This window comes from Haliotis cracherodii, unplaced genomic scaffold (genome assembly GCF_022045235.1).
Source record: "Haliotis cracherodii isolate W230 unplaced genomic scaffold, xgHalCrac1.p SCAF_13, whole genome shotgun sequence".
NCBI classification, from domain to species: domain Eukaryota; kingdom Metazoa; phylum Mollusca; class Gastropoda; order Lepetellida; family Haliotidae; genus Haliotis; species Haliotis cracherodii.
In genome coordinates this window covers 31,052,413-31,330,657 of record NW_027266268.1, presented here as the reverse complement: position 1 = coordinate 31,330,657, position 278,245 = coordinate 31,052,413, and the positions used below count along the sequence as shown (strand labels likewise).

The window sequence follows — 278,245 nt, the reverse complement described above, 5'->3', positions numbered from 1 at the left end:
GGTTAAAAAAACACGGGGGTCTGGGTTAATTCAAAATACGGAATATAACAATCCAAATATTTACAGTGAACATGAGCATCCAAACAATAAAAAGTGTGATATGTAGAATGTGGAATTCGGCCGTATTATATATAATTGGAGATGCCGTCGTTGTTCTTGAATAAGCATATTCAGAAAATATTTTATATTATGATGTTATTTACGATGTCCGGAGTACAGTTCTTCTTTTGTATACACCGTGCAAATCAGAAAATTAGTCCTTGTGAAAAAAGGACATCGGATTACACAAAAATGGTTTAATAATGTCAGCTAATGACCAGAAACGGTCAGATGCATCAATTAACTACATGAAGACGATGGCTCGTATTGCTTTAAAGTAGCTCTAATTGCTGGAAAAGAATAGCATCAACATTTCACGCACATGATCTGTATGTTTCGTTTCGGTAACTGCATGGCTTGAAATTTTAAATAAACCAACATGTGAAGTGAGACGAGACTAGTTTGGGCGAGGTGAGGTGGGGGAGAGAGGGGGACTTGAATTGAGACGAGACGAGACTAGTTTGTTTCACATTATCACATTATCGGTGTACTTTATCTGAAACTCGAGTTATTGCTACATATCGCATGCTTCATATCGCATGCTTCAGATTCCAAGATAATTCGTTCCTTTGAAGAGGCTTCTTAAATGTTTCTCATAAAATGAGTGAGTGAGTGAGTGAGTTTGATTTTACGCCGCTTTTAGCATTATTCCAGCAATATCTAATAAAATGAGAAGTACTTTTCATATGTCATATAAAACAGTAAGTTATATTAAGATCATGGACATTCGGCAAAAGATTCTGGTTCGTCCTTTCAGACCTTTTAGTTCCTCTGCATCCTCTTTACGATTAGGGGCGGCCGTGTAGCCAAGTGGTTAAAGCGTTCGCTCGTCCCACCGAAGACCCGGGTTACAATTCCGACATGGGTACAATGTGTGAAGCCCATTTCTAGTGCCCCCCGCTGTGATATTGATGGAATATTGCTAAAAGCGGCGTTAAAAAACATAATCACTCACTCACTCTTTACGATTAAGTTGAATACACACATTCAATAGAGAAGGAAATGTCTACATTCACAGTGTACCAGTTTAAATCTTAAAGACAATGACATGTGCAATCAAATGTGACGCTGTAAATTATCAGTTTCTCCACCCGCTTGTGGAAGATGTTGAATACAAGAGCTACTGTATAACATCTCCATAAAACTTTCTACAAATTTAATATCCGCTTTAGTAAGATATTCATGATAAACAAAGGTTTTATCATCTTCCAGTATGTGAAGGCTAAGAATACTATGTATACTCTAGCACAGCACAATTCACTCATTTGGATATCATGAATTGTATTGTAAAGCACTGTTCATCTTCCCGAGGCAAGGGAGTTAACTGACTGTGTATGTCCAGTTTCCACCCTTGCCGAACTAGGCTGCAATTATGCAGTTATATTTTGGCAGGACTAACGAGTCATTCGAATTCCGACATGGGTACAATGTGTGAAGCCTATTTCTGGTGTCCCCCGCCGTGATATTGCTGGAATATTGCCTAAAGCGGCGTAAAACCAAACTCACTCACTCACTAACGAGTCTTTGCATAGTCCAATCAAAATCGTTTAACGAAATCGACATCAGGTTCGTAAGCTGCCGTGCAGATTTCGGTCCATTGCAGGATTTGCAAAGCATGTGCACCATCAACATGCAGTCAACAGAAAGTTTCCAAATCTGTTCATGTTTTTGACAAACCGATATTAGCACGATTGAAAGACGGCTTGTATCTAAGAGCGCGATCTCAGCTGAGATCGAAATCTTCAACGTTTGAGGTACGAATATCTTAAACTCGACTCTGTCTACAGTTGTCTGCAAACGCACATAGATTGCTGCGCAGACAATAAGTTGAGGTTACGACACACAACACGTACCTCCTTCCATTGCACCTTGCACAGTTTTAAGAAAGGGTTCCAATTAATTGAAGGAAACGATAACGAGAATGATGGTATAGATATGTTTTCGGCATTGATACTGTCGTGAATCAGGAATTGTTGATATTGCAACTAGAGAAATACCTACTCATGTTTTATTAACTGTCTCTGGATTTAGTGACATACTAATTATGTAAATCAAAATGAAAAATAATAGTGTATCCTAATAACATAAAACGTAAATGTATGATCGTCATCTATTTAGGAGAGCTTTTCGCAAAACCATAAAAAGCCTAATTATATCCTTCATGTTTTCGTTTCGCTGCTATAACAAAGGATGTTATGACTACCTTTGCAAAACACAGAAAGACGGGGGATTTCAAGAATCCATAGACGGGAAATAAGAATAATAAATAATTTTGGCGAAGCATAACATATATATTCACTGGGTATTTCAAATGTCTCCTGATGAATACTTGTATTTTTCTCTTTCAAATTCATTTAATAAAACCGCTCTTCCCCGTACCACTCGATTTCAGATTTAAACATGTATGGTTTTACACTTCAACTTATATTTATTTGTATATTCATTTAATGATAACCTAAAGTCAAAATAGCTGACACGAAGGTGACCCGAAAAAAAACAAGGGGGAGCTCAGCGATTCTAAAACATTGGGCAAGGTAGATTCTAACTCTACGTGATTATACAAAGGGAAACCACTTTAACGAAATAAAGAGGCAGCGTGTGAACGTAAAGCAGATTATTTATGTGAAACAGACCCTGTCATGCACGCCATCTTGTCAAGTTTTGTCAGGGACTACAACTATCTTAGCTACTTAAGATTGGTCCGGGCCAATTGTAAGGTTCGATTGTAGCTTACAATGATCTTAGCCTACAATCGCGTCATGCAAGTGGATGGCGATTGTAGCCGAAGCCTAAGATCGCGATCTTAAGGATTTACAATAATTGTAGCGCTAAGATTGTTCTGTGCAAATGGACCCAGATCGTCTTCACTGGGCGCCGCCATTTTGTTTGAAGCAAACGCAAGTGATATAAGAGCTGGAATCCTATTGGTCAATAGGAGGTACATAGAAGGGACATAACTCGTAATAATCATTGGTGGCGCTACGATCGAGCCCAGAAATTCCAGCCTAGTTCGTCAAGGGTGGAAACTGGACTTTACAGTTAGTTAACTCCCTTGCCTCAGGAAGATGAGCATTGTTATACAGGCAGGTATTGTTTCAGCCCTATGTAGTTACCAGAGCAAGGTAAACGGTACTGATAACAAAAACTATAAGCATGCTGACCCCTCAAAACTTGGTGAATTTATAATACATCTACTATGATTTGTTTATTTGTTGTTTAATGCCGCACTCAACAATATTCCGGCTATATGACGGCGGTCTGTAAACAATCGAGTCTGGACCAGACAATCCAGTGATTGACATCGATTCACGCAATTGGAATCGAAATTGACATGCATCAGCCAAGTCAGCGAGCCTGATCACCCGATTCAGCACAGTCGCATTTTACGGCAAGCATGGGTTGGGGAAGACCTATTCTACCAGGGATCTTCATGGGTCACATCTGCTATGAATCCTTTAAGAGCTTGTTGGTTGCAGTATCTACTAGTGTGCCAGTTAATTGACATGAGAAAAAACAAACATACTGTTGAAATCTTTAAAGAACAAAGACTCTATAACTGCCTTAGACTGATATGTTACAAAGTTGGATGGAGAAGTATATAACGGAAGTGAGGTAAAATTGTTAAGATTGCTTTCATTAATTTCAAGTCTAAAATGATAAAATTTATATAAACACAAAATAATTGGGTGAATCATAAATAGCAAAAGGCACATCTATGCTACATGGTGAATGTGTGTACTTAGTTTCATAAAGATATCTGTAATTATTTTTGAGTTCTGCTCGGGAAATGAAACCAACTGCTTCCATTCAGTCCAAAATGTCAAACATTCATATGAAATATATCAAAAATGCAAGCTTAGCTTAAATAGCAAAAGGCACATCTACACCATGTGGTGAATGTGTGTACCCAGTGTTGCTATGTTATCTTTTATGGTTTCCGAGTTCTTCCCCGGAAGTGAAACGAGAGGGATGGACGGACGGTGCCCGTTTCCATATCCCCCCACCAACTTCGTTGGGACAGGGGAATTAACCGTATGAAAAATACAGTTTAACGTTTTAACATATTTATCCATGAGACTTTTAGATATATTAATGCTGAACAAACAAACAAACAAACAAACAAACTGAAAGCACATGAACGTTGTTTTTAATATAACTAACAGAAACAAAGAAAACCTAGCAACGTATGCTGGAGCAGAATTGTATGAATCAATAACTTTTTGTTTTGTACTAGGCATAGCTGCAGTTCTAAAAACCGTATCGACTTTTCATCCAGAACATCTATCGGAAGTTGTGTTGACAGCGTCAAACGAACAAGAAAAGTCCTCTGTTGAATCTCCGTGCCAGGAACTATTTCATCACGAGTTGAAGACGACACACAAACAGGAAGATTCGATACCTTCATTAAAGGAGGAGTTCGAGCCCTTGTTGAGAGTTCCGCCTGACTCTGGTGGTGTGACGGATGTGAATCCGACACTGAGTGAGAACATCGCATCCCGTGTCAGGAAGATGGCCCAGGTGGTGATAGACTCTCTCATCAGCGTCAAGACTCAGGACGAGGATGACCAGCCGTCTCGTAAATAGTGCAATGTCTATAAATAAACGGACTAAAATCCCGATTTGCAATGTTGTGAGAGTCTTACAGTGTTAATACAGATGTGTTAAGACGATATTGTTTTTATTTGTTTGTCTGTTCTTTAACACCAGCTTTATGACGGAGGTCTGGAAATAATCGAGTCTGGTGTTTGACATCATGAGTATCGATCCACACAATGGGAATAAGATGACATGCATCAACCAAGTCAGCGAGCCTGACCATCCAATCCCTTTAGTCGCATCTTACAAGAAGTATAGTCGCTTTTAACGTAAACATGGGCTGCTAAAGGCCTATTTTAACCCGGATCTTCATGGGGATAAAGACGATATTGTATTCTGATATTGAAACATATGTGGAGTGGGGTTTCAATACTGTTCGTTCACCGGCCTACAATAAACGAGTATACAAATACGTTAGGATTTTCTTTTATTTACTTCAGTTTAAACTTCAGAATATCTCGCCTGGTGATGTCATGCTAACACGCGTGTGTTGCTTTTCAGTACCGTTCGCTCTCTCACTCACAATGAATTAACAGCGGTTTGTGTCAGTCTAATATTGTGAAAATGAAATTGATACTCGTTATTAAACCTTTTTCATCTCTGGTCGCAAAGCAACGCTTGTTATTGAAGGAATGTACTGGTAATTAAACTGAAGATCAATTTGACATCAGATTCTGTGTTAGTAGTGAGGTGAGGGGAGTCGAAATGGGGTTTAACGGCGCATGCGTGCGTGCGTGCGTGCGTGCGTGTGTTTTCTAGGTACACCACACCATCGGCCAGTCTTAGTCTTTATGATCAGATGTTCGAAACTTTAGAACACGTTTTTGACGCCCGTGGAGATGCTTGATTTAGAAGGACTGTACCGGTTTGAAACTTATATCACCCAATTGAAGATGGTATCTATAATGACATCAGATTATGTGACGTCCTACATCAACACAATTCATCACGCAAGATTGAATATTAAGCCAGGTATTTGTCCACCTTTTGTTGATGTTCCCATAGTACACATGGGAGAGTCTTTAAAGGAGAACTGTACCCCATCCACCTTAACCGTGTCCTGCCCTACCTCACCCCAGGCAGTGGGACCCCCATCCATGTCCACACACAGTGTGTAGGTCACACCAGCTGTGAGGGAAACACACCTGTGAAACAAGACGTCATTCCCCTGAAAGCAGCTTTCAAGTTTCACCCTCGTGTTCAGTAACGGCTCAAATATCACCACGTCATTGGAGTCATACACTCTGATATTCAGCATGTGCACTTTACCGAAGGGTCCACCATACAGCTGACATCCTTCTAGTACAATGCTCCGAGATGATGAAAATGAGATGGAGTATCTTCCTGGGGTTGAGCTTCGAAAATAGGATACGTTTAGAAACCTGTTTACATATCTGTATGTTTTAGACACATCTCTGTCTGCGATGTCTGCTGTCCTCCTCTGTGATTGGTTAAATGGAGATATATCAACAGCTGAGTTTACTTTTCTGTCAATTATACGAACTCTCTCACTATCTGTCAGCACTGCTGAAGGACCAACAACGTTCACCAGGAACTCCAGTGGCATGCTGGTAAACCGGATCTCATACCTCATATCTCCCAGGAGTCTCCGTCTGTTCTCTGGCGTGTCAACCACAGCTTCATCCTGGCATCTTGCCTTTGCCCAAGAAAACACTGCTTCAAATAAATCTTCCTCTTTTGCTTTCATAGTATCAGATTTTAAGCACTTCTCGAGACAGTCTGAGCAAAGACCCACAAATCCTGGAGACTGGATTACTCCTTCCCCTCCTTCAGTCAGGATTTTCAGTGCCTTCTGTTCCAACTCCAGCTCCCCGTAACCATGACACTCCTCCAGGATCTGACAGACATTGTCCTCTGACAGGGACGTCTCCAGGAACGTTACACAAAGACCGAACAACGTATCTACAGAGTACTTCCTTGATGTGTACATTAGTCCCATGACTGTGTCAGTGTTGATGGTTGTCTTGTCTGTGTACACATACCTACAATAAGGTGTGAAGAGAAATGACATGGCTATGGCGAATCTAATGAATTATGTGTTCATACAGCTAAGTTCAGGTGGAGAATACAAAGCTTAAGGGACCAACGATTTGACATTTGGTTGGTTGGATGGTTGGTTGGTTTGTTGTTTAACGCCGCATTCGGCAATATTCCAGCTATATGAAGGCGGTCTGTAAATAATCCAGTCTGGACCAGACAATCAAGTGATCAATATCATGAGCATCGATGACATGCATCAACCAAGTCAGCGAGCCTGACCACCCGATCCCGTTAGTCGCCTTTTACGACAAGCATAGTCACCTTTTACGGCAAGCATGGGTTGCTGAAGACCTATTCTACCCTGGAATCTTCACGGGTCAATTGACATTTGGAGGAAGGGGGTAGTGTTCGGAGACTATATATTTTTTCAGCAACATTTGCCAAACTAGATATTTTATAATTACTACAACGATCTTGCAACAATGTATTTTTGGTGGCAGTCAATTTCATGAATATTTCCATCCTTTGTAGATAGAAAAATAATCACAACCATCTATTTCTGTTATAAACAAAGTAATATCCCTTATATGTCTTACGCTATACATGTTAGATAAAAAGTTCACATCAAGAGAAATATGTTATAATAATTGCTGTGGATAAAATATTATCCTTTCAGTCGAGATACTATTTAGCAAAACTCAGTCTTATTGTTCGGAAGTTTATAAAACCAAACAAGGACCTTACCTCAAGAACTCCCTAAAGATATCCGCTTCAATATCAGGGATGGTTACCTCCCCTTTCTCCGCCAGGGGGCCACAGAACATGGCATGGAACACACAGCTGCGACTGACAAGAACGTATCGGTGAGCTCGGATCACCTGTTTCTCTGATCCTACCCGGAAGGTGACGTCACTGAAGTCTTCAGCGTCGAGCATGCGCAGATTACACTCTGTGACAGACTTCCCTGACTGCCAGTTGTCCACATATCCAGACTCTTCGCGCTCACTTGACATTGTCTTCATCTGGATAACAGCAATTTTTCATACAATGGTTTCATATTTGAATCTGCTCAGGTGGTCAGGCTCGCTGACTAGTTTGATGCATGTCATCATATTCCAATTGCGGGGAATGATGCTCATGATGTCAATCACTGGATTGTCTGGTCCAGACTCGATTATTTAAAGACCGCCGTCATATAGCTGGAAAATAGCTGAGTGCGACGTTAAACAACAAACAACAACCCAACTCTGCGTGAAGTTTTAGCATCTGGCGTCAGACGAACGTTTGGCAAAATATGGCTACTGAGTCACAATGAATGCGTTCTTTTTTTTTTCTTTTACCACAAGTTCAGAATTTCTTTCAAGATTTGTGTTATGGCTGGGCTAAAACATATTTTTCATAAGGAGGTGCGGCCGGGTTCAACCACCGTGTACCTGCTCATGCAGATTACCAAATTACGAGAGTGAGTGGGTGAGTGAGTTCGGTTTTTCGCCGCTTTAGCAATATTCCAGCAATATCACGGCGGGGGACACCAGAAATGGGCTTCACACATTGTACCCATGTCAGGAATTGAACTCGGGTCCTCGGCGTGACGAGCAAACGCTTGAACCACTAGGCTACCTGGCCGCCCCATCAAATCACGTGAAATATGACTGGTATACATTTCATCATCAATTGATTCGCTGTGCAGAGTTGCGTATCTTGGGCACGCCAGAAACCTCTGATTGTGGGTTCGAATCCCGGTTTGCCCCGATTATGTTTCTAGGTTTGTCAGCACAATACCTGTGCTCGTGGGTTTCACCGAAGTGGTAAACGTCTGAGACCTGCATCACTTGGGGCTTTCCTCCCACATTAAGCTGCACAGAAAATCGCGGCGCCTTAGACGACTGGGCCACCCGTGCCAACCCACTCACTACAAAGAAGCTTACTTACCTTACCTGCTTAATTACCTGTTTTTTTACACACGTGTCGGTACATAGAGTGATAACAAAACATCAGCTGCAGATTAGCACACATTCAGTATTTGGGCGTGGATTGGTTGATCGAGAAGTGGGGGTGCAGTCGCACGCAACACTCCCATGACACCCATAAATTTTGTTTTGTTTGTTGTTTTACGCCGCTCCCAGCAATATTCCATCTTTATGACGGTGGGACACACATAAGTAAACTGTTTGTCAGTAACCATCTGAACCAAACACCACAAAGACGCGAGTCATTGCATCGAACGATCGAATGAATGTGTTTATCGTTACATTCGTGACCAACTCGTGTTATTCCGGGACAAGCCGTATAGCGACTTGTGCACCTCCCATGGCCATTTTTGCGACTGGGTTCCGTCTTAGCGCAAACGGACATATCTAAAACAATTGACAACTCGTTGCGTAATGGTTCACATATAGTTCCCCATCTATTATATTTATTTCAGATGCAATTTAAAGCACATCGGGACATGCGGAATTATACAGTATGATTGAACTGTGTCTTGGGTATATTTTTAGATGCACGACATACGTAAAATCAAAAAATATTTCTGAGGGATTATTTGACAAAGAACTCGAAATCATAAACGCATTCTGATTGGTTTGTCGTATTTTCGCACATAACATTCATCGATAGGGGGACGAGTCTTCTTGCAGGTCACGGAAAGGGGCGAGTTGTGACCAATGGGACTGTGCGGTGGACGAAAACCATATCAATAAAGGGACACAACTCCGTCGAGGCTGTGCTGTACAGTGTCAGCCTCAACAAATCTGTACGGAGCCGGTGCCCCACTTTAAAGAACATAACTGCTACAGCTGTACATGTTCTCGGTGTATCAGTTCAAAAGATTTCTTTCTCCATCTCACAGTCTTGACACAATATATTTCTATAATAAATAACACATGGCCAGCTGATCACATACCGTTAGTCGACAGTGTGCTAGATTCATAACACTGTCCACGAAGACAGTGCGCTTCTAGGGAAACCATTCACCTCTTGCTGTGACCTGATGTCACAGAGTTGATATCACACACTGGATATCCGCGATAACACACGGAAAAATCATAAAGGGTGCTAGCATTCTTCTTTTCATGCCTCCCCCTCTAGTCTCGACACAGGTCTAGGCCTACATGGCACACATTTCTTTTGTCGCGAGGTCAGACACATATCGTGACATGTGCCCCGTGAATCTACATGATCCGGACATGTAACCAACGCTCAATACACTGCTACTCAACACAGTTAGCTAACACCAACAGTATAGAACCTACCTCGGCCAAAGTCGCGTTTTGAAACCACTTCCGCTTTCCAGTTATGTATTTTATGTACGCTTTTTTCAGTTTCTACATGACAAGGGAGAGAACTCCTACGTCACCTGCTATTATTCCCCATACTAAATTTCATTAATAAACGCCTTTAACACCAACGCCTCGGTCAAACTAAATAATATGATTCTGTCAAGATAGCTCCACTAAAGTTGACAGTAACAGAAAATGTGAGTATCTGTAGTAGCTGGAATAGGCATACATAGCTACAGATAAACTGCGTATTTGCGAAAAATACTCCCCCAAAAATATTCAAAAAACCCAATTAACTTGCGTACAGTAATGAAAACATCAAACGTATAAAAACAGCACGCGTTATTACCTAATGAAGTTTTTTTTCAGCATGCGTACAACGGAGCTAATTTCCGAAACACAATTACGAGCTATTTACTTTCCGCGTCAAGTCTATATTAAGAACTGTTACATACATCTAAAACATTTCATTTTTTTAAATCTCAAAATGTTTACTCACTTTGGGAAAAACATTCTAGAGGGTTGAATAGGTAAGAGAAACAATATTGGTTACCCAATGAAAAATGTGATAACCCAATTAAACCAGAAACCTTCGAGTAAAAACTCAATTGCTCAAAGTGTTTCCTGGAACTCTGGGTATAAATACGGACGACAGACAGTCACCGATCATTCTCTGGCTATCTAATAAACAGACTGTTTATTCACTCAGGTCTGTTGTTGTGTGGGTAGATCTTGTTCAGTGGTACCTCTGCTAAGCGAGCTGATCCAAAACTATCACTTTATAGGGGCGATCGGGTAGCCTAGTGGTTAAAGCGTTCGCTCATCACGCCGAAGATCCGGGTTCGATTCCCGACATGGGTACAATGTGTGAAGCTCATTTCTGGTGTCCCCCGCCGTGATATTGCTGGAATATTGCTAATAGCGGCGTAAACCCAAACTCACTCACTCACTATCACTTTATAACAATAGTTCCAGCACAGACATCGGCCCATGGTACGTCAAAGTTGGCAGCATTCACATTAGTGCGTGTATTGTTCTGACAATATATTTGTCCTAAATTGCACAGCCTCATAAACATAATTACCACATTTCGTACCTGATCAAATTAATTATATATCAAATTTGTGTATAGCACATCTTGTGTTTTTGTTTAGAATACAGAGGTCTCACACACAAGCGGAGATACTCATACTCATACCCTTTAAAAACCTCGCACGCGGGAGTATCTGTAATATTGCAATATATCATTATCTCTCACGCGAGATCACGCTTTCAGATGCTCGGAGTGCATGATTGTTAATATTGCGGACATATTGTACCAGGTGTTAAACCATTTATCGCTGTAACTTAACTCACTATTGCTCTGTGCGTTGCTGCAGATATCTCATGTTTGCCATTTTGACATGGGCACACCAAGGTAAGAGATTGTTTCTGTTTAACATATTTGTTTCCTCGAGTTACGCAGATTACCCACAAGGACAACCGAATGCTTAAATGGTGAAACGGGTTGTACTCCGCTGTTGGCTTGATTACGAAACCTTACTGTGGCTGACTGACTGATATAGAAGATTTAACGTGCGCTTTCCGACTGCAGCGTATTTCGCACACGGGCCTGGCCGGACCATTTAGTGTATTCCGAGAAGGGTGAAAGTGGTGTGTGCAACCCAAGAGGGGGCTTTTAGGGGTTACTTATATTGATTTTTTTAAATTTTTAAATTTGGAATAAATGCCGAGGTGGGTGGAGGAGGGAACTAAGGGAGCCGGGTGAGGTGGGTGTTTGTATGTTTATTGGATTTTGGATTGGTAGATAAATTAATTTTTAGATGCGCTTAATTAGGTCTGTTTTGATTAGGAATACGCCTAGGGCCTTGAAGTTTTCTAGTTTATTTTGAGGGTTTAGTATTTCATCTAGAGTAGGAACCTTATTTAGATTGAGGGTGGTTTGTAGTGTGGTTCTGTGTGTTTGATAGTGGGTGCAGTGGATGAGTGCGTGTTCTGTGGTTTCGGGTTGTTTGCAGTGGGGGCAGTTGCCTGTGGTGTGTCTTTTAAGTTGTTTTAGGTGGTTATTTAGGTTAGTGTGTCCTGTTTGGAGTTTTGTAATTAATCTGTCAATTTTTTAAGAGGGGTGTAGGATTTTAGGTTTGGCTAGTGGTTTTCTGAGCACTTTTTTGATTTGGCTATTTGAGTTTTGATATTGATTATGCCATTTTTTGGTTATTTTTTGTTTGTTTACACTTTTAATTTCTGATTTTGAGATGGGTAGGTTTAGGCTTATTTCTGGTATTTTGAGAGATAATTTAGCTGCTTTATCGGCGCTTTCGTTGCCGTAAATTCCTACGTGGGTGGGGATCCACAAGAAGGTTATTTGTTTGCCTGCTTTTGTTAGGTCGTTGGAGCTTTTAAGTATTTGGTTTATTAATTTAGGTCGTTTTGTGGTATTTTTGTTTTGGGGGGCTTGTAGTCCACTAAGGGAGTCAGTGAGAATTAGGATTTTTTGTTTGTTTTTAGATTGTTGGTTATGCAGGGCTGAGGCCATGCCCATAAGTTCGGCCGTGAATATAGATTGGTTGTTAGGGAGTCGGTAAGATTGTGTGGATATAACTGGTTGTGTGGTATGGACTCCGAAGCCTGTGTGGTTGGAGATCGGGTCTGAAGATCCGTCAGTGTATATGTGACACCAATTTGGCCAATTTTCGTGTATGTATGCATGCGTGGTGGTTTTAGCTATGTTTGGGTCGGTTTGTTTATTTATTTGGTTAGCTAGCGTTGTGTCTGTTTGGGGTATTTTGAGTTTAGGGGTAAAGATATTTGATTTTTTGCAGTTTTGTTTAAGATTTTGAATTTGGTGTTCATTGAGGTAGTTAGTTATTCTTTGGGATATTGGGGTGAGTAAGGGGTGTTTGCGAGCTAGAGCTTGGTTTCTTGGGCTAATGTTTTGGTTAATTAGGTTTTGGATGAGAGGGTTTGTTTGGGACGCGGCCCAGAAATTAAGGCTTAGATGTTGCCTGCGTAGATTTAGTGGCATTTCTCCTGTAAGGGCCTGAAGTGAGGTGTAGGAGGTGCCATGTTGGGTGCGTGTAATTAGTTTGAGAGCCTGATATTGTATTGAGTCAAGTTTTTTAGAAAGAGAGTTGTTTAGGGTATTGTATATGGCACAGCCGTAGTCTAGTTTTGATCTTATTAGTGTTGTATATAGTGAGAGGAGGGTATCTTTGGAGGCTCCCCAGTTAGAGCCGGTGAGACATCTTAATGGGTTAAAGTCTTTGCTGCATCTAGTTTTTAGGTTTTGGACGTGAGCCTCTCAGGTGAGGTGTTGATCGAAAATAAGTCCTAAGAATTTGGTTTGTTTTTGGAATTTGATTGTTTGGTTGTTTAGCTGGAGGATTGGGTAGGCAGGTTTCATGTTTTTATGTTTGAATACTAGCTACTCCTGTTGTTTTATCTGAGTTAAGGGAGAAGCCCCATTTGTCTGCCCATTGTTGTATTTTATTTAGAGATTTTTGGATTAAGTTTTCTGCCATTTTAATGCTTTTGGTGCGGATCCATAGGGCTCCGTCATCCGCGAATTTTGGAGTGTTTAGTTTAGGGGATAAGCCCTCGAATAGATCATTTATCATTATATTGAAGAGGGTTGGGCTGAGGATGCTGCCCTGGGGAGTGCCATTTTCTAGGGGACACTGGTCCGATAGTGTATGGTCTATACCCACGGTAATTTTGCGATTGTTTAGGAAATCTTGGATGAAGTTTATTATTTGACCTTTTAGTCCTATTTTTTTTTAGTTTTTGTATTAGCCCGTGATGCCATACCATATCGAAAGCTTTAGAGAAGTCGAGGAATATGCCTATGGTGTATTGCTTGTTTAGCTGTCCTGTTTTTATATCCTCTTCTAGTCGGGCAAGGTTATCGAGAGTTGATCGGCCAGGAGTGAAGCCGCTTTGGTCAGGATTTATGATGTTGTTTTGGTCTAGGTAGTGCTGTAGCCTATTTTTAGTCATAAGTTCCATTATTTTGCAGAGAGTTGAGGTTAGGGAGATGGGCCTATAGGAGTTTGCCTGATCTGCTGGTTTATTTGGTTTAGGTATTGGGATTACTAGAGCTTCCTTCCATGAGGATGGGACCTGTCCGTTTAGGTAGACTAGGTTGTATAGTTTAAGTAAAGTTTGGAGTAGTTTGGTAGGTAAGTGTTTGGTTATTTGGTAAAAGGTGAGGTCTAGGCCAGGGGCTGTTCCTTTTTTTCTATTGTTTAGTACGTGATTTAGTTCTTCTATGGTGTAAGGTTGATTATTTCTAGGTTGTCTTGTCTGTTTTCTTTGGAGAATTTGGTTTCTTTATTTAGTTTATCTTGGAATTTCTTACTGAAGTTACTGTTGCTGCTAACTTTAGAGAAGTGTTTGGCTAGGTTGTTGGCCTTTTGGGTGGGGTTAGTTGAGTTGTTTATATTGGGGCTGTTTTTGTGCCGTTTGATGCCTCGGATGGCGTGAATTTTGCGCCACACCTTCCTAGCGTCGGTGTGGTGGTTTAGCTCCTCACAGAATTTTTTCCAGGTTTTGGTTTTAGCAGTTTTAACTAGGTTTTGCACTTGGTGGTTAAGTTCATGAGCTGTTTTGAGATGAGAGGGGTCTCGTTTAGCTCTGTTGAAAGCTGATTTGCGTTTTAGTCTAGTTAGCTCTATTTCCTCATTCCACCAAGGGACAGTGGGTTTTCCTGGGTTGGATGATTTGAAGGGGATTGCGGATTTGGCTGCGTTGATTATGAAGTTAGTTAGGTTTTGACAGAATGTTTCGGGGTCTGTTGTTTCTAAATCGTTTAGATTAGCTTCGTTGCATAATTCTTGGAATTGGTCCCAGTTGGCGTTTTTGTACTGAAATTTAGGTTCCTGTTTACGGGTTTGATTTGGTATTTTTATATTACCTAGGGTTATATTTATGGGAAAGTGGTCGCTGCCTAGAGGTACTGGGTGGACGTCCCACATCAGACTTTGTGCTAAGTCTGGCGTACATATTGTCAAGTCGATAGCCGACCTGGTGTGGTGGGTTTTGTCGTATCTAGTTGGTTGGTTATTGTTTAATAGTATTAGGTCATTTTTTTCGATCCACTCTGATATTAGTTGTCCATGGTTGTCTAGTTTATCTGCAATGCCCCAGGTAGGATGATGGGCATTGAAGTCTCCTAGGAAGATGGTTGATTTATTTCCTAATTGATAAAGGATATCTAGGTCTGTATCTTTAATTGGTTTTAGTGTTGAGTGATAGATGTTAATGATTTTTATTTTTTGGTTATTGATGGTGACTTGGATTCCATTAGCTTCTAGATTAGGAGTGTTTACTTTAACTTCCTCGTAGTTAATATCCTCTCTAACGTAGATGATTAGACCTCCTCCTGTTCTGCCTGGCATGGTTTTGGACCTGTCGGTTCTCACTGCGTTATAATGTGGTAGGTTGAATTTAGTTTTATGTGAGAATTTGGTTTCTTGAATACAAGCTACATGGGGACCTTTATCTATTTTGAATTTAGCTTTAAGTTCAGAACCATGGCCGGCGAGGCTATTGGCCTTCCATTGGGAAACTGGGTGGATGTATGTTTGGTTTAGGCTTGGTTTAGGTATTTACTTTAGTAGGTTATTAAGGTTGCTGCTGAAACGGTCGAAAGAGGTGGTGACGAGTTTTAGTTTATGTGCTACACCAAAGAAGGCCTTGGAGCTGGCTTCTGGATTAGACTGCTTTAACATGTAAGCTAGTAGGAGGACTAAGTTGTTTAGTTTTTTGCTTGCTACGTTTTGGGTGAGTTTTTTTTCTATAGCTTTTGGTTTTTGGGGCTGACAAGGTAAGATCGTTTATTTCCTCTGAGGATATGTAGTCGTCCTCTTCGGTTAAGTTGTCTTTAGTTTGGTCACTCTGTTCGGTGGTGGGTTGCATGCTGGGTTTGGGTGTGAGAGTCTGAGTGGTTTCTGTAGTTTCCCTGTTGACTGGGTGTTCGGGGGTTGCCTGTAGGTTTGGGAGTGTTGTTGCCCTTGTGGCTGTGATGGCTTGTGTGGTGCTGGTTGTGTGGTGGTCGTTGTGCGTTGGGTTTTGCTTGCGGGTGTAGATGTGGTAATTGTAGGGTGAGAGGCGGGGAGGGTGAGAGTGTGAGTTTGTGGGATGTGTGGGGTGTTTGTTTCATTTGCGATGTATGCGTCTCGCTGATTTTGGTCCCATACGGAGACTGGGTATACTGTTTTGCGTGCGTGAGTGTTGTTGTTTGGGGGTGGTGTTGGTAGTAGTGGTTTGTATGCTTGCGGTGTGGTTTTTTTTGTTTGGATTTTGGCCGTGTTTATGTCTATATGTCTGTTGGCCTGTTGGGTGAGTGATAGTCTGTGGGGGCATTGGTTCGAGAGTGATGAGTGTTTTATGGATTTGCAGTGGATGCACCAGGGTGTGCATATGCCTGGGCAGTCCGTTTGAGCACAGTTTTTGCATTTAGTTTTTTTGAAAGTACATTGGTTAGCGGTGTGATTATATTGTAGGCAATTAGAACATTGCTTTACTTGCTTGATGTATGGTTTGACCTCTAAGTTATGGTTAGCGCCGAAAGTGATATGTTTGGGGGCTTCAGGGTGTTTAGCTGTTTTTTTTAAAGTTTATTATTACAATAGGTGTGGGGGTGGTTTTCCCGTTTCTGTTTGATTTAATCCTGCGGAGGCTAGTTATTTGTGGTTGGGTTTGGATAGTGTTAGCTTCTTTGGCGTATATGTCGAGGTCCTCGTCGGTACCCCTTGGGTGCACTCGAATAACTCCCCTAGTGTATATTTGCCAGTTAGGTTTAGAGCTATTTACGGTGAATTGGAATATTTGTTTAATTTTAGTAGCTGCTATGTAGGATTCTTGATTTGTGAAGATTATCTGATATCCTTTGAAACTACGTTTGATGTTTAGGTAATTGATTTTTTGTTGCCTTAGCCACATGCCTATTTTATTTATGGTCAGTGTTGGAGCTAGTTGTACTGAGGGGGTGGCCGAAAAAAAGTAGAGGGCCCATGTGGTGATGAGGGCTGCGGGTGAGAGGGTGTGTGAGGTAGGTGATGTCGATGCGTCTAGTTTGCGTTTTTTTGAGTTGCATGCTTGGGGAGGTGGGGTGCTGGGTTGAGTTTCCATGTAGGAGGCTTGAGGGTCTTCATCGCCGTAGCCTGCGGGAATGAGTGAGGGTGTTGCCCTGTCGGAGGTGTTGTGCGCCTCCGCAGGTGTAGGGGATGTAATGCCAGAGATTTCGCATATCTCGATTTGTCTTTGGTCTGTCATGCTGGGATTGGGCGTATAGGATGTGTGTGTGAGTTTGGTGTTTGAGGTGAGGGGTTGTGGATGGAGTGTTTTGGAAGGGGTGAGTAGTGTTTGCGGTGTTTTGGTTGTTTTGGGTTTGTGAGTTGTTTAAAGCTTTAAGAGATTATTTGGAGGGCTTGTGTTTTAATTTGAAGTGTTTGAGTTTAGGTGGGCTTTGTGAGTGTAGTTTTAGGTTTGGGCTTGGGTGTGAGCGTTGATGAGGAGATGTAGGTTGTTGTGAATGGATGGGTGAGTGGTTATATAATTACCTTTGAAGTTCTCCCTGGGCTTGCTATCAGCGATGCTGTGCGTGGGCTTGAGGAGGCTCTGGAGGCTTGGAGAGGTGTTGCTCGCTTGGAGTACAAACTGCAACTGTGTTACTGTGGCTTACTTACTTACTTATATTGGAGATTTAACGCGCGCTTTCCGACTGCAAGCGTATGTCGCACACGGGCCCGGCCAGGCCATTTAATGTGTTTCCAAAAAGGGGGAAAAGTGAGTTTGTGCAACCCAGGAGGGGTTACTTATATAGTAATTTTGAAATTTTGAGATTTGGAAAGAATGCCAAGAGTGGGTGGGGGACGAACTAAGGGAGCTGTGTGTGTTGGGTGGTTATCAAATAAGGTAGTTTTGGTTTTAATATTTTATTTGGGGTTTAAATGCGACTAATTAGTCCTGTTTTTATTAGGTATATGCCTAAGGCTTTAAATTTTTCTAATTTATTTTGTGGATTTAGGATTGATTCTAGTGTAAGTCCGGTTTTAAGATTTAGGGTGGTCTGTAGTGTAGTTCGGTGTGTTTGGTAGTGTGTGCAGTGAATGAGTACGTGTTCTGGTGTTTCTTGTTGTTTGCAATGTGGGCAGTTTCCTGTTGTGTGTAGTTTAGCTATTTTACGGTGATTATTTAGTTTGGTGTGGCCTGTTTGTAGTTTGGTAATTATTCTGTCGATTTTTTTGGATGGGTGTAGTATTTTGGGTTTATTTAAGGTTTTTTTCAGTACTTTCCTGATTTGGCTATTTGAGTTTTGGTATATATTTTGCCATTTTTTGTTAATTTTTTGTTTAGTGACACTTTTTATTTCTGATTTTGAGCTGGGTAAGTTTAAGCTTATTTCTGGGAGTTTAAGGGATAATTTTGCTGCTTTATCTGCCTTTTCATTTCCAAAGATTCCTACGTGGGCGGGGATCCAAATGAACTCTATTTGTTTACCTACCTTTGTTAAGTTGTTTGAGCTATTGAGTATTTGATTTATTAGTTTGGGGCGGTTTTTAGTGTTTTTATTTTTGAGGGCTTGTAGTCCACTGAGAGAGTCGGTTAGGATGAGGATTTTTTGGTGTTTTTTAGATTGCTGATTGTGTAGTGCTGAGGCCATGCCCATTAGTTCGGCCGTGAATATGGATTGGTTGTTTGGGAGTCGGTAAGATTGTGTGTCTTTGGTTGGTTGTGCGATGTGGACTCCGAAACCTGTGTGTTTTGAGATCGGATCTGAGGATCCGTCTGTGTATATGTGACACCAATTTGGCCAATTTTCATGTATGTATGCTAGTGTGGTGGTTTTAGCGATGTTAGGATCGGTCTGTTTATTTAGTGTATCGGCTAGTGTTGTGTCTATTTTTGGTATTTTAAGTTTTGGAGTGAAGATATTGGATGATTTATTGTTTTGTTTAAGATTATTTATTTTGTGTTCGTTTAGGTAATTGGTTATTCTTTGGGAAATTGGAGTAAGTAGTGGATGTTTCCGGGCTAGGGCTTGGTTTCTAGGGCTAATATTTTGTTTTATTAAGTTTTCGATTAGTGGGTTTGATTGGGACGCGGCCCAGAAGTTTAGGGTAAGTTGTTCCCTACGTAGTTTAAGTGGCATTTCTCCTGTTAAGGCCTGGAGTGAGGTGGAAGAGGTGCCATGTTGAGTTCGTGTGATTAGTTTTAGGGCCTGATACTGGATTGAGTCTAGTTTTTTAATGAGAGAGTTGTTTAAGGTGTCGTAAATGGCACTGCCATAGTCTAGTTTGGACCTAATTAGTGATATATAGAGTGAGAGGAGGGTGTTTTTAGAGGCCCCCCAGTTGGAGCCGGTTAGGCATCTTAACGTGTTTAGGTCTTTGCTGCATCTGGTTACAAGGTTTTTAATGTGAGCATCCCAGGTGAGATGTTCATCGAAGATTAATCCTAAGAATTTGGTTTGTTTTTGGAATTTGATTGGTTTGTTGTTAAGTTGGAGGTTTAGGGTGGCGGGTTGCATATTTTTGTGTTTAAATACTATTCCTGTGGTTTTTTCTGAGTTTAGGGAGAAGCCCCATTTGTCAGCCCATTTTTGTATTTTATTTAGAGATTTTTGTAGTAAGTTTTGGGCCATTTTAATGCTTTTAGTGCGGATCCAGAGGGCTCCATCATCCGCGAATTTTGATGTGTTTACTTTGGGGGATAGTCCCTCGAATAAATCGTTAATCATAATATTGAAGAGTGTTGGGCTTAGGATGCTGCCCTAGAGAGTGCCATTTTCTAGGGGACATTGGTCCGATAGCGTTTGGTCTATGCCCACGGTGATTTTGCGGTTTGTTAGGAAACTTTGGATGTAGTTAATTATTTGACCTTTAAGTCCTTTTTTTTGTAGTTTTTGTATTAGCCCGTTATGCCAAACCATGTCGAATGCTTTGGAGAAGTCTAGAAAGATGCCTGTAGTATACTGTTTGTTAAGTTGGCCTGTTTTAATGTCCTGCTCTAGTCGGGCGAGGTTATCTAAGGTTGAGCGTCCAGGAGTGAAACCGCTTTGGTCTGGATTTATTATGTTGTTTTGTTCTAAGTAGTGTTGTAACCTGTTTTTGGCCATTGATTCCATTACTTTGCATAAGTTAGAAGTTAGGGAGATTGGTCTGTATGAATTAGCCTGGTCAGCTGGTTTATTGGGTTTGGGGATTGGTATGACCAGGGCTTGTTTCCAAGGTGATGGGACCTGTCCGTTTAGATATATGAGGTTATAGAGTTTCAGAAGAGTTTGGAGTAGTTTGGGTGGTAGTTGTTTAATTATCTGGTATGAAGTAAGGTCTAAGCCTGGGGCTGTGCCCTTTTTCCTATTTTGTAGGACGTGGAGTAGTTCTTCCTTTGTGAAATGGAGATTAATTTCTAGGTTATTATCTTTTGGCTCTTTGGTAAATTTGGTTTTAGTTGTTCCTGGAATTTTTGGTTGAAGTTGCTATTGCTACTGACGGCCGAGAAGTGATTTGCTAGGTTATTAGCTTTTTCAGTGGGGTTTGTTGAATTGTTTACGTTGGGAGTTTTTTTATGACGCTTAATGCCCCTAATGGCGTGGATTTTGCGCCAAACTGTTCTGGCGTCTGTATGATGGTTAATTTCTTCGCAAAAAATTTTCCAGTTTCTTGTTTTAGCTGTTTTAACTAAGCTTTGTACTTTGTGATTTAGTTCATGTGCTATCTTTAGGTGTTTGAAGTCACGTTTGGCTTTATTGAATGCGGATTTGCGTTTACGCCTAGTTTGTTCTATCTCCTCGTTCCACCAAGGAACCGAGGGTTTGCCTATTCTGGTTGTTTTGAAAGGAATGGAGTTTTTAGCTGCGTTTATTATATAGTCAGTGAGGTTTTTACAGTAGATTTCGGGGTCGTTACTTTCTAGGTCAGCTAGGTTAGCCTGGTTGCAAATGTCCTGAAATTTGTCCCAGTCGGCTTTGTTGTAGTGGAATTTAGGTTCCTGGTTTGGGGCTGGTGATGGGATGTTTACGTCTCCTATAGTTATATTTATGGGGAAGTGGTCACTACCTAGTGGTACCCCGTGTACTTCCCATTGAATACTTTGGGCTAAATCTGGGGTGCATATGGTTAAGTCGATAGCCGACATTTTGTGGTGTATTTTGTCGTATCTAGTAGGTTGGTTGTTATTTAGTAGTATTAGGTCATTTTGTTCTATCCATTCTGAGATGAGTTTTCCGTGTTTATCTATTTTATCTTCTATACCCCAGGTAGGGTGGTGGGCATTAAAGTCTCCTAGGAAGATTGTAGATTTATTGCCTATTTGGAGGAGGGTGTGGCTCTACCTGGGTTTGTTTTGGCTCGGTCAGTTCTTATTGAGTTATAGTTTGGTAGGGTGAATTTAGATCTGGTAGAGAATTTAGTTTCCTGTATACAGACTATGTGTGGACCTTTGTCTCGTTTGAATTTAGCTTTTAATTCCTGGCCGTGGGAGGCTAATCCGTTGGCGTTCCACTGAAATATATTTAGTCCTTCCATTTTGGGGGATGAGAGGTTATTAGTTTGTTTTGAGTTTTAGGTTTTGTTTAATTGGTAGCTTCCCTAAGTTGGGAGAGAAATAACTCAAAGGAGAGAGTTGTGAGTTTTAGTTTTTGTGCTACTGAGTGAAAAGCTTTAGTACTAGCATTTGGTGAGTTTTGCTTATGCATGTAGGCTAGGAGTAGTGTGAGGTTATTGAGAGTTTTAGTGCTGGTTAATTGAGGATTTTTGCGCCTGAAGTTTTTGTTGGTTTTAGGGGCTGAGAAAGTGATTTCATTTATTTCCTCGGTGGAAGAATACTCGTCTTCGTCGGTTAGGTTGGTTTTTATTGTTTGAGTTTTCATTGGGGAGGCCTGTGGAGGTGTTTGTGGTGTGGGGTGTTGAGTTTGTGCTTGCGTGTTGGGTGTAGCTGTGGTTTCCTCAGTGTTTGAGTTTTTTTGTTGTGGTTGCTTGTGGGGAAGTGTTGTTGCCTTGTGGGCTGTAGAGTGTCTGGCTGAGGGTCGTTGTGTGTCTGTGGTTTTGCTGTTTGCTTTGCACGCGGGTGTTGATGTTATGGGGGAGTTGGTAGGTGGCTGTGTGAGGTGATGTGTGGAAGTGGTGGGTGCGGTTTCTATGTGGTTGCCGCAGATTGAATCCGAGAGTTTGTGTGTGGTGTTTGAGTGTGGTGTGGGGAGGAGAGGTTTGGATGTAGGTGGTGCATATTTTCTTGTTTGGATTTTGGCCGAATCTATGTTTATGTGTTTGTTGGCCTGTTGTGTTAGGGCATGTCTGTGCGGACACTGGTTTGAGAGTGATGTATGTTTTATGCATTTGCAATGGATGCACCAGGGAGAGCATGTACCTGGGCAATCGGTTTGGGCGCATTTTTTACATTTAGTTTTTTTGAATGTACATTGGGTGGCCGTGTGGTTATATCTAAGGCAGTTAGAACATTGTTTGACCTGTTTGATGTATGGTTTAACTTCTAGTTTAGTGTGGGCACCGAAAGAGATGTGATTAGGGGCTTCAGGAAATTTAGCAGTTTTTTTTAAGTTTACAATAACGATTGATGTAGGGACCGTTTTGCCGTTTCTGTTTGTTGTTATCCCGCGGGTGCTTGTTATTTGGGGTTGAGGGTATTGATTTGTGTTTGCTTCTTGCCAAATCAAAAAAGTGCTCAGCAAACCACTAACCAAACCAAAAATTCTCCATCCATCCAAAAAAATCGACAGAGTAATCACTAAACTCCAAACAGGACACACCAACCTAAATAACCACCTAAGAAAAAATGAAAAACACACTACAGGTAACTGCCCACACTGCAAACAACTAGAAACCCCAGAACACGCACTCATCCACTGCACACACTACCTCAAACATCGAACCGCATCACAAACCACCCTCAATCTAAACAAGGCTCTCACTCTAGAAGCAAAACTAAACCCACAAAATAAACTAGAAAACTTCAAGGCCTTAGGCGTATTCTTAATCAAAACGGAACTAATAAAACGCATCTAAAAACACAATAACCTACCAAATCAAAATCACATAAACAAACAAACATCCACCATACGCAGCTCCCTTAGTTCTCCTCCCCAACCCCAACGGCATCTATTCCAAATCTCAAAATTCCCAAATTATATATAAGCAACCCCTAAAGCCTCCTCTTGGGTTGCACAGACCACCATCGCCCCTTTCGGAAACACATTAAATGGCCGAGCCGGGCCCGTGTGCGAAATACGCATCAGTCGGAAAGCGCACGTTAAATCTCCAAAGTAAGTAAGTAAAGTTCCTAACATTCTTTATATCTAAAGATTAGTATTATATCTAATTATATACCACTTTATTGTATCATATTTCAGTAGTTAAAGAAAACATAGAGCTCAAAGTGAAGCCTTTTACACTCAGACTACATTCTCAACATAGTCTCTATCAAAAGTGTTTGGCTTGTGTTGGGTCCGACTTGGCCCGGGCTGTCAAAATGCACTTTAAACACACAAATGTATCATCAAATGTCTTTAAATCTAGGTGCTCAAAGTGAAGCCCTTTTCCCTCTACATTCTCAACATAGTCACTATAAAAAGTGTTTGGCTTGTGTTGGGACGGACTTGGCCCGGGCGGTCAAAATCTACTTTAAACACACATATGTATCATCAAATGTGTTTACATCTATAGATTAGTGTTATATCTACCTATATACCACTTTATAATGTATCAGTACATCGTCTTTAAAGAAAACAAGGTGCTCAAAGTGAAGCCCTTTTCCCTCTACATCCTAGACATAGTCTCTATCAGAAGTGTTTGGCTTGTGTTAGGTCCGACTTGGTCCGGGCTGTCAAAATCTTCTATAAACACAAAAATCTATCTTCAAATGTGTTTACATCTATAGATTAATATTAAATCTACCTATATACCATTTTATAATGTCACGGTACATCGTATTAAAAGAAAACAAGGGGCTCAGAGTGAAGCCCTTTTCCCTCTACATTCTCAACATAGTCTCTATCAGAAGTGTTTGGCTTGTGTTGGGACGGACTTGGCCCGGGCGGTCAAAATCTACTTTAAACTCACGGATGTATTATCAAATTTGTTTATATCTATACCTTGTTTTCTTTAAATACGATGTACTGTGACGGGAACATAACATTATAATGATAATGATGATAATAGTTGTTTATGATGAGGATCATCACCATATTTTAACGTCTATGGTGTGATTAACAAGGAGGCCTTTCATGATTGAATTTAATCGTGCACTATTGCACATATTCATTTATCTGAAGATCTTCTTGTGAAGCTTGTCAAGACTGAAAACAAGTCATTCAATGGATCTTCCTAAACGACCCATTGATGCAGTACTGAATATCAATGTTAATGTTTATTTTGTTGATGGTTCTGTACTGCTGGACGGTACAGAAATGAGTGTCAATCAAGCGAAGTGTCATATCAAATCGACCAGTCACTTGCCACTCGAAAACGTCAATGTGTGATTTTGTGTCAAAGTTGATGTCCAGCTTGACACAAACACAGTATCTTTGGCATGGTTCGATCCTCTTGTTACCGTAATGTGTGGTTTTGACTCCGAGACCATCAATGGTACGACCCAGAATATGCAGAGGGCGTCGTGGGAAATGATAATTACATATCAAATTCTTTGGAATACGCCCACATACAGAGTCAGACGTATCCAAGCGAACAAACCTGATATGGTCCTTTTTGATAAATCCAATGAAAGCATTGTATGACCGATTTATCTGTTTCTTTTGAAACTAATGAGATTCAGGAGAAACAAGGCAAAGACAGTATGAGGACCGTACTAACGAAATGTCAAGCCAGCTTCCCAAGTTGTTATACTCGCCATTCATGACAAGAAAAATCCCGTTTCCTGACGCTTAAAATAGTGTTTATATTAATTAAAATGCACACATTTCCAAATATTCGAAATATTCCAGTGTCCATACCGTCCACTATCCTTGAAGGATAATGATGACGTAGACGACAAAAAACGACAACGACAACAACGATGTGCTGGATTGACTTTCAGAAAGCATGTGATTCTGTCTGTTTGGGAATGTCTGGACAATGTTGTAGAAATTTTCGTCAGTGTCCATATCGTCCACTATCCTGGAAGGTGTATCTTGCCGCATATGTTTGCGGGTAGAGACACAAAACCAAACAAAGACATGACAAATGTGTATGCATACAATTTGGAATAATATGGACAGTTTACAATCCTAGACACATTCCACATTAAGTCATGTTAGATCATGTTTACACTGCTGTTTTATGTATGAGAACATAAGAAAGTACGGATTTGTCAGTCATTCAAATCTCGGGTTCAGCAAAAGTTTTCGTATCTATTTTTAGTAAAAATCGTTAGGAGTTTTGCGATCAGGGTGTTAGTTGTCAATTTTAGGTGCTTAAAATGCACTTTAATGAATCCTTGGAGTCTGTAACCTTGAGAAACGTTGTAATGTTATTAATACAAAAATCAGTAAAAGATAAAGCATATATTTTGTGACCGGAACTAGCATGTTCGAGGTAAAGCTTACGTTTTGTGTACCATCAAAAGCATGCCAGTGATGACATTTCTTCAAAACATGACAAAATCCTTATCATCCACAACATGAGAGATATTCACCACGAATGTGTGTACCGAACTCTCGAACCTATTCTCCGATCACGACAACCATAGTTGTTATACTCGCCATTCATGACAAGAAAAATCCCGTTTCCTGACGCTTAAAATAGTGTTTATATTAATTAAAATGCACACATTTCCAAATATTCGAAATATTCCAGTGTCCATACCGTCCACTATCCTTGAAGGATAATGATGACGTAGACGACAAAAAACGACAACGACAACAACGATGTGCTGGATTGACTTTCAGAAAGCATGTGATTCTGTCTGTTTGGGAATGTCTGGACATGTTGTAGAAATTTTCGTCAGTGTCCATATCGTCCACTATCCTGGAAGGTGTATCTTGCCACATATGTTTGCGGGTAGAGACACAAAACCAAACAAAGACATGACAAATGTGTATGCATACAATTTGGAATAATATGGACAGTTTACAATCCTAGACACATTCCACATTAAGTCATGTTAGATCATGTTTACACTGCTGTTTTATGTATGAGAACATAAGAAAGTACGGATTTGTCAGTCATTCAAATCTCGGGTTCAGCAAAAGTTTTCGTATCTATTTTTAGTAAAAATCGTTAGGAGTTTTGCGATCAGGGTGTTAGTTGTCAATTTTAGGTGCTTAAAATGCACTTTAATGAATCCTTGGAGTCTGTAACCTTGAGAAACGTTGTAATGTTATTAATACAAAAATCAGTAAAAGATAAAGCATATATTTTGTGACCGGAACTAGCATGTTCGAGGTAAAGCTTACGTTTTGTGTACCATCAAAAGCATGCCAGTGATGATATTTCTTCAAAACATGACAAAATCCTTATCATCCACAACATGAGAGATATTGACCACGAATGTGTGTACCGAACTCTCGAACCTATTCTCCGATCACGACCGCCTAACCATAAAAATACATATAGATTTGGACCTGTGAAGATCAGGGTTAGAACAGATCTTCAGCAACCAATGCTTGTATCAAAAAGTGACTATGGTTGTCGTTAGAGGCGACTAACGGGATCGGGTTGGTTGTCAGGCTCCCTGACTTGGTTGATTTGGTGCATGTCATGATAGGCATCTTATCCCAATTGTGTGGATTGATGCTCGTGATGTCAATCACTGGATTGTCAGGTCGAGACTTGATTATTTGCATGACCTCCGTCATATAGCTGGCATATTGCTGAGTGTGGCGGTAAACAAGCAAACAAACAAACAAAACATAACATATAAATTTAACCGCTTATTTCAAATTCGAGATAAAAATACATAGCGCCATCTCGAACTCCCAATCTGACTTTACAATAGAACTGTGTACCATGATATGGAAGTTTGAATTTGCCACCGTGACAGCTTTAAGAAATCTTAATTAGAATTTTACTTAACTGTAAACACTTCGATATAGGTTGAGGAATCCGTAATGAAGTCAAAGAAAGTGATCATTTGCAACATTGTCAAACTTAGTTTCATCTACAGAAACCACGGACCTTTTTCGCAAAACTAAAATTCAACTCAATCCTTCACTTGTTTTTCTGTCACAATGTTTATTGACTATTACCTGCGAAATACATTTCAATAAGTCATCGAGATACATTTCAATTAGCCACACGTTACACCTGTTGTATTCTGAATTGATCGTCTATGCAACCGTATTTTTATGGATCTATAATACACAGTCTGTTACTCAGTTTTATTTCGCTTATTGACTTTCTACATAGGACTACAGGGACATTTATTTTACATGCAAACAACATGTTATTCAGGAAAATATAATTACATGATAGGGGTTTGTGAACACACAAATAATTATTTATTCAAACACCTCTTCCTTTAAAAAACATATATATATTAACACACACAAATGTTTTTTTTTACAAACAATAGTTGATTTTATGCTTCCAAACAAACCACACGCAAGCTATTGTTGAATTTTAAGATATAGCCAAATGTATCCACAATCATATTTAATGACAAATACCGTTCTGTTCTATATACATGTAACAAGTGAACTAACCATTTCAGTGGATCTCAACATAGACAAAACTGTTGGAGATGTTCAATGAGTGAATGTTTATTTAATGAAGTAAAAACGTAGATTCTTTCTTTTGGTAAATACATGTAGCTATACATCTTATAGATGTTCCAAGAGAAAATGATATAATATCTGCCTATATACCACTTTATAGTGTCTCAGATCGCAGTATGTAAAGAAAACTAGGTGCTCAAAGTGAAGCCCTTTTCCCTCTACATTCTCAACATAGTCACTATAAAAAGTGTTTGGCTTGTGTTGGGACGGACTTGGCCCGGGCGGTCAAAATCTACTTTAAACACACATATGTATCATCAAATGTGTTTACATCTATAGATTAGTGTTATATCTACCTATATACCACTTTATAATGTATCAGTACATCGTCTTTAAAGAAAACAAGGTGCTCAAAGTGAAGCCCTTTTCCCTCTACATCCTAGACATAGTCTCTATCAGAAGTGTTTGGCTTGTGTTAGGTCCGACTTGGTCCGGGCTGTCAAAATCTTCTATAAACACAAAAATCTATCTTCAAATGTGTTTACATCTATAGATTAATATTAAATCTACCTATATACCATTTTATAATGTCACGGTACATCGTATTAAAAGAAAACAAGGGGCTCAGAGTGAAGCCCTTTTCCCTCTACATTCTCAACATAGTCTCTATCAGAAGTGTTTGGCTTGTGTTGGGACGGACTTGGCCCGGGCGGTCAAAATCTACTTTAAACTCACGGATGTATTATCAAATTTGTTTATATCTATACCTTGTTTTCTTTAAATACGATGTACTGTGACGGGAACATAACATTATAATGATAATGATGATAATAGTTGTTTATGATGAGGATCATCACCATATTTTAACGTCTATGGTGTGATTAACAAGGAGGCCTTTCATGATTGAATTTAATCGTGCACTATTGCACATATTCATTTATCTGAAGATCTTCTTGTGAAGCTTGTCAAGACTGAAAACAAGTCATTCAATGGATCTTCCTAAACGACCCATTGATGCAGTACTGAATATCAATGTTAATGTTTATTTTGTTGATGGTTCTGTACTGCTGGACGGTACAGAAATGAGTGTCAATCAAGCGAAGTGTCATATCAAATCGACCCAGAACCAGTCACTTGCCACTCGAAAACGTCAATGTGTGATTTTGTGTCAAAGTTGATGTCCAGCTTGACACAAACACAGTATCTTTGGCATGGTTCGATCCTCTTGTTACCGTAATGTGTGGTTTTGACTCCGAGACCATCAATGGTACGACCCAGAATATGCAGAGGGCGTCGTGGGAAATGATAATTACATATCAAATTCTTTGGAATACGCCCACATACAGAGTCAGACGTATCCAAGCGAACAAACCTGATATGGTCCTTTTTGATAAATCCAATGAAAGCATTGTATGACCGATTTATCTGTTTCTTTTGAAACTAATGAGATTCAGGAGAAAGAAGGCAAAGACAGTATGAGGACCGTACTAACGAAATGTCAAGCCAGCTTCCCAAGTTGTTATACTCGCCATTCATGACAAGAAAAATCCCGTTTCCTGACGCTTAAAATAGTGTTTATATTAATTAAAATGCACACATTTCCAAATATTCGAAATATTCCAGTGTCCATACCGTCCACTATCCTTGAAGGATAATGATGACGTAGACGACAAAAAACGACAACGACAACAACGATGTGCTGGATTGACTTTCAGAAAGCATGTGATTCTGTCTGTTTGGGAATGTCTGGACATGTTGTAGAAATTTTCGTCAGTGTCCATATCGTCCACTATCCTGGAAGGTGTATCTTGCCACATATGTTTGCGGGTAGAGACACAAAACCAAACAAAGACATGACAAATGTGTATGCATACAATTTGGAATAATATGGACAGTTTACAATCCTAGACACATTCCACATTAAGCCATGTTAGATCATGTTTACACTGCTGTTTTATGTATGAGAACATAAGAAAGTACGGATTTGTCAGTCATTCAAATCTCGGGTTCAGCAAAAGTTTTCGTATCTATTTTTAGTAAAAATCGTTAGGAGTTTTGCGATCAGGGTGTTAGTTGTCAATTTTAGGTGCTTAAAATGCACTTTAATGAATCCTTGGAGTCTGTAACCTTGAGAAACGTTGTAATGTTATTAATACAAAAATCAGTAAAAGATAAAGCATATAATTTGTGACCGGAACTAGCATGTTCGAGGTAAAGCTTACGTTTTGTGTACCATCAAAAGCATGCCAGTGATGATATTTCTTCAAAACATGACAAAATCCTTATCATCCACAACATGAGAGATATTGACCACAAATGTGTGTACCGAACTCTCGAACCTATTCTCCGATCACGACCGCCTAACCATAAAAATACATATAGATTTGGACCTGTGAAGATCAGGGTTAGAACAGATCTTCAGCAACCAATGCTTGTATCAAAAAGTGACTATGGTTGTCGTTAGAGGCGACTAACGGGATCGGGTTGGTTGTCAGGCTCCCTGACTTGGTTGATTTGGTGCATGTCATGATAGGCATCTTATCCCAATTGTGTGGATTGATGCTCGTGATGTCAATCACTGGATTGTCAGGTCGAGACTTGATTATTTGCATGACCTCCGTCATATAGCTGGCATATTGCTGAGTGTGGCGGTAAACAAGCAAACAAACAAACAAAACATATAAATTTAACCGCTTATTTCAAATTCGAGATAAAAATACATAGCGCCATCTCGAACCCCCAATCTGACTTTACAATAGAACTGTGTACCATGATATGGAAGTTTGAATTTGCCACCGTGACAGCTTTAAGAAATCTTAATTAGAATTTTACTTAACTGTAAACACTTCGATACAGGTTGAGGAATCCGTAATGAAGTCAAAGAAAGTGATCATTTGCAACATTGTCAAACTTAGTTTCATCTACAGAAACCACGGACCCTTTTCGCAAAACTAAAATTCAACTCAATCCTTCACTTGTTTTTCTGTCACAATGTTTATTGACTATTACCTGCGAAATACATTTCAATTAGTCATCGAGATACATTTCAATTAGCCACACGTTACACCTGTTGTATTCTGAATTGATCGTCTATGCAATCGTATTTCTATGGATCTATAATACACAGTCTGTTACTCAGTTTTATTTCGCTTATTGACTTTCTACATAGGACTACAGGGACATTTATTTTACATGCAAACAACATGTTATTCAGGAAAATATAATTACATGATAGGGGTTTGTGAACACACAAATAATTATTTATTCAAACACCTCTTCCTTTAAAAAACATATATATATTAACACACACAAATGTTTTTTTTACAAACAATAGTTGATTTTATGCTTCCAAACAAACCACACGCAAGCTATTGTTGAATTTTAAGATATAGCCAAATGTATCCACAATCATATTTAATGACAAATACCGTTCTGTTCTATATAAATGTAACAAGTGAACTAACCATTTCAGTGGATCTCAACATAGACAAAACTGTTGGAGATGTTCAATGAGTGAATGTTTATTTAATGAAGTAAAAACGTAGATTCTTTCTTTTGGTAAATATATGTAGCTGTACATCTTATAGATGTTCCAAGAGAAAATGATATAATATCTGCCTATATACCACTTTATAGTGTCTCAGATCGCGGTATGTAAAGAAAACTAGGTGCTCAAAGTGAAGCCCTTTTCCCTCTACATTGATGATAAATCTGTGCGTTTAAAGTTGATTTTGACAGCCCGGGCCAAGTCGGACCCACCACAAGACAAACACGTTTGATAGAGACTATGTTGAGAATGTAGAGGGGAAAGGGCTTCACTTTGAGCACCAAGTGTTCTTTAAATACGTTGTACTGTTACGATTTTGACAGCCCGGGACAAGTCGGACCGAGCACAAGCCAAACACTTCTGATAGAGACAATGTTGATAATGTAGAGGGAAAAGGGCTTCACTTTGAGCACCTTGTTTTCTTTAAAACCGCGATCTGAGACACTATGAAGAGATATTTAGGTAGATATGATACTAATCTATAGGTGTGAATCCATTTCATGTTACATCTGTGAGGTTTAAGTTGACTTTGACAGCCCGAGCCAAGTCGAACCGAACACTTGTGAGACTGTTGAGAGTATTGGGAGAAGAGGTCTACTTTAACCAACGTGTCTGCTTTATACACGATGAACAGTGACATTATTAAGTGGTATTTACATAGATATAGTACTATCCTATAAATATAAACACTATGCCGACAGATGGAAATTTGTATCGCGATAGTTAGAAGTATTTGATACGTTTCAAATCTTATTTCGTTTAACGATTGCTCTTTTACATGTTACCTAGATCAGCGACGGTGACACACAGCTCCACTTTCTGAATTTCAAACGATTTACTCCGAAATACCTAATTATGTTTCACGGTTTTGGTTGGTGATTGTTCATTAATGTCATGTGTGTATGTTGTATCAATAATATGTAGGTATGATCGCCGATAATGAAGTAATTAGCCAATAACACTTTGGCCCGTCTTGGCCCGGCCCGGCCCGGCCCGGCCCGGCCCGGCCCGGCCCGACTTTTAGGCAATGCCTTGATTGATTGAGTGAGTGAGTTGGGTTTAACGCCGCTTTTAACAGTATTCCAGTTATATCGCCACGTGCTAGCTAAATGAGGGAGGAAAGCTCGAAGTGATGCAGGTCTCAGACGTTTACCACTTCGGTGAAACCCACGAGCACGGGTATGGTGCTGACAAATCTAGAAACATAATCGGGGCGAACCGGGATTCGAACCCACAATCATAAGTTTCTGGCGCGCCCAAGGAACGCAACAGAGAATCGCGGCACCTTAGACGACTGGGCCACCCGTGCCCCCTACGACTTGTGATGACAGGTACTTGCGTACTGTGATTCTCCGGAATCGATTCCTGACTGTGAAATCATCAGACACAACTGCCTTAGGGCAACTGCCTTAGGCGACAGACAGTGGCCAGGCGACTCATGGCTCAAGGAATTAGGACTTGCAGACCTTGCAGTGAGTGAGTGAGTGAGTATGGTTTTACGCCGCTTTTAGCAATATTCCAGCAATATCACGGCGGGGGACACCAGAAATGGGTTTCACACATTGTGCCCATGTGGGGAATCGAACCCGGGTCTTCAGCACCACAAACGAACGCTTTAACCACTAGGCTACCCCACCGCCCCAGACCTTACAGAGGACAGCACAATAACGTTGTCTCGGATTGAGATGGGCCGGGACTGTACGTCGTTGGCAGCGACGTGACTGGCAGAGGGTCCTCATCAGTGATGAAAGCCGGGTCTGTTCAGACCTGATGGAAGACAACTTGTTTACCGCCAAAAGGGAGAAGGAACGGCGGCATGTTCAGGAGGTCGTACCGTATGGTGGAGATGGTGTTATGGGGTGGGAAGGAATTTGTGAGCTGGAGAAAAAACACAGGTCATCGTTAATGGAAATGTGACAGCTCAACGTTGCATGGATTTCATTCTTCGTCCGACTGTTCTACCATTTCTACAACAGCTGCCACGTGGTGTCCTTTATCAGCACGCCAACGCCAGACCCCATACAACCCGAATCGTACAGAACTTCCTTGCAGCCAAAAACGTCAACGTGTTGCCGTGGCCTGCACGCTCCCTAGATATGTCCTTCATAGAACACCTCTGGGATGTCATGAATCGTAGAACGACCACATCCTCCAGCCAACCGATAAGAACTGATCCAGGCTCTCCAAGAAGAATGCAGACGTATCCCACGTGAAGTCATCACATGACTGACTTTTTCTATACGCCGGAATGTTTTTGCGTATATTCTAGAAGGGGGTGGTCTTACACGCTAGTGTCTTTGAACTTGAGCAATTTCAGATGTGTGTGCCCTTTGTCCATTTCGTTGAAAGCATGTTTTTGCTACCCAACCTCAATTTTGGCATCTGTCACACCAATATTGGAAGCTGTATGGCTTCAATTCTGAATGTTGATTTCGTTGAAATTTTGAATATTTCAATACATTTTATGTCATGCATCTATTTTTTTTATCTGGTTTTTAAACTAGAGTGAATTTAAACTATGGTAAAGTTTCTTTAGGCCGTCAGTTTGTGTTTGTAGACGAGCCTGGGAACCCATGATGGCAAATTATTTTACTGTGTTCCCTTATTCATTTCCACCAGTATATATTAAAATTAGATGTACAAATCAGATTCACAGGCACTTACATAACACACATACGACCAGGACGTTCAATGAACCTTATACAATTGTAAAATAAAAATGTAAAAAAAAACCAAGCCAATGGTGACTAGGAAGATTGCCATATGGCAGTGTATTTGGTTGTTTAACAGTGGTTTTAACTGTTACATCGTTCTGTGGAGATTCGGTAGATGTTCAATGCATTGTATTTTGGGTGCCATTAAATCTGGGCAGTCGTCAGGAAGTTACCATATTTAGACACTAGTGTGGTTTGTAAACTTCCGGTATACTGGAATGGCATATTGTGTGGTGTTCTGGAAGCCAGTTAGACTGTATATAAAGGGACAAGAGCGTGTCTATGCTATCTCTCACACATTTCATTACATCAAGACCAGCTTTCGTGTTAGGATCACTCATCACCCCTGATTCCTTGCCTAGGCCTTTATCGGTAGTTTGACCACAGTCGCCGTTGGGTGAATATATTATTATCACAGACGTTTGCTATCACCACTGTGTTTTTATGTTTGATACTGACCACTGCCATCATATTATATACAACCATTGAATATTGTACTACCACTCTATTGTGTACTGCCATTGTAATTGCTGTGCAGTAATTTGTGTTAATTTGTAAATCTAGTTAATTTTACATTTGTTGATTGTATACCACTTGTTGGTTGTTTGTTGGTTTCAAACTAAGTTCTTTTACGTACAACTTTCCGGGTTAACGAATTGTTTCAATTTGGAAATCGACCTGTAACAGAATTGACACTTGTGACGACACTTGTCTCCACAGCACAGGTGGTAACGTGACGGATTAGATATCAAAGAAGTTGATTACGACTTATCCTTTTTTTCAATTAGTGACAATAGGCCACCGAGTCAAAAAAGTACTAACTGATTAGTAAAGCCCACTAGCATGTTAGTGTATGAGTGGACAGTGACATCAACTAACTATGTTAGTAAACTTTACACACTATTTCTGTCAGTGTATGGTGTGGGTTGGTGGAGTGATAAATATAGTTTGCCCTCTGGAAAATAGGTTGTTTCGCGTCTCTTCTCAGACAAAGAATTATATGTCTGTAAGCGCTGACTTAAATTTGTTTATTATGTCTCAAATAAAGACATTAGGGCATTGAGACTAATATCAACAACAACAACAACAACAACAACAACATCGGAATGGGTATCAGTAAACAGGGTGTGTCAAAGTATTTAATGGTTGGTCACTGTTGGCAGGCATCTACTTAATTCAATTTCATCAGATACTTGTTTAAGGACAACTAGTTCCAACTGAAATAATAAATGATAATCATTCTAGAATTGTAATGAGATCACCAAACCATTACCCAGTTCTTCTCATTTCAGATTTTGGCACCTTTTGAAAAGGTCTTGTCTTTTCAAAGTAGCATGCGTCTTGGCCACTCTTTGCCTGCTATATAATAGCTTGTCTCCCAAGCTTATGTATCTAAGGGACGCAGGAAAATCGCTCCATGAATACTTGACCAAGACACTGTTGACTGATAATGGAGACACCGTCCACTGGAACAGACTGTTAATGCTGAGTGGAGACTCGTCAAACTTGAGTTCTTCCAACCTCGACAAATTTAATGAAAAAACAAAAACCTACGATTTAAAAAAATTTACAGAACTAAGGACCTCCTCCTGGGGCCACACTGCTGTGAGAACGCTTCAACAAGAACATCGATCTAAGCCAAACATAGTCATTCCAAGAGGACAGAACAAAAGCCTTGAAGTGCTTTTAAGAAGAGGTGTTATTGAGCCAGCGACTGATCTAGTGACAACTGACACAAAGGTTATCCTATGGTATTCTCCGACGAGATATCATCCAGTTTTACAGTTTTCGAGATTACATCCCTTGCGTGGATGTCCAGAATCCCGATGTCGAGTCACGACAAACAGAGCCTTTTATGAGCAGAGTGAAGCCCTTGTGTTTACAGCACAGCTCTTAGACAAAGCGCCACCAGAGAAACTGAAAAACCAAGTGTGGGTATTACATAATCACGAATCTCCACGATGGTCGAAGAAGGAGTTACATTTGTACAACGGACACTGGAGCTCAAGGTTCAACTGGACCATGGACTACAGAGCAGACTCCGATATCAGGGCCCCATACGGAATCTTCCGAACGAATAATGGAACATTTCGTAAACGCGAACAACCACCAAGAAACTACACACAAATATGGTCATCGAAGAAGGGAACGGTTGCATGGATGGTTAGCAACTGCAAAACCATGAGTAGAAGAATGGAATATGTTCTGGAGCTGAGTAAATATATCCAGGTTGATATATTCGGTGGTTGTGGTAATATAAAATGCCCCAGGTCTGATGACGAATCATGTCTAAAACATGTCTCGAAAAAATATAAATTCTACCTAGCCTTTGAAAATGCGTTTTGTAAAGACTACATAACGGAGAAGTTTTTCCGATATTTTAACTCAGATATGATCCTTGTGACCACGGGTGGTGGTGACTACAGTGCCGTTGCGCCCCCAGGAACCTTCATCAACACAGCTGACTTCGTTTCACCTCAGCGCCTTGCACAGCAGTTGGCCGAGCTGGCTGACAGTGAAAGAGACTATGTCAATATTCTACGCCTGAAGGACCAGTATCAGTCCGTTTTGGAGGAGTACCCTATCGTTAGAGATGGACATATTGTATATATGACCTATCACTACGAGGCGATGCCTATGTGTGAACTATGTGAGAGATTGTGGCATGTTGACAAGTACAGGACATTCTACACGGATATTGAGAAGTGGTTTGATAAAGGGATTTGTTTTCCACCAAATGATTTATCTTCATAAATAACGTTGTCAAAAGTAGTAACGCTTTCTGTACGGTGTCATATACGGTGTCATTTACTGTATATGCAAATTGTGTGGGCGGAACATGCCTGCCCTGCTGTAATCACTGAATTTCAGTGTGTAGATTATTTTATCTTTTAATGATGTAATTCACATCCTTGTCATTTTTAATGTAAAATGTAAAATACGTCAGGTTGACGACATTTTCCATTATCATCTTCCCAAAAGATTATAGATTAGTTTGTTTGTTTTTGTTTAACGCCGCATTGAGCAATATTCCAGCTATATGACGGCGGTCTGTAAAATAATTGAGTCAGGACCTGACAATCCAGTGATTGACATCATGAGCATCGATCCACGCAATTGGGATTTACGACAAGCATAGTCGCCTTTTACGGCAAGTATGGGTTGCTGAAGATCTATTCTACCACGGAATCTTCACGGGTCGATTATAGATTAAAAACAGTTAGCAAGATTAATGGTACATATCTTTAAGGTGCTTATTCTTTATTGTATGACAATGGACATATGCTCCTGTACCGCCGCTGGTGGTTTAATTTGTGAGAAATAAACTGAATTGGGTTTGCACCCAACTATGCGTGTGTTTGATACATTACACAGCGTGATGTGTTCAGAGCGGACATATACATGTATTACATGTTATTTCCGCACCCGGATGTTCAAAATCACAATACGATGCTAGCATCCTGGTTTGAGGATGATATCGCACTCAGCGCTGGCGATCGGAACATCGCCATAGGACGTATCCAATAGGGGAATCGCGGTCTTCTGTTGACGCCTCTTCAACGTCCACCACAGCACCATTTGCCGCCTTTGGGACCGATACACACAGTTCAATTCGACTGCAGACCGTCCGAGAACCAGTCGACCAAGAGTTACCACCCCTGCACAGGATCGCTACATTCGACTGTTCCACCTACGTCATCGCAATGCCACAGCTACGGAGACTGCAGGACGCATTCCTGGTTTGAGGAGGATATCGGACCAGACTGTCAGGAACCATCTTCGCGAGGCTGGAATCCGAGCCAGAAGACCAGTTGTCGTCCCTGTTTTGCAACACATCCTGCGACAGCGACGCTTGCGTTGGTGCCATACCTTACAGCCTTGGAATTAGAGAAACTGAAGACGAGTGTGGTTTTGCGATAAATCACGAATACTTCTTCACCGGTAAGATGGGATGACAACATGTTTATCGTCGTCGAAATGTGCGTTTTGCCCCACATTGTGTACGTGAATTCGACAAATTTGGTGGTGGTAGTGTCATGGTGTTGGGGGCCATATCCTACATCACGAGATCTGACTTGGTTGTGGTTCGGGGAAATTTTACAGCAAATCGCTACATGAACCAAATTCTTCAACTTCACCTTCTTCCAATCATTGATCGCCGGAGGGAGCTGTTTCAACAGGACAACGCTTCACCGCAGACATCTCGTGTCAGGGTTGACTGCCTTCATAAAGCCAACATCAGCGACTTGCCCTCGCCGTCGAGACCTCCAGATCTCAACTCAATCGAACACTTCTGGGATGAACTCGATCGACGTGTTGGTCAATATCAGAACACTCCGCAGACACTCCCACAACTGGCCAACGCGTTACAAGCAGAATGGCGCAGGACACAATTCGTACAATTATCCAGTCAGTGCCGAGGAGATACGAAATACTGAGTTCAGCACAACCTTGTGGCCTTATGTGACATGACAATAAACAGTTTCCAATTCCACTGTACACCGATAACATTAGACTATCGAGTTCCAAAATTTCATATTTGTATCTTTGATATTGAATTAAATATACTATCCAAAAAAAAAGAAACGCATAGGTGTTACTGATATGTCAAAACGAAAATAATACCTATTGTATTCATATTATCGTCAAAGTATGTATCAATATTGATAAGAGCATCAATTGACACACTTCCGTTTGCAACAAATCGATTTTGTTTGAAAATATTGACTTTGATGTGATTTTTTGAGAATGAGTAAGAAATGCATCGCCACAACGCAACAAGTGGCATCTTACACGTTGAAATTGGGCAGGAAAAGCATGCAGTGTTTGTCAGTAAAAAGCAAACTTGCTTTCGGAAATAGGCATTCGTTCGGAAGGTGTTTCCAAGCCAAATGAACATGCCACATCTTGATGCTGCCACAAGGAACATCACCATTGGAAGACTGCAGGCTGGAGAGTCCCAATCTTCTGTTGCCCGGCGTCTGAATGTTAGCCAAACCACAATATTACGGCTTGCAGCTCGCTACAACCAAACAGGCACAACAAGAGTCACCAGGCCAGGATCGCTACATCCGGGTCCTCCATTTGCGTGACAGTACTGCTACGGGTGAGAGCACTGCAGCCAGGGTGCCAGGACTTAGGAGGATATCAGGCCAGACTGTACGGAACAGGCTGAGAGAACATGGACTGAGAGCCAAGAGACCCTACGTCGGGAACGTGCTGCGTAGTCACCATCTTGCACATCGTCTCCGTTGGTGTAACAACGTGACTGCCTGGAACCTTCGCAACTGGCGACGCATTTGGTTTAGCGATGAGTCCAGATTCCTGTTGCAGAGACGTGATGGTAGGAACCGGGTCTACAGACGTTTTCATGAACGTTATACCCCTAACTGCGTGCGTCAAGTGGACAGATTTGATGGAGGGAGTGTGATGATGTGGGCGGAAATATCCTACAATGATCGTACCGATATTGTCCACGTCCAGGGAAACCTGCAGAGACACCATCCTGCTACATGTACAACACCTCCTGCTAGCCATTGACGTCCAACGTGAGATTTTCCAGCAGGACAACGCCCGGCACCACACGACACGTGTCACAATGACCTTTCTCGCTGCTAACAATGTCAACGTGCTCCCCTGGCCGTCCCGTTACCCGGATCTTAACCCAATAGCGCACCTGTACTCTCCAGGCACTAGCTGCATTTCTGCAGGAGGAGTGGCGGAGGATTCCCCAGGCCGTTATCCAGCGTCTCATCCAGTCCATGATTAGGCGTGTGAGAACTGTTATTCGTGCCCGTGGTGGGCACAACAGATATTGATACTCCATTCACGTTTGAGGAATATTGTGAATGCCTTACCTCAAGTTATAGACATCATTGCATAGACATTGATCTCTCCTAAACGGATGTAAAATTTCATGTACTCAAGTTCATTTCCTACCAAGTTATTCATGTTTGAATATACAACATTTTCCCAGTAAATCCGGGTTATGCGTTTCATTTTTTTAATAGTATATATCGTCTTTATTGGGTACAATAAAATTACTAGAAGTCTACCAGTGCGTTTCCTTTTTTGAAGAGTGTAGATATAACGTACTTGTGAGATGTGAATATGGGAATTGTCAGAAGAAGGCTGTTGTTGTTTTTCTGAACTGTTCCCATTTTACATACCAAAAGTGGCAATGCATTTTAAAGTTGCTTTCGTGTCACAATATTAACTCAAGTTTTTCTCAATCGGCCTCAAACATAATTCCCATTGGTCAGTTCGACATCTCAGATAATAAAATAATTATTTCGAGATTTCGTTAGAATGTGAGATATTCAGCCAGACGTTACGCAATGACAAACGAATCGGTCTCTTTCATTAAATTACGCGCACGTGTACCTGTATATCGCACAGGTATTAAAAAAGTACTCACGGAAATGAAAAAAACAACTGTTTTTCTCAATTTAAAAATCGACACAAAGTGTTACATAGCTGTAAATACGAAATACCAAAACAACTCGAAAAGTACTAGTCTGGATTTGCTAAATTGATCTCAGTGAACAATACAAAATGTACTTTACAGGAGGTAATTTGTCGGCACTTTCAACATTAAAAAATAAAACTAAGTCCAAATTGACATAGCAGAAACAGACTATAGGCATTATGCACCTGTTCTCACCTGTCGTCAAGGTGTCATAGGTCACCTTGATTTACTTACACCTGGTTATGCCCTGTTTCACAATAGTCTGTTTTATTCACATTTATACACACTTAAAAAGGCATAAAAACATTTGATACGCTGTATTTGTGTCACGGCCCAATTAGTACTAATTTAGTTGTTTGAATATTTACATATTTTGTATATTAACTGCATTTAAAAACAGTTTTTTTTCATTTCCGTGAGTACTTTTTTGTTTAGTATTCATATTGTTAATAATTTGTATTTTTTTTCTTGCCTCTGTTGTACAATACATTTTCAGTCGTTGTCTGTTGACTTGCAAACGATATTAAGCTGAATTCAACTTGATTTTAATATAGTTGATAATAAGCGAAATTCACCCATGATGCCTATTTACATGCAATATATAACCGACAATTAAACCGATAGCTCAGCACAAATCGATTTTAACACTTTCGAGTAATTATCATATAGAAGTCACCGCCAGTGCAATCACCTCCGCCTGCTAAACCGCTGTGTGCATTTGACCATAATGTGAACCAAGCACCGCGCCAGGAAAAGCACCAGACGTCTCAATCGCCTACCTGTCAATATCATTGCAAGGAGAGTACGTACTGGTCCATAATACTAGTCCATTTATATGGCGCTGTACTCCATGCATAAGCATGCTCTAAGCGCTTAGACATTTATTACCCCGTTCAGTGGATAAATGTGCGCTCAACAATCATTCTCAGCTCCCTGGGGAGTATACAACCCAAGTTGCCTGTTAGGCGCTAGGTGGCTAACAACCACATTGCCATCTCATCCTACCGGATACCCATTCACTGCTGGGTGAACAGAGGCACAATTCGAACAAATTCACTTGCCCAGGGAGACCCGACATGTCTTACATGTGCTTCAGTGTGGGGCAGGACCGAAGCACAGCGTGAAGTACTAATTAAACATTTCAGTAATGTTACACGCCACTATATCAGTTTTATTTGAAACTTGCTTATAATTTTAATCGACTTAAAAATATTTATATAACAATGCATAGCAATTATCCCACTTTACCAACATAGACAAGGAAACACAATGATCAACTTGAAACATTGCATTTTGTACATACATAATAATTATTTACGAATATATAGCAATTATCTTTACCAATGTACACAAAGAAAAACAATTGTGGATATATCGTATATACAAAATTGTATATTTTTGGATATATCATCTATCTAAAATTTGGATATATCATTTTTCAAAGTGAAACCACATGTCAGAGTTTTCTTCCAAGTGAACCCCCATATCAGTGGGGTTTTTTTCAAAGTGAAACCCCATTGCAGAGTTTTATTCGAAGTGAAACCCCATGTCAGAGTTTTCTTTAAAGTAAAACCCCATATCACAGGTTTACTATAAAGCAAAACCCTACATCAGGTGTTTATTCAAAGTAAAACCCCATATCAGGTGTTTATTCAAAGTAAAACTTCATTTGCAGTTTCTCTTTTTTTGGCAATAACTTTCTGTACAAAGGCAATAGCGGAATTTTAATAATCGACCCCTAAGTATATGGCATTTTGATTTTGTTACATGCTAGGTGCCCTTACTGTATTGTCTACGGTATGATATGCTGACACGCCAATAACCACAATGAGGACGAACCCTCGATCACAGAATAGAGGTATTCGTCCATAGCAATATTCTAGCAATATCACGGCGAGAGACACCAGAAATGGGCTTCACACATTGTACCCATGTCGGCAATCGAATCCGGGTTTTCGGCGTGACGAGCGAACGCTTTAACCACTAGCCTACCCGACCGCCCTGGTAATTGAAACGACACATATCTGTTATGTACAAATTGGGACTGATCATTGATTAGTCGACAACATGGTGATACATTTTTTTCAGTTTACTTGAAAATTAGAGCAGGGAGTTGGCCTCCATGTTTTGAGGTTCCCGTCGTGCTCTTCTCGGAATCTGAGAAGGTGAAGGTCACATCATCAGCAGTAACTGACGTCTTTCCCCCGGACCCCCAGAAACTGTAAGCCCCATTCATGTCTAAGCAGATGGTATAGACAGACCCTGGCTGCAGGGGCACAGATGCAGGTAACAAAATGTCCGTGACCTGCCCACGACCTTGAAGCTTCCGCTTCGCCTTCTGTAATGGTTCGGCCACCACCTTGTTCTTCTGGTCAAAAAGCCTGATACTGAGAGTGTACATTTTATCATCATACGGGCCATAGAGCTGACATCCAAGTAGATCTATGTCCTGACTGACAGAGAAGGAGATAGCATGAGTCCCAGACGTTGTCTGGATGTAGTCATCGTAGTGCACCAGTCTCCGTACGTATCTGTAACTGGTATCCTCCTCGACTGACTTCCTCTGCTCTAGTTTGAACGGAGAGATGTCTGTGTTTGAGGTGACATTTTTTTCAACCATACGAATTCTCTCAGTGTCTGTTAGAACACCAGAAGGACCTACAACATTCAGAAGGTACTCCAGGGACAGGCTGGTAAACCGAATTTCATACCGCATTTCTCCCAGGAGTCTCCGTCTGTTCTCAGGAGTGTCAACCACACCTTCCTTCTTGCATCTTGCCTTAGTCCATGACACAGCTGCCTCGAAGATATCTCCTTCCTTCAACTTGAGAGTTTCTGACTTTAGGAACTTCTCCAGGCAATGAGAGCAAATATCCACAAATCCTGGAGATCTGATGACTCTCTTCCCTCCTTCTGTCAAGATCTTCAGGGCCTTCTGTTCCAGGTCCAGCTCCCCGTAACCATGACACTGCTCCAGGATCTGACAGACATTGTCCTCAGACAGGGATGTCTCCAGGAATGTTTGACACAGGTTGAACAATTCATCCGAGTAATATTTCCGAGACGTGTACATTAATCCAATGACAGTTTTACTGGTGATATGAGCCACGTCTGTGTACAGGTATCTATAAAAAAGACGAACACATTAGCTTGGTCACGAAGAAACCTCACTATTGCAGTCAAAAATATCATGTTATGTACATTATCACTCATCAAACCTCAAACTTTCATAGAAATATAGAATACAATGTAAGATTTAGAACTAGATGTAATACATTATTTATCTTTTTCGAGTTTCAAGAAATAGCTTATTGTGTGTCTTCAAGCCTTAAAATTTTGAAGATATTTAAATTACAAACTGGATTGGAGAGACGTAAAAAGGAATGTATTTGAGCAGTTCATACTTTAAAGTAAGGTTCTTACCTCAGAAACTCTCTGAAAACATTCGGCTCGATATCAGGGATAGTTATCTCCCCTTTCTCTGCCGCCAGGGGGCCACAGAACATGGCATGAAACACGCAGCATCGGCTGACTAGAATGTAGCGGTGAGCTCCGACCACCTGTTTGTCTGACCCCACACGAAAAGTAACGTCACTAAAATCGCCAGTGTTGAGCATGCGCAGATTGCACTCTGTGATAGTCTTGCCTGACTGCCAGTTGTCCACCAGCAACGACTTTCGTCCCTCGCTCGACATTTTCCAAGCTGGAAGAAAACGAGGTTAACTGAGCAAGTAAACAACAGCAACATTTTCGGATAGAAGTACACCAAAAAATAAATACATAAAAACGACAAACTCTTTCCAAAATCACCTCTTGTACCTTCACATGTATTGTACGATTCCGACTACTGCATGTATATCATGAGCATGTCTTTTTAAATTTTATCAGATAATTATGATACCAGATATTCGCGAAAGGTGAACATATCCTGCCACACCTGTGACACTTTCACAAACACATGCAAAGGCAAGTCAATTATTCACCTGAAAAAGGTATGGAGAGGTATGGAGCGTAATAATTACCAAATTGCAATAATGTGTCCAATATTTCAAGTTTGTAAAGGTGATTTGGCCATTTTAAGTCGATATGGACCGACCCACCGCCAATTCAGTTAAGAAATACTACAACTCGCTTGTCGGTACCCGATACCCGATACCCGATATCCGAAAACAACCCATTCATGTCAACACCAGCAGCCCGTCCATCCACTAGCAGAAAGGAAGGGCGTAACGGTTTAGCCATAAACGACTGACAATCCTTTACACAGGCGTAAAATCTTCAGTTACAGACACTATGTAACAGCTCCGTATCCCCACCAACGCCCACAGATGGTTCAAAACAGCTGGCGAGCGCTCTACCGCCTAGAACGAATCACCAAAGAGTTACTTCCCTTAGTTCAACACGCCAACAAACTTCTTTTGACACTTGCAGCTGTTTATGGAGTGACGCTTGTTTCTGTGTACCACATGGAACGCAATGCATATGTGCGACACATGATTTGTTTGTTGTTTGTTGATTAACGCCGCACTCAGCAATATACCAGCTGTATAACGGCGGCCTGTAAATATTTGAGTATGGACCAGACAATCCATAGCCGAGAGTTGCGATGGGGTCCTACCGTCAAGTGTAAGACCTTCACATGTTGGTTCAATGGCTTGCTCAAAGATAGATCTTCCCATGTTGGTTCAAAACCAAATCCACGCATTTTAGTCATACCTGTACTCAATTATGTGTAAGAAAGAAAACTAGGCTGGCTTTCAGTCATTTGAATATGAGTGATAATTTTCATGCCTTTTTTTGTATCTAGACTAGAATTTTTTTCAGCTACAGCTCAAAAACCAAATAATGTTTATATTTTAAACTATGAGCCTGAATTTTTTTTTAAAACGTGAACACTTTGCAACAATGTCAATTTTGTGGCAGGCAATTTCGTTTTGTACAACAATCTGAAGCATAATTATCTGTTTCAAGAATTTTCGGGTACAACTTATTTATTTCGACATTCGATATTCGATAAAATCCTAGCTACTTTGTGTCGTGAATATGTGTCAGTGCTCTCAGTCATCGGGCTTCCTGTCCAGACACAAATATATACATGCAGTGGTATTATATTTAGATTACCCGTGACTCACGCACAATTGTTTGTGGTTGGATAATTACTTACGGAAGTAAAGTCATCCTGTTTCGGGGAAAACATATCCTGTCATTCACACAAGGCTTTCGGTTCCGTGTAATTGTATTGATGCTAACGGCACAAGCGTTTCATCTCATACACCAAGCTACCAAACATCAACATCCCGAGGTGACTCCACCCAGCCTCAGGACCGTGTGGGACGGTGGAGTAGCCTAGTGGTTAAGTAGTTTCGCTCGTCACGCCGAAGGCCCGGGTTCGATTCCCACATGGATACAATGTGTGAATGCCATTTCTGGAGTCCCCTGCCGCGAAATTCTGAAATATTGCTAAAAACGGCGAAAACCCGTACTCACTCACTCACTCAGAATTGTGTTTGTCTTGTTTCTTAACGTGTGGCCAAATTGTCTAAGGCAATTCGATTTGCAGAGTTGCGTCCCTTAGGCGTGTGTTTCCCCTTATAGGTAAACGTCGAATACCCTCACCACCTCGTGTTTTCCTCCCACATGAAGCTGACACGCTGTGATACAACTATACACTGTTTAAAGCGCGTTAAACCCAAGCCCTTTCACTCAAATAGGCTGAAGCATCATAATCTCGAAGTCGATCATCTACATATTGTTAAGGACGATATAACGGCATGATCCCGGCGGAAACCTGTCGTCTAAAATCAGTGCTCCGTTGTCTCGAACTAAGATAACTCGACATATATTCGACGGTCATCGAGATCACGATGTTCGACACATATATGTCGTCGAAATGTATGTGTATCCACATTGTACTGGTGAGGAAATACAGTTCCCCCATTCGGCATTCGACTCGGACATCTGATTATATTTATAGGCTGAAGCATCATAATCTCGAGGTCGATCATCTATATATCGTTAAGGACGATATAACGGCATGATCCCGGCGGAAACCTGTCGTCTAAAATCAGTACTCCGTTGTCTCGAACTAAGACAACTCGACATATATTCGACGGTCGTCGAAATCACGATGTTTGACACATATATGTCGTCGAAATGTATGTGTGTCCACATTGTACTGGTGAGGAAATACAGTTCCCCCATTCGACATTCGACTCGGACATCTGATTATATTTCAGTATTATCGATTGTATACACTTCACGTCCATGTAGTATTACGACGCCCCCCGTTGGGTAGATTGTACTGGTGATTATGGTCATCAGACACACATGTAAGAGTCCTTACCTTATCACTGGTGGCCGGCTGTGTTGGAGATATATAGCAACAAAGGAAGGGTGTGACTTTCGCGTTTTTGTTTCCTTGTACGTGTAGCGTAATACTACTGGCCGCAGGCTGACATGATTCAGCTTTACTATTGCTGACTACAGCTCGCCGGGATTCAGCTTTACTGTTGCTGACTACAGCTCGCCGCGATTCTGCTTTACTGTTGCTGACTACAGGCCTCCGTGAGTCAGCTGTAATATTGCTGACTACAGGCCGCCGTGATTCAGCTTTACTGTTGCTGACTACAGTACGCCGGGATTCAGCTTTACTGTTGCTGACTACAGCTCGCCGTGATTCTGCTTTACTGTTGCTGACTACCGGCCGCCGTATTTCAGCTGTAATATTGCTGACTACCGGCCGCCGTATTTCAGCTGTAATATTGCTGACTACAGGCCGCCGTGACTCAGCTGTATTATTGCTGACTACAGGCCGCCGTGATATAGCTGTAATATTGCTGACTACAGGCCGCCGTGACTCAGCTGTAATATTGCTTACTACAGGCCGCCGTGATATAGCTGTAATATTGCTGCGACTACAGGCCGCCGTGATATAGCTGTAATATTGCTGACTACAGGCCGCCGTGACTCAGCTGTATTATTGCTGACTACAGGCCGCCGTGATATAGCTGTAATATTGCTGACTACAGGCCGCCGTGACTCAGCTGTAATATTGCTTACTAAAGGCCGCCGTGATATAGCTGTAATATTGCTGCGACTACAGGCCGCCGTGATATAGCTGTAATATTGCTGACTACAGGCCGCCGTGACTCAGCTGTATTATTGCTGACTACAGGCCGCCGTGATATAGCTGTAATATTGCTGACTACAGGCCGCCGTGACTCAGCTGTAATATTGCTTACTACAGGCCGCCGTGATATAGCTGTAATATTGCTGCGACTACAGGCCGCCGTGATATAGCTGTAATATTGCTGACTACAGGCCGCCGTGACTCAGCTGTATTATTGCTGACTACAGGCCGCCGTGATATAGCTGTAATATTGCTGACTACACGCCGCCGTGACTCAGCTGTAATGTTGCTGACTACAGGACGCCGTGATATAGCTGTAATATTGCTGCGACTACAGGCCGCCGTGATATAGCTGTAATATTGCTGACTACAGGCCGCCGTAACTCAGCTGTATTATTGCTGACTACAGGCCGCCGTGATATAGCTGTAATATTGCTGACTACACGCCGCCGTGACTCAGCTGTATTATTGCTGACTACAGGCCGCCGTGATATAGCTGTAATATTGCTGCGACTACAAGCCGCCGTGATATAGTTGTAATATTGCTGACAACAAGCCGCCGTGATTCAGCTGTACATACCCAACTATTATTCCGGTCCCAACTGTGTGGACTTGATGTCAGCGTTGAGTTCTCTTGGGGTTGTCCACTCCACAAACTAAGTGGACCATGTCGTTCGACCATAACAGGAGCATCGCAGACCAAGCAATGTATATATTGTGTCACATTCTGTGGTTGGTAACCTTTGAGGCTTGCATTGAGGACAAGGCTGTGTCCTGTCTTGTCAGAGGGGTAACGGGGGAGTTGTAAAGCTCGTCGACACCACGCCATAGCTGCACCACGGTAACTTCAGGCTTCAGTGTCAGGAGAGAGTTTGCGGATGAGAAGTGCATCAGCCGAGACAAAACCTTTCACTTGTCTTGTCATGTCAGGCTTGTCCATTTCAGCAACATGGTATCTTTATCTTCCCATACAGCAAAGGACACCCCACAGTCTCGGCGGCATGTCGTTTCTGTTGTCTGACTGTCTTGAGACGAACATCCCTCTCTTTAGCCTCATCAATTAGACTAACATATAGTCTCTGAAATGAACATATCGTACAGAAAAAAAACAGTTGCTCAGTTATCTTAATAAAAATATAATAAAAAGGGAGCCCAGTGATTCTCTTCATTTTCAGATTTTCCTGATACTGCAGTAATCTAGACTTGCCAAACATTATAGACTTGCATGGGCTGTAGTTGATATATTTGTATCAGGGTCTGTAAGACAGACTACCTCATCAATGAGATTCCTCTCCAGTACGTACCCACATAGCTCATTGTGGGGACTGAGGATCTGAGCGTTATAAGATTTATAACATTCGGATCATGATCAGTTAAAACATTTTGAAATTTTGAAATTTTGTGAAAGAAAGTATTGATGATAAACCAGGAAGTGGAAAGTGTAAACCATAATTTTACACTTGTCAGAGGGGTACACAAAGTACTTGATCTAGACTACCAGTTGTCGGACTTTCATACTTGTGGAAGCCTCGGTGGCTGAGTGGGTTAGATCGCTGAGTTTCTGTGCTGGCGATTAGGTTCCTCACCCTGGCAGTGTGGTTTGATTTAACTCTTGTTAACATATGTATCTGTGTTGTCAGTGTTTTGAGTATGCTTTTTGCGTGGAAGTTATTATCATAACATTCATATTTCAGCGTGATCACCTACACACTTTGGAAAGTTTATTTGTAAGCGCGTCCTGCCCTCGATCAAAGGCTGCCTCCAAACATTACGAACTTGACAAAATCGTAGAAACTATGGAATCAAGGTTAGCGTTGTGTACACAGCCTGGCAGCGACCCGCGCGTGATGTTATACCACAACGGGCAATACAGATAAATATTTATCAAACAGTGGTATCTTCAATGGGTGAGAAACAGTTATTTTATATGACGAATAATAAAGTACTATTTTCCAACCTCATGCGATATTGACCCATTCCCGTATCGGAAAGCGATGGAAGCTGACATAAAATGTCCCCAGTGCCTCGAGATTTATGCGTGAAGGCAGGTAGCGTTAAAACATGAGATCGTGATCAGAATTGTCTTTCCGAAAACGATACATGTGAGATAAATGAGAGTTTTTGCTGAACCATGTTTAAATTAATGTTCCCACAACTGTGTATTGTGTCAATGTCCATAAAACTGTACTTTGCGTTAATGTCTCTACAACTGTATATTGCGTTAATGTCCCTACAACTGTATATTGCGTTAGTGTCCCTACAACTGCATATTGCATTAATGTCTATACAACTGTATATAGCGTTAATATCCATACATCTGTATATTGCGTTAATGTCTATACAACTGTAAATTGCGTTTATGTCCACACAACTGTATATTGCGTTATTGTCCCTACATCTGTATATTGGGTTAATGTCCCTACAACTGTATATTGCGTTAATGTCCATACAACTGTATATTGCGTTAATGTCCATACAACTGTACATTGCGCTAATAACTCTACAACTGTACGTTTCGGGAATGTCCCCACAACTGTCTATTGCGTTAATGTCCATACGGCTGCACATTTCGTAAGGAAAGGTTTGCGGTCTAACTAGGTCCGGACAAACGAATTTTTGCTGTCAATGCAAGTATGAAACCAATATTCAACTGTACACGTGTAACAAACGTGGGACATGTTTACACATTACAGACAGACTGGCAGCAAACAAGACAGGGCATGATCAGGCGATGCCACGTGGTGATCGCCAATTGTACAACTTTCATTTGCGCAAACTGTTCCTCACAGCGACGGAAACGGCAGCGTTAGGGACAGATCGTTTATATGAGCATGTTCGTGAACCAACCACGATCTCCCACGGTATGTATCACGATCCCCTTGCAACATCGCGACAGTGGGCGGGTAGCAAAAGAAAAAGTAGGAGAAACAGGAATTAAATTATTTAATTAAATTATTTAATTTCGCTTGGGAAACTCTTCCGTTCTGAACTTGAAAGCTTTTGCGAAAGGTTTGAAGTGGTTTGCATCTGTTTATCTTTTACTGTTACAAAAATAGTAAACAACAAAAAACAAATGCAGCCATGAGATTTCTGTAACTGCATGGAGAATACTAGGCGAGCTTCCATGACGGCTGTATTCTCAACTATATAGTAGTATCGTTTTCAAAGTAAAATCCCGTTTATATTCTCTAAGTTTTGATGGTTTGTTTGTTGATTAGTTGTTTAACGGCGCACTCAGCAATATTCCAGCTATATGACGGCAGTCTGGACCAGGCAATGACAGTGATTGACATCATGAGCATCGATCCACGCAATTGGGATACGATGACATGCATCAACCAAGTCGGCGAGACTGACCACCCGATCCCGTTAGTCGCCTCTTACGACAAACATAGTCGCCTTTTACGGCAAGCATGGGTTGCTGAAGACCTATTCTACTCCGGATCTTCACGGGTCCTAAGTTTTGTAGGAGGGTGGACGTTTTGTAGGCGGAGGACTGCTGGACAGATCATGGACAAACCAAGGGAGTGACTATGTGAAGGTGAGCTATAATTATGTTTATATTTTAAGTTGTGGATGCGAATGTTGGCCAGTGGTGTTAAACAGAAAGAAAGCATAACGATTGGCTTACAATTAGTCAAGTCACAGAGTCTGTCCACCTGGTCCCAAGTCCCCATGACTGGGGACTTAGTCGGCCACGGAACCCCCACAGATTACAAGTCAAGTTTACAGAGCTCTGCAAGACGTAGACAACTTGTAGAGTGATAGTGACGCTTTTGGTTATTTCTTACAATCAAGAAATTGCTGTAGAAGACTCACGCCCATCACAGGTGTATAATTTGGAAAGATGTGTATGCTTTTGGAAATTTCTTACAATCAACAAACTGCTGTAGATACTCACGCCCATCACAGGTGTATAATTTGGGGAGATGTTTATGCTTTTGGAAATTTCTTACAATCAACAAACTGCTGTAGAAAACTCACACACACCACTAGTCTTAAACTTGGGAGACAGTGACGCTTTTGATTATTCCGGATAATCAGCAAACTAATATTGTAGCCTCACACTCATCAATGGCTTAAAACTTGTGGAGTGATTGTGACGCTTTTGGTTATTTCTTACAATCAACAAACTACTGTAGAAAACTCACACACACCACTAGTCTTAAACTTGGGAGACAGTGACGCTTTTGATTATTCCTGATAATAAGCAAACTAATATTGTAGCCTCACACTCATCAATGGCTTAAAACTTGTGGAGTGATTGTGACGCTTTTGGTTATTTCTTACAATCAACAAACTGCTGTAGAAGACTCACACACACCACTAATCTTAAACTTGGGAGACAGTGTGATGCTTTGATTATTCCTGATAATCAGGAAACTAATATTGTAGACTCACACTCATCAATGGCTTAAAACTTGTGGAGAGATTGGGGTACATATGTTTCTTGCTATTTCTTACAACCAGCAAACTGATGAAGTAGCCTCGCACCCATCACTGATGTGAAACTGGAGACACTGATCCGTTTGGGTTATTTATCCCAATCAACAAAGCATAAATAAACCATGTCATCATGCATGTCAGGTGAGCATGTGAATTGAGTTTAATGTTGCCTTTAGCATAATTCCAACCATATCACAGCTGTGGGACACTAAGATTTTGCTTCACACATTGTTCCTGTAAAGGAAATCAAAACCCAGGGCTTCAGCAAAACAGGCTACAGGCTTCAAGCAGGATGGTAGCAGTGTGACAACAGATGGTGATGGCGCCACTATATGGCTGAAATAATACTGAAGCTGTTAAATTTTAACTCACACACTCAATGATGATACCATGGGACACATCATAGTTAAAAGTGGATGGCATTATCATTAAACCGCCAGCATGTTGTAAGAAATGACTGGGCCACTGTAAATTGAAAATGCCCTCATTTTGCTTGACGACGGGCCAATATCAGGCCCATTCTGTAAGGTGACGTCATATTGTTGTGCAATAGTGACATCATCTGGTTTGTTCTATGACGTTTTCATATTTGTAAAAGCGGGTCAGTGACCTTTGTTGTGTGTTGATTGCAGTAAGTGTTTCAAAATCGATATTGCTGTTTATTTTTATTTGATAACGAATTCTATTTTTTAAGCTGTCTTGTCCGGCAATTAATGGAAGACCTCAGGCTTCTGCAAATGATACTAGTATGTCCTGAAAAATAGTGTTAACCTTATATTAACATGGATATCCTACACAATACACTCGAAGCTGACCAGTCCTTGTTTGATCCCCTTAATGCTGAGTGCATTGTGGGGAAACAAGTACCCTCTTTTAACATCTTTTGGTGTAACTTGGGCTGGATCTATGCACCAGACCATGGAGGTAGTCAGCTGGAAAGTAATTCATAACTTGATGTGACTGTTGTAAAGTAGGTAATGTTTTGTTAGAGGATTATGTTACACTTGCTGTGCAGATAGAAAAAAACCAAACTCTCTTTTGAAAAGTGCTAATGTCAGAATCGACAAAGGACAATTGTACTGGAAGTTAATGTACTGTTCAATATGATGACACAATCTATCAACTGTGAAGAGTATACATGTAAATGGATCTTTCTTAATGACAGATACAGGCAGTGCACATTGTAATGTTGTTAAATGTTGCTGCTGCTTGGTTCCAATCAATGCCCTCCTCTTCTGAGATTCTGTGTTGAATTACACCATCACAACACACATACAAAAAATGGTTTAAGATGAAATATCTTTAATTGCAGTGGACAATAGCCCATAAAATACAACCTTACCATGTGACTTGGTCACATGACATTGATCACCTGACGTACATGACACTGATCACATGACCTGTCACATGACAATCACATAACCCATACACTGCATGACTTCCACATGACATGTTGAGAATCAAAGACTGAAGTTCATAGACCTTTTAGGATTTGAAAATAGTTCTGGTGATAACTATGGCTTTTTACAGGAGTGAGGCAAAAATTTGATTTTGTTGTAATTACAATCACCACATAAATATACATCGATCCACCATAATTAAAGCTTTGACTACAGAAATCTGAGGTATGTTTTATGATTAGAGCTATACTAAGATCACTGAGCATGAATAAGGATTGATATTTTTCAACATCTAAAGCGAAACATTGAACAGATTCTGCAGGCTACTGATGACTGAAAGCAAATTTCATTCTAAAGCCCTCAAAAATGTTTTTGTGTCAATTAAAGGAAGAATCAGATGATCGCCTCCTAAATACAAGAACAAATTTATACATCAAATGTACATATCATACACACTTCATGGCACATAATATTCATATGACTATAGACCAACATGGGTTCATAATTACCCTCATATATCAGGAAAATAATGATATATAGATTTACCTGAAAACAATAAGAAATAATGATTCATCTAGCTCCAAAACAAGTCATTCCTCATATCAAACTGAGCAAATATATAATCAAAGAGGCAGATGATCTTACAAAATGGCCACCACACATTTCTAAGATAGATACATATTTGGTTCAAAAGAAAACAGCATTTTCTCTTACTTTTTCAAAAAGCTTGTGTTGAAGAAAGAAACCATGGAAACTGGAGTGAAAATTGAAGAAGCTAGATGAACATTGAGAAGAAAAATCCCTTACAATAATTTCTTCAAGGATAAGAGTTCAGCAGCTTTCATTCCCTGTTTACAATGATAATAATTACAGAGTACATGGGAATACATTGAACTTGGATCTAGACTAATGTGGGTTTCATGAGGTCTTCACCATCTTCCTTCCTGTTTGGGGTCTCAGACCGCCTAAAAAGGAATCTCACTATTTAGCTAAGAACATACCAAACATGTCTAAAAGTCCTCCAAGACAATGACATGTGGTATATAATAATAACAACAAAACTCTCTAACATTTTCATTGTAATCTGTGTACATGGGTTCTGTCAAGAACTGCTTATTGTCTCATTGCAGAGAGAAAGTTACTGTACATTATAGCTAAAATAAATAGAATTATCATTAAACCATTCACATGTTATCAGAAATAAGCGGGCCACTGTAACTTGATAATGCCCTCATATTGCTTGACGACGGGCCATTATCACGCCTGTTGTTAGGCGATGTTATAGGGATAGGGAAAGGTGACGTCACGTTCATTTGTGACGTCATCTGGTTTGTTCTATGACGTTTCCATATTTGTTACAGTGGGTCAGTTAAATTCGTGTTGATTGCCGTAAATGTTTCAAAACCGATGTTGTTGCTTATTTCCATTTCATAACAAATTCTATCCATTTTAGCTATAATAATGGTAACACTATTTTTCAGGGCATTATCAGTTGCAGAAGCCCTCGGTCTTTTTAACTGCCCTCCTTCGTCGGGCAGTCAATGGGAGACCTCAAGCTTCTGCAAATGAGAATGCCATGAAAAGAAGCGCTACCCTTATAGTATCATTACATTAGTTAACAATATGAAATGCAAGTTTCATGGACAGTGGTAAAGTTGAGAGATGAACACATGCTGATACCATATGTGGTCATTACTTGGCTTAAAGCTTTTAGAATGGTCACATGACCTTGAATCACAGTGTGTTGTTATCTCCAGGGCGACACTAACTAGAAGTCCTGTCTCGATATAGGTCAACATTTCACAAAATATTTACACAGTAATTAAATATTCAGACACACATTCATCATGTACAAAATCCTTCAAACAAACTCACATGTAGCCTGTCATGTATAGAGCAGCCTAAACAATCATTCTCTCCCATTTGGACTGTACTGTACTAAGATTGTATGGAAAATGAGGAATTCTTGATAGTGAGTGAGTGAGTGAGTGAGTGAGTGAGTATGGTTTTACGCCGCTTTTAGCAATATTCCAGCAATATCATGGCGGGGGACACCACAAATGGGCTTCACACATTGTACCCATGTCGGGAATCGAACCCGGGTCTTCGACGTGACGAGCGAACGCTTTAACCACTGGGCTACCCGACCGCCCTGAATTCTTGATGGTACAATTTCTTTTTTCATTGGTTATTACCATTATGGCAGAAATTCTGGAAATATTGGAAGTCTGAATTTGTGAGATGTAGCTGAAACTAAATTATGAAGTCAAAGTTGACATGCAAGATCATGTAACCAGCAGTGAAAGTGAGTGAGTGAGTGAGTGAGTTGGGTTTAACGCCTCTTTTAACAGTATTCTGGTTATATCATGGTGTGTCAGATTAATGTGGGAGGAAAGCCTGAAGTGATGCAGGTCTCAGATGTTTACCACTTTGGTGAAACCCACAAGCATGGGTATGGTGCTGGCAAACCTAGAAACATAATCATAGGTTTCTGGCGTGACCAAGAGGTGCAACTCTGCACAGCGAATTGACGCGCCTTAGACGACTGGGCCATCTCTGCCCCCAGCAGTGAAAGTATTCAATAACTATTTCCTTACAGTGTTGTTTTAAAACCTGTTCTGTATCTGTACTCCAGTTATTCAGTTGCTTACCATCATGAAGGCCATTCTGCTACAGAATGGAGGCTATCATTAAGAAAGCATAGCGTGTCCTGTGTCAGATGATTAGCAACTATCAGAAACACTAGGGTGAGTGAGTGAGTTGGGTTTTACGTCGCTTTTAACAGTATTCCAGTTATATCACGGCGTGTCAGGTTAATGATTGAGGAAAGCCCGAAGTGATGCAGGTTTCAGACGTTAGCACTTCAGTGAAAGAAACACTAGAAATCTTGAGGACTGAAATATGGATTATTGGGCAACATTGTTATAAAATAAATATACCTAAATCAATCATCAATCAATAAATAGCAAGTTTCCTCTTACATAAGGATGCCCTAGCTCTGTTTGGCATTTTGTCGTAAGATTTAAGGACCACCAAATTTCAAAGCTCAATGTGGCTTTCAGCTGTTAAAATTTATAGTACTATAAATGTTGAAATACATACACCTATACAAAAACAGTCATAGGGCTAAAATGGAAGTGCCTTATATGTCTTAAATGTCATATCAAGGCAAACACCATAGCATGGAGGCAAGTCAAGTCTTCAATGAGGCTGTTTGAGGATTTGTGTTCCAATGACCTTTCACTCAATGCTCACATCCTCAACTTGGTCATAACCTGTCCCGTCACCTATACACCCCCACCTCTCCTGCATACATCCAGGATGCACATGCACCCTTGCAACACATCCACCCTTGACTCTCATGCACCCATGACTCACATAACCAAAATAAATGCATTTCTTCATCAGAATAAAACACCTGTACAACCTCTCCTGTAGTAAATATACACACACTGCTCACACCTTCAAACAAGGTCATGGCCTAGTAATGACCCTGACCTCATTCAATGACTGGTAAAGTCCAATGTTTTACATTCTTGAACATACGATTATTCATTCGGCTGTTTGTTGTCATCCTAATATATTACATTTTTCACAAATGACATCGAGCTTGAAGTCAAAGCCACAAGATCATATCGTTTGTAACAGTTCCTTGAAGTAACCTTCAAAGTTAAGAAGCAGTCCCTGAAGGAATCTCTGGGCGAAGGAGAATTCTTCAGTTTTGTCTGCGATTACACAATTTTGGATTCCTCCAGGGACTATCAGTATATGCATATAATACAGATGATTGCCAACATACATGTTAAAGTTACTGGCTGGTGAGGCTCTGAATGTCAGACCCCAAACCAAAATGACAACACAAATATATCATGATTTGATTCAGTTACAAAAGAGAACTATTTGATTGTTGACAAGTGGCAACAACACACTGCCATTTACACCACTTCATCAAATTCACCTCAAATCAGAGGTAACAGTGTGACAATTGTATATTCACTGAAATGTGCACAGTAGCAGTGTGACAGTATTCACTGAATATACACACTGCAACAGTGTCGCTGTGATATATTTCACTGAATATTACACATAGTAAGTGGTATATTCACTGCATATACATATACTAACCGGTATATTCACTGAATATACACACAGTGTTACAATGGTTATTCACTGAATATACAAATTGCAACAGTATAACAGTGTTACATTCACTGAATATACACATAGCAACAGTGTTACATTCACTGAATATACACATAGCAACAGTGTTACAGTCACTGAATATACACATAGCAACAGTGTTACAGTCACTGAATATACACATCGCAACAGTGTTACAGTCACTGACTATACCCATAGCAACAATGTTACATTCACTGAATATACACATAGCAACAGTGTTACATTCACTGAATATACACATAACAACAGTGTTACATTCACTGAATATACACATAGCAACAGTGTTACATTCACTGAATATACACATCGCAACAGTGTTACAGTCACTGACTATACACATTGCAACAGTATTACAGTGGTACATTCACTGAAGACCTGCTGGATGACCTGGTCCACACATTGATGATGACCTGCATGATGCCCTCAATTCTCAAATGATTGATTGGTGTCCAGGATAAATAAAGCAATATTCATAGCCAGTTTGCACAATAATAAAAATATGACATTTATGAATAAAACTGGAATCAGTTCTGTGGCTCTTACAGAAAAGCAGTAGAATCTATATTTCCAACAATGAAACAAAAACCATTCAGCCAATAGCAGTTAAGTTTAACGACCTTCACCCTATAATGCTGTGCCATATATACCTGTATGTCTCATGCGTGTAACGCAATATTTACTTACATCAGTGTTACTCTGACTTCACCTGCATAATCCACCAGCACACTTCCTTAATACCTGAATGTGATTATGATAGTTATCAACTATTGACAGACCATCACAGCTACAGGAAACATGGCTTAAAAGGTCAACTACACCCAGTCAATATCAGTATAGGAAGGCTCCCTTCAATATTTCCACTATCTTCATTGGTAGTTGCTGAGAGCAGTCTTAAAAGACATGATTCTAAACCACCAAAATATATGGATATTTTACATTATATTTATTTTTTTTACTATGCTTCTTCAAGTTAAAACATTCATTAAAATATACACCTTAAATGAAGTGACACAGTCAACGTGGTCAGTTATCACCCCATGGTCATCTAACATATACTACGAAATATATTTTTGAAATGTGATTACATTGTTTCATTATGGTTTCATCACATGGAACAGACAATTTTTGAAAGGAATTGTACATCTGACAAAAGGGAACTGATGAAATGGTTCTGCTTCCCACTAAGGTCCAGTAAATACAGTGATAGAACCAGTCCATCCTTTTTGATACATTAGAGTTCTCCCTAAAGCCATGTTGATTCACTTGTCTTGCAGCACAGGAAAGTCCTCTTACGGGATCGGGTGGTCAGACTCACTGACTTAGTTGATGAATGTCATCGATCCTAATTGCGTGGATCGATTGTCATAATATTAATCACTAGATTGTCTGGTCCAGACTATATCATTTACAGACCGCTGTCATATAGCTGGAATATTGCTGAGCGTGGTGTTTAACAAAAAACCAACCAACCTCTACTGAGTATATCTTATTTCTCATACTACTTTTAGGTATTTCCACAGAACTAATAAAACATCATAAAAAGGAGTACTGTTATGTTGAAAGTTACTTGACTCAAGGGGAAAAACCTCTTGCACGTCTTGCTCAGACAAACAGAAGTTATGGACGAGGATAACCATTTCCCGGGAGAGTCTTACTTTAGTTGAATTTGTTTCTAATTATCTACTTAAATCCTTTCCAATTAACCACATGTCCCTAATATCAGTTTCATCTAGGCCGAATTTTTTCATAGGTAAAACGGTTTCCCTTTTCAACATATTCCCCATCTACGAGGTCAAATGTCTGATGCTTCACATAGTGAAACTGTTGTACTGCAAACTCATAGAACTCGTTCTCCATCCGCCATATTGGTGACTCCTGAATTCGGGCCAGGGTGTCTGGTTTGGGAGCAATCTTCTTGGTGGTTTTCCGCAGATGGGATTTGCGACCTGAAGCATAAACACATTTTTATCAACATTGTAACAAAATAGAGAGGCATTTTGTTGGGTAGGAATGCAATATTGTTTTCATACATATGTGACAGTAAATGTGTTGGACACCACTGATCATACCTGTATGCAACAATGATGCCAGGAGGGTGAGGTTTCACTACGGTGTCAAGCCTCTAAATCAAAGTGTCTATTCAGCACAAAATGCAAGTCACATTATTACAATTACTTGTCTCTTTCAAAAAGCCGACCCATGAAGATCCGGGGTAGAATAGGTCTTCAGCAACCCATGCTTGCTGTAAAAGGTGACTATGCGTGTCGTAAGAGGCGACTAAAGGGATTGGGTGGTCAGGCTCGCTGACTTGGTTGATGCATGTCATCGGTCCAAATTGTGTGGATTGATACTCATGATGTCAATCACTGGATTGTCTGGTCCAGACTCGATTATTTTCAGACCGCTGTCATATAGCTGGAATATTGCTGAGTGCGGCGTAAAACAACAAACAAATAAACACAAACTATCAAAAAGCCATTAAAAATCATTATAATATTAAAATATATATCATGACGATATACAGACATCATCCTTATAAAAAATCAAAAGTCACAAATACTTGTCCTAAATCTGTCAAACACAAAAATATGTGAATGCGATGTGGGAACAATTGAGGTATATAACTGTCCAAGACATAAATATCAGAGCCCCAATCTACATGACAATTTAGCCCTGTGACTACAGGAAGTCATCAAGATGTGGAAAATGGCAACAGAAGGGAAACAAGTAGCATATTACATTGTTGTCAGAAATAATCAGGTTAAAAAGGAACATTCTCACCACATCTACATCAATTACACATTACAAATTTGAAATTCAACAGTGGCACATCATTGCTTAAGGTGGGAGTATGATTTTACCCTACTTCTAGCACTATTCCAGAACTATCAGAACTTCAGAAATGGGCCTCACACATTTTAGTGGAGAATCAATCGGGGTCCTTGGTGTGGCTTGTAAATAATTTAACTACTAGGCTGCGCCACTGGCCCCTTCAGGTAGAACCTTATTAAATTATCACCATGACATGTTGGTGCTAACAAGTGGATAATATACCACATATGATCCAGGACTTCAAAAGTCTGGAGTAGGATATGACCAGAACAAATATGCAACTGTATCACAAAACTGTAGATTTTTTTGATAAACAATAACAAGACCAAATTGGTGTTAAGCCTGACAAAACGATATCCCACAATGTTTTCAAAGAAGCCCAGATGGTTATATACAGATACATGGACATATGATCAAAGCTGCATGAAAACAGAGAACAGGCATAGTAATAGAAAATTTCTATCTCAATCCCAGCTATACTGTGTCCATCATGTCTACACAAAACCATGGCAATGTTTCATCAGTCATCAAACTCATTAAAGTAGAGCTGTTAAAATAATCACAGCAATAAGAACACTTTGGGTCCCGGGTCACACATTAGAGCAGAGAACAAAATTACTCTGGAAAACTGAGGATGGACATACTGAATTCATAAACTTTCAACCAGAATACAAGCACAGTACATAAGAGATTTATTTCACCTATTTACAATGATGGTACAAAGACGGATCCCACATGTCCTGCAGATTTTCACCAAAAATGACAAAAATACAAACAATAGCTGTGATGATAAGAGTGATGAGCATCAATTTGGTTCGGCCCATCTGAACATTCCTGAACTAATAAGTGGTAAGCTTATCTTCAGGCATGTGCTCTTGTTTTTGATTAACCTTCTTGGAGACTTTTGATGTTCTCTGAACCACTCCAACCAATGTCTTATGCAAATGTCATCTTGTTCATGATTTTTCATTACAATATGCAGGATGGGGATAAATAACTTAAGGGTTGAACTGCATATTGTAATGAAAAATCATGAACAAGATGACATTTGCATAAGACATTGGTTGGAGTGGTTCAGAGAACATCGAAAGTCTCTAGGAAGGTTAATCAAAACCAAGAGCACATGCCTGAAGATAAGTCTATACAAGGCAACTGTTCAATTTCTGAAATCTAAGTTTGTAGTTTAATGCCGCACTGAGCAATATTCCAGCTATATGACAGCAGCCACACACTTTCAGGAAAATAAAACATGGAGCCTCACCAAACAATAATGTCCAGATGGATAGCTGACTTCTTGTGTCACTGAGTTTATAATAAGTTTTATCTTAACACTGAACTATCATTCCCTCAATGGTTGATAACACGAGCAACAATCAATGGCATATTGGTACAATGACAACCAAAAATGCATTAACTAGATTTCACAGAAGACTCGTCTCACCTGAGTTGTACAGCTGGACAGCCCCTCGGAACATGCGTGGCAGAGTCGCCTCCAACACGGCAATGAAGTCACCAAGCTCCTCTGTTACACCTACCACCAAGTAATGATGGATGAGATTGTGCTTCGCCTGTTCTAGAGCCCACCTACTACCGGGTACCCTGTAAAACAGAAAGTTTGTCATTCAGAAACTACCTCCTGGTAATGATGGATGAGATTGTTCTTGGCCTGTTCTAGAGCCCACCTACTACCGGGTACCCTGTAAAACAGAAGGTTTGTCATTCAGAAACCTCCAGATCATGATGGAATAGATTAAGCTTTAACTGTTCTATGGCCTGCCGACTACCAGGTACCCTATACCAGGATGTTAGCCATTCGCTATTACAAACCACATGGTCCATAGAAGACAATCCGTCAAATTTAACAAGATGCAGAGTTGAAGACAAAAATCCAAGATGATCAAGTGCTATTGTTTGATATTAGTTATGAACTGCCAAGCAGAATTAAGAGAAGATGGATGGAACTGCTGTTATATGGTTTTAGGAAAAACGACCAAAAGCACATAAATTTCTTAAATTTTCTGAAGAACTAATTGTGCTCATTTCACATAGCTCAATCAAATGAATAATCATAAATTCAAATAATAGTTAATTGTGTAATGAAATTCACATGTGTTTTTTTTAAGATTACAACTCAATTTCCCTATCGACCTTATTCTGAACATTCCATAAATTTGAAAGATCCATGAGGTTAAAATTGGTAATCAGCACTTTTTTCTCACAAGAAATCAGCATTAGAAAACAAATCAATCACATTTGGCTGAGACAGAGGAAATTGAAAATCAAATCAGAACTCTTTCAAGCCGATTAAATTTCAGAGATTTAAATCTAAAATGAAACAAGACTACAGAGTGAACATGAAGCTATAAAACTATCTTCGACTATTGTGACCTGGCATTTCAGTTATTGTCCATTTTCTTAAACAACCAATCCATCACAAAACTAACACAAATTAGTTCCCTATCAATTATTTATCAAGATAATTCATCACTTGCTTCTCATTATCAATTTTGGAGCGGATGCCATGCTATTTTCATCTGAAATAGAAACATCTTGTCTACCTTGCTGACATAGAAAATCAAGTTGGATAATATCTCAGTTCAATCTCATCACCGTCATGTGATGAAGGGCTCGTCAGGAAAAGTATAGATGGTTAGTTTTCGAGACTTGCTGAAATTTTCTTTCATCTTTCTCTGTGATGGAGCTGGGAGGTAAAGGTGGAACTAGGCTGCAGTTGTCATCACGACAGAATAGGTGATGCATTACTGTTACTTGAGCTTCGTCTTACAGCTGAGTTGCTCGAAAATGACAGCTTGTGTTCAACTAGTGTCAGTTTCTATCAGCATTACAATGACAAAGTTATTCATTACATTTTATCATGCTCAGTATATCGGGTGATTTGAAATTGCGACTTTTATCATGTGTTTCATGTCATACACTTGCCAAATACCTTCACTGCCCCGGGGCGTGCATAGAGTTGCATGTTTCTTAAATGAGTAAACATTTTGTTGTACCAGCATCCATTTTTGTTCTACTTGTAAACTTCCCTCCATACATAGATGATTCAGATTTTTCTGAATTCAAAATTTAGAATTATACAATATATTGTGATACATATGGCAATACAGCCTTGTGCATCGCAAAATATTGTGATACACTTTAAACCTCCAATACCCATCGCTACTGAAGAGACAGAAACGGTACCAATTTGCTACACTTGATATTAGATTACTTTCCAATAAGTTCTGAAATAATACACAGTCAGTGAGTGAGTGATAGTCTTATTGTCTGCATACTTGATGGTGAAATATAACCACTTTTCTACACCAGTGTCCAAATACAGATTATGGCAGATAACAAACAACTTTAATCTCTCCTCATCTTCCTGAGTCAAAGGAGTCATCATATCCCAATTGAGTGGATCGATGCTCATGATGTTAATCACTGGATTCTCTGGACCAGACTCGATTATTTACAGACCGCTGTCATATAGCTGGAATATTGCTGGGTGCGGCGTTAAATAACAAACAAACAAACAAACATGGTAGGTAATATGATGGGAGAAATCGGATGAGTCAACAGGAGGTGAGGTGAGGTGAAACTGGGTTTAACGTCACGTCCAAGATTATTGCACTCATATAGTGACGTGCATGTACGCGTGTGTGATGGTGTGGCTGCTTGTACTAGTCCGGAGTGAGTGAGTGAGTGAGTGAGTGAGTTTGGTTTTACGCCGCTTTTAGCAATATTCCAGCAATATCACGGCGGGGGACACCAATAATGGGATTCACACATTGTACCCATGTCGGGAATTGAACAAAGGTCTTCCGTGTGACGAGCGAACGCTTTAACCACTAGGCTACCCGACCGCCCCTAGGCTGGAGTGATGCCGCTCTACCACTAGACCACATAGGTGGTCGAGTCAATAGGAGAGACATAGAAGGGACATAACCACAATAGCCACTGGTGATGCTACTATCGAGCCACAAAATTCCATTGTGGTTCGGCAATGCTGGAAATTTGACTTTATTAGTCAGGTAGTCGTGGGCAAATGTCCGAAAATCATGGCTTCAAATGCAGGACAAACTGTCAACACATATTGATAAATTAGCAAGTTATTTAGTCATCTTACACCACAGTTTTACACCGCACATCACAGCTATATAGTGGCAGGATCTCGAAGTAATCCCATCTCCACATTACATAAGCTGTTGGTTGTACGAGCAATGATCCATGTCACAGGTATGCAACACTTATAAATTGGAGTGAGTGAGTAAGATTTTGCAGTTTTTATCAATTTTTCACAACATTACAGGATGGGACACCAGTAACAGTCTTTGTACATATAGCCACATTGGCAATCAAACCCATTGTTTTGTGAGAGTGAAGTAAAAGTATCAACCACCTGGCTACCCCACCATCTATTGTGATTCTGGGTTAGACTTGGTCTTTAGCTACCCATGCAAGTTGCAAGAGGCAACTTAATGGATCAAGTTGTCAGGCTCAGTGACGGCATGTATCGTTCATGAGATTATTTTGGTCCAGACATTATTATTTACAGGCCGCCATCATATAGCTGGAATACTGTGCAGTGCAACATTTCACAACAAACATGTACACATGCATGCAAGCACACATTCGCGGACACTTAAAGTTCTCAAGCACTCCTCAGCCCTGGTGAGCTATTAAATATGTCAACAAAAAGTGTGACAGTAAACTTCCTGAAGCCTGCTTCGAGGAGAGTGTGATGAATGTATGGGAATATATTGCCATCTAAGTCCTACTTCATTAAATCTTTATGACCAGTTTCATTCCCTGTCAAAAATATCATTCCCAGAGTTTGACAATTTACCATATGTCATATTGATTAATACTCAGGTTACATGGACACATAAGATAGGTTGCTCAAGTTGCTAGAGTCCGGTTGCAGCAGCTTCAGGTACACACAGACAGATGCTACACACAAGCAGAAAATACAGATAATCCTTCTGTTCCTATCTATTTGTCTCTTCTCTGATAGAAGTATTGAGTAAACTCAAAAGACATTGTCTCAGCATAATACTGACAGAAGCACTACAGAAAAAGTGCAGCAGTGAAGAAAGAGGGTACAGTATATCACCTGATCACAGTGGTGTCATAAATTGGCTAAGGAAATGCCGAACTTGTGGTTGATGGTGTAAGCAGTGATGGATATCTGCACGCTTATGATACTCAAGACAGTCAGGTCACAGATGCTGGAAGCTTGTGACCCATCCCAATATCATCAATGACACCAATGCCTCCTTTCTTCTGCCTTTTACCAACAAGTATTGATACTTGTAATATACTCCAAACCCAATCCTCCTTTCTGATGCCTCTTACATTGAGTATTGATACTTGTAATATACTCCACACCCAATCCTCGTTTCTGTTGCCTCTTATAATAAGTATTGATACTTGCAATATACTCCACACCCAATCCTCATTTCTGTTGCCTCTTATAATAAGTATTGATACTTGTAATATACTCCACACCCAATCCTCCTTTCTGTTGCCTCTTATAATAAGTATTGATACTTGTAATATACACCACACCCAATCCTCCTTTCTGTTGCCTCTTACAATAAGTATTGATACTTGTAATATACTCCACACCCAATCCTCGTTTCTGTTGCCTCTTACAAGAAGTATTGATCCTTGTAATATACTCCACACCAAATCCTCCTTTCTGTTGCCTCTTATAATAAGTATTGATACTTGTAATCTATACTCCACACCCAATCCTCCTTTCTGTTGCCTCTTATAATAAGTATTGATACTTGTAATATACACCACACCCAATCCTCCTTTCTGTTGCCTCTTACAATAAGTATTGATACTTGCAATATACTCCTCACCCAATCCTCCTTTCTGTTGCCTCTTACAATAAGTATTGATACTTGCAATATACTCCACACCCAATCCTCCTTTCTGTTGCCTCTTACAATAAGTATTGATACTTGTAATATACTCCACACCCAATCCTCCTTTCTGTTGCCTCTTATAATAAGTATTGATACTTGCAATATACTCCTCACCCAATCCTCCTTTCTGTTGCCTCTTACAATAAGTATTGATACTTGCAATATACTCCACACCCAATCCTCCTTTCTGTTGCCTCTTACAATAAGTATTGATACTTGTAATATACTCCTCACCCAATCCTCCTTTCTGATGCCTCTTACATTGAGTATTGATACTTGTAATATACTCCACACCAAATCCTCCTTTCGGTTGCCTCTTATAATAAGTACTGATACTTGTAATATACTCCACACCCAATCCTCCTTTCTGTTGCCTCTTACAATAAGTACTGATACTTGTAATATACTCCACACCCAATCCTCCTTTCGATTGCCTCTTATAATAAGTATTGATACTTGCAATATACTCAACACCAAATCCTCCTTTCTGTTGCCTCTTATAATAAGTATTGATACTTGTAATATACTCCACACCCAATCCTCCTTTCTGTTGCCTCTTATAATAAGTATTGATACTTGCAATATACTCCACACCCAATCCTCCTTTCTGTTGCCTCTTACAATAAGTATTGATACTTGTAATATACTCCACACCAAATCCTCCTTTCTGTTGCCTCTTATAATAAGTATTGATACTTGTAATATACCCCACACCCAATCCTCCTTTCTGTTACTTTTTACCAACAAGTTTTGATATATGTAATGTTCTCTGCACTCAATCCTTCTTTCTGTTACCTCTTACATAAGTATGGATATGAGCATATTGTGAAAAACTTTCAAAATGTATTATTTCATGGCAACTGTGTCCGAGTTGGAGAGAACAAAATTTACTGCAACACTCAAATATCTTTCATGACATGAAGCTCAAAGCAGCAGTTGTCTGACTATCATACAGGAGATTTCCCAAGCTATGTAGTTCTTTCTATGATGGACATAATCCATGAGTGACTGTGTTGTCAGTTTTAGGTTTATCATGCAACATAACCAGTACAAGCTCAAGTTCAAAGCCAGGTCAAGACCTTGTACATTAGGGCTAGCTAGGCCACCAAGATGCCACAACTTTCTATGCCAGTTGTAATTAATCAATATTTGTGGCCACTAAAATTTCAATAAAAGCATTCACATTATTTTAACTGGGCAAAAACTAAGTTAGCTTTTAGCTACAGGGTTGTTGGATTTAGTGGCAGAATCCTATCATTGATGTTGATGTCAGGAAGAGAATTCACCAACACGATTGGTCATAATACAACTGGGCAATTTTATAGCTGCATTTATTGCTATTACCCTTTTTTTCAGCCATGGTTCAATAGTGACCGATATATTTATGCAGCCAGTATTGACTCCTAATTTAAAGTTCGAATGAATGGATTTGAAGAACATGCAAAACTAAAAGTTTCAGGCTTATTTTTTTTATTTTTCATTAAAACATTTCAACGAATCTATCTGAAATGCCTAAAATGTTTCCGAAAGTCATTTCATGATAAAACAAGTTCTTAGCAAAACATATACAAATGCACTGACTTCTATTGCCAAAGAATGAATGTTCCTTCAGAAGCATGGCTGTCTGGAGGTAATTTGTTAAACAAAATACCTAAAGGTGTCTGAAATATTGTGAGGTAGTTGCTGACAGCAACCACATGATTCTCGTAGTGAGCAATATCAACAGTAGCAGCGTCTGATAATATTTAGGAAATGAACACAGGTTTATAGCATGATGGGCTAATACCACAAGGCTACCCCGGTGTACACAAAGTTACTATTTAGAATTCAGTCTGCCATTGGTTTGTGTTTTGAGGCATCTTGTTGACTACTGAAACTGCTATTTAGACTTTTACAGGTTAGAACTCAAAAGCCTTGCTAGCCTGGGTAAAAGATAAAATACCTGTCAAAACAATCAGGAAATCAGGGAATTTGTACTAGCCTCAGGGTAATGGGCATTGTGTGGACCACTGAAACCATTGTTCAGACAGTTAGAATCCAGTAGCTCATTATTGAAGCATTGTGTGGATCACTAAAACCATTGTTCAGACAGTTAGAATCCAGTAGCTCATTATTGAAGCATTGTGTGGATCACTAAAACCATTGTTCAGACAGTTAGAATCCAGTAGCTCATTATTGAAGCATTGTGTGGATCACTGAAACTATTGTTCAGACAGTTAGAATCCAGTAGCTCATTATTGAAGCACTGTGTGGACCACTGAAACTATTGTTCAGAAATTTAGCGTCCCGTAGTTCATTATTGAAGCATTGTGTGGATCACTGAAACTATTGTTCAGACAGTTAGAATCCAGTAGCTCATTATTGAAGCATTGTGTGGATCACTGAAACTATTGTTCAGACAGTTAGAATCCAGTAGCTCATTATTGAAGCATTGTGTGGATCACTGAAACTATTGTTCAGACATTTAGTGTCCAATAGCTCATTATTGAAGCACTGTGTGGATCACTGAAACTATTGTTCAGACAGTTAGAATCCAGTAGCTCATTATTGAAGCATTGTGTGGATCACTGAAACTAATGTTCAGACAGTTAGAATCCAGTAGCTCATTATTGAAGCATTGTGTGGATCACTGAAACTATTGTTCAGACAGTTAGAATCCAGTAGCTCATTACTGAAGCACTGTGTGCATCACTGAAACTATTGTTCAGACAGTTAGAATCCAGTAGCTCATTACTGAAGAATTGTGTGGATCACTGAAACTATTGTTCAGACAGTTAGAATCCAGTAGCTCATTACTGAAGCATTGTGTGGATCACTGAAACCATTGTTCAGACAGTTAGAATCCAGTAGCTCATTACTGAAGCATTGTGTGCATCACTGAAACTATTGTTCAGACAGTTAGAATTCAGTAGCTCATTACTGAAGAATTGTGTGGATCACTGAAACTATTGTTCAGACAGTTAGAATCCAGTAGCTCATTATTGAAGCATTGTGTGGATCACTGAAACTATTGTTCAGACAGTTAGAATCCAGTAGCTCATTATTGAAGCATTGTGTGGATCACTGAAACTATTGTTCAGACAGTTAGAATCCAGTAGCTCATTACTGAAGCATTGTGTGGATCACTGAAACTATTGTTCAGACATTTAGTGTCCAGTAGCTCATTTTTAAAGCATTTGTGTGGACCACTGAAACTACTGTTTAGACATTTCATGAGCTTGTGTCTTAAGACATTTTATAGATCCTTGATTTCCCATCCCCATTCTCATGGCCACCCAGAGAACCCCATATAAGAAAAATGTTCTCCCACTGTGAAATCTGAAGTAATAACACAGGGGAGGTGTAGGGACAAGAGACAAGATAATTCTCCAAGTAAACAACCCACCCACATTTTGACATTCAATCCTACCCAAGAATCTTCAATTGATAACAAAAACCCATTAGCAAAAACCTGATTTATTTTTCTGCTTAACAGGTTTTTACTGCTGTTATCGTCTTTGTGTAAACAGTTTTATTAACTCTCCTGCACATATACGCAGCCTTGATGATGTTTCCCTGTGGGCGACACAGGCTTACATAAACAGATTTATACTTTGTCTCCTTCTTTTACATTATCTGTAACATAGCAACAGTATAGAAAACTGCACATGTATTTAATATTGCCATGCTTGAATGAACCAAATCAGTTGTGAGAGTACAGAAAATCATAAAGTCGTGGGATGAATTTTGGTTGAATTTAAATTTTTACACTTAATGCAGGACTATATCAAATGGACTGTCCAATAAAGATATTGATCTTTTATCACCTCCTGAGGATAATAACGAACTTGATAAAAAAGTGGATCAATTTGCTACACAAACCAAATGTGTGGCGTAAGTAATTATTGGTAATACCGTGTAAAGTAAATGGGTGATTATTCACATGGTGCTAATAAATCAGAGGACAAGTTGTGAGTCATGACATAAAATGAGTAACAGACGAACAGCGCCCCCTAGAACCATGCAATATGATGTGATAACGCCTTTCTGACATAATAAGCAATATCGTTACACTTTCATTTCGGAACAGAACTTGTAGAAGCCAAAAAACTCTCAATTATCAGTCCCTGCAGATAAAATATTGAGGGTGTCGCACAACTGTTACAAGGAGCGGACTGACTCATGATATTATCCCACTGTCAGAAAATGACATTCTTCCTATGGGTAGACATTGTGTCAAGATTTTCATCCAATCATTGAAACATTTGTATGGAGGCTGGATTTACGATTGAGTTAGTGACAAATGGGAATCTATGACCTTGTATGAGTTTCTGCAGGCTTTGATCAGGATAACGTATTTGGCATATTGGCAATTGTCGAGCACAGAAATGGGCTAGAATTTTGCTACTGGAACTTTCAAAGAGAGATTATTATATGACCATGATTAAATCTATAAGTAGCACGGTGCTCACTCTGTGAACAAATTGAACTGGCTGTCAAATCTCAAATTTGACATTGCACTGTTCAACCTGACATAAATTAAACCTTAGAATTATTGAAAGGGGAGACAATACTTTTATAATATTTGTGTCCATGAAGTAGCCACCCTTGGATAGCATAGCAAATGCAAATTGGGTTCCCTTGTGAGACACCTTAGGTGAATCCAGAACAGATGTTGGGCAACTAATTACATATCATACCATATCATAAAACATTAAAACAAGATGAAACTGTATATATTACTCAATTACTCCATGCAGGTTTGTGTCATGGAAAGTGCAGTTGCACTGCGTGGAATGCAAATACTACAGTCTACTCCAGTGTGGACTCCAGCACCAACAGTCATCTTGCACACCAAATAATTCCCGTCATCTCATAATTTTTATGTTTGACATGTCCTTCTTGATAAAATCAAAACTAATTCTTGACATGAATCACCTTCAACAAATCGTGAACTTACCAACACTCAGCATTTTGGCCACAGAAAAATGGAATTTGTAGCCAGAGGTTTCCAGGATCACAGTCTTCTCCATTTCGATTGACACATTCATCAAATGTCTGAAAATCAAATGTCACATTTGTCAACAATTGTCGAGATGTGTTGATGTAGGAAACAACTTTATCATGATACATACCTTATCCTCTACTCTGGACCATGACTAAATGACAAAAGAGTCTCTATTTCTGAACAGATGTTCTTTATGCGGCATCATGATCTTATTATTATTTTAATTCTTAACTCTTCTCATAAGGTTATAGGCATATACAAATCCTGTCATTGTTTTCAAAAGGGCTCACAAATATAATGTTTTTGTAAAATGTATTGATTGAGAACGTGTTGAGAACAGTTTACAGGTTTATTATGGTTTGAATATATTTTCTCAAATACTGTGAACATTGTAATAATCATCAATTCTATTTTCCTTTAGTTTTCACACTGTTGCACACAAATGTCCAGCAGAACACAGTAACTATTTTTTTAAATTGCAACTGGCAAATAGATCAGAAGTTGGGAGTATATTGTGTTGTTACCTGTTGGAAAGACTGTCTATTTTCCCATGTTCATTTTGTAATTGATTGTATGAGTGAGTGAGTATGGTTTTAAGCCGCTTTTAACAATATTCCAGCAATATCATGGCAGGGGACACCAGAAATGGGCTTCACACATGGTACTCATGTCGGCACGACGAGCGAACGCTTTAACCACTAGGCTACCCGACCACCCCAATTGATAGTATGAACAACAGCCAATTCGGTTGGGCACAATGGCACGCAAACGACAAAGTCACTTAGCCTGACCACCTCATCCATCGTCACCTTTTTTAACAAGCAGGGGTCGGGGTCATTTTTCTTTCTTACAATCCCATGGTGTTTGGGTACTAGATTAACCAATAATGCTATGCTGCATCAGCATTCAACATGACCATTTTTTATTTGCTTTCTGTTAATGTGTTAATGTTTACCCAAAAACAGTAATAGAAAGCTTACTCTCTATCAATGGTAACTTCATCAGACAATCCATACTGAATCCTCAATAATCTCAGAACATAGGTCCCAAAGAAATTCTCACCTTTCAGTTGAAACATTCTCTATCAATTAACAAAACAGGAATTCTCATCCTGCCGTAAAACGATTTGCAAGTCAATATTTGCCTCTATCCTCTCCTATATAATCAGGTTGTCAGAATTCATAACCCTTGTCTCTATTACACACCGCCTGTCTCGTCAGCGATCATCATTGCCAAGCAAATCTCCCATTGGTGTTTTGCAGGGGAGCTTTCTTGGCCCTATCGGATTAATGTTTCCCTTCCAAATATTCATGGCCCATTGTATTGGTGATTATAACCTCTCATTGTCTTCTTTGTAATCGTTTGAGAGTGTTACATGCGATCAATCATCAGAAGAGGTCCCAGATGTTTTCTGATGTGCTTGATGAAGCAGGTTCACGAAATACTGTATCAATTTCAAAAGCCATTTAAACTTGTGACATAAGAGATCAAGTTTCCCCAATACAACAGAAACATCTTTAACCTTTTTTGATGAACAAAGATCATTGTGCAAGCTTCCATCTGAATGAGATATTTGATGGAACATAAAATAACAGTCCTTCTGAGACAGAAATGTGTTGATGTTTAATTCTACATCATTATGATCTCACCTTCATTTGAAACACATACATGATGATTCAGGGTTAAAATCCAACAAACAAAGACCATATATATTCAAAACAGATACCCAAACTGAATGTGTGAATGGGTTTCATTCCATCTCAGTTACACTTCTCAACAGCAAGTGTACACAAAGGAGTGAGTGAGTGAGTGAGAAAGTGAGAAAGTGAGAAAGCTTTATTACACCAGCAATATTTTAAAAGCCTACACAGCGTAATACTCAGTGATAGAGCGGGCAACTGAAGTGGCAAGGGATGAGCTGGAGTTTAAATGCTGCATTAGATATTATTTGTGTTTCAGCACAGGATGTCAGCATAACATGGGAGGTGGAACAAAGTGACACAGATTGACATTTAACAATGGCATGGTGCTCCAAGACCAACGATTAATATCAAGGCGTCTCGGGGTGTACTTGGTATTCTAATCCAGAACTAATCTGTTTTGTCCACTTTTTTTTAGCTTTTTGCATGTTTATCCAAAGAAAATGTACACTATTGTCTGGACCTATTTCATTTTGCGAATCTCTGCTTTATTATTACTTGATCACACAAGCAATGCAAATACTGTGTCCTAAAGTGATGCATTCTTCCAGAGCTAACTTGTGGAACAATGCAAATACTGTGCAGACCTGTCAACCCTCCAGCATTTTGCAGGAGACTCCCGCAATTTGATGAAATCTCCCAGTCTCCCGCAAGATGGACTATTTCTCCCGCAAAATAGAATTCTTCATTATTTAAAAAATTCGCCTCCATTGTCCCGTGAGTAAAAACAATGAATGGGAAGTTTGCGTCCCGATCTGTCCGGTAGGCTCCCGGATTAGGGACCCTTATCACAGCCACCCGCAGGGGGACCCAGATCGGCCTTTGTCCAGTAATCAACAGGTAATTAAATTCATATGGTGAACGATTGAACAATGTAAACTGTTAAGAAAACTCGGATAGTCCTGAAGGGTTGAACTTGAAATGAAAAATCAGCCAAGTATTCATCACTTCATGAAATGAACTGTTGTCTTCATGTTCTTAGCGTGTTTATTCTTCCATAATTTAAGAACGTAGATACATATGGCCGGTCCAGTTATACATGACTTTATTAGTTATCAGATTTGTCAGAAACTTTGTTAAAACATCAACATACCTCAAAGTTATGTCACTGAACTCTTGGAAATGAAAACAAAATATGTCCTGCAAGCGCCGTCTTCAGAAACAACACTATGCGTGATTGGTTGATTCGGTAGTCGAAATAACAATGAGTTACACGATCAGGCTTCCTCACAGCTAGGATTTCAAAGTCAAAGTTTAAAGTGAAACTCATAAATTTCCTTTTGACTGACATCGTGACTTGTGTGCACAGAAAATATCAAAACAGAACTTTATCAAATTTCGCGAGAATGTATCATGTGATTATTTGACACGATTTGATTGGCTAATAGTTTGCTTGCGTCCCAGATCTGCAATCTAATTTGCATACAACAGTACTAGTCAACCAATGAGATTAATACACGTCAAGGTCAGAAAGGTCAACAACGACAACGAGACTCATTTCATTAATAAATTGTAGTAAAACGTAAAAGTACTTCCAAATATGGCATACATTTCTTGGAATGGAATAACGTGAACATTTCTGGGAAATTTAAGAAGCGAAGAAATGGGACTGTCAACAGACTACCGCAGACAGAAAAAAACCCAGTATATCTTATTGAAATTAAGGGCGATGATGTTACGTCAGGATAAATGCATTTGATACTTCTTTGGCGAATTTTGTAACCAACATCGCGCCAAATACTCAGAAAACCTGCATCGTAACGAAGCCTGACAACTGGTCAGATTGAACACGTCGTCAACTGGTCAAGCTACCGATTGTGAAATTTCAATATCTGTTTGCGTTTATCTGAGATGATCTTTGAACGAAAGTAATATGGGTAGATTGTGCTGGGTTTACTTTTGGAAGAGGAAAATGCAAACGGAAATTAAGCAAGCTGTATGTATAAGAAACTTATTGATTATTTATTGTTTCAAAATATTTGTTTTTTTTTTGTAACATTATTAAAAATAAAAGTTGGAAATTATCTTATCTTCACTATCTTAAAAATCTCCCCCTTTGGAGGCAAATCTCCCCCATTTTGAAGTCAAATCTCCCACAATGTCATGATGAGGGGTTGACAGGTCTGACTGTGTCCTAAAGTGATGCCTTCTTCCAGAGCTAACTTGTGGAACAACGCAGATACTGTGTCCTAAAGTGATGCGTTCTTCCAGAGCTAACTTGTGGAACAATGCAAATACTGTGTCCTAAAGTGATGTGTTCTTCCAGAGCTAACTTGTGGAACAATGCAGATACTGTGTTCTAAAGTGATGCGTTCTTCCAAAGCTAACTTGTGGAACAATGCAAATACTGTGTCCTAAAGTGATGTGTTCTTCCAGAGCTAACTCGTGGAACAATGCAGATACTGTGTTCTAAAGTGATGCGTTCTTCCAGAGCTAACTTGTGGAACAGCGAAAGATTTTTTAGTTAAATGTTGCCAGAAAGCTATACATTCTTAACAAGGGCAAAAACAGTTGCATGGGCAGATCAAGGATTTTGAACAGGGTGTGGGTGGTGACTTGGGCACAGTTAACAAGGTGTCTGAAAAAAGGAGGGGTGTGCAACCCTGCACCTTCCCCCTCCCCATCCAACTGCAAAAACCATGTTCTCCCAGGACCATATTTACTTTTTATCATCCAAAACTGGCTCCCACAGGAGATATCGCTTGGGTGAGATCAAGCGATATCTATACTGTAGATATTGCTGCAATGAAATTGCATCACAATGCCTTGCAGACCATTGTGACGTCATTGGTAACAATGACGTCACAATCAAATGACATCACTAATGGCTCTGCTACTGAAGCTGTTAGAAGTACTTTTTACACTTAAGACACTGCTTATTACTTTCTACCAACTGAAAAAGTTGGAAGAATGATGTTGGATGATAAATAAAATCTCACCCTCGTGTCTTTTCATATCAAATATATCAACACTCGTTGATAAAAGTGGAAAACAATCCTCGGCAAGCCTAGGAGTTTTCTCACTTTTATCAACTCGTGTTGATATATTTGATATCAAAAGACACTCGGGTGAGATTCTCTATTTATTTTCATTGACACTGACATATGTACTCTTAAACATCTTAACCTGTCACAAAAAATGGTTTGTACTTTTTAAAATATCTGCTGAGCTAATGTTTATTTTTATTTTTTTCACATATACCATTTCAAGACAATTCTGTACTCCATTAACAGATGTCATTCCTTCAATACATAATTAAATATTGATGAGATAGCCATATAGCGGGTTATTATTAGGACAATGGATATGAAACATATATCTAGGTGAAACATCATCTATAGCCTGTACCATAATACTACCAGGTTTTTGAAAGTCACTTAAAAGTGATACACATAAGAAAGAGATGATAAAGGAATAAGCATATATCCGAAAAGTTGGGCGACATTTTTTTTATTTGTTGGTTTACGGATGCGCCGCTTTTTCAAAGTCCAAATGTTAAAAAAAAATAAAAATGAAAATTACCCTTTTTTTTTATTACCGCCGATCTTTTCGACAAAAAGTTCAAACTAAAAAAGATTTCTTTTCCTCGTCGAGCTTAAAGCAAAGGGAAGTCACTCTGATATTTCTTGCTGGGATCCTTCTTTATACCATCAAAGCTTGTCAACGCAAAGCGCAGTGGTGACCAGTTTAACTATTTCAACACTGTTGGCCGTTCAAAGCCACAAGTCACACCGCACGGTAAACCGTCCAAGCCACGTCAAAATAGTTTATAATTATATTAACCTACTTGTCATATCATTCATTTATTAAATCTATCACATTTCACAATGTCAGAAATACCTATTCCATTTGATTTTATCATTTTTTATCTATAGATTAAAAATATATTCACTTGACACTATTTCCCGCAATGTTATTGAAAATAAAATTCTCGGACACACTTCGACAACGGGTCCTCACGGGCTGAAACGTCTTTATTTACAAAGTAATAAAATCATCAAAAATGTATCTATAAAAGTTGCCAAACTGACATCTTAGTTATTATTTCCAACTTTTCGTGCGATCGCATATCGTAAGTCAAATGACATCTCGGCTTTCGTCGCCTGGATTTCTCGGCTCGGACACGATGTCTTAATACCAAAATATATGCATAAGAAATCTTTGTCACAGCTCATAACCTAGCTCTATGCATCCATAAAGTTCCATATTTTTAATATAGATCGTGATTTCATGCTAAAACGTTCAGAATAACATGATTTAACACAAACCTTTCGCCAAAGTCTGAAAATTATCTTTGCTGTAATTTGATTAGCTGCCTTAGGTCAGGTGCTTAAATTTGACTAATCACGAACCTTGTAGCAGATTTTGTCGATGAAACAATATAAGTTTTTTTAATGTATACTGACATGGCAGGACGTATGTGTTATTCATACGAAGCTTTGAAAACCGAGGTATTTCCTCATGTTAGTGAGCGGACAGCCACTATCATCGGGAAATGGGGGATGACAGATATTATTTGTAATTCTTTTTAAAATAATGTTCAACGTAAACAAATGAAAATTAAAAAGAAATAGGTAAGTGGATTTTATGAATTCTTATATTTGCCGAAAAAATCGTTAGATTTGCGCTAAATTTGGATGTTATGCATGTTTTAGCTTACATTATTATTTATTTAAAACGAACTTTATTTAGTTGTTCATGAATTATTTAAATAATGAAATACACATAACTTTCATATTTATAAACAATAGGATTAATTAGACCTTTCAAATAGTGCATGGCCAAACATGTAGTAGCAAAGATGTTAATTTCAGCAGATAATTCATTGATAAATGTTGGTTTCATTTATCACACAACAGTCTCTGGAAACTTGGTGTCACAGCAGTAATCTTCTGGTTGGCTGGTGTTGAAAGAGTTAAACGTTGCCCATGCATTTGCAGCCAAAATAGCAGCGTTTTTCATGCATTTCCACTCATGACATGAATATTGTTATGTTGTCATCCCTGCACAAGCTGAGTGCAAGGGATATAATAAAATGTTCTTGAAAAATTGAGTTATTTTACTTTTATTACGACAGGATATATTTTTTCATACCTAACTTTTTAGGACAAAATTCAGGTAAAAAAAAATGTGAGAGGCTTTTTTTTTTCTTTTTTTTTTAATTGGCCTGCCTCACTTTTGAAATGAGTTTGAAATCCGTAAACCAAGAAATAAAAAAAGTGTTGCCTTGTGTTCCTCATAATAAAGAAGTTGACATCCATAAGTTCTCTGCTTCGTAACATTAACATTCATGACCTTAGAAAATATCTTTTACATATCTTTTATTGAAAGTGGAAGTTACAATAGTGCCCGAGGAAACAGGGTATTACTGAACATTACATATGATCTTTGATTGTTATCTGCTTGACTTCCAAACCTTCCAAAACAATTGGTTCAAAACTATCAGGTGAAATACTTCATGTTTCTAAAACTTACAGCTTTTTACAAGTATTCACCTTTTCTAAGATAGGAGTAGGATGGGATGAAGCTTGAAGCTCAACTGCAGGTTGAGGCATTTTAAAAAAGATTCAAAGCAAGAGGTAAAAAATGAAAAATTAATTTGCTCCATGCATCATTGATGATATGTGTCCTGAAATGTAATTCTACCAGAAGTATAATCTAACACGTTCATATACAAAATATAATTTTAATGCCCGCATTATTGCTAAATGGTTTTACATTTCAAGATTCTTGAAGAAATAGGCTATTAAAGAACCCTGTATGATACAACATTGCTATTTCGCATGTTGAAACCAATTTAGGATTTTCTGGCTGCATATTGTGAGGAAGATTTAGTGCCTGACAAATAGCTGAGATAAAGAGGGGTCTTAAAGTGGGGAGAAATCCCTACAAAAAATTATGAACTCAAAATCAATTTTCCATTTTAATGTCGTTTCTTTCAAACGGAAATTATTTGAATTGTGCAGTAGGCAGCAGAAGGAGGACTGTTTGGATTCTGAAGAAAAACAATTTACTTTTTTACTTTTCTTCCAGAAAAGTAATGCAAGTCATTTGATACTATGAAAAATAATATGATACATTGAAAACATCTATCTGTCAGGCTGTGATGACTAAATGGCATGTAATTCACCAAGGGCAGTTGTGACCACCTGACTTCTACCAGACATACAACCTGACACAAAAACAAAGTAATATGTCATTTCCAAGGTTGACAAATAACCAAAAAATTACTGAAGATCATGCTTCCATATGCAATCAACATTGTAGTATAGAAATAAGCGTACACTATGCCATGGGGCATGCTAGAATTTTGTTTATTCATATAGTAGTGAATAACATGGTTGGTTGGTTGGTTTGTTGTTTAAGGCCGCACTCAGCAATATTCCAGCTATATGACGGCGGTCTGTAAATAATCGAATCTGGACCTGACAATCCAGTGATTAATATCATGAGCATCGATCCACGCAATTGGGATCGAATAACATGGAGGTTAATGTTAACTATAATAAAAAGAGTCCCATAAAGCCTTAAGAAGTGATAGGGACTAGGGTCGCTTTATGTCATGAAAAAATCTGAGTTTACTTTTCCCCATTGTGGACACTATGAACCAAAATAAAAAATAATAACATGGATCAAGGGCCGTAACTGTGTATGCACAAAATGTGAAAACATATAGCAAGGGATGTAACTCTGGAAAAACATAATTTACGGCACCAATTTTCAAACTTAGTCTTGACAAGTGTCTCTTAATCTTAGATAGGCATGCAAACTTTCATTAATGTAACTTTAGTAGTTTCTAAGAAAATTTGTCCCCATTCATTCAGTATGCACTAAGCTGAAAAGCACAGACCAAAGGCCATTACACTGTAAAAATAATAATTTTTGACAAGGATCTCTTAGATGAGCATGCAAACTTTCATCCACGTAACTTAAGAAGTTTCTGAGAAAACATGTCCCCATTTCTTACACAGTATGCATGAAGTAGAAAAGCATGAATCAAGGACCATAATTCTGTAAAAATGAACTTAAGACACCAATTTTCAAACTTACTTATCCATTCTCTATCCATTAAAGTTTTTTTCAAGGCATTAATAGTGGTAATATGACCGTGGTTGCTGTAAATAACGGTGAGTTGTACGATCTTCCGATCATTTCACATACGAGTTTGCCGAAATGAATATGAACAATATTGAATGCAATTTTGAATAAAATGAATAAAATAGATTACAAAGATAAGTCCAGATATATAGATATGTAATGTACTGTCTTTATAACCAGACTGTGTAATTACATGATTAGTTTGCGTACTTCAGTACAGATTTGTTGACATGGTATGTTCGGTGTTACATGCCCACAGTAATGTCTTTGTTTTTGAGGAAAAAAACATCAAAACTCTTCAACCCTGTGTATAAGACAACCCCCTTGAAAGCCCCCTAGTTCTAGGTACAAAAACCCACCTTATACACAGCGATATATGGTACCTTAATAAGAAAGTTAAAAGATCTTTCAGTTAAATAACATCACTTCCAGGTTACAAATATACCTTTCCAATCCAGTACAACTTTGCAACCGAAAATACTAGCCACTAGCTACCTTAATAATAAAATCATATGGTAGAACATTACTTTCTGCAAACTATTGTTTAAAAATTAAAAATTAGTGTCGCACCCGAAATACTCAGATGAATCCCTTGAAGTAGGTCAAAACACTAGTGTCTAGTATGCATTCACAGAAGTAATACCATAAGGTTCTAAACAATGTATTTGGAATTTAGGAAAAGTCCTGCACACACTTTGGCTAGCTTAAATGATTGAACATGGACGTCTTCCTTTTTCCTTTTTTGGACTCTTTGTCCCATTTTATCCCCTCGCCTTTCTTTGTCTGTATTGAGATAACTGCCCCAAGTCGGTTCTTTCCACAGATACCATACTGTTAGGGATGGTCTTGAAGTATAACGGGGTTACTGATCGACAGTAAAAAAAAAAATCACGGAAGATTTTGATTTTTTCATAACCTAAAATGAATATAAAGTAATTATTTTGGTGGTTTTGATTTATTTTGAAACTGTTGAATGCACATTTCAAAGATCTTTCCATATCCCAAGGTGCACACAATTTTATTGATAGCAACTTCTTTAATACTGTAGAAGAGCGACATTTCGGTATAGATCCTTATACCGTTGTCAAGCAAGCTATACCGAAACATCACTTTTTACAGCATTTTTTTTACAGTAAGTTGTTATCGTCCACAGAGGATAATAATGTGTTGACTTAGTTACTTACTTTGATTTTAGCTCAACTGATTTAAAAAACCTTTGGTTTTTGATGAATTAACCATGAATTAAATGTATGTATTTGGAATCATCTTTCATAATTTGAGCTCTTGTGACCTTGAACTTTAATGAAGTCTTAACTTCTCCACTTTTGTCATTAGTTATGGTACATTGTCACACTTTCTAGTATCTCTGGTCAGGGAATTGCCCGGTGGAGCTTCACTCAATGAGAACAGTAAAACAAGTGCCTAACTGAACATGAGACAAACTTCAGATCTGTTACTCCGTTCCGCTTGATATATCTAACAGGGATATTGCTTTTACACTGTCAATCAAGATGGCTGCCATTGCTGTCTGCCACACAGCAATTAAGAAACCTAATAAGCAATATCATTGGCTAAAAGGGTGACATCAATAACCAGCCAATGACAGAGTACCTGTTTGAAATGAGGGGGTCACATGATTACTCCTTAAAGGGCAGCGCAGTATACAGACGGGGTCAGGTAGAGTCAATCCATTAGGTGACTTTTGATTGGCTATCGATTCAGGACTGATGGCAATGCAATTTAAGATAGGCAATTTTGAGTATCAAGTGTTGAGAATGGGAATGTTGGGAGTTTGAGGAAGGCCAAAGTGTGTTTACTGCAACTCTTGATCGTTCCTATACCATTATAGGTTATGTAGGTCACTACAGACAGCAGGAAAGGTACTATCATTATACTGTAACAATGTCAACACAAGGGAGATAACTGTGAGATATCAAGTGAAGAGATGATTCTGGAGACAAAATCAATATTGGGGCGGTGGGGGGGACTTCATAAGCATCTCAATGGCAATGGTGCTGACAAACCTAGAAACATAATCGGGGCGAACCGGGATTTGAACACACAATCATAGGTTTCTGGTGTGCCCAAGGAACGCAACTTTGCACAGCAAATCACGGTGCCATAGACAACTGGGCCATCTGTGCCCCCGAGCTTTACAGAGTGTAGGAAACCTAATGTAGAGATGAGAGGTTGTAGGAAGCATAATGTAGAGATGAGAGGTTGTAGGAAACATAATGTAGAGATGAGAGATTGTAGAAAACATACTGTAGAGATGAGAGGTTGTAGGAAACATAATGTAGAGATGAGAGGTTGTAGGAAACATAATGTAGAGATTAGGGGTTGTAGGAAACATAATGTAGAGATGAGAGGTTGTAGGAAACATAATGTAGAGATTAGGGGTTGTAGGAAACATAATGTAGAGATGAGAGGTTGTAGGAAGCATAATGTAGAGATGAGAGGTTCTAGGAAACATAATGTAGAGTTGAGAGGTTCTAGGAAGCATAATGTAGAGATGAGAGGTTGTAGGAAACATAATGTAGAGTTGAGAGGTTGTAGGAAACAATGTAGAGATTAGGGGTTGTAGGAAACATAATGTAGAGATGAGAGGTTGTAGGAAACATACTGTAGAGATGAGAGGTTGTAGGAAACATAATGTAGAGATTAGGGGTTGTAGGAAACATAATGTAGAGATGAGGGGTTGTAGAGAATTCATTTCAGTTAGCTCTTACAACAAGCACAGATCACCAAGGTTCAATTGTAACCCAGAATCCCAATGGTGGGGGATTTGTGGATAGGTTGAAGAACACTGTAAAGCATGACCAAAAAAACTCACTCAGGAAGTGATATCAAATACAACTTACAAGATAACACTCGTGGCAAAAGTACACAATATGAGATCACTAGGTGGGGTTTGTGGAGAGGTTGAAGATTGCTGTGAAGCATGAACTGAGGAAACATATGCCTCGACATGAAATACAGCTTAAACATGGTAATGTCCTGATCAATTCATCTAAGCAAACAAATAACTATGCCACAATATCTCTATCCACTTTTTGTCCAATAAATCTATCAAACGTGGTTCCTGATTAAATGAAGACAGCTTACGATAAAATCTAATGAAAATGATCCCATTAAAAAACTTCAACCTTCAAGAAGGGGCTTGAACAGTTGGTGAGGCCATTAGTTGCCATTCCCCTGAGCCCCCACTTCTTGGCAGCTTCAACATAGACACATGGCCCCAAGCAAAACATGCTCTGAATGCAATCATCTTGATTACAAGTTATGGAGACCTACGGCTTATGCAAGGCTTACGCAAATGTGTGAAAAACGTGAACATGTTCCATAATTTGTTCTTGGGAAGGGATAATCTTGAGAAGAAGCATATCATTTTCTCATGTCATAAAGTTCTTGCTTGTGATATGTATTTTTTACGATGTAGCAGTGGATGCATGAGTGAGCTAAAGGGCGGTAATGTCTGATACACAGTTAACGTGAGTGAGTTGGGTTTATCGCCGCTTTTAACAGTATTTCAGTTATATCACGGCATGTCAGCTTAATGTGGGAGGAAAACCCGAAGTAATGCAGGTCTCAGACGTTTACCATTTCGGTGAAACCCACGAGCACGGGTATGGTGCTGACAAACCTAGAAACATAATCGGGGCGAACCGGGATTCGAACCCACAATCTTAGGTTTCTGGCGTGTCCAAAGGACACAACTACACACTTAAAGCATAGGATGATCACTAAAAAGGGAAGACATATAAACTGCAGTGCTTAGTACACCATTAGATATTCAAATCTTTCACAATTTATTCTAAATATCTCATTTAATTTCTGTTTTCTTTATATAAATGGTATTTGGACATTATACACATTTTATTGCCCCAAATCATATCCAGCTAGTCAAATAAATCACTTATGGTTTATTAACAATTCTGCAGCCAAAGGTGGCTGTGAATATTGTACTGATGAAACAGTCATCCCTTGACTGTGCCTACAGCTAGTGGATGACCAGGAGTTGTCTCCCTTCCATGCCTCGTCTACAGTAATGACTTTTGTAATGTATCAGCTCCATAACACCTGTCAGTGATCGCACAGAGAGCCACACGGGCACAGATTGTTACCTACACTATCTGCTGCTTATACAGGCTTTAATTAACAAACACTGATTCCAGAAAAAGTAACATCTTTCAGTGTGATGATTAAACCATCAGCCATGTCTTCAATGTGTTGAGTGACATGTGACTTTATCACACAACCCATCAGTGGGGCTCTCCGGAACTGCCAATTACATGTTCCTGTCTCCAGTAATTACTACATTCTTTGGGAGAGGTGATTGGCTAACTTATGTGTGTGTTTGCAGGTATTTTGTAGTTTTTGTCATCTAACCACTTATTGGCATATCAACTAATCAGCACTGCAGGTGTTAAACTGTGAAAAGTAGCTAGACCACCTACTTCAGAATGTTGTAGAATCTGTGGATTTAGTCAAGAGTGAAATCAGCTGCTGGCTTAATGTATCAGCAGAAACAACACTTATAGAATCTGAAGGGTCTAAGGGGTCTTTGAGGCTCCTCTTTTCGTAATATAAGCTAGCATGTAACCAAAATCATTAGGAGGTTCACTAAAATAGTGACAGCTAATTTGAATGCAAGATGTAAGCTATAGAACGTTGCAATACATGTTAATCTTCTACTTTGAAAAATAAAAATGTCCGATTTATGGAATAGGAGATGTTTTTATGCCCTAGTTGGCACTATTAAAGATATAAGGACACTACTTGGATGCAGACCAGGTTAAACTTTCTTAAAAGTCAGATGATTTACAAGAGCTAGAATGAGGAAAGAGATATTCAGTTATGGCATCTTTTTTAATTTTGAGTATACGATTATTTCATATCAAAGCATTTTGTATGCACCTTTAACAGTTAAATGCCAACTAAGCACTTTTCCTGGCAGGCATAAATTCGAACACTGTGGTTACATGTGTGGACCACACAATATAATTTTCTTTACCTCTTTGTTTCCTGCTTTCCTCCGCTTGAGGGATGGTCTAAAATCGTCTCCATATCGGACAAAGTAGTAGTAGGACACCAGCCGGTCCAGGGGGTCCCGTACAATGTTAATGTATATGGGCTTCTTCAGCAAACCAAAGCTGTGGATGGAAAGGGTAAATGTGTAACTATCATCTTTAAAACAATATATAATGCTTTATGTAACATGTGGCAAATTATAGTTGTTGTTTGTTGTTTGAGGCCACACTCACCAATATTCCAGCTATATGACGGCGGTCTGAAAATAATTGAGTCTGTGGACCAGACAATCCAGTGATTGACATAATGAGCATCGATCTACGCAATTGGGATCAATAAACATGCATCAACAAAGTCAGCGAGCCTGACCAGCCGAGCCCGTTAGTTGCCTTTTAAGACAAGCGTAGTCGCCTTTTACAGCAAGCATAGGTTGCTGAAGACCTATTGTACCCCAGATCTTCACGTGTCGGCAATTTAACAGTTGAAGTGTCATCAAGTCTATCTATTTGGAGCAGATAGATGTGTCGAGGAGCCTCATGGTTGAGATGTTTGCAGGGTTTAACTGTCATACAGAAGGCATGTGATCAGCACAGAACAAACTTGTTTTCAGTGGTCATCACCACTTGGATGCGTTGATGTCCGATTTATCAAACAAATGTTTATAACAAGCCATTCGATTCCTTAAACAGTTGTTCCTGTGAGAGTGTTCACCTAAAGAGTTAAATTTCACTAAGTTCTAATCTTCTAGCATAGACATGTCAACTTGAACCTGAATTCAAGAACCAACATAATCTCTCAAAATATGAAAAATTGTCCTTTGAGAAATGTCATTTGAAACAAAATTGCGGATAATAATCATTTGCTTGAATCTGTAAAATCTTTTGAAATGTTTCAGATGTATGTAATAATACATCATGTACCTAAATAACTCCATATAGCTTGAAGGTTGTGCATATGTTCAATCACATGGAAAATTTAAGACAAATGAAAGCTGTTATTGAAGAAAAAGACAATGGAATGAAGAAAACACAGACATAATATCATTTGCTTGAATCAGCATTATGTCTTATTTAAAACTGATCAACCTTTTTCAGTATCTGTGACTTACAAAGCATCTATAAATCAATCCTAATAGCGAAATTCCAAAAGGCATCAATAAATGGTTCCAAATAGTGAAGTGACAATACAGTGTGTCAGCAAAGGGTTCCAAATAGTGAAGTGACAATACAAAGCGTCAGTAAAAGGTTCCAAATAGTGAAGTGACAATACAATGTGTCAGTAAAGGGTTCCAAATAGTGAAGTGACAATACAGTGTGTCAGCAAAGGGTTCCAAATAGTGAAGTGACAATACAAAGCGTCAGTAAAGGGTTCCAAATAGTGAAGTGACAATACAAAGCGTCAGTAAAGGGTTCCAAATAGTGAAGTGACAATACAAAGCGTCAGTAAAGGGTTCCAAATAGTGAAGTGACAATACAGTGTGTCAGCAAAGGGTTCCAAATAGTGAAGTGACAATACAAAGCGTCAGTAAAGGGTTCCAAATAGTGAAGTGACAATACAAAGCGTCAGTAAAGAGTTCCAAATAGTGAAGTGACAATACAAAGCGTCAGTAAAGGGTTCCAAATAGTGAAGTGACAATACAAAGCATCAGTTAAGGGTTCCAAATAGTGAAGTGACTATACAAAGCGTCAGTAAAGGGTTCCAAATAGTGAAGTGACAATACAAAGCGTCAGTAAAGGGTTCCAAGTAGTGAAGTGACAATACAAAGCATCAGTTAAGGGTTCCAAATAGTGAAGTGACAATACAAAGCGTCAGTAAAGGGTTCCAAATAGTGAAGTGACAATACAATGTGTCAGTAAAGGGTTCCAAATAGTGAAGTGACAATACAAAGCGTCAGTAAAGGTTTCCAAATAGTGAAGTGACAATACAAAGCGTCAGTAAAGGGTTCCAAATAGTGAAGTGACAATACAAAGCGTCAGTAAAGGGTTCCAAATAGTGAAGTGACAATACAAAGTGTCAGTAAAGGGTTCAAAATAGTGAAGTGACAATACAAAGCGTCAGTAAAGGGTTCCAAATAGTGAAGTGACAATACAAAGCATCAGTAAAGGGTTCCAAATAGTGACGTGACAATACAAAGCATCAGTAAAGGGTTCCAAATAGTGAAGTGACAATACAAAGCATCAGTAAAGGGTTCCAAATAGTGAAGTGACAATACAAAGTGTCAGTAAAGGGTTCCAAATAGTGAAGTGACAATACAATGTGTCAGTAAAGGGTTCCAAATAGTGAAGTGACAATACAAAGCGTCAGTAAAGGGTTCCAAATAGTGAAGTGACAATACAAAGCATCAGTAAAGGGTTCCAAATAGTGAAGTGACAATACAAAGCATCAGTGAAGGGTTCCAAATAGTGAAGTGACAATACAAAGCATCAGTAAAGGGTTCCAAATAGTGAAGTGACAATACAAAGCGTCAGTAAAGGGTTCCAAATAGTGAAGTGACAATACAATGTGTCAGTAAAGGGTTCCAAATAGTGAAGTGACAATACAAAGTGTCAGTAAAGGGTTCCAAATAGTGAAGTGACAATACAATGTGTCAGTAAAGGGTTCCAAATAATGAAGTGACAATACAAAGCGTCAGTAAAGGGTTCCAAATAGTGAAGTGACAATACAAAGCATCAGTAAAGGGTTCCAAATAGTGAAGTGACAATACAAAGCGTCAGTAAAGGGTTCCAAATAGTGAAGTGACAATACAAAGCATCAGTAAAGGGTTCCAAATAGTGAAGTGACAATACAAAGCGTCAGTAAAGGGTTCCAAATAGTGAAGTGACAATACAAAGCGTCAGTAAAGGGTTCCAAATAATGAAGTGACAATACAAAGCATCAGTAAAGGGTTCCAAATAGAGTGAATCCCTTACATGTACAGGTGAGGTGGGGTAGCCTAGTGGTTAAATGTGCGAAGCCCATTTCTGGTGTCCCCCGTCGTGATATTGCTGGAATATTGCTAAAAGCGGCATAAAACCATACTCACTCACTCACTCACTTAGATGTACATGTATGCACTTCACCATCTCCTGTCAAATGTGGTTAACTATTGATTCCATGCAGTGGGTCGAGTACCTAGACTAATCTAGCTTGCAGGCACCAACAAAAAGCTGCCTGACAATTGAGACCTTCACTAGACATTTTCATGAGCATTCAAGGGAATATAAAAATGCAACATGAAAATGTAATGGACATTTGAATATAAATGAATGATATCAACAAGTCATTAATGGTCGTATCACTTCTGCAGTAAGGTTGTTGGGGTACAATTACGTTTCATGTGACAACAGCTCTGATGAAGAAGCACAACTAACTGCACTAGTAACGTGCACAGATGCAGCAAATTGACTTCTGTTTAAGTTGTTCTGCACTGCAGTCACAGGACAATGTTTCACAATAAAACTAATTTTTCTGCAGACTTTGAGTGCTGTTTGGCCTTGTGACATTTGTTGAGAAGGTTCTGGGGAGAGTTCTGTAATTACAATCGCGTCTTTTAGATGGATTCAAGATGAACATGCCCTAGAAAAAAATAGATAAAAATGTTGATGCACCAAAGACAGATATCTGTTCAGTTTTACACACACTGAAATCTTTTCTCCACTATTGACAAATTATGCCTAGTCAGCAGCCCACCAATTCTTTGTAATTGCTGGTACACAAATGTGTCACTTTCATGATAGCTGGGGCACGGGTGGCCCAGTCGTCTAAGGTGTCACGATTCGCTGTGCAGAGTTGCATCCCTTGGGCACGCCAGAAACCTATGATTGTGGGTTCGAATCCCGGTTCGCCCCGATTATGTTTCTAGGTTGTCAGCACCATACCCGTGCTCGTGGGTTTCACTGAAGGGGTAAACATCTGAGACCTGCATCACTTCGGGCTTTCCTCCCACATTAAGCTGTCACGCCATGATATAACAGAAATACTGTTATAAAAGGCGTTAAGCCCAATCTCACTCACTCACTCCATGATAGTTGGACTGGGTCTTTCTTTTACCCTGAGGTGCACATCAAAACAAAACAGAGACATAACCTGTGTATCATAATCACAAACAAACTATTCATGCTTACATCTAAACATATCTTGATATTTCCCAAGGCAAATGTTTGGAAGCATTTAAACCATTATGGCCAATGTCTTTATTTTGTTAATACTAATAATAGTACACCTTAACCAGTATGTGGCACAAAATGACAGCAATACACAACCTACCCTGTGTGATGAATTAACAATGGAAAACTAACATTAGAAAATCAGAGTTAACAATTTTGTTGCATTCAAACAATCACAAACCATGTAATATTAACACTGGTTCCAGATTATTTCTATAAACATAGACAAAAAAAACATAAACTCTTTAATTAGTTTTAACAAATATAACATTATTTACTGCAGAGCTCAGAGTAATTGCACAAAATGCTTCTCCAAATACAACATCACATTTTCTGCACGCAAACTCAACGACAGTTCAATTGAAAGATGGCAATAATTCTGCCATGCAATCAGCCCAACAAAGTTGGCATGCATCAAAGCCTCCTAAACAGAAGCGTAATTACAAAGTTGTGTGTCAGTGGTTGAAACATTCACATTTCACTTCCCAAACACGATAATGTCAGTAGATGCAGCTTTATGCAGGTCATCACAAAAGAATTATGGGTAATAAGATGCGAACTTTACAGGATAATCACGATTGATACGACAAAGTATTGTCAACAGCAGTCTCCCCTGGGATTGGATGGGAATGAGTGGAGATGAGGTAGAATCGTGCACAGCGCAGTAGTCGGGACACAAAGATGTAGATAGTCATTAGGACAACAGTTGCCATTCACCACATCAATTTACAACATTTTTTATTGAACATTGCTGGCATTTTTCTGATTAACGGATTCAAAAGGGAGATTTGCTTTTCATTTGGACTAATTTCAAGTATCTGTCACTGGGTATACAAGTAAAATATGGCCTCCAGCCATGGAATTGGAACAGGACAATGAAAGAAACAGTCAAGCTCAGAATAAATACAGGACCCGACAGAGCTACATTACAGTGTAATGTCATGGGTTAGTGAAGCCTCGGTACACACAAATATCCCATTCAAAATCAGACCTGGCTTCTAACACTATTTATCATTGCTTATGCCAAGTATTGCAAAATTACATGTCTAAAATGATTTGTTTGTACATTGAAATTGGACAGACATATAATCTCAAGATATTGAATAGATTTCTCATATTGCGACTTTTCAGTTTCAGTGGTGTGCGTAAAACCATATGTTGCCTTTAGACACAAGTAAACAACGTAGGTTCTCCATAAGCAGATATACATCAAGATTTCTTAAACACAAATGCATTATTGACAAGTTGAGTGTCAGTGATTCAAACATACACAACCCACTTTGTGATGTTGGTAGATGTTGCTTCTTGCAGTTGATCAGAAAACCATAATGGGTAATACCCTATTTGACGTAATAAGCGCCCAGGGCGCACTCAAAATAAGAAATAGGGGGCTCTTATTAGAATGTAAGTTTCGTGAGAGAGAAAAAAAGATTTTGAAAGATCGAAAATTTCGTGGTTTATGCTTAATGATACAAAAGAAAAGTCTGTGCGTATCATACACGACCGATATATTTTCAAGAATTTAATTGTCCATAGTTAAGGGTGCTTATAACACACGAGTGCGTATTATAAGCGAATAAATAAGTCTTGAGTACTTGATCAACCAAAAAGGGGGGCTAATTGGGATTGTTCACTATCCAATATATTAGGAAATATCGCTGTGGGCGCTTATCATGTCAAATATGGTAAGTGCCAATCCTGTCTAAATATAAAATCGTCGAAGCCATAGAATAACCAGTCTTGTTCATCCACTGAAACAGATTGTATTGGCCGTAACAGACAAACCATAGGTCTAAACAATCATATGAATGGGTCATAGAAAATGAGCGATGACACCAGGTGTTCATGAAAATGGTTGGCATGATGTGCCCAAGCAGTTGCAGCTGGTAATCCCAACGTTTCATTTCAGCCATGAATGTATTCAGTATGAAACATATTCAATGTGATGTTCAGTTGGTGATTGTCACAAAGGTGATAATTTATTTTACGATGTGTCCAGGTCCCATGTAATATATTCCCAGCAATCTTGTGTCTCTAGCGGCAGTCGGGTAGCCTAGTGGTTAAAGTGTTTGCTCGTCACGCTGAAGACCAGGGTGTGGTTCCTGACATGGGTACATTGTGTGAAGACCATTTCTGGTGTCCCCTGCCGTGATATTGCTAAAAGTGGCGTAAAACCATACTCACTCACTTGTGTCACAATATAACACAGAATTGACAGAACACTAGCCATATGGTAGCAGATATACCACCTAGTCTCATCAATTCAATTACATCACTGATTGATTAACCAATACAAAAAATCACAACTGCCTCCACAGTAATCTATTTTATCATCGCCCAGGATCAGTCTATGTAGCCATTCTACACTAACTAATAGGGGCATATCATGAATGTAGCAGAGGAATGTAATCAGGAAGATTTCCAAAATTGCAGAACCATGTTCTGTTGATCTCTGCAGATGGGTGTAATACCATGATTTGTGGTTTTAAACAAAGGCTATACCTTACTCTGCAATCAGATAGATAATGATGGAACACGTATTGCTCAACCAGTGACTTGATCTCTTGTACATTATTCAGGAGAACACCATTCTTATACTTCCTTAAAAACCATTAACAGATAATCAGTGTTAGTGTCTACACCTTTGATACTATTTTCTATACAACTCGCGACAAGTGTGGTAGTCTTAGTGTCAAGTCTCGCCGAAGATACTACTTGTCATGCAACTAAAGAACACTGACTCTTATCCTTACCAATCAGATCAAAAAGTCTTTTGATGGCTTAATAAAGTTAATTCAATCTTGACCTCACAGTTAGTTGGTGCAAACCCAGTGTCCACTGGCCATTCGTTCAGGCATTAATCAGATCAAACATCATGTCATTATACCAAAAGCCCCGCCAGAGCCTCACGGGGCCATAAGTGAGCTGTGTGGAGCTGAGCAATCTACTTGTATAATCTCTAGAAAAGTTGCAAGCTCTCTGAATCATGACACATTCTTTGTGCAAATTCTTTTGAAGTCATTGTCTCCCAAAAGTAACTGATTTTACTTTGAATCAGTCGCAGCATATATTTTGCTGAAATATTTAAGAATGAAGTCCTACAAACTTATAGGGTGTAAATCTTCCACATATCTCTTACAGATCTCCATGTCGGTGCATATGTCTGTCATGTTTGTCACAGATAAGGGTGACTGGGTTACATATCGATGAAAATGATTGAGTGAGTGAGTGAGTGAGGTTTTACGCTAGTTCTATTCCTGCAATATCACGGCGGGGGACACCAAAAATGCGCTCCACTCAAACACTGTACCCATATGGGGAATCAAACCCGGGTTTTCAGCATGATGAGCAAACACTTTAACCACTAGGCTACCCGACATGAACATGACAGTCAACAAAATTATAGCCGGATTATAGCAATATAACAGGAATATTACAACTATATCATGGCAGCCCAAATCTGAATATGACCAATATTCCATGGATTCTAAGATACACAAAACATTACTTTGAGATTTACTCAATACATTAACTTTAAAGTATTTCACGATACTAGAACGACATTGTTGATAAAATTACGCTTTACCAATTTTTGTCAAACAAACAAAAACAACCATAAGACCTTTTCCCTTCCTTTGACAAGAAATGATAACGGTTATAAATCATATGGGGAACAGTTTTATTACAAATATTCTATCTTACTTTTCACAAAGTCATTTCTTTATAGCTGTTGACAGCATGTAAGATCAGACACAAAACCAATTCATCAAATGGCTACTTACACGTGTTATTTTCCTAACAAAATGTTTCAGCAGTAATTTGACAAGTTAATGACTCTCTTACTTCACCTTGAGAAATATGATCTGTTGAGAAGGCTCACAGAAATAACTGTGCATTTTTTTCACTGAAAGATCCAACCAATTAGAAAGGTTCATTGGTCTGTCATATTTCTTCTCTTCCGAACACCCACTGTTAGTCTGAGTTGCTTATTTAACCAGCCCTAGGAAAAACAAACTAGTAAAAAGGGTGGTGAAATATGCAGAATTTGAAAACAATATTGCAGAAGGTTAACAACAAATTGCTGGAAGCATGGCTGAAGCTGTTAGTTATGTAAACATCTTCACTAATACACTGAACACCTCCACTCCTGTTTGTTCAAGCAACTTCACCTGGCCTCAGGGAATCGGTAAAACATCAGCAAAACGTAATGTCATAAAACCATGGAATGCTAACACAAGACACAAATACTTAGTGTTCATGTATACCTCATAATGCATCTGTTTCGACAGAGCATCAAAATTCCATTAGACCAGCAATAGATTTGGTTTGCATAAGGGGAGGCTTAAACTAGAAATCACAGATAAAACTGAAGGAAACACATTTCTAAAGCCAAGGATTATTTTTGTACTTAACATAAATAACAAAAATGATGAAGATAATAACAGGTTGATATTGACCGTATATATAGTCTTCTCCATGTCTTCTTTTGTGTATTTCCTCATGCAACTGATATCATAATAGTGCATATTGTTATGTATATTATGCCAACGATATTGCAAAGTTATTGCACTTATATAGTGACGTGCATGTGTGTGTGGTGAGAGAGAGAGAGAGAGAGAGAGAGAGAGAGAGAGAGAGAGAGAGAGAGAGAGAGAGAGAGAGAGAGAGAGAGAGAGAGAGAGAGAGAGAGAGAGAGAGTGTGTGTGTGTGTGTGTGTGTGTGTGTGTGTGTGTGTGTGTGTGTGTGTGTGTGTGTGTGTGTGAAAATCATACAGTGTGGCCTTTTGTCCTTGTTCAGACACCGGATTCTGGTCCAGATTTAGGTACACATAGCAGATATATTGCTGACATGGGCACATAAGAACACTAACTCACTCATTCACTCCCCATAAGTATTGATGAAGGAGATAAGGGGAGCTCCAATACACACAACACACATTACCAACACATCCTTATGGTCATTAACAAATACATTTAAAAAATAACACACCTCCAGTATGAACAAGAAATATCCGGAAGTGTATTTAAAATGACATTTCCCTTATCACAACTTTGATCATGATACTAATCTGAGATTGTGAGCAAACTTGCATTATTTGATAAATATCTCTAAAGAAATTAATTTTTAACCTCCTTGTTAAAAATAGCCAAGTAGCCCAGTGAAGGAGGTATTCCATCATTCCATAGCTCAAAGTTCCAAGTCTTTCCCTCCATACATCCAAAACATGTAAGAAAGGAAACTTCAAGAACAGATTGCCTTTATGCTCTCATCAGAACTTCTTTCTAAAATCTCTTTTTTCCAAAGAGTCTTGACTGACTGATGATGTCTTGATGCTGTTTGGGTAGCTGGGACCTCACAGTGTGAACTAAAACTCTTTAACAGCAAGTGCTTCCAACCTGCATCTGTGTATGAATGTAGTGCACTTGCAAGGTATCCATGCCTGAATAATCATATATGTTCAACAAAGGAAGAGCAACTGGGGTGTTCATATGGTATGTGTGTGTGTGAGATTCATAAACATGTAAGCATTAAGTAGATACAAGACATCTTCTGGGCCCACTTGCACAAAACGATCTTAGCGCTAAGACTATCGTAAGCCTATGTTAATGTATGGGAGCTAAGATGTACTTTGGTTTTGACCTCAACAGGGACTTTGATAGTCTGTCTTACAGACCCTGATACAAATATATTGTAAATCGTGAAATTGATGCGTCTCCAAAAGAATGTGACCACTAGTCCTTAGCCAAAAATGCAACTCAATATGAATGCGACACCCCTATCCTCTCAAGTATCAGTGGATTTATATCTAAAGAAAATGTCCTCTGTCAGGTTTACAGGAGAATTCTCACCTTAATCCAACCTTACAGTAATCCAATCACACACCAAATAGCACCGCTCAGTAGAGTACTTCCGCTAAAATAATACATGCGCTGGCTCGTGTCAGCCTTAGATGCAGTCGCAAAGAACAAAGACACTGTGTTGCGTGGGTGGGGTCTGTCTGGACTTGCAGGTGTGTTCAGTGATGACATAAGTGAGCAGAACACTTGTCTTGTCTGTTGTTTGTCATAGTTGTTTGTTTTTAGCGCATGTCTAAGTTGGTATTTCTGCTGTCTTATTGTTGATATAAATGCGATGTTTAATAATGTGAGCAAAGACCACTCGCATTTTTCGCATTTAATTCATGCTCGTGTTAATTTCAAGATTTACAGTATCAAATACAGCCGATGCAAGTCTATAATGTTTGGCAAGTCTAGATTACTGCAGTATGAAGAGAGTCGCTGGGCTCCCCTTTATTATACTTTTATTAAGATAATTGAACAACTGTTTTTTTCTGTACAATATGTTCATTTCAGAGACTAGATGTTTGTCTTGGACTTTGTGTATCATCATAACTACAGAGATAGAACTGTGAAGGATGCAACCACCATGGTAATTATGTTAAAATAGAGAAACAGCCATCACATCTCTGCTGCACGATTCCAGTTATATTTGACAAATATTTACTTAAGGACACACTCTTGTTTCTAGTTTCAATCCATGATGCCAATACTTGGCAACATCTGACAAGGTGACACGTTTAAGAAAATGTTTAGCAGCTAAAATCCTGTTTAAAAGAATGCTCTGTATGCATCAGGAAGAAAGGCCTACTTCCTCTGTTCACTGAGCCATATCCCACACCACCCAAATTCTAGCTTCTAGATGTGGCATGTGATAAGCATTTGATAATCTCTGTGTTCTGGTTGCTTTGAGAACAGGTCCTCTGGGACTCCCTGTCAGCTAAAGTCTATTAACGTTTTTACTTCAGTGGAACAATTCCTGCTGATCTGCTAGTGTTCATCTGACATTATACAAGAATCACAACTTCCAAGCTGGAAGTATTTTCAGCTTTACAATTGAACCCTTCTGCTAGTGCAAATACTTGCATACAAAATTCCTAATTTGATATAAAAGTCATCCCTAACATTACCAACCCACTTTACTCCCAAGTTGGGTCCATTTTAAAACCATCTGTCTTATTTGAAAAATGAAGTGTGAAACTTGCAAATTGCTCTTCAATGATGTCAAGCTGGCCAGCACTGATAGAGATAAAGCCTCTCATCTGAACATAAACATTACAGCACAACACGTTTGATTTCAAGAATCAAAGACCTTGATTTGATAAAGCATACAGTCTCCAGTACTGCCTCGGCTTCAATGCACTATCTGGCCATCATCATACAGATTATTTTCTCTCCCCTCGCTTGACATCTAACACATTTTAGTTTTCTTTTATCATAAAACAAAGGTCAATGTTTCATTTGAAATGTAACCACTTGCCAACTTATCACAGGCAACGCAATTACCAATGGTGCAATACCTGTCGTCTCTTTGATGCCTTGAAGCTGATGAAGATTTCAGTTTCTATAGTTGGAACACCAAACATCACTTCACTCAAGTGTTAGAAGATTGTGACTAACAAAAGATGTACATGTAATCAAAAACACACTGTCTACCAAAAGATATTGCCAGTTCCTCAATAAAATAAAATAAAATTGTTTCTTCTTCAAAGCAGTATCTTCATAGCCAGATCAAAATGCTGGGAGACAGTTCATTGTGTTTGGAGGTTAAAGGGGAACTTGGCTCTCACAATTGGCAGTCCTTGCAAATTTGATTAAAGTCGATCAAATACCACTTTGTTCACTAATTGCATTATGTATATCAATCGAACAGTTTATCATTACCCTACATAGAGATAATGGCTCATTTCACAGATGGCACTGACTACAATGTCTGTATCTATACTGACAATGGGTACCAAATATGGTGTAGTCTCTTGTTAACATTTCTCTGAAGATAAAGAACACTTTGGTTGTAAGTTCATTCTTGATTCTTTCTGTACCATCCATTCTGCTGAACCAACAATTCTGCAAGTTTATTTAGTTACACATTCATCAGAAACATTACTGGGATAACATGTATCTAAAAGACAAATATTTAACACAAATTTCTTGACCAGAAACATTTCAAGCATTTAAAAAATATGTTTCTGGAGCCTGAGTCAAGTAAAGTTCTTTCGGTCTATTAACCCTTGCTGATAAAAGTCGAAACATAAACAAGCTCTACTATGAAATGTCAAGAGACAGTTTTCGGCTAGAAGACTCAAAAGTTTGTGCCATAGACTGTATCCACTTTGATAGATTTTCCAATAATAGCCATGGACAATGACCCTATTTAAGTCCATACTGTTTTCCATAAATAAAATATCAGTCAAAGCTCATAAAAGTCCTATGTATAGTCATACATGTACACTCCATTAAATAGGTACGAGGCAAGACAAAAAACTTAATTTCTTAAGTTTAGAGACATAACCCCCCACCCCCCCTCCTCCCAACGCCATTCTGAAAATGCTGAATTCTTGAGTTTAGTGGCTTTTTTTGGCACCCTACCTCAACTCAAGGAATGACCGGATGCATCTAATGATAACGCTTTACAGCATATCAATAAAAATGGGACCGGAAGTTTTGCTTAGCTTAGTTACTGTATAAAACAGGAGAGTTGATTTCATCAGATGGAAAACTTGCAGGACCATTAACCCCACGCCTTAACATTAAAGCTAAACTTAAGGAACAAATTATTTTTAACCAACTAATATTAAACTTTAGAACAGGTCCCTCCGGAGACAGAGTGAGTGAGTGAGGTTTTATACCGCTTTTAGCAATATTCCAGCAATACCCTGGGGGACACCAGTAATGGGCTTCACACATTGAACCCATCTCGGGAATCGAACCCGGGTCTTTGGCGTGACGAGCGATTGCTTTAATCACTGGGCTACCCAACCGCCCCCACAGAGACAGAAAATAAGGCAGTGTTGCATATTTTTACGCATAAGACATCATATCTCTCTGAGGTCATAAAAGTAGTATGTCATGATCATATCAGGTTTTTGACACATGGACACAATCAACCCTCAAGGATACATCCAACCCACATGAATACAATCAACCCACAAGGATACATCTAACCCACATGAATACAATCAACCATCAAGGATACATCCAACCAACATGAATACAATCAACCCACAAGGATACATCTAACCCACATGAATACAATCAACCCACAAGAATACATCAAACCCACATGAATACAATCAACCCACAAAAATACATCAAACCCACATAAATACAATCAACCATCAAGGATACATCAAAACCATATGAATACAATCAACCCACAAGGATACATCCAACCAACATGAATACAATCAACCCACAAAAATACATCCAACCCACATAAATACAAACAACCATCAAGGATACATCAAACTCACATGAATACAATCAACCCACAAAAATACATCAAACCCACATAAATACAATCAACCATCAAGGATACATCAAACCAACATGAATACAATCAACCCACAAGGATACATCTAACCCACATGAATACAATCAACCATCAAGGATACATCAAACCCACATGAATACAATCAACCCACAAAAATACATCAAACCCACATAAATACAATCAACCATCAAGGATACATCAAACCCACATGAATACAATCAACCCACAAAAATACATCAAACCCACATAAATACAATCAACCATCAAGGATACATCAAACCCACATGAATACAATCAACCATCAAGGATACATCAAACCCACATGAATACAATCAACCCATAAGAATACATCAAACCCACATGAGAATATTCAATACAAATGAATGCAGAAAATAGTGAATATCACAGGTGTTGTTTACAAATCATCTCTAACACCTTCAGCACAGTGTGAACGAAGAAATTACATAAACAGCTTGGCACTGATGTACATCCTTCAGCTTTATTTAGTATTCACACCTATCAGACAACATCCAAAATCTATCAGGCACAATCAGGATGAACTTACAAGACCTGTGTTTATCAGTAGCTATCCCCTGAACTTCTGTACATCACTGCCCCTATGATCCATTTCCTGGTGTTACCCCTCCCTACAGCCACATGGTAAGTTAATAATGACCCACATTAGTAATTACAGGCTTCTTCCACTTTCCTGGAGGAGGATATTAGCTTGGATCCTGTCTGTATTTGTTCATCAAGTGTCATCCTTATTCTTCAGTCCTCCGCATCTTTCAACAAATAAGACCTAACTGGCTTTGTGTCCAACGGAATCATATTCCCATTGATTCCATCTTGGGACAAATTCAATACTGCTCCCAGCCATATATTTAAACCCTGCTGGTAAAAGAGGAAACACTGTCGAGGGGGACGATCATATTGCATTGGTAAATATTTTCTCAAGAAATAAACTACTTGTCCTTCCCCAATGAAAACACGGAAAAAGTCTTTTCTAAAATCTCAAATAATCCCCTTTTGTGCTGGGGCGGCATCTTACTGATTAAAAGCCTCATTGAGAAAAGATACTTTGAAAGTAGAAGAATTCATTATAGTGTAACAAAGAGTCTATCAACTTCCTGAAGTAAGAATTATGGGTAATTTCATTTTTTCATCTTCCTGAGCAAACCACTCAGGCTCTGTGTCTACAGATATCTGAGATGGAGTCCACTGAGCAGTTCACATTGGAAATTTAGAGAAATACATGAGCAGCTCCAAGAATTACTTGGACAAGGAATTGTGTTATGTCAGATGCATTGTTGAGGTACTAAAACGAAAAGTTACTGTCAGGTTGTGATCCCAGTGCTGTAACTATAACGGTTCATGTTGATGTTCCGGGTCATTCCAAAATAGAATAGAACTAAAGTATTCACTGTCTTGTAATCAATGAGACCTCACTTTTGTTGGTGAGGGAGTGATGTGGTCTTGTAACTTTGGTTCATAAGACTTTTTCAGACATATCACAGAAGTCACAAAGTGAGAGGAAAGTCTCAAATGTCACTAGTCATAGGAGTATACTTTGGTAAGACAAATGACCACTTGACTGATTCTGACATAAAACATGGACCGACTTCTCTTTCTCCTTTCTAGACATGTTGCCCCATATGGTCACCTGACCTTGCTCCTGGGTGTGTAGCAGAGGGGGTTCCTTGGTGAGTGGCAGAGGGATTTCCACTTGCATCCAGCTGGTCAACTGTTGTTAACATGTGGCTGAACTAGCTCCTGTGTGTGTGGCAGAGGGGTTGAAACACCCTCCACTGTTGTTAACTAGTGGCTGAACTAGTTCCTGGTAGTGTGTCAAAGGGGTTTCCACTAGCATCCTGCTGATCAACTTTAGTTAAGGTATGGTCGTCTGACCTTGCCCCTAGATGTGTTGGAGCGGAGAGAAGAATCCACTGCTTTCTGCTGATCCCCGTGGGTATCTGGGAGAGGACAGTTGGCATTCTTCTTGCTGATAAAACACCATTCCCTGGGTGGGTGGGAGAAGGCACGCTGTGGGGGTAATCACATTTGTTTACTCTGCTTGATGCCCCTACCCCTCTTGCTGCAACTATCTCATGAGAAAAACTTCTTTCACATCCCAAATATAGTTTGACATCTTCCATGCCAACAAGTGCACAGAGGATTAAAATGTCTTCCGATATCTACAACACTGCATCAGCCATCAAGTACATGCATGCTGGGAGCACTGGTAGATATTCAGTTGATGATGATATATGGTACACCCCAACCTGACCTGACATGACACTATCAATCACCACACAATGGGTACAGAATCATGAAGCTTATTCCATGAAAGACAAGTTAAGTTTTGAACTGAGCAATGTGTCAGGTACTGACAGTTAATGTTTCACATACTGATTGATTCATTAAGTCTTATATAGATTACATATGGGACAACAAATCAACCATGGTTAGTGTATTGCAGACCTAACCTCATGACGCAGACCAAGTCTACTTGTATCCATTGTAACTACCCCTAGGGCATTTTAATATTGGCTTGCATAATCAGGTACTGGAGGCTTTCAATCAGTTCAACAGACTTGGTACTGGCTGGAAACACAATATCTCAGATCATATTTCTCCTGTGATAAGGTTTGCACCAGAAAACATATAACCCTTATGAGATGCATGATATGGATTAATAAACCTAGCCTGTCATAAACATTTTCTTATAAACAAGTCCAAGGGCTTTCCTGGTGTTTCTCTATCTCTATCTGGAAAGTCAGTGAATGTATTTGAACTTATTTGAAGAAGAGAGAGTGAGAAAGTTTTAAGGGCTAGAGCAGACCATCCAGTTCAGTGACAATTCTGGGTCATTCGGTAATCATATCCCAATTGAGTAGATTGATGCTATTGATGTTTATCCCAGGATTGTCTGGTCCAGACTGGATTATCTACAGACCACTGTTATACAGCAGGAATATTGCTGAGATCGGCATCAACCAAGAAACAAACAACACCAAACACCCCTTCAGTGCCTCAAGAGCACACTTCTCCATTACAGTTTTGCCATAAGGCTCATAATAACAGTTGCCTTGGAGCACATATTCCTTGACTCTCTTGCAATATGGCTCTACAGTGTCACAAGGGTGCATATTTCCCAACAATTTTGCATTAAGACTCTAAAGTGCATCAAGAACATATATTTTCTGACATTCTTGCAATAACGTTCTTCAGTGCCTCGAGTGGACTCTATTTACCTCATAACTGACAGTCAGAGTACTCTGTGATAAGTATTGGAAGGTTATAATGAAAGTGAAACCAACTTTATCTATACGGGTCGAACCAAGTGGGCAATCAAGGGCAAGAGCTTTGTCCTTGTCAACTTTCCACCTAGCAGGCCGACTCCTTCTACCACCGTGATCCACCTCAACAATAACCCAACCGATGATGACATGTGGGTTCACTAATACCATCACCCATGGCAGCAGGTTAGTACTACCACTGTCAGATACAATGAATTGATGGGAATCCTCTCCCTTTCCTTCAAACCCTTGATTGCATTTATTGACTAGTGAAAGACTGTTATTACTAGTCTCAAGTCCACAGCAATCATGTGGAATTAGAGTGTGCACATATGGACAGCGGTATTGGTCAAACTGACAGACATAGTACTAACACAGACAGGACGCCACTTGTCAATGGCTCAAGTGTAACTGAGACAGAACTTTATTGAAATAATGGGAAAACGTCTCTTCCTCTGCCTAATTCACATAAATGGCCAACACTTTTTACCAGAGCTATCTATTTTATCATATTTATTTTGAGAAAGGTATGGAATTGGTCTAGACCTAGAATTTACTTTTGGATGGCATGAAGTTTGAAGAAATGTGAGGCATCTAGACTCACTGTTTGTAATAGTTCCTATATCATCTTTTACATCCTTTACATCTTGGGGTGACCACTTCCTGTATGTAGAGCACACCTAAAACCTGACTATATCAATGATACTTCTTCATATATTCAGGAACTTGCAGTCATTATTCAGCCACAACATAGTCAATCAATCCCTTTTTGTCTCATATTTCATTTCCATTATTGTGTCTAACTGTTGTTGGGTGATCAGCACAGGGTCTACAAGTTAAATACAATTCTTGTCCTGGGAGATGGATGTGTTGGTCAAACCGACTCCAGCGAACCATTATCAGGTGATCAGTATCACGTGACGGATTGTATCATCGTGTTCAAATATTCCGGTCATCAAACAGTTTATCTACAATTGATGAAGAAACCACAAATTGGAATAGAGAATATCAAACACCCATCAATCTCAAGTAATGTTACTGAATAGTTAATATGTTACTTTCCTAATGTGAAAATATTTCAATCTTGTCATTAGGATCAAGATTGGTTAACTAACTGAAGTTTATTGGTACCCTGGATTTCATTGCTCACAATCAACACAAATATATAAAAAAAACCTCTTTCCTTATTTCTCTCTGAGTTAGACATTGCTAGACATATTCAGTAACAATTTTGTCTGCCTAGTAAGTGAATTGTGTTCATGTTTTCAAACACAATGGCGTATACATTTCCCAACATCCGTGCAATCGTCCCGATGGCCTCATGAACAGCACCTGAGCACAGAGAGGTTCCTCCAGACGGGGTCAGATCAATACGCTAACCCTGCTCTACAGCAGGCCATCTTGCTTGTTTTCCTAAACACCTAACGACATAGAATAGCTCAAGATAATCCTATAAAACACATTGGCAAAGTAATCAGCTCCCTTTTGGTGGAGTCTGCCTCCTCCTGATGGTCAGATTTGACTCTACAAATACACAAAGGAGGAAACTCCGGCCCTAAACTTGCCTGCCTGTCAGGAAGGTATCTAATACTGACCAGTGTCAACAATCCTGCAATCATATCTTTATCAAGATCAATACTTCCACATTGTAGAGGAAACTTTCAGATTTATGTGGGCAATCGGAGTTGAAATATTCCCAAAGAAAGAAGCAGTGAGGTCAGATCTAATGAAAAATCAGAAATACAGTTGACATATCAAATTGATATATGATCATTTCCCAAAATCTTCAAGAACAGTTGATGTGAACTAAACAAAGAAATGTCAGAGGTAGTATTACAAGGAATATCAGTGTTCTGAGAAGATTGTGTAGGTGTTCACATTACAGATTGAATTTCAAATATTAAATATTTTTGATTTGATATCTGATTTTGTCTTTTGTTTAACACCGGACTCAGCAATACTCCAAAAATATGGCAGCCTGTAAATGATTGGGTCTGGACCAGTGATTGATATTATGAGCAACAAGTGACCAGGGAACAAATTTTAACTTCGAATCCTGATGGGTTAGCTCCACTAAGCTGGGGAGGCAGTTACACACTGACCCTATGCTTTCAATGCAAGATCTGATGAGAAAATTGGAATTGACAGTTATGATTATGAATAGAACCGGTCACAAGGTCACAAATAGTTGTTCCGACAATTACATTTGACCTAAACATAAAAAAGAGATGTGACAACAGCTATTAAGACAAGATATATCATCAATATATTAAAAGTACATGTATATGGCAACAAGTGATGATAGCTACGCTCACAATGACCCAACATACTCAACTGGATGTGCCACCTGATGACACAAGTGTGAAATTGGTCTAAACCTGGCAGCCCTTTATACTTAACACTGAACATAACACTCAAAACAAGCCTGATGTAACGAAATCCCTAAACACAGGTTAATTGAAACTATGTTTGCTCAGTTTCCAAAACCTGACAGCTCCTTAGCCAAGGAAATTCAGTATTGAGAATTCATTTGTTAAGCAACTTTGAAAGCACATTGACAAGACCTCCTTGCAATGAACAAACTACCAATAGAGTGGGACAATTCAATTGACAGGGTAATTGGGCCCCACATCTGCTACAAATCAAACAGGTCTTCTTCAAGTTTTTTGTTTTATTTCATTTCATCCTCATCCCCTTGAAAGAAAAGGTTTTTTTAACCATCTTTTGTTACCATTGTTGTCTGACCTAGACTGAGCCATTCTAGTACCCTGTCAAATCAGTTTAGGCAAGGAATTTGGTTGGATAAAGAGTCCTTAAACTTAATTTACTGGCAGAGAAATTCCAATGTGGACTCAGAATTGAGCATTAGAGCTCCTTCACAAGAAAAATGTTGAATAGAAGTACTTCAACAGGGCGTTTGCGGACTCAAAATGTCACATGAAGCTGAATAGGGGTCCAACAGTTTGAGATTGTTTTTATATTTCAAACATGCCTAAAATTTCAAGTAGGGTTCCTGTGTGAACAACAAAGGAAGGTGCTGATGGTTTAAGACAATGAGGACACAGCCAATGTTCACATGTGGCTTTCTCGTGGAGAAAGTCAGGCAGCAAACAATAGGATATCACATCTAGGATGATTTTATTATAGGAAACAGTTTTTGTGAAAGATTGCTAGACACGTTTGTTGCCATGGGGACATATTGCCGATGATAAACATCACAAATTTGTCACTTGTTGAACCATTTACTACACCCAATGAATGTCCAATTTCATTTAATCTACCTACAGGTAATTAGTTGTGAAAGTGTTAACATTAATAAACATAACATTGTTTTGGCGTTGGGGGGGTTTACAAATTGAGTTGAAAACCTGCAACACCTTTACAAACTCATCCATTACATTGATGTATGCCAGAAACAATGGTTGGTTATCCTGTAGGCAGCCAGTGAACGAAAGCCACTAAAACCATGGCGATCATCGAATGTCATGGCCAGAATTACTTCCAATACCAAATGGCAAGAACTTCCTTCAATTTCCAAGACAAACATTTATCGAAGCTCTTGAGCTGGGAGCATAGCAATTGTTCATCTTGCCCGCAGTGCAAGTTTGACAACTTGAGATTTGTTAACCCTTGATGTTTCAAATTCGTATCCACCACAAATGCAACATGTAAGGGAAGATTTTATTGTTGGATTTCATAGTGCATAATTTTGCCATGAAAACAGAAATATGACCTTAACTTTAAAGACTTCAAAGGAATACCTTTTAATGAATAATTTCAATCACAGAATTATTTTTTTTCATTATGATAGTTTAGAATAATATTCACAAAATTTGAATTGCATGATGTTTTCAACACATACTCATGTTTGAAATTTGAACACTGGCAAATTTTAAGTAAATCTCTATATCAACATTACTACAGTGACAGCAATGAAACCGAAAGTTTCAAATACAAGAGAAATGGTTAAAATGGAATCTTTTCATGGACTGACAAAAAGTGAGACAAGTTTGATGAGTTAACGATTTTCTGAGAAAATCTTTTGACAATTGGCAAGAATTCTTTTTGTTATTCTTGACGTTAGCCTTGGGAAGACTCGATTCCTCCTCTATGTTGCAGCTGCTTTGTATTGACATGTCGTAACCTGAAAACACTCCTCTTTTTAGCAATATTTCCAACTTTTTATTCTTGTAAGACTCCAAGGATGGCATCCTCAGACCAACTGGTGAGGGCAAAAGAACAACAATGGTTTCTACATGACATTCCAAATCAATCAAACAAGAACAAAAAGCCAAATTTTCTGCTATCCTTTTCCAAATCAATAAAGACAAAAAGGCACTCGTCATGATGGAACCTGAGGTTTTGGGTGATTGTTCCACACGAACAATTAGGCAAAGGATACCTGCAGTTGCTGGCATGATAGAGGGAATCAAGGCATGACAAAAGAAGGCATTGACACTCAATGTATAACACTACTGAATAGTATGTAGCACCTGAAAGAGGGGACAAGGCATGGCAAGAGAAGGCATTGACACTGTGTGTAATACTATTGAATAGTACGTAGTGCCTGAAAGAGGGGACAAGGCATGGCAAGAGAAGGCATTGACACTCAGTATGTAATACTATTGAATAGTACGTAGCATCTGAAAGAGGGGACAAGGCATGGGTAGAGAAGGCATTGACACTCAATGTGTAATACTATTGAATAGTACGTAGCACCTGAAAGAGGGGACAAGGCATGGCAAGAGAAGGCATTGACACTCAATGTGTAATACTATTGAATAGTGCGTACTGAAAGATTGACCAAAGCATGGCAAGAGAAGGCATTGACACTCAATGTGTAATACTATTGAATAGTACGTACTGAAAGAGGGACCAAGGCATGGCAAGAGAAGGCATTGATACCCCATATGTAAACACTGTTGAATGGTCGGACCTCAAAGAAGGATGAAGGCAGGACACTCAATGTTCTATTGGTTGCACCTAACTGAGAATCCAAGGCATGCCGAGTGAAAGCATAATCACACTGCTGAATCGTGTGCTGCACCTGACAGACACAACAAGGCATGACAAGAAGAGTAATTGAAGCTAAATATCTTAACACTGATGAACCGTTGCACCTGATGGAGGAAAGGCTCAACAAGAGGAGGAATTGCAACTCAAACTGTTAACACTGTCCAATGGTTGCACAAGGCAGGAGTCAAGGCATGAGAAGAGAAGGCATTTACACCCAATGTGTTAACACTGCCTAATAGTACGTTGCACAGAAAAACGAATAAGCCCAGAAAGACAAACATTCAAATAACAGCTCCATCTTCTTTTCAGATGTGTCACTCTAATGCTTAGTCTTAGAGGTAAGTTCTATTTGTTTGTTGTTTAATACCACACTCAGCAATATTCAAGCTTTTCAGTGACAGTCAGAGGCAAGTTAAATCACAATAGGCTAGTATGATATATGCGGATAGCATATGTGTCAAGCATGTTTAAAAGGCTTAGACATATACATCCTTCCAGTATAAAAACCGCATACATGTAAATGTGGATATATACGTGTCAAGCATGTTTAAAAGAACATCCTACAACGCTCAAGCTCAAAAGTGTGGCATGTGGAGAACAATTCCAAATTTGACAAATCAGTGACCAAATGTTACTGTGTTTGTTCAATGTGAGGACTTTATTTGCCTTTGCATGTGTTTGTGATGGATGCCACTGGTGGGATAGGATACATTCAGCTTTTTGTGAAGACATGGCATCATCATTAATTGATAGTGGTTCATAAACACAAGCTTATGATATACCGGGTAGTCGAAATTGACTCTGCTTATAGCAGCTGTACTCCTGATTACAGAAACGTTTTTTGACGCTTTTATCCTGTCTGTGTCTTCTGTTCTGATATTGTGGAAGGAGATATTCATTATTTGAAGAAATATTGTTATCCATCAAGTCGAATCTTGCCTTAAGCATGCTATTTGAATGTATGACATTTCTCAATTGATTTCAGTCTATATTCTGAGCTTACCTCCAGTTTCATCTTGGAAATGATATCGAAATTCATTGAACTTCTGAACTTCTGTATATGATAAAGTATTTTAAAATATGTCACAGTAAGGAAAATCAGTTTGGCACTTTGAAACTCTTTGTGATATGGAAATATGAAAGAGCAACTAGAATGCTTGGGATATAAAGAGGTCTTCTCAATTGGTTTGTAAAAAGGAGAGCTTAGCCAGTTATTCATGTGTAATATTCTTGTATTCTTGAATATAACTACCACTAATAACACAACTGAGTACACTGTCTACTCATATTCCTTGGGAATAATTACAATATTTGTACCTGCTCTCTTTTCTATATATGCACCAAGACATGTATGTTAGTTGTACCAGCTCTCTTCTCCACATATGCACCAAGACTTGTATGTTAGTTGTACCTGCTCTCTTCTCCACATATGCACCAAGACATGTATGTTAGTTGTACCAGCTCTTTTCTCATATGTGCACCAAGACGTGTCGGTAATGATTAGAAACTCACAACTCTGTAAATCTACATTTTCGATCATGGTGCATTTTACTTAGGAGATGAATAAATGCAGACAAATTATTATAGCCCCAAATGCGTGTAGTTTCCACAATTTCCCAGATACCACTGGGGCCAATAAATACCTCAATCAGATGGCAATAAGTCTTTGAACACACCAAGTCAAGATGACCCCAGACAAACAAATTGTCCACTCCTCCTCAAATTACAAATCACCTTATAGCACAGACAGGAACCTGCTTCTGTTTCCTTCCTTGCTGTGTATGATGAAACAGTCACACAGATATATCAAAATTCATTTCACTACATATTGTTAATGTTAAGTGAGTGAGTGAGTGAGTGAGTGAGTGAGTGAGTGAGTGAGTGAGTGAGACTTCAGGCACTAGCCCCACAGCAGCTGTGGTGAGACCAATGGTTTATGATCATATATATCCTCATATCCTCATGTATGACCATTTCACTGATTATTTCATGATAGTCCAGACTGCCCCTCCCAGGATTCTATCCGCTCTTTTTGAGGATCTATCTGCCTTTACTAGGGTATTATCTGTCCTTATTTGGATTCTGTCCTCATCATAGGGTTGTTCCATCCCATTTTTTACTTGAATCAGCCCTTATTATATTGCCTTCTTTCTCCTCTTAAGCTTGTATTTGTGTTTTTCAGAGTCGAATCTGCCTTTACTTGAGTTATTCTGCCCTTTAAGGAGGGCTGAGTCTTCCTCAATGAGAGTTTATTCTGCTCTTATTAGGTACCTATCTGTTCTTATTAGGAATTGAATGTCTATATAAGGGTACTATCTGTATTTATTAGGTTTCTGTCCTTATTATAGGGTTGTATCGTTTTTCCTTTGGCTTGAAAGGGCCCTTGTAAGATTTCCATCTGCCCTCATTTGAGTTGTCGGTGGACAGAATGTTTCACAATACAACTAGTGTCACCGAACAACATGTGTAGACATCATTACAACTGCTTTGGCAATATAATTCTTCCAATACAAATTTATTTCCACCATAGAAATAACCTGTGAATGCCAATATCTGTTATATCAGCTCTTGCTGTCATGAAGATTAACTGCGTATTATCACTTAAGACATTATAAGAAAGTCTTGTCTTTTCATAACTGTTACATTTATTGATTCCATTTTTTAATTCATAATTTACAGTAAAAGTATCGTCAAAGCTTTTGCTATTTTTCAATCTAAAGTGACAGGATCAGTGATAAATATGACAGAAACTTTACATTATCTAATTGTGAAAGATGCACGAAAAAGCTATTTTCCTAATGATGTGTATTTCACACTGTCAAGGCAAGCATGAACAGGGCTGTCAGATAGAAAACTATGACAAAAAGCACTTCAAAAGATTAAATGACTGTTGTTCACAGTGTGCTTTGGCTCTTGAAAGTCTCTCTAGGGTTTCTGGAACTGCGAGAGTACCTGCATGCTAGCCTTGGAGCCATTAACATGGTGATTGTTCTATACCAACCTGATACTTGGCTACTAAACTGCTAATACCGGCCTCAGTTTCCAAATCTGATCGTAACGAACAGCCAGAATTAATCTGTTGTTTGGCGGAAACCACCCTTTGACACAGAGGTCTCATCTTCCGCCGGATTCCCACGAACCGGTTTTATTACTCTTACGTAGGAAATTGGTAATAAAGGGTGGGGATTGAAATGAGCAATTCTTGTCATTCCCAAAGCTGGGGCTAAGCTGTGAAATGAACAATTTGTCTCCTGTGTAAATCTTATTTATCAAACACAACTATCAAGAACCATGATCAAATGCAGCCCCATCACATAGATCATTTGCTACACGCTCTAAGTACATAATGGTTCCTTTGAAATCTTCCAACAATCAGCCTTCCAAATGCATCTAATCTCATAGAATCAGATGTGAATGTAGTGCTTTGTGATGGATATATTTAAAAAAAATTATCCAACAATCTTGCTTTACAAAAGGTTATCCTCTCTCTCAAGGGAGTAAAAAATATATGTGCTGAAAATAAAGTTGGCATGCCCAAGGAAAAAAAAGGTTCAGGTGATACTTGTATTGTTCTCTTTCAATACAATAATTTTTTTCTTTTACAACTTTCGTTATTGGACATAAGCATCATCAGCAATTAAATCTCTGAGGGGTATGCACAAGGACTATTCTTTGCTCTGAACAGTTAACTACCATGGGAAATGTTCTAAACTTGCCATTTGAATATCGCACAGGTTTTAATTAAAATCTCTCCTTTTTCTTTCTTGAAGTATGAATATCTTCCATATATTCAGTCGTTAAATAAACTTATCCCCAAACATCTGATTAAACACATCATAAACAACCACATTCACACACCCCCACACAAGTCCCAATTGCTGATTACATGCATTTATTCCTCCATAGCCTAATCTTTAGTTTCAATCACATCCACAAGCGCTGCAGAAATCAAGGTGCCCTGTACAAAATGTCACTATTCTGTTTGGCGTGCTCAGAGATGATCACATCAATGCAAACTCATTGATCAGATTTCTCTACTCAAACTGGGAAAGTATTACAATCATAATCATCAATGTTATTATCTACAATCATCCTGTACACCACTGATCTTTATGACCGTACTTTACACACATAAAACACACAGATGGAAGATGAAGCTCCTGTCCTGTATATAATTTCTGGAAAGATGAAGCATCATCTTAATGGAACAGATACAATGTTGATGGCAGGCATTACAAGGGTCAGTGATCTGTCATGGATGATTTACCTGCTGCTGTATTCATCATTTATATCTGCCAGCAATTGTCTCCTACTTGAGGGTGATATATGCTACTTATACCCTAGAGGAAATATAGGATACGACACCTTCTCATGCAATATACAGTTTCTGATGAATCCTTATGGCTAAAGAGCGTTGATGGATCTCTGTACGGCTTCTTGGTTGCAAGAAGAGGAAGTGAGTGAATGAGACTTGGTAACATAGTCCACAATATTGTTCCAAAATTATATGATGCCTGGGCAAGACAAACCACTGGTGGAAAGAGTGCAGGATAAGAGGAAACCAATGGGGTAATTAGACACAATATCATCTGTATAATTAATTACACACAATCCTCAGAACAATGACACTTTCACCAATTAGTGCCGGGACGATATACCGATGCAACCATCTGTACCATGACCCACAATCATCTGTACCATGACACACAACCATCTGTACCATGACCCACAATCATCTGTACCATGACACACAACCATCTGTACCATGACCCAAAATCATCTAAACCATGACACACAACCATCTGTACCATGACCCAAAATCATCTAAACCATGACACACAACCATCTGTACCATGACACACGACAATCCAACAATAACACACAATCATCTTAAACATACACACAATCATCCACATAGTCATCTATACCATGACATAAAATCCTCTGTGCCACGATTTACATTCCTCTATGCCATGACAATCAATGTCACCATTCAAACTCCATGTTATTTCTAAATTAGTGTCAACAGTTATACCTTGATTGAATTAGCTGACAAGAAATTACAGTGCTGCTTTAGACAACCAAAGTCAATTTGGCTCTGCAGTTGAAACGGAGGAGATTGGTGCACCATAAACATCAGTGTAACTCCACAACTTCTGAAGTGTTCAAGGGAAGACTGAAATAAACACCCATACTCCTTGTCAAGAAAGGAAATCTTGACAACTTGACCGAATTAGCTCAACAAGGTGGAAAGCATCAGGGCTACCCTACAAATGAGGAACCTCTTTGTCCTGGTTTGGGTCTTTTTTCTGAGGTGAAAACATGGTAATGTCCAGTGTCCAGACCTTAAAATATATTCTTATCATGTTCAGCCATATTCTGATCATGTTCTGCCAATGCCCAGGTGTTCAGTGACATATGTGAGAAGTTGGCCCCTGATAGTGTTTCCCTCCACTGCCCACTGTGTCAACATAAAACACCCATCTGTCTGTGTAAACCAGTGATATAGCTTTATAACTTGTCCCATGTGATACACACACTTTACGACACGGCAACCTTTTCCTCTGATACTGGCCCTAAAGCAGAACAGGATAGTGAAAGAAATATGAGTGTCCCCAAGTATTAAAGGTTTCTATCAGCTGGAGGCCTATACCACAACTCCACCTACAAGTACTGTGCTAAAAGCTTTACATTAACAAAGATAGCAAGCTTTTTTATGGAGAAAGGCTCTTAAATTCTTACACTTTCAGCTTTTAAGATCCATCGATACAGACACAGCTTGACACAAGAAAAGGAAAAAAGACGTTTAAAGGTTCTAAAGTCAACCAAACGTGAGAAGGGCCACTCCAAAGAAGTGAAGATATTGAATTTTTTATGGCCCCTACCGGTCTGGTACAATGTTTAATTTGCTACACTTGCACTACTGTGATTGATCCAAGCAGAAAGGATACAGTATACATCAGAGGATGTTCTGAAGTTATAAGCTGCAGGCTATATACACTGTGTACCAAGGAAATATATTCTCTTTGCTTACATGTAAAAACAATTAACTACGTACTAGTCATAAGAAACTGATATCTTCTTAGACCTATGAAATACATCTTGTTCAGACCTATAGAATATATCAAGCTAAGACTGGTGGATTACATCTAGATCACACCTGTAAAATATATCTAGCTTATATACTTATGGAATATATCTCGATTAGATCTAAGGCATATATCTAGCTTATAGACCTATGGAATATATCTAGCTTATAGACCTACAAAATATATCTAGCTTATAGACCTACATAATATATCTAGCTTATAGAGCTATGGAATATATCTAGCTTATAGACCCACAGAATATATCTAGCTTATAGAGCTATGGATTATATCTAGCTTATAGACCCACAGAATATATCTAGCTTATAGATCTAAGGCATATATCTAGCTTATAGACCTATGGAATATATCTAGCTTATAGACCTACAGAATATATCTAGCTTATAGAGCTATGGATTATATCTAGCTTATAGACCTACAGAATATATCTAGCTTATAGACCTATGGAATATATCTAGCTTAAAGACCTACAGAATATATCTAGCTTATAGAGCTATGGATTATATCTAGTGTATGATGACTTTTTTAACCATGGAATGATGTGGAAGTTTTTTTCTATCTATAACTAATACATGAAAAGTTTTTTCTTCAACTGATTAATCAAAAAGGACTTCATGGTTGACTCAGAACATAATTGAACTGTATGTTAACTAGAAGTGCTGTTCCAATTAACTGATTTAATCAACAATTGGTTGGTATCCAACCAATGAATCGATCTTGAACTCTGCAATTGATTATTTTGTTAAAAAAAAGATAAATAAACAGCAATAAAGCATCACAGAGCTTTAGTCTTTAGCTGTGTGTCAAACCAAATGCTTGGTCCATCATCCAGGGTAACTGTCTACTGATTGGTTAGCCAGCATGTTCCCCTTGGCGACACAGCAAATGACAACATGCGATACGGGCAATGACAGCGTCAGAAATTGGCACCAGTCCCATAGTCCTTGCCAAACTGCTCAATATGATGACATGTATCGGTCACGCAAATCTTACGACAAGCATGGTCACCTCTTATGGCAAGCATGGGTTGCTGAAGACCTATTTTCTACCTGGATGTTCATGGGTAGCAACTGACATACATGGGACAGACTCGGAAACAAATATATCCTATACAGTCCATGCAAGTCTATAATGTTTGGCAAGTCTAGATAAAATGACAAAAGACTCTGGGCTCTTATTATTATATTTTATAATTATAATTTAACAACTGCTTTTTTCTGGAAAATATGTTCATTTCAGAGACAAGATGTTAGTCTACAACTCACATGTAAAAATTAGCATCGTAAATTACATTTTAAATGGACTTACATTTCTTGTCATACTATTATTAAACTTAAACAATGAATTAAACTTAAACAATGGATTTCATGAGTTATTGACTTTCAATGATTTATTAAACTCAAAATGTGATGTTATATATAAAATGAATATGTTTAAAGAAATGGATGCATTAGTAATTGTTTATAAATAGATCAAAAATGATATAACAGCTAACTCATGAATCACAGGGAAAAATCAAATTTCAATGTTATTTTTTGTGTAAAATAGTGTGCAGATAATTGTTATGCAGAAAATACCTCGAAGATGGTATCTGCCTATTTTTACTAAAATAGATACAAAAAGTGGAAAGAATATATGCCAGAGAAGTTTTTTTGAAGAATTTATTTGCTGGTTTCCATTTTCAGGCAAGATAACATCGATGATGTTCCTTCTGGAGCCTGAACACAAGGTAATCCTATCTCCTGGTGTAAGTATATCCTTGGACCTTGGTAGAGCATTCATCCAGAGAGAGGAAGGTCCAGGGTTTGATCCCCGGACGAGTGATACAAAAAGATGTTCAAAGATGATACTTGTTGTTACCCTTTCTGGCGCTCGGCATTAAGGAGCTAAAACAAGGACTGGTCAGCTCGGAGTCAGTATGCTGTGTCTGAGTGTGGTATTCATGTTACACTGCGGCATGGTAAACAAGCGTTTGTGACTATGTCATTTATTTTATTTAGTCAGAGAAGTATCCAAATTCTGAACACTGCCCAAGTGAGAACTCATCTTCGATCAATGACTGATGATCGATTGGCTTGTAAAACCAATGATCGATCATGAAATTTCATACAATTCCCAACACTGTTAACTCGTAATAACATCTAACTTTTTTAACCTGACTAAATTCCTGAGTGTCCTTACAAAAATCACTTCACACCTCATAGTTCTATGCTGTGAAATGTAATTTTGATCATAATTAATAATATGATAAGAGTGAGTTCACTGTTTTAGAAGATCCTGTGATGAAAGGATCAGCTTCCTTCATGTTTAATATATCATCCATAAATGGTTCACAAACTCATAACATCATTTAGGGCCAATGTTTTCATCATAGATGCCCTAATCATGTGTAACTTATAATAATTGGTTGGGACAACTTAATTCAGGGCCACAGCTTTCAGTATAGAAGCCCTGACCATGCGTTACTAACGACCAATGGGGACATCCTGCTGTCCCCAAGCCTCCACCAGCACATCTACAATGTCCACTACATCAAAAGGCCTTATATATTCCACAGTTTGTGTAATCTCCTCCTAATTGCTCAGATCTCCTCACAAAGAGAGACAGAGCAGGACAGCGGCTCCATTAGTGGCCTCGTAAATGTGGAGAAAGTCCTGACACCACCATGAAAGACTTGTCTGCCATTATTGGATTACATCAATTCACTGTCTTTCATTTTTTACTCGTTTACAAAAACAAATTTCTTTTATGTACATGTTTTGTGTGTAAAAGATCATGTTTGCTATTACGGAAGGGAAAAAAAAAGATGTCCACTGAGATTACGATAATGCTTTCCTATCCCTCTGAGCTCAACTGTCAAGATCGTTGATTAATGTAGAGGAAATGGTAGCCCTATCATACCCTGGTGAGGTAACTTTTATTCAACACACATGTACAATGAAGTCAAACTAAGCAACTTCCACAAAGAAACCCAGCCAGATTACACGTTATGAGACTATGAGATGGCGAGGTCAGAGCTGATCGTGACTTCTGATGCTCTGCTTTGTAAATCTATAGATCCTGAGCAACACACTGTTTGATGTCTGTCTGTCTGCCATCATGCAAGACAAAATTATTACTGTCATCAACACTACTGATTCCTAGCATCTGATTCAATAACACAATGTCTGATTTCTGTCTAGCATATTTCAAGACAAAACTATTATTGTCCTCAAGAGACTTACAATACCTTATACTTAACAAGATTTCCTTTATGTTGCAAGTTTTTTTTCTGTTGCTCGCAGATCGCCCTTGGACCCCTCAGAAGAAACAAACAAAATGTAGCTCATTTGCTTCGAATGAATGAAAAGGAGCACATATTGTTTCCGACAGAATGAGGTTCAAATTAACTTGGTTTTACAAAGTTCTGTTAGAGTAAGGTTTAAATAAACTTGGTTTTACAATGTTCTGTTAAAGTGAGGTTGAATCGAACTTGTTTTACAATGTTCTGTTAGAGTGAGGATTAAATAAACTTGGTTTTACAATGTTCTGTTAGAGTGATGTTGTATCTAACTTGGTTTTACAATGTTCTGTTAGAGTGATGTTCAAAATAACTTGGTTTTACAACGTTCTGTTAGAGTGAGGTTTAAATTAACTTGGTTTTACAATGTTCTGTCAGAGTGAGGTTGTATCTAACTTGGTTTGACAATGTTCTGTAAGAGTGAGGTTTTAACTAACTTGGTTTTACAATAATCGCTCAGAGTGAGGTTTAAATTAACTTGGTTTTACAATCTTCTGTTATTTCAGATCTTCATTTCATGTGAGCTAAACCAGTTACCAGGAGGTTCTGTATAACACCAAAGTTTCTGAAAAAAACCTGTTCCCCTCTCAAAAACAATCTGTTGTTAGTGGGTGATTTGCTCTGACTGATGAGCATACAGGAAACAGACTCTTGAGGAATATTTCCAGTAATCAGTTCTGAGACTGCACAGCCAGCATCCTGTCACTGTGTGGCTGCTTTATACCATTCCCAAGGTGGGCGCAGATTATATGACAAACTCGGCTGAAATCAAGCAGTTCTCTCTATTGCTATTTCCAGACACTAGGAAGAGAACATATCGTGGCTCAGCCTGCATCAACGTTCATAGACAAATGAGCTGTGTAGGAGGGAGAGGTGACTGGAGGACACATGGACTGTGTGGGAGGGAGGGGTGGCTGGAGGACACATGGACTGTGTGGGAGGGAGGGGTGGCTGGAGGACACATGGACTGTGTGGGAGGGAGGTGTGACTGAAGGACACATGGGCTGTGTCGGAAGGAGGGGTGACTTGACATGGGCTGAGCATGAAGGAGAGGTGTTTGGAGAAATGTGTTGAAAACAATCAAGAGAAATGATTATAGCACTACTATTTCCAATGGCTTTTCATTAGACTAACATATAGTCTCTGAAATGAACATATCATACAGAAAATAAAAATCTAATAAAAAGGGAGCCCAGTGATTCTCTTCATTTTCAGACTGCAGTAATCTAGACTTGCCAAACATTATAGACTTGCATGGGCTGTAGTTGATATAAATGTATCAGGGTCTGTAAGACAGACTAGCTTTTCATGACTAACATCTTGTTTTGTCAGGTATAGGTTTAACACTGGCTGTGTATATTTTCTCATGGGTGTAGACTTTCTATGGCTTCCTGACACATCTTCATGGCATTCCTTACACAAAACTCTCACAAATACCAGCTGAAGCTAAAGGACAGGCCTTTAATAACAGGGAGTGGGCATGGTTCCATTGAAAGCGTAGTGATACTCAAAATGAGTGACAATCCATGCCTGAGAGTTTGTATATTTGTGTCATGAACTGATGTATTTTGGCAAAGCTGAAGGTTCCAATTAAAATCCCAGAAATCAATATTGCTACAGTCCAATGCCTCTCCGTGTATTCCGTGACCCTCAGATAACAGTGTACTGTTTCAGGCTCCACACCCAAAACCTGCATGTTTGGCTATGATAATGCTGGTCTGGGGCACTTTAATGTTGACACTAGTGTCAATAGACAGCAAAACAATAGAAGGGAGTTTTCTATAAAGGTCACACTTGTAGAAGATTGAGTGAGTGAGTTGGGTTTAACGCCGCTTTTAACAGTATTCCAGTTATATCGCGGCATGTCAGCTTAATGTAGGAGGAGAGCCCGAAGTGATGCAGGTCTCAGACGTTTACCACTTCGGAAACCCACGAGCACAGGTATGGTGCTGACAAACCTAGAAACATAACACTTGTAGAAATAAGATGAAAAAATATGTGCTGCCTTGCTGAAGATGGCCTTACTCACGATCCGATACCTATCATAATACTTGCATGAGCTCTTATCTGTGGTGTGTAAGCCATCTTTTTCAGACAGGATACCTGGCACACTGACAATTTACAGTTGGCAGTGTCAAATATGTCTCAATGGATGAAAATATTTACGTTTTTATCACAAATTGTCACTACTAATTAGTATTTGATGTAACGCTTATTATAGCAAACATTTAAGGTATGAATCGATATGTTTTACTTAGAATGCGACTGTGATCTATACTTGTATTGAGAAGTGAAAAATCACTATCCACCAACGCATCGATGTATCGATTATATAGTGAGTGAGTGGGCCTAATCCCTAAACAATCAGCAATTGTACAGATATACCATGAAAGACATGTCTAGTGTGATCAGCTCTGAATATAGCAAACCATAGCTAAATAGCAACAACATCATCAAAACTGTAAGACAAATGCAGCAAGTTTCACTTAAACTTAAAACCACTCCGAATACCAATCACACTTTTCTTCAGGTCATCAAAGACATTCCTGTTGGACAAGTACCTGTGATGTCATCTAATATCTCATGTTTTTGCTTCGTTTGTTTGGTGTTTAACGCCGCACTCAGCAATAGTCCAGCGATATAACGGCGGTCTGTAAATAAATCGAGTCTGGACCAGACAATCCAGTGATTGACATCATGCGCATCGATCCAGGCAATTGGGATACGATGACATGCACCAACCAAGTCAGCAAGCCTGATAACCCGATCCCATTAGTCGCCTCTTATGACAAGCATAGTCGCCTGGGATGCTGAAGACCAATGCAACTCCACTGTGGATGCCGTATCAGAATGGCTATAATATGGCAATAATAGAAAAAGCATTGATGGATGTCAGAATATAGGTCCCCAGTATCTCCTGCCTTTCATTAGAGCCGACTAAAATTGGGATGAGATGACCAGGATCTATGACTTCGCAGACTGGGTGTCATCATACTTTGATGGCGTGGATCGTTGCTCATGCCTCCAGTCATTGGTCTACCATCCAGACATGATTATTTAGAGGCTACCATGATATGACATGCATTCTGCTTATTGCAGTCTTAAACATCACTCCCTCTATCTGGCAATCCACAGGTCCCATGGAAATGTGGTCGGTTTTAAAGAGTCTGTATTAAAACACTAAAATACCTGTGTTGTGTTGACTGGTCCTCAGGTGCATGATCATGACATTATGTTTTAAAGACTGTAAACATCCTTACCTTGAGAAATCAATGAAGGCTACATGTCCATGATACAGTGCCGGCTTCTTCTCTGTCCAGCTGGTGATGTTAGTGATGAACCTCATCTGCAAACAACATCATGTTGGATAGGTCAAAATGACAACACTGTCAAACAAACCACAAAACATTTCTGTTACGTAATTAAATCCTTTACACAAAAACACTTTAACCGAGATGATCTGAAATTTCTTTTCTTTTCCTGGAAGTCAATTTAAATATCTCTTCTTTGATGTCGTGTTCGGACATGCCATCAGTTGCAACCTAGTTGGTTCGATTCAAAGGAACCTTTGTATCACCAACTGATCATACACATCAACATAACAATTTACTCATCATCACACACATTTCTTGGACATTTCGCACACTGTGGATTAATTGATTTTACAAATTCCCATACAGTCATCCATCAAAAAGAGAGTCAGTGATTTGAGGAAGTCCTTTTTGTTCTAGACAAACTACACATTCAATCTTTCGTGTTAGATGACTGGGGCAGTTGGGTAGCCCAGTGGTTAAAGCGTTTGATCGTCACGCCGAAGACCCGGGTTCAATTCCCATCATGGGTACAATGTGTGAAGCCCATTTCTGGTGTCCTCCACTGTGATATTGCTGGAATATTGCTAAAAGTGGCTTAAAACCATACTCACTTACTGTTAGATGACAGTGTCAGCCAAAAGGGAATGCTTAACTCGACATGTCTTTCTAACACTTTTAAAATAAATTGTTATAGTTGTCTTTATCGTGTTGCATATCCAATTCATAAGAATTTAACTTATTACTGTGTGGCTGCATATTGCTGATGCGACATAAAGGGTTCACTCACTCATTCACCTATTTCCTTCATGGCTTATCATCATATTTGGTCGTGAATAAACATCAGGCAATTATATTTGCTCCATTGAAACAGCCTTTCAAACAATGGCATCACAAACACCTGGAGTGGATGACATCTGCTTACACAACAACCCTAGCAATATTGGCGAGTGACTAGGTGTACCTCTATCAAGATAGGACATATTTCACCTCTTGAGAACATACAAGAGATGTAACCTCAAACAAGTGCAAGCTGGGGTACATGAACAGGGACTTGTGATAAACACTGTCAAAGAAAAAAGCTTGTGAGTGAAAGAGTTGCAAGCACCAAGAACATGAAGAACATCTTGCCAGTGTCATCTGACAAGAAATGTATCATCACAAGTAAACAAAGTAGCAAAACTCAAGCACACATATGTATAGTTTGTGTATCATTCTCAATTTTCAAAAAATGTTGTAAACTTGACGATTAGCTGGATGCCTTATGGGGGCGGATCCACGATTTTCTAAGAAAGGGGTTCACGGTGTTTAAATGAAAAAAAACAGGTAAGTCTGTCGGACTCCTTGATAAATCTTATCTAAGGGTCCGTCTTTGATATGGGAGTCCAGAATTATATATCATGTGCAAGTTGCCTGGAGCTTTTTGAGACATGTATTATATTGTTATATATAACTTGAAATAATATCGTTCATAGGAGAGAAAAACATGGCAAAAGGAAAATGCCTGCAGTGTGTGTTGGTTTCAGTTTGGTTAAAAAAGGGTGAAATCTAAGACATATTGTACTTGATAATCAATAGAGAAACTTTACTGCAGAAATATTACTTTCGCTTGTAAGAAACCTGAACTATTCACTCGTTTTATAAAATTGGTATTACACAGGAGCTAATGTTTAGTATTCTATTTATATATAAATATATCACATACCTCATTATAATAAAATGGTTATGTGTGTTTAACATCAATCGTTATATATTAATAATTTTGATACACCACAAGAAATGCCTATTAAAATAAAAACAACAATATGTTGTACTCTTACACTGAGGTTACATATTGGCATTATTCCTACCAGTGTTCCAGTAATACAGGGGGGCACGGGTGGCCCAGTCATCTAAGGCGCCAGAAACCTACGTTTGTGAGTTCGAATCCTGTTTCGCCCCGATTATGTTTCTAGGTTTGTCAGCGCCGTATCCGTGCTCGTGGGTTTCACCGAACTGGTAAATGTGTGAGACCTGCAAAATTTTGGGCTTTCCTCCAACATTAAGCTGACATGCCGTGATATAACTGGAATACTGTTAAGAGCTGCATTAAACCCAAATCACTAACTCCAGTAATACAAATGTATCCCAATGAGTATCAGTTTCTGGTTCATTTTTACATTCAACAATATTATCTATTATCCAACCCCATAATTTCCCCTATACCTTATATATATTATTAACTCTGTTTTTTCAAGTTCAAGCTTTCATAAAGAGCAGTTTAACAGCATTCCAACAGCTTTACAATCCAAAGATAGGTGAAATTTTGACCTGACCATCTGTTTTTATAAAATTTTGACCTTACCATCTGTTTTTGTAATAAAGTCTGTTCCAAAACGACAATCCTTCTCCCAACTTTAATGTTTTTTTAAGAGAATGACGGTTTTGTGGTTACTCGAGAGAGGGGTTACAAAAATACCTCAGAACAGTCCCACTTGTTCTGAATCTAGTTTAGGTATAACATTATTTGGAGAAAAAACTCTCCTGGCTCCATTATCAACATAAAGGGTGGATGTGATGTTGTCATAACATGATACTCACTCCGGCAAAATGTCTCCCTTTCTAAAAGTCACTGTAATAATGTCAAAGTGCTCCATGGAATATTGCCGTAAGATATTAAAGAGAGAAGCACTGAACCTTTACAAGCCACAAGGGAGAGCTAACAATCTGGGAACAATTCTAGATGGTATAGTATATACTACCGACAAAAAAAAAAAGGAAACGCATGGAATAAAGGTGATGGTTGACTGTGGATTGGAAGGAGTAGGATATAATTTGGGGAGGGGTGGTTTATGTCAGCACATGCTTCATGTCTTGCATGCTTGATAGAGCCTGTTTTTCACTGTTGATGTTCATCTTCCCCTCATGGAATGAAACTCTGTCTTGTTACCCGAGGCAGATTTGAATCCTTTGCAATTAATGTAATGAGATGATACCATTTTTATGCCTGCCATCCCCCGGTCTCATTTTAACACCCCAAGATTGACGATACTGGTTCCACAGGCAAGAAATGACACTTTTGGACATGCCATGTATTTGGAGAACTTGTGATATTTTTATTGCTCATATAATTTGACATTTCGTATTTTTATCAAGGCATTTTCACATGTTCGCAAAGCTCAAATGTGCATATACATATACATCATGATGTTCTTGCATGTTGCAAGATTTGTTTGTGATAGGAGATCACATTAAGATGCTATGCACCTGTTTCACAGTGGCCTATCTCAGTTATGTTCATAGTACAAATCCATAGTTCCCTTATTCTATGTCGGTAGTATATCTTCTGAATCCTAATCATGTGGGCAAAAAGAATATGGTGCGACGGATTGTTCTTTCAATATGAATTATTAAGCAAGGACATTATAATCATACTAATGATTGAATTCCATTTAATAACAGTACTTCATCAAGTGAATGATTGAGTTGGTTTATGTCATGACAAACCATTAAACATAATCACGAAATTATGGTATGTGAACCCAAGATAGTGTGTTCCTGTGACACGTAAGGGATGCAACTCTGATTGGCAACTTCCAGAGCATTTGACGACTGGGCCACATGTGCCCATCTTAATTTCAAGATCTATGTAACTGGACAGAAAGTGGTGATACCGCTGATCTTTTTCTACAGTGACATCCACAGTCGAATGATCTTTAGGTTTATAACATAACTGATGATGTGGCTACCATAATGAAACCCACCACACTTACACACAACTGCACAACCGAAAAAGTAGCCACGAAACTGTAATATTTATCTTTTCTCTTGTCTGATTTGCTTTAGAAATAAAAAAAAACCAACACAATGTTATCAATGAATAAAGCTGCACTGCTAGGCCTGGTCTCCAGTTGGTCTGACAACAGCTCGGCAGAATCCAACACAGCTCCAACTCCATCGATCAAGGTAGGTGTCCACTCAGACAAAAGAATCTAATATTTCAGGTTGATTAGTTTAAAACACTGATGACAACAAGCAGCAGGTTTTGTTTTGCTTCCAGTGATTGCTTCCTGATTTATCACTTGCCTGTCCCGAAGGTGACAGATTCCACCCAGGACCCAACATGTGGGAAAACTCGGCACACCATTTGGCGCCATCTGGGCTCCATGACGCAAAATTAAACTGCAACAACTTGGAATTAAATGTCATCACTTATAAGTTCAAAAGGAAGCGGTTTGTTTCTATTGATTTCTGTACATAGGTTGTGGTATCAGGGAAAGAAAGGTTCTAACCTATTACACAGGATTCCATCTTCATACACACAGGATTAGGTTTCTAACAAATGAATGAAGATATTTTAGATAGAGTCTTCAGATTCAGGACAAATGATGGCGTTCTCCTAGGCATGATACTCATCTAAGTTTGAATATTGTATGGTGATATTTGTCACACAACATATAACTGCCTTCACTTGCCGTTGACTACAGCAAATGCTCATTTATATTGAAGAAAAACTTTGTAAGACAACTTCAAAACGTTGTGCACTTCATAGGGCAGGGCTATCACTCTTGTCTTTCATCATATCCCATTGGTCTTCTTGTCAAAGATGCTGAAATGTCCAACTTCAAAACCACCATTTTTTCTCTCGGTATTACAACAGCTCTAGGTTAGACATGTGATCCTTCAAACTTAAGTTTTTTGGATTCATCATGACTTTTTAAAACTACCATATTATGTTTGATTGATCATCTAAGCAATACAAAACATAGGGAACAAAAGGTATTTAGAATATTTTCAAACAGTAAAAGTATCTGTATTGTTTTCACTCTGATCTTTTGTTGAGATCATGGACTGATTGATATCATTTCAAATTTCTTTGATGACACCACACAAGCACAGGATGTACCTTGCAAGCTTTCTACGAAATTTAACATTCATCATTATTTTTGGGTGTGGTGAATGCATCATCGGCTGAAAACCATGAGATTAAAAGTCAATAACAAAAGCCAGATGACTTCAACCACTTGTCTAGGTTACTAAGTTATATTTCCCTCATGGTACGATGACAACCTGTGTCTAGGTCCTGAGGTCAGATTCCCTCATGGTACAATGACAACCTCTGTCTAGGTCCTGAGGTTAGATTTCCCTCATTGTACGATGATAACCTACATCCAGGTCATGAGGTCAGATTCCCTCATGGTATGATGACAACCTATGTCCAGGTCATGAGGTCAGATTCCCTCATGGTATGATGACAACCTATGTCCAGGTCATGAGGTCAGATTCCCTCATGGTATGATGACAACCTATGTCCAGGTCATGGGGTCAGATTCCCTCATGGTATGATGACAACCTATGTCTTGGTCATGAGGTCAGATTCCCTCATGGTATGATGACAACCTATGTCCAGGTCATGAGGTCAGATTCCCTCATGGTACGATGACAACCTATATCTTGGTCATGAGGTCAGATTCCCTCATGGTATGATGACAACCTACGTCCAGGTCATGAGGTCAGATTCCCTCACTGTATGATGATAACCTACGTCCAGGTCATAAAGTCAGATTTCCCTCATGGTATGATGACAACCTGTCTTGGTCATGAGGTCAGATTCCCTCATGGTATGATGACAACCTATGTCTTGGTCATGAGGTCAGATTCCCTCATGGTACGATGACAACCTATGTCCAGGTCATGAGGGCAGATTCCCTCATGGTATGATGACAACCTATGTCTTGGTCATGAGGTCAGATTCCCTCATGGTACGATGACAACCTATGTCCAGGTCATGAGGTCAGATTTCCCTCATGGTACGATGACAACCTATGTCCAGGTCATGAGGTCAGATTTCCCCCATGGTGCGATGAAAAGGTATGTCCAGGTCATGAGGTCAGATTTCCCTCACGGTACGATGACAACCTACGTTCAGGTCATAAAGTCAGATTGCCCTCATGGTATGATGACAAGCTACGTCTAGTTCATGAGGTCAGATTTACCCCATGGTACGATGACAACGTATGTCCAGGTCATGAGGTCAGATTTCTCTCACGGTACGATGACAACCTACGTTCAGGTCATAAAGTCAGATTTCCCTAATGGTATAATGACAACCTACATCCAGGTCATGAGCTCAGATATCCCCCATGGTACGATGACAAGCTATGTCCAAGTCATAAAGTAATATTTCCCTCATGGTAACCAATCATCCTCAACAGCCATTGTGACCACCTGATTCCCAGAAGCTACTGAAACCAAGCAAAGGCAAAATGGAATAACACTACACACTAAGTTGCCTCAGCCAAATGTGAAACAGGACTTCTTGCATGGGAAAGTGACTGGTGCCTACCAATAATAAGATGGTATGTTATGTCAAAGAAGATCCTATGTCCCAGGGTGCATCAAATGGCTCATCCTGTCTGTGACCCGAAGCTGAGTTAACGCTGGCGATGTTAGGCTTCAATCAGCATTACAGTGATAGATGCCTCAACACTGACATCTCAACCAGGCTCTCATTGACATTGGTTTCAATGCACTAGACATCCAATCTGTCTGACCAAGGGTGACAAAAGCTGCCCACTTCCACACTGACAGAGACAGACTGGGGGGCCACCCCGAGAGCTATGGGACAATCACTTCACAGTCATTAGTACACCTTGTGTAGACTAGAGAAAAAGTCACCATGACAACAAAGATGGATCACAATTGTCTCTGACGAAACTCATCCCTGACTTTTCTCGCTATCCTATGGCTTATATTCAGACAGGAAACCTTATCTGAGAAAATGTAAATAAACGCATCCAAACTTACAGGCAGGGTATAACATCATGGTACCTAATCTGTCATGTCTGCCTGTTCCACTGATAGGACTGGCAAGGCATTGAGGCTTCTATCAAGAAACAGTTCAGACAGAGGTGTTGTTGCTGTGATACTGCTCCTATCTTTTACCACTGCCTGGAATGACCAAGCGAGAGACTTACCTTTCCATGTTTCGTTGCTGAGCCCCAAGTATCAATCTCCGAGTATGAGTGACTATTCGGCTGAGGTCAGAAAAAGTATCTCGCTGCCTTGTTAGTTATGAAGTCTAGTTACTCGTTGGTTTCAGAAAAAGAGTAAGCCATTGACCTTGGTCAGGGGTACTGGGGACCAGTTCTGATTCACAAGACACAAAGTGAGGTGAAGTGAGGTGAAATTGGGCTTAACGTCGCGTCCAAGATTGTTGCACTTACATAGCGACATGCATGCACGTGTGTCTGTTTGTGTGGCTGCTTGTACTAGTCCGGACTGATGCCGATTTATAGTGCTAGCACACTGAGATACCATGCCGCAGTTTAACATGAATACCCCACTCAGACACAGTATACTGACTCCGAGCCGACCAGTCCTTGTTTTAGCCCCTTTTAGCTCTACCACTGGACCACAGAGGCGGTCGACACAAAGTGAATAGAGTGCAATCTACAGGATGGATACTTAATCCTGACCAATTTCTGGCCCTGAATGTGTGCAGAGCCATCATCCACCAAAGGTAAAAAAGAGGCTAAGGAGTAGATCTTGAGACAATGGAATGAACCTTTTCCTTCAAAGAATTGAGTTTTTCTTTCGTGTGTATCATGTATGAACTTATGCAGTTGAGAATTCGAGCTGTTTTCACTTCAGCTTAACAAGTAGAATGATGAACAAGTTGCTGCAGTGGAAGCAGCTTTTGTTGAGGGATAATTCTCTGTTTGAGTCGATGGAATTGAATTTCGTTTGAATGCCTTCAAAAAAATAATCAGGAAATTATCAGGCCAGGAATTGGGATTTTCATATTTGCCTGAATAAATAATTGAATTATTGGCTTGAATTGAATCAAGTAAGGGTTTGAAACAAAAGGCAATTTCGGGTGGAATTTTTATATCATTGTCATTATGCAAGCAGTCACCAAGTCCAATGATTAGGTCTGCGCTGGCAAAGTTAATTGACATTGTGACATTTTGATTGATTAACATTTTTCCCAAAAATATTAATTAGATTTGCAGGAAATTAAAAGAAGATAGGAAGTTTTGCACACCTAAAGATGAACACAAATATTCCCGAACCTCAGTTCTGAATGTGAAACCCACACTTTTGTCTTAGGTTATTACTTTTATAATTGGTAGTCATCCACAATGTCATGATTGTGTCTGTGTGGGGATTCCGGTCCTGAAAACTTGAAGTGTTTCTCCCTGTGGGGATTCCGGTCCCCAGTACTCGTACATGTCTCTCTGTGGGGGTTTCAGGTCTCACTACAACTCCTCGTTGTGATTCAGGGGAAAATAAGTCTCAGGTAATCTATTCTGGTCAATAAAAAATAATGACTGGGTGGTCATAATGGTTGTTGCCTATAAGTGTAACTTGATGGGTGAGCCCCAGTCCATCAAGTTTAGCCTCAGAACTTTCCAGGCTCCCCTATAACTGTAAAGCCTGCTTTACCTCATTGCTCTTCTGAATTGACACTGTATTACTGTATTGTCACTTACATCCCAAATGTGACAGCCTCTGTGGTCTTGTCGTAGAGCGTCTGCCTGGAGAACGGAAGGTCCGGGTTTCGATCCCCAGCCACGTCATACCAAAAGACGTTAAAAGATGGTACTTGTTGTTACCCTGTCTGGAGCTCGGCATTAAGGGGCTAAAACAAGGACTGGTCGGCACGGAGTCAGTATACTGTGTCTGAGTGGGGTATTCATGTTAAACTGCGTTATGGTATCTCAGTGAGCTGGCACTATAAATTAGCATCAGTCCAGACTAGTACAAGCAGCCACACACGCACACAAACACATACATGCACTCGCTATATAAGTGCAATTATCTTGGCCGAACGTTTAACCCAATTTCACCTCACCTCACATCCCAAATGTACTGCTGAAGTACACATACCTTCAAGGTGCATACCTCCAAGAGGTATATTCTTAAGGACACCAGCACCACATTCCTCTAACACTGTTCAACAACATGTTTACAGGTGGTGTCAGGTACAAAGTCAAGACATTATCTTCCTAACAACAGAGTTGCATCCATACTACAAGTGTTTGTATATGCTTAACTGAAGGAGTGTGTTAGCATGACAGAAGGAAAACATCATCTCACAGATAAACAATGGTGGAGTGGACAGTTGGTCTTTTGACAACTCTTAAACTAATGGTTGAACAATATACACACTTCAATCTTTAGAGGTAAGTGTGTGAGTGAGTGAGTGAGTGAGTGAGTGAGTGAGTGAGTGAGTGAGTGAGTGAGTGAGTGCATGATCACAACTCTCAGATAAGCTAATGATTGAACAATATACAAACGTGTATCTCTTCGAGCAAGTGAAACCCATGAAGATCAGGGTTAGAATTGCTAGTCATAAGAGGCAACTAACTGGATCAGGTGGTCAGGCTTATTTGATGCATGCTATCATATCCCAATTGTCAGGATGCTCATGATATCAATCACTGGATTGTTGGGTCCAGACTCCATACACTGTCACATAGCTGGAATATTGCTTAGCAGCCTTAAACAACAAATAAAGAAATCAAGCATGTGAATGAATGGGTGAGTGAGGGAGTTGGGTTTAACAACTCTCACAAATGAATGGTTGAAAATAAGAAGCACTTACTCTCTTAAAAAGTGGGTGAGAAGAGTTTGATGTTGTAGTTAGCAATTTGGCAGCCATGTCACTTAAGCCTGGGCTTAAAAAAACCCTCAAGGCGTTGACAGCATGAGCAACTGCACACACATATACCAACTGTTGCAACAATTGCACAAAGAGGAAAGCAATGACCTGATGATATCACCCAACATTTGACCTGGGAGTCCTCAATGTGACACTTAACATAGATGCAGCATATACCCCGTCTTTGCTGAAAGGTGAGTGTAAGTTGTCCCACTGGGGGCACCCATCACAAACACATGCAAAGGCATGTCAATTTGCATCACATTTGTAAATACCCTCTGCATGTCAACCACAAAACTTTCTGAAAGCTTTTCCTTGAATCACCACTCAGCAATATTCCAGCTATATGATGGTGGTCTGTAAATAATCAAGTCTGGACCAGACAATCCAGTGATTGACATCATGCGCATCAATCTACGCAATTGGGATACAATGCCATGCATCAACAAGTCAGCGAGCCTGACCACCCTTTCCTGTTAGTCACATCATACCATAAGCATGGGTTGCTCAAAAGTCGTAAGACACTCTTTAAAATCTTCATATAATAAGCAGGTTCAATTGTACATCAAGGGTTGTAAAATGCAGACACCAAAGGTGGGAGCTGCATGGATATTGCTCGACATAAGGGAAAGTTGACTGTAGCAAAGTTGAAGCTATCCCCCTTGTAATAGTCTTACAGAGAGTTATTATAACTCTTTAAGCATAGATCCAAATATGAGTGAGTGAGTGAGTGAGTGAGTATGGTTATACGCCGCTTTTAGCAATATTCCAGCAATATCACGGCGGGGGACACCAGAAATGGGCTTCACACATTGTACCCATGTCGGGAATCGAACCCGGGTCTTCGGTGTGACGAGCTAAAGCTTTAACCACTAGGCTACCCGACCGCCCCGATCCAAATATGAAGCAGATGAGGCAGTCTCACTGGTCTCCTTTATTTCTTATTCAGGTGTGTATAGAATGGGTTATTTTACCATTATTGAATGACATCAGATCATTGATATACCTGAAGTTAAACTTGTTGGCCAAATTCCCTTGTGGAGATGTTTCTGACCCAAGCAAAAGGTTTGAATCATATGTATGTAAAGAAAGAGATTAGCAGGATGGCGAAGGATGTAAGTCTTCACCAAAAACAAATTCTTGCAAGTAGCCATTTTCAAAAACCATTTACTCTGTAACATGATATTTAATTTCTTTTGTTTCCAATGACCGGAAAGAAGTGGATCAATACTTATGCAATTTTATGTTCATGTTTTTCTTGGAATTGTCACACACTTCCCTCACAACATGTTTTGATATCAAGATAAACAAGTATTCGCTGTTTAGTCTTGATGATTGACGGTTAAAATGGAAATGCCAAAAGTTACAAAATGAATAAAGTTTTTCACAAAAGATGTAAACCATTAAGCAAGCACCATTTCAGACATAGATGTCATGTAAGAACAATATTTTCTGGATGAACAGCGGGGAGGGTGGCCTGCTTAAAGTGGGAGAGAGGGAGGGAGAGTATAACATCCAATATCATGCCACCTGTTCGAGGTATAAAACCTAATGCGAAATGTGTGTGTCTGTCTGTCTGTCTGTCTGTCTGTCTGTGCATGTTCCCCTGTGCTGTATACAGGTGAGGCCTATTACCTTTCTTGTATTTAAAGATTGTTTACCTCTCCCCTCAAACACTGAAACAATAACTCATAATCTACCCTCAATGACACTCCAACTGAACATGTACACACCGTGTTTCATAATTATTCATCACTAATTTCTCCCATATGCTTCCAGAATAGCCTTGCTTTGTTTGTTGCTTATTTCTATCCGGAAATGTCAATATTGTACTGCCAACATGGTGTCAAGTGGTACTAAACTATTATACAGCCGATGCCTGATCAATCCCGGCTTGTGGCTATAATCAAGGCTTGTTCTACAGTGCAGCAGTATTGGAATTCTCAGGTTGTGTCATTGTCACACAAACAAATCAAAGTCATCAGTCATCCTTTGTTACTACACTCCTGAATATTCCAGTTGTGATTTCCGTAAATGGAAGTAGGACTGACGTCATTCTGAACACAAAGTTTGTGGAAACTGGACATAAAATGACTCATAAACAAAAGCTTCCTAGAATTTTATCAAAAGCTACATGCACTTCTTGAATATGAAGATTACCGTATTCAACGTAATAAGCATCCAGGGCGCTCTCAAAATTAGAAATAGGGGGCTCTTATTAGAATATCATTTTGGTGGGGTAAAAGTCCAAAGATAAATTTTGTGGTTTATGCTGACAGTCTAAAATGTTTATGTAGGAAAGATATATTTTTCCAGAATTTATTTAATTCGAGTGCGTATTATACGCGAATAAATAAGTCTTGTGTACATTGATCAATTGGAAGGGGTGTTAAATGAGATTTTCACTAGCCAATATATCAGCAAATATCACCGTGGGCGCTTAAGTATTATGTCGAATACGGTATTCAACATAACCACTTATTATTATTATTATTATTATTATTGTGTCATCGAAAATCCTTTTTTCTATTATTTATGTACAGTAAAAAGAAGAAAGGAAGCATCATAAATTGAAAAAAAAAATACGTTAAAAAGTACATTTCATTGCAACCTCATTTCAATGGAAGTTTCTCAACTCACGACACATCTGAACCCAGAGTTCTATATCTCTTTGAGTTGCAAATGTACATGTGTCCTGTTATCTTGGAAATCATCCTCAGCAGCCTTCCTTACATTACAAGCTTCTTTTGCTGATGTCTACGGTCTAAAGTACACCAGAAAATATCCTGATCACCGCCTCTACTTACACTAGGAGTAATCAAAAACTGTCTTTCAAACACACAATACCAAAACAACCTGTCTCCATAAGCTGCTTCTATTTTACCTGTCATAGATACAAACTAAGGACAGGATATTTATTATCTATACAGTAACAAGTATCTTTATTCCCTTTATCAGAAGGCAATGGTTCAAATGTTTCTAAAACTTCATATGTGGTTTGCCTTTTGTGATTATGTCTCTCTATATATTAAGACCTTTTCTGTGAGGAAAATAAAACATATCATAAAAAAATATTATCCGTAATTCTGATGTTATTTTGATGTTAAGGGAAAAGAATTCAATTGACCTCCATTCAATCTTCATCAATTTTTGATTCCCTCCTTTCAGCTAGTTGCCATATTGGCCAAGAACTGGTCCGTTCAACAAGAAATAGCATTGCTCCAGTCTTTGTCATGACTCTGCCTAACATGCAGTAAGACTGACTGTTGTGATCGTATGGTCCTGCCATATCCCTCCTTTCAGCTAGTTGCCATATTGGCCAAGAACTGGTCCCTACAACAAGAAATAGCATTGATCCAGTCTTTGTCATGACTGTGCGTAACATGCAGTAAGACTGACTGTTGTGATCGTGTGGTCCTGCCATACCTGTACTCTCCCAGGTACAGGGTTATGGATCCTGCATGACGGTGTCATGTGTAATCATTGCACTTTGTTGGGTAAAAGGTGGCTGAGGACTTTCATATGTAACCGCCACAAGTGCGGGAAATAGTGCATCAATAATTCCCCATTGTGATAGTCATTTGCTTTAAATGAGCTTGTCAATAAAACTACAAAAACATTTATGTTCTTCAGTGCAGCTGGACAAAACAGAGAATACTATCGTGAAAAACAGAAAAATACCCGCACAGGTTAAAAATCAATTGCTATTGTAAGTATGTCTCCATGGGGAATCCGTTGAAGAAATTCAATAATGTTTTCTCACTGTACAAACACATGTTCCATGTTTCTTAAGAAAATCTAAAGAGAGCACTTCTCTCATAATGAGTATGGATCATCAATGTTGATCAATATTATAGGAATAAATTATGATGTCAACAAACATTCAGTACAAACTAATCACTTGAAATACTTTACACATGGCTGTGAAAAGCAATTTTAAACAGACAATATTTGAGTTGGTTTTACGTGTCCTGAAGCGTATACTTTGCAAATATGTGGAAAATATTATTGTATGTCTTGACTCGAACAAAGCAATTATGGTAAATTATGTTTAAATGAACTGCCCTCTAGTGAAGAGGAAATGTGAACTTACGACTCGGATGCATTTGAAAAGGTCATCTTATTAACCTTTGTTGAGTGTCATTTTATTACATAAAATGTTATCTTAAACAATCTGGAGGTGTGAGTTGAATCTCCACAAGGACATTATAAAAGTTAATCCAGGTGTACACAAAACATATGGAAATCATGGTGCCCAAACACAAATATAACATGTAATCTCTAAAATCTCGAATGACCAACTTCCTGCCCAGATGAATTGGCGATGGAATCACCATGGTATACCACAGACCATGGTGCAGCATGGTTTACCACTGCCAGTAATTGGCACCGTGGATTAGCATGGCAAATACACCATGGTATACCATGGTCCACAGACCATGGTGCAGCATGGTTTACCACTGCCAGTAATTGGCACCGTGGATTAGCATGGCAAATACACCATGGTATACCATGGTCAAATACACCAAATTCTGTGGTGCCAATTTAGCAGCCTAATCTTCCTGACTATTGAAGAATAGTTGTCTGTGTGTCTACTTTAATGGCCAAGCTGAACGGAGATTGTACCTGCACCTACTCTTCTTCGGAAAAGAAATACCGAAGTCTATCTGACTATCTTATCACAGGCATGCTGTTGTTCATGTTCATGCGTAGACTCACTGTAAAAAACTGACACTGCATACCATAATTCCTGGTGTCATTCACAAAAACTGCTCTATTACATTCACATAAACTATTTTTAAAGGTTTTTAGTTTAACTCTGGAAATGAAGCCTTCAAACTGCATCTTGGTTCCATAAAACTGTTGTCAGCTGCACCAAGACTAAGAGGCCTTTGTCAACAGATAACCTGGGAGGCCCTTGTCAACAGCTATACTGAAAAGCCCCTGTCAGCAGCTATATTGAGGCCCTTGTCAAAAGCCATACTGAGAAGCCCTTGTCAACAGCTATACTGAGAGGCCCTTGTCCACAGCTATACAAAAGCCCTTGTCCACAGCCATACTGAGAGGCTCTTGTCAGTAGCTATATTGAGGCCCTTGTCAATAGCTATACCGAGAGGCCCCTGTCAACAGCTATACTGAGAGGCACCTCTCCACAGCTATACTGAAGCCCTTGTCAACAGCGATACTGAGAGGCTCTTGTCAACAGCTATTCTGAAGCCCTTGTCAACAGCTATACTGAGAACCTTGTCAACAGCCATATACTTAAGCCCTTGTCAACAGTTATACTGAAGCACTTGTCAACAGCTATACTGAGAGGCCCTCATCAACAGCTATACTGAGAGGCCCTTGTCAACAGCCATACTGAAGCCCTTGTCAACAGCGATACTGAGAGGCTCTTGTCAACAGCTATTCTGAAGCCCTTGTCAACAGCTATACTGAAGCCCTTGTCAACAGCTATACTGAGAACCTTGTCATCAGCTTTACCAAGAGGCCCTTGACTTCAGCAGTAGGTGGAGCACTTGCATCAGCTATGTGAGACCCTTGTCATCAGCCATACTGAGGGGCACATCTTTTCAGTTAGGCAAAGGTCTTCCAAGGTGGTCCTTCAATTGGTGAAAGTCTTCTGAACTTAGCTATGATTCCAGGCAGTTCACATGGGTGGGCCACTCAACCATCTGGGTTTTGAACACACCAAAATCTACAGCAACTATTTTATGGAGACTCTTGAACAAGTCACTGCCATTAATCTCTTACAGCTACCATTCCAAAGCCACCAAGTAATCTTGTTGTTCAATTTCTGAACCCAATAAAAACAAAAGTGCACATAAAATTAGCTGTGACAGGCAAGAGTCATCACTCAACACAAAAAGTAAGTAATTCATCACATTTTCATTGTCAATAGGATTGGGTTAATTCAAAGATATTTCAAACATTTATTTTGCTAACAACTGGAACCACTCATCAAAACAGGAGACACTGACATTCCCCCATTTTATCACCGTTCACTGGTGTCCTGTTTCTTGAGTTACAACTCGTTTATTGGTTGGCGCCAGTCTCTTTGTTTCCCTCTGCAGAAAGTCAAGTCACAGGCTGACACAACTATAATTAAGGCTAAATATTTCACCAAATTTGCACATCTACAGGCTAATTTGTCACCAGAAAACAGGAAAGAAAACAGACTTTCATTACTGCTTTTTCTAGCAATGAAAATATCTTCTAGAGAAGCAATATTACACAGCTTGTGTCACTCTGGCTTGGAGTATTCTGACTTAACTCTCTGCGATTTAACTGTTTTTTTCTGGAGCAACTCATGAAGTCAGTGGTCCTTGTGTGACTAAAATACAACAGTCTATTAACAGTCAGTGATTAAACCTTTCTTTCCCCTTGGTGTCATATTAATAAATAGTGATAGAGTCACATTTGCCCTTTGGTGGAATGAAAACAAGAGACAAAGTATTCATTTACACCAGCTGTGCTTTTTGTAGCACCTTCATTAGAGGTTGATAAAGCATGCAGAATTGTAATGAGAATCAGTTCTCATCTCATGCTCTGCTATTTGAAATGTCTGGCTGAATCCAACCTACCAAATTAATTAGTGCCATATGTTGTACAACATTTTCGTTCCGCAAACAACTATGCATACCTAGGGCCTTGTATATCAGATTTTCATCCCGATATTTTTCAAAGGCACTTATAATAAGTTATATAATTCAATTCACAAACATAAGATGGAGTCACAGGCCTGTGATCTTCAAAAAATATTCAAGGTTTTACAGGCTTAATACTAATCTACATTAAGAATACAAACTAACTTACCTGATCCGACAAGGAAAATGTACGAGCATTTTTTGTGATATTTATATGTAGCACATGGAATCTATTTTTCTGGCACAACTCGTATGCGATGCCTGCGAATGATGTGCTGCCAGTCTTGGGAACTCGGTTGTATATAATGATAAGATCATCATTATCTGTGTCACCAAGGTCCTGAAAAATAAAGTAAACATACGTAAGTATATCAATAAAGACTCAACCTACCAGCAACACAACAATGTCTCAACAATGCATGCAGTCTTGCAGTCAAACAAATGTTATTTGAGTGAGTGAGTGAGTATGGTTTTACACCGCTTTTAGCAATATTCCAGCAAATTCATGGCGGGGGACACCAGAAATGGGCTTCACACATTGTACCCATGTCGGGAATCGAACCCGGGTCTTCGGCGTGACGAGCGAACGCTTTAACCACTGGGCTACCCGACCGCCCCAAATGTTAATTGATATATACCCACCAGAGTAATCTCTAAAAAGGACATTTCCCATGATGACCGACATATATCTATGTCAATATCTGTGTAAATGATAATTCAGCAGTGATAAACACAGTATGCCCCCACATATTCACATTTAAGTGACCTATTTAAATATATACATAGTAATGATAAAAGCACCATGAACACATATTACAAATCTAATTGGCCTGGAAGGGAAACAAGTAAATTTCCTAGAACTCAAAAACTGAAACCTTTTGTTAAAACAGAATGCAAATGTAAATAGCCTTTTTATTCTCTTTGAATTATGGTATATGATGTACTGAGAGTTCTTCAGTACAAGATGATTTTCAAAAATCATAGTTGCTGTAATTTCAGAAATGCCATGTTCCTCTCATGAAAATAGGCCTTTAATTTAAACACAACTGATGCCAAACAAAGTAAAGGAAGCATTTCAAATATTATTTTTTGGAAAGTGAACATGTTTCAATACAATGAACACCAGCCCATTAATCACATATTTCCTGACAGCGACAACAATACCGAATTGTTACTGAAACTACAAGTCAGAACCTTTCCACTCTAAGTGCCACCCTCAAACACAGCCACCAGATACATTACAAATAAACATTTTTCATTTCCTAATCCCACTGTGACAGAAACTGTGTTCCCGGATAGTCTCCCACAATGAAGGGATCATCCCCTACAGGGAGGGGTTAACCTGATCTGCCCAGTTCCTGGTGGCACAAAACACTCCACACCACTCCAGACACTCTGCTGGGCAGGTCTGTGTGGTTAACCCTTCATATGGTAAACCATATGGTTGATAGCAATGCCATGAATGAGGAAGATTTCATGCCCTACAGTGCAGCAGGTCCACCAAGGACAGGCTTTGCACATTGCATCCATTTGGGGAATTGACCCCTGAGGACTTGGACCAGCAAATGTTTTAAACATATATCTATCTATCCCACTGCCCTGGTCACAGTGCCAGAACAGGAAAGACAGTTGTTTTTATTTACTCTTTTTACTTTCTTACAAACAGTTTGTCAGAACAGCCAGCCAGTAGGTGGGAAATGATTTACCTCAGAATACTGATGCATCTTGATACAAGTGAAATGATTCATCTCGGTATATGATGCATCATGACACAAGTGAAATGATTCACCTGAGTATTGATGCATCTTGACACAAGTGAAATGATTCATCTCGGTATATAGAGGCATCTTGACACAAGTGAAATGATACATCTCGGTATATCGATGCATCATGATACAAGTGAAATGATTCACCACGGTATATGACACATGATGACACAAGTGAAATGATTCATCTCGGTATATGATGCATCTTGATACAAGTGAAATGATTCATCTCAGTATCTTGATGCATCTTCACACTAGTAAAATGATTAGTTTTAGCATATATATGCATCATGTCCCCATGAAGATCAAGGTTAGAAATGGTCTTCAGCACCCTATGCTAGTTGTAAGAGTTGTAAGAGACCACTAGCGGGGTTGGGTGGACAGACTCGCTGTTCTTGTTGATGCATCACATCCCAATTGTGTAGATTAGAGATGGGACGGGTAACTCTGATACTGGGGTCAGGTGAGTCCTGAGTGTGCCCTGGGGTATACCCACAGTACTACCCGGACCCTTGGTTAGTCATGTAATATTTTGTTTAATGATGATAACAGTTGAACTCCATGGTTACACAACAAGTTGCTAAATGTTTGCATTTCCTTCTGTCAACTTCAGTGTATGAATTATCAGATTGTTTTGTGTTTATCTAAGCAGCCTTTCCCAGGTCTCCAGTAAAACTTCAGCGGGTACCCAGGTAGGGTCAGGTAATAGGATGTCGGGTACCCGGGTAGTAAACTTGGACTCTTCCCAGCCCAAGTGTAGATCGATGCTGATGATGTCAATCACTGGATTGTCAGGTTAGATTATCTACAGACTGCATCATATACCTAGAAAGTTGCTGATTGTGGCGCTAAACAAATATATTTGCTGGGTTGGTTGGTTGGTTGGTTGGTTGGTTTTACGCCGCACTCAGCAATATTCCAGCTATATGACGGTGGTCTGTAAATAATCGAGTCTGGACCAGACAATCCACTGATTTACATCATGAGCATCGATCCACGCAATTGGGATCGATGCCATGCATTAACCAGGTCAGCCAGCCTGACCACCCGATCCCGTTAGTCGCCTCTTACGACAAGCATGGGTTGCTGAAGACCTATTCTACCTGACAGCAAGCCACTGTAATGATTCACCGCAGTATGTTCATATATCATGATAGGTGTTATACCTTATACTGTTTGTTTCTTATACCTTACATTGAAATGATACCTGCATATGTATACCCAACTTATTCAAGGGTATTACAATGAATTGTTAAACATAAATACCATTTTCCTAACAGCTGTCAAGAGTTGGACCTGAGTTGCTGAGCAGTTATCAGTTGATCTGTGGGTTGGGTGTTTTCTTTGATCATGGCACACAGCTCCTTGAAGAGGGACTAGGCGTTGGCCAACTGACATTCCTAGCAAGTTTGTCTGTCTTTGTTGGTCTTCTAACTAACATGTTATGAAGTGTATCAGTCTAGGACTTAATAATGATCCCCAAAACACAGAGAGAAGTTCCCAGTTTCACAGACAACGCTAATTACAATGTCTAGACCTTGATTGGAAATAAGAACAGAATTGTGGAGCACAGTTCCTTCAGTTGACAGTACTATCGTCATCTGTATGCTATTATCACCATGATATGTGTATTGTATTACAACAGTGAAAGTATGAGCAATTGAAATTGGTAAACACTTGATACACATTAAATTCCTTCAAGTCTGATAGTTAAACAAAAAGTTTTAAACCATTCTAAAATAACTAAACATTCACTGTTTGTAACAATATTAAAAAGAACAACTTCCTGATTCAAGAGAAGATTCTACATAAAATGTTCATTTTCAGTCTACAGTTCACACTAAAGTCTATGACCTTAAAAAATGATATTAAGCTAATAAAGCATTATATGATTTATATCTTAACTTGCAGGAAACATGAAAGTGCCAAAATATCCCTGCTTGTAGCCTCACATGAATCAGGCTTGGTTGTCTGATTAAAAGTCTTGTGGGAAAACCATTATAAACTAATTCGTTGAGTGGTATCTAACGGAAGAAACCCCGTGTTTGGATTAAGGAATTGAGGGTTAATCCTTCAGTGTATGAATCCCCAACTTGGGGGATTACCCTGACAGTGAGATGGATGTTCATGGAATGAGTGGCAATACCGTACATAACAGTCTAGACATCAAACATACTTCTGCTGAAGGATGCAACCCTCTGCTATGGAAGAAGCCAGATTGATTATGCACGGCATATTTGCTTTTCAGTTCTGACTTTTTACTTTCATTTTTTGCAATAACTATGGCTAAATTAGATCAATTTGGATGGTGAAGCTGCAGGTTCAGAAAGTCCAAATTGCAATGGCTAAACATCTGTTAAAATGGAAATTGTTGCTTTCCATTTGGACCAGCAAGCCATCAACCTAACTGAAACCTGTGTTCCTATTTTAACAGGATGTATACGGTATGGCATCCTCAGAGTTCCTGTTTCTAGGGAGGAGAATAACATCCTTCTATCATTGGCCCAGTGTCTGTTTTACCTGGTAAATGTGAAATCAGGACCTTGTTTCTAATTATTTTCCATTATGTGGTGTCTGTTTTTAACCAATCAAGTGAGCAAAATATATGCAACATCAAGTCTGCATCATTTGCTTCGAAAATGTCAGATTGTTTTAAATGGTGAAACACAAACAGAAGTGAATCATGTTGATATCGTTAGTTTCTGAAATTAGCAATTTGAAAAAATATACATCTGAAAGACAAAAAACTCATAAAAAATAATTCTTTGCTTCATTTAATATCATGATGTAATAGGATATTGAGAATCTCATCACATATAACATTTGTAGGAATTCTCAAGCAACGTCTTCAGAGATTAAAGATATCATTAACCAACCATCATGCCGATTCATTTTTCAAGACCAAAACTACCTAGATCATGTTGAATTCCTATAAAGTTGGAGATGTCTCACAATAAATTAATGACACTGGCTGGCCAAATCACCTGTCAGCAAGAAAAATCTATCAAGCATTCAAACTGCGACATCATGTGCATAATCGGAGCCATTTATTTGCGTATTACTCATGGTATTGAATATCAATTAGAGGTATAGAGGCGATTATTCAGGATAATATTTCCCTCCTACTTCTGCCTGATTATATCTTGCTCAACTCCACATGTCAGAACACTGCTTTCTGGCTGACGAACGAGCAGTAATTAATCACAAAATTAACATTTTACCATAACTAGGGACAGGAAAACCAAACGTGCATGTAATACCAACAGAAATCAGACTTAATACCATTGCAAAACGCTAACACTTACATGCCTTTCTTTGAATCGGATCTGTCATAATGCGCTAGCTTATTACACCCAGAACCATATTTCATAAAGCTTCACAGATAAATGAGACATTTTCAATATGGATGTACCATAAGTGACTCCATAAAGACACCCATAATTTGAAGGGAAAGAAATATTACTCTCACGCAGCCTGCTAATGTGACATATTACATCTTACTTTACATCCACATGAGTGTCCTCAGTATTCTCATCCAGAACATATGTAGAAGAAGTGTTTCAAGCAAGGCAATGTTTCATGAAGTGGAGCAATGCAACTTCACCTGCTCTCTGGCAGTTGTTACAACATCCATCTTCAGGCATGGACCTGAAGTTAAGGAGGTTGGGGCTTACACAGCTCTGAGCAATGACAATAGAAGACACCAATGATGGGCTTCACATTGTGTGGATTCAAACCTGGTATTCAAGCTGTAACCCAGAGCAATACCATAGAAAGATGTCAAGGATGAGCTTCACATTGTGCGGAATCAAACCTGGTATTCAAGCTGTGACTCTGAGCAATACCATAGTTAGATGTCAAGAATGAGCTTCACATTGTGTGGAATCAAACCTGGTATTCAAGCTGTGACCCAGAGCAATACCATAGTAAGATGTCAAGGATGAGCTTCACATTGTGTGGAATCAAACCTGGTATTCAAGCTGTGACCCTGAGCAATACATTGTGTGGATTCAAACCTGGTATTCAAGCTGTGACCCTGAGCAATACCAAAGTAAGATGTCAAGGATGGGCTTCACATTGTGTGGAATCAAACCTGGTATTCAAGTTGTGACTCTGAGCAATACCATAGTAAGATGTCAAGGATGAGCTTCACATTGTGTGGAATCAAACCTGGTATTCAAGCTGTGACCCTGAGCAATACCATAGTTAGATGTCAAGAATGAGCTTCACATTGTGTGGAACCAAACCTGGTATTCAAGCTGTGACCCTGAGCAATACCATAGTAGGATGTCAAGAATGAGCTTCACATTGTGTGGAATCAAACCTGGTATTCAAGCTGTGACTCTGAGCAATACCATAGTTAGATGTCAAGAATGAGCTTCACATTGTGTGGAATCAAACCTGGTATTCAAGCTGTAACTGAGCGATACCACAGTAAGATGTCAAGAATGAGCTCACTCATTGTTGGGAACAAACTGGGGCCTACGTGCACAAAGTTATCTCAGTGCTAAGATCATTACAATTCCCATACTTTAATACAGACTTATAATAGACTTAGTGTTAAGCCTCCTTTATGCAAGTGGGCCACGGTCTTCAATCCATACCTATCCCTTCTGCATGAACAATGTTTACCTTGGTATTACAGCTTCTTTATTTTGTGGGAAGAATTAAAATTCAGATTGAAAAAACCCCCGCAAAATTGCAAGCTCTGTACTTAGAAGTAAGAGATAAAGTATATTTTTATAGCTGAAACATCTGAACTTGAAAAATCTTTGAATGTGGCGTTTCACTGGAACTTTGATGAATCTTTTCCCCTTCATGATAATCACTGACATGCAATCTTGTCAGATATCTTATAATCTCTTTGAGCCCCCCCACAATCAGCACCTTCAGAACCAGTCAGCCACCAACATCAAGTGGTTTTCACTAAAATCGATGCCATCAATATCAGCCTTTTTTCTCTGAAACGTTATGAGCTGTAAAAACCTTGGTGTAAAGAGCAACATTTAGCAACAGCAAAGTGAATCTAAAACCTACATATAATATATCCCCAAGACCAACAATTACTATTGGGATGATTGTATGCTTGCCTGAATACCTGCAATGGATTGGCACAGTGGCATCCTGTTGATCATTCCTCCTCAAACGGTCATATCAATCTGTTCCCATCAACCCCTTCATCTCAAACAGCCCTCGATCAAATTCTTCTTATCGTACATCCTCTCATATGCCCCAACAATTCTCTAAATACCCATCTCATACAATTCTGGGAATAATTTCAGTAAATAGCTTCATTTCTGTTTGCCAAAGAGCTTTTCAGGCAGACAGACTTAAACGATAGTGAACAACTTGTCCATCTTGTGCCGTCAAATTGGGACTATTTGGAGAGTGTGGCCCCCGACTGGATCTATGTGCAGTGCTTCAGCCATACCTATAAAGCACCTGTTAACGGGGGTTTGCATCCCCTCCTGCTATCTGGCTGCTGGAGTGCAGACATATTTATTGACCATCTTCCTTGGGGAGACTAACATGAACACCTCACTTGATACACAGACCGAGTCTTTCATACAGCATCTGGGGCTCCAACAAGTTCTTCCATACAACATCTTGGAAATTCCATAAGCTCCATAAATAATTTTTAGGAAGTACATTTTTTAATCTTTCATACAATAGCCATGTGGACTGTTATGTGTGGGAGGAAAACCTGATGCCAGTTCTTTCAGCAGTTGTGGTTGTTCAGTCTGTGAATAATCAAATCTGGACCGGGCAAACTAGTGATTGATTTAATGAGTAACGTCCCATGCCTTTGGGGTATGATACTGTGTAATCAACCAAGTCAACACGTCTGACCGTTCCCTCCATTTTAAGTGAGAGAGTGGAGGGTGTTTTTAACCATAATCAGTAACATCTTGGGGGGTTGTACAGTATCAACCTGGACTGAACAATTGGCAATGTAAGAATCAATTATTCATAATCTGTAACAGTGATGACTCTCCCAATTCTATATGTATCGCGATATTGAATTCACAGCAACTTTGCATGAACTTCTATACTTCATAGGGCATAAACATTAAAAAGGCTTGAAACTTATACATCTGGTCACATTTCAATCAATACCATTTGTTAGACATAACTGGAGTGTCAACACCAGTGACAAAAAGACTAGAACAGAATTTAAGTCCTAAAACTATGTACATTGTACAATGTAGACATAGCATAACTTAATAAATGTAGGAAGGACCCATTTTGCCAACAAAGTCATTACACTGTTGTCTGAAATGTTCAATGTGTGAAATGACACAGGATAAACATATGAATTGATACAGGTAAGTATATATTGCGTACCGATCTGCTGTGAAAAGATGCATCGATATATTGGTGAATAGTTTGTTGTGTTTGTTTGTTGTTTAACACCGCACTCAGCAATATTCCAGCGGTCTGTAAATAATCAAGTCTGGACCAGACAATCCAGTGATTGACATGATATCCCTGGAAGACACCCACCACCAATAGCGCTATCACATGTAATCCAGGAATGATCTACCAGATGTACCCATGCCAAGTGCTCATTAAACTACCAGTTAAACAATCGTCAAGCAAACAACATTGACTGACATTGATCCTAAAATCAATGTTGACATTATTTGGATAATGGTCCAAATTCGAGTCTTTGTTTTAAAATTGAATGCAAAAATAGTTTTCTGTTATCTCTGTGAACTTGTCAAGGTTGTATTACCCAACATGTTACTGAATCTGTCAATAACCAAACAATGCATTCAAACACAGACTAAAGGCTTCCATTTTTTAAGCCAAGGCATGACCATATATTTTGAAAAAATGATATTATACAGACAAATATCAATTGAACTATTCCACATTCAAATCAAAATGTCTATATATTCATATTATTCTAACTTATATATATGATTTATAACAAAAAGGGTTATGCCAATGACCCCTTGACTTTCGTACTTAATACAGTAAAACATGTTTATAACGAACATTTTTATTATGATTTGACGGATTAAACAAACTTATTTTTTGGTCGTGGCCATTTGCTGTATATATGCTTATAACGAACTACAGTTATAACAAACTAAAATTAGTGGCCCCTTTGAGTTCATTATAACCCCAGTTTACTGTATAAAGATGCTCTACACAATCTGGTGTTGTGTTGTGTTGTTCTGCCTGGATCATTCTATTCTAACAGACGCATGGAGATCCGAGAAGAGGATAGGTCTTCAGCAACCAATGCTTGCTGTAAAAGGCGACTATGCTTGTGGGAAGAGGCGACTAACGGATCGGTTGGTCAGACTCGCTGACTTGGTTTATGTATGTCATCGTATCCAAATTGCGTGGATCGATGCTCATGATGTCAATCACTGAATTGTCTGGTCCAGACTCGATTATTTACTGACCGCCGTCATATAGCTGGAATATTGCAGAGTGTGGCGTTAAACAACAAATAAACAAACAGGCTGAGTGAGTGATGTTAACACCTCTATATTTCAGTATCACCATGGCAGGGACAAAAGAAATGGGCTTTACACATTGTACCCATGTGGGGACTCGACTCTGGTGTGGTGAGCAATCCCTTTTACCACTAGGCTACCCCACCACTCTGAAGAGTTGAGTTCTGATTATAGCCTGATCATATTTTGTTTTTCATTGTATTGTGTCGATTGTAATTAGAAACAATCTAGCTTGGTATTGATGTCAACTATGGATATCATTTTGTCATTGATGCATTGCCACTGCGACATGGGCTACTGATCAAATCATTACATTCCTTACATTCATATACTGATCACATTGGAACGCCTCCTCACTGTCATCACCTCTAACGATGTGGTCCTTGGGACCAATTCTGTGCAAGCATCCCAGAATCCCCTGGGACAGGTCACAGGAAGTAATGTTTCAACGTGTTACACGGACTTGTGCACACCACTGCCAGCCAGAGAGACATTGCTCTTGCAATGAACCATGCCAAGGTCGTTTCAGAAATGGAACACTCTGATCGCATCACCTCATATTTCTTGCTTTTAATGGAATTGGAGCTCGGCGCCACATCTATATTGTAACTACCGTCACAGGTCCTATCAGCGACAGTATATATATCATTCAGCAAGCCGTACAAACAGGCTTCCTTGGACCTGCTTTAATTTGGCATGGTAAATAATTGTAATATATTCACAACTGTTAACTTCAACATGATGACTTGTGTTCTGATTCCAAAAAGAATTTTTTTTTTATGTCTTCAGACATGAAAATGGAAATAGGAATCTAGCTTACTTTAGTTTATTCTCAAATAAAGTATCTTTTGATGCTCAAGTAAAGGATGACAACATTCTGTAACTTCTATGTAACTAAAAGGCCTTCAGGAAATGTTTATCAATAAGGCACATAAATAGATTGTTCTGAAAGAAAGAAAACTTTTCTCATAAATCAGATATCAATTTCTAAGTTTGGGATCACATCCCTCACAAACAACAGCACCATTCATCCTCAGGATCTACAAGTCAAGTTTGAAGCTAACTGTCTGCATGTCTGATTTTGATGTTAATATACAACTAACATCAACCAAACATGTTTGTTCTGAAATTGGATGACCACAAAGGCCCTTTAGTACTGTTTTGGCCAACCCTTTTGTTCTGATCTTGTTGGTTCTAGAAACTATGGTAGATTTCATGAAAATGAAACTGATTGACATCTGTTTTTTCCTTGTTGTAGATATTGGCTAGAATCATATAATAATGAAAGCAGAGAACTCTTGTTTGAATATATATCTTCATTATGGTCAGATGTCCTGTCTGTGGAGTTTTGCTCACATTCACTAAACCACACTACCAAGGAGACTTTATCTGATTCCATCCCTTCAGTCCCTGTACTAAGGGTGACTATTGGTCTGGAAATCACTATTGCGATAACTATTGATACTGCAAGCAACTATTGCAATAAATATCGATAGTTTTCAGTGTATCATTTTAGATGAATTTTAGAGTTCAATTAAACCTTGAAACTGAAGTTTCCTTTGAATGTGATAACCATAACAACAAATAAAAAGTAAAGTTTGATATATGACTAATTTGTTTTTCTTTATCCTAATAATTTATGAAAAAGAAACTTCAACATTACCATGTGTAAATTACTACCACTCATAATCAAAAGAAAAACAAATTTGAACAGCATTTGACTCAATCGCATGACATAGTAAATACAATCGTAACTATCGATATTCCTAACTGAAATCGATACTATTGATCGGAAACTGATTTAACAATCGATTTATTGACTTTAAGTGCTTACCAATAGCAAGATATCGATATTTTGATTTATCGTGACACCCCTTCCCTGTACCTAGCTAACATGGGTAACAAAGAACGCTTTGATTTTACTCAGGGGGTCCTGTTTGATGGGAGGTGAACCAAATGTTTAACAGAAGCATAGGATTAAAACCATAACATTTTAGAAGAGAAGGAAATGTATCAACTGTCTTCGGTACACCATTCATTGCTTTACTCGCTGTTACTGTTTAGAGAGGCGACTGTGCTTGTCGTAAGAGGCGACTAAGGGGATCGGGTGGTCAGGCTGGCTGACCTGGTTAATGCATGGCATCGTATCCCATTTGCCTGGATCGATGTTCATGATGTCAATCACTGGATTGTCTGGTCCAGACTCGATTATTTACAGACCGCCGTCATATAGCTGGAATATTGCTGAGTGCGGCGTCAAACAACAAACCAAATCAAACCAAAATACTGTTTAGGGTGTCGAGACGGATTCAACTATTTTTCCCTCTCGTTTACAAAATTCACTCTCAGAATTCTTAAGAAATGATTTGCCACATTATCATTTCAAACACTTTTCACTCTCCAGCCAAGTAATGACCCTGTCTGAGCAGTTATCCTCAAGCAACAGTCTCATATACAAATTACCTATCATGCAAGTAAACATGGTTGGTTAGAGAAGCAGTGCACCCTGAGAGTCAACTACAACTAACTTACAACCTATTTAGTGATTAAGAGTATTCGCCATCCAGTGGCGGTGAAGAGGGGAGAGCGGTGGACGTCCAGTTTATTTTCGCTGTATGGCAAAGGGTGAAGGAAGTGCTCAACTTGGACTGATCCATAACTCAATTACATCCATATCTTTTCCAATTTCCAGGCATCAGTAAAGAGCAGGGATCACGGTGCCATCAACAATGCCAGGAAAGCCAGGAAAGTTATGGATCTAGGTAACAGGGTGTTGCACTTTGTGGATATTAATCTGGAATATCTGATTACATGCATATGAATCTTGTCAGACATTGTGCTCCGACTCGTGCATCACACAGCTATGGAGACAGACACCTTTTAACACCGTGTCGGCCACTTTGTATGAAAAATTGAAATAGTAACGAGTACCCATTGTGGTGTAATTACTGACCAGCGAGGCAATCTACCAAGAGCCACTTTAACTGATATCCTGATTAGGTTGTTGAGCTTTTAACAGGGAACACCTCTAGAGGCAGCCATATTGGATTTGCCACGTCTCATTACCATAACTTTGACAATGTTAAGTCATGAACAGAATACATAATCAGGGTCATCATACACACCCTAGGGGCAGAACGCTGAAGAAACTAATCAAGAAAAGTGTATTTTAAACTACATCACTAAACATACACTATGGTCACAATCTATCTTGACTTTCTAAGTTTGTAACATTGACAAAAGATCGTTGCTCTACACTGTATGCATCACTTTGATGCTTTCCTTCCTAAATCTTCCAAATAGATGATATGCATTGTCTATAGTTGGATATTACTACAAGAACATCCATAAGCAATTGTCAGGGCCATTCAACACCTCATTTCCTGTCAAACCCTACTCAACAGTCTCTAACTCCGCTGTCCAGTAGTCTCCTCTCTCACACCTCACACAACACAAGTCTCCACTATCTCAACACACTTCTTGTGAGACAAACTCCCTCTGTCAGTTCCCTCTCTCACACCTCACCCAATACAAGTCTCATCTACCTCAACACACTTCTTGTGAGACTGAAACTCCCTGTCAGTTCCCTCTTTCACACCTCACCCAATACAAGTCTCATCTACCTCAACACACTTCTTGTGAGACTGAAACTCCCTGTCAGTTCCCTCTCTCACACCTCACCCAGAACAAGTCTCCACTACCTCAACACACTTCTTGTGAGACTGAAACTCCCTGTCAGTTCCCTCTCTCACACCTCACCCAACACAAGTCTTATCTACCTCAACACACTTCCAGTGAGACTGAAACTCCTTCTGTCTACAGTTCCCTTCTCTGACCCCTCACCCAACACATTGTCCAGTATTCTCTTCTCACCCCTCACCCAATACAAGTGTCTACCACCTCAACACTCTTCCAGTGAGAGTGAAACTCCCTGTCAGTTCCCTCTCTCACCCCTTACCCAACACAAGTCTCCACTACCTCAACACACTTCCAGTGAGACTGAAACTCCTCTGTCAGTTCCCTCTCTTACCCCTCACCCAACACAAGTCTCCACTACCTCAACACACTTCCAGTGAGACTAAAACTCCCTCTGTCGGTTCCCTCTCTCACCCCTCACCCAACACAAGTCTCCACTACCTCAACACACTTCCAGTGAGACTGAAACTCCTGTCAGTTCCCTCTCTTATCCCTCACCCAACACAAGTCTCCACTACCTCAACACACTTCCAGTGAGACTGAAACTCCTCTGTCAGTTCCCTCTCTTACACCTCACCCAACACAAGTCTCCACTACCTCAACACACTTCCAGTGAGACTGAAACTCCTCTGTCAGTTCCCTCTCTCACCCCTCACCCAACACAAGTCTCCACTACCTCAACACACTTCCAGTGAGACTGAAACTCCTCTGTCAGTTCCCTCTCTTACACCTCACCCAACACAAGTCTCCACTACCTCAACACACTTCCAGTGAGACTGAAACTCCTCTGTCAGTTCCCTCTCTCACCCCTCACCCAACACAAGTCTCCACTACCTCAACACACTTCCAGTGAGACTGAAACTCCTCTGTCAGTTCCCTCTCTTACCCCTCACCCAACACAAGTCTCCACTACCTCAACACACTTCCAGTGAGACTGAAACTCCCTGTCAGTTCCCTCTCTCACACCTCACCCAATACAAGTCTCATCTACCTCAACACACTTCCAGTGAGAGTGAAACTCCCTGTCAGTTCCCTCTCTCACCCCTCACCCAACACAAGTCTCCACTACCTCAACACACTTCCAGTGAGAGTGAAACTCCCTGTCAGTTCCCTCTCTCACACCTCACCCAACACAAGTCTTATCTACCTCAACACACTTCCAGTGAGACTGAAACTCCTTCTGTCTACAGTTCCCTTCTCTGACCCCTCACCCAACACATTGTCCAGTATTCTCTTCTCACCCCTCACCCAATACAAGTGTCTACCACCTCAACACTCTTCCAGTGAGAGTGAAACTCCCTGTCAGTTCCCTCTCTCACCCCTTACCCAACACAAGTCTCCACTACCTCAACACACTTCCAGTGAGACTGAAACTCCTCTGTCAGTTCCCTCTCTTACACCTCACCCAACACAAGTCTCCACTACCTCAACACACTTCCAGTGAGACTGAAACTCCTCTGTCAGTTCCCTCTCTCACCCCTCACCCAACACAAGTCTCCACTACCTCAACACACTTCCAGTGAGACTGAAACTCCTCTGTCAGTTCCCTCTCTTACCCCTCACCCAACACAAGTCTCCACTACCTCAACACACTTCCAGTGAGACTGAAACTCCCTGTCAGTTCCCTCTCTCACACCTCACCCAATACAAGTCTCATCTACCTCAACACACTTCCAGTGAGAGTGAAACTCCCTGTCAGTTCCCTCTCTCACCCCTCACCCAACACAAGTCTCCACTACCTCAACACACTTCCAGTGAGAGTGAAACTCCCTGTCAGTTCCCTCTCTCACACCTCACCCAACACAAGTCTTATCTACCTCAACACACTTCCAGTGAGACTGAAACTCCCTCTGTCTACAGTTCCCTTCTCTGACCCCTCACCCAACACATTGTCCAGTATTCTCTTCTCTCACCCCTCACCCAATACAAGTGTCTACCACCTCAACACTCTTCCAGTGAGAGTGAAACTCCTTTGTCAGTTCCCTCTCTCACCCCTCACACAACACAAGTCTCCACTACCTCAACACACTTCCAGTGAGACTGAAACTCCTCTGTCAGTTCCCTCTCTCACCCCTTTAACAAACACAAGTCTCCACTACCTCAACACACTTCCAGTGAGACTGAAACTCCTCTGTCAGTTCCCTCTCTTACCCCTCACCCAACACAAGTCTCCACTACCTCAACACACTTCCAGTGAGACTAAAACTCCCTCTGTCGGTTCCCTCTCTCACCCCTCACCCAACACAAGTCTCCACTACCTCAACACACTTCCAGTGAGACTGAAACTCCTCTGTCAGTTCCCTCTCTCACCCCTCACCAAACACAAGTCTCCACTACCTCAACACACTTCCAGTGAGACTGAAACTCCTCTGTCAGTTCCCTCTCTTACACCTCACCCAACACAAGTCTCCACTACCTCAACACACTTCCAGTGAGACTGAAACTCCTCTGTCAGTTCCCTCTCTTACCCCTCACCCAACACAAGTCTCCACTACCTCAACACACTTCCAGTGAGACTAAAACTCCCTCTGTCGGTTCCCTCTCTCACCCCTCACCCAACACAAGTCTCCACTACCTCAACACACTTCCAGTGAGACTGAAACTCCTGTCAGTTCCCTCTCTTATCCCTCACCCAACACAAGTCTCCACTACCTCAACACACTTCCAGTGAGACTGAAACTCCTCTGTCAGTTCCCTCTCTTACACTTCACCCAACACAAGTCTCCACTACCTCAACACACTTCCAGTGAGACTGAAACTCCTGTCAGTTCCCTCTCTTACCCCTCACCCAACACAAGTCTCCACTACCTCAACACACTTCCAGTGAGACTGAAACTCCTCTGTCAGTTCCCTCTCTCACACCTCACCCAACACAAGTCTCCACTACCTCAACACACTTCTTGTGAGACTGAAACTCCTCTGTCCAGTAGTTCCTACCCTACACCTTCAAACAACCTGTTCAGACCACCTCCATCTCCCCCATCCCCATCCTTGTGTACCACTACAGCCATGCATCAAGTTGCAGTCACTCCATCTTCGGTTGTCTAGTCCATAATGCAGATGACTGATGCCATTGAGAAGGACTCTAACAGCAGTCCAAATACACTGTCTTGTTCTAAATGGATTGTTCATCTTGTGGTATCCTAGACACTAGAACCCTTGACTATGGTGATTTGTAACCATTACAGTGACACCACACAACTATCTCCATGGTAAAACACTTAACAGGGTGGCTCATATTGCATTAAATTGTCCACAACGTCCATCTTTCAACACATTGTCTGAACACGCTATTATCTCTGACAATGAAACAAGGAAATCTAAATGCCTGAAAGCAATAGAATGATAATGTATAATTTAACGTTTTAAAGGTATAAAACGTTTTATTCACTCACTAAACTACTTTGTTTGGAACTTTCTGCTGCCATTTTCATAGTTCTCTTAACTCAACAAACAAGTCAGCTTGGTTTTTCAAAATACTTTTGAAATAGCGTTGTTTTTTGCAAACCATGAAACATGAATATTTTGAATCTGCCCGCAACTGTGAGAACAAAGTTATACTCAAATGTTCTTCACCACACACACAAGTGATTTATGAAACATCTACTTTCTATTTCCGAGCACAAAAACCCTCTACAACTGCCAACCTTTATCAATTCACCTCACACAACCCATCCCCCAAGCACTACAGCTAAATACTGAAATTTGGAGATGGCCGTTAAAGTTACGGAATCGACTTCCCTGCCATGAGCATACTAATTCCTCCGATATGAGCATACTCTGTCCACCGATATGAGGGTACTAGATACACCAATATGATATACTTCTACACCATAACAAGCCGGTAATTGAGACAGATCGGGAGGTAGGTTCATAATTGAGCAGGGCTCAGTGCAAAAAGCAATAGAAAGAAAGGCCATCACTTGAAGCAGATTGGATTATGTGGCCAAGTTGGTCTGAACGTGATCTCCGCAATTGCCCAGAACAAGCGTTATCTGTTATTGATTTGCATCATTAGTAACGGAATGATCCCTTGTCGATGATGGGAATAAAACACTACAGTGTTGGTGATATGGATGTTGGTCCCAATCATGGTCTGGAGGAGAATACTAAATTGTACCTTCAGAAATATAGACCCGGTTGGGATCACAGAGGTGTGGAGAAACCTGGAAGCATGGAATACAAAGCTTGGTCTGAAGTATGAAGAATTTGGATTTAAAAAGAGTCGTGAGACTTACAAAATTGATTTCTTCTAAAAAGTTTTGAATAGATGCAAAAGATGACAATTTTTTAGTGAATTGTTGATTCAACATTACTTTGATCAGCTATTGATTTTCTTAATTACTGTCAAATTATTTATTGTCTATTATTGTTTTTGTATAATTAGTTACTATTTATAATGTTTGTATTATTAGCACAACAAAGAATTTCAAAAAAAAATTCCAGTTATTAACCAAAGTCCTCACATAACCTTAAGGTTATGTGAATAAATGAACTTTCATCCCATGCAGACAGGAATTCAATCAATAGGCAATCAATAACCCATCTACTTTACTGCAGCCTGTAGAAATTGAATCTGGGCCAAGCAAGCCAGTGTTTGACAGCACAAGTAAGGCAAGACTTTTTTTTCTTAAGGTGGTTTACAAATCCACCAAAAAACTTATAATATGAAACAAACAACAGGAAAAAGTGTTTTATGTTCTGCTGACAAGAAATATATATAAAATGTTATAAAAAAAACCCAACTATTCTACAGTTATGAATATAAATAATATATTTGAAATGCTATAATTAACACCTGTTGAAAATGTCTTAATTACATAACGAATTGTGAGAAGATTCAAAAATAAATTTATATAATATATTTTGACCAACTGACAACTTTGGGGCTAAAATCCGTAAATCCCCTAAAAAAATAGTGGCCTAATGATCCATGTTGTTGGGGTCCACCTAAGCCACACATTGTAACCACCTATTACAGTGTTACCGTTTCCAACATATTCCGAATCTGATGTAAATGTAGATGGAAATACGCATGCTCTCATCCTCCAAACTACCAAATTGGTAGAACAGAACCAATACTTCCTCACACAGAGCAAACACTTTACCAATGGGCTATGTTCCCATCCCTTTATCCACTGAAATAAGAGAAGCAAAAGAAAGACCAGTATGTTTTTTACCATGTGCTAAGGCCTGACCCTAATTTATAATAATGAAGATAAAGCATTACTTAACTGCTGACTGACACAAGATGTTGCGTTACATAACTTACTTGTGACAAAGACCCAAGGGATGTCTCTTACTTGAGCACACTGGAAGGCTTAAAAGCCCTCAAGGCCAGTGAGTAAAGTATCCCGAGTAATAGATGCACCAGTCTGCATTCTAGATGCTGTGGATGAAGAGGTGCTGTATCAGCCGCACTGATCAGCTGTGTAACGTGTGCACTTCCACACACCACAACCACATCAAAACAGCAGACTAACACAGCATCAGCTTGTTTTTACCTCTTATCAGTTAGGGATTGATTGCAAAATGTTTTGTTGCAACTTCTATATTAACTCTTTCCTACCAAAATAAAACATGTTATTATCAACATGCATCATAATAATAATATACAGATGAGTACCGGTAAGCTTCTTAATTTTAAAGTTAGTGTTAATCTGATTAAAATCTAAACATCAATCGTACTAAAAAATAAATACCAGACATGCAAACAAACCTTATCTGCACCACATTTAGTACACTGGGTGCAACAAAAGTACATTGCTAGGGATCATTCCGGGAATTTTCAGATGTGGGCCCATTTAGCAGTGAGTGAGTGAGTTGGGTTTAACACCGTTTTTTAACAGTATTCCAGTTATATCCCGGCGTGTCATCTTAATGTGGGAGGAAAGCCTGAAGTGCTGCAGGTCTCAGATGGTTACCACTTTGGCGAAACCCACGAGCATGGGTATGGTGGTGACGAACCTAGAAACATAATCAGGGCGAACCAGGATTCGAACACACAATCATTGGTTTCTGGCGTGCCCAAAGGATGCAACTCTGGCACCCATGCCTCTTCTACCCCTCCCCCCACCCCACCAATGGAACATCAGTATCTGTAATTGAAGAAAGTATCTGAGCCTATCTGATTATATTTTATAACTGTAATTTAACATCTGTTTTTTTCTGTAAAATATGTTCATTTCAGAGACTAGATGTTAGTCTAAGAAGCAGCGAAGCACTGGTTCATGATGACCACAATGTCACATGGCAAAGGATAGACTACACTGAGCTCCATGTCTTCATAAATATAATTAGATGTACTGAATGGACTTAAAGTCTGAATGATAGAGGTGAACTGCACTGATCTCCGTGCTCAAAACATTTACAACTACATAGAGATGTACTGATTGTACTTAAGGCAGTCCACACGTTTACTAGCATGGCTTATACAACTCACAGCTGCTGCTAACAGTGCATTATTTATCATTTAAACCTAGTAAGGAGATTAAACCGTAAAATGTCACTGAGTTAAAGAAATTTAAACTACTTTAACCGTTATTTATGATAGAACACATACAAGACCTAAGTGGCACATGCTGTTCATCCATATTGTATTAGGAAAACTCCTTAAGTTAATACACAGTTTCTGCTTTGCCACTTGGACAAATCTGAACCAACAGCTGTGTTGCTCTTCAGGTGTAAAGAACTTTCCTAATTAGACAACTTACACCTGACATAATGAGGCGTGTTGTTATGCGGTACATGCTGGGATAACAACTCGTCTTCATCACTGCTATTCCCTTTGGACAGATTTTACTTTTACAGAAGCCTTGAAACAACTTGTTCTGAGGTTTCGGAATAGTTGTTATTCTGTTGAGCATGGCCCTGGCAGGTACCATAGCAATATATTATACGAAATCATTTAAACAATGCCAGTATTTTACAAGGTGCCTTCCCTCAAAGAGGTACATCATTAACTCACCTATTTGAAAATGTGTCAAGACTGAATACAAGGAATAAACAAAATAAATATTTGAGGTCTAGTGTTTTCAGATTATTTAGTTTAACATTCTCGTATTTCTTCGGATTTGTTCACTCTCATGAGCATGTGTGGTCTTTGACAACTTTCACAAATAATCATCAATTAGGTGGCTGTGGAATGTGAGTGACAGGGGGACACCAGAAATAGGCTTCACACCTTGTAGCTATGTGGGGAATCGAACCCGGGTGCTTGGTATGACAAGCGAATGCTTTAACCACTAGACTACCCCACCACCCCTATGGAATTTGAGCAAGATAGGTGAGGTGAGGTGAGGTGAAATGGGGTTTAAGGTCGTGTCCAAGATTATTGCACTTATAGGCTTCATGTGCATGCGTGTGTGTGTGTGTGTGTGTGTGTGTGTGTGTGTGTGTGTGTGTGTGTGTGTGTGTGTGTGTGTGTGTGTGTGTGTGTGTGTGTGTGTGTGTGGACTGATGCCGATTTATAGTGCTAGCCCACTGAGATACCATGCCGACAGAAAAAGTACTACAATGAGCTACAAAACTTGGTATGGATTGGTTTGATGTGTCACAGTTGCCCAACCATCATGAGTAGTCATAAGGCCATCGATATGTCACATTTGGACACTAAGAATGAACATCAGCATTAGTTCTCACACCAATAGTACACCCAACACTGAAAGGTCTGTAATCTAACTTCATAATGCAAGAACCATATAATACATTTTGTTTTACTGAAGCAGAGAGCATGTAGCAATCGACAAATAAAAAAATACAATCTAAATTATCTAAAAAAATCTTTAGGGTATAAGGAAAGAAAATTGGTCTCATTGCTGAACTTTCTAATCTTCAAACAAGCCTTTGACAGATCAATAGAGCATTGTGTAGACATCAAAGGAGATTTGAAATCTGTACTTGAGATCATTTATTATATCATAGAGGGAAACAATAGTCCCCTGCTGCTCTAAGCACAAAAAATAGAAAACAATTTCCTCCAATATACAGCCCCAACATTTCTCTTAATAAGGTTGATGAGCCTGTGAGGACTTTTGATGTATGTAAAATCTGGACTGGCCATCACAAGATGGTCATGGCGGGCTCCCCTGGGAAGGCCTCAGGTAGAGTGTCTAGACAAGATGCTTTAATCGTAGCAGGAAACTAATTATCACTATGTATTAATACCTTAATAAATGCAAGATAAAACATGACCTGGAGCCTGATTCAGCCACCAATAATCCTCTGTTGGTTTGTTTCTAGGTTTGTATGTTCTTCAAGGTTCGTGGCTGACAGAGATGCCCTTACATTTTCTTTTAATGTCAAAGTCCATATGCATGACTTTTAAGAGCATAACATATTTCAAAGAAGTCAAGATGGAGAAACATGGTTTTGGGACTCCAGATCGGGTATTGTGGTTTGCCTTAATTTTTCAAGATTACTTTATTTATTTACATTTCACCCAGCCCATATTTTTGTTTGTTGTTTAACGCCGCACTCAGCAAACATCCACGAAAATTAGGAAACGATCCCATGCACCAACCAAGTCAGCGAGCATGACCACCCGATCCCGTTAGTCACTTCTTACGACAAACATAGTCACTTTTTACGGCAAGCATGGGTTACTGAAGACGTATTCTAGCCCGTATCTTCACGGGTCCAGCCCATATGTTACATTTGTAGCATGTGTTGTAATGGGTAGTGAATGAGTGATTGTCAGGCATAATGGATGGTACTGCAACTGAAAAAATATTCAATACCAACCTACAGAACAATTTCCAATCATAAAAGTACTCCACACAAATTGAATTGACAATGACCTAGCACTCGTGAGTTTGGTTTAGAGGCCCTTTGAACAGTATTTCATATCACTGTGCGTCATCTTGATGTGTGAGGAAAGCCCAAAGTGATACAGGTCTAAGACATTTACCATTCTGGTGAAAGCCACTTATTCAACAAAGGATGTTAAAGTGATTGTGGAACTGGAACCCACAATCAAAGCATCCTGGCACGCCTAAGGGACGCAACTATGCACAATGAAATGTTCCACATGACATCTGGCATCTGTTGTGCTCTGTGCAGAATTTACCAGATAACTACATAACCACTTCGCGCTGTTATCTCAACAACCCTACCATATGCTCATCACAAATCCACTCTGCCTTTTGGCAACAATTTATACTGATGCAGTTTTAAGCCAAGAGCTTTCTACTTTTTATCAAAACTGATAACCAGCATAATGGTAGGAACATTGTAAATGTTGCAGTCAGAAGGTCGTAATAATGGCTCTCACAGGAGTCCATCTTGAAAATATATCTGTCAGACTTTTGACCTTGATGAAAGAAGATTGCTGGTGAAAATAGCAAAATGGGTAACTTTACTGATAGCAGAGGTAATGTAATATATGGAATAGGGGCTCATCAAAATAGCTGGAGGTTCCTTGTAGATAAGGTTGAAGATGGAAAACTCTGTAGTTTTGATTACACCGATTTCAAGTCACTTCTGGTCAAAAGCCAAAATATTTAATCCATGAACTTGCAGAAGACTAATATACTTTCAAAAAGAGCACAATGAAGTAATAGGGTCAGGGATAATTCTAGGGTGGGGCCTTGTGCTTTTAAGCCCTATATTGGAAAAAAGGTCCACATTTTCAAATACAGTGGGGCATTTTAACATTGTACTGTATGGGCTTACCTCTGGAATATTTGAAATTTTCACATAAAGGGCCCATGTCAGAAAATTCTCCAACCCTGTAGGGTGATAAAAAGCCTCATGTCATTCAGGTAGGGGGGACCCATTATTTCTTAGGAGAAGTTGCAAATATAAAGGTAAAAAGGCTGTTATCTTTTTCCTGATGAAGAATGGAAACACTGTCTTGCATGAACTGTATGTCAGCTTGGTATGAACCTGACCAGCCTGGAGAGGATGTTAGCATGGTATGAACCTGACCAGCCTTGAGTGGATGTCAACATGGTATGAACCTGACCAGTCTGGAATGGATGTTAGCTTGGTATGAACCTGACCAGTCTGGAATGGATGTTAGATTGGTATGAACCTGACCAGTCTGGAATGGATGTTAGCTTGGTATTAACCTGACCAGTCTGGAATGGATGTTAGCTTGGTATGAACCTGACCAGTCTGGAGTGGATGTTAGCTTGGTATGAACCTGACCAACTGGAGTGGATGTTAGCTTGGTATGAACCTGACCAGTCTGGAGTGGATGTTAGCTTGGTATGAACCTGACCAGCCTGGAGTTGATGTTAGCTTGGTATGAACCTGACCAGCCTGGAGTGGATGTTAGCTTGGTATGAACCTGACCAGCCTGGAGTGGATGTTAGCTTGGTATGAACCTGACCAGTCTGGAGTGGATGTTAGCTTGGTATGAACCTGACCAGCCTGGAGCGGATGTTAGCTTGGTATGAACCTGACCAGTCTGGAGTGGATGTTAGCTTGGTATGAACCTGACCTGCCTGGAGTGGATGTTAGCTTGGTAAGAACCTGACCAGTCTGGAATGGATGTTAGCTTGGTATGAACCTGACCAGTCTGGAGTGGATGTTAGCTTGGTATGAACCTGACCAGCCTGGAGTTGATGTTAGCTTGGTATGAACCTGACCAACTGGAGTGGATGTTAGCTTGGTATGAACCTGACCAGTCTGGAATGGATGTTAGCTTGGTATGAACCTGACCAGCCTTGAGTGGATGTTAGCTTGGTATGAACCTGACCAGTCTGGGATGGATGTTAGCTTGGTATGAACCTGACCAGCCTTGAGTGGATGTTAGCTTGGTATGAACCTGACCAGTCTGGAATGGATGTTAGCTTGGTATGAACCTGACCAGTCTGGAATGGATGTCAGCTTGGTATGAACCTGACCAGTCTGGAATGGATGTTAGCTTGGTATTAACCTCACCAGCCTGGAGTGGATGTCAACATGGTATGAACCTGACCAGTCTGGGATGGATGTTAGCTTGGTATGAACCTCACCAGTCTGGAATGGATGTTAGCTTGGAATGAACCTGACCAGCCTGGAGTGGATGTTAGCTTGGTATGAACCTGACCAGCCTGGAGTGGATGTTAGCTTGGAATGAATCTGACCAGTCTGGAGTGGATGTTAGCTTGGTTTGAACCTGACCAGCCTGGAGTGGATGTTAACAAGGTTGAAAGGTGAGTTGGGTTTAACGCCGCTTTTAACAGTATTCCAGTTATATTGCGGTGTGTCTGCTTAATGTGGGAAGAAAGCCTGAGGTGATGCAGGTCTCAGACGTATACCACTTCGATGAAACCCACGAGCACAGGTATGGTGCTGACAAACCTAGAAACATAATCGGGGCAAACCGGGATTTGAACCCACAATCATAGATTTCTGGCGTGTCCAAGGGACGCAACTCTGCACAGTGAATCAGGGCGCCTTAGACAACTGGGCCACCCGTGCCCCATTAAGAAGGTTGAATCCGAGCAGCCTCGCAAATGATATTATGAGCAACAATCCATGCCCCTGGGTTTACGATGACATGCAGTGAACCAAGTCACCGAACCTGACCACATGAGCCACATACAACCAGGATAGGTTGCTGGGGACCAATTCTAACCCAGCATCCACACAAGGATTGGATTTACTGCACATTAACATGCCACACAGAGGTAATCATTGTTGAGAGTCGAAAGTCGTCATTAAATAATTTTCCATTTCTCTGTAAGGTTAGTGATATAAGAGCACCACAAACAGGGTGACAATTTAATCCAACAAGTTATCTACAATGCAACCACAAATCTCCTTATCTTGTAGAGAACACACTGGAGTTGAAATATAGGTATGTTATAAAGGGAACAGTTGTTCCACAATCTCATCAAGCTTTACATGATAAACAGGAGGGTTTATGTGAGGTATGAAAAAAAACCTAAGGTGAGAAACAGGAAGGTTTATGTGGGGGATGAAAAAATCTTTACGTGAGATCAGGAGGGTTTACGTGAGGGATGCGAAAACAATTATGTGAGAAACAGGAGGGTTTATGTGGGGGATGAAAAAAACTTTACGTGTGAAACGAGAAGGTTTATGTGAGGGATACAAAAACGTTTACTTGTACCCATGTGGAGAATTGAAACCAGGTCTTTGGCGTGATGAGCGAACTTGACTACCACCCCTGATAAACAGGAGGGTTCATGTAAGGGATGCAGGACACTTTACATGATAAACACTAGGGTTCAATTGACAGCTGTAAGAATCTTTACATGTATGAAAAAAAGAAGTGATTATCTGAGAAACGTATAACTCTACAGCAGGGCTAGAAAAATCCACTCATCCACTCGTATTGACGAGTGGCAGGATGCGCAGGGCGAGAAAGTAGTGAAGAAACACTCGTCCTACATTGCATTTACTTCAAATCGTATCAATTCATCTCTAATCATTTTCAATAATATATGCAGGATCATTTTGAACCTAAAATACATATTATTTCTTATACATTCATTGTTTTAAAAGTGAGTTTGCGCACCTCTCGAAAATATTTTTCAAAGGCATGCAATCATATTTATTTTGGGTGTAAGCGACTTATAAATTTGATACTAATTCTCAAATGTCACAGTAAAGGTTAATGATCTTATGAGGGTAATAGCTGTTCTTAATCGGGAATAAGGGGTTGATGAGAAGGGGAAAAAACAGGCTTAAAAACTAATTTATACTTTAAAAACCAGTATGACTGTAAAAATGAAATGCTCTTGGCTGATTGATTTTAAATGGGCAGAGATGAATGTAGGTAGCAATGAATTATTTTGTCTGTCATAAATACCCTCAACTCAAACGTTAATTACAGAAAATGGTAATAATAACTGAGAACATAAAATTGTATAAAATTTAGCAGGCCAAGTGAAAATATTGCAGGACGAGCACAAAATAATATCTGCTTTCCCTGCAGGACAAGTTGGAATGAGGTCAGTAGGTCCATGTGACTTGCAAGAAGCCTTTTACAAGGGAAACAGGAGGGTTTATGTGAGACACACAAGCACCACCCAAGATGGACAGAAGGGTTCTCATAGATGTAAAACTTTACATGAAAAACATGGTTTATGTGCGAGTAACTTTAAGTGTGAGAAACATGTCGTTTTTGCACAAGAGACACTAGTTGTCAATCCATTTTGAACAGTTCTTGAATAAAAATGCACACAGTTACTGCTTAGTTTCCGAAAGAGGGCAGACAATTCTATCCTCCATAAACTAGCCAGACAGAGCCCACCCAGTCAAGTCTTCCTGTTTGTATTGGGCCCTGCCTTGTGCCCAACATTCTGTAAAATTAAGCCCTGGTGGAATTTCCAGAGAATGTCAAACAGTTGCTGCGAATCAAGGTTATTCAATGTCTTTCAGTACAAAACCTATGATCCTCACAGGCAGGGATTGACTAAATCACTTAGGTCTTGATTCCGCGATGTTCTTGCGTAGTTGTCATAGACATCAACATTCACATCAACATTCATTCTGCACAAATGCAAATGGTGTAATCTTTCAAAAGTTTTATCTGCACTGACATTCTCATATTCACCTACAAACATCGAAAATGTCATATTGCTCAAATAGAATTAACTACCATACCTAAAAAGGTCAATAATAAAATGACACGATATATTCAATCGTCAAAAGTTGTCAATCAAAACAACAATTTGCATACTCGCAACACTGCATGCTATATCTTACTGTGCAAAACTGATTCCTATGCTGCATGGAGCTTTGAATCAGCTGACAATGGTGGAGTGTGCAACCTTTTTTCTATACCTGATTGGCAAAACAAGTGTTTGCTTTATAACATAAACACTTTGGTAGCACACGAAAATCTTATTCAGTGATCTACAACACAAAGTCATTCAGCATAATTTTGTTCACTTTAATCCCAGCAGAAATCAAAGACATACATATACAGTCAAGACGACACAAGGCAGTAACACTCATAACAATGGGGTATGTAAAGGGCCATAGCTGGATCAAAATCCAAAATATGCCACAAAATGTAGTAAATATGTTATTTTGCGTACCACCTACAGTCAAGTCTCGATAATCCGACACTTGTTAATCCGACAATTGGCTTTATCCGATACTAATTATGGGAACTGATTAAATCAGTGCTATTTAGATCTGTTAATCCGACAGTCTTGCACTTCGACTCCGACACACCTAATTTGCAAAGAAATACCTAAATCAGTCATTAATCAGTCTCGTTAATCCGACAGTGATCAGTGTACTCCATGGTCATCTGCCCGTGAGAACACAGCCCGTGTTTTGAGGAGAGCTGGTAGCTGCATATTACAATGGCTGCAGAGATAAACTTGCTCAACAATAAACAATTAATGCCTTAAGTAAACAAAACAGGATAAATTACATGTTTAGATTACCTCAATATCTTTAAAATCAGATACAAGTTCTCCATTACTGGTCACGTCAGAATGACCTTCATGAACTTTGACCGACCAATGAAATGACCAACAGGAAGTCGCTTTCTTGAGCTTTGTGGCACAAGTTTCAAACTGGTGACTTCCATTCCAGACTATGCTTTTAAAAATATTTTGAATCAGTCATACAACCTGTAACCATAGTTTTGTGTTAAGCTTCATAATTTGCATGACTAGATATCAGATTCTGCTAACAATGTAACATAAAAATATGAATATTTCATTTTTCATTTTTCTTATTACGTTTTTGTATCGTTATCTATCGTGAAGTTGGCTGATTTATGATCATGAACGCTTTTACAACTTAATTTTGTTTATCCGACATACTCGTTAATCCGACATAATCATATGCAACCAACCATGTCTGATTAACAGGATCTGACTGTTTGTACATTCGTTCAGAAATCAAGAGAAAAAAGGCAATCATTGGTTAGGTTTCAAAACACATGTGAATTTCGATTTTAGAATGACAACAAAACAAAACCTTGATGAATATACCTATAACTCTTTCTCCATAAGAATATTCAAATTTCAGATCACATACGAACGTATTTTCGATGAAATTCTCATAGTCTTCAGATAACTGTTTTTCATGAACGTACCCTCCGGCAAGAATGGCCACCGTGCATGAATTACAAATTTTGAACAATTTCTAGTGGCTAAACAGCGAGTTTGAGATTTTTTAGATATGTTTGCTTCCAGATTTGTCCATATTTAATGAAAACTGTGACTTAATCATTCAAACGCAACTCACAAACATCACGATTGTTAACAGTCTTTTCAACTTCGGTTACATTTACTGGCTGCTGCACATGGCAAACACAGTGCCTTCTGTTGGAAATAAATGACTTAATTGCTGCTAATTAAACAAAAGGGTAAGCAATAGTCATTGTATAATGAACAGTCACTTATAATCAATTGAAAAGCCCATATTGATAGATTTCATTTCATATGGTCAGAGACCCGGTCTTTGATTTGGTACACACTACAGATGGAAATAAAACAGCGAAATTGACGAAAGCACTGGAATGTAAATAATATATTTTTTGCCAACAAACTGTAACACCATTTTCAAAAGTCGATATTTTATGTAAATCACTTTGAAAATTACAATCTTAATATTGTCAAAGCCCTACAAATTTGATAACTGCAAAATTGTTGTCTCCTGCATGCCATCGACATGAACAGTCGATGGTGGTAAACATGCCTCCTAAACGATCTATAATTGTCCTCATGAATTAAGTCGACAATAACCAAAACTACATAAATATTATCTCCTAAAGTACACAATGAACAGAAATATAAATACTAATGCATTGTTGTAATACTTTTAACTATTCCCAGGGGAATAATTAATGGTTGAAAATATCGGAAGATATATCAATATAATCTAGTAACATTAATTGCAACATAATTTGAGTCACAAATACCAAAAATCAAATACAGTTTCCACTGTGTGAAGAGGAAATACCTCTAAAAATTATCAAAATCTCATTACAGGCCAAAAAATCTCATTGCTTTTGAACTAGGGGAGATTTTCTCTCATACGTAAACACTCCCAGGAGAATCTCTGCACAGGGTATCATAACAGTTGCAATCTTGGGAAAAACAATGTCCACCAAATTTGTCTATAGAAAACTATAACATAAAGGTGCAACCTGGCAACAAAATGCCACAATAACACACAATTTCTTTCATTTCAAACCTTAATCTATACAAATATCTGAGCAAAATTGAATATCATTATTTTATGAATTCATACACTGTAATGAATAAATAGTTTGTTTTACAGCTTTTGATCAAATATGGTCTGTAGCTATTGTATATATGGCAATTACTTTGACATTAACATTTCATTCTGAGAGATTCATGTTCAATCAAGTCTGTCGAAATATCAAGTTTAATAGGGCTAAAGATTAATGCACCATAACCAGATGGAATTTTCTTGAATGACAAGCAATCAAAAGAAGAAAGACTATGGAACAATAACCCAAAACAATCTGGATTCACTTTGTTCCAAATCTTTCTGATATAAATGGTAAACTGCAACTTCCCAATCACAAAAACACTGCCTGCTGTGAGAAACCCCTTGTGTTGTGTGAGGGAGACCTACATCATTATAAGCTACGAGATTATTTATGTTGCTCTTAGCGATATTGCATCTCTGTCACTGTTGGGGACACTACTATGTAGGAAATTGAACCTAGGAATGAAGGAATGGCATAGATGCCTTGCATCACACTCATGGAACCAACCCTTGAAAGGATCATGAGTGTTCTGCTTGAGAAGCATACACAGACCACCTCACTACACAGGTCACCTATAAAAACAGACCTTACTAAAACAGGTCATCTTTAAAAAGAAGACACCTCATTTTGCAGGTCACCTTTATAAAGAGACTACCTCACTGCACAGGTCACCTATTTAAAGAGACCACCTCACTACACAGATCACCTATAAAAAGAGAACACCTCACTACACAGGTCACCTATAAAAAGAGACCTTACTAAAAAGGTCACCTTAAATAAGAAGACACCTCATTAAGTATGGCCACCTTTATAAAGAGACCACCTCACTGCACAGATCACCTATAAAAGAGAACACCTCACTACACAGGTCACCCATAAAAAGAGACCACCTCATTACACAGGTCACCTATAAAAAGAAAACACCTCATTACGCAGGTCACCTTTATAAAGAGACCACCTCTCTGCACAGTTCACCTTTATAAGAGACATTCTCACTTCACAGGCCATTCCAGTTCAAATACCCCCTCAATACACAGACCATCCCACTACACAGGTCACCTCTATAGACAGAGCACCTCAATACACAAACCATCCCACTGCCAAGAGCATGTCACCACATTAAGTCCACCTCACTGCACAGAACACCTCACCACAAACCACTTGACCACAAATACACCCTCATAAACAGCAAATCCCTACACAGACCACCTCACTACAATGAGCACCTTAATACACAGACCACCTTACTACAATGAGCATCTTAATACAGACCACCTTACTACAATGAGCACCTTAATACACAGACCACCTTACTACAATGAGCACCTTAATACACAGACCACCTTACTATATACACCACCTCACCAGACAGATAACCACACCACACAGTGACTACCATATAATAAATACCAATTCATTACACCTCACCTTACAAAGTCCCCTCACTATTCTAAAGGATTAATTGTGGTAATTTTGAAAAAAGTGTCTCATTTTCCGATGTAATTAATTAAAAGAGTAACCCAAAGCCTACGTCAAGCTATTTTCAACAAATTCGCTCATCTTTTCTGCAAAGTCCCTTTTGGAAGAGCATTGTAGGACCACAGCAGTATTAAAAACAGAAACTTTGTGCTTCACTGTTTGTTTGTTTGTTGCTTAAAGCTGCACTCGGCAATAATCCAGCCACTATGACGTCAGGATTTAAATAATCTAGTGACTGACACCGTGAGCATCGGCCTAAACAATTGGGATACGATGACACGCATCAACCAAGTCAGCAATCCTGACAACCCGATCCCATTAGTCACTTCTTGTGACAAGCATAGTTGCCTCTTACGGCAAGCAGGAGTTGCTGAAGACCTAGCCAGATCTTCACAGGTCTCATGCTTCAATGATGGGTCCTTTGTCCTGTATCTTTGAATCATCATACACAATACAATTTTAATCATATTAATGAAAACATCATACCTAATGTATTCAAATGTTCTTCACCAAAGGTTAAAGGGAGCAAGGGGATTGAGTGAGGTGCATTTGTTATTAATTTTCCCGAGACTGGTAACTAAACATGAAATTACAGGAACACAAAGGTCACACTGAGCAACTTTCAGGAGATTTGACTATCTACTTGATGTCTGGGACATGGCAGAACATTCACTCCACATGTGTGCGGAACCAGGATTCCAAAAAGACGAACTCAGTAACACTCTCCAGCACACATTCGCACTCATAATGACTTTTAAATATGGAAAGTCCTTTATGATAATATCATGTCTAATATCTACACCTATCAATCGTAAAACTTCAAAAGATTGGACACATGGTTTGAAGCACACATCTTCCTTGCATCCACCTCTCTCATCTGTGGTTCATCTGTGATGTCAGCCACCACATTTGGAAGTAGGGGAGACAACTCCTACTAACCCCTTCCCTTCCAAGACTGCACCTCTTTCATCTGTGACCTCATAAACCTATAAGTTAAAAGTAGGGGAGACAACTCCAACCTTTCCACTATCTGTGGTCCATCAGTGATCCCAGCTTGTTCAAAGGAGCTGACTCTCCACCCACAGTATATAAGCACGATACACATTACATACATACATACATCTTACTATTATCAGCATTCTACATATCAAAACTGAACTTAAGGAATCTTTGACCTCTTCCCTGAAATTATAATAACTTCATGTCCATTAACATGATACTACTTCATGCAATACATGAAACTTGATGAATATTATTAAAGATTCTATGGAATTTTGTGTGGGCGGCTTGTTTTATGTTTTGTTTCTTTGTTAGTTTCTTTCACTCAGCAATATTTCAGCTATATGACAGCAGACTGTTTAATAATCGAGTCTGAACCAGACAATCCACTGACTGATACAAGAGCATCAATCTATTCAATTGGGATACGATGACAAGCATCAACCAAGTCAGCGAGCCTGACATCCCGATCCCGTTAGTCGCCTCTTGCTACAAGCAGGGGTTGCTGAAGACCTATTCTAACCCGGATCTTCACGGGTCACTTCTTTTATGTACATGTGGAGTCAGGTAGGTGGCATCTGCCTCAGCAGGATTGTCCTTGTGGAGCAGTGCTGAGTCAGCCAACATTTTAGTGCTAGGAGTGTTAGTACTGGTAGAGTTCAGTGATACATGCGCTTAACAGTAAAATCTCAGATGGGGCATACAAATAAGGAGTGGCTGAGTGAGTGTGGTATTACGCCGCTTTTAGCAATAGTCCAGCAATATCACGGCGAGGGACACCAGAAATATGCTTCACACTTTGTACCCATATCGGGAATCGAACCCGAGTCTTCGGCATGACGAGCGAACGCTGTAACCACTAGGCTACTCGACCGCCCCATACAAACAAGGAAGGCAAACAGAGTGAGTGTAGTGTGACAACTATCAGTAGTATTCCGGCCATGTTACTGTGTAGGACGCAAAGCATGGGCTCCCAACATTGTATACATCTGGGGAATTGAATGATGACTGCATGCTTTTATCACTTGCCTACCCCACCAACCCAGGACAAGCTTACCCAGAAGTGTGGTTTGTTTGTTTGTTGTCGAACACCACACTCAGCAATATTCCAGCTATATGATGGCGGTCTGTAAATAATCAAGTCTGGACCAGACAATCCAGTAAATGATTTCACGAGCATCGATCCATGCAGCTTGGATATGATGACATGCATCATCAACCAAGTCAGCGAGCCTGACCATCCGAACCTGTTAGAGTCCTCTTACAGCAAGCATGGGTTGTGGTTTCTTCTTGGAATAGCTGCATGGTATTTTGTATGTATTAAACTGTATATCATAATATCATAATATTTTATTGTTGTTGTTGTTGCAGTTGTTGTTTAAGACCGCACTCTGCAATATTTGTATGATATAAAGAAGAAGCAACTTTTTAAAAGCTTAAGACAAAAGTAAATAGGTTCTGTTTTCCCTGGGCCAGTTACATCTATCATATTTGTACATTTGCATTTCACAAAGCACCATGTGGTTTGTCTATATGTGCCTGTACTTGATGTATTGAGCTGCAATAGTCTCCATGCAGCCATTGTGGAAGGTTTCAGTTGATATTGTCCCTATATGACTCATATCAAGTCCACCCAACAAGCTGGTGAGAAGGACATTGATATGGCTATAACCTGTCATAATGTTGCAGTGCACTTCATGCTGTAAATGATGGACCAGATCCAGTTGCTCTGTAGCTGTTACCACAAGAACACATCTCATTGAAGTCATGCCTTCTCACACAAGTTCAGTTCAATAAGAGGGCTTCACATTCCTTCATTAAAATCACTGAATTCCCATACCCTATTTCCGCATATCCGTAAAAAGAAATATTTCAGTTGCAAATTGAATGCTATCAAATATCAAATAAAGATATTCCTTTCAGCATACTGGACATGCTGACCTCTGAACTACATGGAAGTAAAACTATATCCTTAATGATGTTTCAAAGGATGATTGCAAGGTCTTAAGTTCATGAAGAAAGAGGCAAAGACAGGTCTTTGATGTCGATATACGGCAATGAAGAATGGCCTGTCTGACCTCATGATCGATCACATATATTCATATGCTTTTGACACGGAGAGTTATACCATAGTGCATAATACACTATGTACTTCTTGTGTAATATACACTGTCAACTTGGTGTATAACATAAACTGTGACTTAGAGTGATGTATACAATGTCTACTTGGTGCATGGTGTGCTACATACTGTCACATTGGTGTGCAACATATTGTCTATTAAGTGTGTAACATACACTGTAGACATTGTGTATCATGTCTAGAGTGTATGTGTATGATGCATCTTCATATTCAAGTGAACCAGACTGGTATGTCATGTCCCCAGACAGGCAGGGATATAGCCCTACAGCTTCTGGCTTGGTTAAATCACTTATTATACTGAATACAGTATATACATCTATAGTGATTACATCATAATATCTTGTTAAGTAGCAAAGTAATGATAGAACTATTCATCATTTGATAATTAAGAAAATGTTTTGTGTTTTTTATCTTTACCCAATATACACTATCAAAGCCTTTGCTCAGATTTGGTTGGTTGGTTTGTTGTTTAACGCCGCAGTCAGCAATATTCCAGCTATATGATGGTGGTCTGTAAATAATCGAGTCTGGACTAGACAATCCAGTGACTGACATCATGAACATCGATCCACGCAATTGGGATCAATGACATGCATCCCCTTTGCTCAGAATTTAGAGATAGTCTGCCTCCTGACAATAGTAAAGAATGCATGATCATGCAGCACAGTGTCTTATTAATTCAAGGACAGAAGCTGACCTGGAAAATCTACAAGTCTACATTGTGTTCAGATACAAATTTGAAGATGATTATAACCGTCCTTTACCACTGAGCAAGCTATCATGACTCAGGACCAGAGCCACAGCTAATTGACTTCCCTTCATATGTTACTGATCTGTCATCTTTCGCCTTTGAATCTCCATTTTACAAGCACTTCCATGAGGCCACTGCGTTCCAGTGGTATTAACACTCACTGTCTCCTAACTTTACATATACTAATCCTGGGAGGCAACTAAGGAAGCTCAGGTTACGAGGGCTATCAAGTACAGCCTTCAAGATGCCTCCAAACAGATGAAACACAGCAGTGATTGCTACAAGCCCATGAGGACTGTGTAGCTATAGACAATGTTGTGCTGCTATCGTGCATACAACTAATGGCTCCACAGTGTTGGTTTTGAAAATACGTCAAAATGGCTGAGTAAGGTTGAACTAGCCTGTGGAACTCTTAAGTGAGGGAGTGAACCAGGTCTTCGCCTTGCTCCAAGGCTGTATTGAGAGATATGTCCATGGATGTGTAGTATTTATATCTTCCTAATAGACAAGTCTAGATATGTGGACACACTAAGGTCTCTTATAGGGACCATTTGTCCGTATTATTTACATAATAATGATTAAAACTCCTACTTATTGCCTTAGAATCTTGTGCAAGTCAAACAAGGACTTAGTTTTGTCTTTTACGCCCAATGGAATCAGTTTCGGCAAATAATTGAGGGTGATTATTCTCTGGCGTTACCTATCATGCCTGTCAGTTTCAAAGGAGGATGGAAGCCCTATATGATACAGGTAGTTGAAGCTGAACACTTACATTAGCTCAGTGCTGGTAGGTGCAGTCAACACCAAGTTGAAACTGGGATTCAAACAGTCAATGCATCATGGCAAATAAGGAACACAACTCTAGCTACTGCTGTGTTGTAAGTATTCACATGGTAAATTTTAAAAGACATACACTGACAGTCACAGCAAGAATGGCTGGGTACGGATGAATGAAACAGCAATATACTATCAGCAGTACCAAAGAGTCACCAGGCCTGGACTAGGATATAAAATGGTGTAATGTGTAAGCAATATTTTGTTTTGTTGTTTGTTTGGCGTTTAATCCACCACTCAGCAATATTCAAGCTAAAAAGCATGATAATCAAGAGTGGACTAGACATACCAGTGATTTACATTATGTGCAACACCCCATAATGCACATTATCAACCAAGTCCCACAAGCCAGTAGTACCACTGGTGGCTTCTGTGTCCTGATTGAACAGGTTACACCTGATTGTGACACCGACCAGCATGTGGTAATAGTGGTGGACTGTGTGTCCTGATTGAACAAGTTATACCTGATTGTGACACCGACCATCATGTGGTAATACTGTTTGATTGTGTCCTGATTGAACAGGTTACACCTGATTATGACACAGACCAGCATGTAGTATTCACACACCACCTCCTCCTCATAACATTCCCTTCATACAATGAATGCCATGAGGTGGAAGTAACCTTTCCTGCCCTTGAATTGTGAGAAGACCCATATGCTATTGTGCAACTCCAAAACAGTGTTGCGTTGCTATCTTTTGGCTAATATTTCAAGAGTTACAAAGGGTCCGAGAGATGGGTTCAAGCAATCAAACAAGACTTGGACAGATTGCAACTATGGAACACTAGTCAGACAGACATTGTGGATAGACTGTAAGAAGATCTGGCATCAGTGTGTAGTATAGCCAGTCAGGAGTATCAGCCAGTGTAAACAGCAAGCTAAGATGAGAGTGCCCTGGTGTACACAGATCAGCCCTGTTGGGGGATGCTGTCAGATGGAGAATACATTACAACATTGTTTTTATCGTATTTTGGTTTATCATGCCCAGAGGTTGGCCAACCCAGATTTACGGAAATGTCAAACATCCGTCAACTAAAGCTGGCAGATTACTGATCAACTTGCCATGTCACGCTCCAAGTGTTTCACTTATCTACACTTAAAGCATCAGACTGTAGAGAAAAAATGTCAGCTGGATGGTAAAGATTGATCAAATATGGACAGGATTATTTTGTTCAAATTGATTTTGTGTACCTTCATATCATAAAGACTCAGTCAACTCAAAGTCTCAAGTCCATAAACACCAATTACAACTATTTCTTGCTTAGCATGCAACACGTACTCACTCCTGGCTTCAACAAAACTGCGATGTTATAACGGTCTCACATTTTTTGTGGACATTTTAGCAAACACACTCTCCATGTCTCCTTTACATTGGTGTTTTCTGCCAAAATCAATCTTCATACAACTGTCAACCTATCTTGCAACACATTTCTTAAAAAAGGAGTGTATGTACTAAGTTCCAAACTTGTTCATAGAAACAACAAGTTTTTAAAATTTGGATAAATACTGGTAAAGAGCACATATGAGAGAGTCCAGTCACATGAACTTAACAGTACATGACAAGTATATTGACACTACAGAGTATTTTTTTAATACATATATAATACAATTTTGATGTGCCCTGTATTGTCAATACTAACATTCTATCATGGGTCAAGTGTTGTCTGTAGTTCACAGTAGATCAGTCTGGTCTCTGTCTGGTAGGTTTCAACACTACAGTGGTTAACAATGGACCACAATCTGCTGACCTGTAACATGAAACTCTTCCACAATGGTGTCCGGCCAGGCTATATCACTTCATGTCATTTCCATCAAATTATGTGACAAGTGCCAGCCTCATAACTAGGTTGCGGAAATTACACTCTACTATTTGCTCTATTGTGTCACCTAGGTGCAACATGGCTTCTCATGAAACCCATCCTTTGTCTTACAACCAGCAAGTACCTTCAGTTTCATCCTGCCTGACTTCCTGAAGAAACATATCCATGCTTCATCTGCAACACATGTTAATCTGGAATCTTGACACATAGAAACTCATCATACATTGTTTCGTAGCTGCTGTTTAACACAAATCAGTGTCTCTCACAAGACCTGTGCAATAGCTGGATCTTCCTGCTACAGTCTGCTAAACTGTGTATATTCCTGTCAAGTCTACACCAAGACGAACATTTAATCAATGAAAACATTTCTTTTAAAATAATTGTATATTTTTTTCTTCAAAAGAACCTTGCCTTTTCTGCTGTTTTCATATGTGGAATCAAGGAAACTAGACTTGGCTCAGTTTGATCTAGACTTGTCTAGGCTTTTAGGAAAAAAAAAGTATATATATAAATAGATATATATAAATATTTATAAAAAAATAGAGTCCACGTTAGTCCAACATCTTCTTTATATCAGTTTTTGTCTGAAACTGATATAAAGAAGATGTTGGACTAATGTGGACTTTATTATATATCTTACATGTACACCGAGTGAACATTTGCCTCATTTTGTGTGTGTTCCCACAGTCCTGGCACAGGACTATACTACACATCAGGTTGTGTATCATCTCAGGAACTATATTCATCACCCACCTTTGCTATGCACCCAATATCGCTAAAAATACTATTAAATCCACCAGAACCGTTTGCAAAAATTATCTCCAATTTCATTCAAAATTTGTTCACGCAAAGAAAATCTGCATCTCCTCTCTAGCAATGTAATCACAGCAATATTTGTATTCCATTGTGTATGTCAATGTTTAATTGGTCATGTTCATGTTTTGTACCCTGACCCCTGTGGGTGTTTATGTACAATAAATATTCTTCTTCTTCTCCACAAGCAGGACGAAAAAGGGAACTATCTAATTCCTATATATATGGCACAGCACTGGTACTTTAGACAATGAGCAGCAACACCAGGCTGTGTGTTATGACCACAAGCTGGGGGTGAAAGAATACATCGGTGCATTTTGAGTTTTCATGAGGCGATACGATACATGATGTGTTTTTTTCTGTATCGATACAAGACGATACACTTGTTGAAATTAATTATTTACTACTTGTTTAACGATCCCTGATGCATTTGTCAGTCAGGTATTGCAAAATGTGGTGCAATTAGCGTTTCACGTCCGCTACTAAAAATAGCTGCTACGAACATGTGTCTACAGCAATGTTTTCTTTTGAACTTGCTCTGAAATATTTATTGTCAAGAAGTTTCCATGTGATTTGACGTAATTGTGCATATCACGTTATGTATTGTATCAGGACGTATGTATTGTGATACGTATCATATCGTGACCTTGCTGTATGGTTCCCTCCCCCCCCCCCCCCCCCTACCAGAAGCAGGAACTACAAGGGAACTGTTCCAACTCCCTACAGAAGACATAGTACTGGTAAGGTCAACAATGAGCAGCAACACCACGCTGTCTTATCTCCACAAGAATCACTTTTTGTCAGTCTTGACACATTCACACTAACACCATCCTCCTCCTACACTTATCATCAAAGACTGACAAGTACACAGACCTTGCAAAAATCTAGATAAAGAACATGTTATTTTCCATCCAACACTATGACATGCTATCTCAATTACCCTGTTTGTTTGGCTAAAATAACTTTGGCTTGTGGCCAAAGCAGAAAAAGTCTCAGTGTTAAACATATATTTATCTCTTTTGCATGGATTTTATATTTTTGAACAGCTAAGTAATATTTGAGTAGGCACTTATACATGGAGGACACCCATGCTACTTGTCTTACAGTCAGCGTAGTTAAATTATTAATGAATCTACCTCCCAGGCATGTACACTGTTGTTTAATGCGGTGTTGACTTAGATGGGCGCCCTCCGCAAAGCCAATAAACATTGCCTATAAATCAAAAGACTCCTAATTGTTATTGCTGATATTTTTACCTGTTTTATTGGTAACAACTATGAATCTTTCAAGTAGAAACATGAGTTTTTATAAATATGTATACAGCGATAATTCTAGGGTGGGGCTTTCTGCTTTCAGCCCCTTAATTTGAAAAAAAGGCCCACATTTTCAAATACAAGAGGGTAATTAACATTGTGCTGTATGGGCAAGTGTGGGTGTACCTCTGGAATACATGAAATTTTCACATAAAGGGCACATGTTAGAAAATTCCTGGAGTGAACCCTGTGTATATACACCTTAATTCCACTAGCCGTGCTCAGGTCTCAGGCAGAAACTGAGTATAACACTCAGGTGATTACAAGTGAAACTCGGTCCCGATAATGACACTATCAAATTGATGAAGGTATTGAATTTGTTGTTTTGGGTGAAATTACACTATTTGAAAGTCAAAAGCATGCTAGAACTTAAAAGGTTTCTGTCTGAGTATTTACGGTAGTTGCTGCTCATCTGGACATCCTAATTACACCACATTCTTGTGTGTGTTCCCACTAAATGGTCATTAAAGTCCTTTGTGGGATGTGGCAAAAGTTCTAATCTGCAAAATTACTGGCAATTTTTGTCAATAGAATTTCAAAGGAAAGGCTCAATGACAAAAGTAAATGTCAACTACTGAACAAATAACAACAGCTAGCAGCAAATATTTCTCGATGGAGCTGTCGATAGTATTTCAGAGCACCAAGCACATTCATTGACACAGACATCCTGTTAAGAGCTACCGAGCTGCCTGGTACAGTCAGAGCTGCCTGTTACGCTCAGAACCTGATGTGTCTCTTGTTTCCATGAGATTGGGACAGCTAGATACTATTTCAGTCATGGTATAGCAATGATACTTCTGGTGTCCTCAACCAGAGGCTAGTGTTGCACCATGAGTCCGACTGGGGCTCACAGGACATGTAGCCAGCATGCAACCAACAAAGGAAGTTTGTCTTACTTTTTTCCTTAAAGTAAACAAGATATAGTCTTACAGGCAGCTTGGATATCACTACTTAATGGCAAGTCATGCCCGATCACTCACATATGGAATTTCATTGAAAAAAAACATGACTGTGCTTTCTCAATGTACCAAACAAATGGAAGGAATTATTTACAACTGACATAGATTAGCCCCCAAATAACCTGACGGCCTATTCATGAAGCTGTCTTAGCTAAGACACTTCTTGATTACTTACAACTACAGTTACAAAATGCAATAAGAGCTATTCCTGTATCTGTCTTAAACCTACTGCAATATTATCTTACTTTAGACAGTGCTCATCCCAGCTAAGACAGTGAACTCTTTTGTGACAGAGGTGAAATAAGCTGGGGGTTTCCCAATGCAGGAAAACTAAATGTAGACAATGTAGACTTAAATTCATGTATGTATTCATAAATTTAAATATATTCATATAATTTTCAAAAACATACAATAAAACCGCAACAGAAGATAAATGCTGATGTTATACTGGTGTCAATTCTTTTTCGCCAGAGGGTGGTTTTATTTATTTTACTGTAACATGATCAATGAGAATAATATCATAAAGCTGTTTTCTTTTATAGATGAAACTAGCAGGCATAAGAATATATAAGTAAAAAGAAAATGTTGCAAATAATATATGAGTAACCGATTTTGCTCTCAGGGGGTGTTGCATAAACCATGTCGTAATTGTGGGGCATTGTGATGTATTTGCAGGTCGCACACTTTGTTATGTTCTTTTCAATCAGTTTACAATATTATTTCCGACTGCATCTTGTGATAACTATGCTGAGACAAGTGAAAATCACCAGGACAAGTGAAAAGAAGGACACTAACCAAATGGTTAAGTATTTGTAGTGATACCGATAGAATAATTCTTTTTTGTGCACATCTAAAAAATTAAATGGTAAAACAAATCCTGAAGAAAGTTCAAGACTTGAAAATCACAGATGCCTATTTCATCCTTGAAACTCACATCACAAAAGTTAACATAGTATTTTGTAAATATCCTGTTTGTATGGATGTTTCTTTTATATAGGTTCAGGATTTCCTTATGATATCCTGTAACCTTAATAATCTCCTGTAAGGTGTCACTGTGTAGGACCTCACATCTAGCAAAAAGGAAACTAATATGAACCACGACAAGGAATAAGTGTATTCTATCACACACTTTGAACAAACATCCTTGACGATATAATGATAGTGAATAAAAAAATTAACAAAATGCAATCTCATTTAAATTGATGCTCTTGACATCAATCACTGGATTGTCTGGTCAAGATTCGATTATTTTCAGACCGCTGTCATATAGCTGGAATATTGCTGAGTGCGGTGTAAAACAACCAACCAACCAACCATCATAAAAATCAAATCTTTTACTCCAATATGATGCCTCTCTTGTGTCAAGATCTGAGGATAGCTGTATGGTAATACGAAAGTTACTCAAGCAGGAGTAGTAGACGTGAATCGTTAACATGTTACTAATCTGAACAGCTATGTAAGGTCAGTTAGCAATCTACAGAAACACTATGGTTTCTGTCTGCAAATGACGTTAAGTATTTTACACAACACTGAGAGAATAAACTTGAAACGTTGCTTTCATCATTCGTAATGGAATATTCAGTCATGGATTAAATGCTTATCAAACAGAATGCCATTCAACTATACGTAAATGACAAAGTGCTCACTCCAATAACTGCAATATTTCATTTGTTGTAGTTAAAGGGAAACCACTCCCACTCTCTACATAAATTAAATGCCCATGACAAGAAAAGGTCATGGTCATAGCGAAAACATGCAAACATCCTGCTAGCCTTGCAACTGAAATACATGAAAAAGCGAGATTGATTCGCAAAACATTTTGTATGGGATAATTGTTATGCTATCATCTGTTATCGACTTGCTGTTGGTCAGAAGTCATAATTGCTAAGTGTGATGTTTGCGGCATATTTTCCAGGATCTGTTGTCTGTATTTTGCAGAAACCACTTGGTCTTGTAGTCAGAAATGATACAGTAGACCTATAGTGCCGAATCGATTTCTTCAACATGCAATCTATTGTCTGCAATCTTACCTGTCATAAGTTCAGAGACAAGTCTGACCTTGTCATAGTTTTTGTCGTAAACTTAAGATGACTTAGTGCTAAGAGTGCTTCAAGACTTAGCTGAGATTTCTTTTTGCTACAACAATCCGAGCGCTGTGTATGTGTGTGGTAGTGAGTGGGAGGGGGTTTGTGAGTGAGTGAGTTGCATGATTCTACATCAGCAAATTCTACAAATACTACGTAATACTGCATCAGTCATATCAGAGTGTATGAATACTACTCATACTGCACCAGTCATATCAGAGTGTATGAATACTACTCATACTGCACCAGTCATATCAGAGTGTATGATTACTACTCATACTGCACCAGTCATATCAGAGTGTATGAATACTACTCATACTGCACCAGTCATATCAGAGTTTGTGAATACTACTCATACTGCACAAGCACTTTTTCAGCTGTTTTGACACATCAGAACCTAAAGGAAATATCCCATGAAAATCAGGACAAAATGTGTGCACTGATGTAGCTAATTCAAGTGATGAAATCAGCAAACATTTTGAGTAGCTGAACCACAAACTTTCATATTACCTGATCATTGGCAAATGATAATGGCCTCCGGGCGATATCCATGTTATCCAGCTGTAATTTGGTGACTGCTCGCTCTGGAAACAAAGAAAAAACTTTTAAGTACAGAAAACTGAAAACACATCAATCACAGCTGACATTTAACAGCACGTACATATGCTGTAATCCATCTTTTGGGTATGGATTATGGATATAATTCCCTGAAAAATGTGTACAGTTTAGAAAGGGCATCTCATTGTTTTCCTTAGTAAATGTCAATACGTTGCCATAGACAGACACATTCATGTTCATGTGTGCACTACTTGTTATACTTAGTAGCTTTGTGACTACATTAGGTAGGCAATACAACTGAATACATGCATATTACACAGCAGGATTTTCACACCTACATCAATGCACACTTGCAGGCATCCAGTGCATGGGGGATTGTGCTGTCAAACAAAGCTGTTGGAGCATTTGTTTTCATAAAACAGATTTCGCTTTTGGTCTACTGGCAGGTGTTTACTGCAATCTAGTTGCCGACAACAGTCAATTATGTAAGAGAAGCCACATATTTGTTATCTGAGCCTCTAGAAATATGACAATGTCACATTATTACTTTTCTCTATCAACTGTGAAGAAGTTAAGGTTGGTTGGTCAGTTGGTTTGTTGTTTAACGCCGCTCTCAGCAATATTCCAACTACTTGACGGTGGTCTGTAAATAATCGAGTCTGAACCAGACAATCCAATGATTGATGTCATGAGAATTGATCCACGTATTTGGGATACGATGACATGCATCAACCAAGTCAGTGAGCCTGATCACCCGATCCCGCAAGTCGCCTCTTAAGACAAGCATAGTCGCCTTTTACGGCAAGCATGCAAGAAGTTAAGAATAATGAGTCATCCCAACTGAATAGCATATGGGCAGTAAGTTTAGTAAATAAGACATATTTGATAACTAACAATAGAACTGCATAGCCTGGAAGGCCAGGAGCAATATAAACAATATTGGATTCAGTTTATAATCAACACAAAAGGCCCAAGGAAAATCATGGCAATAGTTTCCAAATATAACTTCATAATGAGATCCCAATCTGCATTCTATGGTAGAGCCTGGTCCAATATATCAATGAATAATGACAGTCCAGCATCACATCAAGGTTTGAGGTTGAGTTTGGTGGTCAAGGCTAAACTGCTTTATTTGCCAAGATGCAAATTGTACATCATCAATATGGATGATGTCGAAGTGTTACAAAATTGGTTTCTATTCCCACAAAGTCCCAGCTCTGACATAACTGATACTGATGAACATGCTGTTAGTACATCAGCCTGAACCAATGTCCAATAAGCTAAAGACACGATCCCCAGCATCCCAAATACATAACTTGTGATACCTGACATATTTACGGAATATATTTGTCCTGACCCTGGAACAAGCTTGCCCTCCCATGCTGCAATATAGGAGACCGCTGCTCCCCAAGTTAATGACCACTGCTCAGATAGAAATCCCAGCGGGATCTTCCATCAAAGGTAAGCCAAGTTGAAATCATCTCATAACCTCTAGTAATTGGGAAACAAACAGCCTCAGCACATTGCCTACAGAAGCTTACTATCTAATATTAATCAATACATTTTCAATCACACAAAATAATGAAAACAAATTTTAGTCTTCCCTGGGGATGAGGTGGTCAAGAAGCTCCATTATACAAGCTGCCATGAGAACGAAAAGTCTGGGACTGCATGATACATGACATACAGGAAATATGGCTGGCTTTGTGAATCAGGAAGTTCAAGTTTCAAGTAGCTTCTAATTATCTCCTCCAGATAGGAAATTAAATATGAAGCAAATGTCAAGTAACAAAATATCTTACATCCTCATATTTCAATCCCTTTCTGGCACAGGACGACGGCCATCTCTATTTTTATTGCCAGCACTCACTTAGTGGTTACTGTAACTTATTTGTGCATCAAATAGATTTGTGACTGCAAATACTTTGTCGCATACATACTTATCATAAATAACATACACAGACACAGGAATTGTGCCTCTGTGCCATGAGAAGCTAGTGTATATAGGAGTTGTGATAACAAGGCATGACAATGTACAGAGGATGAGAGAGGAACAGCATCAAGTGGCAGAATTCATAGACAACAATATGCTCCATTGGACAAATGTGTAACAGATGTGAGCGTCAGGTCTCTGCAACAATAGCCTATGTACACAAAGAATATTGAGCTTTGATGAGGCATATTGGTTCCATTCACACTTTATAACAACCTTATTAAAACCTTGTATCAACTGCCATGATAGTTTGCTTGTTGAATAGATGCTATAAACCTTGCTAAATAGCTCAGTTGGCACCCATTCATAAACCCCCTCTATTTGATTGGTCTCAAATAGGGGGAACAAGTTTTTGATATCACCCATTCTAAATTCTCTCTGTTTGAATCATATGTGAGAGGGGGTCTGAGGTTTTGATGGCGATCATTCTAAAGCGCCATTGTTTGATTGGTCTGTGAGAGAAGGAGTGTGAGGTTTTGCAGGCAACCATTTCTAAATCCCCTGTTCAGTTGGCATGTAAGCGAGGGAGGTCTGAGGTTTGGGTGGCACCCATTCTAAATTGTCTGATTGGTCTGTGAAAGAAGGCATCTGAGGTTTTGCTGACACCCATTCTAAATCGCCAGTTTGATTGGTCTGTGAGATAAGGCATCTGAGGTTTTGCTGACACCATTCTAAATTCCCACTGGTTGATTGGTCTGTGAGAGATGACATCTGAGGTTTTGCTGACACCATTCTAAATCGCCAGTTTGATTGGTCTGTGAGAGAAGGCACCTGAGGTTTTGCAGGCAACCATTCTAAATCCCCACTGTTTGATTGGTCTGTGAGAGAAGGCATCTGAGGTTTTGCTGACACCCATTCTAAATCCCCACTGTTTGATTGGTCTGTAAGACAGCAGTGTCGAGATTTTGCAGGCACCCATTTCCAAATCCCCTCTTTGAATGGTCTGTGAGGGAGGGGCCAAATTTAATTTGCACCCGGTAGGATGAGGTAACAGTAAACACATTGCAATAGAGAAAGACAACTTATCATAAATAAAATACAATGAACAAGTAAAACATTATTGTCTGGTTTGTCTGTAAGGACATGGCCTGAAGCAGCATTGTCTGGCACGCTCCACTATATCCACATTACAAACACATTCTTGTTAATGTGTATCAGATCAACCTCTCATGTACACTGACCCGTCACAGAAACTGCTACAGCCATCAACAGCATTGAACCATTAGTTTACATTTACACCAGTATGAATGATGGCATGCACGACTTCACCTGGCACATGCGAAACTGTATTAAAAGACATAGCTCAGTAACACAGGAAAACATCCCAAGGTTGAACTATGACCTTCCAGCTTGTCGAACATCACACATGAGTGAACATACAAAGGCGTAACGACATGGCCACTGAAGGCTGAGGTGTGAAGCAGCGGGGGAGGGACTATCGCACCCATTTCACAAGTTCCCAAGACATTTTCATCTATGATGAATTGTCTGTCAAAATGAACTGAACATGCAAAGGAGCAAAGCGTAGAAACTGTCAAAAGCAATAGTACTCTCCCTGCAAGAATTTGGGTTTTTGTTCTAATCTAGCTGCTACGATGGATAGGGATAACATTATTGTCGTTTTATACTCAAAACCAGTCATCACCGGGTCTCAGAAGTGATCTGTCAAGCTTTACATTAAGTTATGGAAAACTTTAAAGAGAAAAAACATCATAAGCTGAGACAAGTGTGAAATTTGCAGTGATGAATCCATACTATACAAAACTCAGTAAGCTTTAGTAATCTGAAACTGGCTTGACACTGCCAGCTTTTGTGATTGCTTCTGCTTGCAACATCACCATCTCTGTCATTTGAAGAGTAGCTTACTGTTACAAAAATGATAACAATGGCAAATATTCTCTGTGACATCATCACACTCACTGACCATGGTCAATCTCCATGAATACAATATCAGAATGGGCTTTGAAGTAACACATTAAAATACAAATTTAAAATTTATTTTTCTTTATATTTTTCTTGCCTGTTTACTATATTTCTTATTTGAAGAAGAAGATTTATTGTACATATACACCCTCAGGAGGCAGGGTACAAAACATGAACATGACTAATTAAAAACACTGACATACACAATAGAATACAAATATTGCTATGATTATATTGCTAGAGGGGAGATGCAGATTTTTTTTGCCTGAACATTTTGTGAATAAAATTGGAGATAATGTTTGCAAAGGGCTCTGGTGGATTTAATAGTATTATTGATGGATTAAAAACATACAGTTAATTCTTTGAAGTAATACTTAACCAAATGAATAGCATAACTGCAGGCTATTGCTAACATGTAACTAAATTATTCAACCCAGACGGAACATATTCAAACGCACAACTTTATTCTCATATTTACTGCAACCTACCTAAGCTAATATGTTACTAAATCTGAAAAAATGCAGAGTTGTTAACTGTTCCACTGTTACAGAGCTCCTTGTCCCCCAAGAAGGTAACCTGGTCAGTCCCCCTCCATCCCCTGCATAACACTGAGTGTCAACAAGGCTCCCCCGCGCACTGCTTAATAATCCTCCTCATAATGGTACAGACAACTTAACTTCCATCATAAACCGACTCTAGACATCCATCACGGCTGAAGTTTTTCCACATAAAACATGTTTCTCCATGACCTAAGTGACAAGATGGAAGTATTGTAGCAACCATAACGCTGTAAGAAAGGCCATTGAATTCCTAGAGAGTGACAAAACATTCATACATTCAAAGTCACACTGGTTATCTTGTTATGATCCGACAGTGAGTGAGTGAGTGTGTGAGTGAAATGGTCTTACTCCATGGCAAGTAACACCTCATGGTTATATGACATAACACTGCATCCCTTGGGGCATTCATTATAGAATAGTGGATGAGTGAGTGAGTGATATCATGCCACTATTAGCAATATTCCAGCAATATCACGGCAGGGAACACAAGAAATGGGCACATTGTACCCATGTGGAGAATGTAACCAAGACTTCTGGCGTAAAGAGCGAGTGCTTTAACCACTAGCCTCCATTTCCCTCCCCATATCCTCCAAACACCAGGCCTGTCATAAGGGTCAACTACTGAGGGGCAGGTGGTCTCAATGTGTGACCTGGTGGGTTGCGTCATCCTCCTCAAGAGTATGGATTGTTGCCCAACCTCCGCTTTGTCTGGCTCAGACTCTTCAGGTCCCTGAGATATAGCTGGAATATTGCTGATTGGTGTAAAATAACATTCATTCAAACAGCAAACCGCAGTTATGATAGTTGGTTGGTTGGTTTGTTGTATAACGCCGCACTCAGCAATATTCCAGCTATATGACGGCGGTCTGTAAATAATCGAGTCTGGACAACACAATCCAGTGACTGATGTCATGATCATCGATCCACGCAATTGGGATCGATAACATGCATCAACCAAGTCAGTGAGCCTGACCACCTGATCCCGTTAGTCCCCTTTTACGACAAGCATTGTCACCTTTTACAGCAAGCATGGGTTGCTGAAGACCTATTCTACCCCGGAATCTTCACGGGTTCAGTCATGATAGAACAGGAGAACAAATGGCTGACAGTGTGAGTACTGATCCATACCATCAGGGCACAAGAAGATGCAAGATCAGCCAGGCAACTACATAATGTTGGTCTGAACAGAAGCAGGGAAATAAGAACATGTTATAAAACTTTATAAGCCTGACCCCAACTTGGCCTCATGATACTTTTTCCATTAGGTCGACTATGCTTGTCGTAAAAGGCGACTGCGTGGATCGATGCACATGACATTAATCACTGGATTGTCTGGTTCAGACTCGATTATTTACAGACCGCCGTCATATAGCTGGAATATTGCTAAGTGCGGCGTTAAACAACAAACCAACCAACCAACCAACCATTAGGTCGACCGGTATAATTTGGTATCTCAACATTATTATGGCATAACTAAAATCTCTTGGAAAGCATTTGGGCCATCATATTCACAGTTAGTTCAGGGTACTCATGACATCTTCCCAGCATTGAAGATAACAAAGAGATTCCATTTTTCTAAATTTGATGATATTGAACAGAACCTTAATCATAAAATCATGGAAATGTCCTAAGGCTATTTGTCTCAAGCAAAATATAGAATAGTCAAATCAACCACGCATGTGGGTTCATATTCACCAAATGATTTGTAATCAGCAACATGATTGCGATACCACGGCAACAGGAAAATAATTAATCAAGCCAGGACAAGACAACTCAGTGGTGGATAGTTCGAGCAAAGATTTATTCCTAGCGGTATTCAAGCCACAACCTGACAACCCAGTGTTGCATAGTATTTGCAAAGAGCACCTGTTGTTGTTTTTTTCTGGTAGTAATCAGGCAACATGACAACCCAGTAGTGGATAGTTTGAGCAAAGATCACCTGTTTTTTCCTAATGGTAATGTCAGGACCAGACAAACCAGTAGTGGATAGTATTTGCAAAGGGCACCTGGTTTTGGTTTTTTTCTGGTAGTAATCAGGCAACATGACAACCCAGTAGTGGATAGTTTGAGCAAATATCACCTGTTTTTTCCGAATGGTAATGTCAGGACCAGACAACCCAGTGATGCATAGTATTTGCAAAGAGCACCTGTTGTTGTTGACAACCCAGTGTATTTCAAGCATCATGTTTTGTATGTGCTCATTTTACATAAGTTCAGCCATGTGAAAAGATTCCCTCTTAATTCAAATCATCACATCAGCTGCATGCATTTCAATCAAGCCTAGCATATCTGGGGAACATCCTCTACCAACAATACATTACCACACAATGCACAAGGGCGTTGGTTTTATAACAGGACTAAATTTCTTCATCAGTGCAATTTTGTCTGCTTACAACACATTTCAATCACTAAGTCCCTCCTGATAACTATGTCATTTTTTGATGATTAAAATCCACTCAGGCTTAAAATACAAAGTCTTCCTTCACACAGGAACTGGTGGAAAAGCTGGACAGTATTTCAAACCTTAATTGGACAGTTATTCAAGTATAAAATGTCCTGTCAAAATTGTCGCATGCTTCAATAACATCTTCACTATCAAAGTCATTTTCACTCACTTTCACTTTGCGATATAGATTTGCTGAGAATTGACGATCTTTTGAAGGAAGACATTGATCAAAGAAAGGGGTGATTGTATTGATGAAATCTTGACAGGCCACAGACTGCACAATAACAGCAATCATTGGCCCTCAAACCCATCAACATATCTTTATATGCATTTGGCTGAATTAAAGAATATGTTCATGAGTTATCCGAAGAGAATGCTTGCAATTGTTGAACACTGAACTCTGCAATATTCCAGCAAAATGACAGTCGCTTATAAATAACTGTGTCTGATCAGATTAACAAGCAGTGGTAGAAACTAATATTTTTAGTCCACTGGTCCTTACATAGCCAAGTCCTTAAAAATGGCAAATATATACTATTCCTTATGAGACCTTAACTACTGGGCAGTTTGGCAAAGACAACACGACTAGTGCCAATTTCTAATGGAGACCAGTCATCAATATAAAGAGCAACGTCCCAAGTCAGCGTCTCTGTCAACCTAGATTGATGTGATTGTATTAAGGACACCTTACTATTTGTTTTTTTCACATCTAATTCTTTGAGTGATGACCATTACCCTCAACACACACAACAGCAACATGGGCAAGTGGGACTCTACTGGAAGTGGGGTGGTCGGGTAGCCTAGTGGTTAAAACGTTCACTCATCTCGCTGAAGGCCCGGGTTCGATTCCCGACATGGGTACAATGTGTGAAGCCCATTTCTGGTGTCCCCCGCCGTGATATTGCTGGAATATTGCTAAAAGCGGCGTAAAACCATACTCACTCACTCACTCTACTGAAAGTACATGTCATGTACAGCTATATCAGGTAAATAAAAGCAACAAAACCCTTTCAGCCATAAGAAATCTCTGCTGAAAGCCGAGTTGATTGTACAATTCCAACTATATCATGAGCATGTGTTTGTGCATCACTATCATGAAGTGATGATATCAGATGTTCACGAAAATGATATGACGCTCTTCTAAATCTTCCTAGAAAGAATATGCTCGATTGTGGCTGGTGCTGCTGGAATATTGCTCAACATGAAGAGAAAGTTGACAATGGGAATGTTAATAACGCAACAGGTTTCTTCCTGGTCGTCCATCCAGGTACTATTCATCAGAAGCCAATGTGCGACCAAGCATGTGGATCGAGTGAGTGAGTAAGTGAGTGAGTGAGTGAGTGAGTGAGTGAGTGAGTGAGTGAGTGAGTGAGTGAGTGAGTGGTTTCATGCCGCTTTAAGCAATATTCCAGCAATATCATGGCGGGGGATACCAGAAATGGGCTTCACACATTGTACCCATGTCGGGAATGGAACCCAGCTCTTTGGCTTGACAAGCGAAGGCTTTAACCTCTTGGCTACCCGACCGCCCCTTATTCTGACACAGAGCTCTAAGTAGTTAGGAGGTTCCAAACCAGAAGCTTAATGGGGTTTTTATCACAAATATAGGTCTCAATGCTATAGGATTTTTCAACTACCATATATCCCTTTCATGGCATCACAGACTGACATCAAATAAGCACAGTTTTTATCTCTGAACTTTGATGAAAGCGAATTTGTTTGGCAATGTCAAACAGAATTAAGATGGAATTAAATCAACAAACACCCCAGTGGACAAAAAAATCTTTTTATGAAGATCTATCCCCACTTGGCTGTTCATATGAAAACCTTTCCTATCTTTTTGTACAGATGGCAAGATAAAGACAAGACACATTACTGGAGTCAGAGTGGCAAATGAAGACGAACTAACGAGGAGAAGAGGCGGAGGTGAGGGTAATGCAAACATCGCACCAAGTACTCCAGGAATTGAACAGCCCCTGTCCAAACCTCCTCAGACCCCTGTGGAAAACACTATGTGTAATTGAGCCATTGATGTGCCCACTAAAAAACACTGGGAGCAAATTTGGCTGCAGCAATCTGATAGAATTATTGACAGAGACCTAACTCAACTGTACAGCTCGATACTGGAGGGTCCTTTGTAGGGACACAGTGTACATAATACCAGCAAGGAGAGGAGGACTGATGGCTGGTCCAGCAACATGTTTCCACCCACTTACATTACTGTACATAATACAAGCAAGGAGAGGACTGATGGCTGGTCCAGCAACATGTTTCCACCCACTTACATTGCTGTACATAATACCAGCAAGGGGAGGACTGATGGCTGGTCCAGCAACATGTTTCCACACACTTACATTACTGTACATAATACCAGCAAGGGGAGGTGGACTGATGGCTGGTCCAGCAACATGTTTCCACACACTTACATTACTGTACATAATATCAGCAAGGGGAGGACTGATGGCTGGTCCAGCAACATGTTTCCACACACTTACATTACTGTACATAATACAAGCAAGGAGAGGACTGATGGCTGGTCCAGCAACATGTTTCCACACACTTACACTACTGTACATAATACCAGCAAGGGGAGGACTGATGGCTGGTCCAGCAACATGTTTCCACCCACTTACATTACTGTACATAATACAAGCAAGGGGAGGACTGATGGCTGGTCCAGCAACATGTTTCCACACACTTACATTACTGTACATAATACAAGCAAGGGGAGGAGGACTGATGGCTGGTCCAGCAACATGTTTCCACCCACTTACATTACTGTACATAATACAAGCAAGGGGAGGAGGACTGATGGCTGGTCCAGCAACATGTTTCCACCCACTTACATTACTGTACATAATACAAACAAGGAGAGGAGGACTGATGGCTGGTCCAGCAACATGTTTCCACCCACTTACATTACTCTACATAATACCAGCAAGGGGAGGACTGATGGCTGGTCCAGCAACATGTTTCCACCCACTTACATTACTCTACATAATACAAACAAGGGGAGGAGGACTGATGGCTGGTCCAGCAACATGTTTCCACCCACTTACATTACTCTACATAATACCAGCAAGGGGAGGTGGACTGATGGCTGGTCCAGCAACATGTTTCCACACACTTACATTACTGTACATAATACCAGCAAGGGGAGGACTGATGGCTGGTCCAGCAACATGTTTCCACACACTTACATTACTGTACATAATACCAGCAAGGGGAGGACTGATGGCTGGTCCAGCAACATGTTTTCACCCACTTACATTTCTGTACATAATACAAACAAGGGGAGGAGGACTGATGCCTGGTCCAGCAACATGTTCCTACACTTCTTCAAGTGGCATTTAGAAGTTAGTAGTGAGTGAGTTTGGTTTAACGCCGCTTTTAACAGTATTCCAGTTATATCACGGTGTGTCAGCTTAATGTGGGAGGAAAGCCCGAAGCGATGCAGGTCTCAGGCGTTTACCACTTCGGTGAAACCCACGAGCACGGGTATGGTGCTGACAAACCTAGAAACATAATCGGGGCGAACCGGAATTCGAACCCACAATCATAGGTTTCTGGCGTGCCCAGGGGACGCAACTCTGCACAGCGAATTGCGGCGCCTTAGACGATTGGGCCAATGTGTCCCCTTAGAAGTTGGTATGATGAACAAGGGTGATAGTTCTATGGATATACAACTTGTTTGTGCCTATGAATGTGTAGATACTAACACCATTATCAAGCAAGTAACGTCTTGCTTGATCACATCACTTGCTTGATAACGGCGCTAGTATCTATATATACCGAAATGTCACATTCATAGTAATGAAGACGTTGTATATATCAGTAGAACTATCTCCCTTGTTCATGTTTCTACACACTTACAATACATCAGGGTAGCTTCTCAAACTGTACTGATAATGCATCCTACCATAAACACTACCTGAAAGAAAAACACTACGTACTTCACTGTAAAAAACACACTCGAGAAAGAAATACACTCTTTGGAAAATTATCCACACAAAATGTAAATGTCCAAAATAATGAAAACAAATCACATCATTACATCCTCTTAAATAATGAAGCCATCAACAACAATTGCATATGTTTCCATATCTATAATTTCAAGCAATAAATACCCATTCAGCTTAATCAAACTTTGACATTTTATGAATCATCAAATCTGTAATACTGATATTTTCTTGGATATCATCACACACAATACACCAAAAAAATCATGAAATGAAGGAGAAAACTATGTATGATATCTTATTTTAGGTATAATGACTTTTTATACCCCACCAAAGTGGGTGTATATGTACAATAAAATTATCTTATAACCTTTAAGAAGATTTTACAGAGTTAACAACATATGCGCAAATTCCAGTCTGTAATAAGTGTTAAAAACACAATCCACTCACATTTCAAAATTCAAAGGGTTAACGGGAAGTGGAGATGGCAGCCCTCAAAAATCTGTTGCGACCACACACAAGAGTCAATAAATCGGCTCTATCTTATCAGGCCTTTGTTTTACCCTGTTGCCTCCTGAAGCCTGTGAAGAATGGGAAACTCATAGGCTGCCTTCTGTATACATCACAATATAGGTGTAGTCTCTCGGAATCCCTCACAATGTTGCATCTAGGCATCATGTAGATAGGGAATAAATAACAGTAACACACACAAGGAGTAAATAGCAGCAACTGTCTTGTATCTCCTGGGAAGTTATTTATCATGTTGCTCAACAGTGCTAAACACATCTGTGTTCTGTATTCATAGGTATGATAAAGAAAGACATCTTGGAAAAATATGATACATATTTAGGTTCAGAATAATAGTTGGTCAGTAGGAAATATATTTGTTAATTACTCATATAAGAGAATTCTCCTCAATACATGGCAAATCTTATATAGAGACACCAATAAAATTGTTTGTGTCTGTAAAAATTGTACTTATCTATCTATTAATGAATCTTTTATTTGATTTTCATTGCATATCATTTTTTTATTATTTTTTCGGGGTTGGGGGTTAATTGGGTACAAAAACTGAAGGTGAATTTGAAGTCATCTGGGTTAAAATTATTTCTTCCTGCCTCAGCACATGAGGACTGACATCTAGTGACAATTAAAGCTCCCACTCTCTTTCATCTTTAACTTTAAAAGCTGTGGCGTGAAGAGTGCATGAATCAATGAAATACTGCACATGTCAGAATTCACCATCCTTTTCAACCTCATCAATGCTCAAGTATCTCAAAGAAAACGTTCATAAATCAACAACAAACAACTGGGTTAAATCTTATTAAATTCCACTACAGCAAACCCAACAACTATTCAAATTACACTTTTTCCAAGAGAATAATCCTCAGGCATAAAATTCTAAAGTTAGCATTCCATCCTCACACACAGTAGTGTAGAAGGCATATAACTAACAGGCGAGAGTTCTCAAGGTGAGAAACCTTTGCAAGGTAGTCTGGCTTTGATGTATAATCCCACTGATCCTGATACTTAAAGAACATCGCCCTAGCATACACCTGTGAAAACTTGAGACAGGTACAAGTATAAAATGTGGAAATATCGCCTCCATTTTATACCATTCTTACTCTTTTTTCCTACTGATAGTAAAATGATTGTAAAATGTTGTAGGTCTATCTGATTTAACAGGTATATGTTACTTGGTGCCACACACACTCGGACAATGATCGCTACTGATAAAGTCCATTAGAGACCACATACAGAATGATCAACATGCAACATAGACTTGCACAAGTCTCTAAGGCAAAAATTATAAGCTGAAATCATAATTTCTAGATTATGTAAATAATAAGAACAAGTTGTCCATATAAGAGACTGGAGTCCTTACTGTCCACATATCTAGACTGGCCTTTTAGGAGGATAGAATTACAACATCTCCATGGGCTTGTCTTTCAGTACAGCCTTGGAGCAAGGCTACATGCAACACTGTATACTCACAATGCTCAAATGATACACGATACTACCAGGGTACTTGAGACCTTGCCATGACTGAAGTTGTGAAAATCAGTGATGAACTGGCAGGCTACATTTGAGTACTCTGCCAGTAGAAAGACCCTTTGATAAGGGCAACAAAATGGCATACACTGTTGAAAAAAACAGTGTGGCACAGACAGCAAAGTGAATGTAAATTTCACACTGCGCTATTATGGGATAATGTTGTCAGAAAGCTGAAACTGTTGTTGTGACCTCACCACAATTCATGTGATATAATCAAAGTATCAATTTCAAACAGAATTCCTTTCATGATAGTATTATTCATAGAAGAAAATTGATTTAGCGAGTTCAGCACATATCTTTGTCATATTCCTTGCCTTCCTTAGTAAAGAGATTTTGTTGACAGGCACCTGTCTGTACTATTTTCCTCAGTGATATATACCATGTATTCATGTCAATATACTTGCATAATATTAAAAAATACTTTCAAACACAAGTGGCTCTACACCTAAAAACAGGACGGAACTCTGGGCTAATCCCCCCTTGTAGCTAGCTCCTCAATGTATCTGTACTGCATCATTTCAACATTTTTGTGATTTAGTGTGATGCATTTTCATCAATCCTGTCCTTACTTTCACAAAGAGATCTGTCATAAATGTCAGCTTTGAGTAATTTTCCCAAGATGGTTTAAAACAATACTGAAATTTGATCTTGCATAACATTTAACAGAGAATTAACAGAATTTGTATAACAGCATAATCAAGTTACAAAAGACACTCTTTCATAGTTGGCCGTTACATGAATCCCACAAGAATCTATTAATTTTTGGAATCTCTATTAGAGAAGTTTCACGTCTTACTTCAACTTTTCAAATGAGTACACTACATCCAACTTCACGGATTCCCACCATTTTCATTGCAGGAATGGAGGACCTAACCTTTGGCAAACACAACACATGATACCTCTTAGATTACTTGCTGATGGAAAACATCTAATATTGCATCCCTAGTGGGCAGATCTATCAGTGCGGACTACAGGACAGGGGCAGCTAACTGGGGAGTTTATTAAGTTAGTACTTGTTGCTCCTTGGGAAGTGACGGCAAAGTTATTGAATTGAACAGTAACTGAGCACATTCCAAGGACCGTAAATAAATGAGTGTGATGATAATATAATAAGTCACACAGCAACAATTTCATTATTCAAATTCATATTCACTGGCTTATCAAATTTCATATTCCTTCCCAAATGTAATGTATGAAGGAATTTCAGGTGATGATAACCATTGGCCCTGCTGAGTCCCTGGGGCGATAAGCAAGTTATTACACAGCTTCTTCTGTATATCCCTCTCACACCGCACTCTGCACATGTAAAGGGAATATTATGTCACCGTGGCAGTACAACCCAAGTTCAAGATTTACCCACAAGCTACATAAATCAACACAAGCATATGATGGTATTTCAAGTTATATTGCTCTCATATTCGCAACAAATATTCAACAGGACTCATTCCGACCAATCCATTTAGAAGATGATAAGTACCTGCAGGTACAGCACAGCAACTTGATCAAAGTGAATTTATATGTATATGTGACAAACAAACACCAGGCAATGAACTCACTTATCGTCACATTTTATTGAAAGAATTATGTGAATGAAATGAGCATGGTCCATAGACTTTGTTGAAAAACTTATACATACACATATAAGCAGAATATTGAGGTTGGGTGAATTTTTTGCTTCAGTATAATTTGCATGCAAATTGGTGTAGATAGGATGGTTATCATGTTTAAATACATTTGACAAACTTCTATTACTCCCACTGTTCACTTACATTGAAAGGTGCCTATGTTCATTTTACACACGATTACTTCAAAGGACAAAGGTTTTGCAAAACAATACTTCAGCTCGAGGCCTGTGTTAAAAAATACGCCTCTTTTATTTTTTCCCTCATGCTGAAACTGATGTTCAAATTACAATTATTTCAACTCGAGTCAACCATGGTAAGCTTTACTACATATTGATGTCTGCCAAATTATCAGCTAATACAGGCTATCCATTGTCCGCTTTTGTATAGGAGGTAGGGCGATACGACACCCCGTTCCCCTTCATGCTCCACCGACCACTGACGGCACACGCACACACAAAGCATTTATTTCAGTTTTATTCCCCGACCCTAGCCAAGCAGCATCTGAAGGGAAGCACCAAGGACAAAGAAATATCATCTTGCTATCAGACCAGTACATCAGTTCATCATTTAAGTTAGCTCCTGTTACAGATGCTTAAATAATAGGCTGGGTTATCTCTCAGATCGAACCAGATAGCATCTCATGATCCTACTTCCACCAGCCCGGCACAGCCAGTCCTTCCAGTGCAGGCATTTTTTGTAGGACTACTCAGGGTATAAAGTTTCTCTCTAAGATTTCAAATTTAGTATAGTGAAATACAAAACTGGAAATATTTGTTGATGACAAATACAGCAGAAAAAATTCAAGGATGCAGACATATTTTGATCCATGTTAAAACAAGAATGGTTTTAGAATACCTTAAACTGTTTTATTAACTTGATTATCAACACAAATTGTGTGACAATTGAACACAAATTTAATTTGTTTTGCTTGTCTTATGTTTTTCTGTAATCAATTATGTCTACTCTACTAGAACAGTTTTTTTTCACTTTTTAATCTTACTCTGCAAAATGTGGGCCATGATAGCTAAGCTAATTTTTTTCTTCATAAAATAAGACTTGATTTAAGTTGATTAAATTATAGACCGACTCTCACTGGAACAATTTATGAAGGTGTGTTAAAACAGCAAAAGGATCATTAACTATGTCAATGAAATATTATAATATAAAAGTAGGGCCAAATTGTTACACAACATAATACACGAATGTTTAATCACAGACAAAAGCTCTTAGACATTGTTGTGTTTTAATTTCAAAGGCATGAACCAGAGCATAAAATGCTCTGAAAACATAAACATGCAAAACCATCTTGACCCTGCCTGGCACCACAGGAGTGCCACACCAATTACAAGGGTATTTAGGCAGTGTTTACAAGGTAATCAGGTCGATGGGGTTCATATAGCATTCCAAGTCAAATTGTTTCAACCTCAAGCCTTAAATTATGCCCATGTTTTCTGGGAATAATGCAGGCTAGATTTATGTGACGTAATTGGGCGTAACTCTTGCAGGATGAGGTTGGAGTGAAACCATAGGGCATGCCGCATTGCTGATACAAATGGGAAATAGATACACATGGAGCCAGTCAACTGTGAGACCACATCCATGGGGGATCCTACTCATATGGTGGATCTCTTCAAACATTACAACTTCCTACAAAACCATAAGGAGTATAATTTGATGAGGACTTGTACTGGTGATATTCAGTTGACAGTTATGTTAAAGACTCATTCACATTAAGATTGAGTCTTGCTTGTAACACTTTGTTTGTTTGTTTATTGTTTAACGCTGTACTCAGCAATATGCCAACTATATGACGTTGGTCTGTAAATAATAACGTCTGGACCAGACAATCCAGTGATCGACATCATGAGCATTGATGTACACAATTGGGATACGATGACATGCATCAATCAAGTCAGCAAAACCGACCATCCGATTCCGTAAGTTGCAACTTACGACAAGCACAGTCGCCTTTAGCAGCAAGCATCGGTTGCTGAAGACCAATTCTACCCTGGATCTTCATGAGTCTTAACATATTGTACAGTATGATCTTGGACAATATACTATAACATATATACAGAATAATGTCCTTAAATATTCAAATAATACACATTGTTTATAAACAAACATCTTTGGAAGAGACAGAAAGTTGCTAAAGAAACAAGAAAGTTTGTATATCTAAGCATTCTTCATTGTTATCAAATGTGCTGCCTTTAAGAACTGAAGCAAGTCGGTGACCGAAAACGGTTCACATTTTTCGAACAACTACCATTCATGAACATATCGCTTCAATTGGTTCCATTAATGTTCAAATTAATTTTGAACCGGGAGACCCTGTCTCTGTCATAAATCGTGTCTGGCTAAACAGACGGGAGCTGCTCCCTCTACTAAGGATTATAAAACACAGTTCAAAGCCTGCAACTGCTCAAACATTTTTCAAGCATCGTTGCAATTTAGAGAGAATTCCTGACCATGTCTGCTGGCAGACTAGAGGAATTTAATCTTCCATTTTTAATCAGATTTATCACCAGTTTCTTCCCTTATTAAATACCCGATAATTCAGTCATTTCTAGTTGAAGTTGCAACAATGTCATCCATGTAACTTGCAACTCCGAGGACAGAGTTTTTATATATACAATATTCTCATTGCAAAATTGTACAGCAAAAAATTGAAACAATTTACAAGATTTCATCAAACAAAGAAGATGTCATGTGTGGTTTGTCAAATCGTTCGTTCGTTCCTTCGTGAATGAGTGAGTGAGCGAGCGTTTAATGCCACTTTGAACAGTATTTCAGTTACATCACAGCATGTCAGCTTAATGTGGGAAGGAAAGCCCGAAGTGTTGCAGCTCACCACTTTCGTGAAACCCATGGGTATGGTGCTGACTCATCTCAGAGACCTTTTGAATTAAATGTGTTTTTACAAGAGTATTTTTTTCAAATATTATCTTCACTGTCTTTTTAACAATTACTGCACAATCATTGTGTCACAGGCGTCTATTTGTGATGGAAGCAGGTGAAAAACATTTTCTGATGCCAATTGTGCTAAAAGCTTTTCCTGTTGACGTCATGGCAAATATCCAGGTATAATTCAGCACATACTTGCAAAATACGACAGCCTATTCTTGTGTCCCAAGTCATGATGTTGCTTCAGCAACCCATGCTTGCGATAAAAGGCAACTATGCTTGTCGTAAGAGGCGACTAACAGGATCGGGTGGTCAGTTTCGCTGACTTGGATGATGCATGTCATTGCATCCCAATTGTCTAGTCCAGACTCAATTATTTACAGACCGCTGTCATATAACTGGAATATTGCTGAGTGCAGCGTTAAACAACAAACAAACAAACATTATGGTGCTACAAAACTGCTACAGAAAATTCCCTCATTCCTGAACTGGTGTTAATAAACATGGCATTGTGTATTCATAGTGTTAATAGAATGAAACAGATCTTTACTTAACACTAAGAACTTTCTTAAAGACAATCTTACAAACTAACAACACAAGGACCTGACCTTCATCAAGGTAACATCAGTAAAGGTTCTGAAGGATCAGTTTAACTTTCATAAAGACAATCTTCAAAATTAACAACACAATGACTTGACCTTCATCAAGGTAACTTTAGCTGCAATGACTATGACTCCCTAGAACCCATGACACGCAGGAGGTGTATCACAACAGTATTAGTGCATACAGCCCATCCAGGTGACTTCCCCAGATTCCCCCAGCCCTGCACAACAAAGCTATCAGTTCCCCTGAGACAGTGACCCTCTGCACCATTGTAATGCAAAACTATTTGGTTAGATAATAAACCTTATACACCCTTCCTTCAGTTTCAAGCACACATTTGTTCTTTTCCTGTTTTTACACTCCCCACCTTGTGGGTACTGAGTTCATCACAAGGTACAGCCCAAGCTTTGTTTCAGGTGCTGTCATGTTGCATTCGGTGGATGGAAACTCTTGAAAGGGTTGGGGTATAATGATGTACAACACTAGTACATGTTATCCCCGATATAACAGTTCTGGTTACTGTTAAAGTGATTTTACAATACATCCCAGTTTCAGGTGCTGTCATGTTGCATTCAGTGGATGGAAACTCTTGAAAGGGTTGGGATATAATGATGTACAACACTAGTACATGTTATTCCCGATATGTATTCCCGTTCTGGTTACTGTTAAACTGATTTTACAATGCATCCCAGTTTCAGGTGCTGTCACGTTGCATTCAGTGGATGGAAACTCTTGAAAGGGTTGGGGTATAATGTTGTACAACACTAGTACATGTTATTCCCGATATAACCGTTCTGGTTACTGTTAAATTGATTTTACAATACATCCCAGTTTCAGGTGCTGTCATGCTGCATTCAGTGGATGGAAACTCTTGAAAGGGTTGGGGTACAATGATGTACAATACTAGTACATGTTATTCCCGATATAACCGTTCTGGTTACTGTTAAAGTGATTTTACAATGCATCCCAGTTAGTTGCCTTATTTTTGGCCACAATATTGTTTCCAGAAAATCAAGGTCAATACAATTCATTGTCCCAGCAATCTAACACAAGGGCTGGTAAATGTCACAATTTTTTACCTGGAAGGATGTAGGTCCAGGTCTATACATAATTTTATTTAAAATGTGTGACTTCATGTTTACACTGAGCCATACAACAACCAGCTGTATCGCAGGATAAAATAGTTCCTTAAAATGAGAGGTGACATGAGCGTATATATGCACAACACATGTATTCCAATAATATCACCATTACATGAGAAAGGTCTGTTGAGAACATGGTCAACATGATGAACGTGACAGGAGAAGTTGTTAGTGAACCAGTGGTGGTTTCGTTTTAGTCAGCATTGATCAATTGGCTGATCATTGAAAGGTGATCAAAGATGTGCCAAATAAACACTAAGGTAAATTTATAGATTGTTGTAGACTGTCACTGTCAGCTTAGATACTAATTTTGTGGTCATGTGACTGACCTCTCGTCCACCTGACCTTGCTTCCACTGAGATGGTCATCCTCCAAGTTTGTCTTTACTTGTTTGGCCTTGTCTGCTGTGGAACTAAATCCCAAGCATATCCTAATGACCATCACCGATCAAGGCATTTCACCTGCACCTGTTTGATAACATCCATAACGCGGCCCTGAGCAATATTCCAGCTATATTCTGACATCAGTCTGTAAATAATCAAGTTTGGACCAGACAATCCAGTGACTGACATCTTGAGCATCAATCAAAGCACTTGGGATACGATGACATGCATCAACCAAGTCAGCGTGCATGACCACCTGACCCCGTTAGTTGCCTCTTACAACAAGCACTGTTGCCTCTTATGGCAAGCATGGGTTGCTAAAGGCCTATTCTACCCCGAATCTTCACGGGTCCATAACTGTACTGATTCGAGTGGGACAGTTTGGGCCAAACCCTTTTGAGTGTAAGTCCCCATTACTTTCTGTGTATTTTAGAATAAACATCATTAGATTAAGTTAACTGTATCAGACCATGGTACCAGATTGATACAATCTTATTTAAATTTTTGCTATACAAAAGCCTATCACTATACAGCATTGACTTTTGAATCACATAAACAACAATATACTTGTATTGTTGACTCTTGTGTATACCACCATAAAATCTAGACTGTTTTGGAGTGAGTGAGTGAGTCTGGTTTAACAGCGCTTTTATCAGTAGTAACAGTAAGCTTAATATGGGAGGAATGACCAAAGTGACGCAGGTCTCAGATGTTTACCACTTCGGTGCAACCCACGAGCACAGCTATGGTGCTGACAAACCTAGAAACATAATCGAGGCGAAGCGGGATTCGAACCCACAACCATAGGTTTCTGGCATGACCAAGGGATGCAACTCTGCACAGCAAATTCGCAACGCCTTAGACAACTGGGTCACCTGTGCCCCCTAAACATTGGAGAGCTCATGATGTGTCTGAGAGTCATTTGTTCATAATTAATAACAATCCATTTGAATATCACCCATCAAAGACTGGTCAGCACAGCTGAAAGTTTGATAGGTTGCAAACATAAGACCCCTGACTAGCCTAGTTGGAAATTGTAATGAGCCAGTCCAATCCACTAATTACCTTGTACAGAGCTAGATGCCAGATTGACTGAACATGTCTCTGCTTCATATTACTGTAATTCCTCCTTCAAGGATCCAATGCATCCATCCTGTGTCTGTGTTGGAGCCAAGTAACATACATCACATGGCCGGGCTTTACACATCTGTACAATACAACCAATCATCCTCGGATTAAAGGAGAGGAATACAAGTATCCTGCACCTCTCAGGTCAGTTCACCAGGACAACCAATATCTGGTTGGTAGATGCATGTGTAGTCACGTGTTCAAATCTGGTACAGACAAACCTTAGCAGAGTGAGTGAGTGAGCGAGCGAGCGAGATAGTGGGTGAGTGAGCCAGCAAGTATGCTTTTAAGCTGCTTTTAGCAATATTACAACAATATCACTGTGGGGGGCACCAGAAATGTGCTTCACACATTGTACCCATGTCGGGAATCGGACCCGTTCTTCAAGGTGACAAGCGAACACTCTAACCACTAGGCTACCGACTGCCCCTTAGTACAGTGAGATATGTAAGGAGTGAGATCCTTAAGGTCATCCTCATCCAAGAATGTGATCTGTTTCCTTTTCACTTCACTTCACTTTGTTTGGAACGAACCCATTCTCACACCTCCCAGTTCGAAACAATATTCAATATGTTGGGGCTTTTATATGAGATCAAATTGCCTCCTTTTATGTTGACGCAAAATGTGGAAAAAGATGATTAATTTTCATGAAGCTATGAGTCTAAATATTAAAATGGATTCGCTTCCACAGCATATTTCACCATAAAACTCATCAACTCTGGAGGTATGCAAGGGTTGAATCACATTGAGATATAAACTGCATAAACTGTCGAATCCGTGAGTAATAAAATAAACAACTACATCTTGAAAAGGACAAACTCCTATCAAGCCATCAATAAAAGTTAAAAATCCATATCGAAAAGAAAATAAACCTGACCTGGGGAATCCATGACATTTCTTGAGATGATGAAAACCAAGTGAAAAACAGCCAGAAGAAAAGGAGGAGTGCAGTACGCCATAAAATGAGTACCGCGCCTAATTGAGTTTTCCATGCTGTAACGTCAGATGCCCCGTCATAAACACAACAAAACACATAAAACCTGACAACAATGGCAGCCTTGATTCCACCATGATGCCCTGATAGAAGTGGTGCTAGAGAGGAGATAGCTGCAAGAATCAATTAACTCTGGGTGGATGCATGCTCAGTAGGGATGGATGGTGGGTGGGAGTGAGGAGGAACTGCGACGGGGTGGGGTAGTTTGAGGTGAGGGGTGGAGTTGTGGGTACATGTAGGTGAGGTACAGGTTGAAGGTGTGGAAGCGATGGGTGAGTAAAACGTAGGTAATGGTACTTAAGTAGTGGTTGGTTGATTGGTTTGTTGTTTAACGCCGCACTCAGCAATATTCCAGCTATATGACAGTGGTCTGTAAATAATCGAGTCTGGACCAGACAATCCAGTGATTAACATCATTAGCATCGATCCAAACATTGGGATCTATGACATGCATCAACCAAGTCAGCGAGCCTGACCACCCGATCCCATTTGTTGCCTCTTACGACAAGCATAGTCACTTTTTACGGCAAGCATGGGTTGCTGAAGACCTATTCTACCCCGGATCTTCATGGGTACACATGTAGAGGAATAAGGGTGGACGAGGTAATGGGTGGACTTGTGGGTGTATGTGAGGTATAAGCTTGGGTTATAGGTAGGCATGAATATGGGTGAGTGAGTTGGGTTTAACGCCTCTTTTAACAGTATTCCAGTTATATCGCGGCGTGTCAGCTTAATGTGGGAGGAAAGCCCGAAGTGATGCAGGTCTCAGACATTTACCACTTCGGTGAAACCCACGAGCACGGGTATGGTGCTGACAAACCTAGAAACATAATAGGGGCGAACCGGGATTCGAACCCACAATCATAGGTTTCTGGCGTGCCCAAGGGACGCAACTCTGCACAGCGAATCGCGCCGCCATAGACGACTGGGCCACCCGTACCCCCGCATGAATATGGAGTGAGAGCGGGTGGGGAGAGAAAAATGTTTGGTAATGGCATATGTGTAGAGGAGTGGTTGAAGTGAGGGGTGGAGTTGTGGGTAGGGGAGGTAGAAGGTGGGTGATGGGTAGACATGAAGTTGGATGGGTGCGGGGGCAGGGGTGGGGGCAGGGGTGATTGTGGGTTGAGGAAAACAATTTTTTCTGTAATGGCACATGTGTAGAGCAGTGGATACTGTGAAGCAGGAGGAAGGCACTTGTGTGTGTTGGCAAGGTCACTGTAATATATACATGTACCAGATTTAGTTCAGCAACTGCGCAAAGGTACTCCCATTTGAGACACTGTAGCTTGGTTTATGCAGAAGCTGTGAAGGTAATGTTCTAATTAACTCATTGTGTAATATTTTCCTGACAACAAAGAGAGTTCTGATAATTACAGAGTTATTGTCCAGAGTGTATTACTCACGTAGGAACATGGATCAAGGTTAATTTCCCAAATAGATTTTCTCAGTAGGAACTATTTTATGCCTCTATTGATGGCCATTGCCTCTTCGAGGGCGCTGTGACACTGGGCTGTTGCCACATCTGAAGTCACAACTTGTGTCAGACAACACAAGAACTGTTCCCATTACAAAGAAAGTACTGCCATTCTATACTGAGTGCATGTAAATTAAATAAATGAACGGTCTTTCACTTCAATGGATAAAATGAATTATTTGTATTGATCAAGTTTCACCATACAGTTAAAAGCTAAATCAGTACCATGTCCTTGATCTTGGTTAGTAATAGACACTGCTTTCATTGTTTTTTGTAGTGAACAGAAGCACACATGCTAATTAACCTTCTTCATAAAATAAAATACAATAAGTTACATAATAGCCAATGACATTAAAGACCCTCTTACTCAAAATCTCGGAATCTCTAATGCATCTGATGGGACAAGGTAACTTTGTATACAGTTAAATCTTTTAATTCATGACATGCCTGATTAACTGAACTTAAAAGTTGTAGAATTTTTTCGCCTTGTGAATTACCATATTTGTAAGTGTATTGCAGTTCCAAATGATTGTAAATATCCCTTAAACCATAACATGCACAAACAGCTGTAGAAACTAACAGTTTTAGTCCACTAGTCCTCTTAATGATAACATCCTTTCGAAAAGGTAAATTTCTGCTAGTCCTTATGATACCTTAACTATTGGGCAGTTTTGCAAGAACTACAGGACTAGCGCCAATTTCTAGTGCTGAACAAGTGTCTGTACATCAGGTAAGAACATTAGTCTTCAGGAAATCCCATCGCACAATTTGTTGAATAAAGACCTGCTGTGACCAGCTAAATACAGCAGCAGTGGCAGGACTCCCCGTCATCACAGCTTGCCCTTGCTGGCAGGTGGATATCTAACTATCAGAGAGTACAGGTCAAGGTGTACACACCTGCTTATCATTGAGTCTCTTCTCCCGTACTGGAGGGGCGATCGGGTAGCCTAGTGGTTAAAGCTTTCACTCGTCATGCCGAAGACCCGGGTTTGATTCCCGATATGGGTACAATGTGTGAAGCCCATTTCTGGTGTCCCTCGTCATGATATTGCTGAAATATTGCTAAAACTAAAAGCGGCGTAAAACCATACTCACTCACTCACTCTCCCGTACTGGGTCTCACCACAGTGAGATACTATAGGCTACTACAGACTGAATTTCTGTACAATCAGACAAGTTTAGCTACTTAATAAGACACTGGGTCTTGCTACAATCAGACATTTTGGGCTACTAGAGACTGGGTCTCGCATCGCAACAATGAGATGCTATGGGCTACTCGACACTGGGATTCCCTCAAATCAGAAGCTATGGGCAACTGGTTGCTGAATCTCACTACAATCAGAAACTATTAACGCTGAATCTCTCTACAAGCAGAATCATTGGGCTACTGAATGCTGACTGTCAGAAGCTATGGACTATTCTATAGAAACCACAGCTCTTCAAACAGAAGCTATGGGCTACTAGACACTGAATCTCTCTGCGAAGAGAAGCTATGGGTGACTGGATGCTGAATCTCTCTACAATCAGAACCTATGGGCTACTAGACACTGAATATCCCTACAAATAGAAGCTATGGGCTACTAGACACGGAATCTGTCTACAAGTAGAAGTTTTGGGGTACTGAATGCTGAATCTCTCTACTATCAGAAGCTATGGACTATTCCATAGAAACCACAGCTCTTCAAATAGAAGGTATGAGCTACTAGAATCTCTCTACAAGTAGAAGCTTTGGGCTACTGAATGCTGAATCTCTCTACAATCAGAAGCTATGGCATACTGGACACAAGATCCGACAACAATCATTGGTTAGGGGCTCTGGCGATCATTAAAACCAAACAGACATGATAATACCCTGTGGTGTTGGTAGCATAAAGACTTCAAAGTTTATGGGCATTAATTACACTCTGATAACTGTGTAGAGCATCATGAAAATTTATTTGTTTGGCTAAGGCTGAATGACAGGTAGGGGTGCAGATTTAGCATTGAGCAGACATGAGGGGGTGTGTAATGGGGGCATAAACAAATCAGGACTGACGAGAAATCAGATATGCCTCTATACACATGTTCAAGACACGGATACCCAACGCTGCTACTTCCTGCATCTTCCTTTGTCATTCTTCCTCCTACAACCAACTCCTACTCATAAACAAAAGTACGCCAGGCATCAAAGAGGCAACAAATTTGATCACCAATGACCAGAGATTTGTTAGCTGATTAACTTGAAAAATCATTTTAAAGGTTTTATTTGCATTATTGATTGTGAATTATTACTCTTAGTTCTACAGGTATTTTTAATGGTCATAATAGAATAATCAATGGATTGTCAAGGATCTAAAAGTAGGATTAACAGTATAGATATATGTAAGATGTTTATTGAGTCCTTGGCCATATGATTAGTTCCTTATGCACATAGCTCTTGGCTTATGGCTTTTGCATATCCTAAAGGGCAATTTGTCTGTAGGCATGTTCCTTCACATTATTTTATAAGTGCCTTATTTAACTTTTAGTTTTCAAATGATTCAAAAGAGAGAGAGGAGATGATGATGATGATGATGATGATGATGATGATGATGAGAGAGAGAGCTATGACATTCTACAGTAGGCCAAGCCATTACAGGTTCATGGAAGGTTGATTTTAATTGAGCCATAAACTTGATCTATGTAACAGTCTTAAATGTCAGGTAACCCTTGCTAGTTATACTGACAGTGATCATACTTCAAGATCACGGAAGTGAAAGAGGCACCTTGAAATTCAATTGATTTCAGAGAGGCTGTAAGCTACCAGGACAAGTGTGAAGGCTTTCTGTGCGTGAGAGAACAGGTCTCCTGATGTAATCAGCAGCATCTCCTGGTATGAAGGCCAGCAATGTTGTAATGAGATTTGGAGCAAGCAAACCAACGACTGACAGTATCATGTCCATCTATCAAGACCAGCAATGTTGCAAAGAGACTTGGTGAAAGCAGGCCAGGGATGTACGTCACCACCTCCTTGTATGAGGCAAGCAATGTTGTATCATTTTTGATACAGTGAGACTTGGATCAAGGAAAACAGGGATATGAACAGCATCTACTTCTAGCAAGGCCATTAATGATACAGTGAGGTTTGGATCAAGGAAAACAGGAACCTGAGCAGCATCTACTTCTAGCAAGGCCATTAATGATACAGTGAGGTTTGGATCAAGGAAAACAGGGATGTAAGCATCATCTACTTCTAGCAAAGCCATTAATGATACAGTAAGGCTTGGATCAAGGAAAACAGGAACCTGAGCATCATCTTCCTATAGCAAGGCCATCAATGATACAGTGAGGTTTGGATCAAGGAAAACAGGGATGTATGCATCATCTACTTCTAGCAAGGCCATTAATAATACAGTGAGGTTTGGATCAAGGAAAACAGGGATCTGAGATGAATCTCCTTCTGGTAATGTTATAATGAGAATTGGAGCAAGAAGTCCAGGGATCTTTAACAGCATCTCCTTGAAGCCAGTATTGTTGTATGTTGTAATGAGGCCTGGAGCAAGGAAGCCAGGGATCTACAGCATCATCTCCTTCTATGAAGGACAACACTGTTGAAGCCAGAAAACCATGGATTGACAATATGATTGATACATTAGGGTCATTTCAAGTTATCCCCCATACCAGTATCATATATCCAATCAGAACTTTTCCTCATATTCTTCCGTCCTTCGACATCTCTTTGTAAAATCGGCTGTCAGAATGTGCCACGGGAACACAACTGCGGGACTGGTGATGTTATCAAAATGAGCACACTGATCAAGCGATAACACCGATGCTTGTGACCCCTAGCTATATCAACATTATACAATTGAAGAATCGTCCTTGTTGATATACCTTAATCAATACTGGTCACTGGTTACTAGGGGAACCTCCTTAGTCTCATCAGTTTGGTTTCAGTCAAAATTATCAGAAGACATATTTTGTCTGGACTTCCATACTAGAGCATCGTACGAAAACAAATAAATTACCATTTGATAGCAAGTCTGGGCTATCAAGGTTCAGCTTATTATCAGGAAATGCATTTTAACTCCATCAACAGCTCAGAAAGTGGGAACAATTTCCCCAACAAGTGAGACCAGTTTCTATCACCCCCACAAGTTTATGCAAACCTGAGAGGGCTGAAATATCTGTAGTTTTGAATGTACGTTTTATATCATTATTCAAATTTGTTGTGCACAGTCATGCATTTCAAAAGAAGTTTGATCAAACTAATGCTAATACATTTTAACAACTGAAGCAAGATATCAAATGTTTCACTTCACACTCAAGTATATAATAAATGTCATTATTTTAGTTTCTTAAACTTGTTATTTTCACAGGATAGCCATAGAATTTGTTTTGCATTGATAAATATATCAGAAAAATAAGAGGTTATTTTGTTTTGTTTTACCTATATGCATTGGCTGTTATACATGGAGAATTCTGTATGATAATGTTTAATTAGAAATGAAAACATTCTAAGATGTCAAAATATATACTAAAACCCTGCGATACGTAACCACAAAGGTATGTGAAGTATGTTCCTGCAATGACACTTTGATCTTTACTGATCCAGGCCCACATGACCGTTTCATCCATGTTATTGTATGTCATTCTCAAACTTGATTGTTCAGCATGTTGTGTGTGACTTACTGCTGTGATTCTTATCAAAGGAGAGTGTTCTTGTTCCCATGCAGTTACCACAATGAGAGAAGACAATAAATAAGTGACAATCCGACAAACAACTAAATGTGAATGTCAATGCTATAGAAAAATTCAAACTGCCTCTGTCAGACAGCAATTAGGCTCACTATAAAAACAAATAATTTAGTCAACAGTGTTTCCTAGTTCAAGTCAATGATAAATGATAGAGGTCCTGATGAACGTATTGAAGCAACACCAATGCTGTATTCAATGAAGGGGGTTACTTTGATGTATTCCAACTTCAAATACTCTTTTAAAATAGACATTGTGGAAAATTAGAGAACCATGAGTCCTCATCTCAGTACCTGAAAACTTGAACAATGGAAAGCATCTTTTAGCCTACTCCCTTTTAAACAGTAACAGTTATGTATATCAAATGTAATTTCATACAAACAAAAATATCATGATCAAACATTCTCTTTTAACATCACACTCTTGTATAATACTCTCAGTCGGAAGCAACATACTTAAAAAAACACACAGGATTCATTATAATCCACAACATGCTCGGGGCCATATTCACCGCCAAAATCAATGTTTCAATTCGGAGTCACTTTTGATCTTCTAATTTGATACATATTTCAAAGACACAAATGAGTAAAGTAGAACAGGAATAGTTAGATAGATCAAAAAAAAGATTAACTTTATAATTAATTATCAAATCAAGTAAAATTTGCTTTTCAAAAGAAAATCAAGGAAATAGATATAGATGAAAAGGGAATTGTCCAAATACTATCACAAGACTGTGACAAGGTTATAGTCTTTCAGTCTTATCATTCATGAAGAGCAATTGGCTTTCGTACAAGCGCAATCTGTGTCTTCTATCACCAAATATCACAAAATCAGAGCAAAATTGATCCAAAACATCAAAGGCACACTCCCTTGAGATAAAACTCTGTTAGAAATAGCAAATTTCTATCAATTATAAGAACATGTATTTATTCTTTTCACCCAAAAGCACAGGGAAAAAAGACTCCTCTTTCTCATACATTCTAATCACATGTCTGGCGATTTAATTGTTCTTTATTTTCATGACTACCTCAGCAAGACAATTGAAAATATGGCTGAATTTTAAAATCTAGTCAAATTTATTTAAAGAGATCACCAGAGGAGGGAATTATGGGTAATCTGCATATGAAATTTATCCTCTGAGGGAAATTGAATTCCAAACGAACCTTGGAGGGTTAAAAGTTAATCTGAAAGGTTAATTAAACGCTGTCAGGATTTTGACACTCAGCACTACACCAGCAAGAAATCATTAGCTTGTCTTCCTTGTATAAGACAAAATATAACAATTGCTTTTCCAGTTTTTTCGTCCTGGCATCCTGGGGACGCCATGGCTAATTTGTACTACAAACCAGACACAATAATTTTGTGTCTGTGAAAAAAATCACAATGAAAATTAATTATCCCAGGATTTTCTTTGTCACAGTTTGGGTTCATTTTGAGGAAACTGTGCGTTCTTCCATGCATTCCCCCATGCCTCCTCCCCCCCTCCCCCTCAAACATGAGATTGCATTTCTTAGCGTGTACCTTCCTTATAGCTCCATGTACAATACAGCTTTGTTTACAATGCTAAATATGCTACTGTTAAAATGAGTAATATCAGTATTTACAATGTTGTAGTTATTTCACGCTGGGTCAATATTATCTAAGAAAGAGACAGATCATAGACCACTTCGATGAACCCTTAACACAGGTATGGTTTTGACATACCAAGGATCTTCTCAGCACAGCAAATGGAAGCACCATGGGTGGTCCATTAATGCAGGCCTCAAAGTTTAAATTTTTACCAAGTAGCGATATGGCTACAAGCATTTTTTTTCAGGTAGCCAGTGGTAAAATCAAGAAGTCAAGCCAATATTGTAGGTGGCCAAAAGCATTTGAAATTATCTTTTATCAAATAACTATTTTAATATGTACAAGTCATGGCATTAGTCTTGGAATTGTATATTAGTGGAAACTGTACTTGATTTTGTTATTTGTGACTCGAACAATGATGCCATTTATGTTGCTAGATTATTTAGGTATATCCTTGCTCATCCAATGAGCACTGTCAACTGAAATAAGATACTAATTACAATGATATTTATGTATTTCTGTTCATTGTCGCCTTTAGCATCACTTATACGCAAGTACAATTATTAGCACACGTTTTCCACATTTAGCTGTTATATATTTTTGTGTCTTCAAATGTGAAGCAATAGAATTTAGTTGCCACATTTGAAGGTAGTCATTTGGCTACCTCTGAATTTTAAACAGTAGACAAATTGAAATTTAGGTCGCATTGGCGACTGTTTTAGTCGCAACTTTGAGGCCTGTAATGTGATTGTGATTGTGTGTGTGTGCATCTTCTAGTCCCAATTTATTGCCGATTTATTGTGCTAGACCACTGAGATACCATGCCGCAGTTTAACATGAATGCCCCACTCAGACACAGTATACTGACTCCGAGTCGACCAGTCCTTGTTTTAGCCCCTTAATGCCAAGCGCCAGACAGGGTAACAACAAGAACCATATTTTAACATCTTTTGGTAAGACGCGGACGGTGATCGAACCCCAGACCATCTGCTCTCCGGGCGGACGCTCTACCACTAGACCACGGAGGTGGCCCCTTAATGAGAGTTTATGAAGCGCCTAATCACTCTCTTGAGACCTCACAACGCCCAGTATCACTACAACCAAAATTCTTAATATCTCTATCAGGTTAAAATGTCATGTTTGTTGTTTCCGTTACCTAACTTTACAATATGGCTGTAACCTAGAATGGGTCTGCTTTGTGATAGTTCATTCCTGACCACACCCACTCGTTTTTTGCGCTAATTTATTCGTCCTTAAATAATCTAGTGTCCCCTTTGAGAGGGAATCTTGCCAGAAATAAATGGTTCTCATAATGATAAAGTAACAAATTAACATGAGCTCTCAGGGCATGCATATTGGGACCTCGCAACCACTGCCACTCTGACCTGACACGAGGTCTGTCTGATGGGGCTAAACAACCACTACCAGGGAGATGGTTACCATTGGCAACTGCAATTACATCCTGTTAATTGTTTGCTGCAGTTATTAAGTGCACATGAACAATGACTAAACATCCATAAACTTGTAAATGAAAATTCTATCAGATATATTTGACAAAAACATTTTGAAGCCTGAAATCTGTTTACTGCTAACAGACAAGCTTGTTTGAGTTAAGTGATTAGCCACCTTGAAATGTGACAGTTCTCCTGGGTAATGACTGTTTATTTCATTTCTTAGTCATATTGATTGGAACATTTCACAAGCTATTTTCTTTGGCACAAAATATTACAACACATATCCCTGCAATAATTTACTGCATGGTTCTGTCAAAGCCGTTATTGACAGAGAACACTATTCAAACTAGCATTCCAGTAATACATTATCAAACCCAAGCAGAAGCAAATACAGCATAAAACAGAAATATCCCGATCCAATATGTGTATTAAGTATTATAAGACATTCTCGTCATGATGACGTGCAGGGACCAATCAAATGGCTTCTCACACCACCAATAATTCAGCTTATACCACTAGGATGTGTTACGTGAGTTATTTATCTTTCATGTTTATAATTATATTTACTCCCAAATATAGCTGGTTTTTACCCTGCCCAATAAGGTTGTTCTGTACAATAAAATTATTGATTCTCTTGATTCCATTGTTTCAACGGGTCATTATTCTTTATAACGACCCCTCACCAACACCAGGCTGAGGTTCAAAGAATGGATTCTAGATTAGATGAGATGGGAGCAAGTTTCAGTTCATGGTTCTGCATTGTCACGCCTTCATGGCCCACATGGCTTAAGTTTGTTAGCACACCCATCCAGCCCAATCTGTGGTTACATGGACTATACATATCACAGCAGCCTGATAATGACTCATCCTGGACCAGACAAACCATTGATGGAGCAATCAGCATCTGTATAAGAATCAATCAACCTCACCAGGGTACAACTAACCAGTGTTAGAAATTGGCACTAGTCCTGTAGTCCTTGCCAAACTGCCCAATAGTTACGGCGTCATAAGGACTAGTAAAAACGTGCAACTTTTAAGGGGTTTGCTTTATGTTATCATTTTAAGGACAAAGCGGACTAAAAATGTTAGTTTTTACCATTATACATTTAATCGTCCAAAGCCACTAAGCAATGTCCATCTGATGTCCTTCATCCTTGACATCTAATTGTCATACCACAACTTTGTAAAAAAGGACCCAGGTCACAGGTGGGAGACAGTCTTCCTTGTTGGTTAGCAAGCAAAGCTACAATTTGTCCACAGTACCTATTGCAGACACTGTTTCGGTCAAAATGGCATCATGCAGTAATAACACTTTTATGGAAGACAAACTATATGTACAGGATTCAGATCTGTGACAGGTCTTTATTTCCTGGCAAAAATGTACATTCCCATTGTCTTGTCCAAATAGATGTCATATATTTATTCAAGATGTGTGTATTCAAAATTTAACTTCTTATTCGTAACTGATGGGACATGATAATATGGATCTTGATCACCAATTTGTAAAATCAACCCTGATCTGAGTATTTCCACCATTAAGCTATGCCCTCCTGGTTGTCTACAGTGTGTGGAGCCTGGAGAAGAATCTCTTATGCAGACAATCAAGATACCAGCAAACTTTAAATCCATAATGAAACAATCCAATTTCCATGTGATGGTTTGTGCTACACACATGACATAACTACAAATGCATAGTCTATATATGTCTATGTTGAAAGTTAAGAAAGGTTCAATTTCATTTTTATCAATCTTAATGGTCCCTGATATAATTCAAACAATGCCTGTTCCAGGTCTGCCACAAGATATGCCACTTGCTTCACTGTGCATGTATGTATGACCTCCCAAAAGGGTGTATAACAGTTTGTATACCCAGCAGATGATATGAGTGATGTGACACCAGAGACTGGTCTCATGGACTCTGTCCAACACCAATACCTCACGTTTCCCAGGAAAACAAACCCAACACTTGCATCTTGCACACAGACTATTCAAGGGAGATTGTCCTAATGGTGGCAAATTCCATCAGCCTCCTCCAGTCTCCAACCAAAACATACGCCTTTCACCTGTTCCACTACACTTTATTCACAAATGTCAAATATACCGTCTTCATTTGCACAAAAACATGGCATCATATGACTTCAGCCAGCCCTACATGCAGAAACATGTGGTTGTCATACCAAGAAGGAACCGGGAGTATTCCTTTCAAAGTTCAGCTGCAACTCTTTAAAATCTCCTTTTTTGTTACCCAAGACCCTTGTTGAAATAGTGTATGGCTGAAATATGTATAAAAGCATTTTGTACAGGAAATTCTTTGCTCCCTGTCTGGGAATTGTTCTTTTCGGTCTGACCCTTTTTTGAGAACTCTGGGGACAAATAAAGACATACACAAAATAAAATTCATCAAATTACTTAACACTACACCAATCTTTTTCTCCTTTTTCTGATAACCATAGTCCTTTCTGTCAACATTCTAAAGACAGATGCCAAAATGGATCAATTGAGAAACAACAAATCTAGACAAGACAGTTGAGAAAACACATAAATGGAAAATATTTACAAAACTTATATATTCAGAATAAGAATGTGAGTAGAGAAGTTTCAAAACTTAAACATTTATTTGACTCAGATTGTCTTAAAGTTCTTTGGTATCACTTCCTGAAATCAGAGCCTTGATAATACCAATGAAGTGGGATCGAAACTGACGTGGAGATACCCAATGCAGAATATTCAGGATAGTTAGTCTCCAGTTGATTATGTCTTTATCCAGAAATGTAAGTAAGCATCCAAATTATAAAATCTTTTTATTCCATGCTTCATGATGAACAAAAATAATGCCTAAGGAAAATCAGTCAGTATTATTTAATGTTGATGGTTTGATGAGTACTTGAGAAATCTTATCTGTTCTTTCACAGGTGCATACTCTCACCTGCTACCTACATCCATCGACTCCACAAGCATGAAAAACCTGTGTTTATACAAACAAGGGAGCTGTATTTCTCCTCACCAAGCTGCATGCATTCACCAACATCCGTGGGCTGTCAGAAGCTCACTGATTGTCCCTACTCACAACCATCAATGAAAGACTCGCACATTTGTCGGGGCATTTCTTCACAAGTTGTCTATACCTATTTTATATTGTAAAGGTCCAAAACAAATGGCTTGATTTATGTTAACAACAAAAATAAATAGTTCAGAAAGTAAAACCTTGGCTGCAGATGGGTAGAATTTTTCAACACCTTGTTTCGCTTTCCTGTCCCTTCTTTAAGATTCTCTTTACTTTTTTCACCAGAACAAATCGGCTTGATTTTTTCATGTGGTTCACACATGAATGTGATATGCTTCTTAATGCCTCAACTGGCCCGATGAGATTCTCTCTCCTCCCCATTTCTGCCCCAATCTACATAGAGACATTGAGGTGGCGGCAAACGTACATGGATGGAGAGCTAACCAACGAAATAAATACAACTTCAAAGTTTGTAGGCATCAGTACATCATTTCAAATACACATCATAGGAGCTGCCTCCTGGTCTTGTACCTCAACAAGCTAATCCCTACACTTTTCAAAGTACTACAATTTGTACAACATATCAATCAGAGGTCTATTAGTTTACAAAAGTGATGGAAGACAGAAACCTGGTGCCAACATACGTTCAGCGGAAGTATTCCTATGAAGAACAAACCCGTGTTATCCATTAGAGTTTCATAGATGCCAGTCGTAAAGGTTAAACACTTCGAATAGCTTAACATTTTCTGAAGCACCAATTTAGTGACTACAAAATCAGTGGAGAATCAATGTTACAAGCCTAAGTGTCAGTGTCCGATATCATATTTCTCTTGCTAGACTTGCTCAAGTCTCTAAGGCAATAATTATTAGTTTACATCATAATTTCTAGATTATATAAATAATAAGAACAAGTTGTCCCTACAAGAGACTGGCAACCTTAGAAATGTCTGCTTATCTGCATGGACTTGAGGGCATTTTAGCACCTTCAGAAACAACCATTAAGAAGTGTTTTGCAACCTGAAAAAGTAATGGAAGTGAAAATTAAAGGTTGCTGTTCTTTTTGAATATATCCTAGGTTCAAAGGTCATTAAATAGTTTGGACCAGTCAGCTGAAAAGAAACTAAATTGGGCTTGAAAATATCAGTAGAAATTACAGCTGTTCTGCATAACTGTTTCTGTCTGGGCTTGTCCTTATCATGAATTTAGTTTTCATTTGGCTACAGTCTCCCTACCATGTTAGTAAAGCATTGCATCGTGTGTGTGACTGTTATTAAGAGTGACAGGCAGGGGAAGCATTCTCACAGCCAGGCCCAGATCAATGAAGCAGTCATTGAATCATTTATGATTAATATTTCAGGAACAATCCACATAGAGAAGAAAGTGGTGTAATTGAAACCGAAGATGTTAAATAGCCAATAATAGGCTGGTAATATGTGATGAAGTAGTGTTCATCTTCAACCAGATCACTGCCGATCTGCTCTGGTTAGCCTCATCAGTCATGGCTTCATCTGCCACAAAATCATAATAACAGACCTCAGTCTCCTTGGTCTAATTGCGGATTGGAGGATTAATTGTATCTTGAAACTATCTCAGATACACTTAAATACAGCACTGCAGATTACACTCTTTGTCGGGATACCGGTCCCATTTGAATCAAGCCTGCCCATTTGCACTCTCCGTCTGTCTGAAGTAAGCTACTTTCATTCAGTTTTGTATCCATACAAATTGCTATCATTGGCCCCATCCATCTAACGAAGCAATCTCTTTATATCACTGGGATAGTATTAGGATCAAGCCTTATCATGGAGCTTAGCTTTGAACATCATAAGCTGGTAAATCTTTTAAAAATGATAAATCAGTTTGAGTTCCTTACTTTATAACAGTGTTAGAAGTTCGTGAATAGGTTGTGAGAAATGTGATTAAGCTTCCTATAGGATAAGTGCTTAGACAGGTTTTTTTACAGTTATTTTTATGCAACATGCTATGAACCATTGCACAGTTTTCTTGCTTTGCTGTTGCAATGTTTCAACTGGATCCTGCTTGTGCTCTGACTTCACTGTACGGTACCAGTTCAAAAGTCTGATGTCAGGTAGAAACTTAACTCCTTAAGTTGTGAGACATACTCCGGGGGCGACAAATCCCTCCCTCGTGGAAAGACTGGATGTATTTAATGACAACTCTGAAATATGTGATTAAAAATAATGTTGAAGAAATAGTATCAGAGTCTTTACTTAGTTTAGTGTCTATAAAAATACAGAAATGAGGTATGATTTTGTCGGAGGGAAAACTTGCAGAGACATTAACACCTGTGAACATCTGGGTTAGAAGTGATCTTCAGCATCTCATGCTTGGTGTAAGAGGCAACTAACAGGATTGCATGTGTGGTCAGATGGTTGATGCATGTCATCATATGCCAATTACTCATGATGTCAATCACTGGATTGTCTGGTCCAGACTTAATTATTTACAGACCACAGTCATACAGCTGGAATATTATTGCTGAGTGCAACATTAAACAACAAAGATACGAAAACAAACAAAAGCATATACTCATGTTGGTTAACATCTCTTGTTTGTCCTTTAAAACTCAAAATAACCAACATAACTTCATAAAACTTAATTCATAACACAATAATTGTGTGTTTTTTGGTACAAACAGACCAAATAACATGATAAACACATTTGAAAATGAGCCTTTACTTCTCTTTTAACTAAAATTACATTTCTTCTGATACTCTAGAACGTAAGGGTGAAAGGCAAACACACTGAGCATCTCAGGTTATACCAGTAAATCCTACACCAGTGGTGGCTCAACACTGCTTTTTGGCTAATAAAGCTGATTAAGACTTTCTCGAGCCACATTAAGTTATCCAATCAATACTGGCTCCTTTGTGTTGAAATGATAAATTCTTATTACACGTCAAAGTGACGTTTTCTGCACTCATCATATGAATAATACAATTTTCTCTGAAAGACAGGAGCTAAACGGGTGAGTTGTGCTACCTTTGTTTTTTAACTTGCAATGTATCGCTACATGGACTGATATGTAGCTATTTTATTGGCCTGCCATCTGTTAAAGGAGAGAAAGAAAGAGGGTACAAAAGACGCTCAAGGAGCAACTTGTTGAAAAGTTAATCCTAAATTACACAATTTAAACATTCTTTGTGTAACTGGAAAAAGGCAGAAAATACCCATTTTTTGCTTCAGATCAGAAAAACTAAGGTTCTTCCAGTTCCTTCTCACTCCACGATTCTTCATTATGAGCCAAGGCCTCAGGGAAAAGCAGAGCTGACACTGTAACTTCAGGGGACATTTCAAAATTTGAAACGTCCAATTTTGAATAATTAAAAAAAATAACTAAGTTAGACAGCTATTTCAAGCCTGCAACTAAATAATGCTTGTGTCAATTCACATGGCAGCAGGGATTGACTTTGGCTGTGATTTCACGATATTCTGCATAGTGGTCATAAGTATTGCATCAGCATTTACTCAGAACAATTGAAAATTGCAAACATCTAACTGTTACACTTTTCAACGGTTTCATCTGCTTTGACAATCCCCTCAAAAATCGAAAAAGTTGTATTGCTTGAAGGAAAACAAACAAAGAAGAGAATGAGAATCATACCTCTATTGTTTACTGTTTACAATGAACTTCAGAAAGGTACAATAAGTTTTTGTTCGTTTCTTTGCTTTTTGTTTAACACCGCTCTCAGCAATATTCCAGCTATATGACAGCGGTCTGAAAATAATTGAATCTGGACCAGACAATCCAGTGATTGACATCATGAGCATCAATCCACGCAATTGGGATCAATGACATGCATCAACCAAGTCAGGGAGCCTGACCACGCGATCCTGTTAGTCACCTCTTACAAGAAGCATAGTCGCCTTTTACGGTAAGCATGGGTTTCTGAAGACCCATTCTACCCTGGATCTTCAGGAGTCGTACAATAAGTAAAGGCAGTCTTGATCAAAAAGATTTTAAAATAAGGGCTTGTTGGCATATAAATCTAGAGTAGCTGCAAAAGACATAATATAATGTGACATTTGGCAAACAATGAAGAAAGTCTTTGAATATTCTCAACTTCATTTCATTGAGAATATGACACAGTTGAGCAATGGTGCGTAACGACAGGGGAGAGCAGATTACAGTGCATTCTGGTCAATACTCAGTCAAAATAACAATGCTGGAGTAAACTGAAGCTTTAATATTTAATGGGCACAACTCCAGGGTTAGTTCTGAGTGTCTGCTAGTAGCATTACATTGAGGGATGTATCTATAAGTCCAAGTGCCGGTACCTCTATCCCTACTGACACACGTGATGTTAATGTGACATCCATCGTAAGTCAGTCTTAAACTTTACAAATTGCAGCTTGCAGCTGCTTGATACTGATGTGCAGAGATCAGGATCCAACTCCACAATGTGATGAAAATGTGACATCCATTGTAAGTCAGTCTTAAACTTTATAAATTGCGACCCCTTTGATATGTACTAAGATCGGGAACTCTCTCTTCAATTAGATGTCACTGTGACATCCATTGTAAATCAGTCTTAAAGTTTACAAATTGCAGCCCTTTTGATATGTACCAAGATTGGGGACTCACTAACCCAATCCACAAGTTTACCTCTCATTCCTGAGTGATATGTTTATTTCATTTTTTATATAACTCTTCCCACTGGCACAATTTCCATTTCTATTCGATCACTTGTTAACTGTTTTCAGTGTTTAGACGAGCATCCTCTGAGTTGCTTTTGCTACTCTCCATACCCCTCTTCTCGCCAAAACCCCCACCTCTGTATGTAATGTACGACCAGAAACTTTAGTGTTTTAACTCTGAGGAAGATCATGCTTATATAACTGATACCAAAACAATGAAAGAGGCTTATTCAATTGATACCAAAACAGAATGTGTGGCATGATAATTCATGAAATAATCATCTGAAAAACAGGATGCGGACAATAACAATCCTTCTTGTGGCCATAAACATTTAGGATACTTCATGCAAATAAAAGCACTTCACTCCATAACCTATAGATATTGAACATTTTGCTTCAGGTACATTTCATAACCAAAACAGATCTCATGAAGTTTGTGAATACATTTCCGATGAAGTGAACACATTCTCATGCCCAAAAAAGTTCAATAATGTGAAAAAATCTTGCAACTAACTCTTCACTTGCGAAAATAAACAAGAAAGTCGCGATGAAGAATAAATAAATACAGAAAGGAGACACCTTGAGAGAGAAAATATACGCCTGTATCTGACAGTTATGTCAAGCTTGAAGGTAAACAAGGAATTCCTGTCTTGCTGGGGCTGGGCACCACTGATGGAACCGCCATGTAGGATGGGGTAAAGGTGCAATTCCTCGTCCCTGTGTGTGCAATTCCTTGTGCCTGTCTGTGAGTGCCAGTTTGAGCGTGAGCGTTCTTTTGTGTGTTCTTTTGTGTGTGCATATGCATGCAAGCTCCCACTCTGCCCAATCGCTAGTGCCCAAGTGAGAATCAAACCTCCGAATATGCATTGAAAGGTACCTTTCCGCCCAATTACCTACATCTCCAGTGCTCCTGCTTAGAATCAAATCTCAAAACTGACTCACAAATAAGCTAACATTCGCTCATAAAGTAACTCTCTCTTCACCTAAAACAGACAAAAGTTTGGTCTTCAAAACAACACATCCAGTAAGTCAGTGTTTAAGTGAAACCTTACCAGATTAATATTCTTGAGCATATGTCCATATTTCAGAGTGTTCCTGACATGTAGATGCAATAACAATTTACACTACTAGTCACGACTCTTGCAGCCTCTTGTCTTGTCTTGTCTTAACATTTACACAAACCAGTGATACTTGAGTCTACTATAAATAGTTTCCTTGAGACCCCATCTTGAAACTTTCTTCAACCCGAACTAACACTGACTGAAATTTGTTGCACAAAGAAATCCTTCCTTGCCGAATTTCTTGACAGCCTACAACTGAAGTAATTGTGCAGTAAATACAGTCATCAAGCCCCTGGTAATCTGTTGATTACGGGTCTCCAGTCTATCTGGGGCTGACTCCAGGTGAGAGGCACGGCTGTTATCTTTTTACCAGTGTTAACGCTCATAACTGCCATTGACCTGATCGATAGGTAGTAGAACGTTACCTAATGTATGTCAAGTTTCAAGCCACACATTTTGTAAACTCCATATAAGTATAGGGATCACTCCACTTTGCAGCTGTCTACAAAAGGTGGCAGGGAGAGCTTGGGGTAGATAAGACCAGTAGTTGTTACGTTTCATACCTGCAAGACTCAAGGTTGAATTTTATGGCAGTAGAACTGCTGTGCGGTGTCAGGCAACAAACAAACTTTTTATGAAAATTGTGCGAGTGGCGGTTGCTGCCAGTAGGGCAGGAAATGATTACCTTTTACCTGATGCCATCACTGGTTTTCAGTGGTCCATTCATATTACTTGCACTGCTATTTTGCCTTGAATATGTTTTGGCGGATGATAGAGACTGGTTAATCTCTGGCGTAGACATTTTATATATACATGAAGACTCAACTTCCTAGCACACAAAGATGTTACGTATGGCTCCATGTTTTTTTAATGGAGGAAAATACACACACACTCACTCACTGTCAACCTCTGTGAATCCATGTCTAATCTATATATGGCACAGAGATAAAACTACTCTCCTCTTACAAGAAAGGAAAAAAGCTTACATCCACCACTGACAGTATATATACATACAGTAAACTACGGTTATTACGAATACGCTTGTAACGAACTGACGGATATAACGAACTTACTTTTTTGGTCCCGACTATTTGCTGTAGTTATGATGTATATATGCTTATAACGAACTACGGTTATAATGAACTAAAATTAGTAGTCCCTTTGAGTTCATAATAACCGTAGTTTACTGTATACTTAAAAAACATTCTTCTTCATCCAATGAGATAAACACGTTGTGATGCAAGGAAAGGTAGGTTCTATATGTGCAACCGTGGAATTGTGGGTAACATCATTGTAACAATGCTGCTTCTGTGTGCTGAGTGAGAGGTTGGCATCAGTCCTCATCTTCCTGGAGGGTCCTCCAGGGACCATGTTCAGCCCCATCACAAATCACACATGTCTGCAGCTTGTGCAATGTTTATATCATATGCACTCACAGAGAAAATTACTTTTCCATCACTTTCCAATGTATAAGATATGGGTCCTGTCTCAGAGGAAAATACTCCATTGATAAATAGCCCAGAAGATGGTTGGAAAACGTGTGGGAGTGAGCTTATTGTTTCCAGGTGGGCCCATATAAGAAACATATACAACCAATTAACTTCTTAAAAATATCTGCTCATATGTCTTGATTTAGCGAATGCCTGTTCCAAGAATGTCTTACTTTCTATCCCATCTCTGGTGATTGATCTTTAATAAATAAGATTGTCAATTACTGGGATAACTTATTTCATACCCAGGATAGAAATTAACTTTCTAACTGTAAAAAGTTGTAAACAATGGTCTTAACGGTCTATCATTTTGTTGGTAGATAAAAGTTTACTTTCAAACCATTTTTTTAAGAATGACAAAAATATAATCTGTCTAAAGCTTAAAATTTTGACACCACCTGTAAATTAAAGGTAGAACATTTGCGGTAGCTTCTCTATCTAGTATAATATCCACATTATCAACATGTGGAGTGAGTGAGTGAGTGAGTGAGTGAGTTGGGTTTAACGCTGCTTTTAACAGTATTCCAGTTATATCATGGATTGTCAGCTTTACGCGGGAGGAAAGCCCAAAGTGATGCAAATCTTGGACGTTTATCACTTCTGTGAAACCAACGAGCACAGCTATGGTGCTGACAAACTTAGAAACATAATCGGGGTGAACCAGGATTCGAACCCACAGTCATAGGTTTCTGGCGTGCGCAAGGGACTGTAGCATCTGCTGGCAACAACTGGAAAATACAAACCCTGAAATGACACTGCACTGAAATGATAGGAGTGTCCACTTTTTAGGGCTTTTCACAAAATATAAACATTAAAGAGTTAATGCATAACAAAAGAAAGTTGGACAATTTCACAAAGCTGTAAAATGCAGTGAATAAACTCTGAATTAGTTCCAACCAGCAACTACTGTGGATTTAACACCCTATCTAACAAAACATCCTGTTGACTTCTGCCACCAACTATACCTTTTTTTCAAACTTTAACTGCTTCTTGGATAAAGTAATCACTAAACCGACAAATTTCACTCACCCAAACACTTCAGACAACTATTCCATTGTACATGTTATTGAGCATTTTCCAATTCAGTAAACTTCAGTTTAAAATGTGTGGCTTATGCTTATTTTAACATTTTATGAGCACGCTGTACGACTCCTGACTAGATCCCATGTGATCACTGTAGCATCCATTGACGACCATAACAAAGCTTTACTACCTGGTTACTGAGGGGGAAACAGACAAAGACAGGAAATTCTGCCAACCCTTCGGCTTGATAAAAATATAACATAAACGTTCATTTCATTTCCTGGTGCCTTCAACGTTGAGTTTCTGATTTACTGTCGGCATCTATCACTCGGACACATCACAAACACGAATAATGCAGTATGCAAAGCAAACTTTAATCTTATTGAAGTCTAATCTATCAGAATATAGGAGCTTATTTTTTAAACAAATAATGATAAAAATATTTACCTCAGAGATAAAGTACAAAACGGCTATCTGAAGAAAGTTTAGAAGAGGGGATACCATGTTTGAGTGAGTGAGGAAATGAAGTAGAAAGGTTTAGAGTTTCAGCCTATAGTCTGGAAGGTAATTTAAGGTACCGATACATAACTGGATATTACATTTAAAGACAATCGGTGCATGAATGTTGAGACACTAAATGCTAACACCGTATTCGTGCGTGCGTGATTCCTGTGCAACCTTTCAAGTTGAGTTGATTGGTTCAACTGTGTCATATGGCCCTGTGACGCAGGGGTAGCATCATGCAGATGGCTGTTACAATGAATGCTCGTTCACGTGTGACGAACAGGTCTGGTTGTTGATGAAATATAGTGATAGCTAAATAGACAGATTTTTTATTCATGCACCGATTGTCTTTGAATGTAATATCCAGTTATGTATGACTGTTTAATAATCTCATACCAACTTTGACTGGAGTAGGTCTAATAGTTTTTCAGATATTGTAGTAAATGTTGGTACCTTAAATTACCTTCCAGACTATAACTGTAGCAGCATGATCGTGGAGGATATCAATAGAGCTACAAGAAATCTCATCCAAATGCAGAGTCTGCCGTCCGATTCCGACTATTTCATGAGCATGTGTTTATGAATCACCATCAAATAGTGATGATACCAGGTGTTCGCAAATGTGGATGTGCTGGTGTTGGGTTAGACATTTTATCATTTTTAACAAATAATCAACGTTAATATATTCAGGGCAAGTTAGCGTAGCCCTCTGTTGAGAGTAACAATGCTGTCCACTGCCATAATGTAGCTCCTGTATCATAAATAGAAGAGTACACATACAATCACTCACACATATCAAGCACACATGGAGAAAATCACGGCAAAATCATGATAACATTATGGCCCAAACCTTCTAAAACTGCATCCGCAAATACCAAAATCAATCTTGTCGTTCACAAGCAACAGAGAGGACAGTCTCTAAGGATATTAATAATCTACGGCCTTATCAGCTTTGAGAAAAATGTGAAAAGGTTTCATGAAAGGATATGAAAGACTTGAGTCTCACGGGATCTTACCTAGTCACTGTTTTATAGAACTGATCATGAAAGAGGGGTGACTGTAGATCTTGCTGCAAAGTCCTCTCATACCTGATGATCATGTAATTCGTCAAGAGAGTTGCTCTAAATTGTGAAATTTGCTTTGATCACAAACTCAGGGAAAAAGCCACCAAAAAAATGACATAGTATTTTTATTTTCCCAGGTTTAAATTAAATGACACAAGTGATATAAGTACCACTAGCAAACTCTGGGACTAACTATTGAAGTTTGCACCTCATATATTGATTTTGTAAATCTAGCAGAGTTTGGGATAAAGGTTTGAGAGGTAAAAACACATGCTTCATGAGAGAAGCATTACATATCAGTTTCCACATTACAGCCAACCAGCCAAGATGTCTGGTGTAGAAGGAATATCACCACTCAATTATTTTTGCTATTTTTTTTTTCAAATAAATTGTCAACCAGACCTAACTACAATATCAGCTGCATACCCTTCTTTTCTGGCAAATTTCAAATCAATTTTATGTTTGTCTTTTTTAATATAAACTGAACAATTACAACAGTTTCTCCTTTGAGGCTTAAAAGAAATTATTTTCATCATAGAGATCTGCTTCCAGTCACAGGCAGAGCAGCTTGGTGTACATTACCACAAAAACTATGATTTGGAAAGAAATAATTCCGCTTGCTGTTGCATTTGGGGGATCTTGAGACAGACGCAAGGTGCTATATACATAATTTTCTTTCCTTATTCTTCATTCAACACACTGTTTTGACACATGGCCTGTCTACAAAAGTACCCAACTTTATGCCTTGCAAAATCCAACAAGGGGCTGTCACCATGGCTGTAAAATCATGGGCTCTAGTGTCAACTCAACTCAGCAATTAAATAAAATGTAAGTTATTTTCATTTCATTTCGAAATGTCCCTTCCTGTTTTTAGCTAAAAGTACCATAAATCATTCTACATAACGTCCCAAAGGTAATGTCCTTTCGAAAACAGTTATCTTTTTTCTTGACGCAAAAGGAATATTTTCCCCACATTTTGATCCAAGCTGCACCAATAATATCATAAACGTGGTGCAAAAAAGGGTTTTTTCTTTCTTTCTCAAGAGCTCTCCTCATCCTTAATTTATAGTAATGCCCTCAAAATCACTGGGTTATAAATGAGCAATTCCGGGCAGGCAGGAAAGACACAAAGCAAGGAACAACTGCACTTGCCCAAAAAAATTCCTTCTGATATTGAAACCACACAATCTCCCTGACAAAAGAAATCAAAGATTTTGAGTGCTGCTTTCAGAAAGTGACAGCATTTCCCAAATTCCTCCAAAAGCCTTGGTTGTGAATTTGTTTTCACAGAGAATATTTGCCTTGGAAGAAATATCATAACCAATCACAAGCTTGCTGCAATTCAACTGGAACCAAAATGGCTGCCTGAATGGAAGGAGCAGCTGGTATGCTGGACCACCCATTCTTGTTACATCTGTCAACACGGTTAGGAGTTTGTTCAATGGATTGTTGCTGTTAATTGTAGGTAGATATTACAGATGTGGTGATGTTGTCATCAATGTACAAAACTGAGAATAGGATGGATAATTGGGAAATGTGAGTGAACAAAGGTTTATGCCAAAGTCAATTTGACAGACACATCCTGGGAGCCATCAGTGTAATCTGACCTGGAGGTCAACTTTGGGAGTGTATACATACTCAATTCATAATTAGGCTGAATACAGAATATCTAAAAAAAAACCATGAATGAATGAAAATCTAGAAAAGTGAGTGAGTATGGTTTTACACCGCTTTAGCAATATTCCAGCAATACCACAGAGGGGGACACCAGAAATGGGCTTCACACATTGTACCCATGTCGGGAATCGAACCGGGATTTCGGCGTGACAAGCAAACGCTTTTAGCAATATTCCAGCAATTACCAGAGGGGGACACCAGAAATGGGCTTCACACATTGTACACATGTCGGGAATCGAACCCGGGATTTCGGCGTGACAAGCAAACGCTTTTAGCAATATTCCAGCAATACCACAGAGGGGACACCAGAAATTGGCTTCACACATTGTACCCATGTCGGGAATCGAACCCGGGATTTCGGCGTGACGAGCAAACGCTTTTAGCAATATTGCAGCAATACCACAGAGGGGACACCAGAAATTGGCTTCACACATTGTACCCATGTCGGGAATCGAACCCGGGATTTCGGCATGACAAGCAAACGCTTTAACCACAGGGCAACCCGACTGCCCCTAGAAAAGAATATATCCACTACTGCAGCTAAAGATTTGTTTGTTTGTTTGTTTACTACTGTCAAGCTTAACATTATTGCTTATTGCTTATTGCACTTATATAACGACGTGCATGTATGTGTGTTTGTATGGCTGCTTGTACTAGTCTGGACTGATGCCGATTTATAGTGCTAGCTCAATGAGATACCATGCCGCAGTTTAACATGAATACCCCACTCAGACACAGTATACTAACTCTGAGCCGACAACCTTGTTTTAGCCCCTTAATGCCAAGCGCCAGACAGGGTAACAACAAGTACCATCACTTAACGTCTTTTGGTATGACGCGGCCGGGGACCTTCCACTCTCTGGGCGGACGCTCTACCACAAGACCACAGAGGCGGTCTAACATTGCTATGAACTGGTAAAACCTTTCAGCCTCACAGGAAGTGAGTGATTGAGTTGGGTTTAACGCCGCTTTTAACAGTATTACAGTAATATCGTGGCACGGGTGTGGTGCTGACAAACCTAGAAACATAATCGGGGCGAACCGGGATTCGAACCCACAATCATAGATTACTGGCGTGTCCAAGGGACGCAACTCTGCACAGCGAATCGCAGCGCCTTAGACGACTGGGCCACCCGTGCCCCTTAACAGTAAGAAGAAGAGAATTATTTTATGAATGTGTCACACTTTGTATTTAAGTATATAAAATCATGACAGTAAATGTAAAACTAACAATGTCCAGACTCATAAGAAAGACAAGACACAAACAAAAGCATGACCTGTTCTGAGCTCATATTAATTAGCAGAAAGCATAAATTATCTGATAATTCAGGTATTGAGTTGATAACATAGAATCGACAACCCCACACCCAGGAGCTGTGACATCCCTGTAGCAACAAGCAACGTCAGGCACACCAATAACAATGAAAGAAAATACAAAAAAAAGAACCGACTTCCTGATTAGGTCTGTGTATTATGCATACATAATCCCTGTTTAATAAACACATCACATCAGCTGCCAACTATTTACATTCTATTGATCATAAAAGCACTGAAAATAGTCCACTATTGATCTCCAATAAAAAAAATAGTCCTCTTTAACTGTGGATGACCCTAGGTAAAAGAAGAATTATCTGATAACATCCCAGGTGCGAACCACTTTAATCCCATTGATTATATTGAGTACACCCTCTTTCCACAACTGCAGGAAGCTGCAACGACAATCCACTGCAGATGGTTTGGTAATAGCGTTAAAATGTTCATACAACAAACAACCCTTGTATGGCTGTTGTACCAAGTCACTGATGTAAAGATGTAACTATAGGCTACATCAGTGCTGTAACTGTGCGGCAGCCAGTACACTTCATGGAGGCGACTGTACATTGCTGCAACACTGTTTCCATCAAGGGTATTAATAATTCATAATTATGAATCAATTTCTCTATCTTGGTGCTGGAAACTATATGAAACATAAATGTATGGATATTTTGAGTAGGCATGGAATTGATGCATATCAATAATGAATACAGCAGGCAGAAACAGAGGGGTGTTAGTTTCCCTCCATATTACATGCTAAGTCAAGATATAAGAGACAGTAGGATATCACCATAATTCTAATGCCAATGCGGAGGTGACTAATTTCATTTTCCAAGCAAACTTTTTTCTTTCTATTTTGTTGTTGGTTGTTTAACGCTGCCCTCAGCAATATTCCAGCTATATGACAGCGGTCTGTAAATAATCGAGTCTGGACCAGACCATACAGTGATTGACATTATGAACATCGATCCACACAGTTGAGATACAAAGACATGCATCAACCAAGTACGCGAGCCTGACCACCCGATCCTGTTAGTCGCCTCATACAACAAGCATAGTTGCCTTTTTACGGCAAGCATGGGTTGCTGAAGACCTATTCTACCTTGGATCTTCACGGGTCTCGAAGCAAAGGGTCCAATTTTAAAATGACAAATCTTTCTGGCTTTTATTTGAACATGTTCAACATGTTTTCAGCTTCTGAAAGACTTTAGGTTCTCAAAGGTCATATTTGCCTGGAATTGTACATATCCCCTCTAACTCAATAGACTTATTCAGTAATTATCTGATGAAGGGGCAATAAGTAGCCCTGAAGGTTACAAACAATAAAGAAATTGTTATCCAAGTTTCCTGTCTTCAAGACCCGATAGACCACAAGCATTAACAGCAACACTGGACCTGTCCAACCCAAACTCACCAATTCACACATGAACTATGACCTATAATCAAGGAAGTGTTTTGATATTTAGGAACCTGTAAATTAATCCAGACACATGTCACAGAAACAGTCAGGTACACCAGATTCCATCATACCATTTGATCACATTCCCTATTTGATCAAGTCTTTGTAGATCTTCATTGTTCTTGGCAGACTTGTATATCGACATGTTTATTTGGCTGATGTTGATATATCTTAATCTTAATGCACGCCATAAATCTTGAGAACTGACACTGTACAAAAGAGGCGATTCATTAGGGCAATTGATGACTAGGAAGATGAAAGGCCTGGTCAACAGTATGATATAGCTGTGTATAAAAAGCTAACCGTTGATAACAAATGTCAGAGTTAATCTCCACCTCACCAATCATGTACAAAAGCACTTAAGAGATGGAGTCCACCAACAGGTAGGGGGGCTGTATTTATTCAGAGCAGTGGATCCAATATGCAGGACACTGGTGCTGGGACCTGATCTTTTCAGTAAATATATACACACACACATTCCAGAGAATTTGCCAGATTTCACTTGGGAATGTCATACACATTTCAACGAAAGTGAAATCAACAATAATCAAAGCAATGCTTTTGATGACTGACCTGTCAATCAAAAAGGGCACCTGCTTTTGGGCAGGTTAGGAGCATTAAAGGGGTTCACCTCCTCAAACTAATGAATAATATCCCTGCTTCTCAATTTACTCAGGAATCTTACTAAGCCTTGTCCATTAGCTTCCTTCAATGAAAGTCAGGGGAGAGATTCGGAAGGCCAGTCAGGAAGGCTCAGGCCAACTTCATCATTATCACAGGATATTCAGTGTTATTTCAAACTCAGAAAATATTCCAGTCGCATCTAAAGCGACAGAAAATCTCTCTGTGGCAGTCTTAACTCAGCAAATTTTTTTATAATTTGCTTTCTGGGAAAGAGATTGTAATTCCCCAACATGAACTGTAAAACATGAAACCATTTTTATCTCTTCCCATCAACATTTCAGTGCTGTATTGACAATTTTATTACCAAGAAGGACAAAATATTTTTAATTCATCAGTTGAAAAATAAAGTTTGTTTTTAAACTTTCTGTCCGACACGTTTCTGTAGAGTTCATAATTCCAAACAAATTTAATGTACACTCAATGAACATCAAATGACATCAACATTGTCTAAATGTACTTATAATTATATATACATTACACTGTAAAGAAGGCAGTTTAGCATCTAGACAAACATCTAGTCCTTGAAATGAACATACCTTAGAGAAAAAACAGTTGTTAAATTATGTTCATAAAAATATAATAAAAAGAGACTCTCTTCATTTCCTGATACTGCAGTAATCTAGACTTGCCAAACAATATAGACTTGCCAAACAATATAGACTTGCATGGGCTGTATTGGATATATTTGTTTCAGGGTCTATAGGATAAACTCTATAGCATCAACAAAGGTCCTACAAGGTTAATAATACAGGCATGACTGAGTTAACCTTTAGGAGCAACCAGGTCAACAGCAAGGTCTCTTATAATCTTCCCATCTCATATTCTCAGTGGGTACCCTACTTAATTGACATCAAAGCCAAACTTCAGCCACACAGCAATACAATGTATGCTACAATTTTCTGTGCTTCACTTGACCAGAAATGAACAAAAGCTGCTCAGGGTGGAGAAAATGCCCTTTGTGGGCTGTGTACACAGGCATATACTGGATTATGCTGCCCAAGTGATTAACTGTAGAGCTGACACTGTCTGATTTAAACCTACACCATGTGGACTGAAAAAGTACCTGTGATTGTCACCTTTCTCTACTTTGTAACCCAACACCTGTATGTAAAATCAAAATTTCATGACATGAAAACATAAACAGAAAACAAACTTTCTTACTAATTTCCTTGAATGAATCTGGATACCACTTTTTAGAAATATTAGTAGGATTTCCCCTACCACAGAATCATTATACGATGTCTGGCAAACGTGTTAAAACAAGAGGTTCATGATAATGTGAATCACAAATGCTAATACTGGATCCAATCTTCATTTTCACATTTACTTCACACGTACACGTGTCCCTCTTACAAAGAATCATTATATAACTAAATACCTGCATGGGGTTTTCACAGGTCAATCATTGAACATGTAGAGCATAGTCTCTGATGTTGTAGAGTGGGTGGTTCTATAGTTAATTTATGGTTTCTAAATCATAGCCTAGAAAAATACACTCGATATTTTCTTATTTTACAGTGACTGAGGCAGGGTTGTAATTTGATTCCATTTTTAACTATCCTGTATGTCCAAAGTTTGATTTCTGTGTCTCGAGTTGCTTTAGCATCTTGAAAAGATTTCTTGAGGAGGGAGTTGAATTTGACTTTGTCTCTTTGAATGTTGGTGATAAGAAATCTGAAATACTTATATTGTGTTTTTCTAAGGATAGATTGAGTCGGCATACCCATTCTAATCATTTATTCACCAAAGATGTACTTTCAGCAAAAGTGTTCTGAAGTACTGTTTTTTAAAGAAAGAACATGGTGATAGATATTCCTTAATTTTATTAGTACTGTGTAGGATAGACGCCTAGTTGTGGTTGGCTTGCCCAGCTGTGTGTTGTTTTGATGAGTTCTTGTCACTTAGTACTTCTTCTTACCTCAAATGTCAAAAACAGGTTCTACCAGACATAAAAATAAAACATGTGATATCTGATTGGTTGGACATATGCTTGACAATCATTCACATGTCAAAATCAAGTTGAAAAACATTAAAATGCTGACCAAAATATTAGTGAGAATAGTGATTATACATTTCTTGTCAACAGTTTGTCATACACACTAATGAGTTTGCTAAAGGTTTTTGGAATGTTCTCACACATAATTTTATGCTTGTAAGCATAAATAAGCAGACTAAAGTTTGTCGTGTGAAGCCACCTAAACACTTGGCACATAAATAAAGCTAAAGCTTTGTTGTTGCATAATTAACACTGTAATTGCATAATTCAATTATACAAACACAGAATGCCTCTAAACATTCTTGTAGAGTTGCTGCAAGTAACAAGAAGCCCTTCCTTATCTCAAACTGTCTTCGCAGATCGTCTAACTTAATCAAAGCATGCCCTGATGGATTTAGATTCTACCAAGAAAATCCGAGGGAATAGGTAACCTGTGGCAGGGCTGATCACTTGTAATCTAATATCTTGCTGTGAGGTTTTAAGCTCACTAAATAATTTACCCATCAAAGTTTTTCTGTCGGCTTTAAATGATCAAGCTCACTTTCTGGAAAATCCCAGATCTTTCCTCTACTCAGAACTCATCATAGTATGCTTGAATTCATTTTCTTTACTTCTGAGATACATAGTCGTGTTTGTGATTAACCCCTGTTAAGCCTGAAAGGTCATGCATATCCTTCCAAAATAATTATTGATTTCTTTCACTAAAATCCTACTAAAGGATGTCATGCAAAAATAAAGCAAGTGATGTCCAAACTTGAGACACAAATTGGAAAGAGGTACACAGCTGTTGTCAATCGAGATAATTATTCAACATATTTTGTTTTACAGAATATCATTTTGCATAATTGTTGATTTAACATTGTATTTTTGTAACACTAAACTGAGCATGAAACCCATAAATCCATGGTATCAAAGACAAATGAAGGACTTTGACCAGCATAAGGCATGGAAGTGGCTTTTTCTGTACAGCCAGAACCTATTGGGAGTCACTGTGTATAAACTGTCCCAAGCTAGTGCCCGTTGTAAGTCACTATGTATATACTGTCCGAAGCTAGTGCCCGTTGTAAGTCACCATGTATATACTGTCCCAAGCCAGAGCCCGTTGTAAGTCACTATGTATATACTGTCCCAAGCTAGTGCCTGTTGTAAGTCACTATGTATATACTTTCCCAAGCTAGTGCCTGTTGTAAGTCACTATGTATATACTGTCCCAAGCTAGTGCCTGTTGTAAGTCACTATGTATATACTGTCCCAAGCTAGTGCCCGTTGTAAGTCACTGTGTATATACTGTCCCAAGCTAGTGCCCGTTGTAAGTCACTGTGTATATACTGTCCCAAGCTAGTGCCCGTTGTAAGTCACTATGTATATACTGTCCCAAGCTAGTGCCCGTTGTAAGTCACTGTGTATATACGTCCCAAGCTAGTGCCCGTTGTAAGTCACTATGTATATACTGTCCCAAGCTAGTGCCCGTTGTAAGTCACTATGTATATACTGTCCCAAGCTAGTGCCCGTTGTAAGTCACTATGTATATACTGTCCCAATCTAATGCCCGTTGTAAGTCACTATGTATATACTGTCCCAAGCTAGTGCCCGTTGTAAGTCACTATGTATATACTGTCCCAAGCTAGTGCCCGTTGTAAGTCACTATGTATATACTGTCCCAAGCTAGTGCCCGTTGTAAGTCACTGTGTATATACTGTCCCAAGCTAGTGCCCGTTGTAAGTCACTGTGTATATACTGTCCCAAGCTAGTGCCCGTTGTAAGTCACTATGTATATACTGTCCCAAGCTAGTGCCCGTTGTAAGTCACTGTGTATATACTGTCCCAAGCTAGTGCCCGTTGTAAGTCACTATGTATATACTGTCCCAAGCTAGTGCCCGTTGTAAGTCACTGTGTATATACTGTCCCAAGCTAGTGCCCGTTGTAAGTCACTGTGTATATACTGTCCGAAGCTAGTGCCCGTTGTAAGTCACTGTGTATATACTGTCCCAAGCTAGTGCCTGTTGTAAGTCACTGTGTATATACTGTCCGAAGCTAGTGCCTGTTGTAAGTCACTATGTATATACTGTCCCAAGCTAGTGCCTGTTGTAAGTCACTATGTATATACTGTCCCAAGCTAGTGCCCGTTGTAAGTCACTATGTATATACTGTCCCAAGCTAGTGCCTGTTGTAAGTCACTGTGTATAAACTGTCCCAAGCTAGTGCCCGTTGTAAGTCACTGTGTATATACTGTCCCAAGCTAGTGCCTGTTGTAAGTCACTATGTATATACTGTCCCAAGCTAGTGCCCGTTGTAAGTCACTGTGTATATACTGTCCCAAGCTAGTGCCCGTTGTAAGTCACTGTGTATATACTGTCCCAAGCTAGTGCCTGTTGTAAGTCACTATGTATATACTGTCCCAAGCTAGTGACCGTTGTAAGTCACTATGTATATACTGTCCCAAGCTAGTGCCCGTTGTAAGTCACTGTGTATATACTGTCCCAAGCTAGTGCCCGTTGTAAGTCACTATGTATATACTGTCCCAAGCTAGTGCCCGTTGTAAGTCACTGTGTATATACTGTCCGAAGCTAGTGCCCGTTGTAAGTCACTGTGTATATACTGTCCGAAGCTAGTGCCCGTTGTAAGTCACTGTGTATATACTGTCCGAAGCTAGTGCCCGTTGTAAGTCACTGTGTATATACTGTCCCAAGCTAGTGCCTGTTGTAAGTCACTATGTATATACTTTCCCAAGCCAGAGCCCGTTGTAAGTCACTATGTATATACTGTCCCAAGCCAGTGCCTGTTGTAAGTCACTATGTATATACTTTCCCAAGCCAGAGCCTGTTGTAAGTCACTATGTATATACTGTCCCAAGCTAGTGCCTGTTGGGAGTACTTGTATATGTGTCATCCTACACCATTGCCCATTGGAAGTGAGTAGTGTATGCATTCCAAGGCAAGTGCCCATTGGCATCCACTGTGTATAAACAGTACACTGCTAGTGCCCATTGGAAGTGGCTGTCAATGTGTAGTCCCAGGCCAGTGTCCCTTGGAAGTGACTCTGTATATGCACTGCCAGACCAGTGTCTATTCGAACTGAGTAGTATATGCAATCCCAGGCCCCTTGAAAGTGACAATGTATATGCAGTCACCTACCAGAGCCTATTGGCAGTCACTGTGCATATACAGTCCCCTACATTGTCAGTTAGATAAATACAAAAGCTGAGAGAGGGCTACTGGCCATTAACCTCCATGAGTCAAAACAGTTTACTAGCTATATTCAAACATGGTAATGGCTATTCAGATACACTGTGTTGATAAGGATAATTCTACCAGATAACAGTTATTTTTTCAAATGGAAAATATAGCGAAATGTCATTGAGGCCCAACCAAATTTTTTGTGTTGCCATTTTGGCAGCAAGCACTTTGAACTTTGCATCTGCACACAGGGCATGGAAACTACAAAAAGTGAACATTTAATCAGTTACTTTGTCTCTCATCTTAGAAACTTTAACATACATTCTTTCCAAAGAATTGGTGATTATACACTGTTGTGTTGCAAACTGTCCTCATAATTCCCGAGTCAGTGTGCCCTATACTGCAAGCAGACAGTCATCTTTGGATAGCCCCATCGCAGCAATCTCAGACACTGGAACGGAGCTTGTATGTTGCGAGGTCATGGGGGATAACCCTTACTGGTGCCCTGGAGTCTAGAAACACGTAATACGGAGGATAACAGGGCATGAGATCACAAGTTCACATCTCTCTTTGTCATGATTGTTAAAATCTGCTTTTATTTTTCATGTTGGGAACTTCATGATGCATATTCCAAGTTAATCTCAGAGCAAGTTGATGGGAGTATTGAAGTCTTAACAAGAAATTAATTATCAACACAAATGAGTTAGTGACTGTTAAGTTAATGTTGTCAGCAATATTCTAGCTATGTCATAGACTAGAATCCCCACAGGGTCAGTTTTGCAGTGACTTATGTTACGATATACAGAGTACCAGATGTTACCAAGAGCCCTTCAGCAACCCATGCTTGCCGTAAAAGGCGACTATGCTTGTCGTAAAAGGCGACTAACGGGATCGGGTAGTCAGGCTCCTGACTTGGTTGATACATGTCATCGATCCCAATTGCGTGGATCGATGTTCATGATATTAATCACTGGATTGTCTGGTTCAGACTCGATTATTTACAGACCGCCATCATATAGCTGGAATATTGCTGAGTGCGGCGTTAAACAACAAACCAACCAACCAACCAACCAAGAGCCCTATGACTTCTAAAAGGCAGCACAAAACTGAGGTTTGAAAAGACATGTTTCATCATTGGGTGTATGAAATATTCTTAGAAAAAGAAACTAGCTGACATGTCAAAGATTGCACCACGTTTCAGTATCTGTCGATGTTCAGATCTGACCTGATACGAAAGTTAAATCGGTACAATCAGAACACATTAACCCCCAGTATACACACTTCCTGTCAGTAACATGGTAAAACCATCTCCCACACATCATCCTTAGACATTTTACATTTAGTAGAAATCTTCCATTTGAGTTTCATAAAATTTGAATGACAGACTTACTGTTTCATAAGTGGGAAACAGAACTAGAAATACTTGCAAATGTGGTTTAGTAGCAAGAAATCAATAGAAAATAGTAAAGCCAATGTCTAGTTGATGGAAATGACTGGATTATCAGTCACGGCAGACATATCAATGATACTTAAGGGACTAAGGCATGGATAACATACAGAGCGTCACTTCATTCTCATCTGACAATTGTTGAGGATAAAATATTCAGGACATTAGAATCTTTTTCATTAAATTATTTTTCTTGTGGAATTTCCATTGCCGGAAATAAGTACCTCATTCTTGTAGACAATTAAGACACAGATTGTGTCGCCTCAATGGCTGTTGAGTATGGATAATAAAGGGATTTTAATAGAGACCTCTGGCTTAAGGACATTTTGATGATCTGATGAATTCTAATATAAAACTGTTTTTTATGATAACCAATCTCTTTTCAATTTTAATAGTCCTGATATTTTGGAAAACAATCTGTCACTGGTAACAAAAATTGTTCCTATCTCAAACCCTGTAATACTTGTAGCAATTTCAATAAGTTAATGTCTTTGACTTGAATCGATGGAAGTATCAGCTATGTATCTATTCTAATTATTGGGATGCCAGCACCTAAGAAGGGTTTTCATATTAGGAATCCTGCATATTTGATGCAATTTACAAAACTGTTTTTCATAATAACTAATCTCTTTTCATTTGTCATAGTCGTGATATATGGGCAAACAATCTGTCATTGTTAATACAGATGGAGAGATCTGAAACTCTGTAATACTTGCAGCCATTTTCATTCATATTGGCACAATAATCATTTGTATTTGACGTAACATAGCCTTATCAGTCAGTACTACTTACTAAATAACTACTTACTAAAAAACAAACATCAAAGGAACTGTAACAGAAATTGTTTATTTTTTTTATATAACATGTCTAAAGAAAAGAGATTGTTCAAGGGTAAGGCTGAAATATATATATTTGCTTGAGTTACTTCTTTCTGTTAATATCTTTTATACGGAAAGTTAAAACTAAATTGCGCTCAAATAAGTCGTGTGTCATGAGGATTCCCAGTGAAACGCTGAGAGGACACATCAACTTCTGGTTTGTGTTCTCAAGACTTGATACATGTAATGATGTATGTTTCAGACAGCCATGAAACAGCTGCACTTGTTCACTCACTCATATTATTTCATGTCACTTTTCTGAAAAAAGATGCATCAGCAGCAGTGTTGATTACAATAAAGGGTGCTCTGATATTTAGTCCAACTGTAACATCAGGCAACTAACAGACCAACTGACCAACAAGATACATATACCATAAAGGCAGGTGAACACTTACAGACCACCAGGATAAGACTGTAATGTCAGTAACACACACTTAATTACAGACCAACAAGATATACCATAAAGGCAGGTGAACACCTAGTTTGTTAGTTTGTTTGTTTGTTAGTTGCTTAACGCCACAATCAGCAATATTCTAGCTAAATGACGTCAGTCTGTAATAAGCGAGTCTGGACCATCAATCCAGTGATTGATATCATGAGCATCGATCTATGCAATTAGGATATCATGACATGCATCAACCAAGTCAGAGGCTTGACATCCTTATCCACTTAGTCGCCTCTTACGGCAAGCATAGTCGTCAGTTACAACAAGCATGGGTTGCTGAAGACCTATTCTCTACATGGATCTTCAAAGGTCAACTGTAATGTCAGTACCACACACAGATCAACACAATAGACTGTAATGTCAGGTAACAAACACTTACAGACAAACAAGATAGGCTGTAATGTAAGGAAACACTTACAGATCAACAGAAAAGACTATTGTAATGCCAGGTAACAAATACCTACATATTAACAAGATAGACCATCATGTCTGGTGGCAGATACACAAGGTCAATGGAACTGCACATCAAATGAATCTGACAACCAACCCTTTGAATCACACAATCTACTTGTAGTTGACAGTTGACGTGTGAACATTACAGTGTTTCGCCGCAGCTGGGAGAAAATACAAGGAGTAATAGCACCGCAGGCATACACAAACAGCTGCACACACAGACACCGCCAGTTTCCTGCAAGTCTCACCCAGAAACAAGTGGAACAGTAATTAAAGCTATCAATCGCTCCAAAAAACAATGTTATGTCAAAATGGATTTCTCAGCAAATCTAAATGTGAGGAATTTACACCTTAAAATTAGTAGAAATATATGAATAGTTAACAAGACACAACATGATGCTGTCATCAGGTTTTCAACATCATAACGTCAAACTACCCTTTGGCGCCAAAATTATTACACTGTTTTTCAAATATTTTACCACTGACTGTGAAACGTGAAAATGAGATAATTACAATGCCTGGTTCGCTTCCCCTCTTTAGTCTCACAATGCTGTCATTTGTGTGGGTAGACCTGCCGCCAAACTGGCGATAACATCCACCTTACAAGTGCAGAAAATGTTACAGTACTGATTTATCGCATGACCACATATAGCTCTCCAAGTTCATTTCAAAGTAGAAGCCAACACTGAAGAATTCATGAAAATTCAAGAAAATGTTCTTGCCTGCCCCCGACTTTCATACCAAACTGGCGCCATCCATCACATTTTCCCCAACTCTCCTATCCACATGATTCATTATTTTTACTTTATCATTTTATCTAACCATTTGAAAAATATTATGTCACAAAATGTTTGCCTTCAAATTTCATTCTGAAAATAATATTTGATGGAAACCATAACACACTTGCTTGAACCTTGTCTGTGACCAGTCTACAGCTTATCTCTCATGTGTACTGATCATGTGTACATTTATCCTTCCAAAGATAGATACTGGCTGTTACTGTAACGGTACCAGCATCTTTAAGGCTGCTTCCAGAGCCCCTGAACATGAAAGCGCTTGGTATGCCACTTTGACATGGAGATCACTTACTTGAGGCGAGGCGGCACTGCATGGGGGAGGGTTCATTATGACCAAGATAAAGTGAGGGGAGACTTCAGTGTGACAATTAGAACAGCAAGCCTTCCATGGAGGAAATGAAAGCTGCAGTGAGGATGTATCTCCCCTCCATGGGGTCGAGACAGGGACACTGATGTATATCCCTGCCGGCGCGGATTAACCAACAAAACTATACTTTTAAGAGCAAAGTTGAATTTAAGACTAACAGCCGCTGGTTTAATTCAATAATGACGTTTGAACTCCCATCCTCCTAAAAGCTGAACAACATTTATCTTCAATGAGTATCACAGGCATATATGACTCTCATAATTCAAAACATACAGGGACTTCAATGTTTTACATAGTAAAATGTTAATGTTTTCGGTGGGAATTAAGCCTAGTGTGGCGCCCACTTTATGAGGCCAGTAATGAGTTTGAGAACATATCAATAAATGTTTGAAGTTGTTTTTTAGGTCCTTTGGAATGTAATCTCCATCAAAATGAATTACAAAGTTAATATATTTCAAAATAAAAGTCATCAGAAGTCCAGCCGAATGAACAAAAAGCTGATGAAAAGACTCAGAGCCAACATTCAGCTTCAGTAAACAAATCTTATTTTACTCACATTTCACATGAATTAAAGCCTATCAGTGTTGTAATTTTGACATTTAGTTGCTTCTGAATTACAGGTTTGTGTAAGCAACACGAAGGAAGACAAATGCTATTCAATATTTACCTCCCTTGGCTTGCAATAAGGGCATGCAAGCACACCCATTTTTGCCAATATAATCACAAGGCAGTTTTGCAACTTTCGTGTCAGTAAAAGCAATGGTCACTGCCTCAAGCGCAGTTGTTGGCAGGTCATATCTGAGAATAAGTCATGTAATTCCTAGAGGTTACCTTTCCAAGGATTATTGGAGGCATGGGTAGCCCAGTCATCTGAGGTACCACAATGCAGTGCAGAGTTCTGTCCCTTGGCCATGCCAGAAACCTGTGATCGTGGTTCACCCTGAGAATGTTCCTTGGTTTGTCAACACCATACCGGTGCAGGTGGGTCCCACCACAGCAAACATTTGACCCCTGTGTCACCTATGGCTTTACTTCCACATTAGACCCGTGAAGATCCGGGGTAGAAAAGGTCTTCAGCAACCCATGCTTGCCGTAAAAGGCAACTATGCTTGTCATAAAAGGCGACTAACGGGATCGGGTGGTCAGGCTTGCTGGCTTGGTTGATGCATGTCATCGATCCCAATTGCATGGATCGCTGCTCATGATATTAATCACTGGATTGTCTGGTCCAGACTCGATTATTTACAGACTGTTGTCATGTAGCTGGAATATTGCTGAGTGCGGCGTTAAACAACAAACCAACCAACCAACCAACTTCCACATTAAGGAGACATGCTGCAATATAACTGGCATACTGTTTAATTTAACCCCAACTCACTCGCTCACTAACTCACTCACTCACTCCAAGGATTATTCATATTCAGTAGTCATTGTGACCAATCAATAATTTCAGTAGGCTCCTACGACATGCCTGGGTTCTGAGGATCTACTCTATCAGGCAGTTTCCAATGGGACATACTTGGTTTGAAGCAGTAGGGAATGATAATGTACATAAAACCCATGTTTTCTTGCCCTTCAAATCCTTCCTTCACCTGTGTCCTAACAATCATCCTCGATCTGCAATGACCGACAGAGGTCTCACAAATGTTTGTACCCAAAGGGCATAATCTGAACAATGATTATGAAAAGGCGTTGAAACGATGCATCATGATGTGATAGAGAGATATCACAGGGTGAGATCCTTACACTCACACATATGGCCCAGCTGGGCTTTTGTTTGGTAAGAGTTACTGCAATTTCTCAAACAAAAAGATAATCCTTCGATTCGGGATCCCATCTCTCCAACAAAGCGACACCTTCTTTCCATGGTTGTGGTTTTTTAGCTGCTACATGGTTAGACTGCAATGGTGACTGCCTGTAGTGATGGGTGAGGCTAAGCACAGACAGATGGAGCCAGCGATTAGACACAGTGGGATGACGAGGACCACGGCAACCCATGCTGATGCTAGTGGAATCCTCTTGAAAATTAAACTCATTGATCTTCTTCCTGAAAAACCTTTTATGATTTTTTCTGGCCAAACTCTTTCCTAAACTTTAACATATTAAATGTTTAAAGTTTGCGTTCACTACATTGCTCGGTGTTATTTCTAATGTATGAGTTCTGTGAGTGTCATGGAAATTGTGGGAGTGGCAGTTACATTCACATAACGTTGAATGGAATCAGTTGAGTTCTGTTGTTAAAAGAACAAATGCATTATGTTCATTGTAATTGAGCTGTCCTGCCATTTGCTGTATAAGAAAATTTCTAACACTGTTTAAGCTACATAATACAGGTTACTTCTATCAATATTATTACATTTTCCACACTAACTACATAAAAACAGTGTACCAGTTTGCTTTAATCTCTAATGATTTTAAAACCAACAAAATCTCTACAAAGATTACCTAAAGTTCAAAGAAAATTTGTATCGTTAGTTTTCACAAAATCTGTGCTTCAATGAACTTTCTTCAAATATGTTCCCCATACATCAAAAGCCTTTCCTGAGTTTTATGCTCTTTGTCCTGTCTCTAAGTTTATAGTGAAATTATGGACTTTATGTAAATATTTTATGACCATATTGAGCGTAAATTACGATGCAAATACTGCCCAAGGCGAAACGCTAACTGCTGTGTCTTTTATCTTCAGGTGTGGACACAGCAGATGGGATTTTAGTAACTGCCACCGTTTAATAACTGGCCTTTCATATCCAAATATCAATGGCATGGTGGCAGGGCCAACATATTAGCAATTTGTTTCCTCAATACAGACTAGCCGGAGATGTCAAGCACTTGTGACAGAGCATCCAGCAGGAGCTGAAACCAACTCGGAAACACATTATGGGACATAGAAGATTGTCAGTTTCAGGGAAAGCTCTGAAGTCATTTTGTCATAAAAGACGCTAATCTGGCATTTGTCCTATATATCAAATTATTATACCACAGTAGGCAAATTAAACAAGACAAATTTACAGAAATTATGGAAATGTAATCAGTGAGTCTGCAAGCAAAACATGGTAATGAGGAAACTTGCAAGGTTTTAGAATTTTTTTACATGACGTTCTTATTTTATCATTTCCAATTTTTAAAACAACCTTTTGGAAATTTGGGATGATGATTAGTCCTAGAAGTGAGTGAGTGAGTGAGTTTGATTTTACGATGTTTCAGCAATATTGCAGCAATATCATGGCGGGGGACACCAGAAATGGGCTTCACACATTGTACCCATGTCGGGAATCGAACCCGGGTCTTCGGCGTGACGAGCGAATGCTTTAACCACTGGGCTACCCGACCACCCCAATTAGTCCTGGAAAATGAACCAATCTGAAATCATGGTAACAAAGTGTACAGTTATTAATTCTAGTTGATAAGAACTGCGTGTTGAAACAGAACTATTTGAAAATAACTAACAACGAAGCCACAAGAGTGAGTGAGCGAGTATGGTTTTTCGCCGCTTTTAGCAATATTCCAGCAATATCAACGCGGGGGACACCAGAAATGGACAAGCCACAAGAGAGTGTAGAACACATTAGTCGTTTATCTGTGTATGAATGATTATGTCAAGAAAAGATTCTCTTGTTTTCTGCCTATCCTTCCAGCAGGCACCTGGCAATACATGAACCTAGCTGCCCATGTCAGCTGTCTCCTGCTTGATACAATCACTCAATTACCTGTAACTATCTTGTTATGATCCATTTATCAGCTGATATCAACCATCTGAGTTCTCACTCAACTTTAGCCACGTGCACAATCTTCTTCATACCAGGTTTGAATAGAGATGTATTCTCCTTTTTAAAACTTGGCAATATGATTTATCAAAAATATTTTTGGTGTATACCACTTAATAGAAATTAAGGACCATTTGTCAAAGTTAAACTATATCAGCAGGAGAAACTAACATTTTTAGTCTACTGGTCTTTATAATGATAACCTATATCAAAACCCTTAAAAATGGCTAATTTCTACTAGTCCTTACGATACCTTAACTGTTGGGCAGTTTGGCAAGGACTACTGTATGTGAGGGGGAACGGGTGGACCAGTCGTCTAAGGCGCCACGATTCGCTGTGCAGAGTTGCGTCCCTTGGGCATGCCAGAAACCTATGACTGTGGGTTCGAATCCTGGTTCGACCCTATTATGTTTCTAGGTTTGTCAGCACCATACCTGTGCTCGTGGGTTTCACGAAGTGGTAAACGTCTGAGACCTGCATCTCATCGGGCTTTCCTCCCACATTGAGCTGACACGCCGCGATATAACTGGCATACTGTTAAAAGCGGTGTTAAACCAAACTCACTCACTCACTCACTCACTAACTCACTGTATATGATGCAATGCTACTGAAGTTTCCACAGTTAGTTGATGTGGTACAAAAATCAGGAAAGGAGATCTGAATTTTGATTCACTTCCTATATTCACAATAATAGTTATATTTTACTTACTCTTTTACTCTGATATACATATATATGATAATATATATTGTATAAGTAAAAGAGTTTGTGACAGAAACTAATAACAGTGTTAATTAACATACATTAGTCCTTTCTGACTACAAAAGTGTCAATCATATCAATTTAACTTAATAATCCCAATGCAATACCACAATTTTGCACTAACCAAAAGATGAAAAACCCCATTTAGGGCCAAAAACATTCTATCCAAGGGTACAACAAATCAATTATGTGCATGCCAGAGTTTTTACTTTTGAATAGAAAATGTTCTTGTTATGTTATAATTGTAATGATTACTCAACAAATTTCACTATTTCTCTGGTCAGTCTGTAAGTGGAGGAAGTAATACCCATGAGAAGACAGTAACAGATGGAACAGTTCTTGGAGGTTTGGATTTTCATTCACTGGACCTGTGAGGACTCCGGGTTAGACTAGGTCCCCTGCAACTTCTGCTGGGTGCCGGTGTACAAAGCGATCTTAGCGGTAAGGTGATCGTAACTCCCATACCTTAACAAAGACTTACGACAGTCATAGCGCTAAGGTGATCGTAACTCCCATACCTTAACAAAGACTTACGACAGTCATAGCGCTAAGGTGATCGTAACTCCCATACCTTAACAAAGACTTACGACAGTCATAGCGCTAAGGTGATCGTAACTCCCATACCTTAACAAAGACTTACGACAGTCAGAGCGCTAAGGTTGTTTTGGACAATGGCACTCTGGTCACCCTGGCAATTGGATTGGGTGGTCAGGCTCTGTGACATGGTTGATTGCGTGTCATCATACCCTGAACGCGTGGATCATTGCTTCCAATATCAATTACAAACAAACAAAAAATCTCACATTTGTGAACACTGAACATGGTAAGAAAGTCATTGCCCAGCTGAAACAGGATTTATGCCATCGCACGAAATGACCACTGGGGAAAAAACAAGGTAAAAGGTTGAATGTAGGTGACCTAAATGGACTATTTTCCAGGCCACAACAAGTTGATGATTTGTTTATAAGGCTGGGGTCACCTACATTCAACCTTTTACCTTGTTTTTTCCACAGTGGACTGTTTGGGGAATAGACCACTGGGGAAAAAACAAGGTAAAAGGTTGAATGTAGGTGACCCCAGCCTAATAAACAAATCATCAACTTGTTGTGGCCTGGAAAAAAGTCCATCTTATGAAATGAATGGCAAACTCCCTTTGTACTTTACAACAGATATCTTGGATAAATCTATGTCCAGGACGATACAGGCAGATCAAAGGACAATATTGCATCTGAGTACAAACTGTTTCCCTGGGCTAGTTGGATTGCTATGGAGATGGTTGTATAATCACATCATCCCTATTCAAGTCTTATACTCTGGGATCCCAGCCTGGGGGAAAGACATGGTGCAATATTTGTCTGCACATCAGTTTTGATTTTGAAGATATCTACGACATCTCTGGTGCTATAAACACAATGGTGTGAGAGCTACCTTCACCTAAGAACCCACATAAATTATAGTACAGCACTTTATGGATTTCAGAAAATGTTAAGGCAACTGATTCATATAAGGTAGAGAATTTATGGGTGTCAACTTTTTAATTATGAAGACGTAGACATCCAGAAATTCTCTTCCTTATATGTATCACTTTTAAATGCCTTTCAAAGACTTAACTTATTCATATTTTGGGTTTGTGAAACATTTTAACATTGTTGAAGTGATGTTAACATTACATTGACACTGATCTATAAATAACTAGAGTTTCACGGACTGTAATCTCACTTCATAACAAGAGCCTTAGTAACAGGAGCCTTAGTAACAGGAGTCTTAGTAACCCGAGTCTTAGTTACTGGAGTCTTAGTAACACGAGCCTAAGAAACAGGAGCCTTAGTACCAGGAGTCTTAGTAACAGGAGCCTTAGTAACAGGAGTCTTAGTTAGAAGAGTCTTAGTAACAGGAGCCTTAGTAACAGGAGTCTTAGTTAGAAGAGTCTTAGTAACAGGAGTCTTAGTAACAGGAGTCTTAGTAACAGGCGTCTTAGTAACCACAGTCTTAGTAACACGAGCCTAAGAAACAGGAGCCTTAAGACCAGGAGTCTTAGTAACAAGAGCCTTAGTTACAGAAGTCTTAGTTACAAGTCTTAGTAACAGGAGTCTTAGTAACAGGAGTCTTAGTAACAGGCGTCTTAGTAACCAGAGTCTTAGTAACAAGAGCCTAAGAAACAGGAGCCTTAGTACCAGGAGTCTTAGTAACAGGAACCTTAGTAACAGGAGCGTTAGTAACAGGAGTCTTACTCTAAGTAACAGGAGCCTTAGTAACAGGAGTCAGTTCAAAAGTAACACATACTCCAAAACTAACAGTTGACCTCATAACGTATCAGGAAGTCTCAATGTATAATCATAATCATGTTGTGATGTGCAATATTAAAACATTTCACAGGATATTATATGTCTCTCATATCTTGCAACACGGACATCTTTCCAGGGAAACCGCTTTGATATATAAATCTTAAAATTTATGTACACCCTCGGGGCTGTGGCTGCATATTAATATCAACCTGATGATATCATATTTACGTAAGCCACACCTACACATGCATCTGATCTACACATGCCATGACGTAAAAATGGTGATAACAAAATTATCGAATTTAATATATTTCAGATTAGTGTTACAGCAAAGTTAATATAAAAATGTTATGAAAAGATATTAAGGAAAATAATTACTCATTTTGTCATGTTGTTGAAAACCTATATGATAAATGTTCCATGAAATATTATATTAGGCGTGAAGATTTAGCAGTGTTGGCATGAACCTGGATAAGGTAAAGGTGTGTGGAAAGCAGCTATCACAAACTGATAACAAGAGCTGTATGTTCCAGTGGAGATAGAAGGTATCAGAGAGCAGGAACAAGTATCCTTCTGATGGGGGCCTCACTTAACTTTCCTCATGTTGTTTGCAGCATTAGAAGTTGGCACTAGTCCTATAGTCCTTGTCAAACTGCCCAATAGTTAAGGTATCCTAAGGATTAGTAGAAATTTACCTTTAAGGGTTTTGCTACATGTTATCATTATAAGGACCAGTAGACTAAAACTGTTAGTTTCTACCACTGTTGTTAGTTTGTTTGTTGTTTAATGCCGCACTCAGCAATATTCCAGCAATATTGCAGCCTGTAAATAATCGAGTCTGAACAAGACAATACAGTGATTGACATCATGATCTCCGTATTTGGGATACGATGACAACCAAGCCAACGAGCCTGACAAGCCTGATCCTGTCAGTCGCCTCATGAGACAAGCATGGGTTGCTGAAGACCTATTCTATCTCGGATGTTCACAGGTTTTCTTTATGTAACACTCTTCATACATCTACACATATTTACACCACTATTGAACATCTGAAACCATAGAGAATCAACTCAGGACTGGACTCTGCAAACTGATGGAGCAGTGGAAATATAAGATCTGCTTAGTCAATGTATACTGTCTTTCAAGTCCTTGTAAACTGTATTACATTCTAACTGATCTTGAATTTAAAGGAATGAATCTAAAAAAAAAAAAAAATCTTACAAAATATTTACACATAATATCATTATGACTGTATAAGTCTGTCCAGTATTTCAAGGTAAGAGAAGAAGACGAAACAGGGAGGTTGTCTGTATAGAACATCTCTACCCAACTACAAAGATATTACAAACAATTATAAACACTTCAGATACTAAGCCACAAATATAAAAGATGGCAAGCTCGGGGAAAAGTGATTCAGCAAGGACAGAAATGGCGTATGGGTTGTTGCCACCATAGCTTCTTCTACTGTGCAGCGACCGCCTCCGTGGTCTAGAGGTAGAGCGTCCGCCCGGAGAGCGGAAGGTCCTGGGTTCGATCCCCGGCCGCGTCATACCAAAAGAGGTTAAAAGATGATACTTGTTGTTACCCTGTCTGGCTCTCAGCATTAAGGGGCTTAAACAAGGACTGGTCTGCTCGGAGTCAGTATACTGTGTCTGAGTGTGGTATTCATGTTAAACTGCGGCATGGTATCTCAGTGGGCTAGCACTATAAATCGGCATCAGTCCAGACTAGTACAAGCTGCCACACACACACACACACGTGCATGCACGTCACTATATAAGTGCAATAATCTTGGACGCGACATTAAACCCAATTTCATCTCACCTCACCTCTACTGTAGAGCAAGGTGAAATCAAAACTACTGGTACCAGAGATTTCTCAAATGTCCACAATCTCGTAGTTTGGTCATGTGATTATTAACTATGTCTTATCAAGAAATATCAAGTATACCACCTTCCCATCACTTGGCAGTCATGGTGAAAAAATGTGTACAAGATAGAACGAATAACTCGCATCAGGTGATTAAAAGTAAAACAAGTGAGTGAGTGAGTGAGTGAGTTGGGTTTAATGCCGCTTTTAACAGTATTCCAGTTATATCTTGGCGTGTCAGCTTTATGTGGGAGGAAAGACCAAAGTGATGCAGGTATCAGACGTTTACCACTTCGGTGAAACCCACGAGCACAGGTATGGTGCTGACAAACCTAGGAACATAATTGGGGCGAACCGGGATTCGAACACACAATCATCGGTAAAAGTAGAAAAAGGGTGTCAGTAGACTTGCACAAGTCTCTTAGGAAATCATTATCGGTTAAAATCATAATTCCAAGATTATACAAACATTAACAAGTTGTCCTTATAAAAGTCGGGCATCCTCACAGTCAGGTTAATCTAGCACTACCCTATTACAAGGATAGAATTACTAGACATCCATGGACACATCATTAGAATGTTATCAACAGTCGGAGCTGCCTACATTGATCTGCATATTGGCAGACACAATCTATTATATCCAACTTCTCATGTGACACCTACTGAAAAACACCTTCTTTACTGCTGCAGGCAATAAGCAAATCATCTTTTCAATAACCATTAATAATTTCTGACACAAAACACATTTCAATACTTCATTAACCTTCCGAACAGACATGACAGAGGTTCCGGATACTTTTCGATTAAAAATACATTTCTCTTAATCACACACAAAATCCTGATCACCTGTTGAAGAAATCAACATTCCCGAGTGTACAATTTCACAATTAGATCTAAATACAAGCCTTAACAATGAAAAAAAAAGTGGCTAATGCTTGAGATGCTGAAGTGTTTATCTGGGTATTGTCTGGGTAGTGTTGGAGATTGAATGTGACTGGCTGTTCAGGGCACAAGGAGATACACACCAACTCCCCCTCCCCTAATCACAGCCAGTATCAGCTCAGCTTTCTACCAGCTGTTCCGATTAAGACAACTAAGATAACCCCTCACTGTCAATATCCCAGATTTAATCCGATATCCAAAAATTACACCCTCCAAAAATTTACAGCCATCAAGAATGACAGAGGTTAGACTTCTTTTATCAAAGGAAAAGAAATGTCAGAAAGTTGGTTATATTTGTGTTAAGCTATGCAAGACTATTTGATATGATCTGCCCAGAAAATCGTTCCGGTGTGAAATCAAAATTGAGTAACTGTGACCAGTGTCGCCTGATCTTTGTCTTCCCTCACAAAGCATTGTGGGATAGCTTACAATGCATTGTGGGATTATTGCCTTGCTAGCTGGGTGGATCTGGCACTTCAAAGAGATGGTTTGCTTTGAACCATTTAGAACAAAAGCCGCTAAGAATTGCAAGGGCAAACAGATATGGAATTGCATGATGCCTTCAGCTAAACAGACAGTATCACTGATATGTTTGCAGATTACACATTCCCAAGTGCACTAGGAAGGTTCTCATGCAAAACCCCCCTGTCAGATGTGTTTAGGGCGTGTTTCTACAAGGTAATGATTATGCAGGGGGTAGTCAGGTGTGATGTTGGTAATGCTGGGACGCAGATGGGAGGAAGGAGGCATGTGGATGTTGCTGTGCTTCAACACAACTTGTCAAGTTTTTAAAGCCAGGAAAGTGACAAGTGTTATCAAAGGGACAGGACCACCAGTGAAGTGTTGGTACACCTTTCAGCCTCCATTCATTCAATAAGTACAGCAGGGTTCACATTGTTCATAAATAGCAGTGAAAATTGCCATAATGGATTATAGAAGATTGAACCATTGACTTCAAATTGACTTAGGTAATATATATCACAATAAGTAATAACCTTTTTCAAGGAACCCTCCTGGTAAATATCTTTATTGATAAATAAGATGTTTTATAACTATGTAAGTTTCTATATTTATATACACAATTGTGGAAAAATTATGTGTACAAATTTAATAATATCCTCAACACATTCAAAACAGTCTTGGCACATTAAGTGAAAGTTCTTTCTGCTACCATAATATTGTAAGCCACTTATGACTGATAAAGAACTTCACTCACTCACTTACATGTTCCGAAATGTTTCCATACTTTTCATAATACAGTCTCTATACCATGTATACCGCCTTTCTATTCAAAACTGAAGTACCGCTTTATATACATCTTTTGCTAAGAAAATAATCACAAAAATATATCAGACTGATTTGAATAGTTTCAAATCTCAATTGTTATTCAAGTCACAAATCTATGATCCAGTAACACAAACATCAGATCTCAAACACTAATCTTTACTCAGTCAACATGGAAAGGTCACACAACATGACCCCACTGAGTGGGGGTCACCTGACCGGTCATATATTTACCGGAACATGGAGACAGAAGTCAATTTGAATTCCCTAACCTCATCCTTGGCAAGCACCTGACTAATAGGATGCTTCTACACAATAGGTACTCATCAAATTCCAGCAATGGTTAAACAAGGACCCTCAAAGATTCATGAGGTGCTGCCAGAGGTCACTGTATGGTGATCATCACAACAGTCAGCTTGAAACGACTACAGCCTTTCTAAGCCGTCCCTCTGACCCTACTTAAAATACCCACCAGTGTCAGACCCTACTCAGCTTACCTACCAGCATCAGACTTACTTATTTTACCCACAATTTAGGGCTGGGACAAGTCCAAATTTACTACCCTAGTACCCATCCCCCTATTACCTGACCCTACCCGCTGTAGGTCTCAAGAGGTAGATACAAACCTTCCGATTGGGAAAAGTTTGACCATAGCTCTGGTAAAATGTGTTTAGATACATGTATGAGACGATCTGGTTTATACACTGAAGTCTTATTTTTATTCAAACATATAAAAGTCAGAAGGAATGGGCGTAATAGTCAGGAAGAACTGCGAACATTAGTGATTTGCAGTTTAAACATAGAGTTTTAGATAATTTTGGTCATTAAACAATATATCACGTGACTAACCACGAGTCTGGGTAGCCCTGTGGGTACCGAGTACCTGAGTACCCAAGTTACCTGTCCTGTCCCAGCCCTACCACAGTTTCAGACCTTACATAACTTATATCCACCAGTATTAGACCTTACCTAACATACTCTATCAGTGTCTTCTCCAGTGTTATCTATCACATCAAAACCACCAAAAAGATAAATCTTTGTTTTAACCTTATCTGAATTTGCACCTAAAAGTATGATAACATTTTGAAAATATACGCACTCAAAACCACCAATGATGCAAAAACATCTTCGTTTTTTAATAAACTTCATACTGGTAATAAGACAAAAATATTATCAAAGCATTGCCCTGACGCTGCATTGCAGGAATAGTAGGGAGGGCTTGTTGCACTATAACAGATACTCACTATCAGCATGGCAGCTGGCAGGTTTAACACAAGCCCCCTCAACTCTAAGTAGTTTGTACCTCCCAACAAAAACTGACCCTTTCTGCACATTTCTTAGAAGTGAAATGTCATATTTAAGGATTTGAAGATTTAACATTGTTAACTGCTAGTCATTTCCTTAATACCAACAGATTTCATAAATATCTTCCAAAAGCCTACAAAAGTTCAAGGAAGGAGTATGCCCTACTTAGCTCAGAGCCATGTTCTTAGGTTGACAATTTACAAGGGAGACAAAATGATTAGGACAGACTTTCTTATATTTGGTTTATGAAATAAAAAAAAACAGCCTGGTCTCACTGATTCTGATACTTTGATTGATAGTGGCAGAGCTCCAGATAAGCTTTTGGTATTGTGGGTATTTTACCCATGCATTTTAAAATCATTGGGAATCAGTAATTCTATCTGGGTATTCATATTTCCGTTACCCAGTTGTTTTTACACATGTGGGTATTTAAGTTAAATATTTAAAAACACTATTCATCTGGTCCCTGCAAACTGGTGTCGTGTGGGTTCGAGAGCTTTATAGGACTCAAAAATACCACGATACTTCCACAAGAAAGTGTGATGGCAAATGATCATGATGTAACTGTCATCGTGCAGTTTGGCAAGGTTGACGGAATGTCCATTTATAATTTCAAAATAAGTTGCTGACTTGCTAATCGAATACGCAGGGTTACTTCACAATATTTTGATGATACGCACAAGTTTTATTTTTGTAGCGTATCTGTAATGTTCGTTGCGTATTTGATAAGCTAGGATTATATTTTACTGCGTATTATACGCAGATACGCAGCTTATCTGGAGCTCTGTAGTGGGTAACTTGAACTTGACATCAGAGTGTTACATTTCTGCAGTTTTGCATGTTTCCTTTGTTTGTTAGTTTGTTTGTTGTTTAATGCCGCACTCAGCAATATTCCAGCTATATGATGGCAGTCTGTAAATAATCAAGGCATTACCAGACAATCCAGTGATTGACATCATGAGCATCGATCTACGCAATTGAGATTCGATGACATGGACCAACCAAGTCAGCGAGCCTGACTAACCCGTCCCGATAGTCGCCTCTTATAACAAGCATAGTCGCCTTTTACAGCAAGCATGGGTTCCTGAAGACCTATTCTACCCCAGATCCTCACGGGTCTCTGCAGTTTCTCCTTTCAAGTAATGGAAAAGGCACTCAAGACAGTGACTCATTTTCAGCATTTCAGTTTTAGAGATAATATTTATAGTTAAAATGATTTCAATGAAAGGGGAACAAAAACGCTTGCAATACTACCCCCATTTGTGTATATTTTTAAGGTCATTGGATCGAGAAACCAAATGTAAGGCATTACACATTTTTCTTTACTTATTCCTAGCATTTTATGAACTGGAACCACAAAGGTGATAAGGATCTATTTCATGGGGAGAGTTCCAAGTCATGAAGCTGAAAACTGTCTGTGGTTATTAGTAAAAAGTGTCTTGTTCCACAAAGAGATGTTAGCGTTATGAGTAAGTCAAACTTAAAGAATGTGAGTTACGACAGTTTAGCTCCAACATCACTTTGTGGAAGGAGAGCCCATTTATCATAATGCAGAGAGTTGTCCTGATGCTTACAATGGGGTAGCCTTGCTCCAAGGCTGTACTGAGCGATAAGTCCATGGATGTGTGGTAATTCTATCTTCCTAATAAGCAAGTCTACATATGTGGACAGCACACTAAGGCTTTAGTCTCTTGTAGGCATAATTTGTTATTTTCACAATCTAGAAATTAGGATTTGAACTAATAACTATTTTCTTGGAGACTTGTGCAAGTCTAACAATGGGGGTTTGAGGAAGGAGACAGTGTTGGTGACAAAGTAACGTATCAGGAGAAAACATACAAAAAAACAGAGCAAAACTCTTAGCCTTTGATTGTATTGTCATGAAAAGCCAACTGGTTAGATAGATGGTTCATTGATTGTCATGAAAGCTAACTGGCAACAGCTAATGACTCAGTGATTACTGTGTATTCAGGTTCATGTTGTAAGCTAGCCTAGACATCATTCCATGACTGTGTTTCCCATGCACCACATTACCCCTGATACATCCACCCACAGGCTGTACTTAGTGTCGAAGTCTGAAGACAACCCGAACAGTTCAATATACACCTACTCAGGACACGTTTCCTTTGCCAACACAAGCAGCTGAGAGGAAGGGTGGGACTACAAAGGGCACAAATCTGTAATTATCAACAATCATATAAAAGTATTTGGTATATAATACAGTTTTTCCCATCAATAAATGTAACTTCAGCAAAATTCACATGACCTCTGAACGTTTTCATTTAACCTAAGAGTAAAACTGACTTACATGCGCCATATACTTAATTTGTTGGGGTAATTATGGCTATTCTAGAAGTTCATGTGGCTGAATATGATTTATGCATTCTCAAAACATTTATTTTAAATCTACAACATTACAAATAATTAGTTTTTCTTCAAGTAAAGAAGTGTTCTATTACACACATATTTCTATTACTAATTAGTGTGATACCCCTGTCTTCATCAAATGCTTCTAGCTATTTCCTTGCTAATTAATTTCTTTGTCTAGTTTCCTGTACCTATCTCAACTGTTACTACCGTATTCGACGTAATAAGCGCCCCGCTCTTATGAGCGCCCACGGCAATATTTGCTAATATATTGGCTAGTGAACAATCCAAATTAGTATCCCTTAGGATTGATCAATGTACACAAGACTCATTTATTCGCGCATAATATGCACTCGTGTATTATATACACCCTTAATTATGGGCAATTAAATTCTGGAAAAATATATCTGTCGTACATGAACATTTCAGGCTGTCAGCATAAACCACAAAATTTATCTTTCAGCTCTGTTTTTTTTCACCAAAATAATATTCTAATAAGAGCCCCCTATTTCTAATTTTGAGAGCGCCCTGGGCGCTTATTACGTCGAATACGATATGTTTAATTACAGAGTCACGGTGAGCCGTGTCCTTGTATGTGCCACTGTGGAATCTGAACAGTACATCGACTAGGGACATATTTCATTAGCCAGAGGACAAGGATGGACCATATTTGAAGACAGTCATCGAGTTCTATGAAAAAGCTGAAAGACATAAGGTGCACATGGCCAAAAAAACATAACAGAATTCTCTTTCTGCTGCATGTACATGTCAGCAGCTGCCATCTTGATAAAAAGTAGCTCACAAAACGTTTAATTGGGTTATGTTGTATGTTCTGTGGCATAACACTGTTCCCCTGAGGTTAACATTGCTATGTACAGTGACACTGCAGCCCTTATACATTAATAAAAAGATTGTGTGTTTCCATCACATAAGGAAAGTGTGTATGTTGGAGTTAGTGTTTTGGATATTATTCGGCTGTGTAAAATGGCCTGCTGGATGCGAGAGAACACTGCCTATTTGCTACTTTATAACCTGCCACAAATAAGCATTATGATTTATACATCAATGACCAGAAGATGCATGCAAACCACATTCATGTACTGTATCACTAGATGCTAATTACTCTGAGTGAATAATTAATTTATAACATCTGATAAAAATCATTCACAGTCTGTAACCTAAGCCACTTGCCTTAGCCTGAATTATAGTAACTCTTAACTGTTTTAATGATAACTGATCCAGCGTTAGAATTTGGCACTAGTCCTGTAGCCCTTGCCAAACTGCCCAATAGTTATGGTATCATAAGGACAAGTAGAAATGTGCAACTTTTAAGGGGTTTGCTTTATGTTATCATTATAAGGACAAAGGGGGCGGTCGGGTAGCCTGGTGGTTAAAGCGTTCGCTCGTCACGCCGAAGATCCGGGTTCGATTCCCAACATGGGTACAATGTGTGAAGCCCATTTCTGGTGTCCCCCGCCGTGATATTGCTGGAATATTGCTAAAAGCGGCGTAAAACCATACTCACTCACTCACTCACTATAAGGACAAAGTGGACTAAAAATGTTAGTTTTTACCACTGTACACGTAATGGTCCAAAGCCACTAAGCAATGTCCATCTGATGTCCTTCATCCTAAGGAAATTTGCCCTTTTTAAGATATAGTCTCTGGCCACTACCTACCTACCATATTAACACAACAATGGAAAGTCTATCAGAAGTAAATCCACATACAGTCACCACTGCTGTGTTCAACTTTTGGTTGTTTTATTGTAAAAGCTTGGTCCCTGCATATTCATTCTTTATTCATCATTTTCGGATGTGTCGAACCTCGGCTAACTCGAAGTATTTACGTAGGTCCCTTCAACTTCGACACAACAGTGTTGGACTGTACATGTTATAGTAAAAACACTTCATACACGTTATACAGAAATAGAATTCAAAAAGTCCCACAAAACCCAAACAAATAAAAAACATTAAGCTTCAATATAACATAAAAAAAATAGTGCGATTAACATTAAAATATATTTTATGGGTTTTTCAAACTATTCATTGCTAGCTGGTTTGCAAAAATCTGTAAACCATAAGGTAACAAATCGTGGCCTTAAGGCTGATCAGCTGTTCTTTAAGTTGGTAATTTGTACTAAATCAGGATATTACACAGGATCAGAATCATAATTGTTATGGACTTGATATGAAAGTCAATAATATTGTACAGTCCAGCAGAATAACACAGGGTCAGTCTGGTACTTGAGCTATGCCCCTTTATTCACAACTCACAAGCCTTGACACTTTCCCTGATTGTAGAAACCACATCAGACATGACTATGAGGGAAGCCAGTCTGTCTTACAGACCCTGATGCAAGCCCATGCAAGTCTATAGTGTTTGGCAAGTCTAGATCACTGCAGTATCAGTATCAGTGAAAATGAAGAGAGTCACTGGGCTCCTTTTTATTATATTTTTATTAAGATAACTGAACAACTGTTTTTATGTACGATATGTTCATTTCAGAGACTAGATTTTAGTCTAGAGGGAAGCCAGTTCTGTTTGTCAAACGTCCCATAGGCATGAACTTGATATCATTAAAACATGTTTATTCCAATCCTCCCAAGACATAAATACAACCTCCTTTGAGCGTGTCATAACAACGGGAGGGGTATTTTCATAAACCTAAGTTAAGTGTATGTTTTTATACTTCCATCATGTGAGCGATCACTATTAACGGAAACGGTTGCTTAATTCTCAGAAAGAAATAGTTTGTTAGGGATATTACTCATAAGAGATGTATGGTGAACATTTCCGTGAGAGCATTTGACAAGCATTTAATTCTCACAAGTAGTTGGCAAGAAATTATTCATCATTATATTGTATTAGACCGGATATGATATAATTATCCTCGTATACCTGTCTACCATATGATTTATGTACCATAAATGGCAAAACTTCTGATGCATTATTTGAAGACACATCTTTCCATTTCTTTACATAGCTATTTCCTTCTGTTTACTCTTAATTGATTTGTAAAAACAAATAGCTGCCTGACCGCTATCCCAAAGCTAGTAACATTTCTGCTGAGATAGGCGAGCCTTTTTTTTCAGGACTTACGATAGTTATTTTCTCAAGCATGATCTTATAAATGCATGTCTACAACTTTCAAGATAGGCTAGTAACATTTATCATGTTAATGAATATGGCCTGTTGGGGAGTACAAGATAATTAAGACAACGGTCAATTAAGTCGCCTCTTATGACCAGCATAGGTTGCTGGGGACCTATTCTAATCTATAAACCCTATGCATGTCTTCATTAATTGATATGTTAGTGCTGCAACTGTGATATAATAAAGCATCATTCAAACCTCACTAAAACTTTGTTTCTCAACTTTACTCATAAACAAAGTGAATGTACAACATAAACTTGATATCTCTGTGTTATCAAAACTGCAGGGCACTCAAGATCCTGTGTAAATTGGTCAAGGGCTGCAATTAACAGCAGAATCGAGTGTTCACATGATCCCTGTACATTAATGCAGTGTTGAAGTCTAACTGCTTGAACTTCAAGAGACCACTGAAGTTTCAGGGCAGGGTCTTCAGAGTACAAAGTCATAAACAACCAGAATCAGCAGACAGGCACTGGACATAAAGAGAGCCACACCACATAAACTTTGACAACCCAATTTGAGCTGATCTTTGACTCAACTCCATCTTATCATGTTGAATGTTCAGAAAACAGACATTCACTGCAGACCAGTGTGTATAAACTGAACTACAAAACTCACAGCTACAACAAAACTCAAACTTTGAAATGGACAATAAACTGAAACAAGAACATGTAACCAAGACAGACGATGCAGTTACACTGAAACAATGTTTACATAGTTTATGAATGCCATTTCTGCTCTTATCTAAATATTTGCACAGCATTCCAGACTGGTCATATTCATAGCAAATGTCTTTTGAACAAATAAAAGAAAAAAATACTTTGACTGTGACAGTGAACGAACAATGATAAATGTCATATTCTCTGTCTAGTAATGCAAGGTATGGGACAGTCAGATAATACATAAGCAGTCTGAGACCACTAGTCCGTAGCAGGGATAAACACAGGCCTGTCTATAATCAGTCAAAGAGGACTCTCTCTTATCATTTTGTGAGGTCCAAGGCATAAACATGGAGTTACAGGCTGGTAGCATGCTGCACGCTTCACTTAAATTACCGTGAAGATCCGGGGTAGAATAGGTCTTCAGCAACCCATGCTTGCCGTAAAAGGCGACTATGCTTGTCGTAAAAGGCTACTGATGGGATCGGGTGGTCAGGCTCGCTGACTTGGTTGATGCATGTCATCGATCCAAATTGCGTGGATCGATGCTCATGATATCAGTCACTGGGTTGTCTGGTCCAGACTCGATTATATACAGACCGCCGTCATATAGATGAAATGTTGCTGAGTGCGGCGTTAAAGAACAAACCAACCAACCAAATCACTTGAATTCCAAACTTTTACTCATGTCATATCATTGCATATGCTCAGAGACCATTAGCTTATAACCAATTGGGATTTCAATGTAAGATTGAAAGTCAACCAAAGACACACAAAGCATTTCTTACTGAATGAATAACATAACTTATGATATGTTCTCCAGAAGATCTGCCCTCGTTAATTCATAACCTGTCGTTACACAGTTCCTATAAATGCTGTCAATTACCCCCTTTATTTACTGTATTCTGTTACGTTAGTCTTACTACATGTACTTTTTCTGTAAAACATGCTATATCTGTAGTGTTGATTAGTACCCTGCCCCCTGACGGTGTTCTGTACAATAAATATCTTAAGGAAGAAGATAAGATCGAGACCAGTAAGAAAGGAACAGAGACATTTCTTTGTGGACTTCCATTTTTACCATCAAGTAGACGGTATCTTTGTGGGAGATAATTTTAGGAACTTGTTGATTTCTTACCTAGAACATGCAGTAAAACCCTGCCAAAGTCTGAGCTTAGTGAAAATTAATTTCGTCTAGTAAGTTCACATAATAATCCACATACGTTAAGACCATATTCTACTGAAGAAATCTACAAAAATCTACAAAAGTAAATTCAGATTTCACTTAGTCTAGTTATGACAATGTCCTTGTCAGCTAATACTCAACTTCTAGTAATACACATATATGTTCCTACTGTATCTTAGATGTTAAAATGTCAAAAAATGTCAAACTGGAGCTAAAACATCATGCTTTTTTCAAAAAGTTACCATTCCATTTCAGACCGTTTATTCAGTAATTTAGGCATCAAGGCCCATAGTACAATGCAGATTGGATATTAACATATGTCACGTGATGTACATGATTAGATTTTAAATCAAGTTACAAATTTCTCATTACAAGGACATGTTTTAAAAATACGGAAATCAAGTTACAAATTTCTCATTAAAAGGACATGTTTTAAAAATACGGAAATCAAGTTACAAATTTCTCATTACAAAGACATGTTTTAAAAATACGGAAATCAAGTTACAAATTTCTCATTAAAAGGACATGTTTTAAAAATACGGAAATCAAGTTACAAATTTCTCATTATAAAGACATGTTTTAAAAATACGGAAATCAAGTTACAAATTTCTCATTAAAAGGACATGTTTTAAAAATACGGAAATCAAGTTACAAATTTCTCATTAAAAGGACATGTTTTAAAAATACGGAAATCAAGTTACAAATTTCTCATTAAAAGGACATGTTTTAAAAATACGGAAATCAAGTTACAAATTTCTCATTAAAAGGACATGTTTTAAAAATACGGAAATCAAGTTACAAATTTCTCATTAAAAGGACATGTTTTAAAAATACGGAAACAGCATGGATCATATCAGGATTTTCAGTGTTTAGCGGATTTATCATTAACTGACGGTCTTTAAAAATACCTTGCAACATGGGGAGAAATATATACCTTAAATGGGAATACGTTTCACATATAAGTAAGACATGGTATTCATCTTCCACTTCTCTGGATGAACAGTTTGTACAAATACCATTCTATTTTTGTACTAATGGTCAAACATAATATACATTTGCCTACACAAAATGAAACATTGATGTTTTGACATTTATGTTATGTCAATGCAAATCTGTATCTACTAGTATTTTATAGGGCTATTACATGGCCGCATGTCTCTGACTGCAGCATTAATATGCCTATCTGAGATATCTCTGCACTAAACTCACTCACTGGCAGACAGTAAAATACTTCAGTGACTTTCATTCAAGTACAAGGGATACTTAAATATCAAATTTCTTGTTGCAAATCCACACAAATCAATCCCACAGATCACATTTCTTGTCACAAAGTCGAACCAATCATTAAACCAGTGATTGCAAGTCCAGGAAACAAATGAAAAAGTGAGGGATGAATGCAACCATTGTTCACAGAATTGTAAATAATCATATAATGGATGGCAGCTTTTCACTGCTAAAATCACAAAAGTGGACTTATACTTGATTTTCTTCTATGGAGTGTAATTACAACACTAGTCGATGGACCCTGACCACTTTTATCAGACTGTAATTGTAAAATTGAGTGGCTTATCAGTTTCTCTGGTTACAACCATTATAGCAAATGTTGGGAGTTCGTAAAAGTTTTATCTAGCCTGTAGTGGACATGGTTAACATGGTTCAAGTCGAGTGCAAACTTCAGGCATTCCTCAACACTCTATAGTTCTTGCTTTGTGATATTGGATATTGTAATAAAATTGTTCATTACTTGGATTCCAGGGCCTCAATTGTAATGCTGCACCTGATATACTTACAACAGGCATAGTGTCAAGATTGCATGCTGTAGTCCAGTTACATGTTCAGTAATACCACCTTGGAAACAGCATCAGGTTTTTACCTGATGCAGAAATGTGCGTCCAGTAAGCACAAATGAAATGAATGGACGCAGAAACAATATATATTATGTCCCGAGGGATGTAAAATACTATTCATCGTGCCAAGTTCTTCACAAGAAATATAAGGCTCCTGTAATTAAAGTAATTATTAATTCTTACAGTACAGTATGCTACACCATTTCATTACTTCACAGGAGCCTCATATTTCCTGTAAGGATGCTTGAAATGAGTAATTAGGAGTCATCTGGACCCCTAGTTTTGTAGGACAAGCCAAAACCCGTATACAGTATCATGATAGATTGAAGTCTGCACCAAAACTATTGGAGTCTACTGACCTGAACATGCTGAAGTCTGCATCATATTCTGTAGCTTTATAAATATCTTCTTTGAGAGGCATTTAGAAGTTGGAGAACTAAATAAGGATGTACTTGCTTGATAACTGTCAGAACCTAAACCGAAACGTCACTCCTAATTGTAATAAAGAAGTTGTTCATTCATAAATCTTATCCTTACATATTTATTTATATCGACTATTATTTGCTGAGTTTACTAGTCCAAACAGAATTTTACTAGACTCAAGTATCAGACTAGAGGCTAAAGCAGTAGGTCGTATTGAGAAACTTCACCTTTCTGATGCTCCACTGGACGGTATATATATTCAATATTGACCCAGTTCTGTAAGGGGCATGAAGTACAGCAGGATCATGCTTCCCTTGTGAAAATTACAGATGCACATGACATATAATGCATATCTGCCCACCCTTGATTCTCCAGGCTGTATTATTTACTTAGTCAACACTCTCATCACAATATGAGGGAACATTATTGAACAAATGTAAGGTTTCAATTAATCCATTTGAATTATTTCAGGCAATAAGGATATTTTCAACAACTATTTCAAGACTATTTCCAAATTTTACACACAAACTAGGCACTACAGAATGAAGTCTCCAATGCCTGTGCATTAACAGTGAAGTTCAAAGCCAAGATAATGTATCACTGTATTACTGCATCAGTGCAATGTCCTACTTCCTGGTTTCATTAATTGTAACTCTCAAGTCAAAGAAGATAAAAAAAGAGGTTGAACTTCCCCAAGAATAACAGACAAAAAGGCACTGAAAAAAGTAACTATATCTCTGTATCTGCAACCACAGGCATCAAAGGCAAACAACTCTGGCAGGATGTTGCTTCATAAAGTAACCTCTTCTAAATTTGAAATGGCTGCTCACTGACAAGAACCAAGACTGCTCTGAGATAATTACTGAACTCGTTGCAGATCAGAAAGTCTTGTCACTGTTGCAAGATGTACTACTGTAGGAAGGAGTCCGGGGCTATTTCATCTGGGAAGCAATAAGTAAAGAAAGTCGAAGACCTTCTGTTTAATCACTGATGGGAGACCCTCTGACCAAGCTTGGCTGGCAGACACTCACTGCCATAATGTCTTCCCACAAGCGGTAATTCTAGGTTCACAGCAAATGTTCCTCACAGAAAACAGCACTCATATCAGACATTTCAGAGACATAAATCTTAGTTTTGAAAAATGATTGAGCCATGAAAGGTGCAAAAAACTTTATCATGAAACAAAGACTTAAGTGCTTCCAACTAATCCCAGTTTTGAAATCCAAGTAAGACCCATAGGTGCCTCGGATGGCTTCATGTTTCAGTTCAGGTCTATTTACTGCAACTGGCACTATCAGTGACAATATGATCCCACAGATATAACACATTAAGAGACCTCTTACCATTCTTAGTGTTCCCATGAAAGATCAATTACATATGGGTGGACACATTCATGCTGACATGTAGCAAACTGATTTGAAATCAGTAAAATCACATCCACTGCAGTCTCACAGTCAACACCCAAACACCCTTCACATTACCTGTATCACTATCCATAGTGTAAATCTTTCATTTTTTCACCGGTTTTTCTCATGCACTGGTATATGCAGATGTAAGTGATATTACAAAAACATGATCCGCGAAGTCTAGAAAAACCACTTCGATGTTCGCATCTGTTTACAATAAACTAAAAAGAAATATTGCCTTAAGACTGTACTGATACAACTGTCATGACTTATCTTCTGTAGCTTCAGCATTAGAAATTGGACTAGTCCTACAGTCCTTGCCAAACTGCCCAACAGTTAAGGTATCGTAAGGACTAGTAGAAATTTGCCATGCATTGCGATATGTTATCATTATAAGGACAAGTTTACTAAAACTGTTAGTTTCTATCACTGAGCTTTAGCTGAAAGTCCAAATATCATTCGGTTTATAAGTTCAGCTACTGATAATTAATATTAATGATATATTCACGGAATATGATACTAGAAATGTCCACAAGACTGAACTGTCTCATACTGGCATCATTCTCTGTAGATTTTAGTACTTACATATGGACTTTCTTAGCTGATAGAGTCAACCAAACAGACCTTTACTAGATTCAGGATTCAGACTAGTGGCTGTCCAGCGGTAGAAACTAACGTTTTTGGTCCACTAGTCCTTATAATGATAATATATAGCAAAACCCTAAAAAATGGCAAATATCTACTAGTCCTTATGATACCTTACTATTGGGCAGTTTGGCAAGGACTACAGGACTAGTGCCAATTTCTGACCCTGCTGTCATGGCATAAATTATCATGATGCATCAACACTTTCTTCAGCCGTTCTATACTTCGCAACCACCACTCACTCACTTATCCCATGAACTTGCACCATCTCCCATATCCCACCCCAGTTATGACAAGGTTGTAAACGTGTTACTACTCTATATCACTCTGATTGCCTGTCATAAATCCATGTTTTCAATTACGCTGATAGATTACTGTGTCTGTTAGGAAACAGTAAACCTTAACCAATAATTAACTCAACAACAAACAAGGGACAATAGCCCTTTCACACTCAACAACTTCACTACATCTCTCCTTTCTCACCATAAACAGCCTGCTTAAGGTTTACTGTGACTGACTCAAGTGCGTTTACTCCTCAACAATAGTTCTGATGGTAAATTATTCACGAAGCACAAAGGAAATTTTCAATATGTTCTGAAAATAATGGGCTCAAGGAATACTTTTCAAGTTTATTGGTGTCTAAATGTTTTAGTTCTTCTGTAATTTCTATTAAGGGAATGTGAGTTCTTCTAAAGAAACTCTAGTGTTCTCTACAGGTTTAATGGAGAAAAAGACATTTCTTTCGGACATGCAATATTCATAAGATTGGTAATTCTTAATCACACATAAACTGATAAAAAGAATTACAGACACATTTTCAAAAGGTAACAAGATGTGTGAATATAATTTTCGTAAAAAAATAATCAATTTTCTCCTTCTTCCAGCAGAGTTGGCTAGTAGGCAGCGAGGTAGTGTATTGACAGTGTATTTCTTGTCTATACACAAGGTATGATTCAATTCCTAGCTCACAAGGCAGCAATTTGTAAAGCCCTAACCCTTCACCCCAATCAAAAAGCTTCCTCTCCCCTCAAGGAGGCACTTAACAAGCAGCTTCAGCACTCAATACAATCAAATGTGACACAGTTTAATTTGATGAAATCTAAGTTGTAGAAAGCTCTGATAAGACAGCTATCACTTTTTTTTAGTTAAAACACAACCTGTGTATATGAGATATACAGTGTCCATTGTTAGCCAATCTGATAACAAAGAACTGAAGAGAAAGCTATACATAGCCTTGCTCCAAGGCTTTACTGAATGATAACTCCATGGATGTATAGTAATTCTATCCATATAATAGGCAAGTCTAGGTTAGCGGACAGCACTATGGTCGCTTATTAGTCTTTCAGGGGCAACTTGTTCTTGTTATGTATATAATCAAGAAATTATGATTTGAAAAAAATAATAATTGCCTTAGAGTGAGTGAGTTGGGTTTAACGCCGTTTTTAACAGTATTCCAGTCATATCACGGCGTGTCAGCTTAATGTGGGACGAAAGCCCGAAGTGATGCAGGTCTCTGAAGTTTACCACTTCGGTGAAACCCACGAGCACGGGTATGGTGCTGACAAACCTAGAAACATAATCGGGGCGAACCGGGATTCGAACCCACAATCATAGGTTTCTGGCGAGCCCAAGGGACGCAACTCTGCACAGCGAATCGCGGCGCCTTAGACGACTGGGCCACCCGTGCCCCAATTGCCTTAGAGACTTGTGCAAGTCTAAGAAAGCAACATCAGCTCTATCACGAGATCAACTTATCAGAATAGTCACCCCAGAACTGCCTGACTTCAGGTTACCTGGTTGGTTGTTTTGTTGTTTTACGCCGCACTCAGCAATATTCCAACTATATGACGGTGGACCAGACAATCCAGTGATTAATATCATGAGCATCGATCCACGAAAATGAGATTGATGACATGCATCAACCAAGTCAGCTAGCCTGACCTAAGGTTACCTGAACTTCATGAAGTCTACAAAACTAAATCCAATCAGAAACAACTACATTTCACATATTTAAGTGAGGATGTAGGGTTTCATATCACATGGGTACAGCACGAGGCGATTGCTTGGTCCCTGAAACTACCTATGGAAGAAATACAATATGGTTCAGGGACTGCAAGACAGACTAGTACAACACCAGAAACAGGCTTCACATATTGCACACGTGTTGGGAATCAAACCTGGGTCTTCTGTTGGTTGGTTGGTTGGTTGGTTTGTTGTTTAAGGCCGCACTCAGCAATATTCCAGCTATATGACGGCGGTCTGTAAATAATCGAGTCTGGACCAGACAATCCAGTGATTGATATCATGAGCATCGATTCACGCAATTGGGATCGATGAATTTCTTTAACCAAGTCAGCGAGCCTGACCACCCAATCCCGTTAGTCGCCTTTTACGACAAGCATAGTCGCCTTTTACGGCAAGCATGGGTTGCTGAGAACCTATTCTTCCCTGGAATCTTCACGGGTCGGGTCTTCTGTACGATGAACCAATGCATCAGTCACCAGCCCAGTGGCCCCATTCTAGGTGACCTGAGGATGTCCAACCAATCAAATCTGAGGCCAGTTCTACCTTAACACACGACAGGTTCATTCACAAATTTCTTATAAATACATGAAACATCAGTAAAACATCGTTAGGGCCAGAACAAACATAATCAATCCTATATTTATAGACACAACTAAATTCAAACTGAACATAAGCAACAATGTAAACATATTTCAAGGAGGTAGCTACCTATAATTATATACAAAGTCCAGCCTAAACCTTGAGGAAGCATCTCATTTCTATTGTGTAACCCAACCCTGAAGAACTGTATCCCGGCTATACAACCATGCTCACATTATCAACAGAAGCCAAGCCAGGCCCACATAACTGGCCTAGCAGACAATGCACACACAGTCTGCATACACTCCTCTCGCCAAGCCGGAATCACTGCCTGTCCCATGATTCTCATAAAAACCCAGAATTCCTCCTTCAAAAATGCCAAAGTAAGATGGTTTGGAACCCCTCATAGGATTTGCACCAATATTCCTGCTTGTATGACTTGAATGAAATTCCACACCCATCCTCATGGCGGCATTACATAAAGACTGGCTGGTATTTAGACTGCGGAATCTAGGTCCAGGATAAACAATCAGAAATCATGGTATTTACCCATGATAAATAATCCAGGAGAAATGTCAGGGTGGTAAGGCATTGACTGATGATGGTAATCTTCTCTGAAGAACAATAACGTTCCCATATAAGATTAGAAAACTCAGAATCAATATGATAATAACAAAATATTACATGTTATTCTTTCATGAACAAAACTTGACTTACTCCATATTAACACTTGTTTGAAGATGTGCTTATGAAATGTGTTTGACATTTTGAGTTTATGATATTACACATAATACATATATATGAACATGATATTTCTTTTCTTTATCCTTCTCATATCACAGTCCTTAAGAACTTAAAGAATAATACATCTAAACAACGTTAGAAATCGGCACTAGTCCTATAGTATAGTCCGAACCACCCAATACACTGAATAGTTAAGGGAGAAATTTGCCCTTTTGGGTTTTGCAATATGTTATCATCATAAGGACTAGTGGGCTAAAGCTGTTAGTTTCTATCACTGCTAAATGCTTTCTAGATAGGATTATTTACTGACAAACAGCAAAATCTGAAAATGTATTTTTTTGAATATATATATTTAATGAAATTGACAGCCACAAGCTTACGTTTACATAACCGAGATGTCCTTTTTAGCTGAATTCAAAGTGGTGTTGTACATTACTTAATGACAAAATTATGGCAAGTATTCCTGCAAACTGATCAGCATCTCCTAATGAGAGTTTTATAGAAGTCATTACGAGTGATTGATGCTGCACCGGGACATGTCTCTGCACCAGACACACAAACACATTAGGCCTGTGTGTAAATAAACACACCATGGGTGGTAGCAAACTACAAATATTTCATAACCAGGTTCCATGTTTCTTCAAGAACACCAACCCTAAGGAAACCAAATGACTTAGATCGTAAGGGTCATACTCAACTACCAAAACATGTTGTATATTACTGGTACTTTCTTGTGATACTCTGAAATATTCTGAAATTTACAATTCAAATGTGGCAAGACACTTCTTAGTCAAATGGGTTACAGTAAGATTACCTTAGTTAAATTGAGGGGAATATCTGACGTTACATTGCACACAATCCCTTTCTTCCCAGCAGGTGTTATAAAGGGGATACTGGGTAAGTATGACACAATCAATATGCCTTCCAACTAAAAGGATGAGTCAGTTATTTGTTTCCAACTTTGTCTTACAAAGAATTTCCATCAGACACAATCCATGGATAATAATAACCTGGTGTTATAAGGAGAACATGGAATATACGGTTATTATCATACAATTTTGTCTACCAAATGATGTCTTACAACCAGATACAATACATCGTTAACAACCTGGTGTTATAAGAACATGGAATATACAGTTATTTTCATACAATTTTGTCTAACAAATGATGTCTTACAACAGATACAATACATGGTTAACAACCTGGTGTTATAAAAAGCATATGTTAATAGCAGAGCTCCAGATAAGCTTTTGGTGTTGTGGGTATTTTACCCATGCATTTTAAAATCATTGGGTATCAGTAATTCTATCTGCGTATTCAAATTTCTGTTACCCACTAGTTTTTACACATGTGGGTATTTAAGTTAAATATTAAAAAACACTATTCATCTAGTCCCTGCAAACTGGTGTCGTGTGGGTTCGAGAGCTTTATAGGACTCAAAAATACCACGATACTTCCACAAGAAAGTGTGATGGCAAATGATCATGATGTAACTGTCATCGTGGAGTTTGGCAAGGTTGACGGAATGCCCGTTTTTTTCAAAATAGGTTGCTGATTTGCTAATCGAATACGCAGGGTTACTTCACAATATTTTGATGATACGCACAAGTTTTATTTTTGTAGCGTATCTGTAATGTTCGTTGCGTATTTGATACGCTTGGATTATATTTTACTGTGTATTTCTGCATTTCTGATGCGTAATTTACGCAGTTACGCAGCTTATCTGGAGCTCTGTAATAGAGTTCACTTCTTCAAACATTGATTTGAAGAGGCGAAGTTAGATTCAATCTATGGAGGGGAGAAACTGTTGTTTAAGGTTAAAACGGCACAATCCAAATCTTCAACCTGGAGCTATAATGAGGTAGCTACATTAGACACATGCTTCATCCCTGCTGACAAGTGTATATATGCATGTGCATGCCTCCCCATCACCCACATGTAAACAAATGTGTTTTCTATCAAGCATTCAGGCCCTTGAGCTGACCCCAGACCACAGGACTAATGGATGTCCAGTGCTGGCCAATTTTAGCCTTGTTTCTGGATGAAGAATTTATCAGATAATGACAGGCCAGCTAGTGCTCCCATGCGCTGGTCCATTTGGCTTGAAATGTCTACTTTAAAAGTGACAGCTCCTATGAAGATAAATCCTCAGCCAAACATACCGAGACAAATTTTGACAATTTAAGAATTGATGACAATATATTTATTCTTTGGGACATGACTAGTGTACTTATGTTATGAAGGAAGTAAATGGCATGCATTAAACATTATTTGGATTTACAACTTGATCTCCATAGGTAGAAGAGGATGCGTGGTGTTTAACAAAATGGTTTGTTCAGATTATGTCTGACAGGTTAAAATAAGCTCAACAGGAAACATTAAAAACAGTTTATGGCACTCAGCTCATTAAGTCTGTAAACCTTAAACCAATGCACAAACAATATCTTATCAAATCTGTTCATCAATTAATAATATTTTATTCACAAATACGTTTTTCATAAGTTTTGAAAAAGAGTTAAGTTTATCAAAACATATTTGATCTTCAATAAAATATATTTAATCAATACTTTCAAAGAATTTGGATATTTTGAATGCATTCTGATATCATTCTGCTCACAACTGAATAGATACTGGAGTTATACTTTTTATTAATGATGGTTGTCAAGTTCTTTAGGTGGAGAGATCTTTACTTCTTTCATAATACAGATGGAGTATTGATAGAATGCATTTGCCCCCAGCATGTTAGCATGTAAGGGGTTAAAGTGTGATATGTGCTAGTGTTATGACGGAAGACAACATGAGCTTCCTCGCAAGTTGTGGAGAAGTTTTGATAGTGCGATCTCACATCCTGACACCGCTCTCGGCAAACAAGTTACATTTCAGTCCCAAATTCTTTCCATGCATTTCTGAAACCACCCAAAAAGTATTTTGAAAATAGGCCAATTCACATGCAAGGAAAACACAATTAGAATCTAGGTGTAAAACACTGACAAATTTTATTACCCTCTTTCAGAACACAGCTTTTTCACAATTCCAGATTGTAAATTTAACAATCTGTTGGAAAACACAAGTGTGGCCTATTTTCCAGTTCAAACACAACAGCTTCAATTCTCTGCACGGCATGTGTGAAAGGTCGACCATTTTTTCTGACCCATTTTAGCTATCTTTGACAGCCATCTTTGATATGTTCACCTCTCTCGCTAACACTGACCCCTCACTCCATCTGGCAACACACTACTAGCATGGGATAAGGTGGCAGCAGAGAAGTAGTCAACATCTGCATGTTTGCAGGATAATAGTAGCATTTATCTGAACAAAAATTACTAGTTACAAAATTAATTTTCTTCATCCAAAACTTGAATACTATCTCTTAAGTTTAAGATAAATGTACTTGTCAAAGAAGTAATTGTTCTGATAATGTCAATATTCCTGATTACATTGCAAAGTCATCAGGAAAGGTCCATGGGTGGTCAAAATATGCTGTACTGGGCTCCAGATAATTAGTCTTTTAATCAAATAACGCACAAAATGAATTTACCTTGATGATAGAAATCAATACTTTTCTAAAAATACTCACAAAATATTATTTAGTACTAACATTAACATTTGATTATGTTCTAAAGAATTAATGGCATCAGGAAGTCAGAAATTAATACTTTTATTAATACTCCAACATTTTACATCTCAAATAGTCTCAAATCAGAACTCCCTATTGAATCAGTTCAAGGCAATCTTCTCAATAGAAATCTGCATAAGCAATTCTGAATCCCATTTATCAGTGATGGCTTACTGCGTCTTGCTAATGAATGAAAAAATCATGGCAGTGCAGAGAGTAAATAGATTCATAAACACGATACTATATAATCCCACAAAATCCCAGCTTAATTTCCGCTCCAGTTTTAACAGCACAAACACCTTCCAGAACATCAGAACATCAGGACATGACAAGCGGACAAAAACTATTATTTTGGTTTAATTTTTCATGAGTAATTACCAACAACTAGCGATAAGTTCACCAGGCGACAATCGATTGATCAAATCCTCTGGTCTGGTTTTAGCCCCAACACTGCTTCTGTTTACAGGATGTGAGAAAACACTTCAACTTATCAATGAATTATACCACTGCATGACACGCATGCATTTGCATTCAGCCCAGCATTCATCCCAACTCAAGTTATTAAATTGTGAATTATTCCATTGTTGCTTACAAGATACGTAGCTGACTACATAGCTTCAGTTTATTCAATATTTGTCTAACACACAATTGAATACTATATTTTAAGTGTATTTTGAACATTATGCTATCAAAACCCCAAAACTGAATGATGGATTAAAGAGCTGTGTGTTGATATTGCTTCCTGATCACAAGTGGGGACAGGTAGTTATGTGGGTGCCATGTAGTAGAAGGAAGACTGACTTGGGGTAGGGGGTGTGGCTGCATGCATTGTACCACATCCCACATGGCTTGAACTGGTCCATAAATTTATCAGTCCTACAATACTGAGGATTTAAGTAAATTTCAAACTTGCAGTGATTGAGTAGTATTCTGATTAATTGACTTAATCAGTGTCTATTCAGTGGACCTCCATGATTGATTCGTTGATCTAGATTTCTAATTTTTATTTGTTTTATTTGACCACATATTTGCCTCAAAATGATGCTCCATCATGATTTATCAAGCAATTCCCAACACTACTAAATATTGATTTCTATGTTCATAGGCATACTATCAGGGATTTATCAAGGCATTCTCAGAGGCCAATCTTTGTCCCCAGGCCTAGAGCAAATATAGGTTAGAACATATTCCCAAAACTGAAATAAAAAATCAGCTTATCATAATTTAAACCAATGTTTTATCTTTACAAAGCTGACTTGATCTTTACTTTCCAATATAAAGAAAAAAGTGTTGATAATTAGTTTTACATTAGAAAATTTAAGATTTTAAGACCTATAAATATATTCATAATTTTGGATTGTCAGTATTGCTGACCAGTAAAATAATATGGGTCCCCTATCCATATATTTGTAAACCCTGGCCCACCAGTATGGCAGGTAATGATCACTTGACCCGTATGTACGTACTGGGTCTCGGGAAGTGGATGGGTGTATCAGTGGGGCAGGTAAGAAGGTGAAGGAAGGTAAGATTAGCCCTTCTACCTCCTGTGCCCATTATCTTATCAGCAGTAATGAATCTTCCATTGACACACAGGACTATAATACCCTGGTGCACAAATTCCATGGCCCTCTCCACCTGGCTAAAGGGTCGACATACTAACTGTCACTTACTGAGTAGTCAAATATTTATCAAGCAGTGCATTAGGGGAATACCTTACTGAGTGAAAAATGACACTACCAAATCCTGTGATTGCCAAGATATAAAAGTATGTGTGCCTCCACACAGGCTTGGGCCTCATCTATCAACTGTTATTTTGTTTTGTTTTCTGTCGATGCCTTGACGAAGTATTTCCACCCTGATGAAATACATGAAGCATACTATACTAAAAATTATTCTGAACAATGTTGATGCTTTTATTTGGATTTACACATATCTGAAACAGCTGCATGATATATCAGTGCAGTTCAGTTAGTATGCCCAACTTGCCCAACCCATGTCTATATAGTGCCGGCAAGTGGGTAAATGTAACATAGTTGACTTCTAACAAGCATGAAAAACAGTGGTATTACTATTAACTTTAAAACTCAGATGTACCTGACTAGTCATTTTTTTCTTTTCTGCACATTTCCCATTCGCTGTTGCTTCAGTTAATAAAGTTTTTGTGTTAAAATTAAAGTTTTCTTCGTTTCTCTGATTTATCGGGGCAAGTTAAAAAATTTGGTATTTGAACACTCCTGCATATACATGATATTAAAAGCATGATCACAATTATATTTAAAAAACGTGACTCATAACACAATATCAGGATATTTCTGATCATGGAATCCAGTAACTCTCCCTCTAATGCTACATTGGATAAACAAAAGAAATCAGGACAAAAAAAGTCATATTGGGGTTTACAAAGTTGTTATTATTATTTTCATTTCGACCGACACAAGCTAATTGGTTAGAATAAAACAGTAAAGGATACAATAAGAAAATGGCAGTCATTTCAGCGGTAGAAACTAACAGTTTCAGTCCACTAGTCCTTATAATGATGGCATATAGCAAAACCTTTAAAAATGTCAATATTCTACTAGTCCTTAGGATACCTTTACAATTGGGCAGTTTGGCAAGGACTATAGGACTCGTGCCAATTTCTAACCTTGCATTTATACACACAGAGCAACAAAGGCCTAGTCTAGGAATGACCAGCTTCTTGCATTATCACACAGTTGACAACGAATGATAGAGGATGATAAGTGCAGATAGATATGTCAATATGATAACTATGACACACGACTTTCATGTATCGCCTAGAGAATACAGCTAGACAGGGTCACCTTTGTCGAGCAACATTAACATCGATGTGGACTGTCTCTTAAGGGCCATCAACTCCTAATGATGCAGATGACCAACAACAAACTCACAGACCACTATCATTAATGTTCTTCAGAAGCTTCCTTTAAAATAGATAGATACTGATGCAAAATAAAATACTCCAATCTTTCAATTGATTTCTGGGTTTTCTATCTTAATCAAATAAAATCGCACTCTTAGCTTATAAATCACTGTCTTATTCTCTAATCTGGTTTTCCATGCATCAAATTTTAAGCCATTACTTTGCATGTCTAAGCACAAAATCTTCATATGACATGCATCAGCTTTTGGGAAGCAAGCAGCTTTTACACTAAATTGATCAGTAAGAAGTTTTTAAAAAAGTTGTGGTTTTAGGAGCCAAGTCAAAATGCTTTATTGACATTTTTATCCAACACATGCCAAATGGGACTTTTTACACAATATTCTTAGAAAGTTTTCTTTTTAAAATCTGTAAACAAAATGCACCTACTGGTTGACTACATTTACTTCTAGGCCTCGTAGTTGGAGCTCTTTCCTACACTTGGTGATGTAGACATGCTTCATGGAGTGAGTGAGTGAGTTTGGTTTTACGCCGCTTTTAGCAATATTCCAGCAATATCACGGCGGGGGACACCAGAAATGGGCTTCACACATTGTACCCATGTCGGGAATCGAACCCGGGTCTTCGGCGTGACGAGCGAACGCTTTAACCACTAGGCTACCCGACCGCCCCCATGCTTCATGGAAGGAAAACAGTATTGGTGTTTCACCCCCGACACAAGTACATCAGTCACCAGGGACGGTTATCTATTTACTTAGTAAAGTAATCAAGTTTCTCCAACACCATAATGCCTCATTTAACTGCTCAGGTTATAATTAATATTTCAGGCAAAACATAATCTGATATTCACTTAAAGTTAAATAATCTTAAGCATTGTTATTAACCCATTAAAATACTATTGTTTCTAAAATACATTGTCTAACACTATGGTCATTATATAACAGTATGTATACAATTGTAATAAGTGTTTCACAAGTTTACTCAGTATAGTTCAAAGCATGGACCAAATTGTTAATGTGAATGACATGATCATAGGAAAAATATAAAAGTTATAACTATTTTAACATAAGTTGGAAAAAAACTACATACTACCTCCTTTCGTTTTTCAGACATACTCTTTAATCCAACATAATCATATGAAACCAACAATGTCGGACTAACAGGACTTGACTGTATTCCAATTTGAGAAGGTTTTTTTTTTACATTTGCAGCTAACTTGTGTAGGGCTAGATGAATCCTTGACAACAAAGCTCATCTCCTTCATATTCATCACAAACTGAAATTATTCACAAATCAAATCAAAATTGCACTGGTCGCTTGAATTGGGTCTAGTTTTAATGACTTAACATCTACACAGAAGTACTTGTGTTCACCAAATATATCTCTAGATCCTTTGTGACATGGCAGCCAGGCAACTAAGTGTAAGGAGAGAACTGGGATTAACTTGGTTGTCTTGTAAGCTAAAAAGATAAATAATTTACTCACTAATTCTACCTTCAAACTGGCTTGGATTAAACCTATCAAGGTGTGTTCCCTCAAAGGGATATAAATAACCTTTTTACAACCAGATTTTAAAAAAATGACTGCACAATTCATGAAACACAGCTATGTAAGCAATGTTTAATCTTTAGGGATGTGATTTCACAAGTCAAGGCAGTTGCTGAACTCTCCATTTGGCGAATAATTTTAAATCAATACAATGTATCACCTTCAACAAGCAGCAATATAATGTGTTTTTTTAATTTGTATACACTAAGTAGACAAATCATGCATCTCCCATCATTGGATATAAGGAAATATACACCAGAAAAACCTGCTACAGTCCTGCACCATAACTGTGTTATATGAACTTTATTAAACCGAAATCAATCTAAATAATAAACAATCAAGTCTTCCCAGTTCTATTCCACAGCATAAAAGAAACAAGTTTTAGAGGAGAGAAATGTAACTTCTTTGAGAGGCATTTAGAGAGAAATGTATTAAATATGCTTAAAAAAGCACCAGGGGAGAAATGTCTTGTGTAACATTTCAAGGATTTCCTATACAATGTATCAGTCTACTTGCTACACTGTAGTACGGATCTGTAGTGTGTGACTCAGTGTAGTTAATGAACCTCACAAGGCCAGGCTAGATGTACACCTGACTCTTCCTGCAGTGTTACCTCACCATGACAGTGCCCATTAACTTGGGTGGACTCCTAATTGGATTAAAGCTGATTGGATTAATTAAGGTAATGAATGGTTAGGTAATACAGTTAGGATAACAACAGGCCAATGATTGGAGTAATTGTGAGGTTTGTTTATTGAGGGTGATATGGTTGGTGAGAAGTTTACATCTCAATTATATAGTATTTGTCTTGCAAATTGTTTTCTTTCCATGAATAACAAACCTTTCCTCGACACAAGATTGCTTATATGATGTACCCTTATTGATTCAACTAGGTCTATATACACTACCAACTTGATAATAATCAAAGAGTTTGTAGAACATTGAATGAAAAGGGATACTAAGCCCAGCAAGGAAATATTGTATGGTATTTATGTGTTGCAAACATTATATTTTAATGAGTAATACGACAGTTTTATTACCGTCGAGCAGACGATAATAAATCAAAAAGATCGTCCATGAATATCGATATAGCCACCCTCCAGACAATCGGTATGACAGCAAAACTTGAGGGTGTCATCAAGTAAAACTGCCAAAGTTATAAGCAATGTTGGGAATACAATATGCGTGTGTGTGTTTGGCATAATTGAGTTCTATTTTTAAAACACAAAACGTTCACTCACCTAATCTGACCCTTGCATCATCGAGACGAGCCACTTCACTCAGCAAGTGAAGACAACCAAAGATCGCGGTCAAAGAGACTGCCAACAACGCTCCTGCCACATGTCGCGTCTGCATCACTCTCACAAGCCGGGGTAACATCACAGCTAACCCTATCTACACGTCATTCATTCATCTGGAGTGAAAGAAGTGTCAAAGATCTCCCAACTCTCCAAAACATCACATCATGAATCGCACGTTGTCAGACACCTATGTACGATTTGACAGTCGGTCTGGGTTAAATTTACAGACACACAGACAATCGTATGCTTGTCGAGCGTGAACGGACACTTCCTGAGAATGTTAAAACACCAAACTGTATCTTTAGCCTTAATATCCAACAGGAACCGCAGGAGTAAGTTAATTTACAACTTGACAAAGCCCGCTTGAATGTTTACTAAACAGTAAGTCCATCTGCTTCCTGGCTTTACGCATGCGCTCTTCAAAGACTACTTCCCTATTGAGTATTTATGTTCGCGTCATGGCCAGAAAACGGCTTTCTAGTGGCTATTGATTAGCTGCGTCTATACAGACCCGCCTATCACTATGCGTTCACGGCAAAGGGTGAGTGCACCACTTTGAGATATTTATCAGTATCGGACTATGGTGATAAGAAAAAAAAGGCTCAAATGAAATCTGCCAGGCATCAGCTATACCTCCGATTTCTGATTTCAAGGAATGACGGTTCAGAGGCGGAAACAGGATCTTGAAAAACGGAATTGCACATAATATCTATTAACATGAAAGGTGTCTGAAAAAGGGGTGCACAACCTTGCACATCCCCTCTGGATCCGCCAAAAGCCGTTCATGCCAACGTCGCTTTTGCAAAGGAGATAGATATCTAGTTTCATACACTAGTATACATGTAGTTTTGCACGATTGTAAACTTTAACTTGTGTGTTTGTTGTTTAACGCCGCACTCAGCGATATTCTGTAGTCTGTAAATAACCGAGTCTGGACCAGACAATCCAGTGATTGACATCATGAGCATCGAGCTACGTAATTGGGATACGATGACTTGCCTTAACAAGTCAGCTAGCCTGACCACCCGATCCCGTTAGTCGCCTCTTACGACAAGCATAGTCGCCTTTTACGGCAAGCATGGGTTGCTGAAGACCTATTCTACCCCGGATCTTCACGGGTCTTTAGTAAGGTTGAAATAACCACTTGAACACTATTTATAATTTTATGGCTGCAGGATAGTTGCCTCTTACGACAAACATGGGTAGCTGAAGACCAATTCTAACCCTGATCATCAGGGGTTAAACTTAACCTTTAAATCAAATATAGACATTTTATAAAACCTTGTAGACGATATGATGTGGTATTTGTTGACATACATCACAGCTTGTTGCTAATAATGTTACAGGTAATAAGATTACCATTTCTTTCATATCATTTGATAATCTACAATTTAAACTTAAACTGAAAATCTGATGCTTAAACATCACGAACTCACGTGCAAAATGACATGGAATAAATCCATTACATATATATCCGTGCAAGTTGACACCAACGTAATACTTGGCGAATCACGCAGATGATTTTTCACACGGAATATAAGAATACATAAAGTTATATAAGTTTCATAGCCAAGCGTTTTTTAGAGGTATATGGTTATAAAACAACTGAACCAAATAGATAACGGGATCAACCACCACCTGAAACCATGGGACCACAAGAGACGCTATAGGTATACAGCTATGCTTCTGACTAACTTGTACTGTTATATATATACCGTTATACATGTGTGCGTGTGTACATTCTATATATATACCGTTATACATGTGTGCGTGTGTACATTCTATATATATATACCGTTATACATGTGTGCGTGTGTACATTCTATATATATACCGTTATACATGTGTGCGTGTGTACATTCTCTCTCTCTCTCTCTCTCTCTCTCTCTCTCTCTCTCTCTATGACAGTGGAATATCTTCATTTACTATGTAACACTTGGACTCTCCGTGTGACTATCCCTACTCGACACACTCTCCCGATTCTAGAGTTCTAATTTACAAATCCACAAGGTGGCGTCGAATCCGATGGTGACACAAAATGGAAACAGTTTAATGTTTATGTGAGAAAACTACCCACATTGTCCAAATAAATTTACGAACTTAAGCTGTTTTGAGAACGACATGCCCTTTAAGACATTCATTTCCATTCGAAATGTGTGTTGTCTTCAAACATTGGACGCGTTTACATAATCGATTTCCGGGGCACGCAATCGGTATTTACCGTTATTTCCACAAATTACCGCATATTCACCAAGTATTGAATAAAATCACAACAAGTTTTTCTTTATTTCATGTTTATCCACAAGACGATCGGACGCATGAACAATATACGTGGCGACCAATGCTATCACCGCTAACGATTTGCCTGGTCGAAGTTGCGCGAATCTGAAGTTCGTAACATTAGTTGTGAGGCGAGTACTATCTGTGAATTGCCTCAACCTGAACTTCCGCCGGGGCGGATTTCAGTTAATTATACGATTTGGGGAAAACGACGAGGCATGGTTGAAATTAGTCAGACCTATGCAGTATCTGAATGATTTTGAATGACCCTACATAATTGTGAATGACCTTTATTCATCGAATCTACACAACAAAGAAGGCAAATAGCCGCATGTAAACGTGTCTCTCTTTTTACGGATAATATATGTCATATGATTGTTATATGGTCCCTAATGAGAGTGTATACTTATCAATGAACAATGTGCAGAATGATATAGCATATAGGTGCCTTTCATCATCGTCGTTTAACATCAGCATTTACTACAAAAATAATTTTATCTCAGAAATAGATGTATTTTTCAACACTATTAATTGTATAATTATATATCTGAACCCAGAAGTTTCAACCTTAACCCCGCCCCCTCTCTGCACTTCACACGCCAAGCTTACTTCTGTTAGAACTCGGTAATCTATTTTTTAAACAGGAAAAATTACGGTAAATTGGCGGTCTCAAACACCGGGTATCGATTAGCCATCTTCACAACATATTTGTTTCCAATAAACAAAAAACAACAACAAAGGTATCGGAGGAAGATTTCATCACTGAGAGTTAAATTATCATAAAAATATATATATGTCAGCTCTTGTTCAGGTTTTAAGTGACCACGTGACCGAATCTGGACCAGTGATTGATAACATGAGCAACGACCCACACTGTCGGGTACGATGACACAATCAACCGAGACAGCAAGCCTGAGCACCCGGTTGATTCAGTCGCCTCTTACTACCACCATGTGCAGGGTCCCCATTCTGACCCAGATTCCGAACGGGTTGGGTCTGTACAGTATACGGAAGCCTTTTAGGGCCATTTGTGTTTTAATTCTTTTCGATACTATCTTGAAATTTCAAGAAACTAAGTTGAAATTTCAAGAAACTAAGTTGAAATTTCAAGATACAGAAGTTGAAATTTCAAGATACTAAGTTGAAATTTCAAGATAGTATCAACTTCTGTATCTTGAAATGTCAAGATAGTATCGAAATGTTTTTTAAAAACCAGATGGGCCTAAAAGGCTTCCGTAGTACAGGCTTGGCATGGAGAGAATGTTGCCCGTATTCGTGCAAAGTCCGATGTATTGGGCGTGTATAGATCAGGGCTGGTTGCGGAATAGAGAAATATAATTAAATCAGCTCTACTGTCCTCCATATACTTTGAGCTAACATAAAAGCGTCCGAGTGCTGTAGAGGCTGAAGCGATTGAGGCTGAGGCTGAGGCTGGCCAGCCTCCTATATCCGCTTCAGTACATCACGGGTTAGGTTGATGCTGATTGCACTGGCGGTGTGGTACGGACTGTTGGGTGGTCATCTCTGTGTGTAGGCCATGTGTGTAGGACTGACTGCGACACAAGGCCGACAGAGATGTAGCAGGTGGCGTTATCAGTAACCGAATGAACGCTAACGTACACCCAAGGGAGGTAATTGTGCAGCGTGTCTCCAGTGACAGGGAAGCGCCAGGGCTGTTGCCTCTTATAGATTCGGGTTCGATTCCCGACAAGCGTACACTGCCCAGAGTTCATTTTAAGCGTACCCCGCCGTAACGTGGCAACTTAATTGCTCGAGCGGCATCCCCCTCCTCGCTCACTGTCACGGAGGCACTTAACCTTCCTTCCTAATTTATATAGCGGAATAATAAAAGACCGGTAGTTCATTGTGGGGTGGGAGACAATAGGGTCAACAAACACACTGGTTCAAGGGGATGGCCGTGAACACTATGGCTTTTGATGGCGGGTCATGGACATACTTGACAGCCATTTACTGCCAAAGGTGGGGTGAGCGAGTTGGGTTTAACGCTGCTTTTAACAGTATTTCAGTTATATCACAGCGTGTCAGCTTGACATAGGAGGCCCGAAGTGTTGCAGGTCTGTGTGCCAACATGTGGGAAATTTAGATTTTCGTCCTTTAAACGGATGATATTTTACACGCAGTCAGCAATGATTCTATTCCCGCGGCCTGTAAATCATAATAGGCCTGGCTT

At 39.1% G+C, this 278,245-nt stretch overlaps 4 protein-coding genes across 5 annotated transcripts; 1 reads left to right on the top strand and 3 right to left on the bottom strand.

Annotated features, from left to right (window-relative positions):
• Positions 1 to 4,336: 4,336 nt before the first annotated feature.
• LOC139459181 (BTB/POZ domain-containing protein 6-like) lies at positions 4,337 to 9,974 on the bottom strand. Of its 2 annotated transcripts, none has more exons than XM_071240635.1 (3): positions 9,948 to 9,974; positions 7,441 to 7,718; positions 4,337 to 6,698 (listed from the first exon to the last, which is right to left on the bottom strand). In XM_071240635.1, exons 2-3 carry the CDS (start codon positions 7,716 to 7,718, stop codon positions 5,642 to 5,644), a joined length of 1,335 nt encoding a protein of 444 aa, XP_071096736.1. In that variant the 5' UTR covers positions 9,948 to 9,974; the 3' UTR covers positions 4,337 to 5,641. The 2 variants fall into 2 exon arrangements, with proteins under 2 accessions (XP_071096736.1, XP_071096735.1); XM_071240634.1 differs by lacking the exon at positions 9,948 to 9,974 and adding an exon at positions 9,599 to 9,936.
• A 25,414-nt stretch (positions 9,975 to 35,388) lies between these two features.
• On the top strand, positions 35,389 to 36,660 carry LOC139459180 (alpha-(1,3)-fucosyltransferase C-like). The gene has a single exon (XM_071240633.1). The coding sequence runs from the start codon at positions 35,389 to 35,391 to the stop codon at positions 36,658 to 36,660; it is 1,272 nt and encodes a 423-aa protein (XP_071096734.1).
• A 5,703-nt stretch (positions 36,661 to 42,363) lies between these two features.
• On the bottom strand, positions 42,364 to 44,070 carry LOC139459178 (BTB/POZ domain-containing protein 6-like). Its single transcript, XM_071240632.1, has 2 exons — positions 43,799 to 44,070; positions 42,364 to 43,500 (listed from the first exon to the last, which is right to left on the bottom strand). The coding sequence occupies exons 1-2, from the start codon at positions 44,068 to 44,070 to the stop codon at positions 42,465 to 42,467; spliced, it is 1,308 nt and encodes a 435-aa protein (XP_071096733.1). The 3' UTR covers positions 42,364 to 42,464.
• A 13,656-nt stretch (positions 44,071 to 57,726) lies between these two features.
• LOC139459836 (heparan sulfate 2-O-sulfotransferase 1-like) lies at positions 57,727 to 274,162 on the bottom strand. Its single transcript, XM_071241541.1, has 8 exons — positions 273,715 to 274,162; positions 178,694 to 178,767; positions 136,067 to 136,237; positions 119,554 to 119,639; positions 85,100 to 85,238; positions 71,240 to 71,337; positions 61,806 to 61,963; positions 57,727 to 59,478 (listed from the first exon to the last, which is right to left on the bottom strand). The coding sequence occupies exons 1-8, from the start codon at positions 273,851 to 273,853 to the stop codon at positions 59,258 to 59,260; spliced, it is 1,086 nt and encodes a 361-aa protein (XP_071097642.1). The 5' UTR covers positions 273,854 to 274,162; the 3' UTR covers positions 57,727 to 59,257.
• Between the last annotated feature and the right edge of the window lie 4,083 nt (positions 274,163 to 278,245).

Excerpts from the sequence above, each read along its gene's own strand:
- LOC139459178 (XM_071240632.1), bottom strand. The coding sequence starts at position 44,070 with ATGTCGAGCGAGGGACGAAAGTCGTTGCTGGTGGACAACTGGCAGTCA. Across the intron at positions 43,501-43,798 it reads GTTTTCAGAGAGTTTCTGAG|ATACCTGTACACAGACGTGG; the intron begins GTAAGAACCTTA and ends TCTTTTTTATAG.
- LOC139459836 (XM_071241541.1), bottom strand. The coding sequence starts at position 273,853 with ATGTTACCCCGGCTTGTGAGAGTGATGCAGACGCGACATGTGGCAGGA. Across the intron at positions 136,238-178,693 it reads TATCATTTGCCAATGATCAG|GACCTTGGTGACACAGATAA; the intron begins GTAATATGAAAG and ends TTTATTTTTCAG. Across the intron at positions 61,964-71,239 it reads GGCCAAAATGCTGAGTGTTG|GGTACCCGGTAGTAGGTGGG; the intron begins GTAAGTTCACGA and ends TCTGTTTTACAG.
- LOC139459181 (XM_071240634.1), bottom strand. The coding sequence starts at position 9,625 with ATGAATCTAGCACACTGTCGACTAACG. Across the intron at positions 7,719-9,598 it reads TAGCACACTGTCGACTAACG|ATGAAGACAATGTCAAGTGA; the intron begins GTATGTGATCAG and ends GCTGTTATCCAG. Across the intron at positions 6,699-7,440 it reads ATCTTTAGGGAGTTCTTGAG|GTATGTGTACACAGACAAGA; the intron begins GTAAGGTCCTTG and ends ACCTTATTGTAG.
- LOC139459180 (XM_071240633.1), top strand. The coding sequence starts at position 35,389 with ATGCTGAGTGGAGACTCGTCAAACTTGAGTTCTTCCAACCTCGACAAA.